Source organism: Oncorhynchus gorbuscha, linkage group LG12, assembly GCF_021184085.1.
Source record: "Oncorhynchus gorbuscha isolate QuinsamMale2020 ecotype Even-year linkage group LG12, OgorEven_v1.0, whole genome shotgun sequence".
Lineage (NCBI taxonomy): Eukaryota > Metazoa > Chordata > Actinopteri > Salmoniformes > Salmonidae > Oncorhynchus > Oncorhynchus gorbuscha.
Genome location: NC_060184.1, coordinates 15,104,182 through 15,381,168, shown reverse-complemented (window position 1 = coordinate 15,381,168; position 276,987 = coordinate 15,104,182). Strand labels below are relative to the sequence as shown.

At 43.7% G+C, this 276,987-nt stretch overlaps 6 protein-coding genes across 10 annotated transcripts; 2 read left to right on the top strand and 4 right to left on the bottom strand.

The window, feature by feature from the left end:
* Window positions 1-24,015: 24,015 nt before the first annotated feature.
* kcnk3a (potassium channel, subfamily K, member 3a) lies at window positions 24,016-77,016 on the bottom strand. The gene is made up of 2 exons (XM_046291210.1): window positions 76,647-77,016; window positions 24,016-26,137 (listed from the first exon to the last, which is right to left on the bottom strand). The coding sequence occupies exons 1-2, from the start codon at window positions 76,927-76,929 to the stop codon at window positions 25,173-25,175; spliced, it is 1,248 nt and encodes a 415-aa protein (XP_046147166.1). The 5' UTR covers window positions 76,930-77,016; the 3' UTR covers window positions 24,016-25,172.
* Window positions 77,017-123,418: 46,402 nt separating this feature from the next.
* Window positions 123,419-163,236, top strand: enpp1 (ectonucleotide pyrophosphatase/phosphodiesterase 1). The gene is made up of 25 exons (XM_046291202.1): window positions 123,419-123,821; window positions 134,990-135,065; window positions 135,564-135,689; window positions 141,184-141,309; window positions 142,618-142,681; window positions 143,893-143,990; window positions 144,283-144,362; window positions 145,423-145,542; window positions 146,833-146,942; window positions 147,171-147,236; window positions 147,369-147,441; window positions 147,599-147,707; window positions 150,513-150,644; window positions 151,284-151,315; window positions 151,461-151,588; window positions 153,566-153,635; window positions 156,401-156,488; window positions 156,974-157,158; window positions 157,409-157,448; window positions 157,581-157,735; window positions 158,647-158,782; window positions 158,990-159,064; window positions 161,852-161,987; window positions 162,080-162,224; window positions 162,613-163,236. The coding sequence occupies exons 1-25, from the start codon at window positions 123,684-123,686 to the stop codon at window positions 162,763-162,765; spliced, it is 2,661 nt and encodes an 886-aa protein (XP_046147158.1). The 5' UTR covers window positions 123,419-123,683; the 3' UTR covers window positions 162,766-163,236.
* A 3,648-nt stretch (window positions 163,237-166,884) lies between these two features.
* sytl3 (synaptotagmin-like 3) lies at window positions 166,885-181,823 on the top strand. Of its 4 annotated transcripts, XM_046291207.1 has the most exons (17): window positions 166,885-166,944; window positions 172,965-173,486; window positions 173,961-174,176; window positions 174,572-174,661; window positions 174,788-174,855; window positions 175,243-175,294; window positions 175,866-175,932; window positions 176,688-176,766; window positions 177,393-177,514; window positions 177,870-178,013; window positions 178,332-178,504; window positions 178,699-178,801; window positions 178,990-179,160; window positions 179,314-179,422; window positions 179,647-179,749; window positions 180,460-180,662; window positions 181,150-181,823. In XM_046291207.1, exons 2-17 carry the CDS (start codon window positions 173,389-173,391, stop codon window positions 181,239-181,241), a joined length of 1,890 nt encoding a protein of 629 aa, XP_046147163.1. In that variant the 5' UTR covers window positions 166,885-166,944; window positions 172,965-173,388; the 3' UTR covers window positions 181,242-181,823. The 4 variants fall into 4 exon arrangements, with proteins under 4 accessions (XP_046147163.1, XP_046147161.1, XP_046147160.1 ...); XM_046291205.1 differs by having other exon boundaries at window positions 172,965-174,176; window positions 177,891-178,013; XM_046291204.1 differs by having other exon boundaries at window positions 172,965-174,176.
* A 133-nt stretch (window positions 181,824-181,956) lies between these two features.
* On the bottom strand, window positions 181,957-237,361 carry ezrb (ezrin b). 2 transcript variants are annotated; one of them, XM_046291208.1, is made up of 15 exons: window positions 237,207-237,361; window positions 235,829-235,938; window positions 228,034-228,117; window positions 214,460-214,555; window positions 212,606-212,728; window positions 212,352-212,503; window positions 211,761-211,844; window positions 211,399-211,545; window positions 206,164-206,260; window positions 197,035-197,198; window positions 193,485-193,615; window positions 191,149-191,309; window positions 186,403-186,495; window positions 185,420-185,692; window positions 181,957-183,684 (listed from the first exon to the last, which is right to left on the bottom strand). In XM_046291208.1, exons 2-15 carry the CDS (start codon window positions 235,838-235,840, stop codon window positions 183,520-183,522), a joined length of 1,782 nt encoding a protein of 593 aa, XP_046147164.1. In that variant the 5' UTR covers window positions 235,841-235,938; window positions 237,207-237,361; the 3' UTR covers window positions 181,957-183,519. The 2 variants fall into 2 exon arrangements, with proteins under 2 accessions (XP_046147164.1, XP_046147165.1); XM_046291209.1 differs by having other exon boundaries at window positions 235,829-235,934; window positions 237,207-237,356.
* Window positions 237,362-238,133: 772 nt separating this feature from the next.
* On the bottom strand, window positions 238,134-244,610 carry rsph3 (radial spoke head 3). The gene is made up of 9 exons (XM_046293198.1): window positions 244,354-244,610; window positions 243,877-243,964; window positions 243,641-243,782; window positions 243,374-243,519; window positions 242,737-242,940; window positions 241,926-242,088; window positions 241,374-241,460; window positions 240,843-240,949; window positions 238,134-239,641 (listed from the first exon to the last, which is right to left on the bottom strand). Exons 1-8 carry the CDS (start codon window positions 244,464-244,466, stop codon window positions 240,873-240,875), a joined length of 1,020 nt encoding a protein of 339 aa, XP_046149154.1. The 5' UTR covers window positions 244,467-244,610; the 3' UTR covers window positions 238,134-239,641; window positions 240,843-240,872.
* Window positions 244,611-250,903: 6,293 nt separating this feature from the next.
* On the bottom strand, window positions 250,904-262,342 carry LOC123991570 (T-cell activation Rho GTPase-activating protein-like). The gene is made up of 10 exons (XM_046293197.1): window positions 262,209-262,342; window positions 259,589-259,673; window positions 258,644-258,697; window positions 258,040-258,103; window positions 257,751-257,911; window positions 256,835-256,996; window positions 256,596-256,705; window positions 255,877-256,057; window positions 255,552-255,648; window positions 250,904-252,415 (listed from the first exon to the last, which is right to left on the bottom strand). The coding sequence occupies exons 2-10, from the start codon at window positions 259,613-259,615 to the stop codon at window positions 251,259-251,261; spliced, it is 2,013 nt and encodes a 670-aa protein (XP_046149153.1). The 5' UTR covers window positions 259,616-259,673; window positions 262,209-262,342; the 3' UTR covers window positions 250,904-251,258.
* Between the last annotated feature and the right edge of the window lie 14,645 nt (window positions 262,343-276,987).

The window sequence follows — 276,987 nt, the reverse complement described above, 5'->3', positions numbered from 1 at the left end:
AAAGCTAACTCTCTCTCCTCTGCTCTCATCCTTCTAGACCTATCGGCTGCCTTCGATACTGTGAACCATCAGATCCTCCTCTCCACCCTCTCCGAGTTGGGCATCTCCGGCGCGGCCCACGCTTGGATTGCGTCCTACCTGACAGGTCGCTCCTACCAGGTGGCGTGGCGAGAATCTGTCTCCTCACCACGCGCTCTCACCACTGGTGTCCCCCAGGGCTCTGTTCTAGGCCCTCTCCTATTCTCGCTATACACCAAGTCACTTGGCTCTGTCATAACCTCACATGGTCTCTCCTATCATTGCTATGCAGACGACACACAATTAATCTTCTCCTTTCCCCCTTCTGATGACCAGGTGGCGAATCGCATCTCTGCATGTCTGGCAGACATATCAGTGTGGATGACGGATCACCACCTCAAGCTGAACTTCGGCAAGATGGAGCTGCTCTTCCTCCCGGGGAAGGACTGCCCGTTCCATGATCTCGCCATCACGGTTGACAACTCCATTGTGTCCTCCTCCCAGAGCGCTAAGAACCTTGGCGTGATCCTGGACAACACCCTGTCGTTATCAACTAACATCAAGGCGGTGGCCCGTTCCTGTAGGTTCATGCTCTACAACATCCGCAGAGTACGACCCTGCCTCACACAGGAAGCGGCGCAGGTCCTAATCCAGGCACTTGTCATCTCCCGTCTGGATTACTGCAACTCGCTGTTGGCTGGGCTCCCTGCTTGTGCCATTAAACCTCTACAACTCATCCAGAACGCCGCAGCCCGTCTAGTGTTCAACCTTCCCAAGTTCTCTCACGTCACCCCGCTCCTCCGCTCTCTCCACTGGCTTCCAGTTGAAGCTCGCATCCGCTACAAGACCATGGTGCTTGCCTACGGAGCTGTGAGGGGAACGGCACCTCAGTACCTCCAGGCTCTGATCAGTCCCTACACCCAAATAAGGGCACTACGTTCATCCACCTCTGGCCTGCTCGCCCCCCTACCACTGAGGAAGGACAGTTCTCGCTCAGCCCAGTCAAAACTGTTCGCTGCTCTGGCTCCCCAATGGTGGAACAAACTCCCTCACGACGCCAGGACAGCGGAGTCAATCACCACCTTCCGGAGAGACCTGAAACCCCACCTCTTTAAGGAATACCTAGGATAGGATAAAGTAATCCTTCTCACCCCCCCCCTTAAAATATTTAGATGCACTATTGTAAAGTGGCTGTTCCACTGGATGTCATAAGGTGAATGCACCAATTTGTAAGTCGCTCTGGATAAGAGCGTCTGCTAAATGACTTAAATGTAATGTAATGTAAATGTAACATCTGCTAACCATGTGTATGTGACAAATAAAATTTAATTTGATTTAAGTTGTCCACATATTCTAAGTCAGAACCATCCAGAGTAGTGATGCTGGACGGGTGGGAAGGTGCAGGCAGCGATCAGTTGAAGAGCATGCATTTAGTTTTACTTGCATTTATGAGCAGTTGGAGGCCACGGAAGGAGAGTTGTATGGCATTGAAGGTCATCTGGAGGATAGTAAACACAGTGTCCAAAAAAGGGCCGGTGGTATACAGAATGGTGTCGTCTGCATAGAGGTGATCAAAGAATCACCAGCAGCAAGAGCGACATCATTGATGAAGAGAGTCGGCCCGAGAATTCAACCCTGTGCCACCCCCATAGAGACTGCCATAGGTCCGGACACAGGCCCTCCAATTTGACATACTGAACTCTATTGGAGAAGTAGTTGGTGAACCAGGCGAGGCAATCATTTGAGAAACCAAGGCAGTTGAGTCTGCCAATAAGTTGTGATTGACAGTGTCGAAAGCCTTGGCCAGGTCAATGAATACGGCTGCACAGTAATGTCTCTTAGCGATGGCGGTTTTGATATCGTGTAGGACCTTGAGCGTGGCTGAACCAGATTGCATAGCGGAGAAGGTACGGTGAGATTCGAAATGGTTGGTAATCTGTTTGTTAACTTGGCTTAGAAAGGCAGGTTAGAATAAACTGCCTTCATTTTGTTGGAACACAGTATCTGCCTTGGCAGCAGCTAATGGGCATCCATAATAAATACAAATACAAATATCAAGTTTTAAAAAATACCTTATTACTACTTTTGAGATCACTAGCGCTTTCTCAACAACTAGCTATTTCTACTTATTTCAAGAAATCTTGTCAAGTGAAATTTGCTCATAACATTGCCAGAATGTTTTACTTAATTCAAGCAATTGTTTCCCCATTCTACGTTTAAAAAAATATATTTTTGAGGTGGATGTTTAGCAGTGCAGATGTAATGAAATTGGCAGCCCTCCATATCCCTTAGAGAATATGTAAACAATCAGTCTGCATCATCGTAATAACTTATTTCCAACTGAGGCATGCCGAAGCATTCCTGGATGCCATTTTCCTAGGAGATCAGAGATTCAAATTGGAAAGGCATTCAAACTCAACTGAACACGCACTGGGGACACGGTCATCATTGCCAAAGCTTGAAATCTCCGGTAGCTGTTGACATAGAAGGGAAAAGAAGGGGATAAGGGCTGGATGGAGAGAGAGAGGGAGAGAGAAAACAACATGATGGCAAAGTCTTCTATGTAACACTCAGGCAAGTATAAAAAAAAATCTAATCAGTAAATCAGATGAAAATGTGTAGAGGAGATAAAACGACCTCTTCGTGTTGTAGAAGAATAACATTGGTCCTGTCATTGTCAGTTGCTTTATAACGGTGTCACATTTCTGAAGTTGTTTGTCTGTGTTTTGCTTTCTCAGCAACAAGTGCAATCTCACGTTTCCATATTTGGCTGTGAAGACTGCGACAGATATCTCTCCAAGTTGGAGAGTGAGCTCACCTAATTTAGTTGGATCTTAAATCTCCAATGGCAAAACACAAACTCTGCAGCCCTCAAATCTAGGTACTGCAAAAACATTAAAGGGATAATTTGACAAAATTACATATTTAGAAAAAACGATCCAAGTCAGTGTCAACTGTTTAGCATGTTTTTAATTTCATGGCCAAATCATTTCTTGAATGAATTGTGTTGGTGTTATATTAACAAGTTAGGTTTTGTGTGTTTGAGTCACATGGAGAATCTCAATTGCATACTCCTTGCGTCTTCTCTCGTCTCCTTCTGAAAACACATTGGATGAGAAAGCCAGAGGTCCGTCCCAGATTTCATCATGGGAGACAATGACAGGACTGATTCTAAGCAATTAGCCACTATTGTCATTCAGACCTTCTCTCTCACATGTAATAGGCCTACTCTATTATACACTATTGTCACATGGCCTTCATGTATTGTCCAACAAGAGCATCACACTCTCAACGGTACACAGGTAACAAAAGTTGATCAGCACATGAGACAGCCAACCCCTGGTTAGTGTGTCTAATCATCATGCATCAGCCAAAGTCACAGCAGGTTGTCATTGGTTACGCAATCACTCTCCAGTGATCCTCTATGTACTTTTGGATAGAATCGATGCTCTCAAGTTCTCGTGTTTGCCAGAGGAGGCTGTTGAATGCACTTGTCCATGAGAGAATCACTGTGCAGGCATCAGCGCATCCCCGAAGAGATGGCAGAAAGAAACAACAACAACATAGGCCAAGGGCGAAATTGTGGTGCAGGAATGAACAGTAGACATGGGGTACTGCCCCAGATTATGAAAAACATTTTAAAACACATTTCCTACCATTCTACACAGTTTTACATGACTTATTATGCCTCTCTTGAGGGGCTATTTTGAGTGGTTTATGGAGGAGTATTTTGAAAACTCAGTATAAGTGGAAAGATAAGTGGAAGGCCCCCATTTTGTTGCTGCATTTCAATACATCTAGCCATGTGGTAGAGAATGATTTAATTTTTCATTTTATAATGCTATTCTACACATTTTGTCATGAATCTGAGAGAAAATGTTGCATTTTTTGAAGCAAATTTTCTTCTACTCCACACATTTTGACATGAGGTTGAGAGGAAACTGTCCAGTAGAAATCTCACTTTCAAAAGTTAATATTCTCTTAATCCATACCCAAATAATGTTGTTGACTCATCCTATACTCTTATTTGTGGCTAAAGCATACATTGGAGAAAAAAAACAGTTTAAAAAAACACTTCAAACTTGTATCTCAAAAATGCTTGCTATTTCGTCATTGAGGATGATGTCAACCTCCTGAGGAGGATGAGCTGGCCAGGGGCACACCCAGACGTCATTTGCAACTTGTGCATTTTTGTTTAGTGAGTCCACCAGATCAGAGACAGTAGTGATGACCACGTGTTCTCTTGATAAGTGTGTGAATTGGACCATTTTCCTGTCCTGCTAAGCATTCAAAATGCAATGAGTACTTTTGGGTGCCAGGGAAATTGTATGGAGTAAAAAGTACATTATTTTAATTAGGAATGTAGTGAAGTAAAAGTACAGATACCCCCCAAAAACTACTTAAGTAGTACTTTGAAGTATTTTTACTTAAGTAATTTACACCACTGCTGTTGAGGTATGCCCACACCACTCCAACAGAGAAAAGTACTATTTCTTACCAATCTCTACAGCTTCCATCCAAAAACAAATCCTGTGAAATGACGTCAACACATACTGGAGGATTTGCTGGCTAGCTACAAGTGTCTAGCTTAGGTAACGAACTAAGCTAGACATGGGATGCATGACCGGAATGACACATCGATGAAACACCAGTCAAAAGTTTGGACACACCTACTTATTCAAGGGTTTTTCTTTATTTTTTACTATTTTCTACATTGTAGAATAATAGTGAAGACATCAAAACTATGAAATAACACATATGGAATCATGTAGTACCCAAAAAAGTATTAAAGAAATCTAAATATATTTGATATTTGAGATTCTTCAAAGTAGCCACACTTTGCCTTGATGACAGCTGATGAGTCCAAATTAGACATTTTTGGTTCCAACCGCTGTGTCTTGGTGAGACGCAGAGTAGGTGAACGGATTATCTCTGCATGTGTGGTTCCCACCGTGAAGCATGGAGGAGGAGGTGTGATGGTGTGGGGGTGCTTTGCTGGTGACACTGTCAGTGATTTAAATAGAATTCAAGGCACACTTAACCAGCATGGTTACCATAGCATAGTGCAGCAATACGCCATCCCATCTGGTTTACACTTAGTGGGACTACCATTTGTTTTTCAACAGGACAATGACACAACACACCTTCAGGCTGTGTAAGGGCTATTTGACCAAGAAGGAGAGAGATGGAGTGCTGCATCAGATGACCTGGCCTCCACAATCATCCGACCTCAACACAATTAAGATGGTTTGGGATTAGTTGGACCGCAGAGTGAAGGAAAAGCAGCCAACAAGTGCTCAGCATATGTGGGAACTCCTTCAAGACTGTTGGAAAAGCATTCCAGGTGAAGCTGGTTGAGAGAATGCCAAGAGTGTGCAAAGCTGTCATCAAGGCAAAGGGTGGCTACTTTCAAGAATCTCAAATATAAAATATAATTTGATTTGTTTAACACTTTTTTGGGTACTACAATAACACAATAACATTTATGAAAAAAATCTGAATGACACAACATGTAAAGAAAACCTATGCATATTATTTGAATCAAAACATTTTTGCATGAAATATTGATGAGAATCCATTCTGTTAAGCGTTATCTCATTATTTATTTATTTATTTATTTATTTATTCTCTATTGCCATAGATTGTGAAGGACTACTGTCCTTTTCAGTCTCCAATGTTGTGTGTGAATTTCACTGGATAGTTTTGAATCAGGTCTGGCTAGTTATCTAACCTCCTCGATTCGAGTGGTAACATAATACAGAGAGCTGGAGCCGTTGAGCGGGCTTCCTCAACATCTTCGGGGAGGACACCTAATCATAACTGACCCAGGAGCAACGCGGCATATTTGATGCTAATAGGCGGTGAAGTCCGAAACATTTCAGTGCTCAGCACTCTGTGGTACTCCCTTTGAAAGAAAGTGCAGTAGGCACCATTGCCATGGAGTCATTAGGAACTTTGTGGTTGTATAATTCCTTCTGTACAGGCTTACTTAAGCAGCAAGGAATGTGGGGGTGTAGTATATGGTCAATATATCACGGCTAAGGGCTGTTCTTTGCACGACTCAACGAGGAGTGCCTGGATACAGCCCTTAGCCGTGGTATATTGGCCATATAACACAAACCACCAAAATGGCCTTATTGCTATTACAAACTGGTTACCAATGTAAATAGAGCAGTAAAAATAATGTTGTCATTATGTTTTGTCATACCGTGATGTATGGTCTGATATACCACGGCTGTCAGCCAATCAGCATTCAGTGCTCGAATCACCCAGTTTATAAATATCTCTAGAACACACAGGGGGATAAAATCTATGTATGTTTACTCTCACAAACCCTGTTGCAACATTGCCTCAGTAGGTGAGGTTTGATGAGGATGTTACTGCTGGGCGTTTCCATGTACAGTTGAAGTCGGAAGTTTACATACACCTTAGCCAAATACATTTAAACTCAGTTTTTCACAATTCCTGACATTCAATGCAAGTAAAAAATCCCTGTCTTAGGTCAGTTTGGATCAACACTTTATTTTAACAATGTGAAATGTCAGAATAATAGTAAAGAGAATGATTTTTTCAGCTTTTATTTCTTTCATTACATTCCCAGTGGATAAGAAGTTTACATACCCTCAATTAGTATTTGGTAGCATTGCCTTTGAATTGTTTAACTTGGGTCAAATGTTTCGGGTAGCCTTCCACAATCTTCCCACAATAAGTTGGGTGAATTTTGGCCCATTCCTCCTGACAACGCTGTTGTAACAGTCAGGTTTGTAGGCCTCCTTGCTCGCACACGCTTTTTCAGTTCTGCCCACAAAGTGTCTATAGGATTGAGGTCAGGGCTTTGTGATGGCCACTCCAACACCTTAAGTTTGTTGTCCTTAAGCCATTTTGCCACAACTTTGGAAGTATGCTTGGGGTAATTGTCCATTTGGAAGACCTATTTGCGACCAAGCGTTAACTTCCTGGCTGATGTCTTGATATGTTGCTTCAATATATCCACATAATTTTCCTACCTCATGATACCATCTATTTTGTGAAGTGCACCAGTCCCTAATGCAGCAAAGCACCCCCACAACATGATGCTGCCATCCCCGTGCTTCACGGTTGGGATGGTGTTCTTCGGCTTGCAAGCCTCCCCCTTTTTCCTCCAAACATAACAATGGTCATTATGGCAAAACAGTTCTATTTTTGTTTCATCAGACCAGAGGACATTTCTCAAAAAGTACCATCTTTGCCCCTGTGCAGTTGCAAACCATATTCTGGCTTTTTTATTGCTATTTTGGAGCAGTGGCTTCTTCCTTGCTGAGCGGCTGTTCAGTTTATGTTGTTATAGGACTCATTTTACTGTGGATATAGATACTTTTGTACCTGTTTCCTCCAGAATCTTCACAGGGTCCTTTGCTGTTGTCCTGGGATTGATATGCACTTTTCGTACAAAAGTATATTCATGAGCGGTATGACAGCTGTGTGGTCCCATGGTGTTTATACTTTCATACTATTGTTTGTACAAATGAACATGGTCCTTCAGGCATTTGGAAATGGCTCCCAAGGATGAACCAGTCTTGAGGAGGTCTACAATTGTTTTTCTGAGTTCTTGGCTGATTTCTTTTGATTTTCCCATGATGTCAAGCAAAGAGGCACTGAAATTGGAGGTAGCCCTTGAAATACATCCACAGGTACACCTCCAAGTGACTTATTATGTCAATTCGCCTATCAGAAGCTTCTAAAGCCATGACATAATTTTCTGGAATTTTCCAAGCTGTTTAAAGGCACAGTCAACTTAGTGTATGTAAACTTCTGACCCACTGGAATAGTGATGCAGTGAAATAATCTGGCTGTAAACAATTGTTGGAAAAACTACTTGTGTCATGCGCAAAGTAGATGTCCTAACCGACTTGCCAAAACTATAGTTTGTTAACAAGAAAATTGTGGAGTGGTTGAAAAACAAGTTTTAATGACTCCAACCTAAATGTATGTAAACTTCCGACTTTAACTGTAATTCTGTTACCAAAAATCTGCATATCTTTAAGATATTTTATGATTTCACTCATAAACTCACATGAAGAGGGAGGATAATGAAAGTTCACAGAAGTAACAAGTAATGGTAGACCTACTAGTTTTGCTTTTATGAATTATTAAGTGATTAAAACTCATAATTTCATTACTAAATTGGTAATGCATTTACTGCAACTGAATTGGCTACAATGGGAAATCATAATAGTCACAAACCACAATAGGGTCATCTGCTACCTTCCACTGGCATTCTGTGATGCTCAGCTCATAACTGTTTTCGTTGTTTTTCTGTCATCTTATGGTCAAACTAAGAGTGTTGAAACAGTCTGAGTCTGGACAACCCCTCTCTCTCTGATTCTCGCTCTCACTCTCCAGTTAATGTCACCTTTTCCAGCTCTGGCACATACCCAGGAGCCCCCTCTCTTTTCATTTACTGTAACCAGCATCGTCAACTGCTGGCTGTGCACCGACGGACAAAGGATGTCCATGGACATTGAAAAGTAGTAGAAATTTGGTCAGTCTACCTTGGCCGGACCAGACTGTGTCGAATCTGAACCTATGATATACATACATTATGTTTGACAAATTGTTTAGTACAGTACAAGTACAGTGAGTAGAGCATAGTAGAATACAGTACAATACAGTACAGTGAGTAGAGCACAGTACGGTACAATACAGTAGTGCAGTACAATACAGTACAGTACAATACAATTCAATATAGTATAGTAAATAAAAGTAGAGTATAATACAGTAGAGTAGAGTACAGTATAGTGTTTTACCAGTAAGCCTATGGTCTCAAGTAGCCCATGTGGATAGGCCAAGTACGACCAAGGGGCCTAGTACCCCTGATTGGGAACCACTACTCTACTGTTCTCTACTGCAATGTACTGAACTCTACTCTTCTGTGCTCTGCTCTTCTGTATTGCACTACACTGTACTTCACTTTGGTGTGCTGCTCTGTGATGTCCAAACTTGTGAAACATGAGGAGAATTGCATTCATATCCATAATTGTACATTTCTGTATATTACAGATCAGGGAGCTGTGATGTAATTCCGTTACCGTAATTCTGTTACTGGAGGTAAATCCACTTCACTTACTGTAGTTCAATTTCATACTCAAGGTGCCATGTCAGAGCTGACACCACATTCTTTCTGCAGAGTTTCTGGAAAACGTTGGCACATACAGTGGGGCAAAAAAGTATTTAGTCAGCCACCAATTGTGCAAGTTCTCCCACTTAAAAAGATGAGAGAGGCCTGTAATTGTCATCATAGGTACACTTCAACTATGACAGGGTTTTTAAGAGGCTCCTCTGTCCTCCACTCGTTAGCTGTATTAATGGCACCTGTTTGAACTTGTTATCAGTATAAAAGACACCTGTCCACAACCTCAAACAGTCACACTCCAAACTCCACTATGGCCAAGACCAAAGAGCTGTCAAATGACACCAGAAACAAAATTGTAGACCTGCACCAGGCTGGGAAGACTGAATCTGCAATAGGTAAGCAGCTTGGTTTGAAGAAATCAACTGTGGGAGCAATTATTAGGAAATGGAAGACATACAAGACCACTGATAATCTCCCTCGATTTGGGGCTCCACGCAAGATCTCACCCGTGGGGTCAAAATGTTCACAAGAACGGTGAGCAAAAATCCCAGAACCACACGGGGGGACCTAGTGAACGACTTGCAGAGAGCTGGGACCAAAGTAACAAAGCCTACCATCAGTAACACACTATGCCGCCAGGGACTCAAATCCTGCAGTGCCAGACGTGTCCCCCTGCTTAAGCCAGTACATGTCCAGGCCCGTCTGAAGTTTGCTAGAGAGCATTTGGATGATCCAGAAGAAGATTGGGGGAATGTCATATGGTCAGATGAAACCAAAATAGAACTTTTGGTAAAAACTCAACACGTTGTGTTTGGAGGACAAAGAATGCTGAGTTGCATTAATCCTTCCATAATACGACAAGGGTGTGTGGTTACTGGACTGAATACCAGCTAACCCTTCCATAAACTACAAGGGTGTGTGGTTATTGGACTGAATACTAGCTAACCCTTCCATAATATGACAGGGGTGTGTGGTTATTGCACTGAATACTAGCTAACCCTTCCATAAACTACAAGGGTGTGTGGTTATTGGACTGAATACCAGATAACCCTTCCATAAACTACCAAGGGTGTGTGGTTACTGGACTGAATAGCAGCTAACCCTTCCATAAACTACCAAGGGTGTGTGGTTATTGGACTGAATACCAGCTAACCCTTCCATAAACTACCAAGGGTGTGTGGTTATTGGACTGAATACCAGCTAACCCTTCCATAAACTACCAAGGGTGTGTGGTTACTGGACTGAATAGCAGCTAACCCTTCCATAAACTACCAAGGGTGTTTGGTTACTGGACTGAATAGCAGCTAACCCTTCCATAAACTACCAAGGGTGTGTGGTTACTGGACTGAATACCAGCTAACCCTTCCATAAACTACCAAGGGTGTTTGGTTACTGGACTGAATAGCAGCTAACCCTTCCATAAACTACCAAGGGTGTTTGGTTACTGGACTGAATAGCAGCTAACCCTTCCATAAACTACCAAGGGTGTTTGGTTACTGGACTGAATAGCAGCTAACCCTTCCATAAACTACCAATGGTGTTTGGTTACTGGACTGAATACCAGCTAACCCTTCCATAAACTACCAATGGTGTGTGGTTACTGGACTGAATACCAGCTAACCCTTCCATAAACTACCAAGGGTGTTTGGTTACTGGACTGAATAGCAGGTAACCCTTCCATAAACTACCAATGGTGTGTGGTTACTGGACTGAATACCAGCTAACCCTTCCATAAACTACCAAGGGTGTTTGGTTACTGGACTGAATAGCAGCTAACCCTTCCATAAACTACCAAGGGTGTGTGGTTACTGGACTGAATAGCAGCTAACGCTTCCATTATAAATACATGTGAAATAAATAAAATGAATAATAATAATATGACAAGTGTGTGTGGTTAAAAAAAAAGTTAATTTGTAAATTGTTATTTTTTTGTACTGGCTACTGGACTGAATAGCAGCTACTGTGAGGTCACAAATATAGTGGACTAACAGTGCTTTCAGAAAGTATTCACACCCCTTGACTTTTTACACATTTTATTGTGTTACAAGGAGGGATCTTGTCATACATTTTCAAGGATATTTAAGTAAAACCTATAATTCGGCCACTCAGGAACATTCACTGCCTTCTTGGTAAACAACTCCAGTGTAGATTTGGCCTTGTGTTTTAGGTTATTGTCCTGCTGTAAGATTATTTAATCTTACAGCAGGAAGGATTTTGCCTGTGCTTAACAGGAGTTAAAAATACCCTTTCATGTTGTCCTGGTTTCCAGTGGTTTGCAGAAGAGGATGTCTTCCTTAATTGACCCCCCATAAACAGACATATACCAGGAGCTGTGCCAGGCCCGCTACGTCTGTTGACTCATCCAGCTGTAACAGACATATACCAGGAGCTGTGCCAGGCCCGCTACATCTGTTGACTCATCCAGCTGTAACAGACATATACCAGGAGCTGTGCCAGGTCCGCTACGTCTGTTGACTCATCCAGCTGTAACAGACATATACCAGGAGCTGTGCCAGGCCCGCTACGTCTGTTGACTCATCCAGCTGTAACAGACATATACCAGGAGCTGTGCCAGGCCCGCTACATCTGTTGACTCATCCAGCTGTAACAGACATATACCAGGAGCTGTGCCAGGCCCGCTACATCTGTTGACTCATCCAGCTGTAACAGACATATACCAGGAGCTTTGCCAGGCCCTCTACATCTGTTGACTCATCCAGCTGTAACAGACATATACCAGGAGCTGTGCCAGGCCCAGACATATACCATCTGTTGACTCATCCAGCTGTAACAGACATATACCAGGAGCTGTGCCAGGCCTGTTGACTCATCCAGCTGTAACAGACATATACCAGGAGCTGTGCCAGGCCTGTTGACTCATCCAGCTGTAACAGACATATACCAGGAGCTGTGCCAGGCCCGCTACATCTGTTGACACATCCAGCTGTAACAGACATATACCAGGAGCTGTGCCAGGCCCGCTACATCTGTTGACTCATCCAGCTGTAACAGACATATACCAGGAGCTGTGCCAGGCCTGTTGACTCATCCAGCTGTAACAGACATATACCAGGAGCTGTGCCAGGCCCGCTACATCTGTTGACACATCCAGCTGTAACAGACATATACCAGGAGCTGTGCCAGGCCCGCTACATCTGTTGACACATCCAGCTGTAACAGACATATACCAGGAGCTGTGCCAGGCCCTCCACGTCTGTTGACTCATCCAGCTGTAACAGACATATACCAGGAGCTGTGCCAGGCCCGCTACATCTGTTGACACATCCAGCTGTAACAGACATATACCAGGAGCTGTGCCAGGCCCTCCACGTCTGTTGACTCATCCAGCTGTAACAGACATATACCAGGAGCTGTGCCAGGCCCGCTACATCTGTTGACACATCCAGCTGTAACAGACATATACCAGGAGCTATGCCAGGCCCTCCACGTCTGTTGACTCATCCAGCTGTAACAGACATATACCAGGAGCTGTGCCAGGCCCGCTACATCTGTTGACACATCCAGCTGTAACAGACATATACCAGGAGCTGTGCCAGGCCCTACACATCTGTTGACTCATCCAGCTGTAACAGACATATACCAGGAGCTGTGCCAGGCCCGCTACATCTGTTGACACATCCAGCTGTAACAGACATATACCAGGAGCTGTGCCAGGCCCTCCACGTCTGTTGACTCATCCAGCTGTAACAGACATATACCAGGAGCTGTGCCAGGCCCGCTACATCTGTTGACACATCCAGCTGTAACAGACATATACCAGGAGCTGTGCCAGGCCCGCTATGTCTGTTGACTCATCCAGATGTAACAGACATATACCAGGAGCTGTGCCAGGCCTGTTGACTCCTCTAGCTGTAACATACATATACCAGGAGCTGTGCCAGGTCTGTTGACTCATCCAGCTGTAACAGACATATACCAGGAGCTGTGCCAGGTCTGTTGACTCATCCAGCTGTAACAGACATATACCAGGAGCTGTGCCAGGCCGGCTACATCTGTTGACTCATCCAGCTGTAACAGACATATACCAGGAGCTGTGCCAGGCCCGCTACATCTGTTGACTCATCCAGCTGTAACAGACATATACCAGGAGCTGTGCCAGGCCCGCTACATCTGTTGACTCATCCAGCTGTAACAGACATATACCAGGAGCTGTGCCAGGCCCGCTACGTCTGTTGACTCATCCAGCTGTAACAGACATATACCAGGAGCTGTGCCAGGCCCGCTACGTCTGTTGACTCATCCAGCTGTAACAGACATATACCAGGAGCTGTGCCAGGCCCGCTACATCTGTTGACTCATCCAGCTGTAACAGACATATACCAGGAGCTGTGCCAGGCCCGCTACGTCTGTTGACTCATCCAGCTGTAACAGACATATACCAGGAGCTGTGCCAGGCCCGCTACGTCTGTTGACTCATCCAGCTGTAACAGACATATACCAGGAGCTGTGCCAGGCCCGCTACATCTGTTGACTCATCCAGCTGTAACAGACATATACCAGGAGCTGTGCCAGGCCCGCTACGTCTGTTGACTCATCCAGCTGTAACAGACATATACCAGGAGCTGTGCCAGGCCCGCTACGTCTGTTGACTCATCCAGCTGTAACAGACATATACCAGGAGCTGTGCCAGGCCCGCTACGTCTGTTGACTCATCCAGCTGTAACAGACATATACCAGGAGCTGTGCCAGGCCCGCTACATCTGTTGACTCATCCAGCTGTAAAGCATAGAATTCACTGGCTTGTATGCAAAGCAGTAATTGTTTCAAACATCTCCTGCCATGTCACTGATGCGTCGTGAAACAGTGTTGTTTGATGAAAGCATTGTCTGTACAGGTTTTTGGGCCTTTTTTGGGCCCGGACTTACAACAAATGTAGAATTACTGATACTAGCATTGGATGTGCTCGTGGAAGCAGAACAACTTGTGTCGTCGACAGGTGCAGGTGTAGTAGAGCTGGTAGTAGCAGTACTACTGGTAGAGCTAGTAGTAGCAGTACTACTGGTAGAGCTGCTATGTGTCTTTATGGACGTGGGCCTTACTTTTCTTAACCATTTGTCCGTTTTCAAACAAATGGAATGAGCAGCAGCTACGTTTGGCTTCATACAGACCGTTAGTGGAATTCCCACGAGAGAGTAATGGTTAATGTGAATGGATGTTAGGACCGTTAGTGGAATTCCCACGAGAGAGTAATGGTTAATGTGAATGGATGTTAGGACCGTTAGTGGAATTCCCACGAGAGAGTAACGGTTAATGCGAATGGATGTTAGGACCGTTAGTGGAATTCCCACGAGAGAGTAACGGTTAATGTGAATGGATGTTAGGACCGTTAGTGGAATTCCCACGAGAGAGTAACAGTTAATGTGAATGGATGTTAGGACCGTTAGTGGAATTCCCACGAGAGAGTAACGGTTAATGTGAATGGATGTTAGGACCGTTAGTGGAATTCCCACGAGAGAGTAACGGTTAATGTGAATGGATGTTAGGACCGTTAGTGGAATTCCCACGAGAGAGTAACGGTTAATGTGAATGGATGTTAGGACCGTTAGTGGAATTCCCACGAGAGAGTAACGGTTAATGTGATTGGATGTTAATTATTTGACTAGGCTACCTGTATTTGACATTGTGTTGTTATTTCACTGAACACTAGGTGGTTTAATGTTATTTCTGGATGTGAAACGAGGCTACTCAAGCGAGACAAAAAACTCACCCAAATGTATAGCCCCTTTGAAAAATATGTATGGACTGTCTGAAAATGTATTATTATTATTTTTTAAATCAATAATATTGTATTTATTTATTTAAAAAATACTTTAGGGGTTCCTGACAGTGATATGGTTCATTTAGGGGTCCCTGACAGTGTAGTGGTTCCTTTAGGGGTCCCTGACAGTGTAGTGGTTCCTTTAGGGGTCCCTGACAATGTAGTGGTTCCTTTAGGGGTCCTTGACAGTGCAGTGGTTCCTTTAGGGGTTCCTGACAGTGCTATGGTTCCTTTAGGGGTCCCTGACAGTGATATGGTTCCTTTAGGGTTTCCAGACAGTGCAGTGGTTCCTTTAGGGGTCCCTGACAGTGCAGTGATTCCTTTAGGGGTCCCTGACAGTGCAGTGGTTCCTTTAGGGGTCCCTGACAGTGCAGTGGTTCCTTTAGGGGTCCCTGACAGTGCAGTGGTTCCTTTAGGGGTCCCTGACAGTGCAGTGGTTCCTTTAGGGGTCCCTGACAGTGTAGTGGTTCATTTAAGGGTTCCATACAGTAGAGTGTTGATAGTAAATCTAGACCGTTCATTGGGTATGACTCAGTTTTGACACATCGACTGACCTCTATTTATTTGTCCTGGAGGATGTTTAGCTTATAATCCTCTGCTTCGACTGAATGTTGAAATGCTTGTGGTGACGGTATTGCAAAACCATGCCTGCCATTTGATCATGTGCGTAAGTGGTCCCCAAACCTCAGCTGAGTGAGCGAGCTACGTGCGTTATCAAACTGACATTTTTTTTTGCCTAGTGCCAAAAGCTTGCTGCATAGGGCCGCCGCACTGGGCTCGTCTCTGAAGCCAGGGGAGCAGAATGATTGCGAGAATGGGATGGGGGGGATCTGGAGAAGATGGGTGGGGGGAGGTGTCAGGCAGCAGCAACACACACACAGCTAGGGGTGGGCTGGGGAGAATGGAGTGGGAGGGAGTGGCAGGGGGCTGATGCTGTGCTGTATCTTGTGTCAGTATAGCATAAGCCCCCTGCCACTCCCTCCCACTTCAAAGCTGGAGGTTACGGTTGCATAACACAGCTAATGTCAACCCCATCGCATGAGATGAGACCCTCCCCAGGATCCTTGACGCTGGCTGCCATTTTCCCTCTGAGTTCGAGGCATCAGCTAAACAATCACCCATTACAGCTGATTTGAACCATCTTTCACGACCAAGCACTCTGTCACCGAGACCAGCCTGCTCAGTTGAATGGGTGTGAAATGAAAGTAAATAGCAGCGTTGGATAAGATTGAAAAGGGTCAACGTGCCCTTATTCATCTGATCTATTTTAACACTTCTCTGTATATGACATTTATTTGTCCTGAGCCTCCGTATCCCCTGTGCACACACAGACAAGTAAACACACACATGTATGCCAAACACACACACTCACACACATACCTGGTCCAGTGGATCCTCTGCATATAAAGGCATCAGTGGGAAATCAGGCTACTGGAACTCTACTGTGAGGGAGAAGAGAGAGTGAGGAGAGGAGACAGGGAGTGAAAGAGAGAGAGGGAGGGAGGGAGGGAGGGAGGGAGGGAGGGAGGGAGGGAGGGAGGGAGGGAGGGAGGGGGAGGGAGGCAGGGAGGGAGGGAGCAGGAGGGAGGGAGGGAGGGAGGGAGAGCAGAGAGGAGGGAGGGAGGGAGGGAGGGGAGGGAGGGGAGGGGAGGAGGAGGAGACAGGGAGAGAGAGAGAGAGAGAAGAGGGAGAAGGAGGTGGGAGGAGAGGGAGGCAGGGAGGGAGAGAGAGAGCAGAGAGAAGGAGGGAGGAGAGGAGGGAGGGAGAGCAGAGAGAGCAGAGAGGAGAGGAGGCAGGGAGGGAGAGAAAGGGAGGAGAGAAGGAAAGAGAGAAGGAAAGAGAGAGAGAGGAGAGGAAGGAGAGGAGCCAGAGGGAGAAGATGAGGTGGGCAGAGAGGGAGCAAGAGGAGGAAAGAGAAGAGAGAGAAGAGAGAGAGAGAGAGAGAGAGAGAGAGAGAGAGAGAGAGAGAAGGAGAGAGAGAGTGAGCAAGAGACAGAGAGAGAGAGAGAATGAGAGAGAGAGAGAGAGAAGGAGAGAGAGAGAGAGTGAGCAAGAGACAGAGAGAGAGAGAGAAGGAGAGAGAGAGAGATAGAGAGAGAGAGAGTGAGCAAGAGACACAGAGAGAGAGAGAGAGAGAGAGAGAAGGAGAGAGAGAGAGAGTGAGCAAGAGACAGAGAGAGAGAGAGAGAGAGAGAGAGAAGGAGAGAGAAAGAGAGAGAGTGGGAGTGAGCAAGAGACACAGAGAGAGAGAGAGAGAGAGAGAGAGAGAGAGAGAGAGAGAGAGAGAGAGAGAGAGAGAGAGAGAGAGAGAGAGAGAGAGAGAGAGAGAAAGGCAGACAGACAGAGACACATTAATTCCCCAGACACCCCACTCCTCTGCCAATACAGGGACACATTCAGTCCCCAGAGTCTCCCCAATCCCCTTACTACCCATCTGACTTCACATGAACATAGTGGACATACGTTTGTTCCCAGTTTGTTCTATGAATATATGCAGAGATAGGACTTCATGCATTGCAAATTTACAAGACCAAATATAATTTTAGGTTCAATTATCTGTTAAAATGAATGACAAATGTTTCTGTAGAATCATTCAAACTTTCTTCACTTTCTATATCAATATGAATATTAATCCCGAAAAAGAATAAAAATGCGAATAAGAATTTCTCATCTCAAGAAAATGACAACAGCATACAAATGATCTGCTATATGTTTGTGTGAGGACCAAAACTCCCAACACAAAGACATAAAACATGAGAACCGAGTAAAACTAAGAAGACGGTGTGATTTGTGGGTGTTGAAAAGATTAGTTATTACACCCCAATCTGGCCCATTCTCCTGGATGGATGAATTTCAGGGGCTGAAGCAACCATTTTGTGCCTGTATGATTAACGGCAATGAGAAGAGCCAGGTCATTAATGAGATTCAGTGCTGCTGTAATAAAGGCCTAGACAGACATGTTTTTCTGTTTCCTGTGGAAAATGAGTTGGCTAAACGCAACGAGCCCGGAGACTGGAAACGTGAGGAGCTGAATCATCAACAGTCACAAGTGGAGGCTCCAGATAAATCACTGTGTTGTGTGTGTTAACTAAAAGCTGGCATAATGTACCAGTGCCGCAACACTCACCACACCGTCACCCTCCCAGCGTTCAGACTCGCAGAAGAAAGGATGCATTGCTAAGATGATTCTGTGAAATGATAATAGCCTGCTCTGAAGTTTCATCAAGGGATGAAAGTAGGGGAGGAGCGGATACAGAGAGAGAGAGAGTTAGAGAACGAGAGAGAGAAAGAAAGAGACACAGAGAGAGAGAGAGTTAGAGAACGAGAGAGAGAAAGAAAGAGACAGAGAGAGAGAGAGTTAGAGAACGAGAGAGAGAAAGAAAGAGACAGAGAGAGAGAGAGAGTTAGAGAACGAGAGAGAGAAAGAAAGAGACAGAGAGAGAGAGTTAGAGAACGAGAGAGAGAGAAAGAAAGAGACAGAGAGAGAGTTAGAGAACGAGAGAAAGAAAGAGACAGAGAGAGTTAGAGAACGAGAGAGAGAAAGAAAGAGACAGAGAGAGAGAGAGTTAGAGAACGAGAGAGAGAAAGAGACAGAGAGAGAGAGAGTTAGAGAACGAGAGAGAAAGAAAAAGACAGAGAGAGAGAGAGTTAGAGAACGAGAGAGAAAGAAAGAGACAGAGAGAGAGAGAGTTAGAGAACGAGAGAGAGAAAGAAAGAGACAGAGAGAGAGAGAGTTAGAGAACGAGAGAGAGAAAGAAAGAGACAGAGAGAGAGAGAGTTAGAGAACGAGAGAGAGAAAGAAAGAGACAGAGAGAGAGAGAGAGTTAGAGAACGAGAGAGAGAAAGAAAGAGAGAGAAAAAAATAACTAATCTATCTTCTCCACATTTGTTCCTTACACTCATTAAATTAATGTTGGGATTTGATATTATGGCCATGTCTCATTGATGGTATGATTTCAGATTGTTCTTATCAAATAAGAGTGAAAATATTATGCTGTCCAGCTGGTTTCTCTGTAGCTGCTTGAAACAACTGCTAGCACTCTGACCAGCTCCCATTGGATCAACAACTATCACATCCATCGAACATTTTCATTTCCAGTTGGAATTTAACCTGTGTGGCCTTGGATATGTGCTTTCTGTCAAATAAGGATTTCTGGCAGTTCTAGGAATGCAAATGTTTAATGACATTGTCAAATAACCAGCACATTTGAAATAGGAGAGTTGAAACCTATGAACAGACTTAAAATGAGCAAAGAATGTACTTAGCTACTGTACAATCCGACTATATCCAAGTATTGACAAGAGCTATGCACAAATTAGACTGGTAGAAACTATTATGGACCAAGACTAAAATGCATTTTGGTACTGTTGTCTGCTGTTACTTGTTGCTTAAAAGGGAAGTTAAGGATTTTACAAAAATATGTTAAAACTTGATGTTAGATGGTTTTTAACCCTGAAACTAGTCTATGGACCAGGGGAAACTGTAATCCATGGTTCGCTTTTCTCTAAACAGCCACTACAAACTTCAGTTAACTTTAGCCACCGCTAGCTAAAAATCAATGTGAGTGATATGTGCATGTCTTTACATAAACTTGAAGAATCCTGAACGTCCCCTCTTATCACGATTTTGTGATGATTTTATTAACTTCTTCTTTGTCCAGAGCTACTTTCTCCATCCTTAAGCAATGGAGAATGATGAAAGGAAGAATTTCAGAATTCCTTTCCTCCTTCTTCCAAGAAAATGACAACCCTGGGTTTGTAAGGTGGTGAGAGGTGAGCCAAAGACAGAGAAGTCAAACAACCAACCTTGATGATTACTGAGAGGAAGTCAAACAGCAACAGGGACCGAGCGATGGTCCGGGACAACAGTGAGTGAAGGATGCAAGGTAATGGCATAAGACGCATTAGGAGGAGCCAAGCCTGTCGCAGCATAGGCAGGTCGGACAGGAAATGGAGTAGAACACAGGACGAGGGGAGTGGAGAGGAGAATCACTCCAATCAAGGTGGGACTTTGTCAGCGCTTTGACATGGGCTTATGTAAAATGTGTCATGGCGTGGGCTTGGCCAGTTAAGGAGGAGTTGCCTAAACTTTCATTTGCCCTGCCTTGACCATATTTCCGTAACATTATGAAAAAGTTATCGAAAAAGGTTTGTAAAACTATACTGAAGAAACATGCTGATTCTGTTATAATGCATCAGATTTAGAAGTCATAAGTATCTATGAACTGCTTATAATACACAAAGAAAATAGTATATCAACTGATTTATAATACATTCTAAGGGACTCATACAGTACATTCTTAAAACAAGTAACAATACATTATAAATGTACACCCTAAGTAAAGTGTAACTAGTTTCTAATATAGGATAGTGATACAAACTACAGTATGTAAAATCCTCAATTGTTTTTTAAATGGTTGTTGTTGTTCAGAGTTTATAAGTTAGCTTGTTGTTTAGCTAAGCTGTTAAAATGACCATTATTACACTACTTCTGGACAAACTGGAGTGTCTATTTAAGACACCAAACGTGCAGAGAATAGACTTGTATACTCAGCTGACAACTTTGTTTGAAGATCCTACTGCTATTTGTCTGGGGGCAGTATCAACGTGTGTGCAGGCGTGTGGAAGGTGTTGGACGGCAGATGCTGTAGTCATAGGAGGGATGGACCCTCTTCCTGATGCAGAAGCACCTACGGTTGTGACCCTCTGCTGATCTCAAGGTGTGAAGGAGATGTCTATGACTGGCTCTATTTGAGGCAATGTGGGTCTCCGTTTTGTTTCACCAAGCAGTTAAGAAATAATGTGATGAACTGAGATTTTGATTTTCAACTTGGTTAACCAATACCACCGAATCATGATGCAAATAAATAAAAATGACAATTAAAAAAACAAATTGTAGTCAATTTCCAATTAATAAACTTTATTAAGAAGATTAGACGAATCAGTGGTAGAATTATAAAAAAAATCCAACTCATAAAGAAATAGGACTGTCTTAAAAGTGTCTGTGGTTATATCTGGATCACAAATATGTGATTTACTGAATAGTCTTTATGCTGAAGAGGTCAAACAATGAGACATTGTTTAAAACATCATGAGATGCTACTTATATTTTTGAAGGATTTTTAAAGCATTTCACTAAGGATCATTGAATCTTTTTTTGATTGAATCACTTCAGATGGATTTGAATTAAAACACTTCTTAGGGATCGGCGTCCCGTCCCGTCCCGGACAGTTGTAAATCATGCAGCGCCTTGTGTCACGATTGCAGATTTTAGTTAAACAACAACTGTCGGTACATATAAGTGTCTTATATCGGCTGAAAGCTTAAATTCTTATTAATATAACTGCACTGTCCAATTTACAGTAGCTCTTACTGCGAAAAAATGCCATGTTATAGTTTGAGGATAGCTCCTAACAACAAAACACTTTTTCACAGCGATAGTTTTGATAAATTCACCTCTGAAGGTAAAATGTGTACTTACATTCTGAAATCTTGGTCTGATTTATCATCCAAAGGGTGCCAGTGATAACATGAAGTGTTGTTTTGTTAGATAAAATCCTTTTTCATATCCTAAAAAGGTCCATATAGCACGCACGATCAATTTAGTTTTTCCACTCGTTCAATTTGCAAAGAAAGGAATCTGTGAAACTCAAACCCTAAACATTGTTTCAGACAGTCAAATCACGTTCGTATGTATTCGTCAGAGATCCTAGAACGTAACCAGACTTCACACATATTTGGTCAGAGAGTGAAACCTTCATGGCATGCTGAAGAAGCGGGCGGTCTTCACTTGAATGACTAAATTTGCCAAATAAGCACCAATCGGGGTCAAACAAATCCAGCTAGATAGCCAATGAGCTGGGTTTTATGGGAGTATCCAGAAACCATGTATCTGTTGGAAAATGTAGCTATTAACCTTGTGCGACAGCATGCCTTTTCCTTTTGGACAAAAATTATAAGAATATTCAGAGTTATGAAGTTATGAAAACTGGTTGTTTTGCAAATTTTGAACTTATAACATGCTACTAATACTGGAAAAGCTAAATCAAAGTACAAGTATACAGATTGTACGATATTCTTGCAGAAAAACGTCATATAAATGCAAATGTCTCCTTCACGACTTGCCCTCATACTTCAAGATATCCTTCGGAAACTTTGCACATACAATGCTGCCATCTTGGGACACCATCGGAATTGCAACCAGTGGGACCTTTCTCATGCATTTCAAAGATGGTGGTAGAAAAAAACGGTTGTTTCTTTCTTTGTATTTTCTTCTACCAGATCTATTGTGTTATATTCTCCTATATTCCACAAACTTCAAAGTGTTTCCTTTCAAATGGTACCAAGAATATGCATATCCTTGCTTCAGGGCCTGAGCTACAGGCAGTTATATTTGGTATGTCATTTTAGGCGAAAATTGAAAAAAAGGGGGCCTTCTGACGTCATGAATCTGACATCATGAAGATGCTGTTTTCTGGTTATAGATTTGTTTTCTAGTTGAGAAATCAGCAAATAAACAGATGTCATCAAGAAGTCATATTTTGGTTGTTATATAGTAAAATAACCAGATTACAGTCAGTTGTAGACATTTTTCTGGATCCTAAAAAGGCATTGAAAAATCTATTTTCAACCAACCCAAACCAAGACATACAGCGCCTTCAGAAAGTATTCAGATCCCTTGACTCATTCCACATTTTGTTGTGTTACAACCTGAATTCAAAATTGATTAAATTATTGTTTTTCCTCAGCAATCTACATAATGAAAAGATGAAAACATGTTTATAGATTTAAACATTTTTTAATTAAAAATGAAATACAGAAATATATAATTTACATAAGTATTCACACCCCTGTGGCAATACTTTGTAGAAGCATCTTTGGCAGTAATTACAGCTTTGAGTTGTCTTGTGCAAAGCTGATACAGACATACCCATCTGTATTTGGGGATTTCCTCCAATTTTCTCCAATCCTTGCAGATTTTCTCAAGCTCTGTTAAGGTAGATGGGGAGTAGCGGTGAAAAAGAATCTTCAAATCTTTCCACAGATTTTCAATGGGATTCTAGTCTGGGCTTTGGCTGGGCCATTCAAGGACTTTCACATTCTTGTTCTGAAGCCATTCCAGTGTTGCTTTAGCTGTATGCTTGGGGTCATTGTCCTGTTGGAACGTAAATCTTCGCTCCAGTCTGAGGTTGTTTGAATCAATCAGGTTCACATCAAGGATTTGCCTGTATTTGGCTCAATTCATTGTTTTCTCTATCCTTACCAGTCTCCCAGTCCCTGCCGCTGAAAATCATCCCCATAGCATGATACAGCCACCACCATGCTTCACGGTAGGGATGGTGTTAGACGGGTGATGAGCTTTGCCTGGTTTTCTCAAGACAGCGCTTTGCATTCAGGCCAAATAGATCTCAGAGTCTTTCACATGTTATTTAGCAAATTCCAGGCGTGCTGTTGTCTTTTTCTCAGGAGTGGCTTCCTTCTGGCCACTCTCCAATAAATCCCAGATTGGTGAAGAAATGTAGAGTCTGTTGTTTTTCTGGCAGGTTCTCCCATCTCAGACAGGGAACTCTGTAGTCCTGTCAGAGTGGTCATTGGGTTCTTGGTCACCTCCCCTCCCTTGACCGGTTGCTCAGTTTGGTCTGACGGACAGCCCTAGGCAGAGTCTGGGTACTTCCATATTTTTTTCAATTTCCCAATGATGCAGACCACTGTGCTCTTGAAAACGTTCAACACTCTAGAAATGGTTTTATACCCTTCCCCAGACATATGCCTCATCACAATTATATCTCAAAGATCTGTGGACAGTTCATTGGACTTCATGGTATAGTTTCTGCTCTGACATGCACTGACAACTGTGGGACCTTACAGACAGGTGTTTTTCTTTCTAAATAATGTCCAAACAATTCAGTTGGCCACAGGTGGACTCCAATCAAGTTGTAGCGACATCTCAAGGATGATCAAAGAAAATTGGATGCACCTGAGCTCAGTTAGGAGTGTCATAGCAAAGGTGTATCAATACTTATGTAAATGAGATATTCCTGTATTTCACTTTCAATACATTTGCAAAAATATATAAAAACACGTTTTCATGTTGTTATTATGGGGTATTGTGTGTAGATAGGTGATACATGTTTGTTTTTTGTTTTGTTAATCTATACCAAATTCAGGCTGTAACGTAACTAAATGTGGAATAAGTCATGGGGTATGAATACATTCTAAAGGCACTGTGACTGTAACCACTTTTGCCTGCTGGGCTACGAGCCAAAATAACCCATTTCAAATCTCCCTCTGACAACATTTAAGAGCATGACATCCATAGGAATATATTATTTAGGTACCAAAACATCAGGTGAGTTAGCATAAATTAGGATCTTCAATTCCATGTAATGCACTGGTATCCAGCGCCCTAAAGCATACAATAATGTTATAAAGTGCAGCAGTGAACAAGATTAGACTGTCTACTATGCACAAAGTGAGCCCACATGATCTGAGTAAAACCCTATTATGAAAACATAAAACAGATGAATAGCAAACATACAGTAAAACAATTATACGCACAAGAAAAAAAGCATTAAAAAGAAAATGACAAAACGTAGCACAATGTATGATTGGTTTTGTGGTTTGAGAGATAAATACAGTAAGAAACTAAAGCAAATCAAATTTAGTTTTTAGAACACTTTCACTAATAAAATGGGTTCTTCCCTAGTAAGTACATTGCTTAAATACAGTATCCATATTACAAATATATTTACATTTATTTAATGGATGCTTATTGGGAGTCACACTTCAATACGTCCCTTTCTTCTTTGTGAAAAAGAGACAAACTTCACTCACCAAACTTCAAATCAGGTTTTGTTAAGTCATGTGGCTTTCCATTTCGCATAAAAATATTTGTCTCTCACAGTGTAACGTGTCATCTTATCGTTCAAACTATCTGCACATGGTGAAGAGCAATAACTTCAACCTTAAATACGGCAAACGGTGAAGGGATGCTGAAAATATAGCAGGGATATAGTTCACAGGCGCAAAACTTCGGTCTTCGAGGCCTATTCTTGTTTTTGGAAAATCAGTGGCATTAATTTAAAAGTGCCAGGCAAAAACACATCACCCCAGGACAGGGATCCCCTGAGGACTGTAAGTTGAGCACCCCTGATTTAGATCTTGGTTTAGTCCATCGAAAATAGTCCAACAGTATTAGGGTCCTTCCATGCGGTAGACAAGAGGTGTGGGTTGGTTCTTTTAAGCATTGAGTCCTCCAGACCTCTAGATGGAGCTGCGCCGCTTGTTGTGTCCTAGTCTGTACGGGGTGAGGCTGTGCAGGCCCGTGGACACAGAACTGATGACGGAATGGGGGTGGTGCATGCTGTAGACGCAGCCGTTGGAGTGAAGGGGGTGGAGGGCGTCAGAGGAAAAGGCCTCCCCCTGCTCCATGTAGGTGTCAGAGGTGGACAGGTCCCTGGGGATGATCATGGGGATGGAGTACTGCAGCTTCTCCCTGCTCTTGTACCACAGGCAGGAGCACATGGACTGGAAGTGGAGCACCTCCGCATACACGTTACGCAGCCCCCGCCCCGCTCCCCCAACACCACCGTTTCCACCCCCTCCTGGTCCTCCCGTTCCTCCAGCTCCCCCACTGCACCCTGAGGCAGCCGAGGAGGATGAAGGCGGGTCGGGGGCGCAGCCCGGGTGGTTGTGCCCTCCTGCCTGGCCATTCTGGGAAAGGAGGGCGCGCTGCTCGGCATCCCGCTTCTCGTCCTCCGCGTTCATGGTCATGAAGCGCAGCACAACCAGGTTGAGGAAGGCGCCAATCACAGTCAGGCCGGTGAGGATGTACATGAAGCAGAAGGCCACGTACTTGGGGTTTGTCTGCAGAGCCTGGTCCTTCTGCAGCGCCACGTAGTCTCCGAAGCCGATGGTGGTGAGCGTGATGAAGCAATAGTAGTAGGCGTGGAAAAAGCTCCAACCCTCAAAGTGGGAGAAGGAGAGCGCACCCACGCACAGCGTGCTCATGCAGGAGATGAAGCCGATGGCCACCATGTTCACCATGGAGACCTCGGTGCGCCGCATGCCAAGGCAGTTCTTCAGGCGATGCAGCAGATAGCGCACCAAGGTGTTGATGCGCTCGCCCAGGCTCTGGAACATGACCAGGGTGAGAGGGATGCCCAGTAGGGCGTAGAGCATACAGAACACCTTCCCCCCGTCTGTGCTGGGGGCAGCATGGCCGTAACCTAGGACAGAGAAGAGACAGGGGTAGAGAGTCAGTGGGATGGAACAGACTAAATATAGGCAGTTTCTTCAGTTAGTTAGTCAATTTAGTTATTTGAGTTACTTAGTTGAGTCAGTTGAGTTAGTCAGTTGAGTTGAGTTAGTTGAGTTACTTAGTTGAGTTATTTGAGTTACTTAGTTGAGTCAGTTGAGTTAGTAGGTTGAGTTGAGTTAGTTGAGTTACTAAGTTGAGCTATTTGAGTTACTTAGTTGAGTCAGTTGAGTTAGTCAGTTGTTACTTAGTTGAGTCAGTTGAGTTAGTCAGTTGAGCTGAGTTAGTTGAGTTACTAAGTTGGGCTATTTGAGTTACTTAGTTGAGTCAGTTGAGTTAGTTGAGTTAGTCAGTTGAGTTAGTTAGTCAATTGAGATAGTAAACCCGGTCAGATAGGTGAAGGTCGAGAATGCCAATTCACTACAATTGTATATTCTTAAAACAACCCATCTGATTAATGTTGAGAGGCTCTGGGAGAATGCAAGGGAGTTATGAATGCACAGCAGTAGTGGTGATGAGATTGGCTCAGTATTGATGTCTTGTGGGAGAGAGAGGCCTTGAATTATTCATAACGAGTCAGTCTCTCTGGGGTTTGGCGAGTATAGACCACTACGGACAGTTGCTTCTAATTAGCACTTTACATTTTTTAGGATATTTAAATAAGATCGAGAGCCATGGGGTTTGGAGGAGATGCACTTGCTCTCAATATGAATGCTCATTATTTTTGAATACAGATCAGTTAGGGGCATTGTTTTTGATCATGTTACTGGTAGGTGTACAAGGTTTGTATTATCATTAATTATACTATTACCAGGCCAACTGAACAGGCTGTGACAGGATTGGTCCAAGACAAATAAATACCAGAGGGAGAGTCCCAAATTAAGCAGAGAGCCCAACTCTAGAAGTCAATGTCATAATGAAATAATGACATATGATTCGACGATTGGCACAGTTCTCTTAAAAGGGTTGCTAGGAGATGATAAACCGATTTTAGTGATCTTGCACTTATTGAGAGAGACACTTAAAACCACTTGACATGATGGAATACGTTTTTTTTTACACTTCACAGCAGTGCCTAAGAAATGACTCATCCCGTGGACACTTGCTGAGCTGGCCGAACTTATAAACCCACCGAACGAGTGATCTGCCATGCACCCTGACACATTTCAGGTGAAGTATTGTTCAGGTTTAAAAAATCAACCTTTAACCGACTATCAAAAGTGCAGCCGACCTCCATCCCACACACATCCTGTCCCACACACATCCTGTCCCACACACATCCTGTCCCACACACATCCTGTCCCACACACATCCTGTCCCACACACATCCCGTCCCACACACATCCTGTCCCACACACATACTGTCCCACACACATCCCGTCCCACACACATCCCGTCCCACACACATCCCGTCCCACACACATCCTGTCCCACACTAATCCTGTCCCACACACATACTGTCCCACACACATCCTGTCCCACACACATCCTGTCCCACACACATACTGTCCCACACACATCCTGTCCCACACACATACTGTCCCACACACATCCTGTCCCACACACATCCTGTCCCACACACATCCTGTCCCACACACATCCTGTCCCACACACATCCTGTCCCACACACATCCCGTCCCACACACATCCTGTCCCACACACATCATGTCCCACACACGTGTAATATAACATGGTTGTCAAGGGAGATGTGTTTCCACGGGCAGCAGACCTGTTGCATGCGAGAGCCTTGCAACCCGGTCTTAGATAACAATGACGCTGCAAATGGAAAACACTGTCCAATTGTTTGAAAGTAATTACTTTGCCGTTTGATTTCAATTCAAGGGACATGGTTTTATTGTCACACCAACCTGTGTGGTTAACTAATCTGTCTCTCTGAAGGCAAACCAGTTTAAAGCCTTACCCGCCACGCTGCCAAAAAAAGACAACCATTACGAATGATACATTGCCTCTTGGAAAGGGAAAGCTGTCCTGGGCTTTGGCTCTGCATCCCCGAAATGAGAAGCCATAACTTTAACCTCCTGACGACACTTAGCTATTTTTAGTTCCATCTACTGTGCGTTAAAGCATTTATCTCTCTATCCTGAGATCTTGTGTTATTTTCCAATGAGTATTCCATCTCTATCTTTCTTCACCTTGTCCTATAGTGGAGATGGAGAGGCTTTAATGGAGCAGAATGTTCTGTTTTCTATTTTCAAAACGTGTTGAATTGATATTTCTACACTGTAGGCACCTGCCACTTACCACAGGTGCGATAACTTAATTTGGTTTGAAGTGAATAATCTCAATTTCAGTTAAGATTATACTTTTTGTGGGGCCCTGTGTGGTTGTAAATCAAACAAATACACGTGAACAACAAAAGTTTTTTCAATTTCAATTAATTTAGGAAGAAATAGTGAATCGTGCAAATATGCCAATATATTTGACCACATCTGTAGGAACTAAACTGTTTAACAAAAATGAATAATGAGATTGATCGACACTGGAATTTATCAAGTAAATGGCAATATTTTCACGTCTGAAATGTTCTATGTTTCATTCACTAAATGTACTGAATGTAACGGCTCAATCAGCCAGGGCTGTTGTGTCAACCATCCGGCAGCCAGTCCTAATCTCTCATTGTCTTCTAATCCTCACGCTTTGTCACACCGGGCACCACATGTTACAGGTCCGCTCCCTGCAGCTCCACCCATCTCACACCGTTTCCCTCACTCCATTGATATGCTCCCTGTTGCCAACCTTGAGAAGGACTGTAAAACCAAGGGATGAAGGTGGGATTACTTCACCAACTGATCAACAGGTTCTGTTGTCAATAACCTTGGGTGCAACCTCGATTGGTCTTTTCAAGAAAATTGTACTGCTGTCGTGGTTATGTAAATGATTCTTTACTTCTCCTTTGCAACATTAGATGTATTAGCTCATTGCTGCATTCATAATTCAGCATAGCCCCTAGTCAAAGCTGCTGCTGTTACCTTACGTTTGGACGACAAACTCCCTCTTGGCCAGGCAATCCACATACATCATTAGTCCTCTAAGCAGTAGCTCATGCAGAATGCCTTATGTCTAGTCTGCTGATGTTGGTGTTCAGCCTAGCCGAGGGTTTCAAGGTTCCCCCCCCACCCATGTCAAATGTTCATTTCCACAGTTCCTCAACCGAGGTCGAATGGAAATGGCTGTGTAGCGCCAACATAACTTCTTAAGGAAATATTTATATTGTATATCCTTTGTGTCCTGGGTACTACTCTTCAGAGTTCTTCACCCAGGATGGTATACCGTGCAGAGCTTGGTACACAGTCTAAGTACTCTGTTGGACTCTGTAATGCACAGTGCACACAGTCCTTCAACCAGGGTGTACAGTGCATTGGAAAGTATTCAGACCCCATGACTTTTTCCACATTTTGTTACATTACAGCCTTATTCTAAATGGAGTAAATACAAAACAATCCTCATCAATCTACACACAATACCCCATAATGACAAAGCGAACACAGGTTTTTAGAAATGTTTGCAAATTTATTTAAAATAGAGGTATTGTGTGCAGATTGATGAGACAATAAAAACATTTTAATTGATTTTAGAATAAGGCTGTAATGTAAAAAGTCAAGGGGTCTAAATACTTTCTGAATGCACTGTACACTATATATGATAGAATAAGTATAAGTACTCCCAGGCCTCGGGGGCATCTTGTGCTGCTGAACCAAGTCTCTCAGGTGACAGTTGAGGAGGCGCTGGTTGAATCCCGGGGCTGTCAGGAGCTGTCACGACCAAGGAACAACTCCACAGGACACAGGGAGGTTTGGAGTGACAGTCGGGCGGCTTGTCACTATCGGGCAGTGAAGCTGGAGGCGACAGGGCTGGGAGCCCCCGCAGTGGGAGTGTGGGGAGGCCCCTGTTACACAACAACACGCCCTCTTTACCCTGTGCCTGTGTCCCCTCGCCCCGACATGATGACTCAGGATGTGTCAGTGGCTCTGGCTGACTCTGGCTGGCACGCAGCGGTTGCTCCTCCAGGGCCCACTCACATTGTCCAAACTGATTACAGTCACTGGGAGAGGAGAAGTGCGCCATCACCCTATATGGCAGGTAACGAGTCCACTAACTGTCGACTAAGAGATTAGATTGACGCCTGCCTGACTGACCATCCGACCGACCTATGAACCCATGACCAGCTATTGGATGCTGTCACTGAACCTTTGACCAGCTATTGGATGCAGAAAAAGGTCCTCTGATTTTATTCAGGCATTTTTTATGCCTTTCCTACGCACGCCTTTCCTTCTCAGTAGTTGATATTCAGACTTACCTGAACGGACTTTGCAGGTGTGGTTCCCTTGTGCATGCTGAATAAATTACATTAATCTGCTAAAAAAAACATCCCACTTGATGGCCAACAGATCTTTTCATGTAGTTTTCATTCAATTGGGGTTTCAGTACATTTATCTAAAGCCATCCCTTTAAATTTGGTGCACTTTTAATTGGAATATTCTTGACAGACTCACTGGAAAACGAAGCGGTCTTCTGGTCAGACTCCGGGCACATCGTGCACCACTCCCTAGCATTCTCCTCGCCAATGTCCAGTGTCTTGACAACAAGGTTGATGAAATCCGAGCAAGGGTAGCATTCCAGAGGGACATCAGAGACTGTAACGTTCTTTGCTTCACGGAAACATGGCTCACTGGAGAGACGCTATCGGAGACGGTGCAGCCAGCTGGTTTCTCCACGCATCGCGCCGACAGAAACAAACATCTTTCTGGTAAGAAGAGGGGCGGGGGCGTATGCTTTATGGTTAACGTGACGTGGTGTGGCCAAAACAACATACAGGAACTCAAGTCCTTCTGTTCACCTGATTTAGAATTCCTCACAATCAAATGTAGACCGCATTATCTACCAAGGGAATTCTCTTCGATTATAATCACAGCCGTATATATTCCCCCCCAAGCAGACACATCGATGGCTCTGAACGAACTTTATTTGACTCTTTGCAAACTGGAATCCATATATCCGGAGGCTGCATTCATTGTAGCTGGGGATGTTAACAAGGCTAATCTGAAAACAAGACTGCCTACATTTTATCAGCATATCGATTGCGCAACCAGGGCGGGAAAAACCTTGGATCATTGCTATTCCAACTTCCGCGACGCACATAAGGCCCTGCCCCGCCCTCCTTTCGGAAAAGCTGACCACGACTCCATTTTGTTGATCCCTGCCTACAGGCAGAAACTAAAACAAGAAGCTCCCGCGCTGAGGTCTGTTCAACGCTGGTCCGACTAATCTGATTCCACACTCCAAGACTGCTTCCATCACGTGGACTGGGATGTGTTCCGTATTGCGTCAGACGACAACATTGACGAATACGCTGATTCGGTGTGCGAGTTCATTAGAACGTGTGTTGAAGATGTCGTTCCCATAGCAACGATTAAAACATTCCCAAACCAGAAACCGTGGATTGATGGCAGCATTCGCGTGAAACTGAAAGAGCGAACCACTGCTTTTAATCAGGTCAAGGTGACTGGAAACATGACCGAATACAAACAGTGTAAATATTCCCTCCACAAGGCAATCAAACAAGCTAAGCGTCAGTATAGAGACAAAGTAGAATCTCAATTCAACGGCTCAGACACAGGGTCTACAGTCAATCACGGATTACAAAAAGAGAACCAGCACCGTCACGGACCAGGATGTCTTGCTCCCAGGCAGACTAAATAACTTTTTTGCCCGCTTTGTGGACAATACAGTGCCACTGACACTGCCCGCAACTAAAACATGCGGACTCTCCTTCACTTCAGCCGACTTGAGGAAAACATTTAAACGTGTCAACCCTCGCAAGGCTGCAGGCTCAGATGGCATCTCCAGCCGCGCCCTCAGAGCATGCGCAGACCAGCTGGCTGGTGTGTTTACGGACATATTCAATCAATCCCTATCCAAGTCTGTTGTTCCTACATGCTTCAAGAGGGCCACCATTGTTCCTGTTCCCAAGAAAGCTAAAGAAACTGAGCTAAACGACTACCGCCCGTAGCACTCACTTCCGTCATCATGAAGTGCTTTGAGAGACTAGTCAAGGTCCATATCACCTCCACCCTACCTGACACGCTAGACCCACTCCAATTTGCTTACCGCCCAAATAGGTCCACAGACGATGCAATCTCAACCACACTGCACACTGCCCTAACCCATCTGGACAAGAGGAATACCTATGTGAGAATGCTGTTCATCGACTACAGCTCGGCATTTCACACCATAGTGCCCTGCAAGCTCGTCATCAAGCTCGAGACCCTGGGTCTCGATCCCGCCCTGTGCAACTGGGTACTGGACTTCCTGACGGGCCGCCCCCAGGTGGTGAGGGTAGGCAACAACATCTCCACCCCGCTGATCCTCAACACTGGGGCCCCACAAGGGTGCGTTCTGAGCCCTCTCCTGTACTTCCTGTTCACCCACGACTGCGTGGCCACGCACTCAATCATCAAGTTTGCGGACGACACAACAGTGGTAGGCTTGATTACCAACAACGACGAGACGGCCTACAGGGAGACGGCCTACAGGGAGGAGGTGAGGGCCCTCGGAGTGTGGTGTCAGGAAAATAACCTCACACTCAACGATGCACAATCGAGAGCATCCTGTCGGGCTGTATCACCGCCTGGTACGGCAACTGCTCCGCCCACAACCGTAAGGCTCTCCAGAGGGTAGTGAGGTCTGCACAACGCATCACCGGGGCAAATTACCTGCCCTCCAGGACACCTACACCACCCGATGTTACAGGAAGGCCGTAAAGATCATCAAGGACAGCAACCACCCGAGCCACTGCCTGTTCACCCCGCTATCATCCAGAAGGCGAGGTCAGTACAGGTGCATCAAAGCTGGGACCGAGAGACTGAAAAATAGCTTCTATCTCAAGGCCATCAGACTGTTAAACAGCCACCACTAACTTTGAGTGGCTGCTGCCAACACACTGACTCAACTCCAGCCACTTTAATAATGGGAATTGATGGGAAATGAAGTAAAATATATCACTAGCCACTTTAAACAATGCTACCTTATATAATGTTCCCTACATTATTCATCTCATATGTATATGTATATACTGTACTCTATATCATCTACTGCATCCTTATGTAATACATGTATCACTAGCCACTTTAACTATGCCACTTTGTTTACATACTCATCTCATATGTATATACTGCACTCAATACCATCTACTGTATCTTGCCTATGCAGCTCTATACCATCACTCATTCATATATCTTTATGTACATATTCTTTATCCCCTTACACTTGTGTCTATAAGGTAGTAGTTTTGGAATTGTTAGCTAGATTACTTGTTGGTTATTACTGCATTGTCGGAACTAGAAGCACAAGCATTTCGCTACACTCGCACTAACATCTGCTAACCATGTGTATGTGACTAAAATAAAATGTGATTTGATTTGATTTGAATATATGGAGAGAGGTTCAGAATATTAGGGTTCAATGAAAGAAAGACATGTAAATACAAACATATTCGTCTTATTTTCAGCACCAATTGGTGGATTTACAAAATACTCTGATCTTGTATATTATTTAGGGTTAGGAAAGTATTTATGAATAATTAAAAAAAAAAAAAGATTTGGAGAGCCTTTAGGCACAAAATACATTGGTCATTCAAAAATAGTGGTTTGATTCATCCTGAATGTTGCCATAATCAATTGTTCAACCATGAAATATTGGAAAGTAGAAAAAAGTGTACAATAGAGGTTGAATAATAGTCCTATAAATCTACCTTAATCCTCACTAATCATGGAACTGTATGACAACGGCCCAGTCGTGGTGAACCGTGCTCCAGGCTCCACGTTTAACCTGCTACATGGTCTGAGTTCCATAATGATTCAAATTATTACACAACGTTAGGTTAACATGATCCACTAATGCTAGCGACCCTCAGCAACAACTACAAGTATGTGACAGAGGAAAGAAAGGTCAACCAAAGGGAATGTTTCAAAACGAAAGCTAAAAATGTAAGGAAACTAACACTAAAGTGACAGTTCTAAACGTACTACTGACAATGGCTCCCAATAGGGGCTAATATTTAACATGATACAAATTGTAAAATAAAACATAGGAAAGCCAAGGCATAAATCAAAACATTCTAAAGCGTGTACATCAGCCAAACCTATAGCTTGGGTCTCCACATTACATCACCTCAGCAGATTCAGCCCTACAGAAACCTATAGCTTGGGTCTCCAGATTTCATCACCTAAGCAGGTTCAGCCCTACAGAAACCTATAGCGTGGGTGTCCACATTTCATCACCTCAACAGATTCAGCCCTACAGAAACCTATAGCTTGGGTGTCCAGATTTCATCAACTCTGCAGATTCAGCTCTACAGAAACCTATAGCTTGGGTCTCCACATTTCATCACCTCAGCAGATTCAGCCCTACAGAAACTTATAGCTTGGGTGTCCAGATTTCATCAACTCTGCAGGTTCAGTCCTACAGAAACCTATAGTTGGGTCTCCACATTTCATCACCTCATCAGATTCAGCCCTACAGAAACCTATAGCTTGGGTCTCCACATTTCATCCACGGAAATTGAGGGTACGCAATAAGGCGGCACAGGCACAGGTTTTTATAGCCTACTTCACAGTGGAAAGTCATGTTGGTTTGATTTTCAGTTTGCTTCCATATGACTGATTTCACATTCGTCTCCTGGGATCATAAGGAAAAATCATCTAAAACAATTGTTATTTGTATTTACAATCCCCTTCTCCAAGACAGATTACTAATTTACCTAGCTATTATAAATAGCTCATCAATGTATAAATTACAGTGCATGGAGAATGCTGTTATTTCTATGAGAAAACACAAGGTAGATGCTTTTTCCACTTGGAACCCGGCAGGTTCGCTCGACCTGATGGAGGAATTATGAGGGAATTAAGTCATGGTCAGAATAACTGTAGACGTTCATTTCTTAGATCTCCACCCCGAACGAATAGCGCCAGCAAGGTCAGCATAGGCATATAGAGAAAAGTGTATACATTTGGAATCATGTTCCATTTACACACACTTAACTCGGGTTGGAATTCTAAACGACCAGCAAAAGCATTAGATTCCATCTATTGTTTACTCAGTACTTATTGAAACAGTATAAACTGGGTTGTTCGAGCCCTGAATGCTGATTGGCTGACAGCCGTGGTATGTCAGACCGTATACCATGGGTATGACAAAACATTTATTTTTACTGATCTAATTACGTTGGTAACCAGCTTATAATAGCAATAGGCACCTTTGGGGTTTGTGGTATATGGCCAATATACCACAACTAAGTGCTGTATCCAGGTACTCCGCGTTTTGTCTTGCGTAAAGAACAGCCCTTAGCTGTGGTATATTGGCCACATACAGTACCACACCTCCTCGGGCTTTATCACATCAGTCACAGCAGATTGGTATGACCAAAGAAAGAAAAAAGGAATTTAGACACATTATGGAAAGAAAAATAAATAGACAACACCTCCCTAACTATACTAACCATATATAACCATCTGGGAATGTTCATTACCAGTGAAAGAAAGGCCACTTTGTCCTAAAATGAACTATATACTTAGTTTCTGAATTACTAACCAAACACGACACATCAAAGCGAGACGCCACAAATGGGGCACCAGAGCTGATTGTGTCATTATACAATTTCCACAATTACCATCTGAATGAAAGTATGAAAATTGTGAAAACAGGCTAAACGCAATTGGGGCCTTAAAAATACTAATTAGGGGCTCAGAGTTAGGAGAAGAAAGGACTTGATGAAGGTCACAACACCCAGGTGCACCCTACACACCACCTTGTCTACACCCCAGCAATGGAGCAGTCCCTTATTGGAAGACCTAAAATAGTGAAGTGGTTGTATTATAATGATTCAGCCTTATAGAGAAGACTTTGCAATTTATTGTGTAGGTTAGGTGAAAGATTTTGTAAGGACAACGATATATTTGTCATACATGGGGCAGCAGAGAATAACTCCTAAAAGTATACCATCATATAGGCAAAGCGATACGAAGGATTTCAGCGAGACCAAATAGCTTCGGCAGCCCTAAGAGTCTGCGTGCCACTTTACCCTTAGCCTTGAGGTACAGGACTGCGTTGTTATGCAATCACTCTGATTTCACAATTTTTAATCTGCCATATTCATTTTACCAGGCCTGTGCTCGGCTTTACGCAGCGTTGAGCCATATTAACCTTCATGCGGATTTTCTCAACTAAATTTCTGATATCTCCCAAAACGTTTTCCCTACAAAACCTGGAGTCGGGTTTGAAATAATGTGATCTGTATATGGGACTTTGGTCACCTTTTGTGGCTATGTCAGTGGGTTCAAAGGTTCAGCCTGGTCTACACATAAGAGTGTAGAGACTGGTTCCCTTGCATGTGATGTGTGCTTTTCCGAGGCATCCACCTGATGCATCTAACCGTCTTGATTATCCTGATTAATTGGATGGAGATAAAAAGAGGCTTTGAAATCACATCAAAGGAGGGCATTATGTGCCTGTTAGGACCCTCTGCCCCGGTCACTCTATTACATTTCCATTGATTACGGAGCACATTTTGTTCTCGCCATAAAGACGAGGAACGCAACCTATTTATTAACCCGCAGAGCACATCACCTTGCCTAGTGGGCCGGGATTCTCAAAGAGGGTGATGAATCTATCAAAAATCCATTTAGGAGACATTTGTGAAAAGGCTAAGGTGTATTTCATACTGACCCAGGTCTGGCAAGGAGCTGGAAATCAAATAACCTTGTCCATGTGCTCAAGGCATAACATGAAATTGCAGACATTAGGCAATGCTTAATAGGCATTAGGTATGTTAAGGTATTAGATCATAAGTATTTTCCCATGGCAATGTAAACAAATGGGACATGAAAAGGACTATAAAGATTACATATGAAGACATGATACACACATACACTCATCCATCAAGATTGCAAGCCATCAATATACAATAAGAGGGAGTATAGACAAGCCCCAGAGGAGGGGGGGACCATGACAGCAGAAGTGCCCGAGGTAGGGTCATGAAAAAAGATGGAGCCGGAGGGTAGGGCTGCCATCTTATCGGCTCTTTACCAACCATGCTATTTTGTTTGTTTTTTCGCGTTGTTAATAACATCTTTGTACATTATGTTGCTGCTACCATCTCTTATGATTGACATGAGCTTCTCGACATCAGAACTGGGATTACTCATACCAAATTTGACGAGGAGTTCTTCTTCAATGAGTCGGACGCGAGGGATATACTACGGACACCCAACCAGGCCCAGATGCCCGTGACTCGCTGGAAAAGGAAACGTAGGTTTCGCATAAAGAGATCAGGATACCTTGTGAGGATCAGGCGACGAGTGGCTAATCTGCCCTTGCCTTCTGTCCTGCTAGCTGACGTTCAAGCGCTGGAAAATAAATAGGACGAAATGAAAGCACATATATCCTACCAATGGGACATTAAAAACTGTAATATCTTATGTTTCACCGAGTTGTGGCTTAGCGATGACATTAACAACATACAACTGGCGGGTTATACAATCTATCGGCAGGACAGAACTGCAGCCTCACGTAAAACACGGGGTGGGGGCCTATGCATATTTGTAAACCGTAGATGGTGCACAATATCTAAGGATGTCTCAGGGTTTTTCTCACCTGAGGTAGAGTATCTCATGATAAGCTGTTGAACACACTATCTACTTATTCCGCCACAAGCAAACGGGAAAACGTTCTTCCAGAGGAGCGCTCCTAGTGGCCGGGGACTTTAATGCAGGGAAACTTAAATCAGTTTTACCTAATTTCTATCAGCATGTTTAACCTGTTTGGGATAGGGGGCAGCATTTTCACGTTTGGGTGAAAAGCGTGCCCAGAGTAAACTGCCTGCTACTCAGTCCCAGTTGCTAATATATGCATATTATTAGTAGATTTGGATAGAAAACACTGAAGTTTCTAAAACTGTTTGAATGATATCTGGGAGTATAACAGAACTCATATGGCAAAATCCATTGAGGAAGTGGGAAATCTGAGGTTTGTAGTTTTTCAACTCTTGGCCTATTGAAAACACAGTGTCTATGGGGTCAAATTGCACTTCCTAAGGCTTCTACTAGATGTCAGCAGTCTTTAGAACCTTGTTTGATGCTTCTACTGTAAAGTGGGGGCTTAAGGGCTCTTTGAGTCGTGGCCTGGCAGAGTGCCACGAGCTGGTGACGCACGTTCACGTGAGAGTTAGCTTGAGTTCCATTGCATTTCTGAAGACAAAGGAATTCTCCGGTTGGAACATTAGTGAAGATTTATGTTAAAAACATCCTAAATATTGATTCTATACTTTGTTTGACATGTTTCTACGGACTGCAACTGAACTTTTTTTATTTTTCGTCTGCTCGTGCGTCATGAATTTGGATTACTGGGTTGATCGCGTTAACAACAAGGAGGTATTTGGATATAAAGATGAACTTTATCGAACAAATCAAACATTTTTTTGTGAAACTGGGATTCCTGGGAGTGCATTCTGATGAAGATCATCAAATGTAAGTGAATATTTATAATACTATTTCTGACTTCTGTTGACTCAAACATGGCGGATATCTGTTTGGCTTGATTTGTCGTCTGAGCGCCGTACTCAGATTATTGCATGGTTTGCTTTTTCCGTAAAGTTTTTTTGAAATCTGACACAGCGGTTGCATTAAGGAGAAGTATATCTTTAATTCTGTGAATAACACTTGTATCTCTTATCAATGTTTATTTTGAGTATTTCTGTAAATTGACGTGGCTCTCTGCAAAATCACCGGTTTGTGACGTAGAAGTCTGACTGGACGCGGGCAGCTTTTGGTTCTTTAACGCACGCACATATTCATCACTCCTCCCTGCTCCGTTATCAGATAAGGTAACAATATGGGTCGACACACAAGTTGACTTCTCTATCTTAGAACATACATTTCACACTTATGTCAATGTTCATATTTAATATAAGCAATATGTATTTTACTTATCGGTGTTATGGATGAGCGCGTTGTTTGTTTGTTCTCTTCTTCTCTCTCTCCAACTCTGTAACTTCCGGGTATGCTGGATAAGGACCCGAGCTAAGGGAATTGGGCTGACTTTGTAGTGCCTGTCCCGAATGGTTCATTCATGTAAGTGTACTCCCTGTTCACTCATGACTGCACGGCCAGGCACGACTCCAACACCATCATTAAGTTTGCTGATGACACAAAAGCCTGATCACAATGATGAGACAGCCTATAGGGAGGAGGTCAGAGACCTGGCCGTGGGGTGCAAGCACAACAACCTCTCCCTCAACATGATCAAGACAAAGGAGATGATTGTGGACTACAAGAAAAGGAGGACCGAGCACACCCCCATTCTCACCGACAGAGCTGTAGTGGAGCAGCTTCAAGTTCTTTGGTGTCCACATCACCAACAAACTAACATGGTCCTAGCACAACAAGACAGTCGTGAAGAGGGCACGACAAAACCTATTCCCCCTCAGGAGACTGAACATATTTGGCATGGGTCCTCAGATCCTCAAAAGGTTCTACAGCTGCACCATCGAGAGCATCCTCACGGGTTGCATCACTGCCTGGTATTGGCAACTGCTCGGTCTCCGACTGCAAGGCACTACAGAGGGTAGTGCATACAGCCCAGTACATCACTGGGGCCAAGCTTCCTGCAATCCAGGACCTCTATAGCAGGCGGTGTCAGAGGAAGGTCCTAAAAATTGTCAACAACTCCAAACACCCTAGTCATAGACTGTTCTCTCTGCTACAGCACGGCAAGCGGTATTGGAAAGCAAAGTCTAGGTCCAAGAGGCTTCTAAACAGCTTCTTCCCCAAACCACAAGACTCCTGAACAGCTAATCAAATGGCTACCCAGACTATTTGTATTGCCCTCCCCTACGCTGCTGCTACTCTCTGTTATTATCTATGCATAGAAACTTTAATAATTCTACCTACATGTACAGTGTAGCTTTTATTTATTTCATCACATTCCCAGTGGGTCAGTAGTTTACACACACTCTAAGTATTTGGTAGCATTGCCTTTAAATTGTTTAACTTGGGTCAAACATTTCAGGTAGCCTTCCACAAGTTTCCCACAATAAGTTGGGTTAATTTTGGCCCATTCCTTCTGACAGAGCTGGTGTAACTGAGCCAGGTTTGTAGGCCTCCTTGCTCGCACACGCTTTTTCAGTTCTGCCAACAAATTTTATATGGGATTGAGGTCAGGGCTTTGTGATGACCACTCCAATACCTTGACCTTGTTGTCCTTAAGCCATTTTGCCACAACTTTGGAAGTATGCTTGGTCATTGTCCATTTGAAAGACCCATTAGTGACCAAGCTTCCACTTCCTGACTGATGTCTGGAGATGTTGCTTCAATATATCCACAAAATTTGACCTCCTCATGAAGCCATCGATTTTGTGAGGTGCACCAGTCCCTCCTGCAGCAAAGCACCCCCACAACTGCCACCCCCATGCTTCACGGTTGGGATGGTATTCTTTGGCTTGCAAGCCTCCCCCTTTCCTACAAAAATAATGATGGTCATCATGGCCAAACAGTTCCATTTTTGTTTCATCAGAACAGAGGACATTTCTCCAAAAAGTACGATCTTTGTCCCCATGTGTAGTTGCAAACCGTTGTACAGAGGGTAGTCTGGCTTTTTTTATGGCGGTTTTTGAGCAGTGGCTTCTTCCTTGCTGAGCAGCCTTTCAGGTTATGTTGATATAGGACTTGTTTTATTGTGAATATAGATACTTTTGTACCTGTTTCCTGCAGTATTTTCACAAAATGCTTTGCTGTTGTTCTGGGATTGATTTGGTGGCTGGTTCAACTCTAGACGTCAGAGGGACTGTAAAATATGGGACACCTGTTGGTTCAATAAACAAAGAATATCTGCAATGATAGTGGAGTTTGTTAGGAGGTCCCATAGCTTTACGATGCTGCTCAGCCATATTAGCTAGCCCAGTTTTCCAGAATTGATGGCCACTTCAATCTAGTCTGGTCATATTGTCACTGTGACCTGTTTACATTTGACCCATGTGAGATACCGTATTTAGTGGGAACGTGTAATCTTATAACAGCACACCCATTTAACATGTTATACGCCCTGTCTTCAAAGCTACACCATCTCTAAACTCTCATCATGTATCATCCAGACCATTGTTTTACCCTGGTGCTCCAGTCTGTTGTGTTTTGGCCTGGTGCTCCAGTCTGTTGTGTTTTGGCCTGGTGCTCCAGTCTGTTGTGTTTTGGCCTGGTGCTCCAGTCTGTTGTGTTTTGGCCTGGTGCTCCAGTCTGTTGTGTTTTGGCCTGGTGCTCCAGTCTGTTGTGTTTTGGCCTGGTGCTCCAGTCTGTTGTGTTTTGGCCTGGTGCTCCAGTCTGTTGTGTTTTGGCCTGGTGCTCCAGTCTGTTGTGTTTTGGCCTGGTGCTCCAGTCTGTTGTGTTTTGGCCTGGTGCTCCAGTCTGTTGTGTTTTAGCCTGGTGCTCCAGTCTGTTGTGTTTTGGCCTGGTGCTACAGTCTGTTGTGTTTTAACCTGGTGCTCCAGTCTGTTCTGTTTTGGCCTGGTGCTCCAGTCTGTTGTGTTTTGGCCTGGTGCTACAGTCTGTTGTGTTTTAGCCTGGTGCTCCAGTCTGTTCTGTTTTGGCCTGGTGCTACAGTCTGTTCTGTTTTGGCCTGGTGCTCCAGTCTGTTTTGTTTTGGCCTGGTGCTCCAGTCTGTTGTTTTGGCCTGGTGCTACAGTCTGTTGTGTTTTGGCCTGGTGCTCCAGTCTGTTGTGTTTTGGCCTGGTGCTCCAGTCTGTTGTGTTTTGGCCTGGTGCTCCAGTCCATTGTGTTTTACCCTGGTGCTCCAGTCTGTTGTGTTTTAGCCTGGTGCTACAGTCCTTTGGGTTTTAGCCTCGTGCTCCAGTCCATTGTGTTTTACCCTGGTGCTCCAGTCCAATGTGTTTTAGCCTGGTGCTCCAGTCTGTTGTGTTTTAGCCTGGTGCTACAGTCCTTTGGGTTTTAGCCTTGTGCTCCAGTCCATTGTGTTTTACCCTGGTGCTCCAGTCCAATGTGTCCTTTGGGTTTTACCCTGGTGCTCCAGTCCAATGTGTTTTAGCCTGGTGCTCCAGTCCAGTGCTACAAGCCTCGTGCTCCAGTCCATTGTGTTTTACCCTGGTGCTCCAGTCCAATGTGTTTTACCCTGGTGCTCCAGTCCAATGTGTTTTAGCCTGGTGCTCCAGTCCGTTGTGTTTTAGCCTGGTGCTCCAGTCCATTGTGTTTTAGCCTGGTGCTCCAGTCCAATGTGTTTTACCCTGGTGCTCCAGTCCATTGTGTTTTAGCCTGGTGCTCCAGTCTGTTGTGTTTTAGTCTGGTGCTCCAGTCCATTGTGTTTTACCCTGGTGCTCCAGTCCATTGTGTTTTAGCCTGGTGCTCCAGTCCAATGTGTTTTACCCTGGTGCTCCAGTCCATTGTGTTTTAGCCTGGTGCTCCAGTCTGTTGTGTTTTAGCCTGGTGCTCCAGTCCATTGTGTTTTACCCTGGTGCTCCCGTCCAATGTGTTTTAGCCTGGTGCTACAGTCCGTTTATGCTTCAGACAACTCCTCTCTGTGTTGGTTCATTGTGCCATGCTAAACAGTACAGTGTAGTATGACAATGCTAGAATGTCTATAACATGTACAGGGTGAGACCCAGGCTGGGACCTAGGCCAGTTGCGCCTGCCTAGCAACTGTATCGCTCTATGGTAGCTGCTCCAAATGCTCGGTTCGATTGGCGCCTAGCCGAACAAGTGAGCTCACATACAGTACTTCCTTAAAAGACCTTTGTTTGAAAAAAAACGGCAATAGTACTGTTTGTCCATCTCTAGATGCAGTAGCCAGAATGAATCTCAGATAACTCAAGAAATCTGTCATTCATTTTGAAGATTTTAGTTGCGCAATTTTTAATCTAAGATGTTTGGTGCACTATTCTCAACTGAATAAATCAGCATGAAAACGAGTCGTCTATCGTTGCATGAAAACAAACACTTAATTGAAGAATCTCTACTGTTGACCAATGACCGATGAAGGTGCGTAGACTTCGGCTAAGAATTTCGGATTGTCACGAAACCATTACAAGTTAAGTATAGCATTCCCAGACCTAATGTGTCTCCCCCTCACCAATTTAAACAATAGACCCCGGAGGAGACCCGACATGAATTTCTAATCATGGACAACTCAAACTCCAAACAACCCCCTGATTGTTTATTCATGCACTCTAACACGGCGCTGGCCCTCTCCTCCCTCCCCTCTCACCCCCCTTTCCTTCACTCCATTAGCCCAGCGAGATGTTGACCCATAAGAGACCCTTGCAAAACAGCTGCTCTCAAAGGGCTCTCGGTGGTGTCCACGTATACACTGTGAGACAAAGAACGCTTGGAATGTGGATTAGTTGGAATAATAATTAAATTTGAGAGTCAATGAGTCTAATCATGTATCCCGAGTAAAAAAACTAAACTGTACAAACTTTTACTGCCTTCATTAATGTTCAATCAGCTAAAAGAGGAAAAAGGAGAGGCGGGAGGGTCTTTTTAGAGGTAGGATATCTAAAACATGAATTATGTAATATAGTTTCTATTTAGCGCAGTTACACTTTGCGACACAATGATCCAGGAGAAAAAGTTGACACTAGTATTTATTAAATACTAGTGTCAACTGAGTTGTTCTGTCATCAACTCCCTGGTTCAGCTCATTCAACCAGACATGACAAATACCAGCCCGGGGTCGTTACAACCAGAAACTGTACAACTAGTTTTGCCCACTGGGTCATTCAATGACGAAACCAACCTCCTTCATGACATATCTGTTGACGCTAGTAGAAAGTAGTCATTCCAAGCCCACATAATTTTCCATGTGCACAAGTGACTTCAGCTGATAGGAGCCAGGGGCCGGATGGCTCTCATGTTTATGCCAGCCAGTGATCTGTGACCTCAGGGGCCAGTGGAGGTCCACCAGGAGCATTTATTATCTGCAAGCCAATGTGAAGCCGAGAGGAGAGACAGCACATTGGCAGCGCGGCACTGTTTTGGGTTAGGTTTAACTCAGTTACCCGTTCTGCCGGCTCCAGGCTCCTACGGCAGACCATTCAGCTCTCATCACCAGGCTGTGTCAGTCAGTCCTCTAGTAGTCTAGATCAGGCTGTCTGTCCTCTAGTAGTCTAGACCAGGCTGTGTCTGTCCTCTATTAGCCTAGACCAGGCTGTGTCTGTCCTCTAGTAGTCTAGATCAGGCTGTGTCAGTCCATCCTCTAGTAGCCTAGACCAGGCTGTGTCTGTCCTCTAGTAGTATAGACCAGGCTGTGTCTGTCCTCTAGTAGTCTAGATCAGGCTGTGTCAGTCCATCCTCTAGTAGTCTAGATCAGGCTGTGTCAGTCAGTCCTCTATTGGTCTAGATCAGGCTGTCTGTCCTCTAGTAGTCTAGATCAGGCTGTGTCTGTCCTCTAGTAGTCTAGACCAGGCTGTGTCTGTCCTCTAGTAGTATAGACCAGGCTGTGTCTGTCCTCTAGTAGTCTTGATCAGGCTGTGTCAGTCCATCCTCTAGTAGCCTAGATCAGGCTGTGTCTGTCCTCTAGTAGTCTAGACCAGGCTGTGTCTGTCCTCTAGTAGTCTAGACCAGGCTGTGTCTGTCCTCTAGTAGTCTAGACCAGGCTGTGTCTGTCCTCTAGTAGTATAGATCAGGCTGTCTGTCCTCTAGTAGTCTAGATCAGGCTGTGTCAGTCAGTCCTCTAGTAGTCTAGACCAGGCTGTCAGTCTGTCCTAGTAGTCTAGATCAGGCTGTCTGTCCTCTAGTAGCCTAGACCAGGCTGTGTCAGTCTGTCTTCTAGTAGTCTAGACCAGGCTGTGTCAGTCAGTCCTCTATTGGTCTAGATCAGGCTGTCTGTCCTCTAGTAGTCTAGATCAGGCTGTGTCAGTCAGTCCTTTAGTAGTCTAGATCAGGCTGTGTCAGTCTGTCCTCTTGTAGTCTAGATCAGGCTGTGTCAGTCCGTCCTCTAGTAGTCTAGATCAGGCTGTCTGTCCTCTAGTAGCCTAGACCAGGCTGTGTCTTTCCTCTAGTAGACTAGACCAGGCTGTGTCTGTCCTCTCGTAGTATAGACCAGGCTGTGTCTGTCCTCTCGTAGTCTAGATCAGGCTGTGTCAGTCTGTCCTCTAGTAGTCTACATCAGGCTGTGTCAGTCAGTCCTCTAGATCAGTAATCAGGCAGGGCCATTATTTCCTACAGTCACTATGAAAACATGATGAAATGACAGGGGGCTATTTCCATACACTTTCTCCCTCGGTTCCTTTTCAGGGAATAAAAGAGGAAACCTTGGCAGATCCCGGTTTTCCATGAGGTCATCAAGCCAGGCATTCCGAGCAGAGTGTGAGATCCCAGGAAGGATTAAGTGATTAATCAGTCACATGATTTATAGACCTGACACACAGTGGAGTGGGACACGTTGTCATCCACCGGTACAGGGCCCAGGGTACATTTAAGGCTCAGGTATGTATGTAGAAGACAGGAGGTGGAAAGAGATGGTGGAAAGATGGGGAAGAGAAGGGAGGGTTAGGGGAGAAGATAGGAAGAAGTGTATAGTTCCAGTCAGTTTAAAATAGAGTCCAAAAACAGTAAATAATTGTGTTCTATAATTCGCTCTCTATTTCCATACAAAGCAGTAGTTACTTTAATTATTAACCACTCAATCTAGTGGTGAGGAAGGCTCACATTTGTTGTCATTTCTTATATACTGTACTGACTGTGTGTAGAGGTTTCTTTACAGGCTTTTAGACAGGTATCTTGATGGCCACTTCCGTTTCATCCCATTTGTGACATCCTGTGTGTGTGTGTGTGTGTGTGTGTGTGTGTGTGTGTGTGTGTGTGTGTGTGTGTGTGTGTGTGTGTGTGTGTGTGTGTGTGTGTGTGTGTGTGTGTGTGTGTGTGTGTGTGTGTGTGTGTGTGTGTGTGTGTGTGTGTGTGTGTGTGTGTATTTATACAATGGGAGGGTCTAATCCTGAATGCTGATTGGTTAAAACCTCTTTCCAGCCGGTGTCTATTTCACAAGTTACCACCGGCTAAATCTATGACGTTAAAATGCCTATTTACTCTGTTCCATCTGACTGCGCAATCCCCTGTCTCATCAGCCCAGGCAGGGAAGTTATAAACTTGATCTCCACTATTAACATCTCACATTTCTGTTAGACTAACATTTAGTTTTCAACAGCAGAGATTTGTATAAATCTTACTGTCTGTCTCTCCGACATTTGCAACATTGTTTCAATATTCAAATTCGATCTCCTGCTGTCCCATAGTAATGAATGAGTCGGAAAGAGACAGACAAGCAGGCAGCGTTTCTCAGCCAGTCGAAATCATGAATCAGCCGGCATCATTTTTACGGATATATACAACAACAAAAAATCAATTGAAAAAAGGTACAATGAAACGTAGATAATTTGCATTCTTTCCGGCTTCAGTTTGAAGTGATTGGGATACTGTAGCTGTGTTGTTAGCTAGCTCCTCTGAACAACAGTGTCCTGACGAGTGAGCACATGTCCTATGTCAGTCGAAATCGCGCCTTATTCGCTCATTGTTATGGACGTATCCAAATAAATGTCACTTGAAAAAAGCTTAAATAAAAGCAAATGCAGCTACTTTGCTGTTATTCTTTTTGACATTACTGTAAGTTAGCTGAAGTTGGCTAGCTAACAAGCAAGGGATAAGGACATTGCTAGCCAGTGGAACATTTAGAACGAACGACTGGGTCACATCTCTAGCAACCCTAGATTTGTGTCGGGACTATATCTTGCAGAATGATGAAATAATATTAATTAATTAATAAAAATAACGTTTTTAATGAAAATATATGTTATGGCACTGTGTATGTATGTGTGTCACGCCTTGGTCATTGTATTTTGTGTTTTTGTTATATGTTTGGGTAGGCCAGGGTGTGACATGGGTTTATATGTTGTATTCGTATTGGGGTTTGTATTATTTGGGATCGCGGCTGATTAGGGGTGTTGTTAGGCTTGGCTGCCTGAGGCGATTCTCAATCAGAGTCAGGTGATTGTCGTTGTCTCTGATTGGGAACCGTATTTAGACAGCCTGACTTTCGCTTTGTATTTCGTGGGTGTCTGTACCTGTCTCTGTGTTGTAGTCACCAGATGGGCTGTAATTAGTTTCACTTTCCGTTCTGTTGTTTTTGTATTTAGTTTCAGTTATTTCATGTACCACGATTCTTTCATTAAAGTCATGAGTAACCTACACGCTGCATTTCGGTCCGACTCTCTTCTTTCAACAGAGGAACGCCGTAACAATGTGAAAGCATATGTACATGCTTAACTGAGTTCTACATTTAAGGACCTTGATTGCATAGAATCATATCAAACTATAATAATATTTGCATTACAATATTTCGAGATGAAGTCACTATATTTTTTTCTTCAGGATTACAGCAGAGTTAGTCATGCCTAAAGCCTTCTGGCCATTGTAAGCACTACACTCCACTTCAAGCATTGCCAATATTGGTCAGGACATTCCAAAACAAGTAATGTGGCCTGACCAGGAAAAACACTTTTTAACACTTTAGTTAACATTGACAGGAATGTTTTATTACTTGTTATAAGCACTTATGAGCCCTTATAATGTCTCATTATAAGGCTTGTAGCAATTCTACAATGGACTGAACATAGCTGTAATTTAGTCAGGGTCATTATGACATGATACTAAGAAATGGTAACGCTTTAGTTAAAGCTGACATGTAGAATGCTTGATTATAATAAAAGGGCATTGTCTCTGTAACACATTCAACTGCCTGACATTACAGGAGTGTCAGACACGTATGACAGTCATAGGCACTCATGTCTTATAATACAATATAATGCAGTCATAATGCATTATAATAAGCACCTTAATAAGCACCTCCCCACATTGAGTAATAAGTGAGCCCTGTTTTCCTGCAGTGTCAGTCTAACCGATGTGAAATGGCTAGCTAGTTAGCGGGGTGCGCGCTAATAGCATTTCAATCGGTGACGTCACTTGCTCTGAGACTTTGAAGTAGTTGTTCCCCTTGCTCTGCGAGGGCCGTGGCTTTTGTGGAGCGATGGGTTACGATGCTTTGAGGGTGGCTGTTGTCGATGTATACAGAGAGTCCCTGGTTCAAGCTCAGGTAGGGGCGAGGAGAGGGATGGAAGCTATACTGTTACATCAGCATAGCCCTGTCACAGATTACATGTGGGGCTGAGCGGTGATGTGCACATGTGTGTTGTACCCATTACCATTGAACACATGCAGCAGGCTATTCATGGCAGTTACCCACCTGTGAACCCTTGACTGTGACACACGTGATCGCTAACATAACATGCATGTCGTGCATCACGCACGTGTAAATATAGGGAACCGAGGAATGAAGTAGTAAGTCTAATGGCTGACATCTTCACAGGCTTGATTGGTGATTGAGTCATTTTCACTGTGCAGCCGGTTAATGTTTAATTCAGTCAAATGCTTTAAAAAAAATGGATAGTGCTTCACTCTTTCTCTCCCACTGTCTCTCTCCCTCTCTCTGGCTCTCTCTCTCACTCCCCTTTCATTCCCTCTCCCTCTCTCTGGCAGACTGGCAGACACACTCTGATCCTTCGACTCTTGTCACAAATATAAGAATAAAGACAATGTAGAGCTCTCCTGGATGAAAGAGATACGGTTTCCAAGGTTGATAGGTAGCCAATAGTACTTACACCTTCACTGGATGTGGTGGCGACAGGGAAGAGGGGTCTGGGAATTGGGATGGAAAACGGACCCAGAGTGGTTGGTTGAGTGGGTGGACTGGTGCCAGCAGGTCTCTTCAGGAGTGGATAGGTTCACTGTTTTAGATCAATGAGCCGGTGTATCAACACATAGACAGGCAGCCATGACAGTTGTCTAGGCTACGCAGTTTGGGTAGCACCAGGGGCATTTACTGTTCCAAAACAGACACATGCGTGACACATCCCTAACACACACACACACACACACACACACACACACACACACACACACACACACACACACACACACACACACACACACACACACACACACACACACTCACACTCACACTCACACTCACACTCACACTCACACTCACACACACCGACAGCAGGTAGGCAGGCAGGCTCAGGCACAGACGCACACACACACACACACGCACAAATACATTCATGACAGCTGGCTGATGCTGTATCACAAAGGCTCTATAACAGAGTCATGGATACCCAAACCCTCTCTTGCTTGGCTCCGAGCCAAATGTAAAAACTATCACATTGCATTGCACAAGCCTATTATAGGGCCCCTGCATAATGACTTGACATTCAAGCAAGGATCTTATTTAGCGGTTATATGAACCGCAATTGTTCCTCCTCTGTCTATAGTCTAACACATGTAACAGTACAGTAGTACTCGAGTCCTGTCTCGAGACCACATATTGAGTGACTCGGTCTTGTCTCGTGTTGGATACATTTGTACTCGGTCTTGACTTGGTCTCGGACAGCGAAGACTCATCATTTCTTTCTGAGACCAGCCGAGACCAGCGGAGTAAAAAACTCCTAATTACCAGCTTCCATTCTGTTAGCGCATACAACCCCTTCAGCAGGCCAAATATATACACTCCTTTCTTGAAACATGAATATCTTAACAGCCTTATCTATTATAGACATGTTTGCGCAGTGGCGAACCTAGAGGCCTTCAGTCCCTTACAAGAAAGATTGCAGTCAGAGTGCAGTGTAACTGCATTACACTGTAGTTAGAATGCAGTGTAACTGCAGTATGCTGCAAATACTGCAGAAATATAACACCGTTTTTTTACTGCCGTAATTTTGCAGTGTAACTGCAGTTACAATGCAGTAAACTACAGTTCAACTGCACAAACTGAAGTTATTCTGCAATTAATGCGTCCAAAATACCACAGTCGACTGCAATTACTGCACTTTTACAGCAATTACTGAACTTTTACTGCAGTTTCAAAACGGCAATCTTTTTTCATAAGGGCTGTGTGACAGGTTCGTGATTCTGAAAGGACAGCAACCGTAACACCAGCGCACTCATGTAGGAGAGAGGACTTTTTGTAAAACACAAAGGGTCAGTGTTGTAGTGGAGGGTATATGCAAGTATAAACTGTATACCCACTTTTTTGTCAGTGGGCATTGCATATACTCATTTCTTAATCCCTACTGATGTGCATCAAAGTGGTGTAGGGGAGGTATAAGACTTGTCAATTATGTAGTTACATTGGAGAAATCATGCACAAAGTAGCCAACACAATCGCAATCCACTGGGGAGCCAAGCCCTGACAGGCCCACCCAATCAGATTGATGTGGTTTAAGAATTATTGTGGACTTAGATTATAAGAAAACTCATTAAAAAAACATGGATTTTTCACACAGGGTGCCTTTCCTTCACTGGGGGGCTGTTTGGGAACTTTGTGGCAAAACTAATACCCACTTCTCCAGGCACCACTACACCCCCGCATAGAGCCGATGGAAAGACTGCAGTCACACACAGCATGATGTTAAAGCACCACTACACCCCTGCATAGAGCCGATGGAAAGACAGCAGTCACACCAGCATGATGTTAAAGCACCACTACACCCCTGCATAGAGCCGATGGAAAGACAGCAGTCACACACAGCGCGATGTTAAAGCATCACTACACCCCTGCATAGAGCCAATGGGAAGACAGCAGTCACACACAGCGTGATGTTAAAGCACCACTACACCCCTACATAGAGCCAATGGGAAGACAGCAGTCACACATAGCGTGATGTTAAAGCACCACTACACCCCTGCATAGAGCCAATGGGAAGACAGCAGTCACACACAGCGTGATGTTAAAGCACCACTACACCCCTGCATAGAGCAGATGGGAAGACAGCAGTCACACACAGTGTGATGTTAAAGCACCACTACACCCCTACATAGTGGTCCTTCTGTAGCTCAGTTGGTAGAGCATGGCGCTTGTAACGCCAGGGTAGTGGGTTCGATCCCCGGGACCACCCATACGTAGAATGTATGCACACATGACTGTAAGTCGCTTTGGATAAAAGCGTCTGCTAAATGGCATATATTATTATTATATATTACATAGAGCCAATGGGAAGACAGCAGTCACACATAGCGTGATGTTAAAGCACCACTACACCCCTGCATAGAGCAGATGGGAAGACAGCAGTCACACACAGTGTGATGTTAAAGCACCACTACACCCCTGCATAGAGCAGATGGGAAGACAGCAGTCACACACATCATGATGTTAAAGGCTAAGCAGTCCATAAACTCTGACATAATAAGCCAGTAGGTCCCAATCATAAGAATACAAAAACACAACCATGAACCATTAATCGAAATTTACAACTTTTAGTTCCCATTGCAAAAAACATTTATCGAATGTAACTAAGGCTGGGAAAGTCAATACAATCAAACTAGCAAGGGCAATGAACACAAGTCATTCATAACGGTGCTAATGAACTAGCATAACTTTTTATGTAACAAACTAAAAACACGGAGCCTAACATTAGCTAGATAGCTAGCTGCTAGGAGGATGTCATGTCATGCCATTGAAGGAGTGGGTGAGTGACAGAATTTCTCTCTTCATATCGTTTTTTGGTGGCTATACACAGCAATAGATGCAGGTGTCATTTGGTTAGCTAGCAAGAACTTGAGTGACTGTTGTCCAGTTAGCATATCTCTCGCATTCACAAATTCACTCTGGCTATCTACTCCGATTTCAAAACACTCTATGTGAGTGTAACAGAGCGCAGAACTGATTCATTTACGAACACGCAACACCTGCTGAATATGACCTGTCAGTAAACATAGGCAAAAAAAGTCATAGTTAGTCAAGTACACTCTAAATAACATGTAAACAGCCAGCAGCTCTGCTTCGGGCAAGTAAAATCGTCAGAGTGAGGTGTTCTCTCATTTGTGTCTGGAAGTAGCTAGCTAGCAAGCTAGCCAACTTTAGCCAGTTTGCTTGGGTAATTGGTTGGGACAAGCATGCATTGGCAGGCAAGCTGCAGAAGGACGAGGAGGCTACAATTCCCCATCGCTTATCAGTGCAATTTTGATGGCAAACAAGCTGAAAAAGTGTTTATCTAATATTCCTTCATTAGATTTTAGTTCATCATTCTCTGGCTAGCATTAGTTGTTGACCTTTTTGACCTGTTGTTGAGGTGCATAACTGAGGGAGAGAGAGCCTACCTTTTCATGGTTGTTTGAACAATAGGACTGTAAAGTTCCCAAATGTAAGAGGTCTCCCATGATGTTTACATATTTGCAGAAATCCATTCAGGTGTATTTTGTGGCTTTTGGCGAATGAATTCTAATGATCTAAAGTTGTGCTGTTGCATCTGCCTGTAAACACACAGTCCAGTTCATAGTGAATGATGGCAGGTCCATCTGCCTGTAAACACACAGTCCAGTTCATAGTGAATGATGGCAGGTCCATCTGCCTGTAAACACACAGTCCAGTTCAATGTGAATGATGGCAGGTCCATCTGCCTGTAAACACACAGTCCAGTTCCAAATGAATGATGGCAGGTCCATCTGCCTGTAAACACACAGTCCAGTTCAATGTGAATGATGGCAGGTCCATCTGCCTGTAAACACACAGTCCAGTTCAAAGTCAATGATGGCAGGTCCATCTGCCTGTAAACACACAGTCCAGTTCAAAGTCAATGATGGCAGGTCCATCTGCCTGTAAACACACAGTCCAGTTCCAAATGAATGATGGCAGGTCCATCTGCCTGTAAACACACAGTCCAGTTCCAAATGAATGATGGCAGGTCCATCTGCCTGTAAACACACAGTCCAGTTCCAAATGAATGATGGCTGGTCCGTGTGGCAAATGGCTTGTTTGTATATAGGCCTACTGTAGCTCTGATTGGTCATAGCGAACCCGTCTGTGTAGACTCCAGTCCTGGACAAGTCAGATGTTTTTATTCGGTTTTATTTACTGTAGTGTCTATTAATTGGCCAAATACATGGCCGCTTTACCACTCTATATTGCTATAGAATTTTCGCAAATGCATTAGTATAGATAATTCCTAAACATAAGACTTTATGAACACTTATATATGGTCATTTTAAGTTGTCGCTTGTCAGAAAATTTTAAAGAAAGTGTTATATTCTTCCTGGGGGTATAAATCCTTAGCTCTTCTCTGAAGGCATAGAAGGCCCATTGGGTTAGTAATAATTTGTAGAGTGGCTCTATTTTACCTCAGCATGCATTTTGTTCACTATTCTGAATGTCTTAAGAATCCATATGTTGTTCTGAAATATGAAGACAGAAATACCGGACATTTTGAACTCTTATTATGGAGGTGATTTGACAAAATTACAATCATGGTCTTAAATTGGACTCGGGTCTTGGTCTTCTGGTCTTGGTCTTAACTCGATCTCATACCCCTTGTCCCACTCCCGGTCTCGGTCTTGGCTCGGTCTCGAACCCCTTGTCCCACTCCCGGTCTCGGTCTTGGCTCGGTCTCGAAAACCTTGTCCCACTCCCGGTCTCGGTCTCGGCTCGGTCTCGAACCCCTTGTTCCACTCCCGGTCTTGGTCTTGGCTCGGTCTCGAACCCCTTGTCCCACTCCCGGTCTCGGTCTTGGCTCGGTCTCGAACCCCTTGTTCCACTCCCGGTCTCGGTCTTGGCTCGGTCTCGAACCCCTTGTCCCACTCCCGGTCTCGGCTCGGTCTCGAACCCCTTGTCCCACTCCCGGTCTCGGTCTCAGCTCGGTCTCAAACCCCTTGTTCCACTCCCGGTCTTGGTCTTGGCTCGGTCTCGAACCCCTTGTTCCACTCCCGGTCTCGGTCTTGGCTCGGTCTCGAACCCCTTGTCCCACTCCCAGTCTCGGTCTTGGCTCGGTCTCTGGACTCGGTTTCTGTAACAACTGCTGTTGTAAGAAAGGGCTCTATAAATAAATGTGATTGATTGATTGATTAATTGATTGCGTTACTAGGGACAAGCTCTGACCCTGACACCCTTTTTTCACTACCATGCATATCCAAATGGATGAAAAGACAGGGAATAAAGGAATGGACAAGCCACTTTCACCGCTTCTCTCCTATCCACAGCCATGATATCAGAGTGATATCTAATCGAGGTCTCCAAGCCCACATCTAGGTCCTAACAGTATTTGATTTCCTTAAAATACTTTGAGCGTTTGATTGAGCCTGCCTAGAGTGCCCAATGGACGGGGTTTAAACTTTTCGGACTATTCCATTGTGTTCCATTGCGCCAAGCATGCTAAATCAACCGTAGTTAACGTATTTGATAAAATACACAACCATAAACAAATACTATTTCAATCCAGGATTTTCCAGACCGCTACTGGAACCCAGGAACATCTCAGTTAGGCCTGTGTGTCAGTGCTCCTTTCCCTTTGTCCCTTTCAGTCACAGAAAATCGATGTGTTGATAAGCTCCCTACTCCCTCAGGGATAAGCTCCCTACTCCCTCAGGGATAAGCTCCCTACTCCCTCAGGGATAAGCTCCCTACTCCCTCAGGGATAAGCTCCCTACTCCCTCAGCCCCCAGGGGTAAACACCGTTCACCTATTACTGCTATTGCTATTATCATTAGTGTGTGTGACGGTCTCCTGCATCAAAGGTGGCTCACAGAGCTTAAATCAAATGCAAAAACAAAATGGAACATATAGTTGTTGAAGGAGAAGACAATCGCAGCTAACGTTTCAAAGGGAGGGTATATTACTGGTAACTCCTTGTCCCACTACCGGTCGGAACTAGAAGCACCAGCATTTCGCTACACTCACATTAACATCTGCTAACCATGTGTATGTGACAAATAAAATTGGATTTGATTTGATTTGAACTTCCAAAGGGAGGGTATATTACTGGTAACTTCCAAAGGGAGGGTATATTACTGGTCACTTCCAAAGGGAGGGTATATTACTGGTAACTTCCAAAGGGAGAGTATATTAATGGTAACTTCCAAAGGGAGGGTATATTACTGGTAACTTCCAAAGGGAGAGTATATTACTGGTAACTTCCAAAGGGAGGGTATATTACTGGTAACTTCCAAAGGGAGGGTATATTACTGGTAACTTCCAAAGGGAGGGTATATTACTGGTAACTTCCAAAGGGAGGGTATATAATTGGAAACGTTCAAAGGGAGGGTATATAACTGGTAACTTTGAAGTGTACTAGGGAAACTATCAGAACTTTGGTAACTTTCAAGGTTTTTAGGGAATTATGCCACATGACATCTAGTGGCCTTTTGGGGTACTTCAGATTATCACAGGTGTCTGTAATTATTTCTGGCCATCTATGTGGCCTTATCATGTAAAATATATCAAATAATCTGTAAAAACATTATTCAAATTATAAACTTCTTTTTTTTACACACTTGTATTTATTTTACTATGTTAATATGTTTTTGTTGTAAATGTTTTAGTGCCAAACTGGTGGCAGTTGTGAAAAAAGTTAATAGTTGGAAGAGAGGCAGAATTATTCGAAAATAATACCATAGTTGATAAGATGCTTTTTTCATTAATTAGGCTTTTTTCTCTTGAACCATATGCTCTACATAGAAACTCAAGGACAATATAGACACACATATAAAAAATATACCATATGAATACTTTAAAAAATACATATACTTAAGTATAAATTACCAAAGTTACCATTGAGTGCCATAGATGACCTGTTAATTTGTGGACGCATAAATTCTACGCTCCAAAATGCGATGTGGTTTGATGAGAACACAACATTTTTGCCAAGGCAAAGACGAGTGGCTGACACCGAGATGCCCACGGACAGCAGTGGATGTATAAATTCTGGCCTAATGTCATTACACTTTTTGGTGTTTTGTGTAAACCACTGTTTGTAGGCTGGAAATATGTTGCGAGTGGATGAACGTGCCTAGTAAAGGAGCACCTTTGAAGTGATTGTTTGGCTATCAGATGAAAACATCATGACTGGTTGTGTTTATGACACAATAAAAGGTAATCCATTTTAAAAGTTAAATGACAAATCTTTATGACTAGGTCCACAGAGATCCTATGATTAGGACAATACTTTTTTGGGGTGTACATGCAAGTGCGCTTACATATAGGTCTCATAACAGGGATAAATGAACTCTACTTTCACCCCAGGCCTAATTGATCAAATCTATTTTATAAAGCACTTTTTTACATCACCAGCTGTAATGCACAAAATGTTTTACAGATAAAACCCCAAAGCGCAAGCAATGCAGAGGCAGAAGCACAGTGGCTAGGAAAAACTCCCTAGAAGGCAGGGTCCTAGGAAGAAACCTAACGAGGAATTAGGAAAAATCATTCTAATGCATTGCACTTTGTAAAGGATAGAGAAAATACGCTCTGTTACCATAGCGACCGAACACAACCTTGTTTTTAACATTGAACATCTTGTGAACCTGTAGACAGTTGGAACTGTGTACAAGGTGGTGAGTTGTGAGAAGGCCAGCCCAGGTTTGTTATGATAAAGACAGCAAATGATGGTCGTCCATTACTGGATCATAAACACACAGGGTTTGTGTCCCAAATGGTGCCCTATCGCCTATGTAGTGCACTATTTTGACCAGAGCCCTATGGGTAGTGCACTATATAGGGGATAGGCTGCCATTTGGGATGCAGTGAGGGGCAACGTCTCAGAGATGTCTAACAGCTTTCCACACACACTATGGGCAGACTCTATTTTGCAGCACGAGGGTTTGTGAGGATAGTCAAGCACTGGGATAGTGTGCTTAACTTGCCAACTCTATTGAATTGAGGTACAGGACCACAGAATTGCTAGGGCATCGATATTAAAACTGCCTTGGCTGATAGTGGTGTGAGGTGTGTGTGTGTGTGTGTGTGTGATAGAGAATAACATAGACACAAAAAAATTCTAGCTAATAGTGATAAGGCCAGCTTCTTGCTAAAAGTGAAATGAGAGCAGCCTGTCTGTGTGAGAGAATGATTTATTCCATCACACTATGATGTTCCACTGTTTTCTTTAACCGGCTGATGCACTGTGCTGAGAGAGATAGTTGTTCCTAGGGATTACCACATTGTCCTTCCCAACATCCCAAACACAAACACCCTTCCATCCCTAGCTTCATGAAAGAACTCACTTGCAGAACACACATATTCACAGCTCTGAGTATATTTTTTAAAACTAGGCAAGTCAGTTAAGAACAAACTCTTATTTACAATGACAGCCTACCCCGGCCAAACCCGAACGACGCTGGGCCAATTGTGCGCCGCCTTATGGGACTCCCAATCACGGCGAAATGGTATGCAGCCTGGATTTGAACCAGGGCCTGCAATGACGCCTTAGACCACTGCACCACTCACACACACACACACACACACACACACACACACACACACACACACACACACACACACACACACACACACACACACACACACACACACACACACACACACACACACACACACACACACACACACACACACACACACACAAAGACACACATTTGCAGCACAGTAAAACAGAAGTGCTTTATATCATTCAGAATTTCAGATGAAGCGCGGTTGAACATGTCTGGAAAATAACCAGCAAGAGGGCTGGAGATTAAATATGTATATGTAGGGTATATTACCTCTCTCAGGCGTTGCCTTAAAACTTGTGGACAGAGACTCAGTTGATAGACGCACGAACATCGCCTGCGGTTTCTGACACCATCTTCAGCAGCATGCAGTTTGTAATATTCTTCCTTTTCGTTTACACAATCCAGCCCTCTACTCATGGGCTACCTCCACCTTCTCTATCACCACCTACTCCACCTCATCCACGTCCACCTCCACCAGAATTTCCACCTCTATCTCCACCACAATCTGCATCTCTATCTCCACTTCTTTCTTCATATCTATCTCCACCTCCATCTCTATATCCACCTCCCTTCCACCCCCTCCTCCATCTCTTCCACTATCTCAATCTCCACCTCTATCTCTATCTCCACCTCTATCTGCACCTCCTCCTCCAACTCCACCATATCTCCACCTTCATCTCTTTTTTTTCGTATATTTCAAACCAAATACTTTTAGACTTTTACTCAAGTAGTAGTTAACTGGGTGACTTTCACTTTTACATGAGTCTTTTTCTATTAAGGTATCTCTACTTTTACTCAAGTATGACAATACGGTACTTTTCCACCACTGTTATCTATCTTACTCCAGTGTTTCCCAAACATCTTCCCAAGTTCCCCCAGAGAAATCCATGTACTTGATGTGTTCTATTCAAATAAAATCAAAGTTTATTTGTCACGTGCGCCGAATACAACAGGTACAACAGACCTTATAGTGAAATGCTTATTTACAGGCTCTAACCAATAGTGAAAAAAAGGTGTTAGGTGAACAATAGGTAGGGTAAAGAAATAAAGCAACAGTAAAAAGACAGGCTATATACAGTAGCGAGGCTATAAAAGTAGCGAGGCTACATACAGACACTGGTTAGTCTGGCTGATTGAGGTAGTATGTAAATGTAGATATGGTTAAAGTGACTATGCATATATGATGATAGAGAGTAGCAGTAGCGAAAAAGAGGGGTTGTCGAGGGGTGGGTGGCGGGACATATTGCAGATAGCCCGGTTAGCCAATGTGCGGGAGCACTGGTTGGTCGGCCCAATTGAGGTAGTATGTACATGAATGTATAGTTAAAGTGACTATGCATATATGATAAACAGAGAGTAGCAGCAGCGTAAAAAGAGAGTTTGGGGGGGAGTTGGGGGGGGCACACAATGCAAATAGTCCGGGTAGCCATTTGATTACCTGTTCAGGACTCTTATGGCTTGGGGGGTAAAAACTGTTGAGAAGCCTTTTTGTCCTAGACTTGGCACTCCGGTACCGCTTGCCATGAGGTAGTAGAGAGAACAGTCTATGACTGGGGTGGCTGGGGTCTTTGACAATTTCTAGGGCCTTCCTCTGACCGCCTGGTATAGGGGTCCTGGATGGCAGGCATCTTAGCCCCAGTGATGTACTGGGCCATATTCACTACCCTCTGTAGTGCCTTGCGGTCAGAGGCCGAGCAATTGCCATACCAGGCAGTGATGCAATGCTCTCGATGTTGCAGCAGTAGAACTTTTTGAGGATCTCAGGACCCATGCCAAATCTTTTTAGTTTCCTGAGGGGGAACAAGCTTTGTCGTGCCCTCTTCACGACTGTCTTGGTGTGTTTGGACCATTCTAGTTTGTTGTTGATGTGGACACCGAGGAACTTGAAGCTCTCAACCTACTCCAAGACAGCCCCGTCGATGAGAATGGGGGCGTGCTCGGTCCTCCTTTTCCTGTAGTCCACAATCCTCTCCTTAGTCTTGGCTATGTTGAGGGATAGGTTGTTATTCTGGCACCACATGGCCAGGTCTCTGACCTCCTCCCTATAGGCTGTCTTGTCGTTGTCTGTAATCAGGCCTACCACTGTTGTGTTGTGTTGTTGTATTACAAGCACACCTGATTCAACTGCTCAATTTATCCTCAAGCCCTTGGTTTGTTTAATCAGGTGTGCTGCTGATACTTCAATTGTGGAACTGGCTGGGGGTACTCGAGAATACGTTTGGAAAACACTGTCCTAATACACTGTTCTACTCAGTTGCTACTTACAATTTGTTACTGGCTGTAAGCTACTGTATAAGTTTCCAATACCTTTCCATTTAAGGTCACGGGAGGAGAAACTTTACAGAGGAACCAAATGTTATCCCAAAGACAGTCATTTGATTACTGTGAGCGTAGCTGGACAGACAGACAACAAAAGGCTGACATTGTCAATCAATGGCTACTTACACTAAAACATTCTAATATCTACGACACAAATCCAAAGGAAAGTTTGAGATACGGGTTTAATATTTTAAATGCTCTGTACTGTACTTTCAGGTACAATGTAGTTACGTTCCATGAAGGACAGTTTATAGAGGACATTACCTGCCAAAAACTATTGTAAGGTATCAAAAAACTCCCCCTCCATCAAATCAATCAAATGTTTTTATTTTTCCCAGAAAATAATATAACGAATGGTGTACTTTACTGACTTTTTGCGTTTTCTATACATATCTTGTTTCTGTGACGGCACTCTCTTAATATCACATTTCCACTCAAAGGATTAGCACATAAATCATATCGCTAGCTATACCTGTCCAGGAGTCACTAAGAGAGTGTGTGTGTGTGTGTGTGTGTGTGTGTGTGTGTGTGTGTGTGTGTGTGTGTGTGTGTGTGTGTGTGTGTGTGTGTGTGTGTGTGTGTGTGTGTGTGTGTGTGTGTGTGTGTGTGTGTGTGTGTGTGTGTGTGTGTGTGTGTGTGTGTGTGTGTGTGTGTGTGTGTGTGTGTGTGTGTGTGTGTAAGCTCTGGGTAGACGAGCGACCCATAATTCAATATTCTGGGGCCATGAGATTATATCTGTTTTTTTCATTCAGAAAACGCCACATGGAAAACCAAGTTCTTAAATGGGATTAAACAAACTGAACTGGATGGCTAGAAAATGATACAATATTATGGTGATTTGCCTGACTGCAGTTGATGAATTGTATTTACTTATCCCTTGAACAAACTTGAATTTGTAAATGTCTCAGAGAGATTTCGATCCTATTTTGTCTAGTTTAAAGCTGATCAGATCCCGCTAGCTCATAGTCTTATGAATGAATATGGTAATTTTTTTGTTTAACAAGGTAATCAAGAACTCATTCTTTGTTGAAAGAAAAAACACAACAGACAGACATTCTGCTAACATGCCAGCTGATCATGAGCACATTCTCCAGATATACTCAGTTTCACACGTGTCTCTCGGCAGAACGAGCTTTCGCAGCCCAAAATAGTCTAGTCTGCATCATTTCATTATTTTTTTCGCTCTCCACTGTACTGAAAATGTGACACTGAAAATCCATTAAATATTTTGACAAATCAGATACTGAGGTGACAAGGATTAATTTCCTTTAAGCTCTCAGTGGGTTACATGAGAGGTGTGTCATTTTGACCCTCCATGGTGTGAATGTGTTTTCATCTATTTGACGATGGCCCTTTACTGCCATGCCAGGGCTATGCCAGGGCTATGCCAGGGCTATGCCAGGGCTATGCCAGGGCTATGCCAGGCTTGTTGCTGGTACAGTATTAGGAGTGGGTACTGCCTGATCTCTGACTGGTTCTTCTCCAGCCTAGTGCCACTGACACTCAGAGCTCCTGAGGCCTTGTCACTTTTAATCTTCGTGTGCCTTGATCATTAGCAAAAGGGGGCAGTGCCTCACTGGAGAGCACAGCATCAGGTTAAGCAAGGTTATTTGTTATGTTTTTCATTTGACTTTATGTAAGGGCTTGAGGAAGCAAGGGCTAGGAGGCCACTATTGGCTCATCATAATACAGCTGATAATATAATGCTCACTCATCATGCCTCAGCAAGTACTCACGGTTATCATTTTATTTTCTGAAATGAGGATAAGTGCCTTGTCAACTTTTGGAGGGAGTGTTGTGATTCAGGATGAAAGAGGAAGGTACAGCTAATGGGGTGAGGTGCTGGCATCGAAATGGAACCGCTGAAAGTGTTTTTTTTTACATTTAAAGTCTTGAAAGGATAGATTAGAGAAAATGACATATTTAGATAGCCCTACATTGAAAGCAGTCTAGGAACAAAGAGTGACTGCAATCCCGACTTTGTTTTTCTAAACAAACCACTATTATTAACATTTTCGGGCCCCAGAAAATGTTTGATCTGCATACTCCATCAATATAATGACTTGGAACCAAGAATGAAAAGCTAAATAATTGGTATAGTTTACATAACACATGTAACAAAAGCAATGTATGGATAGAGGTTATCATACGTCATACCTAAACATTCCTAAACAGTCCTCATTGTCAGTCCTCAGCAGACCACCTGCTTTCTCTTGGACCCAGTCCCTCTTTCTCATCTCTCAACAGATGACTAGATTGTCATGGATCAACAGCAGCATCTCTCTGATTGGCAGAAGTCTCTTAACATAATGAGCCGTCTTGTGATCAAAAGGATACCAGTTACTCCTGCACACTGGACCTAAAGCATACAGCCATCTGAGCATGATGTTTTCAGCCATGTACATTACAGTTAACATATACAGCATAGAACATATGCACAGTGCAAGACTACCATAGAAATGGACCTTGCATGTAAAAACAAAATGCAGGATGGAAGAGTTGGTCTCTATCCATGAGTTAAAGTGAAATGAGCAACAGAGTAGATTATTACTGTATATTATTAATGCATATTATTATATTATTACTCCAGCATATTCAGAACAAGAATTGAAATTCAGCTCATGACTTGAAACAATCCCATTATCCTCTATGATGATAAATGAACACGGTGACACTTATGTATGAATAAACGTGGAGTGTATTTACATGGCTAATTAGTTTGTTCTGTATGCTAATTGTTACTAAGACTAAACAAAAGGTCAAAGGTGAGGGGATAGGGGTTTGATAATTTCCTTGAATCAGCGTCACTGAATTAAAAGCAGCACATTGGAGATGTTTTGATCTTACATTTATTATGAACCATTTACTGTCTCTGCATATAATGTACCACAGAAAAGGCCTTACCCACAATAAAAAACACTGTCCTAATTAAACAAATGCAAATGACTTCCACATTTTGCTGAGCATGAAATTACTGCTATATCAAAGGGATAGGCAGAGCAGAGACAGCTGCCCAGGGAGAATTACCCAGGGAGTCTGTGGCCTGGAATCACCTTGTTTTTGTAAATTATTCTATCACACAGCCATAGCTCCTTTATATCATAGGCACAGTCGCAGGTGAGCCCTGCCATCTATTGTAACACAATACACGGGGGGGTAAAAAGAAACAAAGCACCAGCTCTGCTTTCGACACCGCTGCTATCTGCTATGTTCAGTTTGTTCCTAGCCTCATGGATGGATGGATGCTCTATAGGCCCAAGTTGCTTATAGGCAGTCAATAGTGTTCATTCAGTCAGTGTTCAGCCAGCCAGTGTGAAGTGATGTGGGAATGACAGCCTGGCATGGCTCTGTGATGCCAGCGGGGGCTTATGATGTGCCCCCAGACTTGATCAAAACCGTCCCAGTGCCAAGAGGCCCCAGCTCTCTCCCTGGCTCTCTCCCCAGCTCTCTCCCTGGCTCTCTCCCCGGCTCTCTCTCCGGCTCTCTCTCCGGCTCTCTCCCCGGCTCTCTCCCCTGCTCTCTCCCAGGCTCTCTCCCCGGCTCTCTCCCCGGCTCTCTCCCAGGCTCTCTCCCCGGCTCTCTCCCAGGCTCTCTCCCCTGCTCTCTCCCCGGCTCTCTCCCCGGCTCTCTCCCCTGCTCTCTCCCAGGCTCTCTCCCAGGCTCTCTCCCCAGCTCTCTCTCCCCAGCTCTCTCCCCAGCTCTCTCCCCAGCTCTCTACCCGGCTCTCTCCCCGGCTCTCTCCCCAGCTCTCTCTCCCCGGCTCTCTCCCCGGCTCTCTCCCCGGCTCTCTCCCCGGCTCTCTCCCCGGCTCTCTCCCCGGCTCTCTCCCCGGCTCTCTCCCCGGCTCTCTCCCCAGCTCTCTCCCCGGCTCTCTCCGGCTCTTCTGAGACTCGCAGAGTGCTTTCCAACTGGCTGCGTATTTATTCTCCCCTTGTGGGATTCCTTCCATCGAAACAATCTTTCCCAGGAGATGAGTGGACACCACCTCCCCCTCTCTTAGTATCGTCAGAGTGAAGACTCATTCCTACTAGCAACCTTACTTAGACTTACTCCTTTCCTGTCTTCTCTCCCTTCCCCACTTCAGACAGGCATTTATACTGAGTTACTAGTAACATGCTGGAATCAATCTTTCTCAGGAGGTGGATACTGAATATTTCCAATGGTGGAAACACATACTTATCTTTAGCAGGTTAATACTATGTCAGGATGATTTAATAAAGGAGTTCTTAGAAATGCGTCTTTAAGGGGGAGCGGAACAGAGATTTACTCAAGAGAGCAAGACACTCCCCCTGTTATTTGGGGGGGGTTTCACAGATGTATGGTTCTATCACAGAATTCTTCTGTGTTCCGTGGAGAGGTCACTGAAACCTTTTCCATGAACATCCTTAGATGTTCTCTCAGAGGCATTTACAAAGGACCACATGTGCCATTTTCCTTTTTCCTCCAAACTCTTGAACCTTATTGCTTATAGGCAGTCAATAGTGTTCATTCAGTCAGTGTTCAGCCAGCCAGTGTTGAAGTGATGTGGGAATGACAGCCTGGCATGGCTCTGTGATGCCAGCGGGGGCTTATGATGTTATGATATTGAACAAAAATATAAAGGCAACATGTAAAGGGTTGGTCCCATGTTTCATGAGCTGAAGTAAAAGATCCCAGAAATGTTCCATATGCACAAAAAGCTTATTTTTCTCAAATGTTGTGCACACATTTGTTTACCTCCCTGTTAGTGAGCATTTCTCTTTTGCCAATATAATCCATCCACCTGATTGCAGGAATCTCCACCAGAGCTGTTGCCAGAGAATTGCGTAATTTTAGAGAATTTGTGGTCTCAGGCCTCACAACCGCAGACCACGTGTAACCAGCCACCCCGGGACTTCCACATCCGGCTTCTTCACCTGCGGGATCATCTGAGACCAGCCACCCGGACAGCTGATGAAACTGGAGTATTCCTGTCTTATAATAAAACTTTTTGGTGGGGAAAAACTCATTCTGATTGGCTGGGCCTGGTGCCCCAGTGGTTGGACCTGGTTCCCAAGTGCGGCAGGTAGCCTAGTGGTTAGGGCATTGGGCAGTAACCAAAAGGTTGCTAGATCAAATGCCGGAGCTGACAAGGTTAAATCTGTCGTTGAACAAGGCAGTTAACCCACTGTTCCTAGGCCGTCATTGTAAATAAGAATTTGTTCTTAACTGGCTGCCAGTTAAATAAAGGTTCAATCTTTTGTTTTTGAAGTGGCTAGGCCTATTCCCTCCAATGCCTACGCATGGCTGTGCCCCATTGGCTGGGCCTATTCCCTCCCATGCCTACGCATGGCTGTGCCCCATTGGCTGGGCCTATTCCCTCCCATGCCTACGCATGGCTGTGCCCCATTGGCTGGGCCTATTCCCTCCAATGCCTACGCATGGCTGTGCCCCATTGGCTGGGCCTATTCCCTCCCATGCCTACGCATGGCTGTGCCCCATTGGCTGGGCCTATTCCCTCCCATGCCTACGCATGGCTGTGCCCCATTGGCTGGGCCTATTCCCTCCCATGCCTACGCATGGCTGTGCCCCATTGGCTGGGCCTATTCCCTCCCATGCCTACGCATGGCTGTGCCCCATTGGCTGGGCCTATTCCCTCCCGTGCCTACGCATGGCTATGCCCCATTGGCTGGGCCTATTCCCTCCCATGCCTACGCATGGCTGTGCCCCATTGGCTGGGCCTATTCCCTCCCATGCCTAGGCATGGCTGTGCCCCATTGGCTGGGCCTATTCCCTCCAATGCCTACGCATGGCTGTGCCCCATTGGCTGGGCCTATTCCCTCCAATGCCTACGCATGGCTGTGCCCCATTGGCTGGGCCTATTCCCTCCAATGCCTACGCATGGCTGTGCCCCATTGGCTGGGCCTATTCCCTCCCATGCCTACGCATGGCTGTGCCCCATTGGCTGGGCCTATTCCCTCCAATGCCTACGCATGGCTGTGCCCCATTGGCTGGGCCTATTCCCTCCCATGCCTACGCATGGCTGTGCCCCATTGGCTGGGCCTATTCCCTCCCATGCCTACGCATGGCTGTGCCCCATTGGCTGGGCCTATTCCCTCCCATGGCTGTGCCCCATTGGCTGGGCCTATTCCCTCCAATGCCTACGCATGGCTGTGCCCAATCATGTGAAATCCATAGATTAGGGCCTAATGAATTTATTTCAATTGACTGATTTCCTTATATATGAAAATATGAACTGTAACTCCGTAAAATCGTTGAAATTGTTGTATGTTGCATTTATATTCAGTATAGATTCCACTGGTCCACATGTACATACAGTGCCTTCGAAAGGTATTCAGACCCATTGACTTTTTCCAAATGTTATTACATTACAGCCTTATTCTAAAATGTATTGAATTTTTTTCCCCTCATCAATCTACACACAATACCCCATAATGACAACGCAAAAACTGATATATATATATATATATATATTAACATAAGTATTCAGACCCTTTACTAAGTACTTTGTGGAAGCACCTTCTGCAGAGATTACAGCATGGAGTCTTCTTGGGTATGACGCTACATGCTTGGCACACCTGTATTTGAGGAGTTTCTCAAATTCTTCTTTGCAGATCCTTTATCAGGTTGGATGGGGAGTGTTGCTGCACAGCTATTTTCAGGTCTCTCCAGAGATGTTTGATCAGGTTCAAGTCTGGGCTCTGGCTGGCCCACTCAAGGACATTTAGAGACTTGATCGGCTATGAAAAGCCAATTGACATTTACTCCTGAGGTGCTGACCTGTTGCACCCTCGACAACCACTGTGATTATTATTATTGGACCCTGCTGGTCATCTATGAACATTTGAACATCTTGGCCATTTTCTATTTTCTGTTATAATCTCCACCCGGCACAGCCAGAAGAGGACTGGCCACCCATCAGAGCCTGGTTCCTCTCTAGGTTTCTTCCTAGGTTCTGGCGTTTCTGGGGAGTTTTTCCTTGCCACCGTGCTTCTACACCTGCATTGCTTGCTGTTTGGGGTTTTAGGCTGGGTTTCTGTACAGCACTTTTGAGATATCAGCTGACGTAAGAAGGGCTTTACAAAATAAATACATTTGATTTGATTTGCCCCAAAGCTACTCTTGCTTTGTCTTGGCTGTGTGGTTAGGGTCGTTGTCCTGTTGGAAGGTGAACCTTCGCCCCAGTCGGAGGTCCTGAACGCTCTGGAGCAGGTTTTCATCAAGGAGCTCTCTGTACTTTGCTCCGTTCATCTTTGCCTCGATCCTAACTAATCTCCCAGTCCCTGCCGCTGAAAAACATTCCCACAGCATGATGCTGCGACCACCATGCTTCACCATAGGGATGGTGCTAGGCTTCCACCAGACGTGACGCTTGGCATTCAGACCAAAGTGTACAACAAATGAAGGACACCTGCTCTTTCCATGACCAAGTAAATGCTATGATCCCTTATTGATGTTACTTGTTAAAACCACTTCAATCAGTGTAGATAAAGGAGGGACATGTTAAAAAGGGACTTTTAAGCCTTGAAACAATTGAGACATTGATTGTGTATGTGTGTCCTTCAGTGGGTGAATTGTCAAGACAAAATATTGAATTGCCTTTGAACTGGGTATGGTTGTGATGTGGTGAGGTTGGACCCAGGTACAGAGAAGAGACCAGACAAGGAATCCGTGGTTAAAGATAAGCATGAATACTTTACTGATGAACAGTAGCCACAGGATCACAGTACCATGGGAAAAACAACACACACTTCATCTCAAAAACTCACTCAGGAAACAAACAAACACAGTAAACAAAGCTTTTGCAAAGGAAACCAGAACACACACCTTTTTTAACAGGTAAATCATAATGAGTAGTAGGACACACCTGAGTGTCAATTCATGTCTCAAGGATGGTCTCTGTTGACAGGTGGAACCATGACAATGGTAGAAGGTGCCAGGCACACTGGTTTGTGTCAAGAACTGCAACGCTGCTGGGTTTTCCCGTGCGTTCCCGTGTGTATCCAGAATGGTCAATCACCCAAAGGACTTCCAGCCAACTTGACAACTGTGGGAAGCATTGCAGTGAATGTTTTCTTGTTTTCTTGCCTCACATCATTATTTGGAAATGGTATATTGATGATATTTTTGTTCTATGGAGGGGTGATGCAAAACAGCTCCAGGCATTCCATGTTTTTCTTAACTCTTGTTCTGAGCATCTAAGATTTACTATGCAAGCTGACACAGGTCAAATCAGTTTCTTTCATCTTCTGAGTTTATGGAGTTCTATACATTTATCTTTACAGGAAACCTACTGATCTTAACAGTTTGTTCAGGGCTGATAGCTGTCACCCGATTCCCTTGAAAAACAGTGTTTCCTACAGCCAATTCTGTAGAGTCAAAAGAATTAGCAAAAACAATCAGATTTCGACAGAAATCTGGCTGAGACGCAAAGAAAATTCAAGGAGAGGGGATACAAAAATGGTCAGATTAATACTGCCATTGAGAAAATCCTAAACAAACCGAGACATGATCTTTTTCAAGGACAGTCTCACAAAAAGAAACATTCTTGCGTTCTAACTACCTGCTATTCAAAGTGCTCTGAACAAATTAAGGGAATCATTCACAAACATTGGCATATTCTAAGATCGAATGACAGTATCAGTAATGTGTTTTCGGACCCTCCCTTGGTCGTATTCTTGTGGGGCAAAAATCTCAGAGATCAATTGGTAAACTCTGATTTAACACCCCAAGATATCCCTGCACAATATCTATTTGTGCCCCTACTGGATGGAAACTACAAGTGTAAAACTTAAAGTGTAATGGCTGTGCTCAATGCAATGGCACTTGTACATTTACAGTTGAAGTCATAAGTTTACATACACCTTAGCCAAATACATTTAAACTCAACTTTTCACAATTCCTGACATTTAATCCTAGTAAAAATGCCCTGTCTTAGGTCAGTTAGGATCACAACTTTATTTTAAGAATGTGAAATGTCAGAATAATAGTAGAGAGAATGATTTATTTCAGCTTTCATTTCTTTCATCACATTCCCAGTAGGTCAAAAGTTTACATACAGTCAATTAGTATTTGGAAGCATTGCCTTTAAATTGTTTATCTTTTGTCAAACATTTCAGGTAGTCTTCCACAAGCTTCCCACAATAAATTGGGTGAATTTTGGCCAGTTCCTCCTGACAGAGCTGGTGTAACTGAGTCAGGTTTGTAGGCTTCCTTGCTCGCACACACTTTTTCAGTTCTGCCAAAAACAATTATATGGGATTGAGGTCAGGGCTTTGTGATGACTACTCCAATACCTTGACTTTGTTGTCCTTAAGCCATTTTGCCACAACTTTGGAAGTATGCTTGGGGTCAATGTCCATTTGGAAGACCCATTTACGACCAAGCTTCAACTTCCTGACTGATGTCTTGAAATTTTGTTTCAATATATCCACATAATTTTCCTACCTCATGATGCCATCTATTTTGTGAAGTGCACCAGTCCCTCCTGCAGCAAAGCACCCCCACAATATGATGCTGCCACCCCCATGCTTCACGGTTGGGATGGTGTTCTTCGGCTTGCAAGCATCCATCCCCCTTTTTCCTCCAAACATAATGATGGTCATCATGGCCAAACAGTTCTATTTTGTTTCATCAGACCAGAGGACATTTCTCCAAAAAGTACGACCTTTGTCCCCATGACTTTGTCTCCTTGCTGAGCAGCCTTTCATGTTATGTTGATATAGGACTTGTTTTACGGTGGATATAGATTATTTTGTACTGGTTTCCTCCAGCATCTTCACAAGTTCCTTTGCTGTTGTTCTGGGATTGATTTTGCACTTTTCGCACCAAAGTACGTTCATCTCGGAGCCAGAACGCGTCTCCTTCCTGAGCAGTATGACAGCTGCGTGGTCCCATGGTGTTTATACTTGCATACTATTGTTCGTACAGATGAATGTGGTACCTTCACGTGTTTGGAAATTGCTCCCAACGATGAACCAGACTTGTGGAGGTCTACAAATTTCTTTCTGAGGTCTTGGCTGATTTCTTTTGATTTTCCCATGATGTCAAGCAAAGATGCACCGAGTTTGAAGGTAGGCCTTGAAATACATCCACAGGTACACCTCCACTTGACTCAAATGATGTCAATCAGAAGCTTCTAAAGCCATGACATCGTTTTCTGGAATTTTCAGAGCTTTTTAAAGGCACAGTCAACTTAGTGTATGTAAACTTCTGACCCACTGGAATTGTGATATAGTAAATTATAAGTGAAATAATCTGTCTGTAAACAATTGTTGGAAAAATGACTTGTGTCATGCACATAGTAGATGTCCTAACCGACTTTCCAGAACTATAGCTTGTTGACAAGAAATGATTGGAGTGTTTGAAAAACGAGTTTTAATGACTCCAACCTAAGTGTATGTAAACTTCCGACTTCAAATGTAGATCCTTCAAACATCCCCAAACAGGGAAACAGATCCTAATTAAAGGTGTTATCACATGCTCCGCTAAGGCAGTTATTTATCTTATAACTTGTCCTTGTGGTAAAAATTATGTGGGTAAAACAAAGTGTGAATTGAAAGTACAAATCTAGGAGCATCGTAGCACCATTAGGTGCAAAAACTCAACTTCTCCAGTTGCGGCCCACTTTTTAGAAGCAAACCACTCTATTTCGTCCCTACGTTATATCGGCATCTAACATGTTATTTTTATATCTGAGAAATAACCAATAATATCAGGCCACACCCGGCCATGATTACAGACACCTGTGTGTGTCCTTTGACACTATATAAACTAGTCACCCCGCAGTGTTTGCTATTATACCCTGATGAAGACAGCTTGTCTGTCGAAACGTTGGATATTAGGTTATTCAATTATTGCATCTGAGCTCCTAGAGTGTGCGGCTCTCCTTTAATTTTTCAAGTGTTCTACTCCGCTAGCCAGCACCTCACCTAAATAGATGTGTGAGTCAACATGGGCCAGCATCCCTATGGAACGCTTTCAAACACCTTGTAGAGTCCGTGCAACAATTCCAAAGATTTACTGAGTTACAGTTCATATAAGGAAATCAGTCAATTGAAATAAATTCATCAGGCCTTAATCTATGGATTCCACATGATTGGGAATACAGACTTGCATCAATTGTTCTCAGATAAAAAGGTATCTGGTGTGACCACCATTTGCCTCATGGACTGCAACATATCTCCCTCGCATAGAGTTAATCAGGCTGTTGATTGTGGTATATGGAATGTTTTCCCAGTCCTCTTCAATGGCTCTGCGAAGTTGCTAGATATTGGCTAGAACTGAAACACGCTGTCATACACATCAATCCATAGCTTCCCAAACATGCTCAAAAGGTGACATGTCTGGTGAATATACAGGCCATGGAAGAACTGGGACATTTTCAGCTTCCAGGAATTGCGTACAGATTCTTGTGACATGCTAAAACATGAGGTGATGGCGGTGGATGAACGGCATGAATGGGCCTAAGGATCTCTTCACGGTATCACTGTGCATTTAAATGGCCATTGATAAAATGCAATTGTGTTCGTTATCTGTAGGTTTTGCCTGCCCATACGATAACCCCACCGCCACCATGGGACACTCTGTTCACAACACTGACATTAGCAAACCGCTCACCCACACACCGCTATACAACGCTGTCTGCCATCTGCCCGGTACAGTTGAAACCATGATTCTCCAGTGTGCCAGTGGATTATCGAAGGTGAAAATTTGCCCATTGAAGTCGGTTAGAATGCCGAACTGCAGTCAGGTCAAGACTCTGGTGAGAACGACGAGCACGCAGATGAGCTTCCCTGAGACGTTTCTGACAGTTTGTGAAATTCTTCAATTGCGCAAACCCACAGTTTTATCAGCTGCCCGGGTGGCTCGTCTCAGACGATCCTGCAGATGAAGAAGCCGGATGTGGAGGTCCCGGACTGGCATGGTTAAAGGTGGTCTGCGGTTGTGAGGCCGGTTGGATGTACACTACTGTTCAAAAGTTTGCGGTCACTGAGAAATATCCTTATTTTTTAAAGAAAAGCTCATTTTTGTGTACTTGTCCTCTTGCTCAGTTCTACACCGGGTCCACCCACTCCTCTTTCTATTCTGGTAAGAGCCAGTTTGCGCTGTTCTGTGACGGGAGTAGCACACAGCGTTGTACGAGATCTTACATTTCTTGGAAATTTCTCGCATGGAATAGCCTTCATTTCTTAGAACAAGAATAGGCTGACGATTTCAGAAGAAAGTCCTTTGTTTCTAGTCATTGTGAGCCTGTAATCGAACCCACAAATGCTGATGCTCCAGATACACAACTAGTCTAAAGAAGGCCAGTTTGATTGCTTCTTTAATCATGACAACAGTTTTCAGCTGTACTAACATAAATTCAAAATGGTTTTCTAATGAACAATTAGCCTTTTTAAATGATAAACTTGGATTAGCTAACACAACGTTCCATTGGAACACAAGAGTGATGGTTGCTGATAATGTGCCTCTGTACGCCTATGTAGATTCCATTAAAAATCAGTCGTTTACAGCTACAATAGTCCTTTACAACATTAACAATGTCTACACTGTATTTCTGATCAATTTAATGTTATTTTATTTTAATGGACCAAAAAATGGATGTTCTTTGAAAAACAAGGACATTTCTAAGGGACCCAAACTTTTGAACAGTAGTGTACTGGTAAATTCTCTAAAACAACATTGGATGCGGCTTAAGGTAGAGATGACAGCGCTGGTGGACATTCCTGCAGTCAGCATGCCAATTGGATGCTCTCTCAAAACTTGAGGCATCTGTGGCATTGTGTTGTATGACAAAACTCCACATTTTAGAGTGGCTTTTTATTGTACCCAGCACAAGGTGCACCTGTGTAATGATCATGCTCTTTAATCAGCTTCTTGATATGCCACACCTGTCAGGTGGATGGATTATATTGGTAAAGGAGAAATGTTCACTAAGAGGGATGTAAACACATTTTAGCAAAACATTTGACATCAACTTTTTGTGCATATGGAAAATGTCTGGGATCTATATTTCACCTGATGAAACATGGGACCAACACTTTACATGTTGCGTTTATATTTTTGTTCAGCATATATATCAACACTGCTCATACATATACTAACTAATTAAAGTTGTGAAATGTGAGACATTTTGCATCATGTGATGTTTCTTTCATCAGTGCATAAAAATAATAAAGATAAAAAATATACTTTTATTATATTATATCTTCATTTATTTATTTTTGCTTGGTCCTGACCGCAATAAGTCCATATAAAGAGACTGTGGCTTTACCAACAAAATAAATATTACAATTGGAATCAGTAATGCTGAAACTGCTACATCCATTTGCAAAGAAATTAACAAAGAAATGACTTCATACAATAGGTTAGGTTTAGATTTATATCCCTCTGATATCATTTCACATCATTGCATGTACAATAGAAGAGCAGAGTGTGTAATGCACAGGTTTTCACCACCATGCTGGATGCTCTTCTCCTCCGTTTCCTAAACACTAACAAATGTGCCTTGGGGCTTTGTGTCCAGGTTATGGGGTTTCACTAAAGTTGTAGCTGTGTGTCTACGTCTTCTGTGATATGGTTCGGTGTGACTACACACAGGGTCATGGCTGTGTTATTGTTTGTGGGGTCATGACTGCGTTATTGTGTGAGTGAGAGAGGTCATGACTGTGTTATTGTTTGTGGGGTCATGACTATGTTATTGTGTGTGGGGTCATGACTGCATTATTGTGTGCGGGGTCATGACTGCGTTATTGTGTGTGGGGTCATGACTGCGTTATTGTGTGTGGGATCATGACTGCGTTATTATGTGTGGGGTCATGACTGCGTTATTGTGTGTGGGATCATGACTGCGTTATTATGTGAGTGTGAGGGGTCATGGCTGTGTTATTGTTTGTGGGGTCATGACTGCGTTATTGTGTGAGTGAGAGAGGTCATGACTGTGTTATTGTTTGTGGGGTCATGACTGCGTTATTGTGTGAATGTGAGGGTTCATGACTGCGTTATTGTGTGAGTGAGTGGGGTCATGACTGTGTTATTGTGTGTGGGGTCATGACTGCGTTATTGTGTGCGGGGTCATGACTGCGTTATTGTGTGCGGGGTCATGACTGCGTTATTGTGTGTGGGGTCATGACTGCGTCATTGTGTGTGGGATCATGACTGCGTTATTGTGTGAGTGAGAGAGGTCATGACTGTGTTATTGTTTGTGGGGTCATGACTGCGTTATTGTGTGAATGTGAGGGTTCATGACTGCGTTATTGTGTGAGTGAGTGGGGTCATGACTGTGTTATTGTGTGAGTGAGAGGGGTCATGACTGTGTTATTGTGTGAGTGTGAGGGGTCATGACTGTGTTATTGTGTGAGTGTGTGGAGTCATGACTGTGTTATTGTGTGAGTGTGTGGAGTCATGACTGTGTTATTGTGTGAGTGTGAAGGGTCATGACTGTGTTATTGTGTGAGTGTGAGGGGTCATGACTGAGCTGTGAGGGGAACGGCACCTCAGTACCTCCAGGCTCTGATCAGGCCCTACACCCAAACAAGGGCACTGCGTTCATCCACCTCTGGCCTGCTCGCCTCCCTACCACTGAGGAAGTACAGCTCCCGCTCAGCCCAGTCAAAACTGTTCGCTGCCCTGGCCCCCCAATGGTGGAACAAACTCCCTCACGACGCCAGGACAGCGGAGTCAATCACCACCTTCCGGAGACACCTGAAACCCCACCTCTTTAAGGAATACCTAGGATAGGTTAAGTAATCCCTCTCACCCCACCCCCCCTAAGTTTTAGATGCACTATTGTTAAGTGACTGTCCCACTGGATGTCATAAGGTGAATGCACCAATTTGTAAGTCGCTCTGGATAAGAGCGTCTGCTAAATGACTTAAATGTAATGTAATGTTATTGTGTGAGTGTGAGGGGTCATGACTGTGTTATTGTGTGAGTGTGTGGAGTCATGACTGTGTTATTGTGTGAGTGTGAGGGGTCATGACTGTGTTATTGTGTGAGTGTGAGGGGTCATGACTGTGTTATTGTGTGAGTGTGAGGGGTCATGACTGTGTTATTGTGTGAGTGTGAGGGGTCATGACTGTGTTACTGTGTGAGTGAGAGGGGTCATGACAGTGTGTCATTGTGTTAGTGAGAGGGGTCATGATGACTGCGTCTCATTGTGTTAGTGAGAGGGGTCATGATGACTGCGTGTCATTGTGTTAGTGAGAGGGGTCATGATGACTGCGTGTCATTGTGTCAGTGAGAGGGGTCATGATGACTATGTGTCATTGTGTCAGTGAGAGGGGTCATGACTGTGTGTCATTGTGTGACTACAGTATACAATACACAATATAGTAGAGTGGATGAGAGGCCAGCTAAACACTACAGCTCTGGTGTTGCCATCAATATTTAATGGCGGAGTGAAAAGCCAAACACTGTGTCATTGCCAGCCCGGTGGGCTCACAATTACAGCATGACGTTTTAGCCCCCCGGATCGGGTTTGCATCCAATTAGTCCTCTACATGTGGTAGGGTTACCACCACCACCCTGGGTCACCAGCTACAACTGGCCCAAGTAGCTCCATACAGAGCGAAGGCTGAGGTGGAAGTGAGGACATGGGACAGGCTGGGGGTGAGGGTGATGGTAGGGAGGGGGGGTTTGAGAGTGAGGCGGGGAATAAAAGTGAGGGTGAGGTATAAGGGTAGCAAAGGGTGATGATAGGGGTGAGCTTGTGTGTTTATTTGAGAGAATGTGAGTGAGTTAGTGAGGTTGATGGATAACAGATGATAGTGGGAAATGTGGGTGTGAGGGATGAGTGAGGGATGAGGGAGAGTGAAGGACGAGGGAGAGTGAAGGACGAGGGTGAGTGAGGGATGAGTGTGAGTGGGGGATGAGGGTGAGTGTATTTTCCTAATCATGTAGGCTACATTTGTCTTTAGGCAGTAAAAACAAATCACCCGCAGAAAACAAATACTGTAGCAAGACCCCTAATGGTTACACATGTCCAGTCATTTTCCAAAGATTGACTCCTTTTTATTCTTGATCTTGTGAAAAAGGAGACCAGACTATTCTCTTCTATTTCAAAAATGTTCCTATCCTTATGTCATTAGGGGTAATATCCAAAGGGGGGCAGTTGACATTAGTCTGTCTACTGAGCTTATAATACACCGGGCCTGGTTTTTACTAGCACTTTCAAATTTAAATATTATGATGAGATGATTTTGATGAACATACAAAATATTATACGTAGAGACTTTTAGAAGACCACCTTTTGGTTAGGCTGAGCCATTATTAGTCCAACGGCTCTTGAGAGGATTAGGACCTCAACCTGTTAACGATCATATTTGTTCTAGGGTTGTGACGGATTGCTTTGTAAGACATACTTCAAAGCTTTAGTGTTAGTGTTATGTTTTGTGAAGTCCATCCAAAAAGCAGCAATGTCATAACACGATTAAACACCACGTTTGCGATGATATCTCACTATTACACAGATAATAATAAAGTTTATCTTAACGAGTCCCAAACTTGCTGCGAACTCTCATGCAACCATTTAGAAATATACTGTAAATGCATTTTAAATGTATTTCTCTGTTTGCTTCAGACATGCCTCTGATAATAATAATAATAATAATGTGTTCTAATAGACTGAAGCAAATCATATTGATTGTCAACTAAAAATAGCATGAAACATGATGTCATCTTCAACAAGGTCGTAAAGGCAATAGTTTGAATAACTTACCGAACTTGCAAGGCGATGGAGCGTAGCCTATGCATAGCCTACCTAGGTTTTTGCTTTGATTTATGAAGCACAATCAAGTGCAACATATTCAGGTAAGATTTGCCTCACTGTTTAATAAATCTTACCTATGGTCGTGATCACAGTGATTGCGAAGTAAAATGATCCAGCGAATTTCCACTGTAACCCGGCTTTATGAGGCTTCAGCTGCAACACCACTTCCTCGAGTTCATCGAAGTTGAGTTTAGTGAGATTGTATTTGTTCCTAAGCTCTTGTTTTCTGTCGTACACTTTCTTCTTCTGAGTCGTCTCCTTCTTAGATTCCAAGGCATCGAAGACAGCCGCACCGACTAACAGGTAGATGAACGTGCAAATGATGAGCGCAAGGGTCCTCACGTTTTGTCTCTTCATGGTCAGGGTGAGTAGACGGACTCCAAAATTGTGAAAGCGAATCTTGAGGATGGGGAGCTCGGCTGGTTCATTGCGAGGCTGGCTCTATCAACAGGGACAGTGGCGCGCAGAAAGCTCTCTGATGACTTTATTTGCCAAAGCGCACATTGTCTCTCGGAGCTGTTCGTTTCAGCACCACCCCTTCCAACCGCCCTCCCACCGCGTGCTCGCCTGAATGCGTTCTCAGGTCTGTGCGTATGTATGTACAGTATGTCTGTATGCAGAAGAGAGTGGGAGGGAGGCTACTGTAGACGGCAAGTTTACGGTAATATCACCATTAGCTAAAATAGTGCTGCTGTTGGAAAATGCATTATAAGGAAAAACATATGTGTCACAATTATTCGTTTTATAATTTAGGCTAAGCAATAAGGCAACCCTCTCACATGCAACAAATTAATGCAGAACAGACAGCTAGTTACATGCTACTTAAGCCAATTCCCGCCACCCCAAATATTTATACTCAAAATGTTGACTTATGTATCTCTACATTTGTAGACAGTAGCTCAAAAGTTTTACTTACTTATCAAAACATTTCGAGATAGTATCTCACAATTTTGACTTGCCATACCTATCTCGAAATGTTGAGATAGTATCTCACAATTTTGACTTGCCATACCTATCTCAACATTTCGAGATAGGTAAGTCCAAATTGCAAGATATAAAAAGAATTCGAGATAAGTCAAAATTGCGAGATCCTATATCAAAATGTAATAATACTGACTGGAAATGACAAGATATTACACCTTACTTTCTTAATTTGTTCCATTGTGTGGTGATTACAGAGGTGGCATCCGAGAGTGGTGGGGGGGGGGATTTGTTTTCCTGGGAGCAGAGTTATTCCTGATCTGGTAGGCTAACTTAACAAGGTACAATTCTGGACCCTAGTTGTAGGGAATGACATCATTCGGGAAGTATTCAGATCCCTTGACTTTTTCTACATTTTGTTAAGCTACAGCCATGTAATACCTCATAATGACAAAGCAAAAATGTTTTTTTTAGAAGTGTTTGCAAATTTCTATTAAAAAAAAGGTATTCAGACCCTTTACTCAGTATTTTGTTGAAGCACCTTTGGCAGAGATTACAGCCTCAAATCTTCTTGGGTATGACACTACAAGCTTGGCACACCTGACTTGGGGAGTTTCTCCCATTCGTCTCTGCAGATCCTCTCAAGCTCTGTCAGGTTGGATGTGGAGCGTCGCTGCACAGAGATGTTTGATTGGGTTTAAGTCCGGGCTCTGGCTGGGCCACTTAAGGACATTCAGATACTTGTCTCGAAGCCACTCCTGTGTTGTATTGGCTGTGTGCTTAGGTTCGTTGTCCTGTTGGAAGTTGAACCTTCGACCCAGTCTGAGGTCCTGAATACTCTGGAGCAGGTTTTCATCAAGGACCTCTCTGTACTTTGCACAGTTCATCTTTCCCTCGATCCTGACTAGTCTCCCAGTCCCTGCCACTGAAAAACATCCCCACAGCATGATGTTGCCACCCCCATGCTTCACTGTAGGGATGGTGCCAGGATTCCTCCAGATGTGACACTTGGCATTCAGGCCAAAGAGTTCAATATTGGTTTCATCAGACCAGAGAATCTTGTGTCTCATGGTCTGAGAAGCCTTTAGGTGCCTTTTGGCAAACTCCAAGTGGGCTCTCATGTTCTTTTTACTGAGGAGTGGCTTCAGTCTGGTCATTCAGTCATAAAGGCCTTGGTGGTGCTGTAGAGATGGTTGTCCTTCTGGAAGGTTCTTTCATCTCCACAGAGGAACTCTAGAGCTCTGTCAGAGTGACCATCGGGTTCTTGGTCACCTCCCTGACCAAGGCCCTTCTCCCACGATAGCTCAGTTTGCCCAGGTGGCCAGCTCTAGGAAGAGTCTTGGTGGTTCCAAACTTGGGGACCTTCAATGCTTCAGACATTTTTTGGTACCCTTCCCCAGATCTGTGCCTCGACACAATCCTGTTTCAGAGCTCTACGGACAATTCCTTCGACCTCATGGCTTGGTTTTTGCTCTGACATGCACTGTCAACTGTGGGACCTTATATAGACAGGTGTGTGCCTTTCCAAATAATTTCCAATCAATAAAATATACCACAGGTGGACTCTAATCAAAGATGATCAATGGAAACAGGATCCACCTGAGCTCAATTTTGAGTCTCACAGCAAAGGGTCTGAATACTTATGTATATAAGGTATTTTGGTTTTTAATTTTTAATACATTTGCAAAATGTCTAAAAACCTGTTTTTGTTTTGTCACTGTGGGGTATTGTGTGTAGATTGAGGAAAAACATTTATTTAATCAATTTTAGAATAAATCTGTAACGTAACAAAATATGGAATAAGTCAAGGGGTCTAAATACTTTCAGATTGCACTGTGTACCAAATTTGTGCTGTGGTTGTTAGCTATGGTTGTTATCAGTATGTTTCAGTTGATAAGACAGAAGCACATATTCATTGTGCACAAGTTGTCAAATCATGAGGCAAATCAGTCTTAACAACCTCTTCTTTTCTGTCAATATTTTATTAAACCAAATCAAGAGTGCTGGGGCAAATGTCAGCTCGCCACATGTTTTGCCTTTGGCCTTGCTGTGAGGATCTCTGCAACATGGACAGATGTAAATCCCCACACAATGCTTCAAATGAAAACAACACATCCTGTATGATCTACCATCTACAAATTTTGAGAAAGTGTCTTGAAATGTTTGGCCTTACGTATCTCGAAATGTCGAGATAGTATTGACAGGTAACAATGGCACCGGAGAGGAAGGCTGACCTTTTACGTGACCCCAAACGATTGTGTTTAAAAAAAAAAAATTGCGTTGTTGATAACTTGTTTTTTAAACTTATTTTGCACAAAATCTTGCCGCTGCCATCTCTTATGAATGAAAATAACTTCTGGACATCAGGACTGCGATTACTCACCATGGACTGGCAGAATCTTTTTTTTCCTTTAACAAGTCTGATGAACCCGACTCGAATGATATACCGCTTTCTCGGGAACAGGTGCAGATCCCCGTGATTTGCGTGAAGAGGAGGCAGAGATAAAAGGGGCCAGAAGGCGGGCTGCCTTCTGAATATTTGTAGGTGATCGAATAAACCTCCACTTCCTTCCATTCTGCTAGCAAACATGCAATCTTTGGAGAATAAAATAGATGACCTACGCGGAAGATTAAACTACCAACAGGACATTCAAAACTGTAATATCTTATGCTTCATAGAGTCGTGGCTGAACGACAACACTTTCAACATACAGCTGGCTGGTTATACGCTGTACCGGCAGGATAGAACAGCGGTGTCTGGTAAGACAAGGGGCGGCGGACTATGCATTTTTGTAAATAACAGCTGGTGCACGATATCGAAGGAAGTCTCGAGCTATTGCTCGCCTGAGGTAGAGTATCTCATGATAAGCTGTAGACCACACTATCTACCACCACTCTACTTACCTAGAGAGTTTTCAACTGTATTTTCGAAGCTGTTTACATCCCACCACAGACTGAGGCTGGCACTATGACAGCATTGAATGAGATGTTTTCTGCCATAAGCAGACAAGAAAACGCTCACCCAGAAGCGGCGCTCCTAGTAGTCGGGGACTTTAATGCAGGGAAACTTAAATCTGTTTTACCAAATTTCTATTAGCATGTTAAATGTGCAACCAGAGGGAAAAAAACTCTGGACCACCTTTACTCCACACACCGAGACGCATACAAAGCTCTCCCTCACCCTCCATTTGGCAAGTCTGACTATAATTCTATACTCTTAAAGCAGAAAGCACCAGTGACAAGATCAATAAAAAAAAGTGGTCAGATGAAGCAGATGCTAAGCTACAAGACTGTTTTGCTAGCAAAGACTGGAATATGTTTCCGGGATTCCTCCGATGACACTGAGGACTACATCACATCAGTCATTGGCCTCAGCAATGAGTGCACCGACGACTGTATGTACATACCCCAACTAGAAGCCATGGATTACAGGCAACATCCACACTGAGCTAAAGGCTAGAGCTACCGCTTTCAAGGAGCGGGACTCTAACCCGGACGCTTATAAGAAATCCCACTATGCCCTCCGACGAACCATCAAACAGACAAAGCGGCAACACAGGACTAAGATTGAATCGTACTACATCGGCTTTGACGCTCGTCGGATGTGGCAGGGCCTGCAAACTATTACAGACTACAAAGGGAAGCACAGCCGAGAGCGGCCCAGTGACATGAGCCTACCAGACGAGCTAAACTACTTCTATGCTTTCTTCGAGGCAAATAACACTGAAACATGCATGAGAGCACCAGCTGTTCCGGAACACTGTGTGATCACGCTCTCCACAGCCGATGTGAGTAAGACCTTTAAACAGGTCAACATTCAAAAGGCCACGGGGCCAGACGGATTACCAGGACATGTACTCTGAGCATGCGCTTACCAACTGGCAAGTGTCTTCACTGAGATTTTCAAACTATCCCTGTCCGAGTCTGTAATACCAACATGTTTTAAGCAGACCAACATAGTGCCTGAGCCCATGAACACTAAGGTAACCTGCCTAAATGACTACTGACCTATAGCACTCACATCTGTAGCCATGAAGTGCTTTGAAAGGCTGGTCATGGCTCACATCAACACCATTATCCCAGAAACCCTAGACCCACTCCAGTTTGCATACCGCCCCAACAGATCCAGAGACAATGCACTCCACACTGCCCTTTCCCACCTGGACAAAAGGAACATCTATGTGAGAATGCTATTCATTGACAGCTCAGCGTTCAACACTATAGTGCCCTCAAAGCTCATCAATAAGCTAAGGACCCTGGGACTAAATATCTTCCTCTGCAACTGGATCCTAGACTTTCTGACGAGCTGCCCCCACGTGGAAAGGGTAGGTAACAACACATCCGCAACGCTGATCCTCAACACAGGGGCCCCTCATTGGTGCGTGCTCAGTCCCATGCTGTGCTCCCTGTTCACTCATGACTGCACAGCCAGGCACGACTCCAACACCATCATTAGGTTTGCTGATGACACAACAGTGGTAGGCCTGATCACTGACAACGACAAGACAACCTATAGGGAGGAGGTCAGAGACCTGGCCATGTGGTGCAAGGACAACAACCTCTCCCTCAATGTGATCAAGACAAATGAGTTGATTGTGGACTACAGGAAAAAGAGGACTGGGCACTCCCCCATTCTCATCAACGGGGCTGCAGTGGAGCAGGTTGATAGCTTCAAGTTCCTTGGTGTCCACATCACCAACAAACTAACATGTCCCAGCACACCAAGATGTTCGTGAAGAGGGCACGACAAAACCTATTACCCTCAGGAGACTGAAAAGATTTGGCATGGGTCCTCAGATCCTCAAAAGGATCTACAGCTTCACCATCGAGAGCATTCTGACGGTTTGCATCACTGCCTGGTATGGCAACTGCACGGCCTCCGACCACAAGGCACTACAGAGGGTAGTGCGAATGGCCCAGTACATGACTGGGGCCAAGCTTCCTGCCATCCAGGACCTTTATACCAGGCAGTGTCAGAGGAAGGCCCTAAAAATTGTATAAGACTCCAGCCACCCTAGTCATAGGCTGTTCCCTCTGCTACAGCACAGTAAGCAGTACCGGAGTGCCACGTCTAAGTCCAAGAGGCTTCTAAACAGTTTCTACCCCAAGCCATAAGACTCCTGAACATTCAATCAAATGGCTACCCAGACTATTTCCATTCCCCCCCCCCCACTGTTTTACACCGCTGCCACTCCCTGTTGTTACCATCTATGCGTAGTCACTATAACAACTCTACCTAAATGTACATATTACCTCAAATAACCGGTGTTCCCACACATTGACTCTATGCCGATACCCCCCTGTATACACTATAGTCTCGCTATTGTTATTTTACTGCTGCTCTTTAATTACTGGTTACTTTTATTTTTTATTATTTTCCATATTTTTTCAACTGCATTGTTGGTTAGTGGCTCATAAGTAAGCATTTCACTGTTGTATTCAGCTATTATGACAAATACAATTTTGAGTTGATTTGATTTGACATGGTCCTTTTTTTGGTGGCAGGAATGAGCTTCCATAACATGCAGAGCTACAGACACAAAAAGCTAGGCTAACAGTACTGGCATGTCCCTGTTGACAAGCAATCTGTAATTTCTTATCTCTTATGCCTGCTGCTCGCCTTGGCTTTTGCTCAAGGCTATTTCACACCTGCCTAAATGTCAGTCAACTATTATTTCATCCACAAGACATTTCATAGAAGAGCCTCACTTTGCAACTCTATACAGTACACTGGGTGAGAGACATGACTAGCCATTGTTTGATATGCATACTTTATTTTATACTTACAGTGATGGTCATGGATTGTCATATGTGAATGGTTGGACCACTCTGTTACATTTGTAATTAATGGAAGTTGAAGATGTGTACTTGGCAGATTGTCTATAAGCCAAATAAAGGTACATTTACAAGCATCAGCCAACAATTTAAGAGTCCGCTCCTAAGTTAATAAGATCATCAGTCATGCTTATGAAGGGTCAGTTAGAGATAAGCATGGCAGGCTAGGGTTGCAAAATTCCAGTAAAAACTGTGTCATAACAACCTAGGATCTCTCGCTCTCTGATAGGCTTTGTCAGTGGGAGCTGGAGAAAAAATGAATAATTACAATGTTCAATCGAATAGGATCCACAGTGTCATATCCTAGAATCTGGTCTGTGATACGTCAAAGGGAGCCGGGGACCAATAGATGATGAGTGTGATGCTCAATCAACTGCCAAGGGAGCCATTTGAAATCATTCAAATAGACTTTATGTGTTTGCTTTAGCCTGTCTGTGGTGCCTGACGGGCAGGGTTTACTTTTAGATACATTTTTATTAGTTGTATTGCAACAGGCAAGCTCAAATAAGCTAAGCTAAAGTATTTGTAATGATTTCAAATGCAATTTGAACCCAGGTCTGCAAGGGAGTGCTGACTGAGGGCTCAGATAGAAACTGAAGGCTATCAGCTTTTATTATTTCCTGTTGGTCCTCATTTTGATTTAATGTTGTTCCCGCTACGATAAGGATGTGCACTCCCCTGCCCCTTTGTTTCACCATGTCACTGTATTTATCTCGTCCTGTGACGTTGGCGATTTCGATGTGTGCACCGATAAGTTTTGGGAGTGAATAATAGCTTACAAACACTTTTTTTCCCCTGCTGTGTCATCACCTAGAATCTAGCTAGTGTCTCAAGGCATTTCATGAACAATCATGAATGACGCACGCACAGCATGTTGGGAATGCAACAGGAATAAACCTGAATTCATAAAAATGGAAGAGAATATTAGAACATATCTTAAACACTGATTCTCTATGGTCTTTGTAACATTGTGGCAGTTCCTGGTGCAGTCAGTGTTTTATTGCACATGTGGGGCATGTTAAAAATAGCTTTATCTTCAATATTCAGCTCAGTGTATTGAACCGAGACTGAGCCCTTTCCATTGTGGTCCAAAGACCACAGGCTCTGAAACGGTCAATACGATCAATGAATCAATGACATTTAATTCCAAAAAGGTGCCTCTTAAAAATGGTTTTTCCACGTAGCCCTGACGATTGTGATAAATTTAAACCACGAAAATGTCCACATCGCAGTAAATTCTTTCACATTAGTGAGAGTGCTGTCGTGCAAACCAGGACAAGACATTTACGGGCTGTATTTTGGCCAAGATAAAGTGTAACTTAGGCCAAGCTCTTGTGGGGATCTTTCAAGCACTCCAAAAGTAGAACAACAAAAGGACCCATTGTTTTGTGAAAAGATGTGCTAAATTAAAGCAGGATTGGGTACCATGCAGGATATAATTTCACCCCTTGACCTTTCCGCAGTATAGCAAGCAGTACTGTATGTAGACAGTGAGCATCTAAATATGCACAAACACAGAAAAAACCTAAGCAGTAATTTAAATCTAAAATCCCACCAAAATCGATTAATTTCAGTTCAATTGAAATGCAGCAGAGTCCATCAACAAAGGAAACATCAATCTGATATGCTCATCTCTCATTGGTGATGATAGGAAGTCCTTATAGGCTAGTGGCCAATCCTCAAAAAGGGGATTCGATTTTGAGATATCCCTACCCAGGTAGAACAAAACACAACAATGTTTTTTCACATCTCTAATGTCTCCCATTTATTAAATGGATGGTTGTGAAAAAGGTGGAAGGGGGGATGGGCCATCTAAGCTCAGTTAACCCAATATGGCAAGCTCTGATGTTGCAAATGTTGAATATAAGCAGTCAGTTGTCTTCCCTACATACACAAACAACATTATATCTTAAAACCTCTTAGGATCTGCCCCTTTTATTCAATTTTCGCCTGAAATACTCAAATCTAACTGCCTGTAGCTCAGGCCCTGAAGCAAGGATATGCATATTCTTGGTACCATTTGAAAGGAAAAACTGGAAATGTGAAAGGAATGTAGGAGAATAACACAATATATCTGGTAAAAGATTGTTTTTTTTGTACCATCATCTTTGAAATTAAAGAGAAAGGCCATAATGTATTATTCCAGCCCAGGTGCAATGTACATGTTGGCAGCAGTGTATGTACAACATTTTAGACTGATCCAATGAACCATTGCATTTCTGTTCAAAATGTTGTATGAAGAATGCCCAAATATGCCTATTTTTTTTAATTAAAAACTGTTTATTCACTGTAATAGCTACTGTAAATTGGACAGTTCAGTTAGATTAACTTCTTCGAGATAGGGGGCGCTCTTTTAATTTTGGGATAAAAAACGTTCCCGTTTTAAACAAGATATTTTGTCACGAAAAGAAGCTCGACTATGCATGTAATTGACAGCTTTGGAAAGAAAGAACTCTGACGTTTCCAAAACTGCAAAGATATTATCTGTGAGTGCCCCAGAACTAATGCTACAGGCAAAACCAAGATGAAATTTCATACAGGAAATGGTCCAGATTTTGAATGCGCTGTGTTCCAATGTCTCCTTATATGGCTGTGAATGCGCCAGGAATGAGCCTGCACTTTCTATCGTTTCCCCAAGGTGTCTGCAGCATTGTGACGTATTTGTAGGCATATCATTGAAAGATTGACCATAAGAGACTACATTTACCAGGTGTCCACCCGATGTCCTCCGTCGAAATTATTGCGTAATCTCCAGCTCCATGCGCGTGCCACAAATGATTTATCATCGATAGATATGTGAAAAACACCTTGAGGATTGATTCTAAACAACGTTTGCCATGTTTCTGTCGATATTATGGAGTTAATTTGGAAAAAAGTTTGCGTTGTAATGACTTAATTTTCGGGGGGTTTTCTTACCCAAACGTGATGAACAAAACGGAGCTATTTGTACTACACAAATAATATTTTTGGAAAAACTGAACATTTGCTATCTAACTGAGAGTCTCCTCATTGAAAACATCTGAAGTTCTTCAAAGGTAAATTATTTTATTTGAATGCTTTTCTTGTTTTTGTGAAAATGTTGCATGCTGAATGCTAGGCTTAATGCTATGCTAGCTATCAATACTCTTACACAAATGCTTGTTTAGCTATGGTTCAAAAGCATATTTTGAAAATCTGAGATGACAGTGTTGTTAACAAAAGGCTAAGCTTGAGAGCAAATATATTTATTTCATTTCATTTGCGATTTTCATAAATAGTTAACGTTGCGTTATGGTAATGAGCTTGAGGCTGTATTCACGATCCCGGATCCGGGATGGCTCGACGCAAGAAGTTAACAAGAAATTTGTGGAGCGGTTGAAAAATAAGTTTTAATGACTCCAACCTAAGTGTTTGTAAACTTCCGATTTCAACTGTAAATAATTCCAACCACAGGTCAATTAGGTATTGGAAAGATCTGTCACGGCCGTCGTTAAAGGAAGACCAAAGCGCAGCGTGGTGAGTGTTCATATCTTTATTATTATGTCTCCAACAAAACAAGAAACGGCCGTGAAGCCGACAAGGGCTAGAGCGCCCATAATAAAGACAACTTCCCACAATGACAAAAGGGGAAAAGGCTGCCTTAGTATGATTCCCAATCAGAGACAACGGTAGACAGCTGTCCCTGATTGAGAACCATACCCAGCCAAAACATAGAAATACAAAAAAATAGAAAACAGAACATAGAATGCCCACCGAAATTACACCCTGACCAAATCAAAAAGAGAGACATAAAAAGGCTCTCTAAGGTCAGGGCGTGACTAGATCTAAGCGGAGTTATGTTTGTGACAGACATTTCACAGACTCCTTCACAACCAGAACACAAGCCATTCCACTACTGGAGTATCCTCAGCATCATTCAGGCTGAGGTAACATTCTGGGTAGTCAATGGGTCTCGCTGGCATGCAAGCTGCATCTGTTGAGTGCCTGCACCCAACTGTTGTAGAAATTGAAATGGATCACCACACAGCCCTGAATACCCTGTCAAACATACAGGAATGATCCTGCTCTGCAGCTTGCCCAGAATTACCAGTTAGCTGTGCAACCTGGTCAGGCTCCAGAACTACAACCCCTACTGTTAGCTGTACAACCTGGTCATAGTAGTTACCCTACTATGTGCTTGTGTCATGAAATAGTCTTATGAAACCATTTTAAAGACAGAATAACACCTGGGCAATTTATATGCAGGTGAAGGCATTTGAGTGTAACTATGTTGGCCATATTGGTTTCAGAATAAAATATATTTATACCAAAACATTCTTTATGGACATGAGTGTTGTACACAATTCTGGAAAAAAAGCCTGTCATCTACAAAATTCATATTTACACGTGATTACCATCAAATGGTATTATGGAAGCCATTTAGATTTTGGACACCATTTTGGATCTGAGGCTAAAAGATAATCTGTCGTGGCCCCCTTACTAAATTGCAGAGTAGGGGCTGTATGTGATGAATAAAATGTTATTTGAATTGAGTTAAAGTTGTCTATTATTCAGCTACCAAAATGTAATGCTTACATGCATCTTAAATATTAATAGTTGATATTTCTGCCTATTCTAACTCTGTGTTTATAGGTCTATATTTCCAAGACTAATTAATGCTGTTTGTTTGTGTATTTAGGGCTTACAACTGACTACCTGTAATCACAACTTGCAGACTTGTTTTCGAGTTGCTGTGCGTTTTGTTGCCAACCTATTTTGCTACCTGACAACTTTACGGTTTTTACTTTTTAATTACCGGACGTCAGGACCTCCAACAGCCGAAGCTAAGTAGTAACATTAACATGATGCCTTCTAATTGCAGTCGCTGTACTCGCCTTACGGCGAGGATAGCTTTGCTACAAGCCCAGCTTCAGACGCAATCGTTAGGCAAGGGTAATTTCAGTGTAGGAAAGGATGAAACAGCGTCTGTGCCACCAGTAAGTACAGATAGTAGTATAAATCCCCTGGCACAGTCCCCACAGACGGACAACTTTCTCACGGTTTCTGTAAGGAAATGCTGTAGAAACTTTCAACCGGTTTTCCCCATTAAGCAGCAAGTCGGAGTCAGAGGCCGAGTCTTCTCTGTTCTCTACTCTTCTCTTTACGCTGAAGCTTCCCACCATTAGCTCTGACAAATTGAAAACTCTAGTCATTGGCGACTCCATTACCCGCAGTATTAGACTTAAAACGAATCATCCAGCGATCATACACTGTTTACCAGAGGGCAGGGCTACCGACGTTAAGGCTAATCTGAAGATGGTGTTGGCTAAAGCTAAAACTGGCGAGTGTAGAGAGTATAGAGATATTGTTATCCACGTCGGCACCAACGATGTTAGGATGAAACAGTCAGAGATCACCAAGCGCAACATAGCTTCTGCGTGTAAATCAGCTAGAAAGATGCGTCGGCATCGAGTAATTGTCTCTGGCCCCCTCCCAGTAAGGGGGAGTGATGAGCTCTACAGCATTGAGTCTCACAACTCAATCACTGGTTGAAAACTGTTTTCTGCCCCTCCCAAAAGATATAATTTGTAGATAATTGGCCCTCTTTCTGGGACTCACCCACAAACAGGACCAAGGCTAACCTGCTGAGGAGTGACTCCATCCTAGCTGGAGGGGTGCTCTCATCTTATCTACCAACATAGACAGGGCTCTAACTCCTCTAGTTCCACAATGAAATAGGGTGCAGGCCAGGCAGCAGGCTGTTAGCCAGCCTGCCAGCATAGTGGAGTCTGCCACTAGCACAGTCAGTGTAGTCAGCTCAGCTATCACCATTGAGACCGTATCTGTGCCTCGACCTAGGTTGGGCAAAACTAAACATGGCGGTGTTCGCCTTAGTAATCTCACTAGGATAAAGACCACCTCCATTCCTGTCATTATTGAAAGAGATCATGATACCTCACATCTCAAAATAGGGCTACTTAATGTTAGATCCCTTACTTCAAAGGCAATTATAGTCAATGAACTAATCACTGATCATAATCTTAATGTAATTGGCCTGACTGAAACATGGCTTAAGCCTGATGAATTTACTGTGTTAAATGAGGCCTCACCTCCTGGCTACACTAGTGACCATATCCCCCCGTGCATCCCGCAAAGGCAGAGGTGTTGCTAACATTTACGATAGCAAATTTCAATTTTGTCTTTTAAGCTTCTAGTCATGAAATCTATGCAGCCTACTCAATCACTTTTTATAGCTACTGTTTACAGGCCTCCTGGGTCATATACAGCGTTCCTCGCTGAGTTCCCTGAATTCCTATCGGACGTTGTAGTCATAGCAGATAATATTCTAATCTTTGGTGACTTTAATATTTACATGGAAAAGTCCACAGACCCACTCCAAAAGGCTTTCGGAGCCATCATCGACTCAGTGGGTTTTGTCCAACATGTCTCTGGACCCACTCACTGTCACAGTCATACACTGGACCTAGTTTTGTCCCATGGAATGAATGTTGTGGATCTTAATGTTTTTCCTCATAATCCTGGACTATCGGACCACTATTTTATTACGTTTGCAATTGCAACAAATAATCTGCTCAGACCCCAACCAAGGAACGTCAAAAGCCGTGCTATAAATTCACAGACAACACAAAGATTCCTTGATGTCCTTCCAGATTCCCTCTGTCTACCCAAGGACGCCAGAGGACAAAAATCAGTTAACCACCTAACTGAGGAACTCAATTTAACCTTGCGCAATACCCTAGATGCAGTTGCACCCCTAAAAACAAAAACAAAAATCTCATAAGAAACTAGCTCCCTGGTACACAGAAAATACCCGAGCTCTGAAGCAAGCTTCCAGAAAATTGGAACGGAAATGGTGCCACACCAAACTGGAAGTCTTCCGACTAGCTTGGAAAGACAGTACCGTGCAGTACCGAAGAGCCCTTACTGCTGCTCGATCATCCTATTTTTCTAACTTAATTGAGGAAAATAAGAACAATCCGAAATTCCTTTTTGATACTGTCGCAAAGCTAACTAAAAAGCAGCATTCCACAAGAGAGGATGACTTTCACTTTAGCAGTGATAAATTCATGAACTTCTTTGAGGAAAAGATTATGATTATTAGAAAGAAAATTACGGACTCCTCTTTAAATCTGCGTATTCCTTCAAAGCTCAGTTGTCCTGAGTCTACACAACACTGCCAGGAACTAGGATCAAGAGAGACACTCAAGTGTTTTAGTATTATATCTCTTGAAACAATGATGAAAATAATCATGACCTCTAAACCTTCAAGCTGCATACTGGACCCTATTCCAACTAAACTACTGAAAGAGCTGCTTCCTGTGCTTGGCCCTCCTATGTTGAACATAATAAATGGCTCTCTATCCACCGGATGTGTACCAAACTCACTAAAAGTGGCAGTAATAAAGCCTCTCTTGAAAAAGCCAAACCTTGACCCAGAAAATATAAAAAACTATCGGCCTATATCGAATCTTCCATTCCTCTCAAAAATTTTAGAAAAGGCTGTTGCGCAGCAACTTACTGCCTTCCTGAAGACAAACAATGTATGCGAAATGCTTCAGTCTGGTTTTAGACCCCATCATAGCACTGAGACGGCACTTGTGAAGGTGGTAAATGACATTTTAATGGCATCGGACCGAGGCTCTGCATCTGTCCTCATGCTCCTAGACCTTAGTGCTGCTTTTGATACCATCGATCACCACATTCTTTTGGAGAGATTGGAAACCCAAATTGGTCTACACGGGCAAGTTCTGGCCTGGTTTAGATCTTATCTGTCGCTAAGATATCAGTTTATCTCTGTGAATGGTTTGTCCTCTGACAAATCAACTGTAAATTTCGGTGTTCGTCAAGGTTCCGTTTTAGGACCACTATTGTTTTCACTATATATTTTACCTCTTGGGGATGTTATTCGAAAACATAATGTTAACTTTCACTGCTATGCGGATGACACACACCTGTACATTTCAATGAAACATGGTGAAGCCCCAAAATTGCCCTTGCGAGAAGCATGTGTTTCAGACATAAGGAAGTGGATGGCTGCAAACTTTCTACTTTTAAACTCGGACAAAACAGAGATGCTTCTTCTAGGTCCCAAGAAACAAAGAGATCTTCTGTTGAATCTGACAATTAATCTTAATGGTTGTACAGTCGTCTCAAATAAACTGTGAAGGACCTCGGCGTTACTCTGGACCCTGATCTCTAGTTGAAGAACATATCAAGACCATTTCAAGGACAGCTTTTTTCCATCTACGTAACATTGCAAAAATCAGAAACTTTCTGTCCAAAAATGATGCAGAAAAATTAATCCATGCTTTTGTCACTTCTAGGTTAGACTACTGTGCAATGCTCTACTTTCCGGCTACCCGGATAAAGCACTAAATAAACTTCAGTTGGTGCTAAATACGGCTGCTAGAATCCTGACTAGAACCAAAAAATTTGATCATATTACAGTGCTAGCCTCCCTACACTGGCTTCCTGTCAAGGCAAGGGCTGATTTCAAGGTTTTACTGCTAACCTACAAAGCATTACATGGGCTTGCTCCTACCTATCTCCCTGATCTGGTCCTGCCGTACATACCTACACGTACGCTACGGTCACAAGATGCAGGCCTCCTAATTGTCCCTAGAATTTCTAAGTAAACAGCTGGAGGCAGGGCTTTCTCCTATAGAGCTCCATTTTTATGGAACGGTCTGCCTACCCATGTCAGAGATGCAAACTCGGTCTCAACCTTTAAGTCTTTACTGAAGACTCATCTCTTCAGTGGGTCATATGATTGAGTGTAGTCTGGCCCAGGAGTGGGAAGGTGAACGGAAAGGCTCTGGAGCAACGAACCGCCCTCTCTCTATAATTCTCTCTTTCTTTCTCTCTCTCGGAGGACCTGAGCCCTAGGACCATGCCCCAGGACTACCTGACATGATGACTCCTTGCAGTCCCCAGTCCACCTGACCGTGCTGCTACTCCAGTTTCAACTGTTCTGCCTTATTATTATACGAACATGCTGGTCATTTATGAACATTTGAACATCTTGGCCATGTTCTGTTATAATCTCCACCCGGCACAGCCAGAAGAGGACTGGCCACCCCACATAGCCTGGTTCCTCTCTAGGTTTCTTCCTAGGTTTTGGCCTTTCTAGGGAGTTTTTCCTAGCCACCGTGCTTCTACACCTGCATTTCTTGCTGTTTGGGGTTTTAGGCTGGGTTTCTGTACAGCACTTTAAGATATCAGCTGATGTACGAAGGGCTATATAAATAAATTTGATTTGATTTGATTTTAGCAATATCAGAGCTTGCAATATTGGGTTTCATGAACTTACAGTGCCTTATGAAAGCATTCACACCCCTTGACTTTTTCCACATTTTGTTGTGATACAGCCTGAATTTAAAAAGGATTCAATTTAGAGTTTGTGTCATTGATCTACACACAATACCCCACAATGTCAAATGGAATTTTGTTTTTAGAGTTTTGATTTTAATAATACATTTAACGCTGAAATATCTTGAGTAAATAATTATTCAACCCCTTTGTTATAGCAAGTATAAAGTATAACAAGTTGCATGGACTCACTCTGTGTGCAAAAATAGTGGTTAACATAATTTGTTTACGATTACACTGTCTCTGTACCCCACACATACAGATAATTGTACGGTCTCAGTCGAGTGGTGAATTTCAAGCACTGATTCAACCACAAAGACCAGAGGTTTTCCAATGCCTTGCAAAGAATGGCACCTATATCAGGACACCGAATATCCCTTTGAGCATGGTGAAGTTATTAATCAATCAATCAAATGTATTTATAAAGGTCTTTTTACATCAGCCGATGTCACAAAGTGCTGTACAGAAACCCAGCCTAAAGCCCCAAACAGCAAGCAATGCAGGTGTGGAAGCACGGTGGCTAGGAAAAACTCCCTAGAAAGGCAGGAACCTAGGACGAAACCTAGAGAGGAACCAGGCTCTGAGTGGTGGCCAGTCCTCTTCTGGCTGTGCCAGGTGGAGATTATAACAGAACATAACCAAGATGTTCAAACGTTCATAGATGACCAGCAGGGTCATATATTAATAATCACAGTGGTTGTAGAAGGTGCAACAGATCAGCACCTCAGGAGTAAATGTCAGTTGGCTTTTCATAGCCGATCATTCAGAGTTAGAGACAGCAGGTGTGGTAGAGAGAGAGTCCAAAACAGCAGGTCTGGGACAAGGTAGGATGTCCAGGATGTCCAGTGAACAGCCGCTTTGGATTGTGTATCAATACACCCAATCACTACGAAGATACAGGCGTCCTTCCTAACTCAGTTGCCAGAGAGGAAGGAAACCACTCAGGGATTTCACCATGAGGCCAATGGTGATTCTAAAACAGTTACAGAGTTTAATGGCTGTAATAGGAAACAACTGAGGATGGATCAACAACATTGTAGTTACTCCACAATACCAACCTAAATGACAGAGTGAAAAGAAGGAAGCCTGTACAGAACAAAACATATTCCAAAACATGCATCCTGTTTGCAATAAGGCACTAAAGTAATACTGCAACAAATTTGGCAAAGAAATGAACTTTTTGTCCTGAATACAGAGCATTATGTTTGGGGCAAATACAACACAACACATCACTGAGTACCACTCTTCATATTTCCAAGCATAGTGGTGGCTGCATCATGTTATGGGTATGCTTCTCATCGGCAAGGATTAAGGTTTTTTGGTCGGGGATCAAAATAAAAAGAATAGAGCTATGCACAGGCAAAATCCTAGAGGAAAACCTAGTTCAGCCTGCTTTGCAAAACAAAGACAAATTCACCTTTCGGCAGGACAATAACTCCAAAATTAAGGCCAAATATAAACTGGAGTTGCATACCAAGATGCCATTGAATGTTTCTGAGTGGCCTTGTTACAATTTTGACTTAAATTGTCATGAAAATCTATGGCAAGACTTAAAAATGGGTGTCTAGCAATGATCAACAAGCAACTTGACCAAGCTTCTGTGAGAAGCAATGTGAACACTTCAAAAACCAAGCTCCATTCTTCAGGCCCCAGGCCCTAGGCTCCAGGCAATGTGGATGGAGGGGTCCAATACCATTTCCCCCGACAGTCAGCCAGACACAGGCATGATCCCGGACATGTCCTGGGCTGTGGCTGCACAGATCATCGGTCCAGTTGGTAACCAGGCTTGACTCCTGACTGGGGGCGATAGGGGTTGACCGGGGCCTTTTATTAATACAATTTGGGCAGGCGACAGGAAGTAGAGGAAGTGGGGCAGGGAGAGCCAGGGGGCCCAGGGACATCACTCTCGGGAGTGTATTACTGTAGAAAAACTTTTACAGTACATTAGAGTCAGACTCATCATGTGCATTGGTATAATTAAGAAAGTGTAACTTTGTAATTTTTGGGATTGGACTCTGAACACAAACACTCCCCTGTTACCTCAATGACTTTAATAGGAAAACAAGACTGAAAGATTTCATTATGCATACAATACCTCCCAAATGTGCTGTACAGTGTTCTTTGGAAGCGGTAAGGGAACATGGTAAGCTGAGCTAGCATTAGTTACATCAAATCAAGTCAAATTTGCTTGAATCTCATTTCAGTCCATGTTAAGTCATGTTTAAAGGCCCACTGAAGTGTCAACTTGTCAAGCTCTAAAAGCGATGTCCTGAGCTTACCAATGTTGTACAACAAGTTTTTGTTTGTTTTGTTGGTGATTCTCTATAGATCAGTTGGTAGAGCACGGCACTTGTAAAGCCAGGATAGTGGGTTCAATTCCAGGGACCACCCATACATAAAATATGTATGACCATAAGTCGCTTTAGGTAAAAACATCTGCTAAATGACATATTCTATTATTGGAAAAATGTTTTATTTTGGCCACAACATATCAGAATGCCATTCAAATAGAAAAGTGATGTGTTGTTGTGTCGCAGGTTTCTATTATGATACGCCAGTAACTGATATGTACAGTAGATACAGTAGAAACTGTACAGTAGAAACTATGCACTGATGAGGTCAGCAGGAACCCATTTGTGGGAAAGGAGGAAATAGCCAGCCCCAAATAGCATTATTTATTTATAAGATACCATCTTATTGCTCTGTTCTTATCTATATTTCTGCAAGATCGATGTTACAAAGCTAGCTCAGATTTTCAGTCACGAAATCAAAAGGAGCTCCGCTATCTCAAAGCAGCAGACGCAAAAGAAATAGAACAGGATAAAGGCTGTGAAACCTTATAGCCACATAGATGAGCCTACACTCGTTTAAAAAACAAAGCAGACTATCCTCCATTCTAGCCATCCTCTCAAGCCTTGGTGCCTCCTTAAAGGGAAAATCTTCAGTTGCTACATCCATTTTTGGACTTACTGATATGTACCCATTGATTCTTGAAGAATATAAATGCCCCATGAGCTTAGTTCAAATATCGTACCCCATCAGAGCCCAAAATATACTGTTTTTTAAAAACAAATATTTGTAAACAAATCAATGTAAACAAACACTATATAGCCTAGGGGTGGCAGGTAGCCTGGTGGGAAGGAGTGTTGCTGAATCAAATCACCAAGCTGTCGTTCTGCCCCTGAGCAAGGCAGTTAACCCACAGGGTTGTCAGTATTTCAACTGTTGATTGGCCCTTTAAAGGCCCACTGTGATAATTTGAGTCCATTTCTCAGTCCTTGCATCCATAGACCCATCTACAAATTTTAGAGTGGTTACATTTCCCCAGTAGCAGGGCTGCTGTTTTGTTGTTTTTCAGAATTTAGGAGTGGACCTTTAAGACTGTGGGATCTTAAGCACTAAGGAGACATACTAAGGGGAAAAGCTCACCCGACATAATCAGTGTCACACTGTATTTGTAGTGTTGCGTGTTCCTGTGATTTACTATGGAGTGATTGGGCAAGTTTGATTTGCACGGCCCAGTGCCCCGGTGGGTGGCGATTTGACCAATGGGCCATGCAAAACAAATTTGTCCATTCATTTCCCTTTCACATGAGCAGGCCTTCAGTTTGATGGCACACACTTTGAAGCATATCGTTTGAGATATGTAAAAGCGCCTCAGCCACTGGCGGGTGAGTTTAAGGGGCTCGCATGTGACCCCATGTGAAGTTTGTGTTTGTGAGGGTTGTGACCTCACAACAATGTTGTAAGACTTTGCTTCATAAACGGCTTGGTCATAAGGCACTATAAATGCAATCATAGTTGTTTATAGGCAATTACTAGCACCTATGTCATGCATTATAATGCATTTTGCATGGCTCACAAGGCATTATAAATGTGTTAACGAAGCATTATAAAAGTAACTATTGCATTGAAGAGGGTATTCATACCCAGTGTTCGGCCCATTACCTATGTTTTCCTAAGCGTATATACACTATGTTTCCTCTCTCTTGTGGTTCATATCCTGGAAGCAACAACAACAACCTGTACTTGTTGTAACCTGCAATTTGAAATGTGATTCTGTCTAGTCTAGTGTGTCCCATGGGTTGTAAAAACACTCAACCCAGTCAGTTTTGTGAGTTGCAGTGACATGCTCACAGCCCACAATTAGTATCTTTGATGCTCACAGCCCACGATTAGTATCTTTGATACACACAGCCCATGATTGGTCTCTTTGATGCCCACAGCCTACAGTCTCTTTGATGCCCACAGACAGCAATACAGTCTCTTTGATGTTCACAGCACATTATCAATCTATTTGATGCTCAAAGCCCACAATCAGTCTCTTTGATGCCCACAGACAGCAGATCAGTCTCTGTGATGCCCACAGACAGCAGAGCATTCTCTGATGCCCACAGACAGCAGATCAGTCTCTTTGATGCCCACAGACAGCAGATCAGTCTCTTTGATGCTCACAGTCCACGATCAGTCTCTCTGATGCCCACAGACAGCAGATCAGTCTCGTTGATGCCCACAGACAGCAGATCAGTCTTGTTGATGCCCACAGACAGCAGGTCAGTCTCGTTGATACCCACAGACAGCAGATCAGTCTCGTTGATGCCCACAGACAGCAGATCAGTCTTGTTGATGCCCACAGACAGCAGGTCAGTCTCGTTGATACCCACAGACAGCAGATCAGTCTCGTTGATGCCCACAGACAGCAGATCAGTCTCGTTGAATCCCAAAGACAGCAGATCAGTCTCGTTGATGCCCACAGGCAGCAGATCAGTCTCTTTGATGTCCACTAACAGCAGATCAGTCTCTCTGATGCCCACAGACAGTAGATCAGTCTCTTTGATGCCCACATACAGCAGATCAGTCTCTCTGATGCCCACATACATCAGATCAGTCTCTTTGATACCCACAGACAGCAGATCAGTCTCTCTGATGCCCACAGACAGCAGATCAGTCTCTCTGATGCCCACAGACAGCGGATCAGACTCTCTGATGTCCACAGACAGCAGATCAGTCTCATTAAATCCCACAGACAGCAGATCAGTCTTGTTGATGCCCACATACATCAGATCAGTCTCTCTGATGCCCACATACAACAGATCAGTCTCTCTGATGCCCACATACAGCAGATTAGTCTCTTCGATACCCACAGACAGCAGAGCAGTCTCTCTGATGCCCACATACAGCAGATTAGTCTCTTCGATACCCACAGACAGAAGAGCAGTCTCTCTGATGCCCACATACAGCAGATCAGTCTCGTTGATGCCCACAGAGAGCAGATCAGTCTCTGATGCCCACATACAGCAGATCTAAGAGAACCAATAAACATCATGGATTTTAAGCTCCTTTTAACTCTCATTTTGACATACTAAAGCTGTGTGGGGGAAGCCAATCAACCTGGCAACTATTTTTCCTTTTAAATATTTTATTTCCCTTTAATGGTCTTCATATGCAAACATTTGATTGAATACATATATTTTCATATATTGTGCGCCATGTAAAAAATAACTAAACAATCCTCATTGTCCCATTCACACAACCTAGTTGGGTCTTAAAATGGTATTGGGTTAGAGGGCACAAATCCATATCGTCTCCTGAAGGGATCATGCATTTAGATTTTGTGCCCATTCAGACAAAACACCTACATCTCTGAGACCCCCTCCCCCTATTACCCTGTGAAATGTGTCAATTATTGAAACTGATTAGCTCGTTCTAGGGGCTAGCAGGCATTTGATTTCTAATTAAGTATTTTATTGAATGATTAAACACTTTGTCCATAAAATGAAATCCTTGAAATAGATTTAACTTTGGAATCAATACTGTTGGAAACTGTTGGCACCTTTATATTTAGGGTGACACAAAATACACATATTCAAAGGAGTATGTCTGTGTGGTTATATTGCAGTCATAACAACAAGCATGCATTTTCCAAAAGTCTGGTACATCCAACTGACCCTTTCCAACACCATGTAAATGCTCTCCAAATGAACATGCACTTGCCATTAAAAGAGACATTACACTCCAAAATCAAAGTTTGTCAGATGTTTTCAGACCTCAATAACCAGGTTTCCACCCAACCATTTCATGCTGATGAATTACCTGAGACATGAAAAAAGTCAAGGCCGGGCTGATGGAAACAGGAAATTCCGGTACAATTTTAGAATTGTTCAAAACATGTTGTGTCTGTAAAAACAATTATGCAAGAAATGGCAGTGGAAACGCCTTCATGTGCAAATATTTCTATAATAACCATCCTATCAAAGTACAAGAATCATGTGGTGTGTGGTCCTCCCACTATGATTTGTCTGGAAACCATGCAGTTTGTTAGGCTACAGATGAAATAAGTTATGATGAACTTCACAGAGTGGTGAAAGTGCAAGGAGAGGAGCTTGATGCTCTGTCTTATTCTGTTGACATGATCGATGCTTGGCTGCAAACCGCCCTTGCTGTCCTTGCTGTCTCTGCCTGGCCGGTTCCCCTCTCTCACTGAGATTCTCTGCCTCTAACCCTATTACGGGGCCTGAGTCACTGGCTTACTGGTGCTCTTCCTTGCCGTCCCTAGGAGGGGTGCGTCACTTGAGTGGGTTGAGTCACTGACGTGATCTTCCTGTACGGGTTGGCGCCCCCCTCAGGTTTGTGGCGTGGGGGAGATATTTGTGGGCTATACTCAGCCATTTCTCAGGGTAGTAGGTTGGTGGTTGAAGATATCCCTCTAGTGGTGTGGGGGCTGTGCTTTGGGAAAGTGGGTGGGGTTATTTCCTGCCTGGTTGACCCTGTCCAGGGGCATCATCTGACGGGGCCACAGTGTTTCCCGATTCCTCCTGTCTCAGCCTCCAGTATTTATGCTGCAATAGTTTATGTGTCGGGGTGTTATGGGTGCGAAATGACGGCAGAGAAGTCAGACGCAGGAGAGAAATAACTGTGTTTCCAACGGCGCAGTTTATTTACAAAACCCACCGGAAAACAGAATAATAAAATAAATGGGTACATAACCCAACACACACCAGGACAGACGTGCACAAGCACTTACAACAAACAATCACCCACAAGGACATGAGGGGGAACAGAGGGTTAAATACACAACATGTAATTGATGGGATTGGAACCAGGTGTGATGGAAGACGAGACAAAACCAAAAGGAAAATGAAAAGAGGATCAGCGATGGCTAGAAGGTCGGTGACTTCGACCGCCGCCCGAACAAGGAGAGGGACCAACTTCTGTTATATCTGGTGTAATTCTCCTGTCTTATCTGGTGTCCTATGTGAATTTAAGTATGCTCCCTCTAATTCTCTCTCCCTCTCCTCCCGATCGTTATTTTTGGAGGAAAAAGGGGGAGGCTTGCAAGCCGAAGAACACCATCCCAACCGTGAAGCACGGGGGTGGCAGCATCATGTGGGGGTGGCAGCATCATGTGGGGGTGCTTTGCTGCAGGAGGGACTGGTGCACTTCACAAAATAGATGGCATCATGAGACAGGAAAATGATTTGGCCATATTGAAGCAACATCTCAAGACATCAGTCAGGAAGTTGAAGCTTGGTCGCAAATGGGTCTTCCAAATCGACAATGACCAAGCATACTTCCAAAGTTGTGGAAAAATGGATTAAGGACAACAAAGTCAAGGTGTTGGAGTAGCCATCTCAAAATCCTGACCTCAATCCTATCGAAAATGTGTGGGCAGAACTGAAAAAGCGTGTTTACATGTATTTGGCTAAGGTGTATGTAAACTTCCGACTTCAACTGTATACACATTTGATTGATTGATTATTTGGGCACATTCGCTATACAACGCAGGTTATTGTGACAAAATCATCAGCAGTGTTGAAAATGCGATGGAAACTCTTTGACAGTGCCTTCAGAAATTGTTCATACCATTTGACATATTATTCAAAATGTTGTTGTGTTAGAGGCTGAATTAAAACAAACAAAGTCTCAATTATCTACACACAATACCATATAATGATGATGATGTTTTGAGAAATGTAAGAATTTGGGGGGGAAATTAAATCCAAAAATATAAATTTAGAATTGTTAGAATTACCTTTGAAAGTGGTTACAGCTGTGAGTCTTTCTGGGTAAGTGTCTAAGAGCTTTGCACACCTGGATTAAATACTATTTGCCCATTGTTATTATTTAATTCTTCAAGCTCTGTCAAATTGGTTGTGGATTATTGCTAAACAGCCATTTTCAAATTTTGCCATTTCCTTTTCAAGCCAATTTAAGTCAAAACTGCAACTAGGCCACTCAGGAACATTCAATGGCATCTTGGTAAGCAACTTCAGAGTATATTTGGCCTTGTGATTTAGGTTATTGTCCTACTGAAAAGTGAATTTGTCTCCCAGTGTCCGTTGGAAAATAGTCTGAACCAGGTTTTCCTCTAGGATTTTGCCTGTGCTTGGCTCTATTCCAATTATTGTTATCCTAAAAACTCCCTAGTCCTTGCCGATGGCAAGCATACCCATAAATGATGCAGCCACCGCCATGCTTGAAAATATGAAGAGTGGTACTCAGTGATGTGTTCGATTTTGCCACAAACATAATGCTTTGTATTTTGCAGTTTTACCTTACCTTTGACTTAATGCAAACATTATTTTGAATATTTTTATTCTGCACAGGCTTGCTTATTTTCACTCTGTCATTTAGGTTAGTATTGTGGAGTAACTAGAATTGTGTTGATCCATTCTCTGTTTTCTCCTAGCACAGCCATTAGCTATGTAACTGTTTTCATGATTAAATCCCTCAGTGGTTTCCTTCCTTTTAGGCAAACAGAGTTGGGAAGGACACCTGTACCTTTGGAGTGACTGGGTATACTGATGCACCATTCAAAGTGTAATGAATAACTTCACCATGCTCAAAGGGTAGGTGCCTAAGGGACCTTACAGATAATTGTATACGTGGAGGTTACAGAGATGAGGTAATCATTCAAAAATCATGTTAATCACTATTATTGCACACAGAGTGAGTCCATGCAACTTATTATGACACTTTTTAATGACATTTTTCCTCCTGAACTTATTTAGGTGTGCCATAACAAAGAGGTTGAATACTTATTGACGTGACACATTTAGCTACATTTAGCTCATTGTTAATTCATAAGTCCACTTTGCTCCCAGGCAGACAAAATAACTTTTTTGCCCTCTTTGAGGACAATACAGTGCCACTGACATGGCCTGCAACGAAAACATGCGGACTCTCCTTCACTGCAGCCGAGGTGAGGAAAACATTTAAACGTGTCAACCCTCGCAAGGCTGCAGGCCCAGACGGCATCCCCAGCCGCGCCCTCAGAGCATGCGCAGACCAGCTGGCCGGTGTGTTTACGGACATATTCAATCAATCCCTATACCAGTCTGCTGTTCCCACATGCTTCAAGAGGGCCACCATTGTTCCTGTTCCCAATAAAGCTAAGGTAACTGAGCTAAATGACTACCGCCCGTTGCACTCACTTCCGTCATCATGAAGTGCTTTGAGAGACTAGTCAAGGACCATATCACCTCCACCCTACCTGACACCCTAGACCCACTCCAATTTGCTTACCGCCCAAATAGGTCCACAGACGATGCAATCTCAACCACACTGCACACTGCCCTAACCCATCTGGACAAGAGGAATACCTATGTGAGAATGCTGTTCATCGACTACAGCTCGGCATTCAACACCATACTACCCTCCAAGCTCGTCATCAAGCTCGAGACCCTGGGTCTCGACCCCGCCCTGTGCAACTGGGTACTGGACTTCCTGACGGGCCGCCCCCAGGTGGTGAGGGTAGGCAACAACATCTCCACCCCGCTGATCCTCAACACTGGGGCCCCACAAGGGTGCGTTCTGAGCCCTCTCCTGTACTGTTCACCCACGACTGCGTGGCCATGCACGCCTCCAACTCAATCATCAAGTTTGCGGACGACACAACAGTGGTAGGCTTGATTACCAACAATGACGAGACGGCCTACAGGGAGGAGGTGAGGGCCCTCGGAGTGTGGTGTCAGGAAAATAATCTCACACTCAACGTCAACAAAACTAAGGAGATGATTGTGGACTTCAGGAAACAGCAGAGGGAACACCCTCCTATCCACATCGATGGAACAGTAGTGGAGAGGGTAGTAAGTTTTAAGTTCCTCGGCATACACATCACAGACAAACTGAATTGGTCCAATCACACAGACAGCATCGTGAAGAAGGCGCAGCAGCGCCTCTTCAACCTCAGGAGGCTGAAGAAATTTGGCTTGTCACCGAAAGCACTCACAAACTTCTACAGATGCACAATCGAGAGTATCCTGGAGGGCTGTGTCACCGCCTGGTACGGCAACTGCTCCGCCCACAACCGTAAGGCTCTCCAGAGGGTAGTGAGGTCTGCACAACGCATCACCGGGGGCAAACTAGCTGCCCTCCAGGACACCTACACCACCCAATGTTACAGGAAGGCCATAAAGATCATCAAGGACAACAACCACCCGAGCCACTGCCTGTTCACCCCGCTATCATCCAGAAGGGAGGTCAGTACAGGTGCATCAAAGCTGGGACCGAGAGACTGAAAAACAGCTTCTATCTCAAGGCCATCAGACTGTTAAACAGCCACCGCTAACATTGAGTGGCTGCTGCCAACACACTGACACTGACTCAACTCCAGCCACTTTAATAATGGGAATTGATGGGAAATGATGTAAAATATATCACTAGCCACTTTAAACAATGCTACCTAATATAATGTTTACATACCCTACATTATTAATCTCATATGCATACGTATATACGGTACTCTATATCATCTACTGCATCCTTATGTAATACATGTATCACTAGCCACTTTAACTATGCCACTTTCCACCTCCATGCTTCACGGTTGGGATAGTGTTCCTGCACTGGGATACAGGACAATAGGCAAGCAGCTTGGTGAGAAGGCAACAACTGTTGGCGCAATTATTAGAAAATGGAAGAAGTTCAAGATGACGGTCAATCACCCTCAGTCTGGGGCTCCATGCAAGATCTCACCTCGTGGGGCATCAATGACCATGAGGAAGGTGAGGGATCAGCCCAGAACTACACGGTAGGACCTGGTCAATGACCTGAAGAGAGGACCACAGTCTCAAAGAAAACCATTGGGTTACACACTACGCCGTCATGGATTAAAATCCTGCAGTGCATGCAAGGTCCCACTGCTCAAGCCAGGCCCGTCTGAAGTTTGCCAATGACCATCTGGATTATCCAGAGGAGGAATGGGAGAAGGTTGTGTGGTCTGATGAGACAAAAATAGAGCTTTTTGGTCTAAACTCCACTCGCCGTGTTTGGAGGAAGAAGAAGGATGAGTACAACCCCAGGAACACTATCCCAACCGTGAAGCATGGAGGTGGAAACATCATTCTGTGGGGATGTTTTTCTGCAAAGGGGACAGGACGACTGCACCGTATTGAGGGGAGAATGGATGGGGCCATGTATCACGAGATCTTGGCCAACAACCCCCTTCCCTCAGTAAGAGCATTGAAGATGGGTCGTGGCTGGGTCTTCCAGCATGACAATGACCCAAAACACACAGCCAGGGCAACTAAGGAGTGGCTCTGTAAGAAGCATCTCAAGGTCCTGGAGTGGCCTAGCCAGTCACCAGACCTGAACACAATAGAAAATCTTTGGAGGGAGCTGAAAGTCTGTATTGCCCAGCGACAGCCCTGAAACCTGAAGGGTCTGGAGAAGGTCTGTATGGAGGAGTGGGCCAAAATCCATGCTGCAGTGTGTGCAAACCTGGTTAAGAACTACAGGAAACGTATGATCTCTGTAATTGCAAACAAAGGTTTCCGTACCATATATTAAGTTCTGCTTTTCTGATGTATGAAATACTTATGTCATGCAATAAAATGCTAATTAATTACTTAAAAATCATACATGTGATTTTCTGGATTTTTGTTTTAGATTCCGTCTCTCACAGTTGAAGTGTACCCATGATAAAAAATTTGACCTCTACATGCTTTGTAAGTAGGAAAACCTGCAAAATTGGCGGTGTATCAAATACTTGTTCTCCCCACTGTATGTGAAGAGAAATGTATGAATAATGAAAGCAAAATAGAGTGGGACTGGGGAACATGGCAGTTGTTGAAAATACTCACAAAACAAGTAAGCCTGAATAAGGATATTGGCCAAATCCTGGAAAACATGGCCAGATTTGTTTTGCAGCCCTGCACATTTCGTACATAAGGCCTTTTGTAGAGAGGAAAATGGACAAAAGCAAAAATCTTGATAAAAATCAATTGTGATTCATATTGTGTTTCCCACCAAACCGTATCCGTGAATGCAAGTCATATACTGGCATGTATACCCAACCACTAAAGGTTAGACATGACAGCTGATGTAAAAGGGGCTTTATAAATACATTTGATTGCATTTGATTGATAGTTTAGCTGTTCTCAGAATTTTTCTATGTGTTGTGATGTCAAAGTTTGAGTAGGGGAGAGTGGGGTAAGCTGAGTTATAGGGGTAAGTTGAGCCGAAGGGGTAAGTTGAGCCGCCCTTTTGTCTAGGAAACCATACACAAAATGTATCATTTGACTAAATATTTAGGAAGAGGTCATCATTTCATGGAGTCTGTGAAGGAAGAAACCACATGGAAAAAGTGGTAAGCAAGTTAGCTCCCAGAAACAGAACACAGGGTGTGGTTTCAAATTACACCAGGACTAGCTTTGTAGCATCTACAGGATAATCATTTTACTGTCTAAAAGAAGACATGTTTAAAGCCAAAATGTCACACATTTCTCAACTTTAATCAATTATTTCTCAATAATCAAATCAAATTGTATTTGTGCTGAATACAACAAGTGTAGATAGACCTTACCGTGAAATGCTTTCTTAGAAACCCTTAACCAACATTGCAGTTGAGAAAATAGAGTTAAGCTTTATTTACTAAATATTATTTACTAATTTATTTACTAAATAAATTAAAGTAAAAGTTTTTACAGGTAGGGGGAAAATGACTATTCATAGATAATAAACAGTGAGTAGCAGCAGTGTAAAAACAAAGGGGAGGGGTAGAAGCTGTTAAGGAGCTTTTTGAATCTAAACTTGGAGCTCCGGTACCCGCTTTCCTTGCAGTAGCAGAGAGAACAGTCTATCACTTGGGTGACTGGAGTTTTTTTACCATTTTTTGGGCCTTCCTCTGACACCACCTGATATAGATGTCCTGGATGGCAGGAAGCTTGGCCCCGGTGATGTACTGGGCCATACGCACTACCCTCTGTAGCGCCTTATGGTCGGATGCCGAGCAGTTGCCATACCAAGCAGTGATGCAATCGGTGAGGATGCTCTCATTTTGTATACAAGACAAACATCCTTCCCCGAAAAATACCTTCCTAAGGATTTCATTTCAGGAAGATCCAAGGCACCATAAATATCTTTGGACCAATCTCTTGTGGAATAGCTCTAATGTTGGATATTTGTGCCACATCTCTCCTGCTACAAGGTGATAAGGCTTTTCAATGTGTGAGTGGTCAAAGGTCATATTCAGAGGTTAAACCAGGCACACTACCATGGACATGCTATGGGAAGGCCTTTGTGCTTTTTAAATGGTGAACACAACGTGGAAATAACATAGCCTTCATTCATCACATTTGGACGAAGGAAAAGGTCGTTGAATATAACTGTCAATTTAAAGGCCCACCTTATAAAAAGGCACAATCTGCAAGATGTCCTGCTGTTCAATGGCCATTTCAATCTGTGATATTCTTGACTTTATTGTAATATTGATGGTTATTAGTGACTGACAGCTAGAGTAAGCTCAGAACAACGCTTTGACATGTCTGACACACATTGATGAAGCACTCCACACATCTTTAGCACTACATCTGTGTCTCACACAGTTTAACCCCCTGCCTGCCTATCTGTTTGCCTGTTCATCTGTCTGGTGTCTGACTGTTGTCTGTCAGTCTGTCTGTCTGAACATAGGCCTGTCTGTCTGTCTGTCTGAACATAGGCCTGTCTGTCTGTCTGTCTGAACATAGGCCTGTCTGTCTGTCTGAACATAGGCCTGTCTGTCTGAACATAGGCCTGTCTGTCTGTCTGTCTGTCTGTCTGTCTGTCTGTCTGTCTGTCTGTCTGTCTGTCTGTCTGTCTGTCTGTCTGTCTGTCTGTCTGTCTGTCTGTCTGTCTGTCTGTAGTCTGTCTGTCTGTCTGTCTGTCTGTCTGTCTGTCTGTCTGTCTGAACATAGGCCTGTTTGTTTATCAGTCTGTCTGTCTGAACATAGGCCTGTTTGTTTATCAGTCTGTCTGTCTGAACATAGGCCTGTTTGTTTATCAGTCTGTCTGTCTGAACATAGGCCTGTTTGTTTATCAGTCTGTCTGTCTGAACATAGGCCTGTTTGTTTATCAGTCTGTCTGTCTGAACATAGGCCTGTTTGTTTATCAGTCTGTCTGTCTGAACATAGGCCTGTTTGTTTATCAGTCTGTCTGTCTGAACATAGGCCTGTTTGTTTATCAGTCTGTAGGCCTGTCTGAACATAGGCCTGTTTGTTTATCAGTCTGTCTGTCTGAACATAGGCCTGTTTGTTTATCAGTCTGTCTGTCTGAACATAGGCCTGTTTGTTTATCAGTCTGTCTGTCTGAACATAGGCCTGTTTGTTTATCAGTCTGTCTGTCTGAACATAGGCCTGTTTGTTTATCAGTCTGTCTGTCTGAACATAGGCCTGTTTGTTTATCAGTCTGTCTGTGTCTGAACATAGGCCTGTTTGTTTATCAGTCTGTCTGTCTGAACATAGGCCTGTTTGTCAGTCTGTCTGTCTGAACATAGGCCTGTTTGTTTATCAGTCTGTCTGTCTGAACATAGGCCTGTTTGTTTATCAGTCTGTCTGTCTGAACATAGGCCTGTTTGTTTATCAGTCTGTCTGTCTGAACATAGGCCTGTTTGTTTATCAGTCTGTCTGTCTGAACATAGGCCTGTCTGTCTGTCTGTCTGTCTGTCTGTCTGTCTGTCTGTCTGTCTGTCTGTCTGTCTGTCTGTCTGTCTGTCTGTCTCTCTGTCTGTCTGTCTGTCTGTCTGTCTGTCTGTCTGAACATAGGCCTGTTTGTTTATCAGTCTGTCTGTCTGAACATAGGCCTGTTTGTTTATCAGTCTGTCTGTCTGAACATAGGCCTGTTTGTTTATCAGTCTGTCTGTCTGAACATAGGCCTGTTTGTTTATCAGTCTGTCTGTCTGAACATAGGCCTGTTTGTTTATCAGTCTGTCTGTCTGAACATAGGCCTGTTTGTTTATCAGTCTGTCTGTCTGAACATAGGCCTGTTTGTTTATCAGTCTGTCTGAACATAGGCCTGTTTGTTTATCAGTCTGTCTGTCTGAACATAGGTCTGTCTGTCTGTCTGTCTGTCTGTCTGTCTGTCTGTCTGTCTGTCTGTCTGTCTGTCTGTCTGTCTGTCTGTCTGTCTGTCTGTCTGTCTGTCTGTCTGTCTGTCTGTCTGTCTGTCTGTCTGTCTGTCTGAACATCTGTTTGTCTGTCTGTCTGTCTGAACATAGGCCTGTTTGTTTATCAGTCTGTCTGTCTGAACATAGGCCTGTTTGTTTATCAGTCTGTCTGTCTGAACATAGGCCTGTTTGTTTGTCAGTCTGTCTGTCTGAACATAGGCCTGTTTGTTTATCAGTCTGAACATAGGCCTGTTTGTTTAGTCTGTCTGTCGTCTGTCTGTCTGAACATAGGCCTGTCTGTCTGTCTGTCTGTCTGTCTGTCTGTCTGTCTGTCTGTCTGTCTGTCTGTCTGTCTGTCTGTCTGTCTGTCTGTCTGTCTGTCTGTCTGTCTGTCTGTCTGTCTGTCTGTCTGAACATAGGCCTGTTTGTTTATCAGTCTGTCTGTCTGAACATAGGCCTGTTTGTTTATCAGTCTGTCTGTCTGAACATCTGTAAACAAACAGGCCTGTCTGTCTGAACATAGGCCTGTTTGTTTATGTCTGTCTGTCTGAACATAGGCCTGTTTGTTTATCAGTCTGTCTGTCTGTCTGTTTGTTTATCAGTCTGTCTGTCTGAACATAGGCCTGTTTGTTTATCAGTCTGTCTGTCTGAACATAGGCCTGTTTGTCTGTCTGTCTGTCTGTCTGTCTGTCTGTCTGTCTGTCTGTCTGTCTGTCTGTCTGTCTGTCTGTCTGTCTGTCTGTCTGTCTGTCTGTCTGTCTGTCTGTCTGTCTGTCTGTCTGTCTGTCTGTCTGAACATAGGCCTGTTTGTTTATCTGTCTGTCTGTCTGAACATAGGCCTGTTTGTTTATCTGTCTGTCTGTCTGAACATAGGCCTGTTTGTTTATCAGTCTGTCTGTCTGAACATAGGCCTGTTTGTTTATCAGTCTGTCTGTCTGAACATAGGCCTGTCTGTCTGTCTGTCTGTATGGCCTGACTCATTTGTTTATCTGTCTGTCTGTTGTCTGTCTGTCTGAACATAGGCCTGTTTGTTTATCAGTCTGTCTGTCTGAACATAGGCCTGTTTGTTTATCTGTCTGTCTGTCTGAACATAGGCCTGTTTGTTTATCAGTCTGTCTGTCTGAACATAGGCCTGTTTGTTTATCTGTCTGTCTGTCTGAACATAGGCCTGTTTGTTTAAAAAAGTCTGTCTGTCTGAACATAGGCCTGTTTGTTTATCAGTCTGTCTGTCTGAACATAGGCCTGTTTGTTTATCAGTCTGTCTGTCTGAACATAGGCCTGTTTGTTTATCAGTCTGTCTGTCTGAACATAGGCCTGTTTGTTTATCAGTCTGTCTGTCTGAACATAGGCCTGTTTGTTTATGTCTGAACATAGGCCTGTTTGTTTATCAGTCTGTCTCTGAAGGCCATCAGAACATAGGCCTGTTTGTTTATCAGTCTGTCTGTCTGAACATAGGCCTGTTTGTTTATCAGTCTGTCTGTCTGAACATAGGCCTGTTTGTTTATCAGTCTGTCTGTCTGAACATAGGCCTGTTTGTTTATCAGTCTGTCTGTCTGAACATAGGCCTGTTTGTTTATCAGTCTGTCTGTCTGAAGTCTGTACAGAGAGAAAATAGCCTGTTTGTTTATCAGTCTGTCTGTCTGTCTGTCTGTCTGTCTGTCTGTCTGTCTGTCTGTCTGTCTGTCTGTCTGTCTGTCTGTCTGTCTGTCTGTCTGTCTGTCTGTCTGTCTGTCTGTCTGTCTGTCTGTCTGTCTGTCTGTCTGTCTGTCTGTCTGTCTGTCTGTCTGTCTGTCTGTCTGTCTGAACATAGGCCTGTTTGTTTATCAGTCTGTCTGTCTGAACATAGGCCTGTTTGTTTATCAGTCTGTCTGTCTGAACATAGGCCTGTTTGTTTATCAGTCTGTCTGTCTGAACATAGGCCTGTTTGTTTATCAGTCTGTCTGTCTGAACATAGGCCTGTCTGTCTGTCTGTCTGTCTGTCTGTCTGTCTGTCTGTCTGTCTGTCTGTCTGTCTGTCTGTCTGTCTGTCTGTCTGTCTGTCTGTCTGTCTGTCTGTCTGTCTGTCTGAACATAGGCCTGTTTGTTTATCAGTCTGTCTGTCTGAACATAGGCCTGTTTGTTTATCAGTCTGTCTGTCTGAACATAGGCCTGTTTGTTTATCAGTCTGTCTGTCTGAACATAGGCCTGTTTGTTTATCAGTCTGTCTGTCTGAACATAGGCCTGTTTGTTTATCAGTCTGTCTGTCTGAACATAGGCCTGTTTGTTTATCAGTCTGTCTGTCTGAACATAGGCCTGTTTGTTTATCAGTCTGTCTGTCTGAACATAGGCCTGTTTGTTTATCAGTCTGTCTGTCTGAACATAGGCCTGTCTGTCTGTCTGTCTGTCTGTCTGTCTGTCTGTCTGTCTGTCTGTCTGTCTGTCTGTCTGTCTGTCTGTCTGTCTGTCTGTCTGTCTGTCTGTCTGTCTGTCTGTCTGTCTGTCTGTCTGAACATAGGCCTGTTTGTTTATCAGTCTGTCTGTCTGTCTGAACATAGGCCTGTTTGTTTATCAGTCTGTCTGTCTGTCTGAACATAGGCCTGTTTGTTTATCAGTCTGTCTGTCTGTCTGAACATAGGCCTGTTTGTTTATCAGTCTGTCTGTCTGAACATAGGCCTGTTTGTTTATCAGTCTGTCTGTCTGAACATAGGCCTGTTTGTTTATCAGTCTGTCTGTCTGAACATAGGCCTGTTTGTTTATCAGTCTGTCTGTCTGAACATAGGCCTGTTTGTTTATCAGTCTGTCTGTCTGAACATAGGCCTGTTTGTTTATCAGTCTGTCTGTCTGAACATAGGCCTGTTTGATCTGTCTGTCTGTCTGTCTGTCTGTCTGGTCTGTCTGTCTGTCTGTCTGTCTGTCTGTCTGTCTGTCTGTCTGTCTGTCTGTCTGTCTGTCTGTCTGTCTGTCTGTGCCTGTTTGATTATCTGTCTGTCTGTCTGAACATAGGCCTGTTTGTTTATCTGTCTGTCTGTCTGAACATAGGCCTGTTTGTTTATCAGTCTGTCTGTCTGAACATAGGCCTGTTTGTTTATCAGTCTGTCTGTCTGAACATAGGCCTGTTTGTTTATCAGTCTGTCTGTCTGAACATAGGCCTGTTTGTTTATCAGTCTGTCTGTCTGAACATAGGCCTGTTTGTTTATCAGTCTGTCTGTCTGAACATAGGCCTGTTTGTTTATCAGTCTGTCTGTCTGAACATAGGCCTGTTTGTTTATCAGTCTGTCTGTCTGAACATAGGCCTGTTTGTTTATCAGTCTGTCTGTCTGAACATAGGCCTGTTTGTTTATCAGTCTGTCTGTCTGAACATAGGCCTGTTTGTTTATCAGTCTGTCTGTCTGAACATAGGCCTGTTTGTTTATCAGTCTGTCTGTCTGAACATAGGCCTGTTTGATCAGTCTGTCTGTCTGAACATAGGCCTGTTTGTTTATCAGTCTGTCTGTCTGAACATAGGCCTGTTTATCAGTCTGTCTGTCTGAACATAGGCCTGTTTGTTTATCAGTCTGTCTGTCATAGGCCTGTTTGTTTATCAGTCTGTCTGTCTGAACATAGGCCTGTTTGTTTATCAGTCTGTCTGTCTGAACATAGGCCTGTTTGTTTATCAGTCTGTCTGTCTGAACATAGGCCTGTTTGTTTATCAGTCTGTCTGTCTGAACATAGGCCTGTTTGTTTATCAGTCTGTCTGTCTGAACATAGGCCTGTTTGTTTATCAGTCTGTCTGTCTGTCTGAACATAGGCCTGTTTGTTTATCAGTCTGTCTGTCTGTCTGAACATAGGCCTGTTTGTTTATCAGTCTGTCTGTCTGTCTGAACATAGGCCTGTTTGTTTATCTGTCTGTCTGTCTGAACATAGGCCTGTTTGTTTATCAGTCTGTCTGTCTGTCTGAACATAGGCCTGTTTGTTTATCAGTCTGTCTGTCTGTCTGAACATAGGCCTGTTTGTTTATCAGTCTGTCTGTCTGTCTGAACATAGGCCTGTTTGTTTATCAGTCTGTCTGTCTGTCTGAACATAGGCCTGTTTGTCTGAACATAGGCCTGTTTGTTTATCAGTCTGTCTGTCTGAACATAGGCCTCTGTCTGTCTGTCTGAACATCTGGCCTGTTTGTTTGTCTGTCTGTCTGTCTGAACATAGGCCTGTTTGTTTATCAGTCTGTCTGTCTGAACATAGGCCTGTTTGTTTATCAGACTGTCTGTCTGAACATAGGCCTGTTTGTTTATCAGTCTGTCATCTGTCTGTCTGAACATAGGCCTGTTTGTTTATCAGTCTGTCTGTCTGAACATAGGCCTGTTTGTTTATCAGTCTGTCTGTCTGTCTGAACATAGGCCTGTTTGTTTATCAGTCTGTCTGTCTGTCTGTCTGAACATAGGCCTGTTTGTTTATCAGTCTGTCTGTCTGTCTGAACATAGGCCTGTTTGTTTATCAGTCTGTTGTCTGAACATAGGCCTGTTTGTTTATCAGTCTGTCTGTCTGTCTGAACATAGGCCTGTTTGTTTATCAGTCTGTCTGTCTGTCTGAACATAGGCCTGTTTGTTTATCAGTCTGTCTGTCTGTCTGAACATAGGCCTGTTTGTTTATCAGTCTGTCTGTCTGTCTGAACATAGGCCTGTTTGTTTATCAGTCTGTCTGTCTGTCTGAACATAGGCCTGTTTGTTTATCAGTCTGTCTGTCTGTCTGAACATAGGCCTGTTTGTTTATCAGTCTGTCTGTGTCTGAACATAGGCCTGTTTGTTTATCAGTCTGTCTGTCTGTCTGAACATAGGCCTGTTTGTTTATCAGTCTGTCTGTCTGTCTGAACATAGGCCTGTCTGTCTGTTCTGAACATAGGCCTGTTTGTTTATCAGTCTGTCTGTCTGTCTGAACATAGGCCTGTTTGTTTATCAGTCTGTCTGTCTGTCTGAACATAGGCCTGCATGTTTATAGGCCAGTCTGTCTGTCTGTCTGAACATAGGCCTGTTTGTTTATCAGTCTGTCTGTCTGTCTGAACATAGGCCTGTTTGTTTATCAGTCTGTCTGTCTGTCTGAACATAGGCCTGTTTGTTTATCAGTCTGTCCTGCTGTAAAAACATAGGCCTGTTTGCTTATCAGTCTGTCTGTCTGTCTGAACATAGGCCTGTTTGTTTATCAGTCTGTCTGTCTGTCTGAACATAGGCCTGTTTGTTTATCAGTCTGTCTGTCTGTCTGAACATAGGCCTGTTTGTTTATCAGTCTGTCTGTCTGAACATAGGCCTGTTTGTTTATCAGTCTGTCTGTCTGAACATAGGCCTGTCTGTCTGTCTGTCTGTCTGTCTGTCTGTCTGTCTGTCTGTCTGTCTGTCTGTCTGTCTGTCTGTCTGTCTGTCTGTCTGTCTGTCTGTCTGTCTGTCTGTCTGTCTGTCTGTCTGTCTGTCTGTCTGTCTGTCTGTGAATGTCTGTCTGTCTGTCTGTCTGTCTGTCTGTCTGTCTGTCTGTCTGTCTGTCTGTCTGTCTGTCTGTCTGTCTGTCTGTCTGTCTGTCTGTCTGTCTGTCTGTCTGTCTGTCTGTCTGTCTGTCTGTCTGTCTGTCTGTCTGTCTGTCTGTCTGTCTGTCTGTCTGTCTGTCTGTCTGTCTGTCTGTCTGTCTGTCTGTCTGAACATAGGCCTGTTTGTTTATCAGTCTGTCTGTCTGGCTGTGCCTTATTGCCAATAACCTTCACTTAACAAATCAAGGTTATTCTCCACAAGGAGTTTTTAGTCGAGGTTTACCAATGGTCCTTGCAGGATATATATTTGGTTAGCCAGCAAGGTTCTTGGCCGTTGTCTATATCAAACACAGTTGTATTGAAAGCTTTTGTAATATGCTCCTAAACCCCAAAAGACTCATCTTACTTTCATAAGCAAATTGAAAGAGAAGAAAATGCTTCTGTTGAATTTGTATGTGTTGTTCTTTGTTTCCTACAGACTACAGTGAAGACGTGAGCCGTATCCTTTAAAAAAGACACTGAGTTACACAAAATCTTACACAAGTGAAAGCAAAAAAGCAGTGACATAACATATGTCCAAAACAATTAGACTTATATACTGTATGGTGTATCCTTATGGCTCTGTCAGGCAGACCTATACACAGAACACACCACAATGCTTAAATTAAGCGAATAACAGTTTTTTTGTTTTATGACCCTTAACAAATGCACTGATTGGAATGGAGTCATCTGCAGAAGTCATGCAGACTGTGCTCCATGATTGGGAGAATCCGAGAGGATGAGAGAGAGAGAGAGAGAGAGAGAGAGAGAGAGAGAGAGAGAGAGAGAGAGAGAGAGAGAGAGAGAGAGAGAGAGAGAGAGAGAAATACAGACAGAGCGACAGAGAGAGGGAGAGAGAGAGAGAAATACAGACAGAGCGACAGAGAGAGAGAGAGAGAGAAATACAGACAGAGCGACAGAGAGAGAGAGGGAGAGAGAAATACAGACAGAGCGACAGAGAGAGGAGAGAGAGAGAAATACAGACAGAGGGAGAGAGGGAGAGAGAAATACAGACAGAGCGACAGAGAGAGAGAGAAATACAGACAGAGCGACAGAGAGAGGGAGAGAGAGAGGGAGAGGCGGGGAAGAGAGGGGGAGGAGGGAGAGAGAGGGCGGAGGATAACCAGGGGCGAACACATTACTCATAGTGAGAGAGGAGGGTGTGATGTGGGCTATATGATCAAATCCTTCCAAACCCAGAGCTGAAAAATAGAAGTGAGCTCTCTCCCTTCTCCTTTTTCAGCCCCAGCCTAGCTGCCTCCACAACTTTAACCCCCTGGCACAGCCACCATGGATGAGCGGCTTCAAACAAGACCCTCCAGCATTGTACTATGTTTGTGTAGTGACAGTTGGAGGGCCCACTCTGTATGTTCACAACATTGTTAACAAGAACAATGCTACCAGTGGTCTCTTTCATACACTCAAATGGAGCCAATCAAGTTTCTAGTTATCTAAGGCTGTCCTCCTCCAGGACATAAATACTGTGAGCAACCAGGTTGGCTTAGCTTGTCAATCAACCACTCATCTGTTCAGATAGTCTTGATGGCTGATGTACAGTACATGACATCTGGGACGGATATTGCTGAGACGAAGGACGATTTCAATATGGCAACGTTTTGAGGAGCATGTCGCACATCCAATGAATAATTCACCCGAGCATTACATTTTTACCTCGTTTTTATAAGTGGCCTACGTTCTCTCCAAGGGAAGAGAGAAGTCGCGCTCATAGCTGTCAGCTGATGAATTCTTAAACTAAAGAACGACTCCCACCACTTCATATTACATTATTCAAGTGTCATTGTTCGCCTGGGACGGAGCTGGAGAAGCCACTCGACGTCCCCTCAAGTACCACTGAGGCGGTTTGATTTTTCAAACACGGTGATGACATGCGGTGCAGCTAAGCTAATAAACCCCAAAGCCTCAACAGCAACAGCCTTTGGAAAAGTTAGGGCATTCTGACGTTATTAGCATTATACCCATGAATCCCTGTGGGATTAGCAGTAAGAGACCAGGGAAAGTTAGGGCATTCTGACGTTATTAGCATTATACCCATGAATCCCTTTTGGATTAGCAGTAAGAGATCAGTGAAAGTTAGGGCATTCTGACGTTATTAGCATTATACCCATGAATCCCTGTGGGATTAGCAGTAAGAGACCAGGGAAAGTTAGGGCATTCTGACGTTATTAGCATTATACCCATGAATCCCTTTTGGATTAGCAGTAAGAGATCAGTGAAAGTTAGGGCATTCTGACGTTATTAGCATTATACCCATGAATCCCTGTGGGATTAGCAGTAAGAGATCAGGGAAAGTTAGGGCATTCTGACGTTATTAGCATTATACCCATGAATCCCTGTGGGATTAGCAGTAAGAGACCAGGGAAAGTTAGGGCATTCTGACGTTATTAGCATTACCCATGAATCCATGTGGGATTAGCAGTAAGAGACCAGGGAAAGTTAGGGCATTCTGGCGTTATTAGCATTATACCCATGAATCCCTTTTGGATTAGCAGTAAGAGACCAGGGAAAGTTAGGGCATTCTGACGTTATTAGCATTATACCCATGAATCCCTGTGGGATTAGCAGTAAGAGACCAGGGAAAGTTAGGGCATTCTGGCGTTATTAGCATTATACCCATGAATCCCTGTGGGATTAGCAGTAAGAGACCAGGGAAAGTTAGGGCATTCTGACGTTATTAGCATTATACCCATGAATCCCTGTGGGATTAGCAGTAAGAGATCAGTGAAAGTTAGGGCATTCTGACGTTATTAGCATTATACCCATGAATCCCTGTGGGATTAGCAGTAAGAGACCAGGGAAAGTTAGGGCATTCTGACGTTATTAGCATTACCCATGAATCCCTGTGGGATTAGCAGTAAGAGACCAGGGAAAGTTATGCTGTCACTTGTTGGACATCTAATTCTGCTCCTGGGTATAAATGCCTGATGTATCTAACTGGTATGTTTGGTATGTCAAATATGCATCCCAAATGGCACCCTATTCCATAGGGCCCTGGTCAAAAGTAGTGCACTACACACAATATGGGCATGGTAAACACATTTAAATCCAGGTGTAAACGCATGATGTGTTCGGAATTCCATTATCAAAACTTCATGATCAGAATACAAACAATGCATTAACTGTCAAATGTAGACACAGACATTGAGCCATTATGTCAAAACAACTATCTCAAACACAGAGGCCTCCAGTGAACTAGACCGGGCATACTTTCCGTGACTCAAGGACATAAGAAAACACATCTACCTGACAGAAAGGCAGCCCAATTCTGAAATGTGTTTCACTAATTGGATTTTTGACCAATCAGACCTGCTCTGAAGAAAATCTGACGTGAAAAGATCTGTTATGAAATCATATGGTAAGTAAAGATCGCAATTAATGGTGAAAATACTGCAATTGTATTTTATTTTTCTAAATCGTGCAACCCTATCAAATAAAAAACTCTTTAAGTATGCCTTGACCCCTGAGGGAAAGAGAGGGAGAGAAGCAGAGAGAGAACACATGGTAGATTCATACTGTATATTAATACAGTATATACTGTAGGGAATAGGGTGCCATTTGGGGCATAGCCATTGAACCCAGTTAGCAATTTAATTGTACTTATAGACCTTACCCATCACCATCAAATTGACAATATAGGCCTTTTCAAGAGCAAAATGTTCTTAGAATCTTCTCTCACAAGGGAGAATGTGCGACGGAGACAATAAGTGCTGAATGTGAGGGTCACAGATAAGGTCATATTCTAATGGCCAGCTGGGTTGAGGACAGCTGTAGGCTCTCTGCTGAGACACACTGCTGCGGCAAAACTAGTTCACTGAGCATAGGACACTGCACATCACTCACTCACAGTAAATAAACACACACACACAAACAGAGAAAGAAAGATAAACACGCAGCACTAGAAACAGTAAGTCCCAGGCATGTTGTAAATCCTGAGTGTCACACAAGGGAGAGGTCAGAGGTCACGTGTTCCTGCCCCAGTGCTGGCAATTTGATCGCCATCATGACATCATGAGCACAACGTTTCTCAGAGGGACAGTGGAACACCCTAACCTCAACCCCAAATGCTGTAAAAAAAAATACAATGTACAATGCTATGGAAAACGTGTTGGAAATAAATAAAATATGCCATTGTGAAAAATTGCTGTAAAAATAGGTGCTGTCCATTGTCAAAGTCAAGCCTCAGCCATTATGGCTCTAGTAATGACAGTTACAACACTACCACCTTGTGGGTGTAGATGGAAGTTAACACTGTGTATTTGAACGGCTTCCACCTGAATACGGTAAATAGGCCTAGCCCTGGAGACCGTGATGCATTTCCTAGACAATTAAGGAAGACTCAACCCACTATAATTGCTTTGCATATGGCTACACTGCAAGAGAGGATGGTTTAATGGCCTAAATTCGTTCATGGTGGTAAACAACTTTGAATGTTTTGGTAGCTACCTTTATTGAGGGGTAGTACATATGACAGTCATTCACTGAGTAGGTGGTGAAGTGAGGCCTCACCTCACTTTAGAATTTACAACGTATACCTCGATGGTATGACCATGAACGATGATGACATAGTAGTAACCAGTGCTTGATTTGAGCCGGATCCTGGCACCTCTCCGTTTTGGACTGTTTTGTTCCGAACCTATTTGGACGGATCCAGTAACTTTCGTGGCATGAAAAACAATGTTTTTGCAATGTAACAAATCGAATAAAATCAAAGTTCAATCGAGTTGCCTCTTCATTAATTATACTGTCCCCCACAAAAAAATACGCAATGTCAAAAAGTAGATTTTCAGCACTGGGCTAATATTCTCAGTTGTTTTGGGTCGGTCGGTTTTATGGTTCGCGCAACACCTCTGTTTGAAACCAACGCTTGGCCGCGGCTGTGTAAGAAGAACGCCAGTATCTCTCATAACTAGAATGACATTCACTTTTTATAATCTCTCTCCCTCTTTGCTCTGATATACATGAGCCTGCAACTCTCATCTATCCAGTGTTGCACTTCATTTATTTCCATATGGAATCATACCCGCACGAAGGGTTCTGAAGGAACTGCAGCACCCCTGATCAATTGAAATACATTTGTCAAAGTTATAGAATAACTGCAGTCTCTTCAAAAATAAATTAAATCAATCAGAATAGCCTACTACACCGTGAAAAGGCCTACAATTTAGCCACAGAGGACCAATAGCTTTAAAAAATAAAATAAAAAAGCCTAGCTGTGGAATATAGCCCAATAACAAAGAATAGCCTACAGTCGGGAACGTGCGGCAAATATGTCACTGAAAAAAACAGCACACAAACCAAACAGATCTTTGCAATATTTGAAATACAATCGAGGGAAAACAAAGTTTGGAAAGAAAATGGCTCCTGCTGAAAAGAGAACATTCTATGCTGTAAGCTACCAACATATTTGATCAACTTCCCAATATTGTTTTCAGTGGGCAGGTGGGGCCACCTGTGTTGAGCCCCACCTATTTAGCAAAATATATATATATATATATATATATATATATATATATATATATATATATATATATATATATATATAAAGTACCAGTTGAACGTTTGAACACACCTACAAGTTTTTTTCCCCACAATTTTCTACATTGTAGAATAATAGTGAAGAGATCAAAACTATGAAATAACACACATGGAATCATGTAGTAACCAAAACAAAAGTGTTAAAACAAATAAAAAAATATGTTACATTTGAGATTCTTCAAAGTAGCCACCCTTTCCTTGATGACAGCTTTGCATACTCTTGGCATTCTCTCAACCAGCTTCATGAGTTAGTCACCTGGAATGCATTTCAATTAACAGGTGTGCCTTGTTAAAAGTTAATTTGTGGATTCTTTCCTTTTTAATGCATTTGGGCCAATCAGTTGTGTTGACAAGGTAGGGATGGTATACAGAAGATAGCCCTATTTGATAAATGGCCAAGTCCATATTATGGCAAGAACAGCTTAAATAAGTAAAGAGAAACGACAGTCCATCATGAAAATTTCAAGAACTTTTAAAGTTTCTTCAAGTGTAGTTGCAAAAACCATCAAGTGCTTTGATGAAACTGGCTCTCATGAGAACTGCCACAGGAAAGGAAGACCCAGAGTTACCTCTGCTGCAGAGGATAAGTTCATTAGAGTTACCAGCCTCAGAAATTGCAGCCAAAATAAATGCTTCACAGAGTTCAGGTAACAGACACATCTCAACATCAACTGTTCAGAGGACACTACGTGAAAATAGTACAAATGAAGAAAAATACTTGAATGAGTAGGTCTGTCCAAACTTTTGACTGATACTGTATGCATTTGTTGTTGTTGTTGTCACGTGTACCCTCTCCTGTCTCTAGGTCACCAGGCTGCTCATTATGGTGGACACCTGTCACCATCATTACACGCATCAGCACATAATGACACTCACCTGGACTCCTTCTGTAGCTCAGTTGGTAGAGCATGGCGCTTGTAACGCCAGGGTAGTGGGTTCGATTCCCGGGACCACCCATATGTAGAATGTATGCACACATGACTGTAAGTCGCTTTGGATAAAAGCGTCTGCTAAATGGCATATATTATTTATATATTATGGACTCCATCACCTCCTTGATTACCTGCCCTATATGGTTCCTTCCCAGGCGTCAATGTTTTTGTGCCAGTTTCATGTCTGTGTTTGTTGTTTTGTATTATGTTTTCATTTATTAAATTATTCCCTCCCTGAAATTGCTTCCCGACGCCCAGCGCGCACACATTGCAGTTGTTGCCTGTTTTGCATGTTATTTTGGCATTAATACGTGTCACATATCAGTTTGCAAACAATGCAAACGATGTAAAAAATATCTTTGAGTTAATAAAGCCGCATACAAACAGTCTCTTTTTTGCTTTCTTGAGTAAGGCAGCTCCAAAATACAGGTGTTTAAGCCTAGCTCAGTGCTTTCTGTCGGTGGTGGGGCAACCAGCGGAAAATACAGAGCGTAAGGGTTGGTAATGTTCTCTAGTTGCGCCGTAATTGGCTCAGTAATTGGCTCAGTGATCTGTCACTCATGGGGACACTACGTCAGTGCAAAATCTACAGGGGAGAGCTCAAAAATTCAAGCCCTTTGGGTGTTGCCATAGATTTACATTAGAAGTGCCCATCTAAGAAGCCTCAAGGTAATTGGCCACAGATACATTTTCAATTTCAAAGCTATCTACTGTAGCTTTGATTGGACTGATCATGTCAACATAATACTGTCAAAATCTTAGCTAGCTAGACAAGCATTCATCATTGTGAATCAAGTTGACAATCCACTGGCAAATTATTTTCAAACCTTGTCATATAAAGAAATTATAGATGAAATGTATCGATGCTCATCGGCCATTGGACAAACATTACACAACAAGTTGGAAATCTCAAATTCAATGAGTGGTTTGGAAGGAATCAGTGGCTAACTGCAAGCATTGCAAAGCAATTCAATGGAGATGATGTGTGGGCCAAGTTTGGGTTTAAGGGTCTCTTTTCCAAGCTTAAATGGAAAAATATTCACATGCAACACCATGGGCCAGAAAAGGTTGAATACATTGGCCATACCGTCAATCCAGCCTGACTTCTGCCACGTTCAAGACAACTGAGAACTCTGAAAAAAACTAGCTCCGACTGGGAAAATCCTTTTTGAAAGGTCATCCAACTCAGAATTCCAAGTCAGGAACTTGGGCCTCTTTCTAGAGCTCCAACCTGAAGATCACTGACATCGTGTTTTGACCTTGTTTTTTTCAGAGTTCACAGTTTTATTGAAAGCACTATACATCCAGAGAATGCCAGACTTTGATGACTAAGTTTGATTACAAAATTTGCCCACAAGGACCGTCATGCCACCTTCCTGTTCAAGTGAGCATAACAAGGTGAGTCCAACAAGGTCTTATATGCTGCTGCATAAATGATGTAATATGCCTGGGAGATATGTATATCGTAGCTAAGAAAGCAATACTAAGTGTATGTTGTGTAGTAAGCTGTTAGTAGCCCATGTGCCTCACCCTAAAAATTGGGTCCCTTTCCCCCTTCATAACTTAGCCTACTGTTCTGACTTGCTGCTGCACATGTTTGAGTTTATTTATTTTATTTGAGTTTGAGTTCATTTTTACAGGGACAGTGCACATTAATCAACGTTTCAGTAAAAGTGCCGGGTTTTAGCCAGCCGGCTCATTTTCAACCGCAGTCCCTGGGCAGGTTATTAAAAACAATTACAATATAGACAATAGCAACATAGGACAAGCAAGACATAGCATACAGACAGAGCAATATAGGACAAGCAAGACGTAGCATACAGACAGAGCAACATAGGACAAGCAAGACGTAGCATACAGACAGAGCAACATAGGACAAGCAAGACGTAGCATACAGACAGAGCAACATAGGACAAGCAAGACATAGCATACAGACAGAGCAACATAGAACAAAAAGCAGCAAGACAAAATTCATAAAAGCAACAAAGTGTTTCCACACCTCACAAGTTACAGACAACAGACATGGAAAGCGGCAACACACAGCTATGTAGCCTATAGCCTGTTTTAGAGATATGTCATCATTGAATATTGCAAGAGCTTTCATTGTCTGCTGTAAGAACAGCCCATGTTCTGAATTCTGTCGCTACACTTTTAAAAAGTGCTGAACAAATAGTTATATTGAGTACGTCCACCTTGAGTACGTCCGCTCACTCATTAATGTCTTAATAAAAATTACGGATTACCTCTTATCCATTCATCGTTCCTTTATGCTATAGTTTGTACATCTCAATTGTCAGTAGAAACCACATTTGTTTAAGCAAGTCAGCCATATCAGCTGTTTTTTTTAAAGCAGTAAATGAGGCTGAATAAACTGTTTCGCTGCCAGACAAGGCTCTGCTGATATCCAGGTGTAGCGGTGGTAAGGATTCACTCCATGGTGCTGAAAAGTAAGCTCTGCTGTTGGGACAGCTTTATGTAGGTCCTAACAGTTTGTTGGCACTGTTATAGTGCAATTAATGTATTGTTTAGTGTCGTGTTGTGGCTTTGCTAACATGCATACAAAAATGTTGAGTTTGTCCCACTAAGATTTACATGCTAATATCGCCATTGATTGTTTTACAAGAGAGAGAGAGAGAGAGAGCGAAATAGGCTTTGGCACGAGCGCATCTGCCAGCCAGGGAGTGAGCTGCGCATCAGTGTGTGAGTCATTTTTAGGACTATAATTTCCTCCTCATATTGTAGCCTACGTCTCCACCTAGGCCTAGGCTATAGATGGATTCAAAGATGCTGCCAAAGTCTCCAGTCATGTAAAATGACATAGAATTGCACGAAATGTGTTTATAAAAGGCAAACATTTTCCCGGATAATAGACTACAACAATGTTTTCCCGTGTGCAACTTCTGTAAGTGCTTTTATTCTACTGCTCTATGCCACAACGCAAATGCGATGATATGCATGCAATGCCTTCTGGTACCTCAGAACTCCCCAGGTCAGCCAACTCTCGCGCTCACTTTTTGTTCTGGCACCTCCCAATCTACAAATTAAGTTCTCGTATTAGCCATAGTCTTGGAAGGTTATGAGGTTGGCGTTTGCAAGCTTCATGATCACCAAAAGGTGGCGGCAGTGATGCATTATCTGAACTTGTAGAATTTTTCCTTGAGCGATGTTGAGTTGTGTAGCCTAAACAGTATACCACCTTCAAACTGAAGTTTAGCCGTCTTTATACATGTCCGAGGTAGTCTATTGTAATAATTACAGTGAGTAGTTATTGTACATAAATCGAATGTTGGCTAATTACAAATATCCTCTCAACATAATTACAAACGTCCAACTCTAGCTCTCCATACCCATTGTGGCGTCTATTTTCGATGTTTCCTCTGCCATTCGTGAGGGTGGTGTGGCAGTACTTGGTCGCGGAAGTCTTGTAATTTACTTTTTAATGGTACTACTCCAATACTGTACTTAACCCTGACTCAGCTGGCTGCACATGTTGTATAAGGATTAGGCTCAACGCTAACTTCGAGACGTCAACACTAAAAGAAGGCGGTTCTTCATTGAGCCCTACAAAATCCAAAGGCAAAAGAGACCAGACTATTTTCTCTCAAGTCTGCAAAAACTTTCTGTTACAAACCCCCCGGGAAAAACTTTCTGCAGAATGGAAATATCCAAAGCAGATGACCTTTCGACTGAGCAGGCTGCCAATTTACTAGGTTCACCTGGTCGAGACAATCAGATGAGACAGAGTGGACAGGTCCATAAAAAGAGGTCGAAGAACCGCATGGTAATCGTTGCGGTGAGTGGAATTACTGTAACTTTTCGGGCTGGGTAGGCTATGGTAAAACTAGGATCAAGTGTACCTGCGCTGTCTGCACTCTTGGTGATGTTATATGGCATGATGATACAATGTAACCTAGCCAAACTTTAAAGCCAATTACCAGCATGCATAGCCTACATTTCAATTCATTTGTTGGCATGTTATCTTTTGGATGGCACCCATTCAATGATTCGTTCATAGGCTATTGCAAGCGAACAGGTGTTTATGTTATCGAATTTGATAGGCTATTGAATTACATAAAGGAGCAATGACATTGTTTATAAACAGTTGAGTAGGCTAAAACGATCTTATATTTTGGGTTCTGATTGGGTAAGACAGTTAAACTAAGCTGATGAGGTATTTTTACATTGTATTTCTTTTAAACGTTATTTTACCAGGTAAGTTGACTGAGAACATGTTTTTATTTACAGCAACAACCTAGGGAATAGTTACAGGGGAGAGAGGGTGAATGAGCCAATTGGAAGTTGTGGATGATTAGGTGGCCATGACGGTATGAGGGCCAGGACACCGGGGTTAACACCCCTACTCTTATGATTAAGTGTCATGTAATCTTAAGTGACACAGAGAGTCAGGACACCCGTTTAAAGTCCCATCCAAAAGATGGCACCCTAAACAGGGCAATGTCCCATATCACTGCCCTGGGGCAATGATGTTCAATCATTAATGGCGATATGAGCCACGTTACAATTCTCACCTAGCGGATTAATCCGATTGGCACGATTTGTAGGGTGTTTGCATTTCACACCAGGGACCTGGGTTTACTTCCTTGCCCGGCTTTTACTACAGTGGTGTCAGAAGTGAGATGGCGGCCATCAGAACATGTGAGGGGGCCATGCTAGGTCAAAGCACAAGGACCTGCCTTCCCATTTGGAGGGGCCGTTTAGCGATCCTCACCAATTCCCACCAAGCCAGTTAACCTCTTTCGTGTGATGGGTAGGGTGTCTGCCAGCGACCGGAGTTCACTTCCCTACTTGCCTGTGCCAGCCATTGACGTTGTGGTTGTCTGAACTTGCAATTACTATATCCTTACGTTCAAGAATGTCTCCGTAGCCTACGTGCGCTACTTACAGCGCAATGTCTCAACAATCAGCTTGCATGCACTTGGGCAATATGTCCTGTCAGACATGAGTCAACTCTCTTCAGGAATCATTCTGCAAACATCGGTTTAGAGTTGTGAAATATAACAGATGGCAATATTAGAGCTTGTTGCCATACAGGCTGGTCTCATAGACTAGACATAAAATAGTAAACGTAATGCCGGGACACTCAACTTAGTATGATATGTTACATTTGGTATGGTTGCATAAGATTACTTAAGGCAAAAACATAAGGAGGGTTGGTTGGTCTGAGTGGATGGGCAGGTGTATAACGTGAACGCCTAGCAACCCGAAGGTTGCTTGTTTGAAACTCATCACGGGGACCTTAGCTAATTAACTTTGCAAATACTTACTACTGTTTAGTTACTTTGCAACAACTTAGCATGTTAGCTAACCCTTCACCTAACCTTAACCCTTTTAGCTTACCCTTTAACCCCAAATCCTAACCTTAACCCCTAGAGCTAGCTAGCATTAGCCACCTAGCTAGCATTAGCCACCTAGCTAGCATTAGCCACAACAAATTGGAATTTGTAACTGTATCATACATTTGCAAATTCAGAACATATTGTACATTTTGCAAATTTGTAATGTACGTTTTGCAAATTTTGAACATAATGTACATTTTGCAAATTCGTAACATGTCATATGAAAGGGATGATCGACATCCGCAAATGAATACATATCATACGACACCAGTCAACGGTTTGGTCATTCTAGGGTTTTTCTTTATATCTACTATTTTCTACATTGTAGAATAATAGTGAAGACATCACAACTGTGAAATAACACATATGGAATCATGTCATAGCCAAAAAAGTGTTAACAAATCTAAATATATTTTATGTTTGAGATTTTTCAAAGTAGCCACCCTTTGCCTTGATGACAGCTTTGCACACTTGGCATTCTCTCAACTAGCTTCATGCTTTCCCAACAGTCTTGAAGGAGTTTCCACATATGCTGAGCACTTTTTGGCTGCTTTTATTTCATTTTGCGGTCCAACTCATCCCAAACCATCTCAATTGGGTTGAGGTCAGGTGATTGTGGAGGCCTGGCCATCTGATGCAGCACTCCATCACTCCTTCTTGGTCAAATGGCCCTTACACAGCCTGGAGGTGTGTTGAGTAGGGATGTGCAATATATCGGTGAACATATCGGAATCGGCCAATATTAGCTAAAAATGCCAACATCGGTATCTGTGTTATAATATCGATGTCAAAGCTGCCATGCATACCTATATAACGTAGGTACATGATGTAATGACGGCACGTAAAATGTTGCACTACACGTGCAACACAGCATCCCTAATCTAGCCAACAATGTTTGCTGTGTGGATTGAGCAGTCAACAAGTCAAGCAGTCATTTGAAGGAGTAAGAACATTTCAGCAAGACAACTCAAAAGCAAAATCCATTAAAACCAAGATAATGGAATCCATTGCCCTTGACAATCAACCGTTCTCTGTCGTGGGTGATGTTGGCTTTCACCGACTGGTCGAGCACCGGTACACACTATCAAGTGCACTATTTTTCAGATGTTGCCCTACCAGAGTTACACAGTAATAGCGTCACTGCTATTAGCTTCACGACATGCATACTATGGAACGCCGTTTGGGTCTTTGCGTGTCGTAATAGGGTCACTGCTATTAGCTTCATAACATACATACTATGGAACGCCGTTTGGGTCTTTGCGTATCAAAACATATATAGTAGCATTGTCAAAGCTGTACAAAGAAGTCTGTAAACACCAGACAAGGAACAATGTGTTTTCAATACCACATTGGTAATAAAGTATAATTTGTTCGACTGCAACTTCAGGGGTAGCTAGCTTTAGCTTGGTACCAAGCTAGCACCAATACAACCAGCGTGAAAACAATGACCAGTAGAAACTGCAGTCATTTTCATTATTCTTAGCAATGATTTTGGAATCTTTGAATCCAAGTATTGTTGTTCGCCTATTCAAATTAAACTTCAGTTCATGAAAATAAAACAAAATAACAAATGTCCTCTCACTGTCAACTGCGTTTATTTTCACCAAACTTAACATGTGTAAATATTTGTATGAACATAACAAGATTCAGCAACTGAAACAAACTGAACAAGTTCCACAGACATGTGACTAACAGAATTTGAATAATGTGTCCCTGAACAAAGGGAGGGTCAAAATCAAAAGTAACAGTCCATATCTGGTGTGGCCACCAGCTGCATTAAGTACTGCAGTGCATCTCCTCATGGACTGCACCAGATTTGCCAGTTCTTGCTGTGAGATGTTACCCCACTCTTCCATCAAGGCACCTGCAAGTTCCTGGACATTTCTGGGGGGAATGGCCCTAGCCCTCCGCGCCAACAGGTCCCAGATGTGCTCAATGAGATTGAGATCCGGGTTCTTCGCTGGCCATGGCAGAACGGATATTCTTGTCTTGCAGGAAATCACACACACAACGAGTAGTATGGCTGGAGGCATTGTCATACTGGAGGGTCATGTCAGGATGAGCTTGCAGGAAGGGTACCACATGAGGGAGGAAGATATCTTTCCTGTAATGCACAGCTTTGAGATTGCGACTCGGAGGGTGAAGAGCAATTTTTGTCAGTCCCGTCTGATCCAGCGATGGTGGGTTTGTGCCCATAGGAGACGTTGTTGCCGGTGATGTCTGGGGAGGACCTGCCTTACAACAGGCCTACAAGCCCTCAGTCCAGCCTCTCTCAGCTTATTGCGGACAGTCTGAGCACTGGTGGGGGGATTGTACGTTCGTGTTGTAACTCGAGCTGTTGTTGCCATCCTGTACCTGTCCTGCAGGTGTGATGTTCGGATGTACCGATCCTGTGCAGGTGTTGTTACACGTGGTCTGCCACTGCGAGGACGATCAGCTGTTCGTCCTGTCTCCCTGTAGCCCTGTCTTAGGCATCTCACAGTACAGACGTTGCAATTTTTTGCCCTGGCCACATCTGCAGTCCTCATGCCTCCTTGCAGAATGCCTAAGGCACGTTCACGCAGATGAGCAGGGTCCCTGGGCATTTTTCTTTTGGTGTTTTTCAGTCAGTAGAAAGGCTTCTTTAGTATCCTAAGTTTTCACAACTCACCTTAGTAGCCTACCGTCTGTAAGCTGTTAGTGTCTAACGACCGTTCCACAGGTGCATGTTCATTAATTGTTTATGGTTCAGTGAACAAGTATGGGAAACAGTGTTTATACCCTTTTACAATTAAGACCTGTGAAGTTATTTGGATTTTTACAAATTATCTTTGAAAGACAGGGTCCTGAAAAAGGGACTTATCTTTTTTTGCTGAGTTTAAATAGCTAGCCAGCTACTTAACCCTGTTGCCCAAATCCAGCGCTATAAGCAACCAGCTAGCTTCATCTGGCTAGTGAGCCTCGACCGGACCGGGTTATGTATTATGTAACGTGCAGTCCCATTCAGATCCTGATTGGTCAACAAGCTTATGACACGTCAAATAGGCGTTATTTGACACACAAGGACCCAAACGGCGTTCCATGGATATCCTGGTTGAGAATGAAATGAACAATGAAACAGCACAGCAAGTAAATGAAATAAATAGTTTTTGATTATGTTTTACTGGTAATGGGGATGTGTAAATGCCAACAAAATAATTTTGATCAGTGTGTGTGTGTAACATTTTTTTTAAACTAGGCAAGTTAGTTAAGAACAAATTCTTATTTACAATGACTACTTCCCCGGCCAATCCCGGACAACGCTGTGCCAAATGTGCACCGCCCTATGGGACTCCAAATCACGGCCGGATGTGATAGAGCCTGGATTCGAACCAGGGACTAGTGACGCCTCTTGCACTGAGATGCAGTGCCTTAGATCGCTGCGTCCTTGTGTGTGTTAACTATTTAACTGTACTAGAATGCTTAAAAGGCTGCATATTTTTTTTAAATATTGGTTAAATGACACCAATGAGAAGAAGAGACTTGCTTGGGCCAAGAAACACGAGCAATGGATGTTACACTGGTGGAAATCTGTCCATTGGTTTGATAATTCTAATGAACTTATCCTCTGCAGCAGAGGTAACTCTGGGTCTTCCTTTCCTGTGGCGGTCCTCATGAGATCCAGTTTCACAATAGCATTTGATGGTTTTTTCGACTGCACTTGAAGAAACTTGAAAAGTTCTTGAAATTTTCCGGATTGAATGACCATGTCTTAAAATAATGATGGACTGTCATTTCTCTTTGCTTATTTGAGCTGTTCTTACCATAATATGGACTTGGCCTTTTACCGAATCTTCTGTATACCACTCTTACCTTGTCACAACACAACTGATTGGCTCAAATGCATTAAGAAGGAAAGAAATTCTATAAATGTACTTTTAACAAGACACACCTGTTAATTTAAATGCATTCCAGGTGACTAACTCATGAAACTGGTTGAGATAATGCTAAGAGTGTGCAAAGCTGTCAAGGCAAAGGGTGACTACTTTGAAGAATTTAAAATATATTTTTTATTTAACACTTTTTTTCTGAATACACAATCCCATATGTTATTTCACAGTTTGTCTTCTATTATTCTACAATGTAGAAAAGAGAGAGAACCCCTTGAATGTCTTGGATTTACATACAGAGTAATAATACAAAAAGTCAACCAATAACAGGAATCCTTCATGATTACATGAAGCAAATTGACATTTTTGAGTAGTCTTGCTCAATTAACCTGGGGTGTGTATAGCTACTCCCAACATTTGGGTTGTGAGATGTGTATTCTGTTTAGTGTCCTGAGGCGCCTGCTGTAGGTTTCCACCAGACAGGGTGTTTACTTTCACTGGACCTTGATACTTTACCCTTGGACACCCAGGACACCAGCCAGGTTTCTCAAACACCACACACACTATTACGCACGTGTACACACACACTCTTGCAAACATAAACACATCTACACACACACACACACACACACACACACACACACACACACACACACATATACATACTTGCACAATATTTCGTTCTAATATGGCTTTTCCAGTAAGCCATATTCGGCTTACGACATCACACATGTACAGCATATGATTCATGAAACAAAGTCTTCAGAGTTTTCAAAGCACTCCAAGATTAGGACCTGAGTTGTCTTTTATGCTCTTTACTACAGGTTCTTGGTTTTAACCCACAATGAGAACACGCCATACTGATTAGAGCCCAGTTCTAATCCTGACATGTCCTGCTAGCCTCTAATGAGACTCTTGACTCTCTTCAAGCCTTGATTATTAAACTTCTGTATATCCCTCCCTTTTAACATGGCTGACTCAGTTGAAACTTAAAATCACTGAGAACCACAGTCTTTGAACCACCCACTAATTAAACATGTGGCCAGCCGTGCACCCTTCCATTGCCAGAAGAGCCAGTCGGAGCAGACCACCAGGCAGCCAGGAGGAGGGGAGTTGTCTTACGACCAGCATTTACTTCTCAGTTAGAGGGCCAACACCCAGATGTGGAGAATTACTGGCTTTTTATTTGTACCCAGAAGAGAGGTATACATTTGAATGGGAAAGATTAAAGTGTCATACGACACATTTTCAAGAAGATTAATTTGGGTATGGTCTTTAGTATTTCATTTATTGTTTTGGTTGATTATTATTCTAGGATGTGTCTATTTAAAAAAAAAAAGTTTGGTTTCTCTCGATTATAAACGACTAGATGTTTTCCTCATACACAAGTTACAATAATATTTCTCAAGGTCACAGCAGGAAAGACTGCTGCCAAACGTCTCTTCATCATTTTTCTGACACAATACTTTTCTGTGGTATGCGATGTCACTTTGCAGTCTCGATTTACTGACCTTACTAACAGTGAAAGTGATTTAAAATCCCATGTACACAATATAAAAAAGCCACAAAACAATCCCCAGAAGATTGAATACTGGGATAAAGCAGAGAAAGAGGTACTCTGGTTTAACCAGAGTGAGTGCTACGTAGCGTCACAATAGGGATAATAGTTTGATCGGATGAGAAGAGATCCAAGATGGTTTTTCAGGACGCAATGCTTTCATAACATTATATACCCATGATATGTACTGTGCTGGCCTCGTACCTATCCAACATACAGTGCATTTGGAAACTATTCAGACCCCTATTTCCACATTTTGTTACGTTACAGCCTTATCCTAAAATTGATTAGGAAAATATTCATTTAATTCATCTACACACAATACCCTACATTGGAAAAGGGAAAACTGATTTAAAAACAGAAATACCTTATTTACATATGTATTCAGATGCGTTGCTATGAGACTTGAAATGGATCTACACACAATAGTGCATGTCACAGCCCTACATTGGAAAAGGGAAAACTGATTTAAAAACAGAAATACCTTATTTACATATGTATTCAGATGCGTTGCTATGAGACTTGAAATGGAGCTCTGGTGCATCCTGTTTCCATTGATCATCATCCTTGATCACATCACATCTGGCAGCATCACTACGGTGAATAATGGTGTTGGCAGCATGGTGGCAGCATCGTGCTGTGGGGATGTTTTTAAGCGGCATGGACTGGGAGACTAGTCAGGATCGAGGGAAAGATGAACAGAGCAAAGTACATCGAGATTGATGAACACTCCTGAGTGCTCTGGAGCAGGTTATGGTTCACTCTACCTTGGGAGCACCATTCACATAACCACCGCCGTGACCATGGCCTATGGACATGTTGCACCATTAAGTCAATGTTTTTACCTTGTCGTTATGGATTATCATAGTCTTCATCAGACATGTAATTAGGCATAGGAAATATCTGGTAAATAGGGTTCTGAGGTGTCTCCTTCAGGGGTCAGTAATGACATGGCAAGAAATGTCAACAGCTTAGCTGCACAATTTTTAACACAAATTATTTTTTATTTAACATTTTTATTTAACTAGGCAAGTCAGTTAAGAACAAATTCTTATTTACAAGGATGGCCAAACCCAGACGATGCTGGGCCAATGGTGCGCTATGGGACTCCCAATCACGACCGGATGTGATACAGCCTGGAATCGAACCAGGGACTGTAGTAATGGCTCTTGCACTGAGATGCAGTGCATTAGACAGTTATACGTATTTATTGAAAAAACACATGTCCAAGACATAAATCAATCAAATAAACATTGTAGTTCCCATAACACCAAATAAGAACTGAACCCTTCAAAACGGATTCCAGTCGTTGTCTGGTTGGTGTTAGATTGCGAGATCACTGCTGAGCTCTTTCAGATGTTCCACTACAATAGTCAAGTTATCCTCACCCAGGATATCAATGTACAGCAATGGTCACCTGTAATTTTGGATAAGGCTAAATCAATTACAGGCATGGTTGACCACACCCTATTTCCCGGCACTCATCCTTCTGGCGTGTCTTCATGTTCTTCTTCAGATAGTGTTTCAGTTCATCCTCCCGAATGGCACATGTTCACTGTCCTTTACAGTCTGTTATGTATTGTCCATTTTCCTACCAGTACACCAGCAGCATGAAGGAAGTTGACAGGATCTCTCTCCATGCTCACTCTACGTGGACTCATGTCGCACAGCGTGAGAGAAAAAGACATGAGAGAAAAGGCAGTTGATGGCTTTGACTGGATGCTGTGTACAGGTTGCTGGCTCGGACTCCAGTCTCACGGTAGCAGTGGTGCAGGACCATACTGAATGCCATTGTCGCCATTGCTTCAGACGGTTGAGGTTCTGACTGTTCTTGGTCAAATTGTATAACAATTTCATGTATCTAGATGGCACCTTCGCCATAACCTCGAGAGGCTTGACCAGAACAGCAGTTTAGTTTAGGGCATTTCTGATTCAGAAAATCCAGACAAATGATTTACTGTATGACAAATGATAACTCCTAGCAATATTCTGAATACAAATTTCTAAAACAAATGTCAAAGAGAATAAAAAATACACAGTTTAAACAATTTTTCCCCAAATTGGATGAGCTGCTACCACTAGAGTGAAAACACCGCCAGCATTCAAGTGACCAAAACATCAGCAAGGAAGCATAGGAACTGAGAAGTGGTCTGTGGTCACCCCCTGCAGAACCACTCCTTTATTGGGGGTGTCTTGCTAATTGCCTATAATTTCCACCTGTTGTCTATTCCATTTGCACAACAACATGTGAATTGTATTGTCAATCAGTGTTGCTTCCTAAGTGGACAGTTTGATTTCACAGAAGTGTGATTGACTTGGAGTTACATTGTGTTGTTTAAGTGCTCCCTTTTTTTAGCAGTGTATAATCATTGAGTTAGTGTGTGTGGCATCCACGTGCCTGTATGATCTCCCTACAATGCCTGGGCATGCTCCTGATGAGGTGGCGGATGGTCTCCTGAGGGATCTCCTCCCAGACCTGGTCTAAAGCATCCACCAACTCCTGGACATGATGTCCCATATGTGCTCAATTGGATTCACGTCTGGGGAACGGGCGGGCCAGTCCATAGCATCAATGCCTTCCTCTTGCAGGAACTGCTGACACACTCCAGCCAGATGAGGTCCCATACGTAGAATGTATGCACACATGACTGTAAGTCGCTTTGGATAAAAGCGTCTGCTAAATGGCATATATATATATATAGGTCTAGCATTGTCTTGCATTAGGAGGAACCCAGGGCCAACCGCACCAGCATATGGTCTCACAAGGGGTCTGAGGATCTCATCTCGGTACCTAATGGCAGTCAGGCTACCTCTGGTGAGCGCATGGAGGCCTGTGCGGCCCCCAAAGAAATGCCACCCCACACCATGACTGAACCCACCTCCAAACCGGTCATGCTGGAGAATGTTGCAGGCAGCAGAACGTTCTCCACGGCGTCTCCAGACTGTCACGTCTGTCACGTGCTCAGTGTGAACCTGCTTTCATCCGTGAAGAGCACAGGGCAACAGTGGCGAATTTGCCAATGTTGGTGTTCTCTGTAAGCACAACCCCCACCTGTGGAGGTCAGGCCCTCATACCACCCTCATGGAGTCTGTTTCTGACCGTTTGAGCAGACACATGCACATTTGTGGCCTGCTGGAGGTCATTTTGCAGGGCTCTGGCAGTGCTCCTCCTGCTCCTCCTTGCACAAAGGCGGAGGTAGCGGTCCTGCTGCTGGGTTGTTGGCCTCCTCCACGTCTCCTGATGTACTGGCCTGTCTCCTGGTAGCGCCTCCATGCTCTGGACACTACGCTGACAGACACAGCAAACCTTCTTGCCACAACTCGCATTGATGTCCCATCCTGGATGAGCTGCTCTGCCTGAGCCACTTGTGTGGGTTGTAGACTCTGTCTCACGCTACCACTAGAGTGAAAGCACCGCCAGCATTCAAAAGGGACCAAAACATCAGCCAGGAAGCATAGGAACTGAGAAGTGGTCTGTGGTTATCACCTGCAGAACCACTCCTTTATTGGGGGTGTCTTGCTAATTGCCTATAATTTCCACCTGTTGTCTATTCCATTTGCACAACAGAATGTGAAATTGATTGTCAATCAGTGTTGCTTCCTAAGTGGACAGTTTGATTTCACAGAAGTGTGATTGACTTGGAGTTACATTGTGTTGTTTAAGTGTTCCCTTAATTTTTTTTAGCAAATTTTTTTATATATATATATATACACACACAATTTTGCTAAAAATTATAACCGATTTTTGCTTTGTCATCATGGGGTATTGTGTGTAGATTGATGGAGAGAAATCTATTTTTAGAGAAGGTTGTAATGTAACAAAATATGGAAAAAGTCAAAGGGTCTGAATACTTTCCGAATGCACTGTAGGTACTGGAACCGTGCTGGAAAGATAATGTGACAATAAAATATCCAAGCCAGCACTGTATGGTTTGAGTCGGCAGAATACTGTGAAAATGGTAATAGTGGACTATACAGGATACAAGATGCTAAATGTATCTCTTTTCCTTTCCAGATGTTTTACTTGTAGGAACCTTTTCCTGCTTCTGCGTTTCTTCCTCTGAGTTCTAGGCCAGGGTTACTGTGAAGCACTTTGTGATAACTGCTGATATAAAAGGACTTTAGAAATATATTTGATTGCTTGGACTCCTACACTTGGGGAATTTTATCATATTTTTTTATCTCGTCTCACCAATAGGTACTGTTGCTCTGCTTGCTGATGATCACTGTCATCGTGGTCGTATTTGCCTTGAAGCAGCGCTGCGATGTTAAAGGTACGGTTTAGTTAACAATGAGCCATCTCTGTCTACGGACCTTTTTTGTGCTTGGCAGCTGTGCAAAACTGACCATTTGTAAACACAGAAACAAAACCCGCCATTGTCTTTATGAACTCGCCCACTGAATAGACGCTTTTCAGTAAAAATAGAAATCCTGTTCTAGTCTAATTTAATGCATTGAATGTCCAGTTTAAATGGTTCAATATTTTATTTTGAGAAAAGGCAAAAAAACAGCTAAGGTCAGCATTTAACATCCATGTTAAGCACAGCATTCATTGTGTTTTCATCCAGAACTAACTAATCATATGTACTTTTTCCTGCTTTTTGTAATCTGTCAAATGTTCCCAATTATTCTGAGGAATGTAAATAACATTCTGAGTAACGTATTTGATGTTCTGAGTAATATAAATGTAATTCTGTGTAACAAGTCACATTCTGATTAGCGTAGTTGACATCCTGAGTAACACAATGACATATTTTCCTCATCCCCTGTAGTGACAAGCTGTAAAAACAGGTGTGTGATGGGCAGCAGGGACAAGTCTGCATCGTGCCACTGTGACCTGTCCTGTGAGAAAGAGGGAAACTGCTGTCTGGATTACACTGAGGTGTGCGTGGAGCCTGGTAAGTCCCTAGACTACCTCAAGTGTTACTGCAACACTACACTACCAGAGGTATGAGCAGGAGAGAATGGGCCAGGTTACCCACCATCTATTAGCCCATAATGACAAAGGAAAAAACGGAAATATCGCATTTACATAAGTATTCAGACCTCAGTACTTTGTTGAAGCACCTTTGGCAGCAACTACAGCCTTGAGTCTTCTTCTGTATGACGCTACAAGCTCGACACACCTGTATTTGGGGAGTTTCTCCCATTCTTCTCTGCTGATCCTCTCAAGCTCTGTCAGGTTGGATGGGGAGTGTCGCTGCACAGCTATTTTCAGGTCTCTTCAGAGATGCTCGATTGGGTTCAAGCCCGGGCTCTGGCTGGGACACTGAAGGACGTTCAGAGACTTGTCCCGAAGCCACTCCTGCATTGTCTTGGCTGTGTGCTTAGGGTCGCTGTCCTGTTGGAAGGTGAACCTTCGCTCCCAGTCTGAGGTCCTGGATGCTCTGTAGCAGGTTTTTATCAAGGATCTCTCTCCAATTTGCTCCGTTCATCTTTCCCTCGATCTTGACTTGTCTCCCAGTCCCTGCCGTTGAAAAACATCCCCACAGCATGATGCTGCCACCACCATGCTTCACTGTAGAGATGGTGCCAGGTTTCCTCCAGATGCAATGCTTGGCATTCAGGCCAAAGAGTTCAATCTTGTTTTCATCAGGCCAGAGAATCTTGTTTCTCATGGTCTGAGAGTTCTTTAGGTGTCTTTTGGCAAACTCCAAGTGGGCTGTCATGTGCCTTTTACTGAGAGAGGAGTGGCTTCTGTCGGCTAATCTTAAAAGCCTGATTGGCGGAGTGCTGCAATCAGGCCTTCTAGAAGGTTCTCCCATCTCCACAGTGGAACGGGAGCTCTCTCAGAGTGACCATCTGGTTCTTGGTCACCTCCCTGACCAAGGCCCTTCTCCCCCGATTGCTCAGTTTGGCCGGGCGGCCAGCTCAAGGAAGAGTCTTGTTGGTTCCAAACTTCTACAATTTAAGAATGATGGAAGCCACTGTGTTCTTGGGGACCTTCAATGCTACAGACATTTTTTGGTACCCTTCCCCAGATGTGTGCCTTGACAATCCTGTCTCAGAGCTCTACGGACAATTCCTTTGACCTCATGGCTTGATTTTTTTTCCCTTACATGCACTCTCAACTGTGGGACCTTACATAAACCGGTGTGTGCCTTTCCAAATCATGTCCAATCAATTAAATTTCCCACAGGTGGACTCCAATCAAGTTGTAGAAACATCAAGGATGATCAATTGAAACAGGATGCACCTGAGCTCAATTTCGAGTCTCATAGCAAAAGGTCTGAATAGTAAATAAAGTATTTGTTTTTTATATTTAATAAAAAAAAAAATAATAATAATAAATATTTTCGCTTTGTCATTAGGGTATTGTGTGTAGATTGTAAATGTAATCCATTTTAGAATAAGGCTGTAATGTAACAAAATGTGGAAAAAGTCAAAGGATCTGAATACTGTGTTGTGTGTGTGTGTACATGCTTTTTTGTGTGTATGCGTGCGTGCGTGCGTGCGTGGACTTAAAGATGAATGCTTTCTCCTGTACAGAATAAATTATTAACACTATTATAAAACACTTTTTTTTTTAGGTGAACTGGAATGTTCACTGCAGATGGCAGGCATGTGGACTCTGAGATAAGGCAGAGCATGACAGAACCCATGTGGTCAATCATGTGCAACAGCATCCATGTTTTTTTTTTACCTTTATTTAACCAGGCAAGTCAGTTAAGAACTTTCTTATTTTCAATGACAGCCTGGGAACAGTGGGTTAACTGCCTGTTCAGCGCAGAACGACAGATTTGTACCTTGTCAGCACGGGGGTTTGAACTCGCAACCTTCCGGTTACTAGTCCAATGCTCTAACCACTAGGCTACCCTGAAACCCACAGTAATATAATAATAATAATAATATATGCCATTTAGCAGACGCTTTTATCCAAAGTGCCAAGTCTTCCCTTTTAGAGTCCTTTCTGGTGTAACAGTACTGCTTCCAACACTCTCCTCACCTCGAACCAGGGACCCTCTGAACACATCGACAACTGCCTCCCACAAAGCATCGTTACCTATCGCTCCACAAAAGCCGCAGCCCTTGCAGAGCAAGGGAAACAGCTTTATCATGGTCTGAGCTAGTGATGTCAACACTAACTAGCTAGCCATTTCCGGTTACACTGGCCACTGTGGCCAGCGGTCCCCTAGCTTCCATGTGGTATTCTCGGCAGTGTGGTTTCCCCGCACATGGTTTTATATTTTACATGACATTTTAGTCATTTAGCAGATGCTCTTATTCAGAGTGACTTACAGTAGTGAGCTCATACATTTTTCGTACTTGTCCTATGTGGAAATCGAACACACAAACCTGGTTTTGCAAATGCCATGCGCTACCAACTGAGCCTCACAGGAACATGTTGGTTTTTCCCCTTGATTATTGTAACATGGATGCATGTCTCCTAAGACTAACTGAGCTTAGCATCCCCCTGTCAGACCTTCCACTTGACCAGTAGGGAGGGAGGTAGAGAGACCATCACGAGTTGAACCGGCACTTCTGGTTCAGTCTGTGAGGAGATGTTCTGTAGACTCACATGTCAGTATCTGCTGTTGCTAGCTAAACAGCAACACTTACAGTAAGCTGGTTCTTAGTTTAATATCTTTGCACCAAAGAAAACAAGTGATGTGTGAGTTGGCTGCCCAAGGGCTTATATGAAAGCCACACCACCAAAAAATATATACAATAGCCAGTTTGCGTAGAATGCATGCTAGCAAAGCCACTACACAACACAACGCCAAACAATACATTAATTACACTATACCACTGCTACACCTGTTTGGCAGCGACTGACTTTAACAAAAACATAGCTGATGTGGCTGACTTGCTTAAACAAATGTGGTTTCTACTGACAATTGAGATGTACAAACTATGGCATAACACCGAACCCAAACCGGCTGCGCGCGTGCGATAACGTGCATAAGTTTATTTTGTCCGAATACACCAAACGCGATAACGACACGCATGTTAAAATATCAAAACAAACTCTGAACCAATGACATTAATTTGGGGACAGGTCGAAAAGCATTAAACATGTATGGCAATTTAGTTAGTTAGCTTGCACTTGCAAGCTAATTTGTCCTATTTAGCTAGCTTGCTGTTGCTAGCTAATTTGTCCTGGGATATAAACATTGAGTTGTTATTTTACCTGAAATGCACAAGGTCCTCTACTCTGACAATTAATCCACACATAAAACGGCCAACCGAATAGTTTCTTGTCATCTCTCCTCCTTCCAGGCTTTTTTAATCGTTTAGCTTATATGGCGATTGGCATCTAAACTTTCATAGTTTTACTACGAGAACCGGCAACAGTTCGTCTTTCATTCACCCACGTGGGTATAACCATTGAGGAGATGGCACGTGGGTACCTGCTTCTATAAACCAATGAGGAGATGGGAGAGGCAGAACTTTCAGCGCTATCTACGTCAGAAATAGAAAGGAGTTTTATTTTAGCCCTTGGCATCGCAGACGCTCGTTGGTGCGCTTGAGCAGTGTGGGTGCAATAATTGAATAACATGGATTTCTAAATATATTTTGCGATGCTCACGCACGCGACGTGTCCGGTCTGGTCAGCATGTGCGGGGACGACAAGCGGATAGGAGGCAAGCTGTAATTTTGATTAAGACATTAAGTGAGCTAGGACAGACTTAGTCAATAAAACAATTTGTACAGCACTTTTGAAATGTACAGCGACAGAATTCTGTCGGTGTACATTAGTGTTCTCTCTGTACACCAAGTCAGAACCGTAGGATAAATAAAGTGGGCATATAAGCAGACAATGAAAGCTCTTAAAATATTTGATGATTACATTTCTCTAAAACAGGTTATAGGCTGTGTGCACCACCAAGTCAGAACAGTAGTCACATTTAAGAGGGGTAAATAGACCAAATTATTAGGGTGAGGCACAAGGGCCAAACAGCCTACTACACAACATACACTTAGTATTACTTTCTTAGCTACAGTATACATTTCTTAGCTACAGTATGCATATCTCCCAGGCATATTACATTATTTATGCAGCAGCATACATTACATGTTTGGACTCACCTTGTTGTGCTGTGCTCACTTGAACAGGAAGATGGCGCGGCACTCCTTCGTGATCAAATTTTGTAATCAAAGTCTGGCTCTAGAAAGAGGCCAGAGTTCCGAATGTTTACAATTTGTTGGATCAAAGTTCAAAACGTATTTTCTCAGTCGTAGCTCATTTTACCTGAGTTCCCAGTTGTCTTGAACTCACTTAAGTCAGATTTTGCAGTTCCGAATTAAGTTATTTTGAGGACGGCACAAATCATGCTTCATTGACAGCATGGCCAATGTTTATAATTTTACACTAGGAAAAGCGAACCTTAATCTTAGACTTGGGACCACACAGCCACTCCACTGAATATCAGGCTAATGATTGCTTTACAATGCTTGCAGTTAGCCACTGATTCCTTCCAAACCACTCATTGTTGAATTTGTGATTTCCAACTTGTTATGTAATGTTTATGTCCAATGACTGATGAGCACCGATACGTTTTATCTAGAATTTCTCTTAATTATTTCTCTTCATGTGACAAGGATTTGCCAGTAGATTGTCGACTTGATTCATGATGACTGCTAGCTAAGATTTTGAAAGTATAATGTTGACATGATCAGTGCAATCAAAGCTACTGTAGTGATTTGACGTCATTTTATCTGTGGCCAATGACCTTGAGCCATCTTGGATGGGCACTTCTAATGTAACTCTATGGAAGCACCCAAAGGGCTAGAATTTTAGAGCTCTACCTTTTAGACTTGGTGGTGACGTAGTGTCCCCATGAGTGACAGAACACTGAGTCAATCATGGCATAACGCTCCATATTTTCTGCTGGCTTGCTACACCACCACAGAAAGCACTGAGCTAGGCCGAAACGCCTGCAGTTTGGAGCTGCCTTTCTCAAAAAAACAAAAAAGACACCATGTTTGTATGCTGCTTTATTAACTCAATGATATATATTTGTTTGCAAACTGATATGTGACACGTATTAATGCAAGAATAACATGCAAAACACAAGCCTGTTTGTTGCTAATAATATGGGCTCAAAACAGGTAGTGCTCTGTCTCTGTCTGTTCTAATGGGTAATACTCACTTGCTTTACTGTAGTGCTTTGTGAGAAGCAGACGGCGGTAGGAGAGATGACAGATTCTTCAAATGCTGCTCTCTGAGTTTGTCCTTAAGTTGCTCTCCTACAAACAAACACGCTCACACACACGTACTCGCTCTCTTCCTCTCTTTCTTCCTCTCTTTCCTCCTCTCTCTCTCGCGCTCTCCCCTCTCTGTCCTTCGCTCTCTCACATTCTCCCTATTTTTCTGTCATAAAAGCTGTTTCTCTCTCTCTCCCTCATACTTAAATATTTTCCTGTCATAAACTCGCTCTCTCCTCTCAGGTCAGCGTTGGACCTGTTCCAGATTCCGCTGTGGTGAGGAGAGGTTGGCCAATGGCCTGTGCTCCTGCTCTGATGACTGTGTGAAAGCAGGGGACTGCTGTGCAAATTACTACAGCTCCTGCAAAGGTAAAACCATAGACTAAACTGTCCCTGCATGGATTGCAGTCCCAAACAACATACATTTTTGCAACAGACCTTGGTCAAATACATTTATCATATAGATTCAAATATTTTAGATATGCTTGTTTTAAGGCTATATCAAGTGCACCTCAAATACTTTCAAGTATTTTGCCCAGGTCTGTTACGTAAAGGCCTATACTCAGACAGTTTACAGTTGGTTGTTGACCGTTAGTGGGTGGTTGGTTGTTTAGAGTGGGTGGTTGTTCACAGTTGGTTGTTGACGGTTGGTAGAGTTGTATTCCAAAGGAAAGTAAGGCTCACCAGATATTAGGACATTGTGTCAAGGGATTTTAGGAGTTAACACATTTGCACCTGAATATAAACTGAATTCCACCTTTGATTGTAAAATCATCTTCCTATAGTTCCAATGCACTCAGTCCCACAGATAGACTTGTGTGTGTTGATTTCTGATTTGATGTTGGTCTCTCTCTTTTCTAGCTCCTCCAGTGTGGTGGAATGAATTCCACAACATAAGGCCCTCTCAATCTTTCACTATCCCTGACCATCTTATAAGTGCTTAGACCAGTGTTTCTCAACCTTATTTGTACCAGGGACCAGCAAGCTAGGGCCTTCCTATTTGGACACCCACTTACACTAGCACTTCTAGAACCAGCAAGCTAGGGCCTTCCTATTTGGACACCCACTTACACTAGCACTTCTAGAACCAGCAAGCTAGGGCCTTCCTATTTGGACACCCACTTACACTAGCACTTCTAGAACCAGCAAGCTAGGGCCTTCCTATTTGGACACCCACTTACACTAGCACTTCTAGAACCAGCAAGCTAGGGCCTTCCTATTTGGACACCCACTTACACTAGCACTTCTAGAACCAGCAAGCTAGGGCCTTCCTATTTGGACACCCACTTACACTAGCACTTCTAGAACTGAATAAATGAGTGTCAGAGAATTGAGGTTGAGAAACACTGGCTTAGACTACACAGGATCTCATATCTACATTTTAGAGCTGTTTTAGAGTCATCCAGTTGGCTTCATACTTACTCTTAACTACCATAATAAAGCTTTAACTCATGGTCATTTCAGCTAGTATTCACCATTACTTGGCTTGCTTTAGCCTAAGCGATCCAAGCACAATGTTCACTTCATACATTAAAAATATATATATATTAGATGTGGTTAGCTGTGGTTTAAGTGTAATGTGATTTTAGTCTAGTAGATAGAAGGAACTGTCGACGTGTTTAGTAGTTCGCCACAAATGAGTGACGATAGTATGGTTGATTTTATAATACTTTCCAGTGGGAGTGAAGTCTTGGATAGAAGAGGAGTGTGAGGACATTCAAACACCACAATGTCCTGCCAGGTAAGTCATTTTCCACAACTACAGTACTTTCTGTGAGAAACACTTTCATACACCACAGTCTGAAGATAGTATCTACTGTTGAATTTGGAGGTCCCACTGTGCTTTAAGGCACAGCACAGTCCTAGATTTAAACTGCTTGATAGTGTATACACACAATGTGCTGTTGTTACTTAGTCACACTACAATCTGTGCGTACTACAGACAAAAACAGAGCACATTATGACGCAAATGCATTGTGTACAAGTTGAGGCCATTTGCTCTACTTGTGAGACTAAAACAGAAACAAATGTTATTCCTGGCTTTTATGATGGAGAAGTTGGAGTGAAGATGTTCAGTGTCTATATGGAAACTTAGCTAACGGGGCTGTGTATTGAGTGTGTGTGTGGCATGTTGTGGGACCACAGACTTGTTGGACTATGGAAAAGTTAACAGCTGGTTGTCTTGAAGCCATTTTTAGTCTGAAAGACCTTCCCAAAGGTCTAATAACATTGTTTTTCTTTTGAATGTTTTTTCTTCTTCTTAATGACTGACGTCACTCATTCTTGTCTTTTCTCTTTTGGGGAAGGGGAGGATTTCTATTGGCTATAACTTCAAATTAGGGTTTATTTTATGAGTTGTTAGCCTTTACAGGAAAACACAAATCTCCTCTGGTGCAGCCCTCTCTGTCATGATGAATAGATAAGTTTAAAATGCCTATTACTGAACCACAGAGAGCCGTAAATAACTTTAACATACATCACTTACCTCTGTTATCCCTCATGTTGGAGAAAGAGAGGGAGAGCGGAAGGAGTAAAAAGGAAGGAGAGAGAAAAAAAGCAACTGTTGTGTTCGACTGAAATCTGTCTTTACCCTGCATTGCATTTCAGTTGAAAAGGGGAAGGGGAAAGATTTTAAGCCACAGGCCTTAGAAACATCTGACTCATCTTGGATGCAGCCATCCAGTCCCAGACCTCTTCCTGCCCTTCCCCTCCTCTCTGTGTGGGCTGAATCCATCCTGCCTATCCGTCTCATCTCGTCAGCTCATGTCAGTTCCCCACAGTCAAAGGGCTTGCTTTGTGTTCCTCCACACAAACCCACAGCACAACTACTGTAACGGTGGAACTGTACCATCCACACTGCCAGACTCAGACAGTTTTAGATTCATGCTTTCCAGGAAAAATGTATTTTCTGTTTTAACCTCAATACAGCTCATTCTCTGTTTGTATCCCCAGTTTTTCCAAACCCCCACTGATCCTGGTGTCTATGGATGGCTTTCGGGCAGGTTATTTAAAGGCCTATGGCAGTCTTCTTCCAGTCATCAGCAAATTACGTAAGCACACCATTGTTTTCTGGTGCTTAGGGCAACATTTGGCATGAAGCATTCTAAAGAAGTTATCTGGTTGAAATTTGGTTTCTGGTTGAAACGACATCAGATTACAATCAAGTAAAGACGTCGTGGAGGAAATGATCCTGTTTCAGGAAACTATTGTTTATTTGTCCACTTATGTCCGCACCATCGCAAAAGACGTCAGTCTGACATCTTTTAAAACCATTATCAACATGGTGAAATGATCCATTTACTTTGGCAGCTTTTAACTATTTTTCGTCTCCATCTATTTCAGGCAACTGTGGCACTTCTACCTCATACATGAGACCTGTCTACCCCACCAAGACCTTCCCCAACCACTACACCATTGTGACTGTAAGTGTTGATGCTCGTCTTAGTTGCTCTAATATGGAACCAGTTACACTGCAGAATTGTATACACAACTGGCCTATTTGTTTATTTGAAAATGGAATTCACTTAAAAGAAAGATGACTCTTTAAAATCACCTTATCCATCAAATTGTCACTTATGACTAATGATAACAAATTACCTCCTGTTGTGGCTGGATGGCTAGGACATGCTGCACCTCAGGAGAAACTGTGTTGGAGGTGTGCAACCGTAGGCGGTGATTTCAGATCTACTGGACTACCTTCCATTTAGCCTCCAGAATTCTTTCAACACAGTGGGTTAACCGGTGGCTCCAGTGGGTTTAACCGATGGCTCCAGTGGGTTTAACCGGTGGCTCCAGTGGGTTTAACCGGTGGCTCCAGTGGGTTTAACCGGTGGGTGGCTCCAGTGGGTTTAACCGGTGGGTGGCTCCAGTGGGTTTAACCGGTGGGTGGCTCCAGTGGGTTTAACCGGTGGGTGGCTCCAGTGGGTTTAACCGGTGGGTGGCTCCCGTGGGTTTAACCGGTGGGTGGCTCCCGTGGGTTTAACCGGTGGGTGGCTCCCGTGGGTTTAACCGGTGGGTGGCTCTCGTGGGTTTAACCGGTGGGTGGCTCCCGTGGGTTTAACCGGTGGGTGGCTCCCGTGGGTTTAACCGGTGGGTGGCTCCCGTGGGTTTAACCGGTGGGTGGCTCCCGTGGGTTTAACCGGTGGGTGGCTCCCGTGGGTTTAACCGGTGGGTGGCTCCAGTGGGTTTAACCGGTGGGTGGCTCCAGTGGGTTTAACCGGTGGGTGGCTCCAGTGGGTTTAACCGGTGGGTGGCTCCAGTGGGTTTAACCGGTGGGTGGCTCCAGTGGGTTTAACCGGTGGGTGGTGCCAGTGGGTTTAACCGGTGGCGCCAGTGGGTTTAACCGGTGGCTCCAGTAGCTCTCTGTGATGAAGTGGTTTAGATGTAAAGTTACAGATGATATGTCCACTTAGTCGTGCAGCTGTCAAAGCACTGGTGTGTGTTACTCCCACAGGGCCTCACTGGTGTGTGTTACTCCCACAGGGCCTCTATCCAGAGTCCCATGGGATCGTTGACAACAAGATGTATGACGTGACCCGCAACGCCTCCTTCAGTTTGAAAGTTCCCGAAAAATTCAATGCCAAATGGTACCAAGGAGAACCAGTGAGTGGATGCATTGGAATACACAACAGTGCAAATACCGCACCTTCATTCAATGTTAGTTTACTGCTAGAACTTATTGGTTTGAGGATAATATGGCCCTAGTTTTAGGAGAAATGTAACTTGACTGGTAGCAAAACAGGTTCTCCGTTTCAGGCTAACATTCTACTCCTTGTGTCATGTTAAGAATGACAAGGAGTGTAATGATAACTCAAACAGACTGGTACCCAGGCTAGAAGAGTGGCGCTTGGGAAGACATAAGGGGCCCTGTTGTTGTTGTTAGAACAAGTCACAGATGGCACTTTGAGAAGATTTCCTCCTGAAACATTTAGCTGGGAAAATGCATGAGGAATAATAACATGAATGTTGTTGAGGAAATTCATTTGAACTGTGTTTACTAAAACAACCCTAACTATGAGACATAATGACATTACAGAACAATGTTTACTAAAACAAGAGTTCCATAGGGCGTCGCACAGCGTCATCCGGGTTAGGGGAGGGTTTGGCCTGGGGGCTTTACTTGGCTCATCGCGCTCTAGAGACTCCTTGTGGCTGGCCGGGTGCCTGCAGGCTGACTCCGGTCGTCAGTTGAACGGTGTTTCCTCCGACACATTGGTGCAGCAGACCTTCCGGGTTAAGCAGGCGGGTGTTAAGGAACGCGGTTTGGCGGGTCATGTTTGGGAGGACACATGATTCGACCTTCGCCTCTCCCGAGCCCGTTAGGGAGTTAGGGTTAACCCATTGTGAGGGAATTGTAATGTGGCTCATATCGTGAGGAGCTGAGGATCATTACACTGGGCCCTCCAAACGGGAAGGCACGTCCCTGTGCATCAACTTTCTTTCAAGCCTCTTCACACGTCCGCCAGGCTTTCTGGTGGCCTCACGGCCGCCATCCCACTTCTGAAACCAATTTGGGGGGGGTAGCCCCAACTGCGACTCAGACCTGGGTCAAAATTCTGTCAAGCCAACACCTTAACCATTACACCAAGAGGTCTGAACCTCTTGATGAGGTTTCTAGGTGTTAATGTCGCTACATTACCCCCTTCCTTCGGGAGAGCGTGCCCCTCACATCTACATGCCTCTCCAATAGCCTAACAGGCACCATCTCACTTCTGACAACCAATGTAGCGAACGGAGGGAGCAGGAAGCAAACCCGGGTGGCTGGAGTGAAAGGCAAACAGCGTATAGGGTCAGTTTTGATGAATTTATTGAGCTATTAGGGTAGCTCTTTCTAGTGGTCTGTGGTTGTTTTGATGATCAGAGCACCTCCACTGTCTGTCTCTCTCTCTCTAGGTTTGGTTCACTGCCATGGACAATAACCTGAAGTCAGCCACATTCTTCTGGCCGGGCTCTGATGTGGCAGTCAATGGAAGATTACCTGACTTCTATAAGAAGTATGACAAGTAAGAGACATGTGTAATGGTCTTTCTTATCCATGTTTGTTTGTCATAATAAAGAGGAGTAGGTAATTATCCGATAGTGAATACCCCATCTTTTTGTTTTGTAGGATATAAAGTATGAATGTGTTATTTGGAGGTGACCAGCATTTGCTGTAGTGTACTGTAGCAGTGTGTAAGCTATCCATAGTGATGCTTTTTAAAGTAAGAAATAAAGCAGTATCTTTGTTTTAGGAGCATCTCATTTGAGGAGAGAATCTCAACCATATTTCAATGGCTGAACTTGCCTCAAGGGGAAAGGTATGGTAATATGCTTCTTATAACCTTTAAATGAGCATCATTTTGAAGGACAGTCCAAACACTGTCGTCATCTCTTTCATTTGATCGGACCTCACTATGTAATCAGAGTCCTTTAATTTTGTTTTCATGTAGGCCAGATTTTTACACTCTGTACATGGAGGAACCAGACTCTGCCGGCCACCGATACGGACCAATGAGCAGCCAGGTCAGATCCATCTCTATTCATTCAACCCACCAATCAGGTGGGGGGTGATTTATAACCAATCAAAGAAGGCCCAGCAAAGACCACAAAGTAGTCAGGCAGAACTCCTGGGCCTTGTATAACATGTGGTGTTATGAATGACTATATAATGTATTTGCAGGTGATTGAGGCCCTGCTGAATGTGGACAGGTTGTTAGGACTTCTAATGGACGGCTTGAAACAGAAGAACCTTCACCGCTGTGTGAACCTGGTGCTTCTGTCTGACCACGGTGAGCAGCATGTTGCCACAACACACAGCCGGTTTGTCCTGTACACACAGTGGTCTCTGCGATCAACCGAGGAATCAGTAGCCTTGTTTTCTACACAGCATTCAGATGAAACAGTAGATTGGAAAGTGACTTGTTGTTTTAGCTCCTACTGGAGCAAAGGGCCTTGAGGGGAAATGTACAGTACAAGAGAAACAATGTTTCTCAGAGATAAGCACTACGAAAGTCAATTGTGAAAGCAGGGGAGGCGGCGGTAACCCATTTAGTGTTTTTTGGCAAATGAAAAAAGGCAAGTGGTTTACTTTATGGGTCTGCTGTAAATCATAAGGTGATGCGATAGTGAGCATCCACTACTACTCAACATGAAAGAGGAGTTGGTCTAGGGGGGAAAAGGGATAAAAAAAATAAAAGGAAGAAGTATCTGATTTTCCTACATCCCTAAATATTAGTGACTCAAAGAAAAAGAGCTCATATCGAGTCAGTATCTGGCAGCTAAATGATGGCTAACATCCCTTAGCTGTTGTATAACGGCTGCATAGCTCCTGCCTAACCTCCCTTTGCTGTTTTATAACGGCTGTATAGCTCCTGCCTAACCTCCCTTAGCTGTTGTATAACGGCTGCATAGCTCCTGCCTAACCTCCCTTTGCTGTTATATAACGGCTGCATAGCTCCTGCCTAACCTCCCTTAGCTGTTGTATAATGGCTGCATAGCTCCTGCCTAACCTCCCTTTGCTGTTGTATAACGGCTGCATAGCTCCTGCCTAACCTCCCTTAGCTGTTGTATAACTGCTGCATAGCTCCGGGCTAATGTTGTATAACGGCTGCATAGCTCCGGGCTAATGTTGTATAACGCTGCATAACGCCTGGCTAACGTTGTATAATGCTGCATAGCGCCTGGCTAACGTTGTATAACGGCTGCATAGCGCCTGGCTGACGTTGTATAACGGCTGCATAGCGCCTGGCTGACGTTGTATAACGGCTGCATAGCGCCTGGCTAACGTTGTATAACTGCTGCATAGCCCCGGGCTAACATTGTATAACGGCTGCATAGCGCCTGGCTAACGTTGTATAACGGCTGCATAGCGCCTGGCTGACGTTGTATAGCGGCTGCATAGCGCCTGGCTGACGTTGTATAACGGCTGCATAGCGCCTGGCTAACGTTGTATAACGGCTGCATAGCGCCTGGCTAACGTTGTATAACGGCTGCATAGCGCCTGGCTAACGTTGTATAACTGCTGCATAGCTCCGGGCTAACATTGTATAACGGCTGCATAGCGCCTGGCTAACGTTGTATAACGGCTGCATAGCGCCTGGCTGACGTTGTATAACGGCTGCATAGCGCCTGGCTGACGTTGTATAACGGCTGCATAGCGCCTGGCTGACGTTGTATAACGGCTGCATAGCGCCTGGCTAACGTTGTATAACGGCTGCATAGCGCCTGGCTAACGTTGTATAACTGCTGCATAGCGCCGGGCTAAGGTTGTATAACGCTGCATAGCGCCTGGCTAACGTTGTATAATGGCTGCATAGCGCCTGGCTAACGTTGTATAACGGCTGCATAGCTCCGGGCTAAGGTTGTATAACGGCTGCATAGCTCTGGGCTAACGTTGTATAACGGCTGCATAGCTCCGGGCTAACGTTGTATAACGGCTGCATAGCTCCGGGCTAACGTTGTATAACTGCTGCATAGCTCCTGCCTTAACACACAATCCACTATCAAACTCAATCATTAAGTTATTGTCTACAGATTTTATTGTACAAGTAGCAATTCAGAAATAAAACATAACAATTAACAATGTAGCCATAGTGTATATTACCACAACATATTGTTTTGTTTAAATGTTATAGTTCCTCTATTGAGTAACTTTTCGATTTGTCTTCCAGCCTCTGGCCTGTACTCTTCGGTCTGCCATTGTGGGGGCATTTGAATGCTTACTGTCAGCCATACGTACTGTTTGTTTTGGCTGAGACAATGGATGGTTCCAAAATGGCACCCTATTCCCTATTTAGTTCAATACTTTTGACCAGGTCCCATAAGGCTGGTTCAGAAGTAGTGCACTATTTAAGAAATAGGGTTCCATTAGGGACGCTGCCCTAGCACCTGTTGTGGGGGAATCACATGGCAGAGCGAAAACTTTTGTAAAACAAGATCAGATTGAATGCTGAAACAGCTGTGAAAGATTTAGCAAAACGAGGATGAGGCAGCCAGGGAGGTTTACAGAGGAGAGGTCTGTAAAGAAGAGATGCTCGCAACATCTGCATAGCATTTGACATGTGTCTAGTCTTGTAATTATGTCATTATGCGTGTAAAGGATTAACGAAATGAAATTAATTTGGTGGCACCGACCGATGGCTGCTCAACTGGCCTTGTAATAAGCTCCACGTTGCAGGGTTGTAATTTTGATGTCAGGTTTTTATAATAACAAATGTCATATGGGAATCTTTTTTTATTTAGCCTATAACAATCATCGCATTGCTCTTGGGTTAATTTTTGTCAATGTTATTGATGTGATTGTTTTGATGTTTTGATTGATTGGGAAATGGAGGATATAATCCTAGTAACAATAATCTGTTTATAATTTCAAGTTAACAGTTTGTTCAGTAAAAAAAAAAAGATTCTTTGAAATCTGGTACAGATTAGACCATTTATGGTGCTGTTGAAGTCTTATACAGTCTTTTCTCATTCTCCATTTCTCTGCTCTAACTTCTCCTATTGCTCTGACTGCCCAGTTGCCAGGAACAACAATACAAACAATGGCAATTGTTTTTTAAATGATGTGTGTGTGTGTGTGTTTACTGTAATTGCAGGAATGGAGGAAGCTTCCTGCAAAAAGGCTGCATTTGTAAGCTCGTACCAGGACAACATTGACGACTTCACCGTCATCCAAGGCCCCGCTGCGCGAATCCGACCCAAGAACCTCCCAGAAGACTTCTTCTCCTGTGAGTAACTGTTGATGATGTCAACGTGTCACTTCCAGCTGTTTTCCTCCCTCTTCCTGGCCTTATGTTGAAACACCATTCAGTGTTACAGCTGGTCCCAATTCCCCCCTTCCCCCTTAGATTTTTGTCAGATTTAGTCATGTGTAAGCATTAATTAAGGTAGAAGCTTCACCACTTCACTGGGGCAGCAGGTAGCCTAGCGGTTAGAGTGAGCTGGCAACTGAAGGGTTGCTCCTATCAAATCCTAGTTGCCATTGCCTACCATTATGCCGTTGAGCAAGGCACTTAACCCCCCACAACAACAGCTCCCCTGGCTTTCCGGGTGTGGCAGCCCCCCGCATATCTCCAAAAACCTGTATATATATGTGTGTCTTTCGCAGGGGCTGGGTTAAAGTATTCGGTTGGACTATGTGTACAATTGACTAAAGTGATTTTAATCTTAATCGCACTGTACCTATGCAGACCATCCAGATCTGCAAACATAACGGGAGGGATACAGCATTTGGGGCCAAGGGGAAGGGGCAAAGTGGTTGAGGGCCAAGTGGAAAAGGGTCAAGCGGTTGGGTCCAAGGGGTCAAGAGTGATTTGGGAAGGTCATGACCCTTGAGTTACCAACTATGTCTGTTTTTATTCCCCCAGTTGACTATGAAGGCCTGGTGAAGAATCTGTCGGTATGTGAAGTATTTGTGCCCAGTTGACTTCTGTGTTAATAAGATGAATTGAAAAATGATTTGCTTGCCTTAGCTTATGTCAAATAGGCCCCTCCCTCTGTCCCTTCATTGACTCTCTGCTCTTCTCTTGCTGTGTGTTTTGAAGTGCAGGAGCCCTGACCAGCCCATGAGGCCCTACCTCAAAGAGCACCTTCCCAAACGGATGCACTTTGCTAACAACGTGCGCATTGAGAAGGCCCATCTCTACATGAAGCCTGGCTGGCAAGCAGCTCTGTATGTCATAACATAACTCTTGTTTGCTTTTTTTTTCATAACACATTTTGTGTTTTTACATCTTTATTCATACAGATGTGGGATCTTAATTTGAACATGAGTGAAATAATCCTGCAAATGGGAAATTAGCTTTGATAGGCTATAGTTAAGTTGTTAGATCTACTGAGAGAAAGATAATTCTGGGTTTTCAATGAAGGTATGTAAATCACAAGGCTCATTCTCTGCGACAACCGGTCAAATTAAGATATGACATCTGTAGGAACCGTATACAGTATGAACCATAACCCTAAATGTCATTTCTTTGAAAAAGCAACACTTTGTTTTATTACATAACCTAAGCTGCACTCTTGGCTTTACTCTGGCATTAAGCCAAAGTATCTGTTGTGGAATAACCTAAGTAAATAAGTACCGTTTTAAATATTTAATAGCCTACTCATCACGGTTTACTCCTTTTTCAAGTCATCAGTTCCAGGCAAAAGTAAATCCACACCGGTTAGAACTGCACATTATCCACTGACATTCACTTTAAACGTTGTGCCTACATGCACTTGTCCCTATATGCATTTCTCCCTACATGCACTTGTCCCTATATGCATTTCTCCCTACATGCACTTGTCCCTATATGCATTTCTCCCTACATGCACTTGTCCCTATATGCATTTCTCCCTACATGCACTTGTCCCTATATGCATTTCTCCCTACATGCACTTGTCCCTATATGCATTTCTCCCTACATGCACTTGTCCCTATATGCATTTCTCCCTACATGCACTTGTCCCTATATGCATTTCTCCCTACATGCACTTGTCCCTATATGCACTTGTCCCTATATGCATTTCTCCCTACATGCACTTGTCCCTATATGCATTTCTCCCTTGTCCCATGCACTTGCACTTGTCCCTATATGCATTTCTCCCTGCATGCACTTGTCCCTATATGCATTTCTCCCTGCATGCACTTGTCCCTATATGCATTTCTCCCTACATGCACTTGTCCCTATATGCATTTCTCCCTACATGCACTTGTCCCTATATGCATTTCTCCCTACATGCACTTGTCCCTATATGCATTTCTCCCTACATGCACTTGTCCCTATATGCATTTCTCCCTGCATGCACTTGTCCCTATATGCATTTCTCCCTACATGCACTTGTCCCTATATGCATTTCTCCCTACATGCACTTGTCCCTATATGCATTTCTCCCTACATGCACTTGTCCCTATATGCATTTCTCCCTACATGCACTTGTCCCTATATGCATTTCTCCCTACATGCACTTGTCCCTATATGCATTTCTCCCTACATGCACTTTGAAAGCAGTTACAGGTACTTGCAAAAGGTGATCCCACTTTATATTTATACGGAAAAGTACAAAAATGTATGCACTCACTACTGTGGGTCGCTCTGGATAAGAGCGTCTGCTAAATGATTCAAAAGTAAATGTTTAACTCTCGTTATGTTTGTCTGTTGCAATGAGACATTATTCGACAAGACGACTCACAAGCCCTAACTTGACCGCTGACATTCTCAACAGCTGCCACATATGAAAAGTGATAGTTGGTCTCCGGTTAACAGAAAGCCTATTAACATACCAACAGACATTTTGTTTTGCCCATATTTGGGCATGTTTTTTTACGGATGTCTTTAATGGGTGCTGAAAGCTGTTCCTTGTTGTTATGGTTGCCACAGTTGAGGATGTGAGCTATTATTAGTTGGGCTGGTTTATACAGCTGTTCAATTGAAAACCCCTCAATTTTAGTGTTGTATAAATATATATAAAATACAGAACTCCGTGTCATGTCATTAGTAAAGATTGAAAAAAGTAAGGGGCCTAGACACCTGCCCTGAGGAATTCCTGATTCTACCTGGATTATTTTGGAGATACTTCCATTAAAGAACATCCTCTGTGTTCTGTTGGAGGTGTGATGTTTTTTCTAGGAATGGAATAATGTTTTTTCATCTCTGTTCATCCACAGACAACCTAAGGAAGTCAAGTACTGCACTGGTGGATTCCACGGCTCGGATAACGTCTTCAAAAACATGCAGGTCAGGGAAGGGTGAGAGGGATGATGCTGTACTTCCGTTGATACTCTGTGATATTACAGTATGGACACGTGGTTATGTACACATCCAGGGAAACCCATCCGAACATACTGTCTCTAACTAAAAAACAGCTAACGCTAATAGCTACATTACACTTGAATCACATGGAGATTAGCTAAAAAACACAACTCATTTTTTATTTTGATGTGAAGTTCTATGATGAAAGCACTACAGAGAGGTAGCCTGAGTCCCAGATCTGATTGTGCCATCTCCTACAGATATAGCATCTTAATTTGATCACCCTTTTGTTGCTGATTTGTCAAATGCACCGACTACAGCAGGTGTAGGTACCTCCTTAGTGTGAAATGCTTACTTACAAGCCCTTAACCAACAATGCAGTTCAAGAAAGAATTTAGTTTATATAGTAAATATTTTTTTATAAAAAAAAAAATCAAATCAAAAGTAACAAAAAAATTACATAACAATAACGAGTCAATGTGCGGGGGTACAGGTTAGTCGAGGTATTTTGTACATGTAGGTAGGGGTAAAGTGACCATGCATAGATAATAAACAGCGAGTAGCAGCATTGTAAAAACAAAGTGGGTGTGGGTGTCAATGTAAATAGGTCGGGTGGCCTTTGGATTAATTGTTCAGCAGGCTTATGGCTTGGGGGTAGAAGCTGTTAAGGACCAAGACTTGGTGCTCCGGTACCGCTTGCCGTGCGATAGCAGAGAGTACAGTCTGACTCTGACCATTTTTTGGATCTTACTAGGTGACACCACGTAGTATATAGGTTCTGGGTGGTAGGAAAAGCAAACTTAGTGTATTTGAGTTTTTAAAATGCTTCTAACGTTTGTAATTTTCTTACTTTTTTTATGGTATCCAATTGTTAGGAGCTACTATCTTGTCTCATCGCTACAACTCCCGTACGGGCTCGGGAGAGACGAAGGTCGAAAGTCATGGGTCCTCTGATACCCAACCGAGCCGCACTGCTTCTTAACACAGCGTGCATCTAACCCGGAAGCCAGCCGCACCAATGTGTCGGAGGAAACACAGTGCACCTGGCAACCTTGGTTAGCGCGCACTGCGCCCGGCCCGCCACAGGAGTCGCTGATTCGCGATGAGACAAGGATATCCCTACCGGCCAAACCCTCCCTAACTCGGATGACTCTAGGCCAATTGTGCGTCGCCCCACGAACCTCCCGGTCGCGGCCAATTACGACAGAGCCTGGGCGCCAACCCAGAGTCTCTGGTGGCACAGCAGAGACTGGTGCCCTTAACAACTGTGCCACCCAGGAGGCCCTACGTTTGTAATTTTCACTTAAACATTTCAGACTTGATTTGCAGAAAAATGTATCAACCCCTACAAAAAAGTCCATTATAATCCACATTTCCTGTAGCTGCAGGATTATTTTCCTGCTGTAGCAAACTGGCTCAAATTAAGATCCTACACCTGTATGGCCATTCTCAGGCCAAATGTCCCAAACAGATCTGGGAGCAGGCCACTCCAAAAGAGCCCCAGTTTGTTAAATCATGCCTGACATTCTTTAGGTTAAATCAAGCTGTGTCCTCCGAGAGAGTCAAGTCTCTCCCAAAGTAAACCCACTGCAACACCATCACTTATAACAGTACAATGTCCTCCCATTTGGAGTTGTTTTCCCATGTACATTTTTACTAGGTTTACTAGGTTTTACTAGATTTCTCCCCGTCTTTGTGTATGTTTCCGGCCTTAGAAAAGCTCTCCCAAAATAAGCCTGCTGAAATACCATCCCCTACAACAGTATGCTTTGTTCCCATTTGTGTTGTGTTTTCTCATGGCTATGTTTACTATAGTTTACTAGACGTCTCCCTGGCATCTCCCTGTTAGTCTTTATGTTTATAATAGGTCTGTATCTTTCTAGACGTGGTCACACCTGGAATGTGTTGCTATAATTATCCCTGCGACTTTACTCGCTAACCTAAATAAAACAGGTGCATGAGTCAAATGAAAGTCTGCTGAAAATATCTTCTGTGTGTCTTGCTGCAGACCGGAAGAAAAGCAGACATAGCTAGCAAGTAGCAACATCACCTATTTAATTTAGTAGCCACCCACGTTTTAAAGGGGCAATCAGCAGTTACTACATACATTTTTGGACTTATAAATGAATTATGTGCCCATTGACTCATGAAGAATACAAGTTAAAAATGCCTCATCAACTATCATACCCCATCAGAACCCAAAATATACTGTCAGTTTGTTTTACTTAAATGTTTGTAAACTAAGTAAATGTGACCAAACACTATACAGCTGCAACATGGTTAAAACTATCATTTTGATTTCATGGATGGTTAGTCCTTGCATCAATAGCTCTGAATTTGAGAGTGGTCGATTTCTCCAACCCCATCTCTCAGCTTTTTACTTAAACAAGGGCTGGGAGTCCCCTTGTTATTGTTTCTACTGCTGATTGCCGCTTTAAGGCTCATTTTATGATTATTTCAAAATGTTAATTGCTTTTCAACCCACCTTTTTGGAAGGTCATTTAAGTACTTAAACTCCCACACGGTTTACTTTTAGCTATTCTGATGTTTATACATGGTCTATTTGTGGTTTTGACTCCTTCGTAGGTGTAGGGAAATTTTAACTAAATGAGATGGTGAAATTTTGGTTACTTTGTTCTTCTCTCCATATCTAACATGTCTACTCCACTGTCATGAATAGCGTGTCTCTATCTATTCATGTGTCAGTTATTCTTGTGAAAATGAATTAAATTTGTTTTTGTATTTTTCAGGCCATTTTTATCAGTTATGGACCAGGGTTGAAATACAAGACCCAAGTTGCACCTTTTGAAAACATTGAAGTGTACAACCTCCTGTGTGGTAAGCCTGTTAGTCAATGGACCATTTAACATGGGGACAATGTCCTGTTGCATAACTAGAAAGGATTAGCCTGGGTGCCAGTCTGTTTCCGCTCTCTTGCAAACTCCTGATGGAATTGTCATGCCAAAGGAGTGGAATGATATCTAAACAGACTGGTACCCAGGCTAAGTAATACTTCTCTAAAGTGAAATTATTTCAGCAGGCCGAACTGGCTTTACATTCATTATAGCATCATTTCAACCACTTCTATACAGAACTCCCAGGACTATTTCTCAACATTGTGATACATTTCAAAGAGGATGTGCCAGTTGAGAAGGCCACAGCACCACCACTGGAAACTAAGTCCATAGTCACACAGATATTCTGTACAGTTAGCCCATTAGATCAAATCTAGTCAGTTAAAGAAAATACCTTTTCAACTCTCTACTATCACTTTATTTCTCCCCCCCCGTCTCTATCTATCATCCTCTCTCTTTGCCTGTCAGATTTGTTGGACGTTCCCCCTGCTCCGAACAACGGGACCCATGGGAGTCTGAACCACCTCCTGAAGAACCCTCCCCACCGCCCCGTGTACCCAGCTGAGCTCTCCTCTAACTCCACCTGTGAGGCCAGTGGCCTTGCCCCCTCTGACCACCTGGGCTGTAGCTGCAGCACCCGCACCAAAGCAGCGGTATGACCAGGGGGTACAATCAGGGAGGGGGGTGTATCCTCAAACTCGCACATCCATCCCCAGAGAGCAGGACTGGGGGGGAGGGGTAGACAGAGGGTCTGTCCTGTCCATAACACTCTAAATCCTCAATGTTTGAAAGGTGCTTCATTGAAAACTAATATTTATCCTCACTTTATGATTGATATCCCAGAAGCACTCAGAGGGAGAGAAGTTGACAGACACACTAACATGCTGAAAATATATGTTTCAGGAGAAGACTATGAACAGGCAACTCATCAAAGACAATTCCAGTGAGTACACACTTCATGGGGTCTCTTTGTAATGGCTTAGTAGTAAAAACTTTGCCAAACACTCCAGTTAGCGTAACCATGGCTCTAGTTTGTCTATGATTATGTTTTTTATCACACCCTCCCCTCTCGCAGTTTCCGGAACCAAGGCTCTTCACCTACCATATGGAATCCCTCGAGTTCTCCAGGAGAATTCAGAGTACTGTGTCCTGCACCACGCCGACTACATCAACGGTTACAGCAAAGATACTCTCATGCCCTTATGGGTCGCCTACACAATTAACCCACTGGTGAGTCTTTATGTGCTTGTGTGAACGACCAGGTTTCATACCCAGGTATGTGTTAGTCTGCTTAGCTAAAGCCGAGGCATTTGCTTGGGGGAGTTAACGCAAGTCTTCAGAATCTTAGGAAATGTTACCCCTCACGCGTGGTTCTAAACCACCTCCATTACGCTCTGGCTCTCTTTAATGTCTACAGATAGATGTTGTGTTGGAGATGCACTGTTGTATTATGTTTCTCTGGTTAGTGTTTCTCTGGTTAGTGTTTCTCTGGTCTGGTTAGTGTTTCTCTGGTTAGTGTTTCTCTGGGTAGTGTTTCTCTGGGTAGTGTTTCTCTGGGTAGTGTTTCTCTGGGTAGTGTTTCTCTGGGTAGTGTTTCTCTGGGTAGTGTTTCTCTGGGTAGTGTTTCTCTGGGTAGTGTTTCTCTGGGTAGTGTTTCTCTGGGTAGTGTTTCTCTGGGTAGTGTTTCTCTGGGTAGTGTTTCTCTGGTTTGTGTTTCTCTAGTTAGTGTTTTTGGCTAGGATATGAAATAAGTTGTAAAGATGTGTGAAGAGCTGAGCTGCTGCCTGGCCCTGCTAGCTGGCTGTAGATCTTCCTAACTCGTGCTGGCTTTCATAGCTTCTTGTGTTTGTCATTATGTGGTGAAAACCTCAATGTAAATCAGGACGTCTCTCTACAGTATATCTATCCCTGGCTTTCGTTCTCTCAACATCCTCCTTTTATTCCATTACTTTCTGTCTAAAAGCTATTAAGAGGATGGAAAGTAGATGATTCATGGTTTTATTTTATCTCAGGAGAAGGTAGCGGGAAAAGCACTATCCTAATGTATATATTGAGTCAACCCTGCAATCAGGAATGAAACCAGGTTCACATAACTAATACCAGAGCTCAAGAACTGGAATCATCTCTCTCGTCCCCATCAGAACAATGTCCAGCCACTGAGTCCAGTAGCGGAGGCCTGTGTCCGTGCAGACGTCCGTGTTGCGCCGCTCTTCAGCCAGAACTGTGTCAGATACAAGGACAACCCTGCGCTGTCCTACGGCCTGCTGCATCCACCCAGTGAGTACATGGGAGATTACACCCCAAAACCTTTTTTTAAATACCTACTCCATATTATGGTACATGCATATAGCCAGCGGTGCATCAGATTCTAACACTAAATCAGGACAGTTCTCATACAACTTTTGAAGACCAGTTGATGATTTAAATGAATTGTTAGATGAAGTGTTTGTGTGTGTAAGTGATTCATTCATGTTGATGTTTCAGATCTGGGTGCCAATGGAACAGAGGCAGAGTCACTACTCACCAGCAACATTGCGCCCATGTACCCTGCTTTTAAAGGTGAGCAGGTCAAGCTAGCTGGCTAAGAGAGATAAATCTCAGGTACTGTGCAATAATAGCTCAAACACTCAACCAGGTATGTGTGATTTCTTATGGACATGCAGCTTCAGGAAATTACTTCTTAGGACACAGTGTCTTTGCAGGATGTATGTATAGGCCTACTATAAGCCTACTATTTTATCACTGGACTAATGGGTTTGTTTTATACTGATCAAAAAATTAAAAAATACTATGTAAAGTGTTAATTCCATGTTTCATGAGCTGAAATAAAAGCTCCCAGAAATTGTTCATATGCACAAAAATATTATTTCTCTCAAATTTTGTGCAGAAATATGTTTACATCCTTGTGAGTGAGCATTTTTCCTTTGCCAAGATAATCAAGCTACCTGAAAGTTGTGGCATATCAAGATGCTGATTAAACAACATAATTGCACAGGTGCTCCTTATGCTGGTGACAGACCACTCTAAAATGCAGTTGTCTCACAACACAATCCCACAGATGATTTGAAGGAGCATGTAATTGGCATGTTGACTGCAGGAATGTCCACCAGAGCTGTTGTCAGAGAATTTAATGTTCAATCCTCTACCATACGCCGCTTTAGAGAATTTGGCAGTACATCCAACCGGCCTCAGAACCGCAGACCACGTGTAACCACGCCAGCCCAGGAGATTCTTCACCTGCGGGATAGTCTGAGACCAGCAACCAGGATCTTGACCTGATTGTAGTTTGACTGTTGTAACCGACTTCAGTGGGAAAATGTTCACCTTTGAAGGCCACTGCCACATTGGAGAAGTGTGCTATTCACAGATAAATCCCGGTTTCAATTGTACTTGGCAGATGGCTGACGTGGCGTCGTGTGGGCGAGTTAACGTTGTGAACTTCATGCCCCATGGTGGCGGTGGGGTTATGGTATGGGCAGGCGTAAGCTATGGACAACGAACACAATAGCATTTTATCAATGGAAATTGGAATACATAGAGATACCATGATGAGATCCTGAGGCCCATTGTCCTGCCATTCATCCATCACCTCATTTCAGCATGATAATACACGGCCCCATGTCGCAAGGATCTGCACACAATTCCTGGAAGTTCAAATGTCCCAGTTCTTGCATGGCCTGCATGGCCTACAGCATGTTCCAGTTCCCGACAATATCCAGCAACTTCGCACAGCCATTGAAGAGGAGTGGGACAACATTCCACAGGCCACAATCAACAGCAGCCTTATTAACTCTATGTGAAGGAGATGTCGCACTGCATGGTTGGTTGACTGGTTTTCTGTTCCACACCCCTACTTGTTTTTTGAACGGTATCTGTGACCAATCGATGCATATCTGTATTCCTAGTCATGTGAAACCCATAGATTAGGGCCTACTGAATTTATTTCAATTGACTGATTTCCTTATATGAACTGTAACTCAGTAAAATCTTTGAAATTGTTGCATGTTGTGTTTTTCTATTTTTGTTCAGTGTAGTTTCTATCAGTTTTACTCTTAGGCTTACTCTTACAGCATGTAACACTCCCAGTCAGCATCTCTATTCTATTTTGAACTAGCCTTGGCCAATTAGGTATACATTTCAGCCCAAAGATCCAACTTCTGAGATAACGTACTAGGACAGTTTTTTCCCCCTTGTATTTTCTGTTAGATTGTACCATTTTTCCTAGGATCTAAGGTTCTAGTTGAATAGTGGAAAAAAGCTGACTCCATAGTAAATATTTAACTCTTAACAACAAGCTGTAGATTTAGGAGCAGGGTTTAAAACTCTCACACCAACTGAGAAATCTCAGATTGGTCTGTCAACATAAATGCTTCCCTGTGAATTAACATGGTAATCTGACCATGGTCATAGTGAACCATATTTATTCAGTAGACATAGGATCTCTGTTCCATTTTGTCTAGGAGACAGTAGTGTACAGTAGTGGTGCAGCAGGGCGTTACCATATCAGGCAGTGGTCACGGTAAAAACCCAGCCCACTCCCTAAGCTCTCTTTTAGTGTTTTATTGTTCACTTTCCATTCTGTGTAACTGGCTTGACAAAAGTGATTGCTTGCTATGCTATTCTAAAGAAGGGGAGTTTGTTACGTTTAAAATCCCACCCATTTTGTACTCTCTGCTTGGCACGTAATGTCATGTGAGAACATGAGCACTCCTGATGCAACAACTTGTGGTATAGTTACTCATAGACCGTCAATGTGTTGGTAGTAGACCTAAAGGTGTGTTCCTGACTTTCCCAGACAGACAATGTTGCTAATGTGGTGTGGGGTCATGTCTACTCTGATGGAAAATAATAGCACAGATTTTTAAACACTGGGCTGTAGGATACTGTTTGGGACTCGGTTATGGGATAGCGGTTAGGATGGTACAATATGATGCCACCTTGTGGGTTCCATATTGATGAAAGGGAGATGCAAATAGTTGTTACTTTTGTTGATGCCTGTGGACAAAGGTAATCCATCATAAAAGGGGTTTATGAAGTATGATATGAAGTATGATATGTCATGCAAGGGGAATTTGTTTTTTAAATCCATGAACAGAAGCACTCTGTGGATAACTTTACAAACACTCACTGCCCTCTGGTGGCAAATGGTGAAAGTCTACAGAGTAGAAATGCTGATCTAGGATCAGCCCCCAACACTGTCCATTTAATAACATTTATTATGATCTACAGGGCAAAACTGATTCTAGATCAACAGTCATACTCTAAGACATTTTTGTGAATACGGGCCCTGAAGACATTGTTCAATGACTTCTTGTTTTAATAAAGTATATGATTGTATGTCTGCAGCTGTTTGGACGTACTTCCATGACGTCCTCCTGGTGAAATATTCCCAGCAACTGAATGGGGTCAACGTTATGAGTGGACCTATCTTTGACCAGCACTACGACGGACACTTTGACACTCCTACAGTTAGCACACCACAGTAAGTGTTCATCATCCATGAGTGTTGTTGCTGCTGGCTTTTTTTGAATTCTCAGTTGTACATGAACATGTTTCCATCTTTCTCTCCTGCAGACATGAGGCTCCCATCCCCACTCACTTCTATGTGATCCTGACCAGCTGTGGAAACTCTTCCTTCTCCCCCGCTGACTGCCAGGGTCCCCTGGAGACCACCTCCTTCACCCTCCCCCATAGACCAGACCACACTGAGACCTGTGCTGTGAGTCCCACCGCTCTGGCTGGCTGTCCTACTCTTTCCTACTGGGCCACCTGAAAAGCCTGTTGAGGAAATGTAACATGTCAACAGACCAAAGGATGGCTGAGATAATCAGACCTGGTTTAAATAGATGCTGTATGTCAAATACTTTCAAATACTTGAGCAGCACTTCATTTAGTTAGCCGTGTACCATGCAACCAATTAAATCGTCTCAAATGTGCACATTTCAAGCTAAATCAGCTGCACCCGAAATATTTTCAGGAATTTCAAAGTATTTGATTGTGTATTTGACCTAGGTCTGGAGATCATATGGGATCCTCTCTAGTTTTGCTGTCTATGAATATTATTAGTGACTCAGCCCTCCTTTTCCTCCTCCTCCCTGTCTCCTTAGAATGGCTCAGACTTCCAATGGGTCCAGGAGTGGGCCCAGTTCCATGCTTCCCGGGTCCGAGACATAGAGCTCCTGACTGGACTCAGCTTCTACCACAACAGGATATCAGTGGAGGAAACGCTACAGCTCAAGACATTTTTACAGACTTTCTAAGATTTCAAGAAGTTGCCTCCGGCAGGTTTTAGTACCATATTTTTATCGCTGTAAGGCCTTATTACACATATGCAAGTAAAAAGACCAGGGCTAAATGTGTAGCCTTGGATCCCATTAAATTAAAAAAGGTGTAACACTTATATTTAAGTGCATAAAGAGGGGAAAAAGCTGTACTGTTTAAGTGAGAAATTGCCTGAAAGTCGCTTGAACCTCAATCATAGACTTTAAACCAGAAAGGCATACACTGAAAGAAGCCAAGTTATGAGACATAATATAATAGACCGTTGTCTGTTTGGACTTGAGCCAGAACACTGAACCAAAGAAGTCATAATTACAGTGCATTTCGAAAGTATTCAGACCCATTTTCTTGTTACAGCCTTATTCTAAAATTGATTAAATAAATACATCTACACACAATACCCCATAATGACAAATATAAAAATGTTATAGAAAAACTGAAATATGACATTTACATAAGTATTCAGACCCTTTATGAGACTTGAATTTGAGCTCAGGTGCATCCTGTTTCCATTGATCATCCTTGAGATGTTTCTACAACTTGATTAGAGTCCATCTGTGGTAAATTCAATTGATTGGACATGATTTGGAAAGGCACACACCTGTCTATGTAAAGTCCCACTTGAACCCAATCGAACATCTCTGGAGAGACCTGATAATAACTGTGCAGTGACGCTCCACATCCAACCTGACAGAGAAGAATGGGAGAAACTCCCCAAATACAGATGTGCAAAGCTTGTAGTGTCATACCCAAGAAGACTTGAGGCTTTAATCACTGCCAAAAGTTCTTCAACAAAGTACTGAGTAAAGGGTCTGAATAGTTATGTAACTGTGATTTCAGTTTTTTTTTATATACATTTGCAAAAATGTATGAAAACCTGTTATTACTTTGTCATTATGGGGTATTGTGTGTAGATTGAGGGATTTAAACACATCTATTTTAGAATAAGGCTGTAACGTAACAAAATGGACAAGTCAAGGGGTCTAAATACTTTCCGAATGCACTGTAGATCCATCTACCACTCTGCTGAACCCCAAACACCCCTCTTTCATCCCAGAAAAACAAGGGGAAAGAGTGAGAATGGAAGAAAATACGAGGAAACCGGCATATAAATAGGAATTCTATTTGACTAAGTGATTATAATAGCTGGGACATTCTCTGGAAACCTCAGACATTCTGGAATGCAAACGCTAGTAACGGCCACTGGCCGAAGACCTGAAACACTGCCAAAGTTTTTGACTCCGATGTCTGTGATTTGGAGAGTTGGCTGAAAGACATGGAATGGATGCTCAAAAAAAGTGTTTAGTCTACAAGAACAAAAACCGGAAAACCACACATTCCACACACATGTTCATGGTTGCACTTGCCAAATGGTGTCATTGTATGTTTGACTAGATAGTGTTTTTATTTTGTTAATATCAATGTTTTTATATATTGAGTTTATTTTTATTGCTCTGTCACTGTAAATTAAAGGTTGTGAAGTTGATGTGGGGAATTGGGATTAAATTCTTGACAGGACTATTGGTGTGTGCACATAAGTATGTGGTGTACATGTGTTGTGGTTGCAAATACATGTACATGTGTGTACTTTGGTCGTGACAGGAACCAGTAATACCAAGATTAGCATGACTCTAAAAGACAAAGTACACAGTGTATGAAACAAGATATGCAGTACATGACATCCAATGTACAGTTGAAGTCAAGTTTACATACACTTAGGTTGGAGTCATTAAACTCGTTTTTCAAACACTACACAATTTTTTGTTAACAAACTATAGTTTTGGCAAGTTGGTGAGAACATCTTTGTGCGCGACAAGGAATTTTTCCAATAATTGTTTAGACAGATTATTTCACTTATAATTCAGTGGGTCAGAAGTTTACATATACTAAGTTCACTGTGCCTTTAAACAGCTTAAATTCCAGAAAATTATGTCATGGCTTTATTACAGGTTGCCATTTTCCTCACACATCTGCCCATAAGTAATGACAGCTATAGTGACAGTGTACAAACATCTCTGCAAAGGATGGGCAGGAACGACCTTGGGGACTCATAAAGCCTTGTTTAACACAGCAAGACTGTAGTCTTAAACAGTCTACATTGGCCATGCTGTCAATCCAGCATTACTTCTGCCGTGTTCAAAACAACTGGAAACTCGGCACTGGGAAATCTCTGACTTCAGTGAGTTCAAGACAACTGGGAACTAGCTCCGACTGGGAAAATACACTTTGAACAGGCATCTAACTCGGAATTCCAATTCAGGAACTTGGGCCTACACATTGTTTTTTTCCAGAGTTCCCAGTTGTCTTGAAAGCACCTTAAATCTGGAGAATGCCAGATTTTGATGACAAAGTTTGATGTCAAGATTTGCCCACTAAGGACCACCGTGCCACCTTCTTGTTCAAGTGAGCACAGCACAACAAGGTGAATTTATGCTGCTGCATAAATTATATTATATGACAGGGAGATATGTATACTGTAGCTAAGAAAGTAATGCTAAGTGTATGTTGTTTAGTAATCTGTTAATAGCCCATGTGCCTCACCCTAATAAGTAGGTCCCTTTCCCCCTCATAACTTAGCCTACTGTTCTGACTTGGTGGTGCACATGTAGTCTATAGCCTGTTTTAGAGAAATGTCACCATCAAATATTGTAAGAGCTTTCATTGTCTGCTTATATGCCCCCTTTATTTATCCTACAGTTCTGACTTGGTGTACAGGGAGAATACTGTAAGCCAATGTTCTGAATTCTGTCGCTGTACAGTTCAAAAGTGCTGGACACATAGTTATATTGACTACATCCATTCTAACTCGCTCAATGTCTTAATCAAAATTACAGATTGCCTCTTATCTGCTCGTCGTCCCCTTATGACATCGTTTGTACATCTCAATTGTCAGTAGAAACCACATTTGCTTCAGCAAGTCAGCCATATCATCTATGTTTTTTTAAAGGCAGTAAATTAGGTTTTGCTGCCAGACAAGGCTCTGCTGATAGCCAGATGTATCAATGATAAGGATTCACTCCATGGTGCTGAAAATAAATCTCTGCTGTTGAGACAGCATTACGTAGGTACTAACAATTTGTGGGCACCATTTGTCAGCTTCATAGTGCAATTAATGCATTGCTTAGTGTTGTGTTGTGGCTTAGAGTTTTCCACACCAAGATTGACATGCTAAAATCGCCACTGCCTGAGAGGACCATAAAACGTTTTTGCATATAGTAATTCAGAGTTCACCCTGTACAGATAGATACAAGTTACCACTGAGATCATACATCCATATAGATAGCATCCGCGTTGTCCTCAGTAAACAAGTTTCAGTGTCACGACTTCCGACGAAGTTGGTTTGTTCGGGCGGCGGTCGACGTCACAGACCTTCTAGCTATTGCCGATCCACTTTTTCATTTTGCCTTGTCTTCCATCACACCTGGTTCCAATTCCATCAATTACATGTTGAGTATTTAACCCTCTGTTCCCCCCCCCATGTCTGTAATTGTTTGTTGTTGTGCCTGTGCACGGTATGCTGTTAGTTACCGGGTTTTGTTTGACCCATTTATTGAATTATTCTGTTGACGGTGGTTTATGGTTATTAAACACAACCGTTGTAAATCAGTTTCTGCTCTCCTGCGCCTGACCTCTCTGCCTCCAGTAGCATCGCATTACATTCAGACAGAAACCAGACATGGATACTATAGTAGTATTCTACCACATTCAGTGCTCTGGATACTGTACCAAAGAGATAAAGGGCTGACTAGTCCTTAAATAAATAAAAAAATTGTCCTTTGTTCCTTGACCGTTTTCCTTGCAACTCCAGGTGTCAGACAGCACAAATTAAGGCAGAGCCTACAAGACAACAACAAAACCTCTCACAATGGGGTTCCATTAATAATGGCTAATTTTACAAAAATACTTCCTCCCCTGCCACACACACCCTAAACCGGGCCCTCAACAGAGAAAACCAAAGGAAGAAGAAACTGCACCCGGGGCCACTTCAACCAACCTCATTCACCTCAGCTCTGTCAAGCAGCAGTTGTGTGACAACAGGAAGGAAGGAAACAGAAACTGAAGTGTTTTCCTTGTTACCTTGGCTGCACATAAGAATCTGCCTCTCTCAGGGTGACCACGAGTCATACAAACAGCACTGCACTGAGGCCTCAGCTCAAGAGGTAAGATCCTGTCTTCATCTGACTGTTTTACTTTTTTTGGTGGGGGGCTTTGAGAAGAAACGGCTCATGCAGCTGATACAGTAGTTGTTCTTCAGTAAGTGTCACAATTGTTTTTTCTTTGTTTGATTGGTTTGCACATGAGGCAATTTTAAGGATAAGATAAGAAACTAGGTATTCCATGAGGTCAATGCCTCAAGGCCTTGTCAGCTTGGTGGCCTCTACCTAACCCTGGCATTTCTGGATGATTCTTGGGATTTAGTCCTTCCAGTTGCCATCCACAGTATAGGACTATTGCATATTCCATTACTGCAATGCTCAGCAGTATACTAAGGAGGTAAATTACTTTTAGAAGTGATCTACAGCCTCTACAGAGCATTTAGGATTTATCTTTATGACTGTGAGTGGTACTGTAGGTGTTTGAAATTGCTCTCATTCTGAATCTGCTGCAAAGCAATGCATAGGTTTCTATTCTGTGGTTGTTTCATCTGTGCTCTCTTTTAGTTGTCTGCATAGCCATGGCTCGGCAGCCGATGGGCGCTTAGATCTCTTCTGTGAGAAACACTGTTGTAGTCACCACATGTCAATTCCATTTCAATTGAGTCAATTCAGGGAGTTAACTTAACAATTCAGGGAGAAACCCATTGCTTATCCTTGCCTAGATTGACTGAATTTAAATTGATCTCAACCCTGGTGAGAAATGCAACCTATTTCAGAGGAGCTTTATTTGGTATCTGTGTTGAACTGTGAGGATACAGAAATGCATTGGTGGAAAAAGACTCCAACACTCAGACATCATTTACAAACTAAGCACGTGTTTAGTGAGTCCGTCAGATCAGAGTTATTAGGGATGACCAGTAATGTTCTCTTGAGAAGTGTGTGAATTAGCCCATTTCTTGTCCTGCTAGGATTCAAAATGTAAATAGTAATTTGTTGGGGTGTCGGGAAAATGTATGGAGTAAAAATAGTAATTTTTATTAGGAATGTAGTGAAGTAAAAGTAAAAGTTGTAAAAAATATAGTAAAGTAAAATACAGATACCCTAAAAAACTACTAAAGTAGTACTTTCAAGTATTTTTACTTCATTACTTTACACCACTGAAGAAATGGTGGTGTCTCCTGTTGCTATGTACATCTCTTCGGACGAGTTGAGTAAGGTAAGTAAGTATTGGTTATCAGCGAGGTAACTTCTTCCAGGAAACGTTTCTATGCTTGGGTAACGTGTCTGTGGGCCCCTTGAGTTCTCACAGCAGACAGACACGTTTGTGGTCCCACACACATACACTGGGCCGGCTCCAGGCATAAGCGACATAAGCGGTCACTTAGGACCCCCGGCTGCTGTGAGAACGCACTATACTCTCATGGTGCCCACTTTTTTTTTAAATTAACTCAGTCGGGGTCTCAATTTACTACTGAGAGTAAGAATAGTACAATTCAATTTCAAAACTTGGTTGTGCATCAGCAGTGACTCTTATTTTGTCAGTCACTCAATTAGCTGACAATTGGTCAGCTATCTAAACTTGTGTTAATCATGGCCGAATACCAACCAGGCACACAGCGCACATGACTAGGGGGCCTGACCACCATGTGGCCACATTGATCTTGTTAGTCATTCTCACTCATATCATATTAACATGGCATAAGTCATGACAAATTGTGTAGAATTTTAGGAATTTTGCTTTCTGTCCTATTGCGGAAATTCTCGTTTATGTTTCACCTCCGAAGAATGACACAGGCTGATAATGCGTATTCACTAATTGGGGATGGGAATGTTGTGGTGATTTCCACGTGGAGTGGAGAAATAAAAACAAGAAACTGTCAGTGTAGCTAGCTAGCATGCTAACTTTATCTAGATAGGTAAAGTTAAATGTTGTTGCTACACTGTATTCAAAAGATTAGCCAGATGGCTAGGCTATGGTTGGTTCTGGATTTGTCAGAAGTAGATCCAGAAGTAGATCCAGAAGTAGTTAGGGAAAACTTTGCCACAGATGGATAGGAAGTATCTTTGACTTTGCCATCTATTGTAATCTCTAAAGTTTTGGCATTTTCTATATATTGCGGCAGCGAATGAGCCATAGAAAGAATAACATTAATCTCCAGTAATATGGCTAGCCTAACTATTGAACGGTTTGGACTACATTATGATGGACATGGTGCAACCATTAGTATTCTGCTGCAGGCTATTCGGCTTAGCTACAGCAATGTCAAATCAGCCCGTGCCAGTCTTGGGGAAGCTACACTGAAAATATAGTTTACTTAGCTACCAATTACTTCACACTGGAACTTCAGTTACATTAAAGCTAAAGTTAGAAAAAGTAGTTCACTACATCCAAACTACTAGATAATTATCATATCTAAATCTGAAATGTCATAGACCATAAATTGAAAAAACGGATCACTCTGGAGTCAGATGTCAACAGAATGTGTAATTTAGCCTAAACACAAAAATAAATAGACAGTGTTTCAAGCTAGAATTAGGCAGGTTTTATGTGAAACAAGTCTGTAAATTCTTGCCAACTTCACCTATATTTCGTTTTCATTTAGAAAAAAAAGATTGTGTAGTTCCAGTAGTTAGCTATACCACATGTCAAACAGTAATGAACAACTGAAAACACTACCAATATTTGAATTTAGTGAGGCTACCACCAAGCTACTGTAAAATGTAATTAAACTAGAAATGTAATTACATATAGTTCACTACACTGGCCCGTGCACATTACATGTTTCTCACAACTAGGGGGAAGTCAAATGATACAAAGTACAATGACTTTGATCATGATGCACGCCACAAATTATACTGTTATGTATCAACAACCTGAAAGCAGCTTACACGAAACAACAATAGAAATGTAACAGCACAAAATAGATACATCCGTGCGGATGCCTTTTCATTATCGGATAGACACTTGTGATTTCTAGATGCACTAATCAAAGCAGTAGCCTCGTACGAACCATCCTGATCTCGCGAGCTCACATTCTGTTTCTCTACTACACGAAACACAGTCTGCATTAAACACTTAAAATACACACCCTCAAATTAAGTGGACACTTTATTTGTTTTATTAACAACAAATCAATACAGAAAGTACATGTAATATAGATTAGTAGCACAATTTCTAACTTATTCAAAATCGTTTTTACTTACATTTGTATGTTGACTCCATATTGACGATGAGGTTCCATGCTTTGGCGGACTTTTCTTAGCGGATGTACAATCATTGCGAATTGAATTATTAGGCGTTTCAGGCTTCGAAGTGAACATCATTGTGCACTCGCAAACTCAATTAAAAACGAGGGCTGACGTTGCAAACTTATTTTGCTTGGCTATTATTTGGACTGACGACAAATATAACAGAGGGAATTCCCCAAAGGGCATAGGGCTGAGGGTTTAGGGCCGTCTACTTCAAGCTTGAAACGGAGCCAGAATGTGAGCTGGCGAGATCAGGGTGGTTATTATAAGGCTATCAAGGCAGTGGAGCATGGTCAAACCATTCATCTCGGAGCGATGGGGGAAGCGGGATTCCAAAATGCAATCAATTTCACCATTTACAAAATACAGACTGGCTCAAAAATAAGTGAAACTTGACAAATTATCTAATGGATTATGATAATTTGCTGGTAAAGAAAAGTGGAGGTGCAAAACAAGACATTTGCTCCATAGTTCAGGCGAAAAGCTGTTTGGCTCAGCTAAATATGATCGATTATATTGCTCAGCTCACTCGCGACTCGCAAAGAGGAATAACTTTGCAAGTGTTTCTGATTAATAAATGCCATGTTGGTTGGTGGTAACATTCAAATAAAACCCAGCCCTGAAAAGATATGTAGACTGAAAAGTATTAGCTTGTCATATCACAAGGCCTGCAGCATACCACCCTGCATCCGACTGCTGGCTTGCCTCTGAAGCGAAGCAGGGTTGGTCCTGGATGGGAGACCAGATGCTGCTAGAAGTGGTGTTTTGGTGGGCCAGTAGGAGGAACTCTCTCCTCTGGTCTAAAAAAAATATCCCAATTCTCCAGGGCAGTGATTGGGGTCATTTCCCTGTGTAGGGTGCTGTCTTTCAGATGGGATGTTAAAACAGGTGTCCTGACTCTCTGTGGTTGCTTAAGATCCCATGGCACTTATTGTAAGAGTAGGGGTGTTAACCCTGGTGTCCTGGCCCAAATACCATGCTGGCTACCTAATCATCCCCAGCTTCCAATTGGCTCATTCCCTCCTCTCTCCAGTAACTATTCCCCAGGTTGTCTCAGTCAATTTACTGGTAAAAAAAAATAATAGGGCAAAAGCACTGAAAATATCTGAAGTTACCACATTGGATTTCCACATCAACCTGAAATATATAATACAATGATTTATTGACTTAAATTGTTGTGTAAATTATGGACATTGTCTTTCAGCCAAAAAGTAATAATTTTGGCTGTTTAAAATGTCAAAATGTTCTCTCCGCCCCGTGGTAAAATTGCAAGAAATAAACTTTCAAACTTACATTTTCTCTCTGCCGTCAAGAGAAGGGCCACTAAAATGTTATGCCATCCATGAGGTGGGGGGGGGGCCCAACCAAATCTTGCTTAGGACCCCCAGAAGGACCTAAGCGAGTGTGTGCGCACATACACACACACACAGTGAGGTGTCCTACTGTCATTACTGTGGTGGATTGAATCAGGTCACCATCACGTCTGGGAATTCATCATCCTCATTAACCAAGCATAGCCCTCATCCCCATTATCTACACTTAAGCTGTCATGGTGGTCTGCTAGCGCCGGTAATCATTAAATTAGTGCATTTCACCATGACAGTTTAACGGTTTAATATGACGGTCAGAAACGGACATTTGCCATTCAAATTTAGTGCTGTAAATGGTATTGAAGTTAGGCTAAAGTCTGATGCTGCATTTGAAAAACAGCTCCTGAAAATACCTCATATTTTTTATAAGCATAATTTCAACCCCCGCACACAATTGAGAAACAAGTGGAAGAGCTACTTTTAGTTTAGTTTAATACATGGAATATTAATATATTATAACATTGTATTGTATAACTACAGTATATTATCAAAAGATAGCAGTTAATTGAATAGAAAACTTGTTACACTTGTTGCACTCTTTCTGCTCAGTGTCTCCTGTCCACTCTCTTTATCAGAAATGCAGAAAATGACAATGACACCCTATTCCCTATCTAGTGCACTACTTTTGACCAGTACCCATAGGGCTGTAGGGAATAGGGTGTCATTTGAGACAGAACCATAAAGATGCTGCTGCTTCGCCATGGGGGATTGATCACATTAATTGTGACACCGATTGTTTACAGTGGCCCTCTGCTGTCTTGGAGAAAGGCAGAGACAACACATGATGGCATCCAGTCACTAATTAGGCTCTTTTACCCTTTCTCACCATGCTTCAGATTACATCTCCTCTCCCAAACCAAAATACACTCTGATGACGCTCTTTCTCACCATACTTCACATCCCGCCTCCCAAACTAAAAAAAGAAAAACAGAGACATTAATAATGCAGCGGTTGGCATTTGGATAACGTGTGTGTGTCTGTGTGTGATGCCTTCACTGGAGCATCACCACAATACTGGCAGAGTAGTCAGCTTGCTGTGACTACTCTGTGGGAGCTGTGGCAGGACCAAATGGGATTTACTATTCTGAGCAAAGCACTGTGACATTAAGGGCAAGTGTACAATACAGGAGTCGGGAGGAAGGGCGAGATACGTTCAATGGGTTATCAGATGGCTGTGATACTGTAGCATTATACACAGCACCAGTGGAGGCTGCTGAGGAGAGTACAGCACATAATAATGGCTGCAATTGAGTTAATGGAAACCATATATTTGATACCATTCTACCTATTCCGCTCCAGCCATTACCACGAGCCCGTCCTCCCCAATTAAGGGGCCACCAACCTCCTGTGCACAGCATGCGGCATTGTCATTCTGTTGGTCTTTCCCTGTTCTGCCTTAGTGAGTGGGATGGTACTGTGAGGGCTACAATGACTAAATGACTGGTTGCTCTTTTCTTGACCTAGTGAACAAAGTGAACATCAGTCATCGGACTTTGTGAAGAGGATCCCTGCGACTATAGGTCAGAGTTTGCTTCTTGGATGCAGCACTATGAATGGGTTAGAGAGCAGAGCGTAAGAGGTAGTGCTGGTCACCAGAGCACAAACATATCAAGGTCTGTGATGCGAAGCGGAGAGAGCTTCTGTGAATATCGTGACAGGGACATGGGATGTCTCTGACTGTGCAGCGAAATCAACATGACTTTCATTCTGCCCTCGGTCTGGTAACAAGTGCAGACGTCGTCCAGCTTGAAGCAACATCCGGCACCCAATAAAAAGAGAAAGAGGGTGGAACAAAGGGAGGAGACAGAAGAAGAATAAGCGAGAGAGAGAGAAAAGGAGAGACTAGAGAGGTAAAGTGGAGAGAAGAAAGAAACTCACATTTTTACAGATGGATCTGGGCGTGCTCAAGGCTCTGGAGAGAGAGAAGGTTCTGGAGGTTCTTCAGAGAGACAAACTTTTACGCAGCACGGATGACGTCAGGATAAGGTAGACAACATCATTTACTTCAGCCAAGCTTTTCACATTTACTGCATGGACACACTGTATAACAACAACACTCAGAGGGTACTTCAGGATCTGTGGAGACAATGACAACGCTTAACTGATGCCCCTCAAAATAGTATTCACAATCGTTGGTGTAAAATGTATCATTAATACTATAATGCATTTAATTACAATGAATTGCCAGTGGCTGACTGACAGGAAAAGTGGATGCGAAGAGATGATCAGTACAGTTAAAGCACTGCCATCATTACTGTACCTCAGGCTGCTGAGGGGAGGATGGCTCATAATAATGGCCAGAACGGAGCAAATGGAATGGCATCAGACACATAGAAACCATGTGTTTAATACCATTCCACTAATTCCACTTCAGCCATTACCACGAGCTTGTCCTCCCCAATTAAATTGCCATCAACCTCCTGTGCTGTATCCCCCACCTGCGACCATCTACTGTTACAGGAGGCTGAAGACGGAGCTACAGGAGATCCGAAGGAAAGGTGCCAAGAGTTTTGCCCGGCAGTACAGCGAAAGGACTTGCGCCCGCTGTCAGAGGCAGCTGGGAATGTTCTGGAACTCGGGCGCCGTGTGCCGAGGCTGCAGCCACCTTGTCTGCAACAAGTGTCGCGTGGGCGTCTCCGCCCTGGACTGGAAGTGCACCGTCTGCCACGCCTACAGGTAGGAGGCATGTCAGTGCCGTAACATAGACTTAGATGTCAGAACCGTAACATAGAAAGTTATGTCAATACCAAAACTGTAACATAGACTCACATGTCAGCACTGTAACATAGAATGTTATGTAATTGCTATAACATATACTTTTATGTTAGTGCAATAACATATTGTCATGTCAGTGCCGTAACATAGAATGTATGCTCTAACCTCTAACCTCTAACTGTATGCTCTACCCTCTAACCTCTAATTGTATGCTCTACCCTCTAACCTCTAACTGTATGCTCTAACCTCTTTATTATTGGTATCCTCTATCCTTTATTCAATATTTTAAGGCGTGTTAACATGTTGAGAGAATGAACTGACAAAATGTACAGTATTTCCTTTGTAATCTAAACCAGGGCTGTCAATATCGGTCCTGGAGGGCTAAAACACTTCTGGGTTTCATCCTGTCCTTCTTATAAGGGACTAATTCCAACCTGGGACAACAGGTGAGTGTAATTTACTAGCAAGTAGAAACAAAAACCAGAAGTGTTTCGGCCTTCCAGGACCCGAATTTAACAGCCCTGGTAAACAAAGGATAATTTATCTCAAATCCATTTCTTCACACTTCTTAGGAAGGTTAAGATCAGGTCAGGGGAGTGGTTTTTGGAAGAAAGGGACAAGAAATTTCCACCTGACTCGGGTTTGTTTCCTTTACCCATCACATGACTAATTCTCTCATAAGTAAAATGCCAGTATGAAAAAGTAAGAACCCATATGCACTCATGAAATTACTCAAATGTAAAAATGCCTTGTATGTCTAAAAACACAGCTATACAGTACAGTACTAGTCAAGTAATACATCATACAGCTAGATGTGTTTCAGCTGTTTTGCATGGTATTGAAAAGTGGTCTTCTACATAATATTCTGATGTGTGTATGGTTTAGAGAACTGCTTTGACTGAATAATGCATTGTTGCTGTCTGCTAGGACATTGCCTGGGAGAGTGGGATAGAGTCCATAACAGTAATATTTAATAGTGTATGTGTACTGGTGTTGGCAGCTATAGCAATACTCTTTTCATTTACAGAAAGGCATGAGACTGTTGGGGAGAAGCTACTAAAGTCTTACCGGAGGTTGAGGTGAGTCAATGGGCACTCATCATTTATAAATGTATTGTATACTACTGTATTATGTGACCATAGTGTCTGATAGAGATATTAGACACAGATGGATGCAGGTATGTACTTTATCAATAATTAAAAACATGTATTTCATCAGAAATTGGTGGGCAAAACACTGTTCAGTGAAAATATAACTTTTAAAAGCTTATTCATGTCAAGCCCAAATAATGGTTGACTTATCCTATACTTGTGTGGCCAAAGCATACATTTGTGAGAGGGAAAAAAAAACACTTTAAAAACCCCACTTCAAACTATCTGACTGTTTCAAAAATGTTTGGCATTTCCTCATATAACGTGATGTCACGTTAATGGCCGAGACGTCTCATTGGCTGACCTGGCCAATCAGCTGTTTACTTGTTATTACTATTTTTAGCAAACAGTATACACCCACACCGTTCAAACACAGAAAAGCTGCTTATTTAACTACTTAATTACATTTTGGGGGGGAAGAAAAACTATTTAACTTATATTGTGATGAATTATAGGTCATGTTTAATAGCATTCTCTGTGTGTGTGTTTCACTTTCCAGTCATATAACAGTCGTTCCGCCAACCGCTCCACCCTATTACGATGGTCCATCCTTCAGCAGATCAGGGGTAAGGTGAAATAAAGATATCCAAATGATCTACCTCTTAAAAGGCTTTAAAAACCATCTGTGAAGTAACATGTGCAAAAATGCTTAACTTATTGTAAAAGGGCAAGATAAACCAAGTAAAAAGGTACACAATGTATGGCTAAAACTGTCTCACCTTACACACACAATAATCTCTCAAACAATGACACACACCTGCTGTTAAAGGCCATTCCTTCAATAATTAGGTCAGTGGGACCACACCTGTGTTAAAACAGCCACTCAATTTACTAGCTAATCAGGATACAGACCCAATTAAAGGGATAGTTCACCCAAATTACAAAATGGCATTGGTTTCCTTCCTCTGTAAGCAGTCTATGGATATGGTCTGGCAGCAATCCATGCTTTGGTTATGTTTCCCTAGCACTGTTTCCACATGCTAACATTTTAGCGTTTGTGGCACAAATCCCACTCAGGTCATGGGCCCGATATTAGCATTTTTCGCGCATCATGTCCAAATCATCCAAAAGTATCTCAAATTGATTGAAGCTCAACAAAGTCACTTATAGAGGATTTGAACATGATGTCCAAAAAAATCCAAGAGGTGCAATTGACATTGGAGCTATAGAATTGCCTGGAATTATGAATTGTTAAAATGAAAGGGATTCTGCATACAACTTATTTTATTCAATAAATAGGTTGTGAAGGGCTTACTCCTTCACAGTTTCATGAACCACAATTATGACTTGGTCTATCAGATGTATTGTCAATCATCTCTAGGGACTGAACAATTCCTTTAAAAAACCATTCACCAAGTCTATGGAGGACCTGATGGTTTCCCTCACAAGCCACATGAGAAGTAAGTGACTCTTTTGAGCCATTTTGGTATTTATGAAGAAAAAGGCTGCATTCCAAACACTTAAAAGACACACCCTGGGCCTCCCTAGTGGTGCAGTGGTCTAAGGCACTGCATCACTGTACTAGCTGTGCCACTAGAAATCCTGAGTTAGAGTCCAGGAAACTTCTGTCGCAGTAGTTTTCGTTGCAAACTTCCCTTGCTTGGCTAGTCATTTGGGCCGAAGACAAATATGGCTACAGGGATTCCCACCAAGGGCATAAGGCAAGGTAAGTGGACTAGGGTGTGTCTTTTATGATTTTGAAATGCAGCCTAGGTCTCTGTAAAAAAAAAACTGTATGATCTTTCAATGTGAAGTAATTTTATGTACATCTTGGTGAGAACTAGGATCCAAGAAAATCAAAACAGTGACACATTTCCTCTGAGCGTTATCGCAAACCTTAATGTAATTTGTCGATAAGATATCCTTGCGATCAGTTGTCGGTGTTAAGGAAACCGCACCTAGGAAATAAGATAAGATATGATACTGTATCTATATTGAAGCTTGTTCGCAAGCAGCACGTCAGAAGTGCTATGTTATGGATGGAGACGGTCTGTGTGTGTTATCTACCCTACCGTTCGGGTTGCAGGGTTCTCCAGGTCGCAACAGGATGTACGAGTGGAACAGGATCTTCTTACAGTGGACAACAGGCGGGGACAGAGCACTGTCTGGAAAAGCCTCTCTGACACAAACATCAACAAATACAACAATGTAAGAGAAACCAAATACATATCAACCCCTCAACTTTGTCAAAGTATCACACTATCAAGTCACAGACCACATATATTTCGTCAAACCCCTGGGGTAAAATCAAAGAGACCCCACCTACATATGACACGTAGGACACTGACAACTATTTCAGATAGGAAAGAGGGAGACTTTAGAAACAGCTATTGGACCAACCTTTAATAATGATACACATTTCCATCTTGTCAAGAGGTTCAAGCCTCTCAGTGGAATGGCTAAGGTGTTGGACTGACAGACACAGGGACCCGGATTCAAGTACCAGTTGCGCTTCCCTGGAAATTCACTAGAAAATGAACAAAAGTATACTATATTTCAACAGACACAACCTCTCTCCTCAAAGCTTACCAAAGGCCCCAGTCTTACCAACCTGTTCAAGAAGAGCCGGAATGATGACCAGAGCAGTTCCTCGTCAGGGGCAGATGAGGACCTTTCTCTGGGTTCAGAGTACTCATGGGGAAAGAGGGTGAGTTGAGTGCCCTGATGATGAAGAAAAGAGACATAAAGAACACAAGGGACTTGTGCAACAGCAGCCCGTGCCAAACTTCACAATCTATTTGACATTTTATCAGATAAGGATTGTTGTTATGTGGTTGTCGTGTCTTTTTCATGTCTCGCATAGCTGCATAGTCTTGTCGCTGGCGGAGAAGCTAGAAAGGAATGCATCCAAATCCTCTGAATACATTACGGAATAGACCTGCATTATGCTGTCATAACATCCTTTTAAAGAGGCAATGTGACATGTTGATCTGTATATAAAAATATATATATATTAATATTACAGGGCAGTAGTGCTAGTAGCACTGGTACAGACTGTGGTCTCTTGGAGATCAACAGAGTGACAGGGGAGCTAAAGCTCGCCATCGCCTTCAACCACAACACTTCCTGCCTGGAGATCACAATAAACGGCTGCAGAAACCTGGCGTATGGAGATATCAAGAGGAAGAAGTGTCACCCGTATGCATTATTACTCAATACACCAGATTATAGAAATAGGCCCTACCCATCATTGAATGCTGACTTGATTGGGGAGGCCCATTCTAGTAATTCTATGTCTTTCATAACAGATTATTACTCTCTGTTGTACTGATATATCCATTTGCAAACTAGATCTCCTCACGCTGTACTGTATGTGTCAACATCATGGACAGGTACGTCAAAGTCTACCTACTGCCGGAGAAGTCTCAGAGCAGCAAACTGAAGACAACTATCAAGAGGAACACAACGGATCCCATTTATAATGAAATTTTACAGGTAAGGAGACAAATATTATGGGCCACAAAACATAGTAAAAAATTGTTCAACTGAAAATCAAAACAAGCTTCAATTTAGTGTCTAAAGAACACCCTGAACTGGCTTAAAAGTAGTGAGTGGAATAGGCTACATGGCAATGAAATCTCCTGTTTTTCATCCATCTACATATTGTATTCCCTGATGCACAGTGCCAGATCGAGAGCCCCTTGTTGTCCAGGAGTACTCTGCAGGTGTCTGTGTGGCACTCTGCGACCCTGAAGAAGAAGGTGTTTCTGGGAGAGGTCCTCGTCCCGCTGGAGGGCTGTATATTTAAGGACAGCACCACCCAGGGCTCCAACTGGTACCCCCTGTGTCCAAAGGTAGGGTATAACTGCTGACCATGAAGAAACATTCACACAATACCCTTTATCTTTATAAAACAATATTTTGGGGAAAAAGTTTTGTTCAACTTGCTGGTGTGTCTCCTCTGTCCTCTCTCTATCTCACTCTCTTATTTCTCTCTCGGTCAATAGCCTGAGAGTCCAGAAGGGAATGCAGTAGAGCAGGATACAGCAGGAGAACTGCTGGTCAGAATGAAGTTCACCTCCTTGTCCCAGCCATCCTGGGTTTGCCACACAGATGGTAAGTTGACTCTCTACCGTTCACGCACCGAAACGTTTTGCTACAGAAAAAATGTTTATATCTCAGTTAGTCCCTCCCTGTTTCATTCTGTTTTCACCTGTTTAGTGTCTAATGAATAAGACCTAATTTTGAAACAGTTTACAGTGTGTTTTTACAGCACCAGTGGTCAGAAGATCCTTATATTGGTTTGAAATTACCTTGATTTATTTTGTTTTTCCTCACAGCGGTTCATATTGGACCACATGATGTTGGTCAACTGACTGTTCTTGTCACTGGTGCCAAAAATCTGCCCACTAAAGCAAACAGTCAGAACACCTATGTGAAAGGGTAAATGTATGATTAGCGTGTGTGTTTGCTAGTGTCTGATATTGTGTGTCTGTTCTAGGTGTGTTGTGTGTTTATGTATCTATGAGTACATGTGTTTCATGCATACATACAGTACGTGTGTGTGTGTTTTATCAACTATATGTTTATGTTAGAGGAATTTAATTATTGTGTTCATTAACCAATTCAATGAAAACACTCTGTCCGTTTCTAAGAATTTGTAAGAGTGTTATTTGCATAAAATGGACAGAGACCAGTCTCAAAACTAATCAATAGCGTAGAGCTCTGGTCATAATACCATGTACATTGGTTTATATACCTCACATTTCGTCATAAATGTCTCTCCTCCTCTCAGATACAATGGCAATATAGTTCACAATCCTTCTCACATTGTCTGCCACCTGTTAAACAATCTACTACAAGCCCAAGGTCTCTCCCCTCCCTGGGTAGGGACAGAATGTCCTGTAAGGAACACAGTATTCCAGCCAGTCTGATGATAGCTCCATTTGTTTCTAACAAGGAACAGAAAGTCCTTGTTCTAATTCTTGACACAAGCTACACACATTATATTCAGTATTATGATTATAATAAGATTCATACAGTAACAGAATAGTATTCTGTTTAGTTATAATTCTAAGCTAAATGTGTACATAATTTAGTCATTATTCATAAAAAATCCCATAACAGTTTATCTTTACATGTTTGTATTTTAGGTGCTTGACTCTTCCCGGGCCCAGAGAGCTGGTCCAGAGGACCCCTGTCCTAAAGAAGCCCAGTCCGGTGTGGTCTCACCAGCTGCTCTTCAGCAGAGTCACGCCCTATGACCTCCAGATCTGCACTCTGGAGCTTGACCTCTGGGACCACACCCCCTTTACCTTCTCAGACCGCCTCCTGGGCTGGGTCAGAATGGAAGCCGGTAATATGGCTGTCTGTCATACCTTTACAATCATACAGTAGATTTGAATCAGTTTGCATAAAAATGAAATGGCGTAAATAGAAAAGTTTGACCAGGCCCATCCAAGGGGGCTTGAGGTGAGATACATTATTTGTTTTTAAATTCTTCAACTGGGTTTACTTCATCTAATACCAACTCCAGTTGTCTAAAATCCCAGACTGAGTCAAACGTCAATGATAATTGAATTAACAAGAGCACCTATGTCCTATTTCACACAAATGTAATTTAGAGAGCCATCTGAGGAAACAGGTTTCACCTATTTCACCTTACAGGGTATTGAGGACTCTCTTTTCATTCTCTCGTGCTAGCTCTCTGTGTGATGGACTCAGCTTAGTGCAGTCTCTGGTTTCACAGAACTATAAAACATTGAATAAATATTTGAGAGAGGAAGCAAGGAAGGACTGATGATGTCACTGACCTGGCACTCTGTTAACCACGTGTTTCTTAGGGTCGTCATGGCAACTGGTGCTGCAGACACCCAACATGTGGCATGACTTCAGTTTACCCATGCAAGCCAACATCAACAGCAGGAGAACATGATGTCAGAGTCAACAGGGGAAAAAAGCAACTGGACTGGACACTGTCTCCCCACAAGAAAAACCTTGGCACTTTAAGGGCTCTATTCAATCCGTATTGCAGAAATTCAGCGTAATTTAAAGGCAATGCTCCCACATTAGCGGAGTCTGCATTTACGGTAAACGTTGCGGATGTCGGCTCAATATGAAATGACTTTTACATTTCTGCAATACAGACTGAATAGAGCCCCTACTCTACCTTTACCTCTATTTGCACTGACTGTCAGGCCCTTGCTTAGTGAAAGTCCCTCCTGTTAACTATTTATGTTCAATTGATGACCTTTTATGTATTGAAAGGATGTTCTACTCAAAAGGAAACCTATTGTTCTTTATTACTGTTTTTAAAGGGACGTTCCACTCAAATACAACCCAACATGATTTTTCCACTTTCCTTGGAAAATGGCCTACAACTGAGGTGTTCAAGTGGAAAATCATGTTAAGTTGTATTTTGAGGGGAATATTCCTTGTGCTTTAAGCATGCTCACCTGATAACATTGAATGAATGAAAGTCATTAAACGTCTGAGAAAGAGACTGTCTACAACATAAGAAAACATGTGGTTGTTTCGTTCTTTCTTAGTTTCTTCTTGTCCTTTCTATTCATGAGTTTCTGTAACCTGTAGTTAACCCCTAGCTAACGTTTCTCCCTCAAGTCAGAAGATCAAAAAGTGAAAACACAGTATGAAGCTGTAATCATAGATCTTTATTGCCAATATGCTAAACACCTCATTATAAAATCCAGTTGAAATAAAGAACAGCGGGCCAGTTGCAGCACTGTGTTTTGGTTATAGTGTCAGTAATAACCGAGTCTAGCACACATCCACAGAGAGGGAACGGTGAGACTGTATTCCCGGTAAACGCTGCATGTGTCGGCTCAATCGGAAATGACCTTTACATTTCTGTAACGCTTCAGTGATGCAGACTGAATAGAGTCCTACGTGTTTTTGTAGAAGCATTTTTCTCCTGGAGAAGATGCACGTATGCCTTGGAAATGCTGCTAGCTACCGTGAACTGCATGGCAAAATGCTGCTAGCTACCGTGAACTGCATGGCAAAATGCTGCTAGCTACCGTGAACTGCATGGCAAAATGCTGCTAGCTACCGTGAACTGCATGGCAAAATGCTGCTAGCTACCGTGAACTGCATGGCAAAATGCTGCTAGCTACCGTGAACTGCATGGCAAAATGCTGCTAGCTACCGTGAACTGCATGGCAAAATGCTGCTAGCTACCGTGAACTGCATGGCAAAATGCTGCTAGCTACCGTGAACTGCATGGTCTCCTTAAGTTGATTTGATGACATACAGTGGAATATGTTCTAAAGTAAAAAAGAAAGTTATAATTTACAAATAAATCTCTTTAATTTACTGATCTAAAAGAAAACACAAAACTATCATTATTTTGGTTGATATAGAACCTGATACATTTTAAATGTTCTTGTGATCATTAGTAGAATAGCAGAAATATACAAACCAAGAGGAAATAACCCTTTTTTTAAATGAACCATTTATCATATAAATATTAAACTATTCATGATTTCCCAGATACTGTAGAGCAATATTAAACAAATGAAAGTGTTCAAATATTATGGAAAAGCACAATGAAACAGAACATAGTACACTTTTCTGCAAGTAAGAGTATGAAGTTAATATACTGTATGTTCCCCTTTCTGAGTGGTCCCTGTCAGAAAAAAATAAATATATATTACCCTTTTTCAAAATTGACACCACATTTAAGAAAACACCAAAAAGCAAGGCTCTGATTGGCTGTACTTGATGTCTATCAGGTGCACATCATGGCGTACTATTACTGTGTAGTCCCACAACTCATCATCACACCCCTGGTTAAAAATAATGGTGAGTGATTTTGTTTGATCGCATTAAATTACATACAACCAAAACAGAAAGAAGATTTGTTATGCTAAAAGAAAATAATATATATTTTGGCACTAGTAAGTTCTTTTATAAGAATTTGAAAAGCCTTTTTACAGGAGTAAGTTCTCACTAAGGAGGAACTGGTAAAAGTGGTGAGGCAGATGTGTGTATCACTCACTCTCTTTATACTGCTCCTGTGTGTGTGTGTGTGTGTGTGTGTGTGTGTGTGTGTGTGTGTGTGTGTGTGTGTGTGTGTGTGTGTGTGTGTGTGTGTGTGTGTGTGTGTGTGTGTGGCAGTGGAGGGATTAGTTCAGTGACCATTCAGAAAGGGTACGTGGCTGTGTGGCTCTCATGGCCTCTGGGGAGGGGCCTTCTTATAAGGCCTCAAACTCATCAATCCTCTGCTTGGTGTTGCCCGATCGGATCTGCCGCAGGGTCTTGTACTTGTCCCGGCCGGCGCGCACGTTCTCCGTGTGGAGCAGATCGTTCTGGGTATGCTTAGTGTCGTCGCGGGCCTGGGCCAGCTCCGAGCTCAGGGCCTGCAAGGAGGAACACGATGAGTCAAGAAGAAGTCAACCAGGGAGGAACATGCCAAGGACATGAGTGAACAACAGGACAACAAGCTGTTGAAGATCTGGATTTGAACCAGATCTTTATAATAATCCAATAAATATATCCAGAATATTCTATATATTATATTTAGACACAAATAGTACGTATGCAGTGTTAAACGCTTCACTTCTGCTCAGAAGCCGCACTATTCTGAGAAACTACCATAATGCTGACAGAGAAATTCCTCTGCTAGAGCTGCTTATTCCAGACTAACAATGACACATTCTCCTGGAAGGGAAACTCGAGTTGTTAACCAGATATTTTCACCTACCATTTTAGCTCCCTGGTAACATAATTTGAATGCCATATTTGGCTAAGTAGTTTTCACCTATTAGTCTATAATTATCTGTTGTAGTGGACTACCGAGTAAATATACAAATATATGTAATTCTGTACCATCCAATCAGAATTAGCAATGTGACAAATGGAAAAATGTTTTAAACTGCATTTATCTGTTTTCCGTTAAAACAACAAGACAAATTCATTTAATTCCACATGAATAAAAAATGTAGAATATGGTCCTATTTCGCATGGTGGTTCTATTGAGTATGTGACTGCTAGGGCGCAATGACGTTCTATCTATCCATCTCAGCCATAGGTTGAACCTCAAACCTAACACTTGAACCCTAAGCCCTTTATCACATGGCCAATTGCTGTTGTGTTCGATAGTGATCACACATTTGTAAGTGTTTTGGGCTAAATGAGCATTGAGACGATGTCCACTCGACACTTTTTTTGCGAGCTTTGTCTCCCGTGACCTGTCTTGTGCATGACTCACTCGCCATGAAACAGTGAGAAAGTTGTAAAAACAAAATTACATCTCTCTACTCCTGCACAAAATATGTGGAAGTATATCGGTTGCCAGTGAACTCATCAGCTGATTTAGCTTGTTGTAGCCTGCCTGCTGCTAACTAGCTTCACTGACAAACGCAGGGATGGAATTTTAGCTAACTAGCTAAGGATGTTGGGCAATACTGATAAACAGTGTGTAGCTTGGCACTTAATTAAGATAGTTTGACAGCTTGCTGATGAAGTTGTAGACATGTTCCCAGCAGTCATTCTGTACTTTAGCATGTTTCCAAAGCACCAATTGCCATGTTGTAACGTTGGATCAGCTAAAAGCGCAGCGCAGCAGCAGACTCAATAGGGGCAGAAAAGGCTTTGCTGAAGGAGGCACTGGTGCACTTCGCAAAATAGATGACATCATGAGGTAGGAAAATTATGTGGATATATTGACGCAACATCTCAAGACATCAGTCAGGAAGTTAACGATTGTCCATTTGGAAGACCCATTTCCGACCAGTGACCCCAAGCATACTTCCAAAGTTGTGGCAAAATAGCTTAAGGACAACAAAGTCAAGGTATTGGAGTGGCCATCACAAAGCCCTGACCTCAATCCTATAGAAAATTTGTGGGCAGAACTGAAAAAGTGTGGGCGAACACCAGCTCTGTCAGAAGGAATGGGCCAAAATTCACCCAACTTCCGACTTTAACTGTAGGTTGATTTTCAACCAGTAATATATATGATTCAAGACTGAGTGATTTAATGAATCAATGATTTAAACAATCAATCAAGTGATCAATCAAGTGATACTCAACCCATTAAGCAACCAACCAATCCCTGCAAATTTGCACGTCTTGCTGCAAACTAATTGCTCTTACCATGAGCTGCCTCTGCACACGCTCGTTCTTCTCAGCCTCGGTGAGGCGCTCCTCTTCCAGGCGGTGGTCGTTGAAGCCCTCGTTCTGCAGGTCGGCACTGTACGTGCTGTTGTTCTCGCTGTCGTTCTGCTCCTCCACCATCAAAAAGTCATGGTTGTCGACAAACATGGGCACCTCCACGAACATGGGGGGAGGGGGCGCCTGAGTGGGGGCCGTCATCACCATTTGCAGCTCCTCCTTGGTCTTCAGCAGGTCGTCCTGGGCCTCCTGAGCCTGAGGGGGTGGGGTGGGAGGACAGGGAGAGAGAGAGGGTTATTACTACAGAACACTGTGGAATGCCCCACATTACAATACAACCTGTTCTCATCTTGAGCCACAGCAAAAAGTGATTCCATATCAAAGGTAGAGTAACTATAGTTACTTGACTGTGTGGCATAGGCCTAGACTCAATCAGATCAAGCGTTAACCGGCGTTAGCAGACACCTGCATAGCTGATATATTGGCGTTGTCGGAGGTGTAACTACATTGGTGCTGTCAAATCGGTGAGCAGCTGACCTTGTTCAATGTCACGAAGCCACAGCCGTCCCACTCTCGTTAGAAGTTCTGAGCGAGGAAATGGAGGCTATCAAGAAATAATAACGCTCAAATTGAAAAATTATTTAACAAAGTAATTAGCATTTCTATCAGCTTAACGGAGGTATAGATTACATCTCACATTCCAGTGTTCAAACTTGTAAACAAGGCTGCATGGGATTTATGTTAATGCTATTCCATGCAGCCAATGGCAATATCCGCTTTAGGTATAGTGCCGGGAGCCGCTTGTGGATTTAACAGCTCTAATGCAGTTTCACCTCCGATACCGGCTAAAGCGGATCTGATTTAATAGAGCCCTGATCGTGTGTGTGCGCATCCAACTGTGCGTGCTTGTGCATGCGTACAAATGCGTGCATGCATTTGTTCATGTAGGTGTGTGGGCGACTCACCCTGTGTTGCCATGTGTCAGCCTCCTCCTCCTTGCGCCTCTTGGCCTCCTCCAGCAGGGCGATCCTAGCTGTGTGCTCTGCCAGCTCCGCGGCCTGAGAGAGACAACAGAGGAGAGAAGGGAAAGAGGTGAGGACTTACACATTTGGGAGAGACAAGGAGGAAGATAGAGGAGGAGGGTGACAGGTCACAAACAGTTTGGTACAGTACACAAAAGACTACAAGTCTGTGGGAAGGGATGGAGAGACAGCGAGGGGTGGAGGGGATAGTGTGGAGGCCTACAGGTTTTAATTCAGGGCTGAGAGCATAACAGGGCAGAGTAGTCCAATCTGACTCAACATGTGCTGGGGCTGGCCAGAGTCCAGTCTGTCTCAACATGTGCTGGGGCTGGCCAGAGTCCAGTCTGTCTCAACATGTGCTGGGGCTGGCCAGAGTCCAGTCTGTCTCAACATGTGCTGGGGCTGGCCAGAGTCCAGTCTGTCTCAACATGTGCTGGGGCTGGCCAGAGTCCAGTCTGTCTCAACATGTGCTGGGGCTGGCCAGAGTCCAGTCTGTCTCAACATGTGCTGGGGCTGGCCAGAGTCCAATAAGTCTCAACATGTGCTGGGGCTGGCCAGAGTCCAATAAGTCTCAACATGTGCTGGGGCTGGCCAGAGTCCAATCTAACTAAACATGTGCTGGGGCTGGCCAGAGTCCAATCTAACTAAACATGTGCTGGGGCTGGCCAGAGTCCAGTCTGTCTCAACATGTGCTGGGGCTGGCCAGAGTCCAGTCTGTCTCAACATGTGCTGGGGCTGGCCAGAGTCCAATCTAACTAAACATGTGCTGGGGCTGGCCAGAGTCCAATCTGTCTCAACATGTGCTGGGGCTGGCCAGAGTCCAGTCTGTCTCAACATGTGCTGGGGCTGGCCAGAGTCCAGTCTGTCTCAACATGTGCTGGGGCTGGCCAGAGTCCAGTCTGTCTCAACATGTGCTGGGGCTGGCCAGAGTCCAGTCTGTCTCAACATGTGCTGGGGCTGGCCAGAGTCCAGTCTGTCTCAACATGTGCTGGGGCTGGCCAGAGTCCAGTCTGTCTCAACATGTGCTGGGGCTGGCCAGAGTCCAGTCTGTCTCAACATGTGCTGGGGCTGGCCAGAGTCCAGTCTGTCTCAACATGTGCTGGGGCTGGCCAGAGTCCAGTCTGTCTCAACATGTGCTGGGGCTGGCCAGAGTCCAGTCTGTCTCAACATGTGCTGGGGCTGGCCAGAGTCCAGTCTGTCTCAACATGTGCTGGGGCTGGCCAGAGTCCAATCTGACTAAACATGTGCTGTGGCTGGCCAGAGTCCAATCTGACTAAACATGTGGGCCATATAGTAGATACACCATTGTACCAGGGAGACCTGCAGTAGAGTACATTCGAGTAGAGTAGTGCTTAGTGCTTATTGTAGGGCTCAGTATGCTGCTTTGTTGTTCACACACACACACACACACACACACACACACACACACACACACACACACACACACACACACACACACACACACACACACTTGACCATAAAACACCTCTGTCAAGTGTGTTCAGCTGTAAAATTGGTGTCTGGCCCAAAAAGGGCCAACACAGCCTCTATTGAAAACAGTCAACAGGTTGCTAGGCTAGACTGCTGCTTAGTCACTGGAGATTCCAGTCTACCTAGTTAAAGCTGAGGAGATGTTGAGAGAAACAGTAGATTGTGTTGCAATGTTCATACTAGTGGTGCCTGTTGTATATATGGGTTCATAGCGAGGCATTACATGTTTGAGCAAGCCCCATTAGAGCAAACCCTGTAGCGTATCCGACATTCTGTTTCCTCACAGAGACGGACCATTTTGGTGTTTTATAGTGGCTTATTGTCTTGTGTCTTTATCTGTTTATCATGACACATTGCTCTGTTATGGGGTTGGTTCAGAGTGGCTGTTGTCCCATCTTTTCCCTGTAAAAACACCTCAGTGTTCCACTGTCAATAGTCTGTCAATAGTCTTCTCCCTAGACTACAGGTTTACTGTCAGGTCTGTTACAGTGACCCTGTGTGTGGTCCATCACGGTTGACAACTCCATTGTGTCCTCCTCCCAGAGCGCTAAGAACCTTGGCGTGATCCTGGACAACACCCTGTCGTTCTCAACTAACATCAAGGCGGTGGCCCGTTCCTGTAGGTTCATGCTCTACAACATCCGCAGAGTACGACCCTGCCTCACACAGGAAGCGGCACAGGTCCTAATCCAGGCACTTGTCATCTCCCGTCTGGATTACTGCAACTCGCTGTTGGCTGGGCTCCCTGCCTGTGCCATTAAACCCCTACAACTCATCCAGAACACCGCAGCCCGTCTGGTGTTCAACCTTCCCAAGTTCTCTCACGTCACCCCGCTCCTCCACTCTCTCCACTGGCTTCCAGTTGAAGCTCGCATCCGCTACAAGACCATGGTGCTTGCCTACGGAGCTGTGAGGGGAACGGCACCTCAGTACCTCCAGGCTCTGATCAGGCCCTACACCCAAATAAGGGCACTGCGTTCATCCACCTCTGGCCTGCTCGCCTCCCTACCACTGAGGAAGTACAGTTCCCGCTCAGCCCAGTCAAAACTGTTCGCTGCTCTGGCTCCCCAATGGTGGAACAAACTCCCTCACGACGCCAGGACAGCGGAATCAATCACCACCTTCCGGAGACACCTGAAACCCCACCTCTTTAAGGAATACCTAGGATAGGATAAAGTAATCCTTCTCACCCCCCCCCCTTAAAATATGTAGATGCACTATTGTAAAGTGGCTGTTCCACTGGATGTCATAAGGTGAATGCACCAATTTGTAAGTCGCTCTGGATAAGAGCGTCTGCTAAATGACTTAAATGTAATGTAAATGTAAATGTCTGGTGCAGAGCAGGGTGCAGGGTGCAGAGCAGGGTGGAGTGGACACTGTCTGGCATAAAGGGATGTAGTCCACTTTTACTGTGGTGAAGGACATTATTACAGTAAGGTACAGAGGCGCAGTCTTCAGTGCTGCATGGAGGAGTTCATTTCAGCTCTGCACAGTGCGCTAGTGAGGTGAGGTTTGGAGTTTTACATGTTGAAGAGGTGGTGTCTAGGCTTAAGCTCAGCAGGCTAACACAGTCTTGTGTCACAGATAGGTCAATTTCAGAATTGTACAGTATAGTAAGGTTATAGCAGGGTTTCAATTTGCTGTGACATGGTAGCGTTATGGTACAGTGAGGTAAGGTTATAGGGGGGTTGTGACATGGGAGCGTTATGGTACAGTGCAGTAAGGTTATAGGGGGTTGTGACATGGTTGTGACATGGTTATAAGATGTTGTGACATGGTTATAACATGGTTGTGACATGGTTATAACATGGTTGTGACATGGTTATAACATGGTTGTGACATGGTTATAACATGGTTGTGACATGGTTATAACATGGTTGTGACATGGTTATAACATGGTTGTGACATGGTTATAACATGGTTATAACATGGTTGTGACATGGTTATAACATGGTTGTGACATGGTTGTGACATGGTTGTGACATGGTTGTGACATGGTTGTGACATGGTTATAACATGGTTGTGACATGGTTATAACATGGTTTGTGTTATAACATGGTTATAACATGGTTATAACATGGTTGTGACATGGTTATAACATGGTTATAACATGGTTGTGACATGGTTGTGACATGGTTGTGACATGGTTGTGACATGGTTGTGACATGGTTGTGACATGGTTGTGACATGGTTGTGACATGGTTGTAACATGTTGTGACATGGTTGTAAGATGTTGTGACATGGTTATAACATGGTTGTGACGTGGTTATAACATGGTTGTGACGTGGTTATAACATGGTTGTGACGTGGTTATAACATGGTTGTGACGTGGTTATAACATGGTTGTGACGTGGTTATAACATGGTTGTGACATGGTTATAACATGGTTGTGACATGGTTGTAACATGGTTGTGACATGGTTGTGACATGGTTGTGACATGGTTGTGACATGGTTGTGACATGGTTGTGACATGGTTGTAAGATGTTGTGACATGGTTGTGACATGGTTGTAAGATGTTGTGACATGGTTGTAAGATGTTGTGACATGGTTGTAAGATGTTGTGACATGGTTGTGACATGGTTGTAAGATGTTGTGACATGGTTGTGACATGGTTGTAAGATGTTGTGACATGGTTGTGACATGGTTGTAAGATGTTGTGACATGGTTGTGACATGGTTGTAAGATGTTGTGACATGGTTGTGACATGGTTGTAAGATGTTGTGACATGGTTGTGACATGGTTGTAAGATGTTGTGACATGGTTGTGACATGGTTGTAAGATGTTGTGACATGGTTGTGACATGGTTGTAAGATGTTGTGACATGGTTGTAACATGGTTGTAAGATGTTGTGACATGGTTGTAAGATGTTGTGACATGGTTGTAAGATGTTGTGACATGGTTGTAAGATGTTGTGACATGGTTGTAAGATGTTGTGACATGGTTGTAAGATGTTGTGACATGGTTGTAAGATGGTTGTGACATGGTTGTAAGATGTTGTGACATGGTTGTAAGATGGTTGTGACATGGTTGTAAGATGGTTGTGACATGGTTGTAAGATGGTTGTGACATGGTTGTAAGATGGTTGTGACATGGTTGTAAGATGGTTGTGACATGGTTGTAAGATGTTGTAAGATGGTTGTAACATTGTTGTATGATGTTATAACATTGTTGTATGATGTTTGTGTGGTGGTTCTCACCAGCTGCTCCTGGTTGTGCATCTGGTCCTGGGCGTGGCGGGCCAGCTCCTCCTTGGCAAGCAGGGCGGCCTGACGCTCAGCCTCCAGGCGGGCAGCCTCGTCCTCCGCCATCCTCCTCTCCACCTCCAGCTGCATGGCACGCTGCATCTGCTCCTGCAGGTCTGGAGTGGAGTGAGAGAGTGAGAGTGAGTGAGAGAGAGAGGGGAAGAGAGTACAGAATATATATTTAATATTGAATACTGCACTGTTGTGAAGGGCTTGCAAGTTAAGCATTCCACTGCACTTGTGCATGTGACAAGTAAAACATGAAACTTGAAGCCAATGTGGTTTCAGAGATGCTGGTTTAACACTTTTTCAGGCGTTGTGAGATCTGATAGTAGCCTAACATGATACAGACTAGTAAGGCATCAAAGACGACCTGGAAAACACCTAAAACACCCAAACACATGCTCCTCATGCAGGTCAGACTCAGAGACACTGACAGATAAAAGACAAATACACTTCTGCAAGACAGAGATATTCATAAACACATATAGTAAATAGTACCAGACATACTACATAACTACACTAAGAAACACATATAGTACCAGACATACTACAGAACTACACTAACACATATAGTACCAGACATACTACAGAACTACACTAAGAAACACATATAGTACCAGACATACTACAGAACTACACTAAGAAACACATAAAGTACCAGACATACTACAGAACTACACTAAGAAACACATATAGTACTAGACATAGCACAGAACTACACTAAGGAGCACATATAGTCCTAGACATAGTATATAACTACACTAAGGAACACATATAGTACGAGACATAGTACAGAACTACACTAAGAAACACATAGTCCTAGACATAGTATATAACTACACTAAGGAACACATATAGTACAGAACTACACTAAGGAACACATATAGTACTAGTTATAGTACATAACTACACTAAGGAACACATAGTACAGAACTACACTAAGGAACACATAGTACAGAACTACACTAAGGAACACATATAGTACTAGTTATAGTACATAACTACACTAAGGAACACATAGTACAGAACTACACTAAGAAGCACATAGTACTAGACATGGTACAGAACTACACTAAGGAATGCATATAGTTTTAGACAAACACTACAACCACATAGTAAACATAAGGTCAAAAACAAACTAACATTACAATCAGAACCACCCTAACAACTCTAACATTACAATCAGAACCACCCTAACAACTCTCTAACATCACAATCAGAACCACCCTAACAACTCTCTAACATCACAATCAGAACCACCCTAACAACTAACATCACAATCAGAACCACCCTAACAACTAACATCACAATCAGAACCACCCTAACAACTAACATCACAATCAGAACCACCCTAACAACTCTAACATCACAATCAGAACCACCCTAACATCACAATCAGAACCACCCTAACAACTCTCTAACATTACACTTAAAATGTTAGTAAGGACAAAGGACCAACCTCTGAAGCAGAGCTTCAAACCGAAGTACAAAATCTAAGAAATGTTTGATTGCATTATGGATAGTATGGAACCACCAGGCACTTACTGTAGTTACAGGGTTGTTCTACTTCCATGATGTAATCCTAAACCCTCTCCACAGCTATTCATGGAAATAATAATACAATAATAATCCGGTTAAGTAAATCCGACAGAAGGTATACGCTGTCTGCTAGACTGAATATGGAGATAAACCATGGGCATATTCATTTGGGCTCACCGTAGCAAAACATTACAGAAATGTTTTGCAACAGAAAAAAAAGCAAGCATTTCTTATTGGACACGTTCAGGTAGTCCCTTCCTGTTTTAGTAGCTTTTCCTCCATTTGATGCCTAATGAATACGACCCATGTATAGTATAATAATATATAAGGTTACAAATAAAGGTCGATGAGGAAGCATTGACAGTCAGTAAATGCCTTATCAACCTGATAACTGATATCTAACCATGCAGAAACAATACCGCTGGGCTATCCAAGGTTCACCGGGACATAAAGTCACACATAGCACAAGGTATAGCTGTATACTACTACTTCCAGTAAAACAGAACTTCAATAGAAATTTTAAAACTATTTAAATGCAAATTGTTGTCAACAGAGTAATCTTCTCAAATATATTCACTGTTTTAAGCTATTTAATGCGGCATGAAAACGCAGCACACACACCAACAAACGCATGTACACACACATTCTCTGTCTCTCTTACTTACACATCTCCCTACATTTAGGTGATAAATGTGCTCTGGTTGACCCTAGTGTCCTCACCAGTCAGACCCTGTTCTCCCCGGGCATACCTTTCTCTGCCTTCTTGGTCTTCTCCTCAAACTGGTAGAGTCTCATCATCAGATCCTGCTTCTCTCTCTCCATCTGCTCCTTCTCTCGCTCTATGGCCTCCCTCTTCTTCTTCTCGTTCTCCAGCTGGGCCCTGCAGATAAGAGAGGGCTGGTGTGAGACACAAAGAGAGGCTGACGTGTGCTGGCTAATTAAGTAATAATCACCCTGGGGTCATTGGCCCCTCTCGCTGTGTGATATCACACATTGAGTAGAGACACACTTTGTACACACACTCACGTGCACTCTCACTCGCACACACACACACACGGCACAGTGTAGCAGGCATGAACTGTCATTCTACAGATACCCTTCGTAGTTTGTTCAGTGATGTTAAATAAGCTTGTTAGACAATCTAGACTAATGACACAAAAACACCCTTTCCCCTTTATTGTTGATGGTTGGCAGTGTAGGGTTAGGCTCCAGTGTAGGGTTAGGCTCCAGTGTAGGGTTAGGGTTAGGCTCCAGTATAGGGTTAGGGTTAGGCTCCAGTATAGGGTTAGGCTCCAGTGTAGGGTTAGGGTTAGGCTCCAGTATAGGGTTAGGCTCCAGTGTAGGGTTAGGGTTAGGCTCCAGTGTAGGGTTAGGCTCCAGTGTAGGGTTAGGGTTAGGCTCCAGTGTAGGGTTAGGGTTAGGCTCCAGTGTAGGGTTAGGCTCCAGTGTAGGGTTAGGGTTAGGCTCTAGTGTAAGGTTAGGCTCCAGTGTAGGGTTAGGGTTAGGCTCCAGGGTAGGGTTAGGGTTAGGCTCCAGTATAGGGTTAGGCTCCAATGTAGGGTTAGGGTTAGGCTCTAGTTGTAAGGTTAGGCTCCAGTGTAGGGTTAGGGTTAGGCTCCAGTGTAGGGTTAGGGTTAGGCTCCAGTGTAGGGTTAGGCTCCAGTGGTTAGGGTTAGGCTCCAGTGTAGGGTTAGGGTTAGGCTCCAGTGTAGGGTTAGGCTCCAGTATAGGGTTAGGGTTAGGCTCAGTATAGGGTTAGGCTCCAGTGTAGGGTTAGGGTTAGGCTCCAGTGTAGGGTTAGGCTCCAATGTTAGGGGTTAGGGTTAGGCTCCAGTGTAGGGTTAGGGTTAGGCTCCAGTATAGGGTTAGGCTCCAGTGTAGGGTTAGGGTTAGGCTCTAGTGTAGGGTTAGGCTCCAGTGTAGGGTTAGGGTTAGGCTCCAGTGTAGGGTTAGGGTTAGGCTCCAGTGTAGGGTTAGGCTCCAGTGTAGGGTTAGGGTTAGGCTCTAGTGTAAGGTTAGGCTCCAGTGTAAGGTTAGGGTTAGGCTCCAGTGTAGGGTTAGGGTTAGGCTCTAGTGTAAGGTTAGGCTCCAGTGTAAGGTTAGGGTTAGGCTCCAGTGTAGGGTTAGGCTCCAGTATAGGGTTAGGGTTAGGCTCTAGTGTAAGGTTAGGCTCCAATGTAGGGTTAGGGTTAGGCTCCAGTATGGGGTGAGGCTCCAGTGTAGGGTTAGGGGGTTAGGCTCCAGTGTAGGGTTAGGGTTAGGCTCTAGTGTAGGGTTAGGCTCCAATGTAGGGTTAGGGTTAGGCTCCAGTATGGGGTTAGGCTCCAGTGTAGGGTTAGGCTCCATTATGGGGTTAGGCTCCAGTGTAGGGTTAGGCTCCAGTGTAGGGTTAGGCTCCAGTGTAGGGTTAGGCTCCAGTGTAGGGTTAGGCTCCAGTGTAGGGTTAGGCTCCAGTGTAGGGTTAGGCTCCAGTGTAGGGTTAGGCTCCAGTGTAGGGTTAGGTTAGGGTTAGGCTCCAGTGTAGGGTTAGGTTAGGGTTAGGCTCCAGTGTAGGGTTAGGTTAGGGTTAGGCTCCAGTGTAAGGTTAGGCTCCAGTGTAGGGTTAGGCTCCAGTGTAGGGTTAGGCTCCAGTGTAGGGTTAGGCTCCAGTGTAGGGTTAGGCTCCAGTGTAGGGTTAGGCTCCAGGGTTAGGCTCCAGTGTAGGGTTAGGCTCCAGTGTTAGGCTCCAGTGTAGGGTTAGGCTCCAGTGTAGGGTTAGGCTCCAGTGTAGGGTTAGGCTCCAGTGTAGGGTTAGGCTCCAGTGTAGGGTTAGGCTCCAGTGTAGGGTTAGGCTCCAGTGTAGGGTTAGGCTCCAGTGTAGGGTTAGGCTCCAGTGTTAGGCTCCAGTGTAGGGTTAGGCTCCAGTGTAGGGTTAGGCTCCAGTGTAGGGTTAGGCTCCAGTGTAGGGTTAGGCTCCAGGGTTAGGCTCCAGTGTAGGGTTAGGCTCCAGTGTAGGGTTAGGCTCCAGTGTAGGGTTAGGCTCCAGTGTAGGGTTAGGCTCCAGTGTAGGGTTAGGCTCCAGTGTAGGGTTAGGCTCCAGGGTTAGGCTCCAGTGTAGGGTTAGGCTCCAGTGTAGGGTTAGGCTCCAGTGTAGGGTTAGGCTCCAGTGTAGGGTTAGGCTCCAGTGTAGGGTTAGGCTCCAGTGTAGGGTTAGGCTCCAGTGTAGGGTTAGGCTCCAGTGTAGGGTTAGGCTCCAGTGTAGGGTTAGGCTCCAGTGTAGGGTTAGGCTCCAGTGTAGGGTTAGGCTCCAGTGTAGGGTTAGGCTCCAGTGTAGGGTTAGGCTCCAGTGTAGGGTTAGGCTCCAGTGTAGGGTTAGGCTCCAGTGTAGGGTTAGGCTCCAGTGTAGGGTTAGGCTCCAGTGTAGGGTTAGGCTCCAGTGTAGGGTTAGGGTTAGGTTCTAGTGTAGGGTTAGGTTTGGGGTTAGGTTCCAGTGTAGGGTTAGGTTCTAGTGTAGGGTTAGGTTCCAGTGTAGGGTTAGGTTTAGGGTTAGGTTCCAGTGTAGGTTTAGGGTTAGGTTCCAGTGTAGGTTTACGTTCTAGTGTAGGGTTAGGTTTAGGGTTAGGTTCCAGGGTAGGGTTAGGTTCCAGTATAGGGTTAGGTTTAGGGTTAGGTTCTAGTATAGGGTTCGGTTTAGGTTAAGGTTCTAGTGTAGAGTTAGGTTCTAGTGTAGGGTTAGGTTCTAGTGTAGGGTTAGGTTCTAGTTTAGGGTTAGGTTCTAGTGTAGGGAAAGTCCTACAGGTGATTGTGACGGACCCTGGCCATCTAACATCATGTTGAAGAGCTGTGCGAAGGCCATCCTGTCCCGCTAACACTAGAAGATACAGTAGCCAGCTCCCACAACCTTGTCTTTAGGTCACGTCACTTATCCCAGAATGAGGTCATGTTACTGAATCATCAGTGCTACGCTGGGATTACTCTAGTTATGCTAGTGGCCTATCTCTGCAGTACTTCATGTACCTGTGAAGCCTGCAAAGGTGCTGAGCATGTCTTGCTATAATGAAGAGCAGGCTATGCTTTGGAGCAAGAGATACATGCTAGGATATGATTCATGGCATATTTTTGTAACTTTGGGCAACTCCGATCATGGGATACAATATATCCCTTTTCGTGAGTTATATTCTGAATCTGATTATGTGTGTTTGTGTAGGGATGGAGCAAAAGCATGCACATACAGTAGTTCTCCAGGAGGAGAGTTGGCCACCCTAATTCTAAACACACACACACACACACACACACACACACACACACACACACACACACCTCTCCATCTGTTTCTGGTGTTTCTCCTCGCGGGCCTGGGCCTTCATCTGCTGCACCTCGATGGTGTCTGGCTTGCGGCGGCGCATGTACAGCTCATGGTTGCCCATGCACAGCTGCAGGATACGCTTGTTGATGCGCAGGCGAGGGGCAAAGAACACAAAGTCCTGAGAGAGGAAGAGATTAGAAAGAGAGGGGTGAGTAGAGAGAAAGGGAGAGGGGTGAGTAGAGAGAAAGGGAGAGGGGTGAGTAGAGAGAAAGGGAGAGGGGTGAGTAGAGAGAAAGGGAGAGGGGTGAGTAGAGAGAAAGGGAGAGGGGTGAGTAGAGAGAAAGGGAGAGGGGTGAGTAGAGAGAAAGGGAGAGGGGTGAGTAGAGAGAGGGAGAAAGAGGGAGGGAGGGGTGAGTAGAGAGAAAGGGAGAGGGGTGAGTAGAGAGAAAGGGAGAGGGGTGAGTAGAGAGAAAGGGAGAGGGGTGAGTAGAGAGAAAGGGAGAGGGGTGAGTAGAGAGAAAGGGAGAGGGGTGAGTAGAGAGAAAGGGAGAGGGGTGAGTAGAGAGAAAGGGAGAGGGGTGAGTAGAGAGAAAGGGAGAGGGGTGAGTAGAGAGAAAGGGAGAGGGGTGAGTAGAGATAAAGGGAGAGGGGTGAGTAGAGATAAAGGGAGAGGGGTGAGTAGAGATAAAGGGAGAGGGGTGAGTAGAGATAGAGAGAAAGGGAGAGGGGTGAGTAGAGATAGAGAGAAAGGGAGAGGGGTGAGTAGAGAGAAAGGGGGAGGGGTGAGTAGAGAGAGAGAAAGGGGAGAGGGGTGAGTAGAGATAGAGAGAAAGGGAGAGGGGTGAGTAGAGATAGAGAGAAAGGGAGAGGGGTGAGTAGAGATAGAGAGAGAGGGCAGGGGAGAATGGTGGGTGAGAGAAAGGTGAAGGAGGTTGGAGAAAATAACAAAACTCAGGTTAGACTAAATGGTTTTGCAAACAGCCATCTTTAGTGTTTCCATAACGTTGAAATGACAAAGGCTCTACTAACAGTAGGCAGGTGCAGAGTCCAAAACTCGACAACACCCATAGCGACCATTTAGTTTGGAATGGAAAGTTAAAATGGCAGCTGAAAGGAACAGTAGGGATGACTAAACCAAACCTTTAATTTGAAGGAGACACTTCCCATCTGCGGTTACTGAACACAGTTAGGCTGACCCCCACCCCCCCACACACACACCAGGGTTCCCGTTAGGAAAATGTGGCACTGGACAACGTGACCGGAAAGATTTTAATTTACTGGAACCGTATGCTATTGGTGCATAACCATTTAGGGCATCTACCCACGATGCTCAGAATGACAGACATCACATGTACAGTTGAAGTCGGAGGGATACACTTAGGTTGGAGTCATTAAAACTAATATTTCAACCACTCCACAAAATTCTTGTTAACAAACTATAGTTTTGGCAAGTCGGTTAGGACATCTACATTGTACATGACACAAGTCATTTTTTCAACATTTGTTTACAGACAGATTATTTCACTTATAATTATTATTATAATTATAATTATTATTTATTATTATTATTTATAATTCACTGTATCACAATTCCAGTGGGTCAGAAGTTTACATACATAAGTTGGCTGTGCCTTTAAATAACTTCCATTCCAGAAAATGATGTCATGACTTTAGAAGCTTCCGATTGGCTAATTGACATCATTTGAGTTCATTGGAGGTGTACCTGTGGATGTATTTCAAGGCCTACCTCCAAACTCAGTGCCTCTTTGCTTGAAATCATGGGAAAATCAAAAGACCTCAGAAAACAATTGTAGACCTCCACAAGTCTGGTTCATCATTGGGAGGAATTTCCAAAAGCCTGAAGGTACCACATTCATCTCTACAAACAATAGTACGCAAGTATAAACACCATGGGACCACGCAGCTGTCATACCGCTCAGGAAGGAGACGCGTTCTGTCTCCTAGAGATGAACGTACTTAGGTGCGAAAAGTGCAAATAAATCCCAGAACAACAGCAAAGGACCTTGTGAAGATGCTGGAGGAAACGGGTGCAAAAGTATCTATATCCACAGTAAAACGAGTCCTTTATTGACATTACCTGAAAGGCCGCTCAGCAAGGAATAAGCCACTGGTCCAAAACCGCTATAAAAATGCCAGACTACGGTTTGCAACTGCACATGGGGACATAGATCGTACTCTTTGGAGAAATGTCCTCTGGTCTGATGAAACAAAAACAGAACTGTTCCGCCATAATTACCATCATTATGTTTGGAGGAAAAAGGGGGAGGCTTGCAAGCCAAAGAACACCCTCCCAAACGTGAAACACGGGGGTGGCAGCATCATGTTGTGGGGGTGCTTTGCTGCAGGAGAGACTGGGGCACTTTACAAAATAGATGGCATCATGAGGAGGGGATATATTGAAGCAACATCTCAAGACATCAGTCAGGAAGTTAAAGCTTGGTCGAAAATGGGTCTTCCAAATGGACAATGACCCCAAATATACATCCAAAGTTGTGGAATAATGGCTTAAGGACAACAATGTCAAGGTATTGGAGTGGCCATCACAAAGCCCTGGCCTCAATCCTATAGAAAATATGTGGGCAGAACTGAAAAAGTGTGTGTGAGCAAGGAGGCCTACAAACCTGACTCCGTTACACCAGCTCTGTCAGGATAAATGGGCCAAAATTCACCCAACTTACTGTGGTAAGCTTGTGGAAGGCTACCCTGAAATGTTTGACCCAAGTTAAACAATTTAAAGGCAATGCTACCAAATACTAATTTAGTGTATGTAAACTTCTGACCCACTGGGAATGTGATGAAAGAAATCAAATCTGAAATAAATAATTCTCTATACTATTATTCTGGTATTTCACATTCTTAAAATAAAGTGGTGATCCTAACTGACAAGGAATTGTGAAAAACTGAGTTTAAATGTATTTGGCTAAGGTGTATGTAAACTTCAGACTTCAACTGTAGATTATGGTAATTCATTGTAACAGAACATACAACTCCTGTAATGAAGCAGACAATAAAACTTCATTTTCAAACATTTGCAAAAATGCAATTGGCAGGAAAATACCAATCTAAATGGCCCTCCTGATAGTGTTTCCATAGTTACACAATCTCTGTTAGAATCTAAATATGCAACAACTAGGATGGGTTGTTACTAGGACTAAGACGGGTTGTTAATAGGACCAGGACGGGTTGTTAATAGGACCAGGACGGGTTGTTGCTATGACCAGGACGGGTTGTTGCTATGACCAGGACGGGTTGTTGCTATGACCAGGACGGGTTGTTACTGTTACTATGACGGGTTGTTACTGTTACTATGACGGGTTGTTACTATGACGGGTTGTTAATAGGACTAGGATGGGTGGTCACTATGACTAGGATGGGTGGTCACTATGACTAGGATGGGTGGTCACTATGACTAGGATGGGTGGTCACTATGACTAGGATGGGTGGTCACTATGACTAGGATGGGTGGTCACTATGACTAGGATGGGTGGTCACTATGACTAGGATGGGTGGTCACTATGACTAGGATGGGTGGTCACTATGACTAGGATGGGTGGTCACTATGACTAGGATGGGTGGTCACTATGACTAGGATGGGTGGTCACTATGACTAGGATGGGTGGTCACTATGACTAGGATGGGTGGTCACTATGACTAGGATGGGTGGTCACTATGACTAGGATGGGTTGTCACTATGACTAGGATGGGTTGTCAACTAGGACTAGGATGAGTTGTTAATAGGACTAGGATGAGTTGTTAATAGGACTAGGATGGGTTGTCACTATGACTAGGATGGGTTGTTAATATGACTAGGATGGGTGGTCACTATGACTAGGATGGGTTGTCACTATGACTAGGATGGGTTGTCACTATGACTAGGATGGGTTGTTAATATGACTAGGATGGGTTGTTAATATGACTAGGATGGGTTGTCACTATGACTAGGATGGGTTGTTAATATGACTAGGATGGGTTGTTAATAGGACTAGGATGGGTTGTCACTATGACTAGGATGAGTTGTCACTATGACTAGGATGGGTTGTTAATATGACTAGGATGGGTTGTTAATAGGACTAGGATGAGTTGTTAATAGGACTAGGATGGGTTGTTAATAGGACTAGGATGGGTTGTTAATAGGACTAGGATGGGTTGTTAATAGGACTAGGATGGGGGTTGTTAATAGGACTAGGATGGGGGTTGTTAATAGGACTAGGATGGGTTGTTAATAGGACTAGGATGAGTTGTTAATAGGACTAGGATGGGTTGTTAATAGGACTAGGATGAGTTGTTAATAGGACTAGGATGAGTTGTTAATAGGACTAGGATGAGTTGTTAATAGGACTAGGATGGGTTGTTAATAGGACTAGGATGAGTTGTTAATAGGACTAGGATGAGTTGTTAATAGGACTAGGATGGGTTGTTAATAGGACTAGGATGGGTTGTTACTATGACTAGGATTGTGCCTTTGGCTCCTGGACAACAAAATAAAGTTGAAATAAAATAATTGCCTCCATGTTTCAAGTACATGTTTTCAAAATGCATACTGCTTCCACCTGCCTGCATACTTTTGCCTATGCAACGGTATGCATGGGAAACGTGGGCCCTTCTTGGTTTGGGATAGGTTTTTCTCCCGGTCAATTTGGCCGGCAACAATTCTATTTATTGGCTTTTAATTGTTTATATCTGCCAAAAGGCCGGCAATTACCGGCTAACGGAAACCCAGGCGCACACACACACACACACACACCCACACTGGCTTGAGCTGAAGAGATAAGGTGCCTTGAGCGTAGAGGCTTGATGGACATTAGGACATTAGAAGAGCACTCAGGGTGTGTGCACGTGTGTGTATGGATGCACGTGTGTGTGTGTGCATCCTCATGCACGTTTGTGTGCATGTGTCTGTATTGCTCCCTATCTGTGCCACAGGGGCTAGAGCCAGGGTTCTGTTGACAATGGAAGATGGGATTGAGGATAGGGCTAATGGACCTGCTGCTCCCAATGAGACAGAGGAGGAGAGGATAGGGCTAATGGACCTGCTGCTCCCAAGGAGACAGAGGAGGAGAAGAGAGGATAGGGCTAATGGACCTGCTGCTCCCAAGGAGACAGAGGAGGAGAAGAGAGGATAGGGCTAATGGACCTGCTGCTCCCAATGAGACAGAGGAGGAGAAGAGAGGATAGGGCTAATGGACCTGCTGCTCCCAAGGAGACAGAGGAGGAGAAGAGAGGATAGGGCTAATGGACCTGCTGCTCCCAAGGAGACAGAGGAGGAGAAGAGAGGATAGGGCTAATGGACCTGCTGCTCCCAAGGAGACAGAGGAGGAGAAGAGAGGATAGGGCTAATGGACCTGCTGCTCCCAAGGAGACAGAGGAGGAGAAGAGAGGATAGGGCTAATGAAGGAGGTGGAGAGGAGATAGGATAAGGCTGAGAGGTTAGGATAGGGCTAATGAAGAAGACAGGAGGAGAGAGGTTAGGATAGGGCTAATGAAGAAGACCGAGAGGTTAGGATTGGGCTAATGAAGAAGACAGAGGAGAGAGGTTAGGATAGGGCTAATGAAGAAGACCGAGAGGTTAGGATTGGGCTAATGAAGAAGACAGAGGAGGAGCGAGGTTAGGATAGGGCTAATGAAGGAGACAGGAGGAGAGAGGTTAGGATTGGGCTAATGAAGGAGACCGAGAGGTTAGGATAGGGCTAATGAAGGAGACAGAGGAGGAGAGAGGTTAGGATAGGGTTAATGAAGGAGACAGAGGAGGAGAGAGGTTAGGATTGGGCTAATGAAGGAGACAGGAGGAGAGAGGTTAGGATTGGGCTAATGAAGGAGACAGAGGAGGAGGTTAGGATAGGGCTAATGAAGAAGGAGACAGGAGGAGAGAGGTTAGGATTGGGCTAATGAAGGAGACAGGAGGAGAGAGGTTAGGATTGGGCTAATGAAGGAGAGAGGAGACCGAGAGGTTAGGATAGGGTTAATGAAGGAGACAGAGGAGGAGAGAGGTTAGGATAGGGTTAATGAAGGAGACAGAGGAGGAGAGAGGTTAGGATAGGGCTAATGAAGGAGACAGAGGAGGAGAGAGGTTAGGATAGGGCTGAGAGGTTAGGATAGGGCTGAGCGGTTAGGGTTAATGAAGGAGAGGAGGAGAGATAGGAGGCGTGTAGGCAGGCAGGTAGAACTGGCAATATAAGAGGTGAGCGAGCCAACACCCACATAGTGTAATTGTACTTACAGTAAACATCTTCCTGTACCTCATACTTACACTGCATTGATTTGTTTGTGCTGTATAGCCAACTCCTATGGTTGTTGTTTGGCCAAACACAAACAGATCTGGGACCAGGCTTACTGTGTTTTAAATTCAGCTTCTGCAGCTGTTTGCTGATGCTTTCAGATTGGTTTCATTGTGATGTTAAGTGTGGTGTGTGGAGACAGTGTGTGATGTGGTAAATATCATCCATCATCAAAACAGTGTCATTGTGATTCAGGATCATGGCGACCTGCATATGATGCCTGATTCAGACTGTAGGGCTGACCCAAACTGTAATGTGTTGGCTCTAATAAGTTTATTTTCACATTGTCCTATACAGCACAGTTCCAGCAACTATGGTAAATGCGTAACCAGGCCAGAACAGCTTGGCTTGGTTTGGCTCTGTAGTGTGGAACTATAGTGTAACTCACTGGGGCCTTCTTGGTTTGGCTCTGTAGTGTGAAACTATAGTGTACCTCACTGGGGCCTTCTTGGTTTGGCTCTAGTGTGGAACTATAGTGTAACTCACTGGGGCCTTCTTGGTTTGGCTCTGTAGTGTGGAACTATAGTGTAACTCACTGGGGCCTTCTTGGTTTGGCCCTGTAGTGTGGAACTATAGTGTAACTCACTGGGGCCTTCTTGGTTTGGCCCTGTAGTGTGGAACTATAGTGTAACTCACTGGGGCCTTCTTGGTTTGGCTCTGTAGTGTGGAACTATAGTGTAACTCACTGGGGCCTTCTTGGTTTGGCCCTGTAGTGTGGAACTATAGTGTAACTCACTGGAACCTAACGTAAACTCACTCACTTTTGTACATCTCCTTGGTCCGTACAATTGACTTTATTTTAGCGCCCCAAAAACTTAACACTTCCAGATCAACTGTAATGTCAATACCATTGTAAAGCACAATTTTTCCCCTTTCCAACAAAATCAATGACATGACCTCCACGCTGCACATTTCTGCATGATTCAAGAAGGCAATGAGCTCCGTCGGGTCTTTGTTACTGTAATTGAATTATTCCAATATGTTTTCATTAATTTAATTCGCTTAATCTATTTCATGAGAATTTGTAAGATTCTTGTTTGCATAAAATGGACGGAGACCAGTCTTATCAATAATAGATAAAATTATTTATTCTCGGAGCACGCTGCCACATTATCACGAGCAACAGTTTATATACAATAACATGTCATCATTTCATTGCTTCTAGAACGAATCCCCTCCTCCCGACCTAGAATTAAGTGAGTTTAAAAGTTCATTCCAATTCACTAACACACTCACAGGTCAGACAACATAACTGAATTAACTCTTGACCCCTCACCATTATCGATCACCACTTAGCTGATAGTTCTAATTAACAGAAAAACTAGGAATGCACTCACTGCCTTATCTAAAATACCCCAGAGCTCAGTTTCGTCGGTTCAACCATAGGTTAACGACCCCATCTGCTTACTTAACCCAATCCTCTCCAGACTAGTTTGGAATGGTGTTCGTTATATTTAATTACTCCTTGTCCGTGTCACACAATCCCTTCTTATGAACTCATATTGTTAATCAGATATAAGTTTACTTAGTTACAGTTCCATTTAAAATGAGAATATTGTTTAGTCATTTATTCATAATATTCCTAACAGTCTTTTTAGAAATGGCGGGTGGGGAAGAGAAACTAATGCGTGATAGTGAGAAGGAGAGATGTCGTGTGGGAAAACTGCTTTTTTCCCCACTCGATCTTTCCAACTTATCACCTTATCGCCTCTAAAAATTTAAATAAATCACTATAAAGATTTATATAATGTGTCATTACATACCTATTTGAAGGTTTGTGTCGAATTTGAATCGGGTTTTTGGGGCGGTGCTAAAGTGATCTTCAGAAGTAAAAATTGTCATTTGAGGGTCATGATCGCTTGCAGTGACGACGCAAAAAATGACGAGGTATCCCCCTTACCCCTGTCCCTGTCCCTTTCTTGATTTTAAACGATGAGAGAGGTGCTACACCTGGTGGAGAGAGATTGTAAGACAGAAGTAGTAGCTTTATGCGTGCTGTACATTACGACATGACACGTCAAGATGTAATGGAGGGTCAGTTTTTCAACTTTTCTCCAATACTATAGAGCCATTACCATGTCGATCAACGCTTGAATAGAAACCTAGTTCACACCCCAGATTTTGAAGTCAACACAGTCGCTACAATCCCATTAGTTTTCTTTGTAGCCTCATTTGAATGTCGCGGTTGCGCACATTTGTATGAAACGGGGTGAGTTTACGTTACTTGGTTTGGCCCTGTAGTGTGGAAATATAGTGTAACTCACTGGAGCCTTCTTGGTTTGGCCCTGTATTGTGGATCTAAACTGAGTGCACAAAACATTAGGAACACCTTCCTAATATTGAATTTCCCCCCCTTTTGCCCTCAGAACAGCCTCAAGTCGTAAAGGCATGGACTCTAAAATGTTTCAAAAACATTCCACAGGGATACTGGCCCATGTTGACTCCAATGCTTCCCACAGTGTCAAGTTGGCTGGATGTCCTTTGTGTGGTGGACCATTCTTGATACACACAGGAAACTGTTGAGCATGAAAAACCCAGCAGAGTTGCATTTCTTGACACACTCAAACTGGTGCGCCTGGCACCTACTACAATACCCCGTTCAATGGCACTTACATCTTTTGTCTTGTCAATTCACCCTCTTAATGGCACACATACACAATCCATGTCTCAGTTGTCTCAAGGCTTAAAAATCCTGTCTCCCCTTTATCTACACTGATTGAAGTGGATTTAGCAAGTGACATCAATAAGGGATCATAGCTTTAACCTGGATTCACCTGATCAGTCTGTGTCATGGAAAAAGCAGGTGTTCCTAATGTTTGTAGACTCAGTTTATAATGTGTAACTCACCGGGGCCTTCTTGTCGATGGGTTTGATGATGAACTTCTTGTCGTTGAAGGAGATGTTCCTGATCTCGCTCCAGGGGAAACCGATCTTTGGGGTCAGTCTGGTGGGGGAGGAGGCAAACCAGTGTAAGTATTGTGTAGGCCGCATGTGCTTTAAACAGGTTGTCATTTATTGGGATTACTCATGTACTGGAGGCAGCTCTGCAGGGTGGTCACTAGCTGACACAGCCACAAAGTCATAAAATCTAATTTTAAACCTAACCCTCACCTTAACCACACTTCTAACCTTATGCCTAACCCTAAACAAAATTAAAACCAAAAAGCACATTTTTGTTTTCATGAATTCTTACAATATATAGCCAATTTTGACTTTGCAGCTAGCCCATCTAGTGGAAATCACTGCCTCCAGGACAAGCGTCTTTACGTGGCTAAATAGTGGACATTACAGTGTACATTTTCCATAGATTTATTCCAGATTATTTCCCAACTCACAATCCAGGGTTTTTGTAGCCAAATATTTCAATTGAAATGATTTTAGGCAGGAGGAACAGAGCTAGGTGGCTGGGCCCGCCCCACCCCCTGGGGTTTGTGGTATATGGCCAAAATACCAAGGCTAATGGCTGTATCCAGGCACTCCACGTTGCATGGTGCATGGAACAGCCCTTAGCAGTGATATATTGGTCATATACTACACTTCGTTGGGCCTTATTGCTTAAATATAGTGAACTACTTTTGACCAGGGCCCCATAGGGCTATGCACTATATATGGAAAAGGGTGCCATTGGTTACGCAGCCTGGGATGTGGTAGGAAACAATTGCAAATAGGATATGATTCATCCATGTGTGAGGCAGGACTGTGTGTTGTACTACTGTGTTGTACATGTTGGCCTCTGTATCAATAGGGCTAGGTGGGAGGAATCTGGGGTGGGGCTCGACCATTGTGTACTAGAGAGAGACACATTGACTGGATGCCAATCTCATTTGGCAATTTACGGACACACACACGCGAGAGCACACACACACACACACATTTGTTTGATCCGCCTTGCAGTGACACCCAGTGAGACACAGCGAAACCCTGCTGCTGCCTGAACTGGTATTTCAATTCCTGGGTGACATACACCTAATGAATCCCAGATCTGTTTGTGCTGTATTGTTAACACCTACGTCACGTTTTGTCACCTTTTGTACAAACAGATTTGATACCAGACTAGAGGTTATTTGAGCAGTTCTCTCTTCAACAAGCTTTCCATGATGATCCAAACCTGAACTCTACAGGGTATTTAAGCATCAATGTTAGTGAACACTGTTAAGTTAAAGGGATAGATCATTTTTTTGCTCTGTACTGAAAGTGCTCCATCTTGAAAACATAACTGCTGACATGCTCCTGATCTCCAGTACTGGGATCTCCAGTAGTTGTCTGTCTCTCTGGGCGTTAACTCTAGGAACCTGGTTATCCTGTTTGTGGTAGATGTGGATCAGGTAGAGGAGGACTGAGACATAACACTGATCAAGGTCTTATCTAGAGACAGAGGACTGAGACATAACAATGATCAAGGTATTATCTAGAGAAAGAGGAGGACTGAGACATAACGCTGATCAAGGTCTTATCTAGAGACATAGAGGAGGACTGAGACATAACGATGATCAAGGTCTTATCTAGAGGCATGGCTAAGTGTTAGATTAGACGTTGTATAACTTATTGTGTTTAGGGGGCAGGATTTTTGTTTTTGGCAAAAGAAATGTACCCATTTGAAACTATTTCTGGGCCTATTTCTCAGGCCCAGAAACTAGAATATGCATATAATTGTCAGATTAGGATAGAAAACACTCTAAAGGTTCCAAAATGGTCAAAATATTGTCTGTGAGTATAACAGAACTGATATTGCAGGTGAAAACCTGGAGGAAAATCCAACAAGGAAGTGCTTTTTTCCCTGAAAGCTCTCTGTTCCATTGGATGCGTTGCCTATTTAAAGGGATATCAACCAGATTCCTTTTCCTATGGCTTCCTCAAGGTGTCAATAGTCTTTAGACATAGTTTCAGGCTTTTATTTTAAAAATGAGCGAGAAACATCACATCGCGTCAGTGGATAGCTGGGTGTTCGCAGAGTTTTGCAACAGAGTGGGGCAGCCATTGTCTCTCCCTCTCCTATTGAAAAAGTTACAGTCCCGGTTGATATATTAGCGATTATATATTTTAAAAACAACCTGAGGATTGATTATAAAAAAACATTTGACATGTTTCTGTGGACATTACGGATATTATTTGGAATTTTTGTCTCTGATGTTGTGACCGCTCGAGCCTGTGGATTTCTGAACATAACGCGTCAAACAAATAGAGGTATTTTGGATATGAAAATAATCTTTATGGAACAAAAGGAACATTTATTGTGTAACTGGGAGTCTAGTGAGTGCAAACATCCGAAGATCATCAAAGGTAAGCAATTTAATTTATTGCTTTTCTGACTTTCGAGACCAATCTACTTGGCTGCTAGCCGTTTGTAAAATGTTGTCTACTGAGAGAGATGTTCTTACATAAACGCTTGTTATGCTTTCGCCGAAAAGCTGTATTGAAATCTGACACGCCAGGTGGAATAACAACAAGCTAAGCTGTGTTTTGCTATATTGCACTTGTGATTTCATGAAAATTAAATATTTTTAGTAATTTGGCGCGCTGCAATTCAGCGGGTGTTGATGAAAATGATCCCGCTAACGGGATAGGTGCGTCAAGAAGATAAGGTAACCCCTTCCAATGACCCCTAACAACTGTTATCCACAGTACCCAGAGGTTGAACAGAGATATGTTCCATAGAGAATATATAAAGAATATATGGTGTGTTCTGCGTTATATATATATATAGGACTAAAACCTTGGCAGAATGGCAATATCTGATACAAAAAGGAGCAATGCTACGCTAGTGTGTGTATGTGTGTGAGTTCTTGGCAGTAATGGTGCTACATATTGTCTATGGCCTGGAACCCTCGTTGCGGGGCCTGCGCTCTAAGTTAGTCTCGGATTCTTAAGGCACAGCTTGAAAAACCAGTCAGCGTTGCCATGGTTACAGCCGAGCCCCAGAATGCACACACACACACGCATGCATACACACTTAAGGACACTAAGAACCCTACATACACACACAGAGCCCTGTGTTTGAGTGTCTCGCTCTTCTTTATGGTTAGCCAGATTTACAGGTATCAGACTACTAACTTAAAATAAGAGCGTTAGATTCATTTTAAAGCCATTCTATGGTACAAAAGTTTCTGTAAATAAACACTTTGATGGAACTCTTAACACCCATCAATCATCAATGTGTGCTTTATGTGGATTTAAAGCGAAACATAAAACCTCCAGACAATTTGGACACAAGCCACAATAATGTGGGTAGAGAGTAAGGCAATGGGGAATCCCAAACAATCCAAGTTACAGCATTGCCATCTGTGGCCACTCAAGTTACAGAGTTACAGCATTGCCATCTGTGGCCACTCAAGTTACAGAGTTACAGCATTGCCATCTGTGGCCACTCAAGTTACAGAGTTACAGCATTGCCATCTGTGGCCACTCAAGTTACAGAGTTACAGCATTGCCATCTGTGGCCACTCAAGTTACAGAGTTACAGCATTGCCATCTGTGGCCACTCAAGTTACAGAGTTACAGCATTGCCATCTGTGGCCACTCAAGTTACAGAGTTACAGCATTGCCATCTGTGGCCACTCAAGTTACAGAGTTATAGCATTGCCATCTGTGGCCACTCAAGTTACAGAGTTACAGCATTGCCATCTGTGGCCACTCAAGTTAAAGAGTTACCATCTGTGGCCAGACAGTCTTCTAGGGGCTCTTGGATCAGACAGCTTTCAAGAGACCTTTGGCATGGAGGGTTTAAACGGTGCATGGAGCTGTAGGGAGGGAGTAACGGCCGTTAACAACACAATCCAGCAAGAGGTTAGTCCACTGCACCCAAAACACTACTTTGGCATGTCTTCCAGACATACTTTTCTGTGCTTTTATCTGTGCTTGATTGTGTGGAGTAGTCCCAAAAGTGCAAAGTGTAAACCCCAATCATCTAGCACTCTGACAGGTTCACTCAAACGCTCAAAGTATTTGAAAATAAACAAATACTACTTGACTCCTCTGCTAGAGGGTCAGTGACTGCAGGGCCATCGGCTGTATAGAGAAGCTGGGGACAAATCAAATCACATTTTATTGGTCACACACATATTTAGCAGATGTTATTGCGGGTGTAGCGAAATGCTTGTGTTCCTAGTTCCAATAGGGCAGTAGAATATAACAATTCACAACAATACACACAAATCTAAAAATAAAATATATATTTATAGAAATATTAGGACGAGCGCAAAGTTGCTTAGGAGCTAGAAGCAGAGCTGCCATGTCTGTCATCTGGAACATTACGTCACAATCTACTTTAACACATTACCTTTAGTGACCTCAAAGGAACAAGTAGTTATCACATTACCTTTAGTGACCTCAAAGGGAACAAGTAGTAAACACATTACCTTTAGTGACCTCAAAGAGAACAAGTAGTAAACACATAATCACGCAGTTACCGCATGTGTCGTTCAAGCAATCTCGTAAAATATTGTACTTTTGAGCTTCAGCAAAGTGTTTGGTGGATCGCAGATTCACAGAGAAATCTTGGGTAGGAAGACACAGTAAAAGCTCATCAAAAGATAGACAGTGGAAGAGACAGTGGAATGGAAGAGAGTTGTGGTAACTGTCTGGTGAGAATCATCTTCATTGGTACTGATTAAGTAAAGACGTGGGTTAACCGGTACGGCTCCAATAGTCAAATCCATTGGAATTAGGCTTGAATGTCTGACACAGAACTGTGGCTAAGGCCGGAAAACACACCGGTATCATTGACAAGCAGAACCAGAATGGGTAGATAGGCTACATTACTTTAGACCTTGGTTCAAATAGGATTTGAAATCTTTCAGATGTGTTTGATGGAGCTTGTCTGGCTCAATGGAAGCATTAGGATAGACCCAGAAGCGTAAACCTTGCCCAACTGGCACACCAGACATTATCAAGCAAACCCAAATCAAGTTTTTCATGAATTGACCCCCTAGTGGTCAGTTCAGAGAGGGAACATGGGTGGTGTCCAGTAGGGAATAAATGTTTTGAAACAGACTGAAACTGGGAGGGACTACCTGGACATTTAAATGTTTCTTCGCAAAACATTTTGCTACGGTGTGACCTACTGAACAGGACCCTGTTTCTTACTTGTCCTCCTTCTCGTAGATGTTGAGTCCCAGGGCGTCTACTCCCAGCCACAGCTCGGTCCCCTTCTTGTTCTTGATGTCGAAGTAGTTGACTCCGTACATCTCCAGGTCCTGAGCTATCTTCAGGTACTCCAGCATGGCATCCTCCCTGCACAATCAAACATGACCAAATTAAGGAATGGTTTGGAATAGATTTGACTCCACACACACACACACGCGCACACACAAACGCTGCTGTACTATTCATTCAACTGCTCTACAAGAAACTATTCACTGCTTTTTGAGGTACAACAAATAATGCAATTGACCTGTTTCCTTATGAGAGGGACACCAACATAGATATTCATACAAACCAAAACTCACTTGAGCATTCCACAGTGTTCCTCATGCCACACCTGGATCCTCTCCTCCCACTGCTCCCTGGACAGCTTGTGCTGCTCAAGAACCCTACAGAGGAGGAGGAGGAGAAAGAAGAGGAGGAAAAGGAGGAGAAAGAGGGGAAAGAGGGAGGAGATGGAGGGAGGACAGAAAGGAAGAGAGGAAGGAGGAGGAAAAGAAGAGGGGGTAAACAGAGAGTACACTGAATAAAAGGGTACTCATGTTATGATCAATATCTGGATTCCTTTGTGTCTATGTATGCATGTGAACACAAAACTTCATCCTGTTCTGGTTTATAACAGCAGCACACTGAGCTATTGTCTAGTATCTGTACTCCTGGCTTCCTATGTTCCAATGTCGATACTAGCATACCACTTAGAATGCACACACAATACATTGACATGAATGAAGCAAAGAGTATGCTTCATGCTACTGTGCTAAAATAGCTCTCGTATGTGTCCTAAATGGCACCCTATTCCCTATGTAGTGCACAACTTTTGACCAGGGCCTGGATAGGGAATAGGGTGCCATTTGGGATGCAACCCTAGTGTGGGCTGGGAGTGGATTGACGCTCACCGCTGGGGCAGCAGACGGTCAGAGGTGAGGTAGCCGGGCCGGTGGAGGTCCCGGGTATAGTCTCCGAACTTGGCCTGGACAGAGTAGGAGGCCAGCAGCACGGCCGTTTCTGGGGGACAGTACACCTCATCGCTCAGGATGCCCTCCTTCACCTGGACACACAAACACACACACTTAACAACTTTGTTTGTATCAGCAATTAAGCATTGTGAGTACAAATAATAGTATAACAGTTGTGTGTGTGTGTGTGTTACCTGCATGAAGAACAGCTTCTGGGTGATGTCCTGGATGAGCTCCTCAGACACATCCTCGGGGAAGAACTTGGCGCGGAACTTGAACTGCAGCGGGTTCTCCTTCTTCACGTCCTGGGAAGACACCTGGTTGGAGAGACGATTTATTGATTATTGATTGATATATGTCCTTCAAGAATGATCTGGTCTCAAATGGCACCCTATTCTCTATATAGTGCACTACTTTTGACCAGAGCCCTGTAGTGCACTACTATAAGGGAATAGTGTGCCATTTGGGATGTAGCCCCATGTCTACTAGTTTCATGAGTAGCAAAGAATGATGGGATTGGATCAACTTTATTGTTCCCGGAGGGTTAAATTATCTTGGACGCACGGTGCTGCATTAAAAAAATGCACTGTTATATTCCTCTTTAAAAAAGGGATGGGTAAAATGGTACTGATAAACTTGAATGATCCTCTGTAACGTTGTTTGTTTACTGGCATTGGTCTCTTCTGTGTTGGCTCCGAAACAGGAACCATAAGGTATTGATGAGGAGAATGGGATGGCTGTGTGAAGAATGGGGAGTGAATGGGGTGGCTATGTGAAGAATTGGGAGTGAATGGGGTGGCTGTGTGAAATCACTGGAATGTTCCCAAGTAAAGTTACTCTACTACCCCTATAACCATTTATACACCTTTCACTGTAAACTAAGTAAAGTTACTCTACTACCCCTATAATCATTTATACACATTTCACTGTAAACTAAGTAAAGTTACTCTACTACCCCTATAACCATTTATACACATTTCACTGTAAACTAAGTAAAGTTACTCTACTACCCCTATAACCATTTATACACATTTCACTGTAAACTAAGTAAAGTTACTCTACTACCCCTATAATCATTTATACACATTTCACTGTAAACTAAGTTACTCTACTACCCCTATAACCATTTATACACCTTTCACTGTAAACTAAGTAAAGTTACTCTACTACCCCTATAACCATTTGTGTGACCTCTGATGTGATACCAGAGCCATTTGATACATACAGTACATATCCTGTATATACAGCTCTAGTGATAACCATCTGACCCATTTGGAAATGCTGCACATTGACACAGACTCAATTCCACAAACAGGTGGAAGTGTTTTACCTATAATGTAAATATACTGTAGATATACTGTAGCTATACCGTCGCTATACTGTCAGTACAGAGTCTACATGATCTACAAGTGAATGAAAACAGAGCAGTGTGAGATTTCTGTTTGCTCAGGAACAACAGCAAGAGTGAAGTAGAACTAGTATTTTAGTTTCTAGCAGTTCACTAAGAGTTCACACTACCGACTGCACAGGAATTTCATTGCAGTGGATTCACTGGAAATTGCTTACTTCACAAATGGCGCCATATTCCCTATAGAGTGCACTACTTTTAACCAGAGCCCCGTGGGGATCCTTATGGGCCCTGGTCAAAAGTAGTGCACTAAATAGGGAATAGGGTGCCATTTGACAGAGTCCCTGACAGGATGTGAAAATAAAAGAGAGATTAAGAATTAGCCACCGGCCTGCACAGGAGTGAGAGAGGGTGGCCATTGGGCAGCCGCAATGCATTATGTGAATTCAATAATGCAGTGAGTGAGTGGCAAGCAAATGTAGTGTGGAGTGATTTGACCCCGCCTTTAAAAGAATGTGCTCTTTTTGTATGGCCTATTTTATATTGTTTACCATAGAATGGTAATGGAGTCCAGCGGTTTAAGAATAGAGCGGGAAATGGTTTGAGAATGCCTGAGCAGATATGAACAAATATTTGTACAGTACTACATCAGGCAAAATAGAGGGGACTTGTAACATTTTTAGTCCTAGATTAACCTTACCTTTTTGTCAAGCTTCAGCCAGGTTAGGTATCCTTTACCGTCTACATACTGAAGACCAGAGTACCAGACCTCCCTCAAGCCGATTGTCTTCACCACCTGTGAACGAGAAAGAGACAGTACCATGAATCAACCATGTCAGTAAGACAGTTACTAGAGACAAACTGTACATACCAAACACAAAATAAATAGGATACACTGTGAAGGCAGGAACCTGAATTGAGATCTGAGCACTTCTTGATAATTGCATAAATCATGCATTGATGTCAATGGAAGATTTGAGTGAAAACTCAAGTTACATGCACAGATCTCCAGGCCAAAATTAATGGATACAAGTAAACAATGTATAGTACCTCTATATATTAAATCCACTAGCTAACAACTGCCACACAGTAGTAGTTTATACAATACTGGTCAAAATATATACAGTACCGGCCAAACCTACTCCAAGGGTTTTTCTTTATTTTGACTATTTTCTACATTGTACAATAATAGAGAAGACATCAAAACTATGAAATAACACATATGGAATAATGTAGTAACCCAAAAAGTGTTACATCTAAATATATTTGAGATTGTTCAAAGTAGCCACCCTTTGCACACTCCTGGCATTCTCTCAACCAGCTTCATGAGGTAGTCACCTGGGGCGGCAGGGTGGCCTTGTGGTTAGAGCGTTGGACTAGTAACCGGAAGGTTGCAAGTTTGAATCCCCGAGCTGACAAGGTACAAATCTGTCGTTCTGCCCCTGAACAGGCAGTTAACCCACTGTTCCTAGGCCGTCATTGAAAATAAGAATTAGTTCTTAACTGACTTGCCTAGTAAAATAAAGGTTTATTTTTTTTTTTTTTTCATTTCAATTAACAGGTGTGCCTTGTTAAAAGTTAATTTGTGGAATTTATTTCCTTCTTAATGCATTTGAGACAATCAGTTGTGTTGTGACAAGGTAGGGGTGGTATACAGAAGACAGCCCTATATGGTAAAAGACCAAGTCCATATTATGGCAAGAACAGCTCAAATAAGCAAAGAGAAACGACAGTCCATCATTACTTTAAGACATGAAGGTCAGTCAATACGGAAAGTTTCAAGAACTTTGAAAGTTTCTTCAAGGGCAGTTGCAAAAACCATCAAGCGCTATGATGAAACTGGCTCTCATGAGGACCACCACAGGAAAGGAAGACCCAGAGTTACCTCGGCTGCAGAGGATAAGTTCCTTAGATTTAACTGCACCTCAGATTGCAGTCCAAATAAATGCTTCACAGAGTTCAAGTAACAGACACATCTCAACATCAACTGTTCAGAGGAGACTGTGTGAAATCAGGCCTTAAAGGTTGAATTGCAGCAAAGAAACCACTACTAAAGGAAACCAATAATAAGAAGAGACTTGCTTTTGCCAAGAAACACCAGCAATGGACATTAGACCAGTGGAAATCTGTCCTTTGGTTCCAACCGCCATGTCTTTGTGAGACGCAGAGTAGGTGAACGGATGATCTCTGCATGTGTGGTTCCCACCATAAAGCATGGAGGTGTGACGGTGCTCTGCTGGTGACACGGTCTGTGATTTATTTAGAATTCAAGGCACACTTAACCAGCATGGCTACCACAGCATTCTGCAGCGATACGCCCTCCCATCTGGTTTGCGCTTAGTGGGACTATCATTAGTGGGACTATCATCAGGACAATAACCCAACACACCTCCAGGCTGTGTAAGGGCTATTTGACCAAGAAGGAGAGGGATGGAGTGCTGCATCAGATGACCTGGGTTCCACAATCTCCCGACCTCAACCAATTGAGATGGTTTGGGATGAGTTGGACCGCAGAGTGAAGGAAAAGCATCCAACAAGTGCTCAGGATATGTGGGAACTCCTTCAAGACTGTTGGAAACACATTCCAGGTGAAGCTATGCGTGTTATTTCAGAGCTTTGATGTCTTCACTATTATTCTACAATGTAGAAAATAATAAAAATATAGAAAACCCCTTGATTAGTATGTGTGTCAAAACTGGACTGGTACTGTATATCGATTAAAAACTTGATCACTGCCTGGTACGGCAATTGCTCGGCCTCCGACCGCAAGGAACTACAGAGGGTAGTGCGTATACCCAGTACATCACTGGGACAAAGCTGCCTGCCATCCAGGACGTCTACACCAGGAAGGCTCTAAAAATTGTCAAAGACCCCAGCCACCCCAGTCATAGACTGTTCTCTCTACTACCTCATGGCAAGCAGTACCGGAGTGCCAAGTCTAGGACAAAAAGGCTTCTCAGCAGTTTTTATCCCCAAGCCATAAGACTCCTGAACAGGTAACCAAATTTGCTAACCGGGCTATCTGCATTGTGTCCCACTACCCGCCAACCCCTCTTTTTATGCTTCTGCTACTCTGTTAATCATATATGCATAGTCACTTTAACGATACCTACATGTACATACTACCTCAATAAGCCTAACGTGCCTAAGCCTAATGTGTCTGTATATAGCCTTGCTACTCTTTTTTCAAATGTCTTTTTACTGTTGTTTTATTTCTTTACTTACACACACACACACACACACACACACACACGCACACACACGCACACACACGCACACACACGCACACACACGCACACACACACACACACACACACGCACACGCACACACACGCACACACACACCATTGGTTAGAGCCTGTAAGTAAGCATTTCACTGTAAGGTGTATTCGGCGCACGTGACAAATAAACTTTGATCTGATTTGTAAAATAAACTAGATTGTACCACCAGTGCTGCATGATCACAAGCAGAGCAGAGCGTCTTGTATAAACAGGCCTTTGAGCCCTGTGGCATTATGTTGGCGCGGCCCGGAGCGCTTGCCCTTAAAATGACATACTCAGGTACCAGGCTTAATCTGGCCATGCCTCATAGGATTACGCTTTTCCAGACCCGGACATACGGGTTAGCTCCTTCTAGCCTGGTGCCAGATCCGCTTGTGCTGTCTTGCCAACTCCCATTGGTTCCAGATCCGTTTGTGCTATTTTGCCAACTCCTATTGGTCCCAGATCTGATTGTGCTGTCTTGCCAGAGTTGATAAAACAGCACATACAGATCTGGGACCAGACTCAGCTCATTCTCCACAGGAGACTTTGACTGGAAAAAGCAGTAAGATCAAATCTGCACTGACTGAAAGCAGCGACTAGCTAGCCACAACAACGTCATATATATTCAGTTGTTGTGCTTCAATCTATAGCTAGAGGACTCCTGATATCTCCAGGAGTGATAAGTACAGTTTTATCCTAATCTGTTGTTGTCTAGTACTTTTTTCTAGCTAGTGCCATCTATTTTAAATGTTGTCTGTCTACCCAGTAGCCTACTTGGTGTGTGAACTGTTGGCTGCTTATAACTTGCAGCTGATTCTTGAGCATCTGGTTGTCACAGTTCATCAGGTTGTCGCGGTGGTGGCACAGGGATACTCATTTCTCTTAAGTGGAGATTCTCTTTTCTCCCTCACTCACCCTATCCATCTCCTCATTTGCTTTACATTCTGTCACTGTCACTTGTCCACTCAAGCTTAACATCGTTGCCATCTACTGCCCACCAGGTAACCATAGAGTTGCTCAATGAGCTTGACACCTTGATAATCTAATTTCCTGACAATGGCTCAACACTTATTGTACTGGGCGACTTCAACCACCTGGCGTCTGCCTCCGATGAATTTCTTTCCACCTCTTTCTTTCCACTCATTATCTCTTTTCCCAGTCCCCTCCCACTCACAAGGCAGGAAATGCGCTTGACCTCATCTTTACTAGATGCTATTTGCCTACTAATCTCACTGCAACCCCATTCTAGGTCTTTGATCACTACTTTGTTTCTTTAGTAGTTTCCCTCTCCTCCAACCCTACCAACTCATCCCCTACCCAGATGGACATCCGCCATCGGAATATTCATTCTCTCTTTCCCACTACCATCTCTTCTATCCAATCATCTCGCTCTAAATCCTTCTCCCTCCTGTCTCCTGATTCTGCCTCCTGATTCTGCCTCTTCGACCTTACTATCTTCCCTTTCCACATCCTTTGACTCACACTGCCCCCTTTCCCCCCAGCTGGCTCAGCCCTTCCCTCCTGCAACGTGGCTGAGTGACTCATTGCAAGCTTAAAGAACAGTGCTGCAGGCAGCTGTGCAAAAATTGAGGGGAACTAAACTTACGGAGGACCTATCATCCTTTCACTCCCTCCCTCCTCCCTACCTTCTCTTCCTCAGTATCCTCTGCTAAAGCTACTTATTATTTTTACTAATGGCATGGCACTGGCATTAAACAAAGCCTGTCTATGTATGCTGATGATTCAACCCTATATGTGTCAGCAACCACAGCAAGTGAAATCCCTGCAACCCTAAACAAAGAGTTGCAGTCAGTTTTAGAATGGGTGGCCTAAACTAGTCCCGAACATCTCTAAAACTAAGAGCATTGTATTTGGTACAAATCATTCCCTAAATCCTGGACCTAAATCCTGGCTGTTGAGTAAGTTGTCATGGTCAAAACATATTGATTCAATGGTTGTAAAGATGGGGAGAGGTCTGTCCATGATAAAGAGATGCTCTGCTTTTTTGACACCACACTCCACAAAGCAAGTCCTGCAGGCTCTAGTTTAATCTGATCTTGATTCTTGCCCAGTCTTGTGGTTAAGTGCTGCAAAGAAGGACCTAGAAAAACTACAGCTGGCCCAGAACAGTGCGGCACATCTTGCTCTTCCCTGTAATCAGAAGGCTAATATCAATAATATGCATAGCCGTTTCTCTTGGTTAATAGTTGAAGAGAGACTGACTGCATCACTTCTTGTTTTTATAAAAACAATGTGTTCCAAATAGTTTGTATAGTCAACTTACACACAGCTCTGACACACACACTTAACCCAGCAGACCTGCCACCAGGGGTATTTTCACAGTCCCCAAATCCAGAACAAATTCAAGAAAACTTATAGTACTAAATAGAGCCATGATTGTATGGACCTCCCATTTCAGATTGCTCAAGGGAACAACAAACTTGGTTTAGATAGTTTGTGTACATACTCATATGTAAGCTATGTCAGATGTTTTAAATGTATGTAGTTCTGTCCTTGAGCTGTTGTTGTCTATTAATGTTCTGTATTATGTCATGTTTTAGGTTTTGTGTGGACCCCAGGAAGAGTAGCTGCTGCTTTTGCATTTTATCACTCTAAATTTCAAGCTTCTGCATCTAACCCAAGGAAACCCTTTTCCACCTTCTCCTCCCTCCTTAATCGTCCACCCCTCCCCCTCCCTCCCTCCTTCCTCTCTGAGGACGACTTTGTTAACCACTTTGAAAAGAAGGTTGACGACATCCGCTCCTCAGTCAATTAGCCTATTGAGTCCACTGGTCCCACTCGCACATAACTATCCTACGCCTTGACCTCATTCTCCAGTTGAAATTCTGTGACAAGTGAGGTCCGGCCTCCTGACAACCTGCCCACTTGACTCCAAACCCCCCTCCCTTCTCCAGTCAGCTCTGAAGACCTTTTCCCATTCCTCACTTCCCTCATGAAATCATCCTCGACCACTGGCTGAATCCCATCTGACTTCAAAATGGCTGGAGTCTCTCCCCTCCTCAAAAACCAACACTCTCACTGGTCTCCCTTATGTATCATCTTTCCAAAACACTTGAGTCTTTGACCAACTCTCTCCCATCTCTCTCAGAATTATCTTCTTGACCCTAACCAGTCAGGCTTCAAGACGGGTCACTCAACCGAGACTGCTCTTCTATGTGTCAGAGACTGTCCTCACTGCCAAAGCTGACTCATCTCCTCTGTTCTCACCTCCTAGATCTCTGCCTTCCGCACCATGAAGCATCAGATTCTCCTCTCCACCCTCTCAGGGCTGGATGTCTCAAACATCGCATACTCTTGAACTGCATCCTACCAATATTTTGTCTTTTTGCAACAACAAAAAAGTGATGTTAGTGTGTAGTTCTAGTAGTAAATAACTAGTGAAAACACTACCAAGATCTGAATTTAGTTAAACTACCACCAAGCTACAGTAAAATGTAGTTAAATGACTACATATAGTTCACTACTGGTCTACTGCACTGGTCTACTCCCCAACACTATGCCTCTATTGTTTGACTTCTAAGGAACCCTAATAGTGAATGACTAGTGTGTACTGTCTGTATGACTGGTTTCTTTACAACACACTGGAACATTAGGAAATGTTGGAACATTAGGAAATGATGGGCTGGGAATTGCCAGGGACCTCACGAACCAGTATTATTATGATACTTAGGTGCCGATACGATATGATATGTATTCGGTGTCACAAACATATTGCTCCCCATATGTTTGCTGCAGCAGAGGGAGAAGAGAGAGCCATGAGAAAACCAGTTCTGATCAGTCATGGAAATAAAAGGGCTGAAAACTAATTGGCTCCCTATTTAAAAAGAAGATGGAGAACAAGCTATGAAGGAAAAATACTGGAGTTTTGGTGCAGGTACAGCCAACTAGCACAAAAATAATATTACGCTATTGTCAAAATGATAAGATAACATATATCGTAAAAGACTACACCCTGATATGTAACTATATCGATTTTATTCTCCCATTAATCAGGGATTAGCGTACTGAGAGGGAAGAGTAGTCAATTACAGATCTGGGGAATCACTTGTTGCTGTAAGGAGAGGTGCTCTTTTCCGCTGACTTCGGAGCTCAACTCTGATAGACCAGAGACGTCTTTGATCTCTAGGTTTTTTTTATTATTTTGCAAAATGACTGCAACATAGATATATGTATAGGCTGAAATGGCACCCTATAGTTATATATTATGGGTTATAGAGAGTCTATAGACCAGGCATTTCAATTAGGATGAGAGACTCTCAAGTCGCCAGGCCATGTTCTGTTTGTGTCGCTGCCAGATTCCCCACCCAATCATCATGTGGGGTGCTTAGCTGGTTGGGTGAAGCAGCTTGAGTGAACACACACACACACACACACACACACACACACACACACACACACACACACCCCATTCCTATCCGATAAGCAGTGGCCAAGGTTAACATAAAATCAAGCGCCCAGTACTTACTTAGCTGCCACCAAATATGGATCTGGGCTAACGTGCCAGAGTTGCAGGAGATGAATGACTTTGATTCAGGTTAAGTTTTTTCTCTCTAAATTTTATTTTAGCACAACAAGCACTGACTAGTCAGGCCTGAAATGAGAGAGTGCATCTGACTGTGTTGTCTCCCCTGGAATGAAAGTCCTGAGGGTTTCAGGACACAAACAGCCCCTTTCATGGGTCTTTGGGACCGGGAACCACACAGAGGAGGTAGAGAGAGAGAGGGTATTGAGTCATCTAAATGAAGGATTTCTTTTCCCCAGGGGAATAAGTACAACTAGAGGCCTTTGTCCGTCTGCAAAAGCAGAACATGTCTGTCTAGGGATGGGTCAAACAGATTTTTATCAAATAACAATAGTACCTGTATTAAAGACAAAACCCCACCGTATGTACTGGAAAGAACTAATCAACCTTCCAGGAGTTAAAAGGCTGCAAAGTACTTGACCAAAGAGTTACAAACTGGGTGTGACACTCACTGCCAGGCCATCAGCCAATCATTAAACAGCTCTAAGACAAACATTTGCAGTTGAATCAATGAAGCTCAAACTGTAGATTACATGTTAGCTGTTCTCACCCAACACAAAAGACCTAGTTTTGTCCCACAATGGATTCAAGAATTGTGCCATGCATGACATCAAAAGATTCTCTCATTCTTTATCTTTGGGGCGCAGCTCATTGTTATATATGCAGTATTATTCAAAGGATTAACGATGTATAATATACACAATCTACATCCCGTATATAAAACTGGAGGGGGAAAAAACTAAAGCAGCTTGAACCACCTCTGGACAACTTTAGAGAATCTCCCACTCTGCATCTCATGCAGTCTGTACAGTGAGACAGGAGCACGAATGTCACACCTTGCACGGTCACTCCAGTCAAACTTCACAGTGAACGTTTCTCTCAGCAGTGTTTACGAGGGCAAAAGCCCAGAGAGAGAGTCATCTGTTTAGGTGGCCTGTCCTGAACGGATACATTCACAGTATCTAAGAAAAGCTGTGGGGGAAAAGGCTTTAAGCAGTTCTATGGAAAAATCTAAGTGAGTGTGTTGAAGAGGTAGGGCTGAGGCAGCAGGGCTGCACATCAATGGTCCTATGATCAGGGCCCACCACAGAGAGGGGCCCACTCCAGGCCACTTTAACAGGGGATGGGCTCACCACTGATGCTGAGTAATACCAGTGTGTGTGGGGGGGGTCACTGTGTGTGTGTGTGTGTGTGTGTGTGTGTGTGTGTGTGTGTGTGTGTGTGTGTGTGTGTGTGTGTGTGTGTGTGTGTGTGTGTGTGTGTGTGTGTGTGTGTGTGTGTGTGTGTGTGTGTGTGTGAACTGGGCTGCTCATTTGACGGCTATACAGTATGGAGCAGGCCTTTGCCGAGAAGCTGCTTAAATAAACAGCCCCTCGTGGCATGCTGGGACAGCTTCACATGAAGGTGCAAGCTGGTGGCTCTGATATTCAGCAGTCTCAGCCATGTACACAGGCTTGCGTGGCCTCCAGATTATGGGCCTCACAAAAACTAGGGCAAAGCAATTGACTAGGTACTGGTCTGTTTCAGCTGTCGTGGGCAGCCTAGCTGTTAGGAGAAGGAGGTGCCTTCTGTACACTTGAGTGCCACGCATACAGGGACCTTTGAAATGTTTGTACATTTGATTGGTGGATTCAAATAAAGTATTTAAAATGTGTGTGTGTGTGTGTGTGTGTGTGTGTGTGTGTGTGTGTGTGTGTGTGTGTGTGTGTGTGTGTGTGTGTGTGTGTGTGTGTGTGTGTGTGTGTGTGTGTGCTTCTGTCTCACTGTCTGTTCTTTCTGCTACTGACTTCACCCGTTCATGCCAAGTTTCTAATTCAATTAGGTCACAGGCTTTGGACAGACATTTCTAACCAGAGGAAGCAGTAGTTCAACGTCAGTAGACTTCAACTTTGGCTGCTGGTGGTTATCAGATGGACAGTTCACAAGACAAACCCATTACGTGCACCTGTATTGTGAGCGTCGACAAACTGTTTCCCAACACAGATTATTCTGGTGCACGACGATGTCTCGCACACCCCACTGAGGCCTTTCAACACGTAGCGGACGGAATTCTTAGTGACACTGAAGTGGAACATCTGAATCTAATGCTGATATCTCTGCAGAGAGCCTGAACTGAAGGTAAAATTCCCTAGACATGTATCCACATACACACGTTATTCAGGAAGGGCTATGCCAAGCCAAGATAAGGCCTTTCCTCTCCCCATGGCGTGGTGGAATAAAGGCCTGCTACAGATGTAGGATCTTAATTTGAACCAGTTTGAACTGTACAGCAGGAAAATATTCCTGCAGCAACAGGAAATGTGAGTTATTATGTAGATCATAATTATTGGACATTGTAGGGGGTTGATACATTTTTTGTTAGGGCAAAATCAAGTCTGACATTTTTTTTGTGGAAATTACAACATTTAGAAGCTATTTTTAAACCTTGAATATACTACAAGTTTGCATTTCTTACAGTGCAGGAAAATGATCATCAACAAAAGAGTGAAAAAAATAAGATCCTACATCTGTACATCCCATGATGCCTTTGGAATCCAGTCCATACTGTGGCTACAGACGTGACTCAACCATTACATAAGCACATACATTTTTTATTTTTTTTATTTGTCAAATACACCAGAAAGGTGCAGTGAAATTTGTTGTTTTACAAGGTCAGACATGGTAGTATGGTGCCCCTGCAGCACATAAGAGCTAAGTGCCTTGCTCAACGGCACAGACAGATTTTTCACCTTGGGTATTTGAGCCAGCAACTTTTGCTCTAACCACTAAGATAGCTGCCGCCTCTTCACATCCAGTACATTACACTGAAGTACCAACCAACAAGAGGTTACGGCAGCAACTTACTACAAGCTCAATGTACAGTAATCTGAGAACAATACGATATTGTCTTATTGTCCCTCTATACTTACTATACAAACATGCTGTATTCAAAGATATTGTACAGAAAACATTGATGTCAGGAACCGGCTCAAACACATGTATATCTGGGTTCCATGGGAAGGACAATGGTTGGAATGATTCACTTCGAGAGGTCGACCGATTATGATTTTTCAACGCCGATACCGATTATTGGAGGACAAAAAAAGCCGATACTGATTACTTGGCCGATTGATATATATATATATATATATATAATAATGACAATTACAACAATACTGAATGAACACTTATTTTAACTTAATATAATACATCAATAAAATCAATTTAATCTCAAATAAATAATGAAACATGTTCAATTTGGTTTAAACAATGCAAAAACAAAGTGTTGGAGAAGAAAGTAAAAGTTCAATATGTGCCATGTAAAAAAGCTAACGTTTAAGTTCCTTGCTCAGAACATGAGAACATATGAGAGCTGGTGGTTCCTTTTAACATGAGTCTTCAATATTCCCAGGTAAGAAGTTTTAGGTTGTAGTTATTGTAGGACTATTTCTCTCTATACCATTTGTATTTCATATACCTTTGACTATTGGATGTCCTAATACGTACTTTAGTATTGCCAGTCTAATCTCAGGAGTTGATAGGTTTGAAGTCATAAACAGAGCAATGCTTGAAGCATTGCAAAGAGCTGCTGGCAAAAGCAGTAAAGTGCTGTTTGAATGAATGCTTACAAGCCTGCTGCTGCCCACCATCGCTCAGTCAGACTGCTCTATCAAATCCTAGACTTCATTATAATATAATAATAACACACAGAAATACGAGCCCTAGGTCATTAATATGGTCAAATCCGGAAACTATAATTTCGAAAACAAAAAGTTTATTCTTTCAGTGAAATACAGAACCGTTCCGTATTTTATCTAACGGGTGGCATCCATAAGTCTAAATATTGCTGTTACATTGCACAACCTTCAATGTCATAATTATGTACAATTCTGGCCAATTAGTTTGCAACGAGCCAGGGGTCCCAAACTGTTGCATATACCCCGACTCTGCGCACAATGAACGCAAGAGAAGTGAAACAATTTCCCTAGTTTAATATTGCATTACATTACATTACATTACATTTAAGTCATTTAGCAGACGCTCTTATCCAGAGCGACTTACAAATTGGTGCATTCACCTTATGACATCCAGTGGGACAGTCACTTAACAATAGTGCATCTAAAACTTAGGGGGGGTGGGGTGAGAGGGATTACTTAACCTATCCTAGGTATTCCTTAAAGAGGTGGGGTTTCAGGTGTCTCCGGAAGGTGGTGATTGCCTGCTTACATGAATTTATTTGAACTTAAAATGCAGGTTTAAAAAATATATACTTTGTGTATTGATTTTAAGAAAGGCATTGATGTTTATGGTTATGTACATTCGTGCAACGATTGTGCTTTTTTCGCAAATGCACCTTTGTTAAATCATCCCCCGTTTGGCGAAGTTGGCTGCCTTTGTTAAGAAGAAATAGTCTTCACACAGTTCGCAACGAGCCAGGCGGCCCAAACTGCTGCATATACCCTGACTCTGTTGCACAGAAAGCAAGAGAAGTGACACAATTTCCCTAGTTAAAAGAAATTCATGTTAGCAGGCAATATTAACTAAATATGCAGGTTTAGAAATATATACTTGTGTAATGATTTTAAGAAAGGTGTTGATGTTTATGGTTAGGTACACATTGGTGCAACGACAGTGCTTTCTTCGCGAATGCGCTTGTTAAATCACCTGTTTGGCTAAGTAGGCTATGATTCAATGATAAATTAACAGGCACCGCATTGATTATATGTAACGCAGGACAAGCTAGATAAACTAGTAATATCATCAACTATGTGTAGTTAACTTCTTAAGGTATAGGGGGCAGCATTTTCACTTTTGGATAAATAGCGTGCACAATTTCAACTTCCTGCTACTCATACCGCTTCCACTGGACGTCACCAGTCTTTGGAATTTGGTTGAGGTTATTCCTTTGTGCAATGAAGAAGTACGGCCATCTAGGAACTGGGTGACACTGTTGAGTGTTGCGCAAGACTTGAAAAGTAGCGTTGGTTTGTTGTCTTCCTGTATTGAACACAGATAAACCAGTCTTCAATTTGATCGATTATTAACGTTTAAAAATACCTAAAGTTGTACTACAAAAGTAGTTTGAAATGTTTTGGCAAAGTTTACAGGCAACTTTTGAGATATTTTGTAGTGACGTTGCGCAAATTGGAAGCTGTTTTTTTCTGGATCAAACGCGCCAAATAAATGGACAATTTGGATATATATGGACGGAATTAATAGAACAAAATGACCAATTGTGATGTTTATGGAACATATTTTGGCCAAGTGGGATGCAAGCGTCTCCTATCCTAGAGAGGTTAACTAGTGATTATGTTAAGATTGATTGTTTTTATAAGATACGTTTAATGCTAGCTAGCACCTTACCTTGGCTCCTTGCTGCACTCGCATAACAGTTAGTCAGCATGCCACGCAGTCTCCTCGTGGAGTGTAATGTAATCGGCCATGATCGGTGTCCAAAAATGCAGATTACCGGTTTTATGAAAACTTGAAATCGGCCCTAATTAATCGGCCATCCCGAATAATCGGTCGACCTCTATTCACTTCCATAAATAATGTCTATTTTACATCTAGATTGTTATATATATTGTAATCTGATAAAAAGGAAAAAGCTTTTATCATGCTCTCTCTTCTAACACTACCGGTAATCAGTTTCAGTAGCCTCACACTACCAGTAATCAGTTTCAGTAACATCACCCTACCGGTAATCAGTTTCAGTAGCCTCACACTACCAGTAATCAGTTTCAGTAGCCTCACACTACCAGTAATCAGTTTCAGTAGCCTCACACTACCAGTAATCAGTTTCAGTAGCCTCACACTACCAGTAATCAGTTTCAGTAGCCTCACACTACCAGTAATCAGTTTCAGTAGCCTCACACTACCAGTAATCAGTTTCAGTAACATCACCCTACCGGTAATCAGTTTCAGTAGCCTCACACTACCAGTAATCAGTTTCAGTAGCCTCACACTACCAGTAATCAGTTTCAGTAGCCTCACACTACCAGTAATCAGTTTCAGTAGCCTCACACTACCAGTAATCAGTTTCAGTAACATCACCCTACCGGTAATCAGTTTCAGTAACCTCTTGGCTCTAAGCACAACACCCCTTTCGGGAAATGGTTGCTAGAGTACGTGAGGAGAGAGGGTCTGATAAGAACAATTCCAGTTCAAATCTCTTGAAACCCTGCCTTAGATAACATATCAATGGCTGTGAGTGGGTACAGGACAGGCCTGGAGGTATGGAGAGGTGGGGGAGTGGGCTTGGGGCCGGGTCACTAGAGCAGGGCAACTGATAAGCGCGCACACACACACACACACACACACACACACACACACACACACACACACACACACACACGAGAGGATGGCTTCAAAATATATTTCATAAAAATGTCTGCAAAAATATATTGTAAATACTCTAGGTGCTCTGTTGTTGCTGGTAATAACAGGACCACCCCAATAACAGCAAGAAGGATACTGTAAACACTGACCTGGTCAAAGAGCTGTTTACCAGTGGTGCTGGGCTGGACGGCAAACTCCAGCTCAGCGTCCATGGTGGTGACACGAACATTGACCTGTGGAGGGAGAGACATGACAGAAAGACATTAGTAACACAAAAACATGACTATTTACTATCTAGTCAGAGAGAGAGGGGTTAAAACACTATAGAAACTAACAATGACAGAGCAGCTGAGGAGCAATCTACATGTCACACAGACGTGTACTTCAAAGGGGTTGATACTGTATGTAAAGACAGAATAAACACAACAGAGCATGTGTTTGTTTATCTATGCTTTGTAACAGACAGAAAGACTGATCGGAGGGAACTGAGTGGGAAAATCACGATGTGTTTTACCTCAAATATTTACTCCTGAGCTCCCGTTTCAGATTTCATACTAAGCTAGTCTGGTAAACTTCCCTGTTTGACTATAAAGTAAATTGTGTGTGGTTGTGAAGCACGTCAGCCTTTTGTAGCTACCAGCTGCAGTTAGCTAGTTACAATAAAGGCACATGGTTGACTTCAGAGGGGGCCCCTGTCGGAGATAGCCATAGGTGGTGAGGGCGATAGTGTCATAACCCCTTGACACAGACCAGCCTATCAGGATAGCGTGGGTGGGCAGGGAAGTTTCTCAATACAGGCTATGTCCATTCACTGCAGTTTTGAGAGAAAAGGCATGCGTTTCCATTCTTCGGTTAATGATTGATAAGGCTGACCTATGCTGCACAAACAGTCCTTCTAGTTTTGGCCTGCTTACGGAGGTCCACTGAGGTAATAAAATGATTCAAACAAATAAAACGTTGAAAATACAGAGAAAAACGTAGGGGGAAAAAACAGCCTTGTGAGTTGCAATGAGAGCATCTTCCCGATTTCCATGAATGAGACATGACATCAACTGTGTAAGGCTTTCACAATAGAGACCCGTGATAGGATATCACCACTTCAGTGACTAAAGTCCTGCTAAAATACATCATATTCATTACAATGTCAGCATTGTAAGCTCTCTAACACACACCAGTCCTTCAACTCTCTCTTCTAGGTCAGATGTTGTTTCAGTTATGATTCGGTTCTACAGTACAGTATTTACCCAGGTTATTGGTTAGCACTGACTGACAACCCTATAAAGAAGTGTGTGGACTTAGAGATGAGGGAGCGGAAGCCTGCTGTTAGCAAAGCCTTTGGTGTAATCTGTCATCTCCTGGCCATTGTGAATGACATTGAGGCTCTGTAGTGAGCAAACTCAATGGTGCCTAATGGAAACGGCCAAACGGGACGTCTGCTGGGCTGGGCCCTGGGCTCTTACTGACTGACTGTTGACTCACAGCCATGCTCCCTAGCTGCCTCGTGGGCTACATACTGAGCCTACACAGAATAACTGACGTGACGATGGCAGTAGACAATTATTCCATAGAATGAACAATTCAACCCTTTCAGAACAAAGTGAATGTGAATGGACTACGAGAGAAAATTGCATCTACATTTACATTTAGGTCATTTAGCAGATACTCTTATCCAGAGTGACTTACAGTCAGCACACTTAACTATGGTAGATAAAAGGTAAGGTAGGTAATGTAGATAAAAGGTAAGGTAGGTAATGTAGATAAAAGGTAAGGTCGGTAATGTAGATAAAAGGTAAGGTCAGTAATGTAGGTGAAATGTAAGGTAGGTAATGTAGGTGAAAGGCAAGGTAGGTAATGTAGGTGAAAGGCAAGGTAGGTAAGGTAAGGTAGGAGAAAGGCAAGGTAGGTAAGGTAAGGTAGGTGAAAGGTAATGTAGGTGAAAGGTAAGGTAGGTAATGTAAGTGAAAGGTAATGTAGGTAAGGTAATGTAGGTGAAAGGTAATGTAGGTGAAAGGTAATGAAGATGAAAGGTAAGGTAGGTAATGTAGATGAAAGGTAGGGTAGGTAATGTAGATGAAAGGTAAGGTAGGTGAAAGGTAAGGTAGATAAAAGGTAAGGTAGATAAAAGGTAAGGTAGATAAAAGGTAAGGTAGATAAAAGGTAAGGTAGATAAAAGGTAAGGTAGATAAAAGGTAAGGTAGATAAAAGGTAAGGTAGGTAATGTAGATGAAAGGTACGGTAGTAATGCAGTTAAAGGGAAGGTAGGTCATGTAGATAAAAGGTAAGGTCGGTAGGGTAGATGAAAATGTAAGGTAGGTAAGTTCAGGTAATGTAGGTAAGGTAGATAAAAAGTATGGTAGATAAAAAGTAAGGTAGATTAAAGGTAAGGTAGGTAAGTAAGTTTAGGTAAGGTAGTGTAGGTATGGTAGATTAAAGGTAAGGTAGGTAAGGTAGTGTAGGTAAGGTAGATTAAAGGTAAGGTAGGTAAGGTAGTGTAGGTAAGGTAGGTAAAATAGATTAAAGGTAAGGTAGGTAAGGTAAGGTAGGAAAGATAGATAGATAAAAAGTAAGGTAGGTAAGGTAGATGAAAAGGTACAGGTTGGTAAGGTAGCATTGAAAGGTTGTTTATTTTTTGCATTGGAAAAGCCTCATAATGGACATATTGAATGTTGTGGTCAGCTGTGACTGGGTCAGTCTGAGTCTGGGAGTCCAGTTGGAGGTAGTTCAACAGGAATTCAGCATGGCACACCGTAGCAAAACATTTTCCAATAGAAAAATGAAAATATGTGTTCTTATTGGACAAATTTAGCAAGTACCTACTTGTTTGACTCCAATTCAAAATGCTTTCTCTCTATTGAACCCAACCAGAGACTGACAGTATCATCACTAAACCTGGAGGTGAGGGGCTCCTAGCTCACACTGTGGGAAGCAGCATCCAAAACAGAGGTAAAAAAAGAGAGAGGAAAACTCCATTAAACAGCAACACAAAGATCCCCTTTCAGCTGGGCCTCCCCAGTGGTTCCTCTCCTATACCACTATGCCTTCTAAACAGACTCCCAGACTGCACACAGTCAAACTGACTCCAGATCAGCTGTGTGAGGGAGACAGACAGGGCCTTTTCCCTGTGATGACACAGATAAACTGACTCCGGATCAGCTAAGTGGAGGAAAAGGACAGGAAACGTGCACAACGTTATCCCTCCACATCATTGTATAATATACCTAGAGTAATGACTAAATCGGGGCACCCTAAGTCAACACACCCAGACCAACAGAGAGAGGAACAAGTGAGTGGGCACCGCCACACACACAAAACCAGTGGGTGAGTGACATCTGATCTCATGCAAGTCGACTAACGGTAAGTCACTGAAGCCATTCAGTCAGAACATTACCAGAAAACATGACATTAATGATAAAAATACACTGGGCAAAGACCTACATTTCCAGAAAGTGCAACTCTGGTGAGAATGACTATAATTATTATTCTGAAACCATAAGAGAAGTACACGTATGCTTATGACAGCAAACTTTCCAACTGACTCGAAATGATCCTTTGTATATTAATCAACAAACCAAATGTGATTTGACTCAATGTGATACAATAACACTTGTTGCATAAACACATTCATTTTCCATTCTAAATTATGGGCCTCCCTGAACTGTCAGTCAGTCAGTCAGTCAGTCAGTCAGTCAGTCAGTCAGTCAGTCAGTCAGTCAGTCAGTCAGTCAGTCAGTCAGTCAGTCAGTCAGTCAGTCAGTCAGTCAGTCAGTCAGTCAGTCACAGGAAAGGGGCCTGTAAATGATGTATATGTCTATGGTGTATGTAGGCACCTGAGCTGAGCCATAAGGGAAACTGAGCATCTACCACCACGATGGCAGTAGACAATTATTCCATAGAAAGAACAATCCCCCCCACACTTTCAATCTGAAATCCCCATCACCAACTCATTAATTTGTCATTATTGCAGATTAAACGTGTTTGATACATTATTGGCTCTATATTTATATTTTAAAATCGCCACCGTCTCATCTCAATCGAATAGTTTAGACTGTTTGGATGTGTTGACAGACTCGGAGTGAGTTGCTTCTACCATGCAGTGCGTGTAGCAAAAGTGATTACTGTCCTCGTTATGAAATTATCAACTTTACCCTGTATATCCAAAAATTACCATAATACTGATTGTTTCAAGCAAAACTACCAAAATTAGAAAGCGCAAGCCATTTTATAAACATTTGAATGCTGAAGGTGATGCGCAGGTGTGCCAGTTCACTAGTGCTGAGCGATGAACCCAAATGTTGGTTATTTTCTGTTTTTTAAACAACTAATTGACCAACATTGGTTCAATAATTTGAATTCCATTTCATGTGGGGTTTATCTCGAGATAAATCAAATCCAGACTACTAAAATTGTGATTTTGTCAGGCTGCATAGGCAGCCCCTCTATAGAGATGAGATGATGACTTGGAACGAAATAAAGTCATCAAATAAAACAAATGTAATATACACAACAACTGAAATATTTTATTAAAGTCATGTGAATAAATTATGGTTAATAAGTGTAATGGGCCGTCACTACCATCATGGTACTTTTATTAATAGTTTTATTCTGTGTTCTTAAGACATTCAACCCTCATAATGCATAGTGTGTTTAATGTTTAAAATAATAATAGAAAACAGAGATTATTATTTTGATAATCTAACAGAAACCGAACAGAATAGCTCTAATTGGTCATTGTGCAAAGCTGCATCGCACGCAGTTTGACTATGCTACTGATAGTGCCTAGGGTTGTTGGGAATGCAAAATGACTTGTAGATCAATGACTGTCAACACAATTACATGCTAAGTTCGACACTGAAGGCGAGGATGCGGTTGTCACAAAAGATGAGGTATTTTCGGAAGGTATAAAGAAAATAATACAAAAAAATACAACAAAAAAAACCATCTTGAAAACATTCTTCAATCAGTTCATCAGTTCTCGCATCCGCTACAAGACCATGGTGCTTGCCTACGGAGCTGTGAGGGGAACGGCACCTCAGTACCTCCAGGCTCTGATCAGGCCCTACACCCAAATAAGGGCACTGCGTTCATCCACCTCTGGCCTGTTCGCCTCCCTACCACTGAGGAAGTACAGTTCCCGCTCAGCTCAGTCAAAACTGTTCGCTGCTCTGGCTCCCCAATGGTGGAACAAACTCCCTCACGACGCCAGGACAGCGGAGTCAATCACCACCTTCCGGAGACACTTGAAACCCCACCTCTTTAAGGAATAAGGATAGGATAAAGTAAAACCCCCCTCCCCCCTTAAAATATTTAGATGCACTATTGTAAAGTGGTTGTTCCACTGGATGTCATAAGGTGAATGCACCAATTTGTAAGTCGCTCTGGATAAGAGCGTCTGCTAAATGACTTAAATGTAAATGTAAATGTAAATTCTTCATCAAGAATATGATCCATATGGAAATATTGACAATGAAAAAGTTAGGAATGTTGTTCACTTGTGTAATGTAATTGCTACATTTACAGTCAATATAGCATTAAAACTAGTTTTCCAGATTGCATTTCGGCCTTAAAGATATGAATATTGGGTCACGACTGAGACAATCTGGTTTATTCTGGGTCCCGAGGCAAAACCATTTGAGAACCTCTAGTCTAGTATGCAACACCCTTCACTGGTTAATGAGTTGGTTGACCGATGGTGATCATCATCTCACCACAGTGGCTCAACAGAATGGGCTACATGCTGCATTCACATTCAATATTTAACAACGGTGTGGCTTTAAAGGAGTCTGTTGCAATGTGGGGTTGTCATGGGAACATGTCTGCAATGCCCCACAGAACCATATAGCCATAAACTCCCACTGGGCTGGGTCCTACCTGCTGACCAGTTGAAGGTCCCATGGAGACTGGAGTGGGGGTAGAATACACCCCTGCTGCGTCCCTTTCAATAAGGTATTTAGGACTGAGACCTCTAATAGTGGGTTAGTTTTGCAGACTGGGCAGGCACCTCAGCTTGGCCAACTTGTTGACTGAACATAGTGTATTAACTTTTGTTAACAACTAAAGACTATATAATGATGTGATAAGTGCCAACATGATGACTCTTCGGAGTGACATGCCCAGAGGGCGTAACAGCAGGCATCGTCATATTATTGAGTTATCAATTATACACGAGAACAAATTATTAACAATGGGTTTCAGACAAGAGAAGGAAACACCCACATCTGTGTGTGTGTGTGTGTGTGTGTGTGTGTGTGTGTGTGTGTGTGTGTGTGTGTGTGTGTGTGTGTGTGTGTGTGTGTGTGTGTGTGTGTGTGTGTGTGTGTGTGTGTGTGTGTGTGTGTGTGTGTGTGTGTGTGTGCGTGTGTGTGCGTGTGTGTGTGTGTGTGACTGTCAAATGGATGTTCAAGGGGCCGTGAAACAGGATTCAGGGAGAGCCAAGGAGGGAACATGATTCACTTGATGACAATGTGCAGGTTGGCATTTATTGGGATGACTCATGTACTGGAGGCAGCTCTGCAGGATAGTCAATAGCTGGCATAGCCACAAAGTAATACAATCTGAAATCTAACCCTAATCTTTACCGCACTGTTTACCTTATGCCTAACTTTAATTTAAGACAAATTTAAGCAATTTTTTGTTTTTGTGAATTCTTACGATATATAGCCAATTTTGACTTTTCCACTAGATGGGCCAGCTGAAATCACTCGGGTCTGCCTCCAGGACAATATGTATCCTATTAAAGGTCAACCTGCTGACAATGTGTCATTCTGACAAGTGTAAATTGAGAGAGAGAACACCAAACCAGGATCTCAATCTCAGCTGCTCAAATCTCAACTTTCTCTTGTCAGATTACTTTCTCTTCTAAACCAATGAAATCTACTCTAGTTGCATTTCTCTATATGATAGATACATTCTACGAGGTTTGAAGTGTTTTTCACAGTAAATAGGATTTTGGCTTAAATGGTTGATAGTATTACATCACAACTCACGATACTGAATCTCAATATGGGCTGATCATCATGTCAGTGAAACTCAGTTTGTGTTAGAGAAAGCCCTTCTAGTCAGTAGTGAGCGTAGCAGCCACAGCCTAACAAAAAATGTTGACCAACCAACGCTATAAATAGAAGCAAGATCATTAAAAAAACATTGGCAATATTTAATGTCTTTCTTAACTCACGGTATATAGAGAGAAGCCAGTAAGTGGCAGTAAATCAATGCTTATGCCTCATCATTGATATCGTGGAGAGAAAATAAAACGGTCTGCCATTATATTACCAAGAAGGGCAGGTTTTCAAGTTGTGTGCCTAAATGTGGAGTACCAGAGAGTGCTACTGTGTCATGTAGCCAGCACCACAATGATGTCACTTTCCAGTGATGCTCTTAACACTTTATGACTCCTAGTCTTCTAGTGTCTCAGATGAGAGACTAATGAAAGTCCAGTTTTTGGGGGAAGTGCTGTCAAAGACAAATGTCACCAAAAAAATGACCAGCTTTAAACCCAGGTAGGCCTCAGCTAGGATATTACATTAAGTCAAATAAAAAGGTTCCGAGAGTAAGACTAATGAAGACGACTAAACTTCATGTGAGGAAGCACATATATTCAGACAGTGTGACCACTTACAAGAGGCCAACTTCCTATTCTCATCTTCAAGAGAACGTATTGATATAAGTGAGGATGTTTGTATTTTCATCTACAAGTGAAACTACAAATTAAACCATATAAAAAATCATATATATTTGGTGTAAGATAGTCATTACAGCACAAATAGCGTATAGTATCTCCTCTTATCATGAGCAGACATCGTGTCTCTTGCCTGCCTGGCCTACTTGGATCTCGACTCAGGACTGCCAACGTATCCTCGTTCGTTACCAAGCATATGTTTAGACAACTCAGTAGAACTCTGACGACCTTAACATCTTTGAAATATATCAAATCACTGCAATACTTACAGCTTTAGGCATTTTGTGTCCTTTTCCTGGGTCCGTGCGCGGAGCTGTGAAGTTGGTTTCCAAATACTTCGGATAGTCTACTAAATGACGTCTCCACAGTCAGTGCCTTCCTGTCAGAGAGAGCGAAAGAGGATAAACGCGTTTCAGCCACTCCGGTGATAACCAGTCAGACGGGACTACCCTTCCTTCTTTAAACGCTGGTGCGAAATAGAGATTGGTTGACACAGCCGTATGAATCATTTTTTATAAATAGTCTATGGAAATTAAGATTAAACGAGCCTCACCCATAACAGCCACAAAAAGGAGAGTCGAGCTTTAACAACGAAATAAATTAGGAGTCTCCACCCTTATAGGTAAACATCTTACTTCAGCACCACTACTGTGGTATCTAGGTGTGATCCTTGCTCGGATAAAATTATGAGGGGACGTTCGATATAGCCTACAGTATATGATACACGGTGTACTGCAGATACATTTTCCTTCAGAATCAATTAATATTGGCTACTACTGGGTGATGTGAAGCCAATACAAAGTAGCCTATCCATCACAGGGACATCAAATATACTGTTGAGTATCAAATATACTGTTGCGTTTAGGGTCTGCCGTCTGTTACAATGTAACACCTCCTTTAACAGGGCAGTTGGGATCACAAAATAGCCACGAGCTTCATTAACTTCTGAAGAAAATACACATTAGACCAACACTGTTTAGGCTATTTCAAAAAGAACAAAACCTATTAGGTTACACGACGTGTGTAGAAGTAGACTGGGGCGGCAGGGTATCCTAGTGGTTAGAGCGTTGGGCTAGTAACCGAAAGGTTGCAAGTTCAAATCCCCGTTCTGACAAGGTACAAATCTGTCGTTCTACCCCTGAACAAGGCAGTTAACCCACTGTTCCTAGGCAGTCATTGAAAATAAGAATTTGTTCTTAACTGACTTGCCTGGTAAAATAATTCAAAGACAGACCTACAAAGTAAACAAGTTGAGTCCACCTAACGTTACCAACCTAAATCTGTAGTTACCTAGCATAGGCTAATCAGTGAATCTTCTTTGTTGTCAAATGTCATAATATTATTATTTTACCTACTCGAATAGGCTTTAAGTGTGCATTTTGGAGCAAACATTCGAATAAAATAGCCGTTGCATCATTTTTACACTTGCAAGCTACATACTCTTCCATTTCTAGCATTTTACCAAGCCACAACCCACTACAATTATCCCAGACACCTGTTGTTATATTTCTCCCCTTTGTGGGAAGCGGCGGCAGAAGTGGTGCAACAAGTGCGGAAACAAAGTAGTGAGCATCCCTATTCTGTTCAACAGTCTCACGTTTACATAAATATTCGATCGCCTATTCATTAATAGGTACAATGGCTTACCAGAGCAGGTGTGATTTAAGATGGTTCTACCGCAGGGCAGCCTCGGACACTCCTCTGCAGAAACTAACAGCGCGGCAATATGGCTGACCCTCCGCTACTTCAGCGCTCCGACTATTGCCGCCTGCTTGCATGAGTTCCTGTTTGTCACCGGTGCCAGGCAAGGGGGAACCGTCATTCGTACAACAGCGACTCCCATTAACGACACGTAGTTTATACTGAAAACTGTTTGAACTCAAGCAAGCTTGTAGAAAAATGAAAAATAAGGGCAAAACCCTACAACTGATCTACTGTATGATTAAAATGGTATGTTTATTATGGAGAAACATTCTTTTAAAATTAGTAACCTAATTTGTGATAAGTAATGAAAATTAATTTGGGGTGAAAATATATGGCAAAGCTTTAAAATTATCATAGCAAAATGTTGACCATTGACGGATCAATGATTCAATGTGGCACCCAATTCTGTGGTCAATAACTCTTTATGGGCACATTGTTTCTGGTACCCTGACAACCCTTTATGGGGCACCTATATTATGTCATTTATCACCGTTGAAACCACTCAGTAGGCCTGCATTTATATCAAATCAAATCAATTTATATAGCCCTTCGTACATCAGCTGATATCTCAAAGTGCTGTACAGAAACCCAGCCTAAAACCCCAAACAGCAAGCAATGCAGGTGTTGAAGCACGTTGGCTAGGAAAAACTCCCTAGAAAGGCCAAAACCTAGGAAGAAACCGAGAGAGGAACCAGGCTATGAGGGGTGGCCAGTCCTCTTCTGACTGTGCCGGGTGGAGATTATAACAGAACATGGCCAAGATGTTCAAATGTTCATAAATGACCAGCATGGTCAACTAATAGGTCTGGGACAGGTAGCACGTCCGGTGAACAGGTCAGGATTCCATAGCCGCAGGCAGAACAGTATAATCATTTATATTCTGAGTCTCGCTATATCAACCAGGCAGAATATAACATTGGCTACAGTCAAAGCAAATGTTCTTAATAGTACATACTGCTCATTGTTGACTAGATCTAGCAAACAATTATACAATTAGCCTGTTATATTTGGCTAATTATAAAAAGACAGGCACTAAACAGCATATTTATTTCACCAATGCAATGGCTTCACTCCATGACCTTAAGGATAAAAACAGACCAGATAGAATAGTTGTCATTGTACAGAAGGGAAGACCTTGAGATAACCAAGAGGCCACATCATAAGCGTATTCAGATGAGAGCATTATGTGAGCATTATGTGCCATAAGTTTATTATCAGAGTAGCTTTAACATGATTCATTGTGTTAAGGGTTTTGGCATACAACTACAAAAAAGTGCAAAATTACATTTTAAAAAAAAGTCCTTTAAAAAGACACCCTATAATCTGAGAATTTTACGAATTGCTATTGCTACATTAAGTCTATTATGGGAAGTGGTAATTAAATACCACACATTCATTCTAACAAAATTGCTATGGCGTCATGAACAAACAAAAGCAAGATATTAGATGCACGTGTATATTTGTTTGGATTACCATTCTTGTGTTTCTATTTGTATGGTTGAGTAATAGTGCGCGTCAGAAGCACACCCTTTAAAACTCAACCTAGGAAACGCTGTGAACGGGTTGGGGAGGTTTCATAAATGGAAACGGACCAATAGTTGAGTAGGATTAAAATAGAACGGTATATATCAGAGATAGACGCTGAAGTGCGTGCACTAAAATGCGCGCTATAGGTCACAACGCATGCATTCTATTGGAGCGAAACAGCCACTTGTAAAGAGGAAATAGTTTACAATCTATTTATAAACAACAAGGATCGTATACATGTGTCCTGAAACACAGATGTACTGTACTTTCCAGCATGTCTTATTTGTTTAAAAAATAAATAATAATAAATAGCATAATTGTATGACCGCAAGAAGTAGGCAATATTTTTGGTTTAGCAGATTACTTTCAAATTAAGGCACTGGCACAAATACTATAGGATTGTTGTTGAGGGATGTGACTTTTTGTAAACCGGAATTTAGTGATTGAACACCAGTATAATTTCAAGAGACATACAATTTTGGGAAATTGACTGTACCAGCAGGGAAAATAAGACAAGTCACCAATTGCACATTGTGAGCTACTGAAACACAAGCCTCCAACACATTACATCAAAAGTCAGTAAACTCTGTCTACAACACTAAGGGTATGGACAGGAAACTAATAGGCTATAAATGCACTGTCCATGAAACCAGAGACTAATGCGATTTGTGGAAAATGCTAAGAGTTAAATCTATAGTCTTTATTGTAGACAGTTGTTCGATATTTTCAAATCATGAATATAAGTAGAGTAAATATTTTTTAATAACCATTTAATGTACTGTGCTGCACAGATATGTAGAGATTTTCCTTTCGCCATTCAGCTCCTCAACTTTTCACTTGAAATGCATTCCCTGTAAAGAAAACAGACCAAAAAAGCATGGTTTGTGTTAACTTCCTGGACACAGTAGCAGCAGAGATTAACTTTGTAATGGATTACATTATGTACAGTACATATGATTAAAGGTGCTGTGCTGTCTGGGTTAGATTAAACACTTTAAAATAATCCAATTGGTGTTCGTTCAGAATATCAACCAATAATGTGATTGGATTCTGTTTGGGGAAAGACAGAAGTGTCTGAATGGAGAGGAATGCCCTATACGTAATCTTGATGGATTTTTGCATTTAGCCAGGACCGCTGGATTAACAACATGCTGATGCAAATATTTTTATTTTTAAACACTGTGGCTTTAGACAGCACAATCAGATCTGGGACCAGACCGGCTATAATAGTATGGGTTATTTACTGTATATGCAATAGCAATGAGTCGTCAGGTGTAAAAACAGTGCTCTAAGCCTCTGTTCTTACAGAAGTGTGGTTAAAAACATTAACATCAACCTGCTTTATCAGTCACTCTACCATCCTGATTGTAACTCAAGGGAGGAGCTGTTAAGTGGTGTAGGCCAGCATGAGGAACATGTAGTACATCTCTCTAAGGACCGAATCATAATTTGAAAGGGTTCTATCTGGAACCAAAAGGATTCTACCTGCAACCAGAAAGGTTTCTTCAAATGGTTCTCCTCTGGGGACAGCCGAAGAACCCTTTAAGCGTGTTGCTTGAAATCCATGCCTGCATAACTCAAGTTGTCATACAAATCATTCATGCATGTTAAGTCTGACGCACTTAAGGTGTGACAAAAGTCAGACTTAAGTGCGCCTTTTAAGTCTGACTTGTGTGTAACATGGATGAAAGATTTGCATGAAGACTTTAGTTATGCAGGCATGGATTTCAAGCTACACGCTTAAAGGGTTCTTTAGCTGTCCCCAGAGGAGAACCATTTGAAGAAACCTTTTCGTTCCAGATAGAACCCTTTCGACAGAGGGTTCCACACGGAATCCAAAAGGGTTCTCCTATGGGGACTACCGAATAACGGTTTTGGATTCAGGCCTGACAGAATGGGGAGGTCTCTTTCATTCAAACGAACACACTCACAGCATCAATGGTTCTGGCTCCAATATCAAATAACTAGCCTTAAGAAGCATACAGGCAGTGGGTTTATTCATTTGTTTATACCGTTAACAAATGCTGGTTCTTTCGAATTGGCTGATGTTACCTGTATGTCCCCCCATAGTGGTACAGGCCCTCATTGGGTGGAGTGGTCGTGGGGCTGCATCTGTTGGAACAGCTCCAGCCTCTTCTGGGTGACATCATGGATAAGCACTAAAACAAATACGGAGAGGGTATGCTATAACTCTTTGGTCTGTGTCGGAGTACCCTGGTGGGTTTAACCCTCATGGTTCTAGTTCCCCTTGTGGACATAACACAGATATAACATAGGCATAACACGTGTCTTTGAAATGGCATTTTATAGGTTGCTGTTGCATCAATGGTCTTTGTAGGATATGAGTTCAGAACTGCAGCGCTATAAATGCCAGGGGGGTGGTTCTCTAAATTACAATCGCTTCTGTAGTATTAAATAATAGCCACTAGATGGAGCCAAAACAATGTTTATGACCAGTTAAATCTCAAGAGGGCCTCACAGCAAGGCTTATGGGAAGGCTTATGGGAATATGTTAACTGCACAGATACTAAGATTTAAAGTATTGATATTTGAAAAATCTCAGAAGTGCATTCATCCACTTACTGTCCAACACTGCTCTTGCCACGTATCTCTTATCCAAAGTGTTACTGACATGAGCCATCAGCCACGGGAGGAAGCCAGTCTCAATATCTGGACATTAGAGAAGACCAGAGCACACACGCAAAAAAAAAAAACACATTGAATGTTAAATACTGTAAATATGCATGCATCTTTAGAACCAAATACTTAATATGTTGGTACTCAAACTATACATAAGGATAATCTCAATTGCATACTCCTTGAGTCCTCTCTCCTCAAAACCCATTTGATGAGAAAGCCAGATGTCCCTCCGATCTGACCTTCACCTCCAGGCGGCAAGGAGCAAGGATGCGAGGACTATGCAGTGAGATTCTTCCATGGATCTTCACGTGGATCCGAGGAAGACCAGCTGCTGCCATCGCAACAGCTAATGGGAATTCTAATAAAATACCAAACTAATACCAGTCTTGGCAGTCCTCTCTTATGCATTGAACATCTCATGTAGCACGACCACTTATGTAACTGTTGGAGGAAAGGGTCAAGGGACAGTCAGCAGGGCCCTGGGGGAAGACTGACCTCTCTCCACAGGGTCGTAGAAGTAGCCGTGTTCCCTCAGCGTGGTGTAGACCGAGGGGAGCAGGTCGGCCAGGTAGTGCTGGGCAAACGCTCGCGCCGCAATCTTGTCCGCAGTCTCCATCTCCTTCTTCAGCACCTCTCGCTGCTGGGTGATCCGACGCTCCTGTTCAGAGAAGAGAGACAATGAAAGTCATGGGTCTGTTTCCCTCCAAAGAGTCTGTCTGGAACCTCATGCTATGGTGCCGGAGCCGGTATCAAACCCAGGTCAGGGATTGAGGGTTGCCTTATTGCCTGGGGAAAGTGCCCTGAGCAGTCACTCAAGTTAAGCATGCTGTGAGGCTGCTCCATTCGTCAGGTGTTTTATTTTACTTGACTGATAACAACCAAAATGCAAAGAATTCCAATAGTCTGGTCTTTCTGGTTCCTCCCATGTGTGTTGGTAAAAATAGCTACTTTAAAATGTTCTGGCAAGTTATCATAATTTTGGGGTACACCAAAATACTGCTGACTTGCCCAAGGGGCGATTGCCTTTCAGACCTTATTGTCAATCCCTGCAGGCTGATTAATTGGCATTAATTGGCACCGTCTTCCCTAGTGAAGGCCTAGGCATTCACTCAGGAAGCAAATATTTTCAGGTCTCAGGCAAGCAGACCACCAATCAGCACCCTAACAAACCACCTCTGTTGCACTATTGAGAGTAATGGACATTAACTTTTTTAAACTAATCTATCCAGTCACTCATCTTTGGCCTGAGAATTGGTTACATGTATCCGTGTGGCAGCAGCCATGTCTGGTGGTCCTGTTCCTGTACCTTCTCCTCACGGTGGCGTCTCTCTTGCTCCTCCAGCCGCTGCACCTCCACCAGCTCGGCGTTGCGGAGCTCCTCGAAGGCCCGCTGCTGTGCCCGCAGGCTGGCCAGCTCCTCCTCCTCCATGACCTCCAGCAGGGCCTGCTCCACAGTCTTCCCCACCAGCACCTCCAGCACCGGGCGCACCTCCATGTCAAAGTCGAACAGCTGCAGGGCAAGGCAGGGGACATGGGCAGGGGTTAAAAAGTGGGTAAAAAATAAATAAAGGGTTAAAAGTGTGTTGAATATATTTTCAAATATACCGTTTCAGATTAAAACTACACCTTTTAGAACAATGCGGACTGTGAAGAGACACCCACATTGTTATATTATACATTTTGTATTGTAGATATGTAGTGGTAGAGTAGTGGTGTAATAATGTGTTGAATGATGTACTGTTTCGTTTATATTTTTTTCTGATGTAATCGCCTTAATCTTGTTTGGACCCCAGGAAGAGTATGGGGATCCATAATAAATACAAGATATGCCTAACGTGTTTTCAACCTGTTGCCAATCCATTTGAAGGAAGCTCCTTCACAAAATGTTGAATTGTTTTCATTGCATAAAAATGAAGAAGAGGAAAAATAAAAAGATGTAATACCTCTCCCTCCTCTATCTGTGTGGCCACATCTTTACCGGACTTGGCAGGAATGAAGAGGGGGGTGGCCGGTTTGTCCAGGAAGGCATCGGTCTGGCACTCGACGCTGGTGTCCTCTATGCGATCATTCAGCTCCTCAAGATAAAGCTCTGAAATAATCCATGTAATTATTTCCAGCTCTGGACATAATCCAACCTCTGTGTTGTCCTATCAATCAACAATGACAGTAGGCAGCTGAGATGTTGTTTTACCCATAGATTTAGGTTTTACCTGTCTGTACATCTATGTGCTTCCTTCCCTCCAGAGCCTCTGGAGTCCTGGGCCTGAACTGCTCCATGGCACGCTTCCGAGCGACCGATCTCCTTCTGGACTCCTGCAGTCTCTGGACCTCAATAGGGTCAGGGTGAGCTGCCTGGCCAATACATAATTATACAAGACGTGATGGAAACATTTTTACCAATGTGGTTATCACTTTCAATATCTGACTTGGTGAGCTGGAAACTCACCACTGGTAGGATGTGCTGGGCATATGTGTTTCCCCTGACAACACGTCGGTCATACATGATGTTTCCATAATTGCTCTGTCCATCACTTCTGCATGACAAGGAAACAGGTGCTCTTTTTTTTCTATGTACAATCTTGATGAAAACGAATTAACATACACTTATCCACAGCCATGCACTAACACAGTTACATTAATGAACCAGGTTTTGCACCTGTTTTTTTAATCAATCAAGACTGGATAGCGTACTTATTGAAAACCTGAACAATTGCTAGCACCATTTCAGCTGCCTGACCCTGCAAAATATACAGTGCAACAACTGGCAGGAATCGAAATGGAACTGACCCCAACTCTGCTATACTGGCAATAATCTAGCTACCCATTTCATTATGCAAAAAGTCTAGTTGTTTACGCTGCTGAAGTGAGCTTTTGGCTCATCTATAAGTTACTGACAGCATATGTCGTTGTCTATCAAACCTACTGCTCCGCGGCGGGCTCTCTGTATTTGGTGCGGTTTTGAACAGGTCTTGGGCGACTGGCGAATGTGTAAGTCCCGTTTGGAGCCTCCTTTTGAGGCTGTAAAACGGATGTCATTCTTTGACTTACAGTTAGCAATTAACTAATCTCTAACTAGCAAAATTATTCTAATGAAAACAAACCGTATTATTTGATAAAAACATTCAAACTGGTAGCTAAATTAAAGTGAAGAAGAGTGTCTAGTTGTTGACGTTTGTCATAGCAACGATTTCCAGGAAGTGTAACTTTGCTGTTACATCACTTCCTTGGTTGCCTGCTAGTAGTTTTGTTTTTTTGGTTGAGGGGGCTAGCAAAGCAAGGCATTTACATTTTATGCAGGACTGACATATATTCAGCTCAAGTAATTTCATTTTAATAGGATGGTCTTCCACTCAACTCTTATGGACCCTTATGTACAGTTCAATAATAAATAGAATCCTATGCACTATGCAGTATGGAAAAACAAAATCTTTACTTTAATTCAAATATTGCCTAATAAAATGCATATAGGAGAAAAAGCTCATTATAACGTGGCTTCAATATAGTTTATGTACAGAAAAGGCAACAATTATTGTTTTATAAATGTTATTCAAGTGGTATCGTAGTTGCGTAAATGTAATGCATCTGCTCTTTGTTACTGTTTTGTTGGTTTTGGAACGACCCATTATTTGATGGTTTAAGAAAGTTACATTTTGGGTCTGGATTTCAGACTCTTCCTCTTCATCCTCATATACCTCCCCCTCGGCGATGGCATCCTGGTACTCCAATACCAAGTCGTTCAAATTGCTCTCTGCCTCGGTGAACTCTATCTCATCCATGCCCTCCCAGGTGTACCAGTAGGAAGGCTTTGCGATGGAACATGGCAGTGAACTGCTCAGAGACACTTAAACAGCTCTTGGATGGCTGTATTGTTGCCTATGAAGGTGGCGGACATCTTGAGTCCAGGGGGTGTGGTGTTACAGGCAGCAGTCTTAACGTTGTTGGGCATGAAGTGCAGACTCGGGAATGGTACCATGTTGATGGCTAGCTTGTGGAGGTCGGCGTTGAACTGTTCTCGGAAGCGAAGGCAGGTGGTCACCCCGCTCATGGTAGCCGACACCAGGTGGTAATGAGGTCTCCATAGGTGGGCGTGGGGAGCTTGAGCTTGCGGAAGTAGATGTTTCATTACGCCCTCCTGTAGTCCTAACATGGACCATTGGTGCCGTTCAGGGACCAAGCCCACACACTGAGGCGGTGCGGTCTCGAATGCCACAGAGTTCCACCAGCCTGAGACAGCAGATTGGGTCTCAGGGGCAGTTGCCAAGGTGTCCCAGACAACAGGGACAGGAGAAGGCTGATCAGGGGAAAAGGGGGGGAATGCGTAAAGCTCCTGACCTGGCCAATGAGCCAGAGCATCCAAGGCCAGAGGCCCTGGTGGCTCCGACATGCAGTACCACAGGGGGCAGTGTGCATTGTCCAGGGAGGCAAACAGGTCCACCTGCGCTCTCCTGAACTTTTCCCATGGGTGCTGCACCACCTGGGGATGTAGGCTCCAGTCTCAAGGCGGCGGGCCCTCTTTCGAGAGCATATCCTCTGCCATATTCAGGATGCCATGTACACCTCTGCGGTGTTGTCCATTCTCACCAGGACATGTCTTCCCTTCAGACGTGGAAGGAAAGACCGCAGAGCCAGCAGTACAGCTCGGAGCTCTCGTGTATTGATGTGCCGGCCGCTCCAAGGGGGTAGCCAACAGCCACTGACCAACCTGCCCTAGGTCACACACCCCAGCCAATCTGGGAGGCGCCTGTGCTAACCAGCTCCCGGCGGCACATCCTCAGCATCTCCACCCCACCTGAGAGAAAGGACGCGACAGCACGGTGACATTGGCGCTTTGGGTGCAGCCGGTGGGAGTTGAACCACCGTTGAAGAGGCCGGAGATGGAGCAGGCCCAGGGGAATCAGCAACGGGTGTTGGCAGGTCAGGGCGGCCCCTGCCGAAAGTGGTCGTGGCTAGATAAGATTGCCTGAACTCTCCTGGTGGGCAGGTGTACTCTCATTAGGACTGAATCAAGTTCCATGCCAATGAAGGCCACCCTCTGGGTGGGGGTCAGATGACTATTCTTCTCGTTTACGTAATGCCCAGTCAGCCGATGTGGGTCAGGAGTATGTCTCTGGGTCCTGGTAGGGGCACAAATCAGCCAAACGTCCAGGTAATTGACGATCAACAATCCTCGGGATGCGAGAGGTGCCAAGACAGCGTCCATGCACTTTGTGAAAGTGTGGGGTGCCAAGGAGAGGCCGAAGGGAAGAACCATGAAGAACCAAGAACCATCCCTTCGAAAGCGAATCGGAGGTACTGCCAATGAGCTGGGTGAACAGGAACATGGAAGTACGCATCCCTCAGGTCCAGTGTCACAGCCTACTGATCCCTGGACACGTCCTGCAACATGCGGGCTGGGGGCAGCATGTGGAATCTCAGAACCTTCAAGGAAACCATTGAGGTTGTGGAGGTCCAGAATCGGCCGAAACGCTCAGTCTCTTTTTGGGACCACAAAATAAGTGTAGTAGAACCTACCTAGCGGTTCAGATGTGTCGAGCTCTCCAGCCGCAGAGTTTTCTTCGGGGGGGGGGTGCCTGAAGGACGGGGGCCGGCACCGGATTTGGAGTCGGTACCCCTCGAGCATTTTGGACAACACCCAGGGGGACTCCACACCCTCCTCCCACTTTTCCCTTGGAGAACAGGAGAAGCGGCTGAGGCCGTGTAAGGGTGTGTCAGGGGTCCTGCCGGGGCCCGCCTCTCCTCTGCCGCACCGAGCTCCTGGGTCCCCCAGGCATGTCCCTAAGGCAGTGACGTTTGATAGGTTGTTGCTCCACCGCACGCTGTGCCCTCCCTGCTGTCATCCCTCAGCACGAGGTGATGGGGCAGGAGAGGGACCCCAGCATAGTTCTGGTGTAGGTGGGTGGCAACGGTAAAAGATCATACGAAGAAAAACCCAAAGTTTTTTCATGTACCATCTTTGAAATGCAAGAGAAAGGCCATAATGTATTCCAGCCCAAGTGCAATTTAGATTTTGACCACTAGATGGCAGAAGTGTATGTGCAAAGTTTTAGACTTCCAATGAACCATTCCATTTCTGTTCAAAATGTTGTATGAAGACTGCTCAGATGTGCCTAATTTGTTTATTAATAATTTATGTAAAACTTTGCACTCTCCTTAAACAATAGCATGGTATTTCACTAGTTACTGTAAATTGGGCAGTGCAGTTAGATTAATAAGAATTTAAGTTTTCTGCCAATATCAGATATGTCTATGTCCTGGGAAATCCTTGTTACTTACAACCTCATGCTAATCGCATTAGCCTACATTAGCACAACCGTCCTGCAGGGGACCCACCAATCCTGAAGAAGTTTAAATCTATTTGGATCCCACTATATAACAAAATGTGGAAAAATTCATCGACTGTGAAAACTTTCTGATGGCACTGTATGTACATAAGTGGTATACTGTATCCTGAATTGACACTTTGTTTAGCATTTGAAACATTCTCACTGACACCAGGAAGTAGTTGTGGTCTCATAGTAAACAGAGAGAACACAAGTCATGCATGAGTGAAATGAAACCACATTTGAAATGTTTTTATTTAGCTCTGCTTATATGGCTTTAAAAAAAGGCTTAACAAAACTATATGAATCTGTAACAAAATGTATATGTCAACCACAAACAGCATAATCAGTTCTCTAAAGGTGTCCGCATGCAGGTTTGGCTTGCTCCTAGCAGAACTCGGCTAGGCAAAGGAACGTCTGTGCTCGCATACTCCCTAATGACATTTGCTTGAAAAATGAGAAGGAAAAAATATATACTTCTGTTGTAGTTCCCTCCTCAGCCACCGTAGCAACAACATAGCCATAACGCCTCAGAATAGTCTGTATGAATCTGTAAATATGTAATTAATTTAGATGTTTTTGCAGAGTGTAGATATTGTTAATGTTATAACATGACTATTGTAGCTGGAAACGGCAGCTTTTTTTAATGGAATATCTACAACTACGACTAGTTGCGCAATTTTACATCTAAGATGTTTGGTACAGTATTAGTCATCTCTCATTGAATAACAAACACTTAATTCAAGAATCCGTCCATAGTTCCCACTCCTACTAGTAGTACTGTTGACCAATCACAGAAACAGAAAAAAAATATGACAAGAAAGTTCATAATATATGAGCTATGTCACGCCTGCTCCCGCTGCCCCTCCCTGCCCGTCTTTACACGCACTTGTCACTATCATTGCGCGCATCAACGCTCTTCACGTGGTTGATTGCCCCTGTATATCTGTCTGTTCCTGTCCGTTCCTCGGTGGTGTTCCCTGTGTCAACATGAATTGTTATTATGTGTTCCTGTCCAGACACTGTTCCTGTTCTGTTTTGTGTCTGTCAGTTATTAAACCTTCACTCCCTGTACCTACTTCTCATCTTCTATATCAATCCTTTCAAGATAGCTGTTTCGAATGGAAAGCATGAGACAAACCTAATCTGCGTTTACACAGGCAGCCCAATTCTGATATTTTTTTCCACTAATTGGTCTTTTGACTAATTTTCAGAGATGATCTGATTGGTCAAAAGACCAATTGGTGGAAACAAATATCTGAATTGGGCTGCCTGTATAAATGCAGCCTAAATAACCCCAAAAGTGAAAGAATGGAATATATGCCACAGGAAGTAGACGCAGGCTAGATCTATGTAGTGACAGAGGTTAAACCACTGTGGTAAAGGTAAACATTGCATTTCTATGCCAGTGGTTAGCTGCAACTATGCAAGTTTGTACAAACAGTAATGATCCGATATTTATGGTTACACTGTTATCTTTTAAATTAGGTTCTCTGATCCTCACCACTCACACAGAGACATTTTCTCCATATTTAATTGTATTTGTGAATGTTTATTTACATGATGTAGTGTACCTGCCTATATTCCATTATTCATATTCAAACCATAGTTTATATATTTGCAACCATTTCGTCCCATTCAGTCTATTCTTTATTGTGTAATTGTTGTGCCACGCCTGCATGATGCTAGTGCCTCAACTGTCAAATGCAGATGTATAGTGGCAGTTAGGCTAGCGGTTAGAGCAGGACAGCCCCAGATCTACTCTCCTGTAGGTTTTCAGTTCAACCCTAATTGAGCATATCTGATTCAGCTGGTTAAGGTCTTGTTGAGCACCTAATTAGTCAAATCAGGTGTGTTGAATTAGGGTTGGACTGAAAAGGACCGTAGATCTCCAGGAAGAGGGTTGGGCAGCCCTGGTCTACAGGACCTGAAAAACATCACATAGCCTTTTAACTATAGCTTCATATTCTCTTCACACAGTCCCCAGAATGTGTTCAGAAAACCAACAGCATGCTTTGTGTGTTAACCCAGCTCTCTTCACCTCTCTCTTTCCCATCGCCTAAGTATTGTAACGACATTTGCCAAAATAATAATATGGTGGGTACTTATATTTGTCCTCTTTCACACATGTGCAAGTGTGTATTAATACGCATGACCCTGGAGCAATTAGTGTTAAGTGCATTGCTCAAGGGCACATCAACAGATTTTTATGGACGGTCACGCTGCACTTGGTCGGTTACTCTCTTTCTCATCATGGCTACTGGCCTAACAGGCATCTTGGATTTTAGGAAATTAATCATGCTCCTAGGAAAGATTCTAGGAAATTAATTCTTCTTGGTGAGAATAGTCATGAGAAGGTAAGGCCTTAATAATCACACTTTAGTCCATTAAGGGTGTTTGCCCTGCAGGAAAATTAAAGCCTACTAGAACTGAACACCATTAATGAATTAGAGACCAATGCTAAGAGAGGAAACATCTAACTAAAAAGTTGAGAGAGGAAAGGGAAGCCATGGCATCGGATTGGCTCATCAAGGCAGCCACGACAACAAGCAATTCAGAGAAAAACCAAATCCGTCCACGTGATCAGTGTCTGGTTTCCTCTTCTGGGAGCCACCAGCCAGAACATGCTGTTCTCTTAATGAAGGCTGTTAGATTGTGTTGCATAACTGGCCTAAAAAGGAGAAGAAAGTCGGGCCTAACTGGTCTAATACTCACAGCCCCGACCCCGCATGGCCCATATTAGTTCCTCATTAATGCATTTGCTAATGGCGTAGTTGAATGGTGAGAGGAAGTCCATCTAACCTAGCCTGGTTCCAGATTGGTTTGTGTGTTCTTAGTGTGACAATAGTAAGACAACGCAAACATCTACAAGCCTACAATCTTTCTAAAATGGCTGTGTTAATGTTGGTAGAGCCCATGGGATGAACTGAGAAAGCAGTATGGCTTATGTATGTATGGGAGCTCGTCCCTTGTACTTGCATGCACACAAGGTTGTTTTTGAGTGGAACTGCGAGCTTGGGGTTGCAATGGCCAATCGATTCTAGCCAAAGCTGCAAAGTCACAGGACTTGAATGCTCCTAGGGCTTCCCTCCCCCCAAAACAATCCCCCAAAAAGTGTAGAGACTTTAATAACTGGAGAACAAAGTAACATTGTAACATAAAGGTGCTTTATTGTAGTGGAAAGAAATATGTTGTAGAGTCAAGACACAAAAATACACAAATTTTTACAAAGTTACACATTTATGTACAGTACATATCAGTATATTAACAAAAGTAAAACTGGAGGAGATATATCCAAAATACCTGCAGATTCAGATTGTGATTATTTACATAGCTTTTCTGTAGATACACTAGAGGAGTATCTACCTTCATTAATAGCTTTTTGGGTGAAATATCTTTCATTCCGTACTCTAAACAGTACTACTCAGCAAGTTCAACCTAGCAGTTGTACATTATAGTTTATGTACATTCAAAGTGAAAAGTGAGATATAATGTCAGAAAAAGGTCATTAAACGTAGGACTCCTTGGCGTAAGAATACTCCTCGAATACGGGCTGGCTGCACCTCCGTGACACCGTCTCATGATGTGACATGGTCTCATGGCGTGCTCTCGACACAGACTCAGACATCGCTCGCTGGCGGAACCCTCCGGAATGTTGTTGGACTGCGGTGACATCATCACTGTCTGTCCCCTGAAAGAAGCAGTCTGCGTATTGATTGACGGTACAGGAGTACATGAAGTTTGCGTTCATAGAAGCTGGGCGCGAATTCCTGCTAAGAGTGGCGGCTGCGGCCTTGACAGTCATGGAGCCGTAATGTGACAGGGTGAGCTGAGCCACACTCTGGACTGCCTGCTCGTACGAGGGGGGTTGCAATGGCAGTCTGTTATCCACCTGCTGGAAGGCCTCCATGGCAGACAGGGGATGCTTCTGCCTGAGAGGAGCCTCGGCCTCACTCTGGGAGTCCTCCTGAAGGGTTCCACAAGGGAAAGGTTTCTCCTTCTGGAGGTGGCCTTTCTTCAGACTGATTCGGGCGAATGTTCCCAGGTTCTTGGTCGTCATCGGGGCTTTGCTGTTCACCTTCATGGACTGGGTGCGTCGCTTGGCCACTTCCACCGTGTCCGCCCTCGGATGTGTGGACTGGGCCCTGCGTGGGCAGCCCGGGGAGGCCAGCGGCGAGCTGGTAAACACAGAACCCTCCGATGCATTGGAGGTGGTGCTCGCCAGGGAGCAGGATGACGAGCATGACGGATGGCTGCCGCCGAGTTTGGGAAGGGACAGCGTGGCGGCAGGCCTGGTAGCGGCACCATGCCCCGGGAGCAGGAAGGAGTCATTAGAGATCTGCTTTTTGAGTGGCTGCTCCTCAAAGTCCCGGCCCTCCACGGAGAAGTCGTCATGGCTACGGGCCAGGTTCCTTTTCCCAGCAGAGAGGAAGATGATTGGCTCTGAGCAGCGGCGGTTAAAGGGTGTCTTGTTGGTGAAGGAGTGGAAGATGGCATTGGTAGGGCAGGAGGGGACAGTGCCACGTTCCATCCTGCACGCGGAGAGGAGAGATGGGGACGAGCTGCCACTTTCCCCCTCTCTCTGCATGGACCCCATGCTGTCCCCCTCAGAGTCCGGGTCAGTGCTGTCATATGCAGAGTCGTGCCGCTGTGACAACACAGATTCTGAGGAGAAAGAGGCAGAATGTTGATCAGTTGCAGTGTATGATTCCTATTCCCATCATTCTACTTTTCTTGCTACGTAGCTTAACTTTCTGAACATTCGAGACGTGTAGTCCACTTGTCATTCCAATCTCCTTTGCATTAGCGTAGCCTCTTCTGTAGCCTGTCAACTATGTGTCTGTTTATCCCTGTTCTCCTCTGCACAGACCATACAAACGCTCCTCACCGCGTGGACCCTACTCTGGTGGTCCCAGCGCGCACGACCCACGTGGAGTTCCAGGTCTCCGGTAGCCTCTGGAACTGCCAATCTGCGGTCAACAAGGCAGAGTTCATCTCAGCCTATGCCTCCCTCCAGTCCCTCGACTTCTTGGCACTGACGGAAACATGGATCACCACAGACAACACTGCTACTCCTACTGCTCTCTCTTCGTCCGCCCACGTGTTCTCGCACACCCCGAGAGCATCTGGTCAGCGGGGTGGTGGCACCGGGATCCTCATCTCTCCCAAGTGGTCATTTCTCTTTCTCCCCTTACTGGCCTCCTTTGAATTCCATGCTGTCACAGTTACTAGCCCTTTCAAGCTTAACATCCTTATCATTTATCGCCCTCCAGGTTCCCTCGGAGAGTTCATCAATGAGCTTGATGCCTTGATAAGCTCCTTTCCTGAGGACGGCTCACCTCTCACAGTTCTGGGCGACTTTAACCTCCCCACGTACTCTTTCCTCTCTGCCTCCTTCTTTCCACTCCTCTCCTCTTTGACCTCACCCTCTCAACTCACAAGGCAGGCAGACCTCATCTTTACTAGATGCTGTTCTTCCACTAACCTCACTGCAACTCCCCTCCAAGTCTCCGACCACTGCCTTGTATCCTTTTCCCTCTCGCTCTCATCCAACACCTCCCACACTGCCCCTACTCGGATGGCTCTCTCTCCCCGCTACTCTCTCCTCTTCCATCCTATCATCTCTTCCCTCCGCTCAAACCTTCTCCCACCTATCTCCTGATTCTGCCTCCTCAACCCTCCTCTCCTCCCTCTCTGCATCCCTTGACTCTCTATGTCCCCTATCCTCCAGGCCGGCTCGGTCCTCCCCTCCCGCTCCGTGGCTCGATGACTCATTGCGAGCTCACAGAACAGGGCTCAGCCGAGCGGAAATGGAGGCGCCTCCCTGCGGACCTGGCATCCTTTCACTCCCTCCTCTCTACATTTTCCTCCTCTGTCTCTGCTGCTAAAGCCACTTTCTACCACGCTAAATTCCAAGCATCTGCCTCTAACCCTAGGAAGCTCTTTGCCACCTTCTCCTCCCTCCTGAATCCTCCGCCCCCCCCCCCCTCCTCCCTCTCTGCAGATGACTTCGTCAACCATTTTGAAAAGAAGGTCGACGACATCCGATCCTCGTTTGCTAAGTCAAACGACACCGCTGGTTCTGCTCACACTGCCCTACCCTGTGCTCTGACCTCTTTCTCCCCTCTCTCCAGATGAAATCTCGCGTCTTGACGGCCGGCCGCCCAACAACCTGCCCGCTTGACCCTATCCCCTCCTCTCTTCTCCAGACCATTTCCGGAGACCTTCTCCTTACCTCACCTCGCTCATCAACTCATCCCTGACCGTTGGCTACGTCCCTTCCGTCTTCAAGAGAGCGAGAGTTGCACCCCTTCTGAAAAAACCTACACTCGATCCCTCCGATGTCAACAATTACAGACCAGTATCCCTTCTTTCTTTTCTCTCCAAAACTCTTGAACGTGCCGTCCTTGGCCAGGCTCTCTCTCTGAATGACCTTCTTGATCCAAATCAGTCAGGTTTCAAGACTAGTCATTCAACTGAGACTGCTCTCCTCTGTATCACGGAGGCGCTCCGCTCTAAAGCTAACTCTCTCCTCTGCTCTCATCCTTCTAGATCTATCGGCTGCCTTCGATACTGTGAACCATCAGATCCTCCTCTCCACCCTCTCCGAGTTGGGCATCTCCGGCGCGGCCCACGCTTGGATTGCGTCCTACCTGACAGGTCGCTCCTACCAGGTGGCGAAGCTCTCACCACTGGTGTCCCCAGGGCTCATTGGCCCTCTCCTATTCTCGCTATACACCAAGTCACTTGGCTCTGTCATAACCTCACATGGTCTCTCTTATCATTGCTATGCAGACGACACACAATTAATCTTCTCCTTTCCCCCTTCTGATGACCAGGTGGCGACCGCATCTCTGCATGTCTGGCAGACATATCAGTGTGGATGACGGATCACCACCTCAAGCTGAACCTCGGCAAGACGGAGCTGCTCTTCCTCCCGGGGAAGGACTGCCCGTTCCATGATCTCGCCATCACGGTCGACAACTCCATTGTGTCCTCCTCCCAGAGCGCCAAGAACCTTGGCGTGGACAACAGTTCTCAACTAACATCAAGGCGGTGGCCCGTTCCTGTAGGTTCATGCTCTACAACATCCGCAGAGGACCCTGCCTCACACAGGAAGCGGCGCAGGTCCTAATCCAGGCACTTGTCCCTGGATTACTGCAACTCGCTGTTGGCTGGGCTCCCTGCCTGTGCCATTAAACCCCTTCAACTCATCCAGAACGCCATGTCTGGTGTTCAACCTTCCCAAGTTCTCTCACGTCACCCCGCTCCTCCGTTTCTCCACTGGCTTCCAGTTGAAGCTCGCATCCGCTACAAGACCATGGTGCTTGCCGCGGAGCTGTGAGGGGAACGGCAACAGGCTCTGATCAGGGCACTGCGTTCATCCACCTCTGGCCTGCTCGCCTCCCTACCACTGAGGAAGAAGCTCCCGCTCAGCCCAGCGCTGCCCTGGCCCCCCAATGGTGGAACAAACTCCCTCACGACGCCAGGACAGCGGAGTCAATCACCACCTTCCGGAGACACCTGAAACCCCACCTCTTTTAGGATAGGTTAAGTAATCCCTCTCACCCCATCTAAGTTTTAGATGCACTATTGTTAAGTGACTGTCCCACTGGATGTCATAAGGTGAATGCACCAATTTGTAAGTCGCTCTGGATAAGAGCGTCTGCTAAATGACTTAAATGATGTAAAAAAAAAAAATGTGTTCCCAGAAATCTGTGTTCACAGAATGTTTTCATTTTCTGTGATACAATGTGTAGCATTGCAAAGAGTGGTGCCTAAAGCAGCCCAGTTCTCTTACCTGAGCTATCTTCATCAGGATCTCCCAAAAGGCTCAGGATGTATTTTCCAAAGATCTCACTGCAATGCTCTATCAGGAACTCTGTCAGCTCTACCACCTAAAGGAAACGTCACAAAGAGCATAAAAGGTCAACATTACTTAGAAAGAGGGTTGGCATCTCCTTTCACTGAACAACTCAGTCCTGTTTCAGTGCAGACTACTGTAGGGTAAAGTTCTCGCGAAACCACAGGCCTATACACAGACACACAAAACACACATACACACACTGTGGTTTTCAGTGCCACATTGGCAGCTTCAAAGAGTCTAGTCAGAACCGTATTCTCACCTTGTTCACGGTCTGCACGTCTAAAGACATGTCGTCCTTCCGCAGCAGAGTGGGAGCGATGCACACCGCCAAATTATTGGCGTCCATCATGTTGGCGTGCACGCTCTTCGTGATGTGGTGGAACACACACAGAAGGTTCCGCAGCAGCAGGATGTTATGCCCTGGTAGCTTGTCAACCACCCTGAGAGGAGGAGGGAAGAGAGAAGGGAGGAGAGAAAGAACAGGAAGAAAATGTAGATCAGTTTGCCGCTCTTTTTTAAAATTATTATTTTAAGCTTCTCTTTTTGAGAGGGGAATTCAACGAAAAAAGAGAAGTGCCTTGTCTGAAATATACACATTGAGGAGAGAGACACTACTTCCTCTTTATCTGAATCTCTGAAAAAAACCATTCAAAAGCCCCTTGAATATATACTTTGCCACACCTACAATAGCAATGGAAAAGTTCAGGGATTTTTGTATTCAACCAAACACCTGACATTAGCATAGCTTACAGTTTTATAGGTCACCAATGGGGGTGACTGGACAGGTGGTATAGTAGCTAGTAGCTATAGTAGCTAGTGCTAATGCCACATTTAGCATAGCATTAACAGTTGGTCCTAGTAGTGTAAGTCGCTCTGGATAAGAGCGTCTGCTAAATGACTTAAATGTAAATGTAAATGTAGTGGCTAGCTAATGCTACTTTTAGCCTAGCATCAGCTCGTTAGTGTTTGGTAGCTTACCTCTTGAGCTGCAAGCCTCTCTGGTGGACATCCTCACTCTCGAGGGCCTTCGTCCAGGTATCAAACAGCTCCGACACTAGCAGACGTCCCGGGAGCTCGTTCAGAAAACTCTGTAATTAGGAGGGAATGTGTTGGTGGTTAGAACACAATGGAAGACTGCTGATAAGTAGCGAGAGTGTCCAATGGATGGATGGACGGACAGATGGGACAGATGAGTGAACAGATGGATGACTCTTTACCTTGAGTAGACCCACCAGGAGAACCACGGGCAGGGCATCCATCTCCACCTCCATCCCACTGTTGAGCTGCTCCCTGATGGCCTTTAGAGTCTTATTGTTGCATGTCGTCCTGAACACCCCCTCTGTGGAGGGGCCTTTCTTCCATAGAAGCACCAATATCTCCTGGTGGGGAGAGAGAAAAACAAGCAGAGGTCAGACCAGGCTGAGAAAAGGCATGAACAAATCAAACATCCTGCTGTGTGTGTGTGTGTGTGTGTGTGTGTGTGTGTGTGTGTGTGTGTGTGTGTGTGTGTGTGTGTGTGTGTGTGTGTGTGTGTGTGTGTGTGTGTGTGTGTGTGAGGGGGAGGGGGAAGGCAGTGTCAGAGTGAGACAGGAGGTTGGTGCATTGTGTGTGTTCATCAGCTGGAACATCACATGTAAATCAAATCAATGGTTGGGTTGCAGAAAGGCAGGTTCTTAGCAACCATTATCAAATGCTTTGTTAACTGCACTTATTAGTGACAATTTAATGACCTGATTAATCAAGTGCCCTAATCAATAAATCACTTCATAAACTGAACTACCATAATCATTCCTAGTGATTCCTAACTATTGAATTGACATGCACCTCATTCTACCAAGGTGTTTAGTTAAAAGGGTTTATTTATTTTAGAGGACGCTGCCTAGTGGGCACTACCTAGTGGGCACTACCTAGTGGGCACTACCTAGTGGGCACTACCTAACGGACACTTGGTAGAATGAGGTGCGGGTCAAATCAACTGCTCTCACTACAACTCATTATGGCAATTCATTATGGCAGTTCAGTTCATGAATTGAAAGTGTTATGTTATATCGCACAATCAATCAAATCTTTCTCACTCAATGCTGACATACAAAGATAGTACAGAACCAAGATAGTTGTGGTAGAATGACGTACTGTGATGGGCTTGGGAAGCATCCCATCCTCTGGACAGATCTTGGAGAGAGGCTGTCCAAACAGTTGGCTCTTGGAGTCTGTGTCTGGACAGGAGGACATGCTGTTGAGGGTGGAACTCCTCTTCAATTTCCTCAAGATGCTGATGCTTCTCTTACTCTTTTCTGTTATGAAAGAAGCCAAATGATTAGAGAACTTGAGTAGGTATAGATGTAGTGTGCAGTATTGGGCACAGTATACAGTAATGCTAACTGATACCATGATGTTGTTTTTCAGCGATGTTCAAACTCACCAATGGGCTGCGTTGCTTTTGCGTTACACAACTCCCTGGGCAGGGTGGGGATCTTTGTGCCGCCCTGGAAACACAAAACAGGAGATGTTGTCATGAGAACGTGTGAGGAACGTGTGGCAGGGGAGGGAGGGGAGGAGCCTCTGCTCTATGCCCCTAAACCACACCCCCTGTGTCTGCACGCCTGTTTCCATGTGAGGGTGCAGGATGGTAAGTGTTACTTGCCCACACACCCTCCTTCAACTCCTCCATCACAAACAATTTACCCCTCAGAATTTACCCCCCCAGAAACCCCCCTCAAAACACCCACCACATTCACACCAATATGTACTCAAGATCAACACAAGGTTCTCCATTTGAACGAAAGTACACAAAACCTCCAAAAAGCATCATCACTGTACAGTATCAATCAACTGTTACAACAAATACACTTGTGTTATGTAAGTGCTTGTTATCTGAGCAACATATTGCAGTAATTAGAATTCCCCCATTAAACCTAAAAATAAACTTTTTCCCCCTGAGGTCTAGGGAAACCAAAGGTGTTTCCAGAACAGTTGACACATGGATGAGAGAAGCAGAAGCAGGGTCTGTACTGTACGGTACTCACATCAAGGGGAAACTCGATAAACGGGTCCATGTCACTTCCTGTTAGAGTTTTAGCCTTAAACACAGAGAGAGAGAGAGAGAGAGAGAGAGAGAGAGAGAGAGAGAGAGAGAGAGAGAGAGAGAGAGAGAGAGAGAGAGAGAGAGAGAGAGAGAGAGAGAGAGAGAGAGAGAGAGAGAGAGATAATTATCTATAATGCAGATTAAAGTTGTTGAAGATACAGTTGACTCCTTCCAGAAGCAATTATAATATTTCGGTAAAGGTCAATGTATGCTCATTCTAATTCTATATTTACATGGTGTCAAACAAAGGCCTATATATGTCTGAATGACCATAGATCATGTTTTGACGTACTGCAATGTGTGTCTGCATTGAGTGACTTTCTAAGAATGTCCAATACTCCGTCCTTACTGATAATGGACATTTCTAGAGGTTATATCCTTAGTGATAATGGCCCTTTCTAGAGGTTATAACCTTACTGATAATGGCCCTTTCTAGAGGTTACAGTATATTCCTCTTCAGAGCCATCAAAGCCCATCAACATGAGAGAAATAGATTGAATAAGAGTGAATATTATGAAGTGGCAACACAATGATATCTTGAAATCAATAGCCGAGCAATACAACGGTATCTCGATATCAATGACCGACTGCAGACAGGCGAAAGCAGATCCATCTTTTCTACAGTATCTGCCATCACGCCCTTTGGTAAGGAGAATCTGAGTAAGGTATCAGGGAATAGGTCTACATATGACACGGTATGTGGTAATAAATCACGCAGCTCTTCTCTGTTTCAGCTGTTCTAATTGCTGTCATTGTATATTTAGCACACTGGAGAGTAAAGCTAAAGCTTCATCCCAAATGGCACCCTGTTCCGTATAGTTTTGTTCAGTGTACTGTATACAGAATAGGGTGCCATTTGGGACGGGACCCTAAGTGATAAACTTACTGTGATACTGTTGCTCAGCACCTTCATCAGAACACTTGGGTGGGGTGTGATAGAACCTGCCCTCTCTGTTGCTGCTTTAATTTTCCTGGAAAGATTAAAAGACATACATACAAATATTAATATTTGATTGATCTCAAGTAAATCCCTAGTTATTCTGGTGAGCCATAATGGAGAAAGATGGATAGAGACTAGTCCCTGTTTAGAGGGGTGTGGAGAGAGACTAGTCCCTGTTTATAGGGGTGTGGATAGAGCCTAGTCCCTGTTTAGAGGGGTGTGGATAGAGCCTAGTCCCTGTTTAGAGGGGTGTGGATAGAGCCTAGTCCCTGTTTAGAGGGGTGTGGAGAGAGACTAGTCCCTGTTTAGAGGGGTGTGGATAGAGACTAGTCCCTGTTTAGAGGGGTGTGGATAGAGCCTAGTCCCTGTTTAGAGGGGTGTGGATAGAGCCTAGTCCCTGTTTAGAGGGGTGTGGATAGAGCCTAGTCCCTGTTTAGAGGGGTGTGGAGAGAGACTAGTCCCTGTTTAGATGGGTGTGGATAGAGCCTAGTCCCTGTTTAGATGGGTGGGGATAGAGCCTAGTCCCTGTTTAGAGGGGTGTGGATAGAGCCTAGTCCCTGTTTAGAGGGGTGTGGATAGAGCCTAGTCCCTGTTTAGAGGGGTGTGGATAGAGCCTAGTCCCTGTTTAGAGGGGTGTGGATAGAGACTAGTCCCTGTTTAGATGGGTGTGGATAGAGCCTAGTCCCTGTTTAGATGGGTGTGGATAGAGCCTAATCCCTGTTTAGAGGGGTGTGGATAGAGCCTAGTCCCTGTTTAGAGGGGTGTGGATAGAGCCTAGTCCCTGTTTAGAGGGGTGTGGATAGAGCCTAGTCCCTGTTTAGAGGGGTGTGGATAGAGCCTAGTCCCTGTTTAGATGGGTGGGGATAGAGCCTAGTCCCTGTTTAGATGGGTGTGGATAGAGACTAGTCCCTGTTTAGAGGGGTGTGGATAGAGACTAGTCCCTGTTTAGAGGGGTGTGGATAGAGACTAGTCCCTGTTTAGAGGGGTGTGGATAGAGACTAGTCCCTGTTTAGATGGGTGTGGATAGAGACTAGTCCCTGTTTAGAGGGGTGTGGATAGAGACTAGTCCCTGTTTAGAGGGGTGTGGATAGAGCCTAGTCCCTGTTTAGAGGGGTGTGGATAGAGACTAGTCCCTGTTTAGAGGGGTGTGGATAGAGCCTAGTCCCTGTTTAGAGGGGTGTGGATAGAGACTAGTCCCTGTTTAGAGGGGTGTGGATAGAGACTAGTCCCTGTTTAGAGGGGTGTGGATAGAGACTAGTCCCTGTTTAGAGGGGTGTGGATAGAGACTAGTCCCTGTTTAGATGGGTGTGGATAGAGCCTAGTCCCTGTTTAGAGGGGTGTGGATAGAGCCTAGTCCCTGTTTAGATGGGTGTGGATAGAGCCTAGTCCCTGTTTAGATGGGTGTGGATAGAGACTAGTCCCTGTTTAGAGGGGTGTGGATAGAGACTAGTCCCTGTTTAGAGGGGTGTGGATAGAGACTAGTCCCTGTTTAGATGGGTGGGGATAGAGACTAGTCCCTGTTTAGATGGGTGTGGATAGAGACTAGTCCCTGTTTAGAGGGGTGTGGATAGAGACTAGTCCCTGTTTAGAGGGGTGTGGAGAGAGACTAGTCCCTGTTTAGATGGGTGTGGAGAGAGACTAGTCCCTGTTTAGAGGGGTGTGGATAGAGACTAGTCCCTGTTTAGATGGGTGTGGATAGAGACTAGTCCCTGTTTAGAGGGGTGTGGATAGAGACTAGTCCCTGCTTAGAGGGGTGTGGATAGAGACTAGTCCCTGTTTAGAGGGGTGTGGATAGAGACTAGTCCCTGTTTAGATGGGTGTGGATAGAGCCTAGTCCCTGTTAAGATGGGTGGGGGAGCCATCAAAAAGATGGTCAAATGGATATTGTCAATATGATCAAATCTTTATTATTATCTATGAGTGAAGATGTATGAGTGATTATGAGTGAAAAGGATGATTACCACTAATAATTGTATGACAGAAAATGTTTAACTATAGACGATAAGTTGTGATATCATGAAGAATGGTAATATTAACTAAAATACAGTTCCTATCTCCATCACAGATGTCTTTATACTACCTTTCAATACTAATTCTACACTTAGCCCAATACTAATTAATATAATCATATGTGCCATTTAGCAGACGCTTTTATCTAAAGAGACTTACAGTCAAGCATTTTATATCTTATACTGTATGTAATTGAATGACATAGACAGTACAGTCCCATTGATACTGAAAGTTACTACAAATACATTGATAGATCCCACAATGATTCTATAATACGTAAGCAGAGACCCACAAAAATAAAATAAAAGGGTTATTATAAATAATTGTATAGTATAACCCAGTAACCAGGTTAGCCATTTACGGCACAATCAAGGGACATTTACAGTATCTATAGAGGTAATAGTGCTGTGTTTTAGTTAGTTCTTTTATTTTTCTGTGTTTTTTTTGTTTATGCATTGTATGTGCAGGGCTCCCTTGAGAAAGAGACCTTGGTCTCAATGGTGACTCCCTGTTTAAATAAAGGTCCAATAAAAACTAACAAAATAGTAGTGCTTACCTGTGAAGTGTATCCAACCAGCGTTCTTTCACCTCAGGCAAGCTGCAGGCAAAATAACAGCGTGGCGTGAGTTACTAATCCACAGTGAAAGAGGAACAAACCAAACGCACGGACAGACAGACTAACAGACTGAAGAGACACAGCACGCCCTCTGGCTCTTTTAACTACAGCCCGTTGGAAACTCTAACTCAGTCATGGGGACAGGAAGCAGCGTCATGGCGGCCCCCGACCAAAGACACCACTTCCTCTTGGGTTGGGGCTGCTGCTGTCATCGCCATGTGGAAAGAGACACGTGGAGACTAAGCCTCAATCACCTGTATAGATGATAGGAATACCTTTATTTGTAAAAGGGGATCACTTCACTCTGGGGAAGACTGGATGTCTGAGTGAGGCCTTTAGAAATTATGTTCTTTTGGTGTTTTTGTTTTCCTTCACCTTTGGCCTACACTAGGGAGTACATTAGGGCCTACATCAGGGCCCACACTAGGGCCTACATCAGGGCCACACTAGGGTCTACACTTTGGCCCACATTAGGGGCAACACTAGGGCCCACACTAGGGCCTACATCAGGGCCTACATCAGGGCCCACACTAGGGTCTACATCAGGGCCCACACTAGGGTCTACACTAGGGCCCACATTAGGGCCTACACTAGGGCCCACACTAGGGTCTACACTAGGGCCCACATTAGGGCCTACACTAGGGTCTACATCAGGGCCCACACTAGGGTCTACATCAGGGCCTACATCAGGGCCCACACTAGGGTCTACATCAGGGCCCACACTAGGGTCTACATCAGGGCCCACACTAGGGTCTACACTAGGGCCCACATTAGGGCCTACATCAGGGCCCACACTAGGGTCTACATCAGGGCCCACATTAGGGTCTACATCAGGGCCCACATTAGGGTCTACATCAGGGCCCACACTAGGGTCTACACTAGGGCCCACACTAGGGTCTACATCAGGGCCCACACTAGGGTCTACACTAGGGCCCACATTAGGGTCTACATCAGGGCCCACACTAGGGTCTACACTAGGGCCCACATTAGGGCCTACACTAGGGACCATACTTTTGGATTACTGTAAAAGAGAGCTGTAAAAGAGGCTTTTACATACCCTTTCCCAAAAGACCAGCTCATGTACAGTTGGTGCTTACTGGTAAACAGTAGGCTGATGAACTGGTGAACCCCAGACTCTAGTCAACAACGGTCACACTTATTTAACTAGTTTGTATGACAAGAAACCGTGGGAGTCTATGACTCAGACCCCAATAACATGACTAAATTACCCATATCTACACCAACAAGGGATAGCTATCATTCCTGATCAAAACAGGCACTGATTGTTATTAACCATTTATAACATTAATAACTAAATAACTTTTCAATCCCCTTCAATTTTGTTCCATTCAATGTTATGTCTGTTTGTCTCCATTTGTGACCATGCAATTTCCAACCTCTATATTTATTTGAAAGACCCAGGTTTCCTGATAAAGTCCATTTCTGTAAAGCCTCTGACATGTGACCTGAGGTCTGATGGTCAGCTTCACACTTCCTGTTTCACCAGCCATTATCTTGTGATGGTGTAGATTTGTCGAACTTCCCTATTTCATTCAAGACCTTATGGAAAGCATCTCTGAAGAACCTCAATATGTTTTTAGGTCAATCCAAGGATACTGGATTTTTGTGCTGCTTGTGCACAGTATATCTCCCAGGAAAAGGGTCAAACTTAACTTAAAGGAGCTGTTCATTTGAATCTTGGATTTGAACATATGAATGATAGAGTTGACTCTATTATCCTCGTATTGTAATAGTTGTACTTTGAAATGCCAGCAAGCTGAACTTACTGCTCAGTAGTGGCTCATTGTGTAGTTTTCTAACCTTTAAACTTTGGGAGTTCAGAGAATTAGTCATTGTCATGTAATGTCAGTAGTGAGAAAAAAACAGAGAAACATCACTTGTTATTTGTTATGTCTATGTTGAGAACGATGAGTGAGAAATGTTTTACACTGAGTTAAAAGAGACGTGTTTCCATCTGAGTGTGCCTGCCAGTTCATATGTCTCTCTCTCTCTCTCTGTGTGTGTGTGTGTGTGTGTGTGTGTGTGTGTGTGTGTGTGTGTGTGTGTGTGTGTGTGTGTGTGTGTGTGTGTGTGTGTGTGTGTGTGTGTGTGTGTGTGTGTGTGTGTGTGCATGTGCGCCTGTCTGCATACGCGTCTGTGTGTTTGCACATGTGTGAGTATGAGTGGGCACTCATGTATGGACACGGAGGATGGCTGTTGCTCACCAGAAGGACACCACACAGACGGCGAGTGGCCAGGCCAAAATGAGGGAGGTCCTGAGGTCCCTCCCTCTTCCTCAAAGCCATAAAGCCACAGATCCTCCAGACTCACCCTATGCTTCAGACGGTAGCTAGCACTGGATCTAAATGAGAGAGAGAGGGTGAGAGAGAGAGAGAGTGAGAGAGTGAGAGAGTGAGAGAGAGAGAGAGAGAGAGAGAGAGAGAGAGAGAGAGAGAGAGAGAGAGAGAGAGAGAGAGAGAGAGAGAGAGAGAGAGAGAGAGAGAGAGAGAGAGAGAGAGAGAGAGAGAGAGAGAGAGAGAGAGAAGGAGAGAGAAGGAGAGAGAAAGAGAGAGAGTGGGAGGAGCAAGAGCAAGAGAGAGACAGGGAGAGCAAGAGACACACAGAGAGAGAGAGAGAGAGAGAGAGAGAGAGAGAGAGAGAGAGAGAGAGAGAGAGAGAGAGAGAGAGAGAGAGAGAGAGAGAGAGAGAGAGAGAGAGAGAGAGAGAGAGAGAGAGAGAGAGAGAGAGAGAGAGAGAGAGAGAGAGAGAGAGAAAGAAGGAGAAGCTTAGGTGGCCATGATGGAATATGAAGGCTAGTAGGCCTGACTAGGACTGCATCTCTGCTCATCAGGACTAGATAACTCCACTTCTCTATCCAATGGCTTCTATAGGTACTAATGTATTCCTCATTATTGTCTGTCTGTCTGTCTGTCTGCTCGTGAGGAGGAAGGCACACTCTCATGGCCTAGGTCACCATTTTTGATTTGCTACGAAATTCAAATTGTCACCTTGTCGCGTGTGGATCCACAGACCTACGCATTTACTGTATGACTGGTCGTGGAAACATTTTGTGATTTTGTGTAGAGCCTAGAATCAAAGTGTTCCGGTAATCAGGGTCCATTCAGGCAAAGTAAATAGAATGGAAAGTGGCTGCATCCAAAATGGCACCCTATTTCCTCCCTGTGAGCTCTAGTCAAAGTACTGTTGTGCACTATAGAGAAAATAAGGTGCCATTTGGGAAACAGAATTGATGGAAGGTGGGATGGGGGAAAGAGAGATGGAAGGAAATTGAGGTTACATAATTATACTGGTTCGTGAGGAAATCTACACACAATACCTCATAATGACAAAGTGAAAATGTGTCTTTATAAATTTTTGAAAATGTATTGAAAATGAAATGCAGAAAAATCTCATTTACATAAGTATTCACACCCCTGATTAAATACATGTTAGAATCACCTTTGGAATCGATTACAGCTGTGAGTCTTTCTGGGTAAGTCTCTAAGAGCTTTCCACACCTGGATTTTACAATATTTGCACATGGTTATTTTTAAAATTCTTCAAGCTCTGTCAAGTTGGTTATTGATAATTGCTAGACAACCATTTTCAGGTCTTGCCATAGATTTTCAAGCTGATATAAGTCAAAACTGCAAGTAGGCCACTCAGGAACATTAGAGGTCAGGGAAGAGGTCAGTGACCTGAAGTGTGGTGCCGGAACAACAACCTCTCCCTCAACTTCAGTAAGACCAAGGAGCTGATTGTGGACTAGATGAAACGGGGGGGCGAGCACACCTCCATCTACATCAACAGGCCGCAGAGGAGAAGGTCGACAGCTTCAAGTTCCTCACTAGAGACTTGGTCCTAAATGGTCCTAACACACGCACAGTTGTGAGGGCGCGACAGCGCCTCTTCCCCCTCAGGAGGTTGAAAAAGTTTGGCATGGGCTCTCAAATCTTCAAAAAGTTCTACAACTGTACCATTGAGAGCATTTTGACTGTCTGCATCACTGCCTGGTATGGCAATAGAACCGCCCTCAATCGTATGGCGCTAGAGAGGGTGATGCGGACAGCCCAGTACATCACTGGGGCCAAGCTCCCTGCCATCCAGGACCTCTATATCAGGCAGTGTGGTAGGAAGGCCCGGAAATTTGTTAAAGACTTCTCTCTGCTTCCGAACGGCAAGTGGTACCGGTGCATCAAGTCTGGCACCAACAGGCTCTTGAACAGCTTCTATCACCAAGCAAATAAGACAAGCAAATAAGACTGCTAAATAGCTAACTTAATAGCTATATGGACTATCCGAGTTAACCTTGTATCCTTATTGACCTTTTATTTTTGCACACTCACAGGGCCCTACACACTCACAGGGCCCTACACACTCACAGGGCCCTACACACTCACAGGGCCTACACACTTACAGGGCCTACACACTCACAGGGCCTACACACTCACACTCACAGGGCCCTACATACTCACAGGGCCCTACACACTCACAGGGCCCTACACACTCACAGGGCCTACACACTCACACTCACAGGGCCCTACACACTCACAGGGCCTACACACTCACAGGGCCTACACACTCATAGGGCCCTACACACTCACAGGGCCCTACACACTCACACTCACAGGGCCCTACATACTCACAGGGCCTACACACTCACAGGGCCCTACACACTCACAGGGCCTACACACTCACACTCACAGGGCCCTACACACTCACAGGGCCTACACACTCACAAGGCCTACACACTCACAGGGCCCTACACACTCACAGGGCCTACACACTCACAGGGCCTACACACTTACAGGGCCCTACACACTCGCAGGGCCCTACACACTCACAGGGCCTACACACTCACAGGGCCCTACACACTCACAGGGCCTACACACTCACAGGGCCCTACACACTCACAGGGCCCTACACACTCACACTCACAGGGCCCTACATACTCACAGGGCCTACACACTCACAGGGCCCTACACACTCACAGGGCCCTACACACTCACACTCACAGGGCCCTACACACTCACACTCACAGGGCCCGACACACTCACAGGGCCTACACACTCACAGGGCCCTACACACTCACAGGGCCCTACACACTCACAGGGCCCTACACACTCACAGGGCCTACACACTCACAGGGCCCTACACACTCACAGGGCCTACACACTCACACTCACAGGGCCCTACACACTCACAGGGCCTACACACTCACAAGGCCTACACACTCACAGGGCCCTACACACTCACAGGGCCTACACACTCACAGGGCCCTACACACTCACACTCACAGGGCCCTACACACTCACACTCACAGGGCCCGACACACTCACAGGGCCTACACACTCACAAGGCCTACACACTCACAGGGCCCTACACACTCACAGAGTCTACACACTCACAGGGCCTACACACTTACAGGGCCCTACAAACTCACAGGGCCCTACACACTCACAGGGCCCTACACACTCACAGGGCCTACACACTCACAAGGCCTACACACTCACACTCACAGGGCCCTACACACTCACAGGGCCCTACACACTCACAGGGCCCTACACACTCACAGGGCCCTACACACTCACAGGGCCTACACACTCACAGGGCCCTACACACTCACAGGGCCTACACACTCACACTCACAGGGCCCTACACACTCACAGGGCCTACACACTCACAAGGCCTACACACTCACAGGGCCCTACACACTCACAGGGCCTACACACTCACAGGGCCCTACACACTCACACTCACAGGGCCCTACACACTCACACTCACAGGGCCCGACACACTCACAGGGCCTACACACTCACAAGGCCTACACACTCACAGGGCCCTACACACTCACAGGGTCTACAAACAGGGCCCTCACACTCACAGGGCCTACACACTTACAGGGCCCTACAAACTCACAGGGCCCTACACACTCACAGGGCCCTACACACTCACAGGGCCTACAAACTCACAGGGCCTACACACTCACACTCACAGGGCCCTACACACTCACAGGGCCCCTCACAAGGCCTACACACACACTCACAGGGCCCTACACACTCACAGGGCCTACACACTCACACTCACAGGGCCTACACACTCACACTCACAGGGCCCTACACACTCACAGGGCCTACACACTCACACTCACAGGGCCTACACACTCACAGGGCCCTACACACTCACAGGGCCTACACACTCACAAGGCCTACACACTCACAGGGCCCTACACACTCACAGGGCCTACACACTCACAGGGCCTACACACTTACAGGGCCATACACACTCGCAGGGCCCTACACACTCACAGGGCCTACACACTCACAGGGCCCTACACGCTCACAGGGCCTACACACTCACAGGGCCCTACACACTCACAGGGCCCTACACACTCACAGGGCCCTACACACTCACACTCACAGGGCCTACACACTCACACTCACAGGGCCCGACACACTCACAGGGCCCTACACACTCACAGGGCCCTACACACTCACACTCACAGGGCCTACACACTCACAGGGCCTACACACTTACAGGGCCATACACACTCGCAAGGCCCTACACACTCACAGGGCCTACACACTCACAGGGCCCTACACACTCACAGGGCCTACACACTCACAGGGCCCTACACACTCACAGGGCCCTACACACTCACAGGGCCCTACACACTCACAGGGCCTACACACTCACACTCACAGGGCCCTACACACTCACAGGGCCTACACACTCACAAGGCCTACACACTCACAGGGCCCTACACACTCACAGGGCCCTACACACTCACAGGGCCTACACACTCACACTCACAGGGCCCTACATACTCACAGGGCCCTACACACTCACAGTGACTACACACTCACAGGGCCCTACACACTCACAGGGCCCTACACACTCACAGGGCCTACACACTCACAGGGCCTACACACTCACAGGGCCCTACACACTCGCAGGGCCCTACACACTCACCGGGCCCTACATACTCACACTCACAGGGCCTACACACTCACACTCACTCCATCATCTGCTCACTCACACCTAACATGCACATACAGTACATTTATACTGACTCCATTTACATACAAGCTGCTGCTATGTTTATCTTAAATCCTGATTCCTAGTCACTTTACCCCTATACATATCTACCTCTATCACTCCAGTATCCCTGCACATTGTACATATGGTATTGGAATTGACTCTGTATATAGCACGCATACTTAATGTATTCTTCAGATTTCAGGACATAAAGTTAATTTCTTTGCCACATTTTTTGCAGTGTTACTTCAGTGCCTTGTTGCAAACAGGATGAATGTTTTGGAACATTTTTATTCTGAACTCTTCCTTTCACTTTGTCATTTAGATTAGTACTGTTTTCTCCTATCACAGCCATTAACCTCTTTAACTGTTTTAAAGTCACCATTGGCCTCATGGTGAAATCCCTGAGTGGTTTCCTTCCTCTCCAGCAACTGAGTTAGGAAAGATGCCTATAACTTTGTAGTGACTGGGTGTATTGACACACCATCCAAAGTGTAATGAATACACCTGAATACACCATGCTCAAAAGGATATTCAATGTCAGTTTTTTAAATGTATTTTTTATCTACCAATCAGAGCCCTTCTTTGCGAGGCATTGGAAAACCTCAATGGTCTTTGCGGTTGAATCTGTTTGAAATTCACTGCTCGACTGAGGGCCCTTACAGATAATTGTATGTGTGTGGTATAGAGATGAGGTAGTCATTCAAAAAGAATGTTCAACATTATTATTGCACACAGAGTGAGTTCCATGCATCTTACTGTGTGACTTTTTAAGCACATTTTTACTCCTGAACCTATTTAGGATTGCCATAACAAAGGGGTTGAATACTTGACTGAAGACATGTCAGCTTTTAATTTGAATGAACTAGTAACACTTTCTAAAAGCATAATTCCACATTGACATTATGGGTTATTGTTTGTAGATCAGTGACACAAAATCTACATTTAATACATTTTAAATTCCTGGCTGTAACAAAATGTCAAGTGGTGTGAATAATTTCTGAAGGCACTGTATTCAGAAGAAGACATCTGCATTTGTCACAAATGTACTGAGCCTCTCGTGGTGCCTCTGCTGGAAAAGAGGGAAGCAAAGTACAGTAGAGTGAAAGGAAGACCTGCCTACACAATGGACCAGAGTGATTGATTCAACTCCCACTTGAGACGTGAAGAATGCGTCCACTGTTTTCGTTGAAACAGAGAAAATTCTGAATATTTTATCTTGGTTAGCATCAAGTTTTACAATCTAAATTTAGATTACACTAATCTACTTTCATACTGTATTGTTTAACCTATGAGCTTACTACTGTCAATATCTCATAATAAGAGAAACTCTGACCTAAATGTGCACTGTCTATTTATTTTATTTAATGTAGTGGGGTAAAACTTCAGAGGTAGAGATGTCAAATATTATCTTAGATATTTATATCACATTGAAAAAGGAGAAGACAGATGAAGAGAAAATGAAAGTTCCTCCAGTCATATCCATTTCCTGTTTGGGCTAATATAACTCTTAGAGGAAATCACCCTGCTTTCTGCTTTGTATTTAGCCAGCCAACGATGACTTTACTGTTTACTATAATAGAAAAGCTGTTAGGAAAGAGAATTCCCCAGACTCCCCGAGCATATACCCTCCTGCTGCGCTGTTACACTAACTTCACCTTTCAGACTCCCCTACTGTAAACCCTCCTGCGTCGCTGTTACATTAACTTCACCTTTCAGACTCCCCTACTGTAAACCCTCCTGCGTCGCTGTTACACTAACTTCACCTTTCAGCCTACCTTACTGTAAACCCTCCTGCTGCGCTGTTACACTAACTTCACCTTTCAGCCTACCTTACTGTAAACCTTCCTACTATGCTGTTACACTAACTTCACCTTTCAGCCTACCTTACTGTAAACCCTCCTACTATGCTGTTACATTAACTTCACCTTTCAGACTCCCCTACTGTAAACCCTCCTGCGTCGCTGTTACACTAACTTCACCTTTCAGCCTACCTTACTGTAAACCCTCCTGCTGCGCTGTTACACTAACTTCACCTTTCAGCCTACCTTACTGTAAACCTTCCTACTATGCTGTTACACTAACTTCACCTTTCAGCCTACCTTACTGTAAACCCTCCTGCTACGCTGTTACACTAACTTCACCTTTCAGACTCCCCTACTGTAAACCCTCCTGCGTCGCTGTTACACTAACTTCACCTTTCAGCCTACCTTACTGTAAACCCTCCTGCTACGCTGTTACACTAACTTCACCTTTCAGACTCAGGACTCATTATTTACTCATTCTGTTTTGTTATTCCAGGTTTCAGTTTTTCCCAATTTTTGTCCAGTTATTCGTGATATAATTCCGCCAGATACTTTAGGTATAGGCTACTTTGTATTCAAAAATGTAATTGAGAAGGATTTTGGGAAAGCTTTTCCATCGACCATTACATTTGAATCATCACTGAATCATCACAGTTCTGGGCGACTTTAACCTCCCCACGTCTACCTTTGACTCTTTCCTCTCTGCCTCCTTCTTTCCACTCCTCTCCTCTTTTGACCTCACCCTCTCACCTTCCCCCCCTACTCACAAGGCAGGCAATACGCTCGACCTCATCTTTACTAGATGCTGTTCTTCCACTAACCTCATTGCAACTCCCCTCCAAGTCTCCGACCACTGCCTTGTATCCTTTTCCCTCTCGCTCTCATCCAACACCTCCCACACTGCCCCTACTCGGATGGTATCGCGCCGTCCCAACCTTCGCTCTCTCTCCCCCGCTACTCTCTCCTCTTCCATCCTATCATCTCTTCCTTCCGCTCAAACCTTCTCCCACCTATCTCCTGATTCTGCCTCCTCAACCCTCCTCTCCTCCCTCTCTGCATCCCTTGACTCTCTATGTCCCCTATCCTCCAGGCCGGCTCGGTCCTCCCCTCCCGCTCTGTGGCTCGATGACTCATTGCGAGCTCACAGAACAGGGCTCCGGGCAGCCGAGCGGAAATGGAGGAAAACTCACCTCCCTGCGGACCTGGCATCCTTTCACTCCCTCCTCTCTACATTTTCCTCCTCTGTCTCTGCTGCTAAAGCCACTTTCTACCACGCTAAATTCCAAGCATCTGCCTCTAACCCTAGGAAGCTCTTTGCCACCTTCTCCTCCCTCCTGAATCCTCCTCCCCTCCCCCTCCTCCCTCTCTGCAGATGACTTCGTCAACCATTTTGAAAAGAAGGTCGACGACATCCGATCCTCGTTTGCTAAGTCAAACGACACCGCTGGTTCTGCTCACACTGCCCTACCCTGTGCTCTGACCTCTTTCTCCCCTCTCTCTCCAGATGAAATCTTGCGTCTTGTGACGGCCGGCCGCCCAACAACCTGCCCGCTTGACCCTATCCCCTCCTCTCTTCTCCAGACCATTTCCGGAGACCTTCTCCCTTACCTCACCTCGCTCATCAACTCATCCCTGACCGCTGGCTACGTCCCTTCCGTCTTCAAGAGAGCGAGAGTTGCACCCCTTCTGAAAAAACCTACACTCGATCCCTCCGATGTCAACAATTACAGACCAGTATCCCTTCTTTCTTTTCTCTCCAAAACTCTTGAACGTGCCGTCCTTGGCCAGCTCTCCCTCTATCTCTCTCTGAATGACCTTCTTGATCCAAATCAGTCAGGTTTCAAGACTAGTCATTCAACTGAGACTGCTCTCCTCTGTATCACGGAGGCGCTCCGCACTGCTAAAGCTAACTCTCTCTCCTCTGCTCTCATCCTTCTAGATCTATCGGCTGCCTTCGATACTGTGAACCATCAGATCCTCCTCTCCACCCTCTCCGAGTTGGGCATCTCCGGCGCGGCCCACGCTTGGATTGCGTCCTACCTGACAGGTCGGTCCTACCAGGTGGCGTGGCGAGAATCTGTCTCCTCACCACGCGCTCTCACCACTGGTGTTCCCCAGGGCTCTGTTCTTGGCCCTCTCCTATTCTCGCTATACACCAAGTCACTTGGCTCTGTCATAACCTCACATGGTCTCTCTTATCATTGCTATGCAGACGACACACAATTAATCTTCTCCTTTCCCCCTTCTGATGACCAGGTGGCGAATCGCATCTCTGCATGTCTGGCAGACATATCAGTGTGGATGACGGATCACCACCTCAAGCTGAACCTCGGCAAGACGGAGCTGCTCTTCCTCCCGGGGAAGGACTGCCCGTTCCATGATCTCGCCATCACGGTTGACAACTCCATTGTGTCCTCCTCCCAGAGCGCCAAGAACCTTGGCGTGATCCTGGACAACACCCTGTCGTTCTCAACCAACATCAAGGCGGTGGCCCGTTCCTGTAGGTTCATGCTCTACAACATCCGCAGAGTACGACCCTGCCTCACACAGGAAGCGGCGCAGGTCCTAATCCAGGCACTTGTCATCTCCCGTCTGGATTACTGCAACTCGCTGTTGGCTGGGCTCCCTGCCTGTGCCATTAAACCCCTTCAACTCATCCAGAACGCCGCAGCCCGTCTGGTGTTCAACCTTCCCAAGTTCTCTCACGTCACCCCGCTCCTCCGTTCTCTCCACTGGCTTCCAGTTGAAGCTCGCATCCGCTACAAGACCATGGTGCTTGCCTACGGAGCTGTGAGGGGAACGGCACCTCAGTACCTCCAGGCTCTGATCAGGCCCTACACCCAAACAAGGGCACTGCGTTCATCCACCTCTGGCCTGCTCGCCTCCCTACCACTGAGGAAGTACAGCTCCTGCTCAGCCCAGTCAAAACTGTTCGCTGCCCTGGCCCCCAATGGTGGAACAAACTCCCTCACGACGCCAGGACAGCGGAGTCAATCACCACCTTCCGGAGACACCTGAAACCCCACCTCTTTAAGGAATACCTAGGATAGGATAAGTAATCCCTCTCACCCCCCTAAGTTTTAGATGCACTATTGTTAAGTGACTGTCCCACTGGATGTCATAAGGTGAATGCACCAATTTGTAAGTCGCTCTGGATAAGAGCGTCTGCTAAATGACTTAAATGTAAATGTAAATGTAAATGTAAACGCTAGACAAAGTGGTAGACAAAGCACACACAGACAGTTTCTGCCGTTGCCTCTAAAGTTGAAGGAAAATACAAATCACTATGTATGTTTTCATCCAATTGGCGACAGATTTTCATGCGAATATGCTAAAATCCGCATAAAAACATTATATGTATTTTCCTACATGAGATTTTTCCTTGATGCGGGTGTAATGAACACGAGGGAGACAGAGAGCTGGTTTCAAGTGCAGAGCGCAGCAGGTGTTTAATTAAAGGGACCATAGGAGGAGGCAGGTAGCTGGGTCCATACACAGGGGGCCCAAAAATGGCAACAGTACAGTCAGGGAAACTGCTAGTAACGTCGTCCATGAGATCAGGCAATAGGTAAATAACAGGAAATCCGATAGGCTAAGGTACATGAATGGAATAGGCAAAAGGCGCTGTGGGTGAGGCAGGCAAAAACTATCATACACAGGCAGCGAGAAGGATGGGGGAATACCAGCGCTCCAAAAGAGTGTGCCTCAAAACAAACAATACCTCACAGTAATGAGGTGCAAGGACCTGAAGTAAATAGTGTGGGAGGATGACATACAGGTGTGTGAACAGGTGATCAGAATTCCGGTGATTGGGATCTGGAGAGTGAGCTGGAAAGTGGGCTGCGTTCCGAGATCTAAGTGTTTGGGTGTGAGTTGGACTCAGATGTTACAGCAGGTAAAAGGCTCTGGTCTTGGCACGTTCGCTCTAGCTAACAGCTCACAGATACAGTGCTGGTATAGCCTACATGATGAGACTATTATAGACAGAACAGCAAGATTATTTTTATTTGTCAAACAGCAGCCAAGCATCGATCATCATGTCACCAGAATCAGACCATCGATATTTATTGGAAGCTCATCTCCTTGCACTTTCACCACCCTGTGAAGTTCATCATAACTGATTTCATCTGTAGCTTAATAAACCGCATGGTTTCCTGACGAGTCGACCACACACCACATCATCATGTGACTCCAAGTTTACTTCAATATGATGGTTATTATATGAATATTTGCACATAAAAGCTTTCCACTGACATTTCTCATGTAATGAATTGTATCTACGCATAAAGATCCCACCTTGTCTAGCACATTTTGTTTTGTCGACATTTGGAAAGTTTACCGACAAGAGAAGAAGTGCTGTATCAACAAGAATGAGCACAAATTATATATTGACAGGGTGTTATTGGGCAGTTAATCAGTTCTGTTCTCTGAAGACAAAACTTTAAAGAGAAAACTAAAATAATGAGACCATCTATAGTATGTGGTGTGTGTCTTTGTGCTGCTCTGTGGACTGTATGTGTACGTATTAGTGTGTATCTGGGTCCATCTGTGTCGGTGTGTCTGGGTCCATCTGTGTGTCTGGGTCTATCAGTGTCGGTGTGTCTGGGTCTATCAGTGTCGGTGTGTCTGGGTCTATCAGTGTCGGTGTGTCTGGGTCTATCAGTGTCGGTGTGTCTGGGCCAATCAGTGTCGGTGTGTCTGGGTCTATCAGTGTCGGTGTGTCTGGGTCTATCAGTGTCGGTGTGTCTGGGTCCATCTGTGTCGGTGTGTCTGGGTCTATCAGTGTCGGTGTGTCTGGGTCCATCTGTGTCAGTGTGTCTGGGTCTATCAGTGTCGGTGTGTCTGGGCCAATCAGTGTCGGTGCGTCTGGGTCTATCAGTGTCGGTGTGTCTGGGTCTATCAGTGTCGGTGTGTCTGGGTCTATCAGTGTCGGTGTGTCTGGGTCTATCAGTGTCGGTGTGTCTGGGCCAATCAGTGTCGGTGTGTCTGGGTCTATCAGTGTCGGTGTGTCTGGGTCTATCAGTGTTGGTGTGTCTGGGCCAATCAGTGTCGGTGTGTTTGGGTCTATCAGTGTCGGTGTGTCTGGGTCTATCAGTGTCGGTGTGTCTGGGTCTATCAGTGTCGGTGTGTCTGGGTCTATCAGTGTCGGTGTGTCTGGGCCAATCAGTGTCAGTGTGTCTGGGTCTATCAGTGTCGGTGTGTCTGGGGTGTCTGGGTCTATCAGTGTCGGTGTGTCTGGGTCTATCAGTGTCGGTGTGTCTGGGTCTATCAGTGTCGGTGTGTCTGGGTCTATCAGTGTCGGTGTGTCTGGGTCTATCAGTGTCGGTGTGTCTGGGTCTATCAGTGTCGGTGTGTCTGGGTCATCAGTGTCGGTGTGTCTGGGTCTATCAGTGTCGGTGTGTCTGGGTCTATCAGTGTCGGTGTGTCTGGGTCTATCAGTGTCGGTGTGTCTGGGTCTATCAGTGTCGGTGTGTCTGGGTCTATCAGTGTCGGTGTGTCTGGGTCTATCAGTGTCGGTGTGTCTGGGTCCAATCAGTGTCGGTGTGTCTGGGTCTATCAGTGTAGGTGTGTCTGGGTCTATCAGTGTCGGTGTGTCTGGGCCAATCAGTGTCGGTGTGTCTGGGTCTATCAGTGTCGGTGTGTCTGGGTCTATCAGTGTCGGTGTGTCTGGGTCTATCAGTGTCGGTGTGTCTGGGTCTATCAGTGTCGGTGTGTCTGGGTCTATCAGTGTCGGTGTGTCTGGGCCAATCAGTGTCGGTGTGTCTGGGTCTATCAGTGTCGGTGTGTCTGGGTCTATCAGTGTCGGTGTGTCTGGGCCAATCAGTGTCGGTGTGTCTGGGTCTATCAGTGTCGGTGTGTCTGGGTCTATCAGTGTC

What these genes read in the sequence shown, in the direction of transcription:
- kcnk3a (XM_046291210.1), bottom strand. Translation starts at nt 76,929, where the DNA reads ATGAAGAGACAAAACGTGAGGACCCTTGCGCTCATCATTTGCACGTTC. An exon ending in CACTGTGATCACGACCATAG is followed by an intron (nt 26,138 to 76,646) that starts GTAAGATTTATT and finishes TCTCTGTCCTAG; the next exon opens with GTTACGGCCATGCTGCCCCC.
- ezrb (XM_046291208.1), bottom strand. An exon ending in GACCGTCTGCTGCCCCAGCG is followed by an intron (nt 211,845 to 212,351) that starts GTGAGCGTCAAT and finishes CCTCCTCTGTAG; the next exon opens with GGTTCTTGAGCAGCACAAGC. An exon ending in CTGACACATGGCAACACAGG is followed by an intron (nt 185,693 to 186,402) that starts GTGAGTCGCCCA and finishes CCACCCCCTCAG; the next exon opens with GCTCAGGAGGCCCAGGACGA.
- sytl3 (XM_046291204.1), top strand. Translation starts at nt 173,605, where the DNA reads ATGCCCCTCAAAATAGTATTCACAATCGTTGGTGTAAAATGTATCATT. An exon ending in GAAATTTCCACCTGACTCGG is followed by an intron (nt 174,856 to 175,242) that starts GTTTGTTTCCTT and finishes TTTCATTTACAG; the next exon opens with AAAGGCATGAGACTGTTGGG. An exon ending in AGTACTCATGGGGAAAGAGG is followed by an intron (nt 178,014 to 178,331) that starts GTGAGTTGAGTG and finishes TTAATATTACAG; the next exon opens with GGCAGTAGTGCTAGTAGCAC.
- enpp1 (XM_046291202.1), top strand. Translation starts at nt 123,684, where the DNA reads ATGGAAATATCCAAAGCAGATGACCTTTCGACTGAGCAGGCTGCCAAT. An exon ending in GCAGCGCTGCGATGTTAAAG is followed by an intron (nt 135,066 to 135,563) that starts GTACGGTTTAGT and finishes CATCCCCTGTAG; the next exon opens with TGACAAGCTGTAAAAACAGG. An exon ending in ACGGACCAATGAGCAGCCAG is followed by an intron (nt 147,442 to 147,598) that starts GTCAGATCCATC and finishes ATGTATTTGCAG; the next exon opens with GTGATTGAGGCCCTGCTGAA.
- rsph3 (XM_046293198.1), bottom strand. Translation starts at nt 244,466, where the DNA reads ATGACATCCGTTTTACAGCCTCAAAAGGAGGCTCCAAACGGGACTTAC. An exon ending in GCACATAGATGTACAGACAG is followed by an intron (nt 243,520 to 243,640) that starts GTAAAACCTAAA and finishes GGATTATTTCAG; the next exon opens with AGCTTTATCTTGAGGAGCTG. An exon ending in GGCAAGAGCAGTGTTGGACA is followed by an intron (nt 240,950 to 241,373) that starts GTAAGTGGATGA and finishes TATTTGTTTTAG; the next exon opens with TGCTTATCCATGATGTCACC.
- LOC123991570 (XM_046293197.1), bottom strand. Translation starts at nt 259,615, where the DNA reads ATGAAGGTGCTGAGCAACAGTATCACA. An exon ending in TGCTTCCCAAGCCCATCACA is followed by an intron (nt 256,997 to 257,750) that starts GTACGTCATTCT and finishes TCTCCCCACCAG; the next exon opens with GAGATATTGGTGCTTCTATG. An exon ending in ACGTGCAGACCGTGAACAAG is followed by an intron (nt 255,649 to 255,876) that starts GTGAGAATACGG and finishes CGTTTCCTTTAG; the next exon opens with GTGGTAGAGCTGACAGAGTT.